Raw genomic sequence first — 220,785 nt, forward strand, 5'->3', positions numbered from 1 at the left:
ATATGAGAAATTTTCACAAATCAGATACACTGAAACTTTTAAAGACAAGAGAAAAGACCACATAGCACATGTTATTGTCATGAACCGGAACCGGAGGAGAACCCAAACGCGTGACACAAGCCTTTTATTTGACAGGAAATGGGGAGTTGTGCACGTTAGGCAGCAGTCGGGCATGGAATGACAGGAAGCCAGAGACCAACGAGATCGATACTAATTACCCGAGTAGATATCGGACAGATGGGGTCAATACCGGACAGGACGGGACAGACCGGAATGATATCGAAACAGGTTATCGAAATTAAACAGGACAAACTAGACGGGAACAAAAACTGGAGAGAATAATAAACAGGACAAAAATAGACGGGAACGATACCGGACAGGAAATGCAGGCAGGAAACTGTACAGAGTCAAAACCCACGTCTCGCGGGGCAGAGGTTCGTTGACGGACTGACAAAGGAAGAGTGAGAGCACTGAGCTTAAATAGAAGGGAAGCAATCTGTCAACAGCCGCAGCTGCGGCCACACGGGTGGGGCCAATTGGGCGCCATGGCATCCGTGACAGTTATAAGAATAAGTCAGTAAATATTTTTCTAAGTAGTGGTTGTAGACTGGCCTGAGTTGTAAATTCATCAGAACAATAGTACAATGACATCGGTAGCAAAGACATTTTCAAGTAGGGAAATAAATTTAGATAACTGTAAATATACATTTTTCTATACAGACAAAAGAATGATTGGACAACATCTGCAAAAACATACTGTCCAACCAAGAGAAACTTTACGTCATGGGTCACCAAATAGCTCACCAGTGATGGGTCATTGTGAGTTTCTAGGAAGTTTTATTTATAATTGGCAAGCGAAATCATTGACATGATTGGTATCTCTAAATACATGATCAATTCATCCAAAATTATTTTTAAAAATTAAACTATAATTCATACATGTAAATCACCCAGTGCCCTTATACAAAGCAGCTTTTTTTAGTGATGGAAACAGCTTAACACTCGTTGTAATAGCAACCTAGTAATAACATAATAGTTACATAGTAACAACGTAGTAATAACACAATATGTTGTTATTTTGGAAATTGTTGATAAACGGGTTGCCCTTTGCGCTACTCAGTAACCACAAAGTATCTGTGTGCTTCAAAAATTTGCTGTCTTACAGAATGTAAAGTTTCCAAGGGGCATCACCTTCCTAAACGAGCACACAAAAATCTTGTGACTTATTTTGGAATATTTGTTCTGCTAAATGTTTAAACACTTTTGTCATGATGCACTTCTGTATTTCTCATTGCACTCTCACTCGATCCCTTCTCAAGGTTTCTTCATTTTCCTCATGCTGAGGTTTTTGAGTTTTTTCTTGCCCTCGTGTAGGTTTTAGATCAGGGGATGGTGTCATAATAGTCAGTAGTTTGCAATAGTCTGTAGTTTCTACAGCTTTTTGAGACACCTTGTGGCTAACGGCTATGCAAATAAACAGGACTTGACTTACTCCTAAGCACTACGTTGTAAGTATTATTGCCTATCCTGACAGTCTTTCATCTTCTTTTTCTCTTAAAAGTATTTATTAAGTGTCTACTCTGGAGTGCCATGTCACATGGTAAATGGTCTGCATTTATATAGAGCTTTTCAAGTCACTGAAGACCTTCCATAGCGGTTTTACAATATGCTTCACACTTGCCCATTCACATACACACTCACTCTCACACCGATAGTGACTCATACCTGCCTTATTGGGGCTCTTGCCCAAGGACACTTCAACATTTTACTTGAAACCAGGAATCGAACCTGCGACCTCTGGTCCCAAGACAAGCTCTCAACCTCCTAAGCTGTTAAAGCTAATGTTTTAATTTTTTGTTATCAATGACGTTAAAGACATTTTAATTCAATACTTGTAGAAATTTGGTGATAACAAAATAATAACAGAGCAATATCACTATCTATCTATCCATCTGTCCATCCGTCCATCTGTCCATCCGTCTATCCATCTATCCATCTTTGTTGTCATTTTAGAATTACTTCTCAAACTGTTAGCCCTTTGCGCTAATCAGCGACCAAAAAGTAGCTCTGAACTTCCCAAAAAGTTTATGACATCTGTGTTACGGAATAAAAACAATATGTTAGGAATCAGCAATAGAATTTCAGAAGCTGGCTAACCTAAAACAGGAAGACTACAATACTGTTTCTGATGTTGAATTCGATTGAATCTAATGGATTTTTTGTCAAATAGTCCTCTATTGCTGCTCTAATACATGTTTGATTTTTGTTACTTCCTAGATATTGACTGGAGCGACTCCACAACTGAAGACCTTTGGTCCGATGTGACGTCTTGAAATACCACAGTTGTTGTTCTGGCCGATCATGTTTGGAAAAACAAAATCGTCTGACTCTTTTGAGCACGTCCGGACTCGTTTCTAAACGCAGCAAAAGGCTCATTAGCTTGCGCTGCTAATTATTCCTAACGGAGTCGTTAGCCATCCTGCAGGAACTGTCAGTCGGGCTAGCCGTGTCGCCATGTGACTCGACTCATTCCGAACCGAAAACCTCGTATAAGTTCAGAACCAAAATGAGCTACACCGACTACTGGGTGGTGGACTACGACCTTTCCTCCCCGGCCCCGCCCAACTTCGCCAGGGGTCCCACGGTTCTTCAACCCGTGGCCGGCAACCCCGAGCAGACCACGGCCTTGTGTTTCGTGGGCGGTCTGCTTCTCCTGCTGCTTTTTTTGCTGGTCCGCTGCATTCGGATCCTGCTGGACCCCTACAGCAGCATGCCTGCCACATCCTGGACCGACCACAAGGAGGCGACACTGGACAGGGGGCAGTTTGATTATGCGCTGGTCTGACGGCTGCTTATAAAGCGGGGTTTTAAAGTTCAGATGACCGGGTGTCGGGTTACAAGGTTGCAGAGGGTGGAACAGTCGCATCGACAGCATTTGCGGACGTAAAGAAGGGTCATAAACCTATGAAGATTTGACCTCACTTGACCCTACATTCCTAACATGCTGATGATCTCACTAAATTCCCAACTTTCCAGGCACTCCAACATGACGTCAACAAATTTCTTATATTCCTTTACGAATTATGATTGAATTATGACCCATCATAATAATGACCTGTAATTGATTTAAGACCCATCTTACTTACGCATTATGATTGATTTATGAACCATAATTTTCATGAATTATGATTTATTTAAAACCCATCAAATTTACGCATCATATTTGTTTTATGACCCGTCATGCTTACAAATTATGATTGATACATGAACCTTTGTATTTATGAACTACAATTGAATTAGGGCTTATCACATTTATGATATATCATTTATTTATAAACCATCATATTTAAGAATTGTGTTTGATTTATGACCCGTCATATTTATGAATTGTGATTGTTTTATGACCCATCATATTTATGAATTGTGATTGATTTATGAACCCTTGTGTTTACCAGGTATGATTGATATATGAACCGTCATATTTGTGAATTATAATTAATTTAGGACCCATCATATTTACAAATTATGATTTTGACTGGGTTTATTTATGAATTATTATTTATTTATGACAGTAATGATGTGCATTCTCATCATTCCAGATTGTTGACGTAAATTCTGGCCTGACCCTAATACATCCCAACATGGTATAGATATGTCCCTACATACAATAATTTATCAATATAAGAGGTCATAAATCAATCATAATTTATTAAGGAATGTTAGCAATGTGGTGACATCATCACTTTGGAATGCACGGAATGTTAGGTATATAGTGCGGTCATCAGAATATTAGGAATGTAGGATCAAGTGGGGTCAAATCTTGACAGGTTTATGACCTTTTTGACGAAAGGTACTTTATTTTCCCTCTCTCTGTCGCTTTTATCTATACTAGTTTCCAGGTGGTACCAGTTAACCCCAAGCACAACATTAGAAGCTGATGGCTCTGAGTGGACACAAACAGGTGGAAAAACAACAAAGATGCGAACATTATACTTTCAAGCTAACTTTTTTTGCTCATGTTTCCAATATTGTATTCATTTACCTGAATGTTTGATGGAACATTTTGACCTGTAATGTTAATATTGCAATGCGCTATTGTGCTATTTTGGTTCACAGTTATAATACCAGGATGCAAAGAAAGAACGGTCCCACATTTGTTTATTTACTAAAGTATCTTAGTTATACTGTAACAGTTTCCAAGTGGTACTAGTTAATCCCAAGGACAACTCGCTAGTGATCGGCTATTGGGCATTTATATATCGTGATATGATGATGTGAGTTTTTCACGGTTATCATACTCTCAGAAATCAGGCCTTGATGATTTCACAGATATGATTTTTTATGGGTTTTTTTTTTAACGGAAATTCTGTGCAGCACTTTGAGACTCTTCCTCGAAATCTTTTTTTCTGTTTTTTAAAGGGTTTCAACTATCCAAGGTCTGCCTTTGCACAATCCAAGCATTATTTAAATTTGGAAACCACTTGTGCTATTTAATATAAATAGCAATTTTTTAGCTCGTAATGTTGGAATACTGAAAGATCAATATTGTATTTTCCATTTTAAAAAATAGAGCTTTACAGGAAAATATCTATTTTTCCAAGATGATGATGTCATTATATTCAAGATCAATTTAAATGAGAGAATGAACACTTTTGCCAAGTTCATTCCAGAACTCCCTATTTTACACTTATTTTCTTAGATAATGAAATGATGAAAACGTTTTCCTCCAGTTTTTGAATATAAGACTGTCCAAAAAGGGTAGACCCAATCGAGTAACGTTTACTCACAAGATTCGGTGCTCGCTCGGGAAGCAGGCCGCACACAGAATCGGAACGAGTTCTGAATGCGGAAGTGAATCTTCCGGAGCGGGAGATTGTGGTGTCAAGGACGAGAAAAAAGAGATTGATAGCCGGGACAGGAGAGCAAAACGTGGTCGGGATCAAAAACGGGTCGTAAGCCGGGATGGGAGAGCAAACGTGGTCGGGGTCGAAAAGAGGTCGAAGCCGGAGACAAACGGGGAGATCACGAACAAACGGGTGGTACAACAGATGCAAAAAGCGGGACCGACGGGAGTCAGAGTCAAAATGTAGAAACAGAGGTTCGCTGACGGACCGACAACAGGAGAGTGAAAGGACTGGGCTTAAAAAAGGACAGGGAACCAATCAGGTAGCCCGCAGCGGCTGCCGCCAAACGAGCGGGCACAGGTGGAATTAATGAGTAATCATGACAAAGACTTTATTTAGAGTTCATTTAAAACGAATGTATTAAAATAGTATTAAAAACAAAGGTTAGCAAAGGGAGAAAGACATTCAAAATAATTCATTTGAAAAATATGTTGTATTTGTGATCCCTTCTTTTCTTAAAAGCACACCTTTTATAATATTTAGAAAGAACATGACTACATAAAAACGTGGTGTCCTTAAAAAGTTCAGAGTCGAATATTTTCTCTATTGAGAGTGTTTTTATCTTATTTTAAGCGCGCTGTTCGGGACTCGCTATACATTAGGAAGTTGGAAAGGGAGGTGGAGAGTGATTTCATGCTCGTCCTCGCGGTTATCTATTGCTGTAGCAGGTAAATGGTAAAATTAAGAAAAGCCTTACCCGCCCCACACAAGCACATTGACAGAAGCTGCAATGATGACTTAAGCCTGAAGATGGCCTCATGGAGTTGAACATTTACAAATTCCAGACAGCACATTTCAAGTGCAACACATTTTCGAGTACAGTGGAACACATGTTCTAATGGCATTATGTTCCTGTATAATCCTTATAGAGCAGCGGTCACTAACATGATGTGGACCAGTTCTTAAAATACGTCACCGGTGTTTGTGATTTTCTAGGAAATCTGATTCCTAACTAGTATCCAATTCTTCCAAAATTATTCATCTCATTAAAATTAGCCTTTACTTTATAAATGTAAACCACTCAGTATCCTTATACAAGGCAGATATTTTTACTGTTAACAAATTTTAACCCCATCCCTTATAATTACAAAATGGTAATAACATAATATTAACATAGTAACAACAGAATAATAACATAATAAGTTATTTCTTTAGAAATGCATCTGGTCGTCCTTTGTTCTTATTATTAACAAAAAAATCCACTTAGCTTTATAAAGGTGGGTCTTTTCAATTGTTTTACCTTTAGAGGACCATCTTCTCACATTTCAATGTCCCTAAAATGGTGTTGGTTTATTTGTTGTCATAATAATTGACAATTATAACAGAAAAAATATTGAGTATAGAAATGTGTCGCATTTGAATTTTTTCACTGAACTTTTCTGGACAACAGAAAACCGACTAGAACGTGCAGCTGTGCTGTAATTTCCACTTGAATTGTTCTGGTGATGCTCAGGTAGAATTCCGTGGACCTCTTTGTTATTTCCATGATTGTTATTATGAAGAAATAGCTTTGATGATGCTCAATGCTTGTTTATTGTGTCTTTCCAGGAGTATTTTTTTGTGTCTAAAGAGATCTTATAGGTCCAATAAAGGCCAGGTCCGGTAGTGATGTCTTTAAATGCATATCCGCCAGTCTCGTTTGCCTATATTCCTTTTGCCAAATATAATCAACTGTGCCTGTAGAGAAGTTTTGCCTTGCCCTGATGTCACAACTTGTTTTGTAAAAAAAAATATTTCTGCCCTTGAAGCCATATGCAATGTCACCCTAAACTGGCTTTATTCCTCTTTAAAGTTTTTTTTTTTTTTTTTTTTTTTTTTTTTAATGAAATGGAAAAATGTTTTGTTTGATGAAGAATAAAAAGTGTTTAGTCAAAAAAAGAGTTATTGGAGTTTATTTTTATGAATTTAAATCATGTACGGTACACAACATTGGCAAGTCAAATCGATGCATTATGGTCTGCTGCGACATCTTGTGGACATTTTCGACTACTAGATTTGCTGTTGAGTAATTTCTAGATAACACACTGCCCGACAAAAAAATCTGTTGGCAAATAATTTACCTAGTTTTGTGCTGTGATTTGATTTCTCTTGTTGTTATAGTATTAGTTTTTATATTCTTGTATTACTAAACTTATCTTTTTGATAAAATAAAGGAGCAGAATTGTGCAATTACGAAAAAAAGTAATGCAAATGACCATGCAATTGTGCCCATTTCAGGGAATGTGTTTATAATTTTATTAGAATATAAAATACGGTGAAAAAAGAAAATTAAAACTGGAAATTTAGTCATTTTCATCTATCATAAAAACTAATGACTCAATTATCTATTTATTTATTGCAAGTGTACAATGAATACAAAAAGTATGCTTTTACTCGAATTAAATTACGACAAAAGATGGAGAAGCATAATTTTTGGATATACTGATGACATCTTCTCCTGGTTGAAAGCTACAGTCACTTTTTGAGCACTAATTTATGTTTGTTATAACTCGAATATATGAAGTTGTCAGGACTAGAACAAAAACAGGAACCAATTGCGTAGCGTTTCTCACAAGTTCTATTGAAGGAAAGAGGAAGAGCTGCGCCCACGATCCGGTGTTTGCTGGACGCGGGAAGCAAGTCGCTCTCGTACTCGGATTGTGATCCCAACACGGAAGTGGATCTTCCGTAGCGAGTTATGGCGGTGTCAGGGACGGAAAAATGGGTCGGTAGCCGGGACTGGGAGATCAAGGCGTGGTCAGGGTCGGAAACGAGTCGTAAGCCAGAATGGGAGAGTAGCAAAGTCGGGGACAAAAAGAGGTCGTAAGCCGGGACGGGGGAGCAAACGTGGTCAGGATCAAAATGGTGCATAGCCGGGGACAGACGGGAGCAAAAATGGGAGTCAGGGTCAAAAAAGGCTTGCCTGGTATACACTGAGGTTCGCAGACAGACTGACAAGAGGGGACTGACAGGACTGGGTTCAAACAGTGACAGGGAGCTAATCAGAACCCGCGGCGGTTGGCGCCAAATGAGCGGGAAAAGATGATTCACATCAGTAGTCATGACAGAAGTATACAGTTTCAAGTAAGTTTTCCTTCGTCATTTTACTTGAATTAAGATATGTCAAAAACTGGAGATCAATATTTTTGGAATAGCGTTGACAATATGGTAAAATGAGAAAAATAATGCTTTAAATGAGAAAAAAAAATATTCCAACATAATAACATTTATTTATTCATTCATCTACTGGTTGGATATGATGGAACACTATATACATGTAACTATAATTTAACAAAAGCATCACAAGACAACGTAGATTATGTCTGGAACCTTATGAAATCTAACTTAACAAGACATGAAAGGAGGACAATGTTGAAACAGTAAGTAGCATTTAACTTAAGAAAAACAAAACAAGACAATGCAGTATTTGTTGGACACTAACAAACTCTAACTGAACAAAACATGAAAGGAGGATGACGCAAAATATGTCGAAACACTAACGACTGTGGCAACCCAATGTCCCATCTTGTAGGGGAAGGCCCTTTTCAACTGGTTGAGGTTGTGAACCATCACTACCTTCCAGTACATGCCCTGTAATCAAATGGCTCATGGGAGTGGTCCCATCAGAGGCCAAAACACGAATTGCCCAGGGACCTGCCCAAAAAAAAGGATAGATGACCAGGCGGGTAAAGTGAATGTGCCATTTCCTCCATGGTGCTGGGTGAAGGTAAGATCTTAGGCCCGGACTGGATCCAAAATTCAGGCCTTGTCCAACAGTGCACTCGGCGGCCAAAGTCACACTTTCTTCCTCCTCTGTCCTCACATATAAAAACCTTTTCGGGCTCTGTCCCTCAAATCAAGTAATTCCTCTAGCTTGAGCCTTTATATCCGTGGGCCAGGTCGGGTGATGCTGGATTTTTTTTTAGGTACGATCTGACCTCAACCTTTGAGTTAAGCAGCCGGTGGCCAAATCTTTTTTCTGAAAGTAAGAAAAGGAACCTCCTTTTATTTAGACTGATGACAAGGCAGAATACCAGTTCAGGGTTCCACTGCCCGAAGACAGCTGGGATGGGCTCCGGCACCCCAGCGACCCTACTGAGGATAAGTTGTGTAGATAATGGATGGACATTGCAGAACCCTGTCTTCTGGGAGTGCTCGAAGACTTCCTTGAATGGTCACTAACTGTGTACTTTCTCTTTGCCCAAGGTGTTTTTGCCCCATGAGGGGGATACAAAGGGACCTTCGCAGCCCCCGAGCAAAGGCTTCACTGACAACGAAAAGCCTACCTGTGACTTGAGAACAACCTTGTTTTCTTGTTTTGTTTTTTTTCCCTCACCCCCATGCCCCCAGACTCTTTGTTCATTCCTATGAAACTGTCTCTTGCTTGTGTGTTTTCCGAGTGTAAAACCTATAGCTAAAGCTATTGTTGGTAAAAGGAATGAGTGCAGAGGTGTTGTAAAAGGATAGTGGGATGTTTGGGCGTGTTCTAAGGGATGGGCAGGGTCCTCTATGATGCGGCAGGGGTAAACCAGTGAAAGCTGTCGGGCCCTGCTGTTGAACAAAAGAGTGTGTTGTGTCACCCTGACCCGAGTGACATGGCCGCCTCTTGTGTCCCGTTTCATCTGGAGGGACGAAAGCATGACCAAATTAGATGCCGAGGTGCACATCTGGTTAGCTGCTCCTCTTGCACTCTTTGCACTACTGTATAATACTATACATATCTATAATTATTTAGTATATTATTAGTACTTCAATACTCTAACTCAGTACAACATTTATTTATATCTGTACATTCAAGAAAACTGTGCGGGTCAGATGTGTCGACATTTCGTTCTGTATACACTTGTACAAGAATGACAATAAAGTATATCTGAATCTGAATCTGAATCTCTCTCTTTTAGGCATTTGGGTTGGCCATGGTCCAAACATTTTTGTGTGTGTTTTATGGCAATTTTTTTCCCTTTTATATTCTTTGTTATTCTTTGTGTTTGTCTTGCTGTTGGTCACCCCTCTTGAAGGATATGACCAAGGTAGGTAGGTAGGTAGGTAGGTAGGTAGGTAGGTAGGTAGGTAGGTAGGTAGGTAGGTAGGTAGGTAGGTAGGTAGGCAGGCAGGTAGGTGGGTAGGTAGTAGATAGAAAACCTACCTTTGATTCCCCGGGTTTTCACACGACATGTAACCATAAATTAACAAAACATGAAAGGAGAAAAAGACGGGACACACACCCAAATGCTGATGGAACAATAACGGGAGTGCCACGACGGCAAGACCATAAATTACAGATTTTACCAGAAAAAAGGGAATGGTATTCTAGCTGCATTATTCCCCAAATGTAAGTTTCCATTAGTTAGGTAGTCCTATGTACTTAATGCACATTTTATTGCAAAAGTTACCTATCGCACCCCAGTTCGAGAAGAGTCGCTTTGAAGCACCAAGTGTCAACCCTCATTAGTCGGCCTAACGCAAAGGATTCGACCTCTAGTGGCTGCAAGCAATTTACGATTCTCCTCAAAAAGATTCCTGCTCTAGCCGCTTGTAACAAATCGAGTCAAGTCCTGTAACAGGGTGTTCTTGTCTAGGGATACGAATGGCAAACGTACAGTGGGCCAAAATCTACCTCAGGATCTATGCAAACGATTTACTGTGCTTTGTGTTTGCAGACAAGCAGGTCACCTGTTTGGCAAACAGACATTCATTTGCATGACAGTGATGTTATCTACACTCGGCTTGTTTCCAGGCAACAATGCATTTACGTAGCTAAGAGAAGAAGGAAGACTGGAGGGGGAAGGGGATGTCTATCAAACTGTTTTATTTTGTGGTGGACTTAATATCTGACTTATCAATTTAATAGAAAACTAAGTAAAGAGGCAGAGTTTTGACAAATCGTTCGCGCGGAAAGAAATGTGGCTCTTTCAAGCTGAGCGCTTCCAGCTATTGTTTACTTTGAGTCCAACTTCCTGACCTGGAACAGTTCTATTGTGCATACTTGACCTGGGTAGGGCATGCAACTTTATTCATAGAGCACATTTTATGTACAAGAAAAACTATTTTTGTGTGTATCAGTACGCGAAACATCTAAAAAAACCTGAAGATGTAAGCAAAAGGAAACAAGAAATCAGTTTACCAAAGAACAGAACCACTGACAGCTCTTACCGCTTACCTAATTTTTTTCACGATTACCCATTGCCCTCACTTGTACCCGCTTGTTTGGCGCCAGCTGCTGCTTGTTGCCTGATTGGTTCTCCTTTTATTTAAACTCAACGCTACTATTCACTCCTTATCAGTCCGTCAGCGAACCTCCGCACATGCAAGGCAAGCACTATTTGACTCTGGCTCCCGTCTGTCCTGTCCTTACCGGTATCCTGCTTTTCTGCCCCTGGCTTCCCGATCATCTCCGGCTCCCTGACTTTTTCCTTCCTTCGACCACGTTCTGATCCACCGTCCCGGCTACTCGACTCGTTACAGCCCATCGATCACGCTCCGATCGCCCGTCCCCGCAACTCAACTCGTTCCCGCCTTCCGACCACGCTCCGATCATGTGAGCTCCCTGCTCCTCCTACCCAACGTTCGCAGGATTGCTGGCGCTTGCTTTCCCCATACCTGACTTTTCAGCTTCCGCAATAAAGTTTGTTGTGAAACGTTACGCGTTTGGGTCTACCATCTGTTCTGGTTCTGACAAATTTAAAATATAAGATTTAAAATGTAAAATTGAAGTTGTTTATCCCTGATTGCTATTTGATGACCTAGCAATCCATCCTTCTATTCATTTATGCAGCCATCTCTCTATAAATCCTTATATTTGTCATCCAGCCATCCATCCTTCCATCTATGATTCAAATATATCAAACCGTTTGTTCATTCATTCATTCACTTGTCTTGTGTCCTTCCATCAATACTCCCATCCGTGCTTCCTGAAGTTAGCGCCAGTTAGCGCCTATTTTTTTTTCTATCGACCCTTTCATATCACGTCACAAGCAAAAAAGAAAATACACTGAGGAAACCAAGCTTTCGCTTCTTTAGTTCAGTGTTAAAAAGTTGTGTGATTTTGTGCCAGAATTGTAGAATATTCATTAGTGGTCGTAAATGGAAGTTTTACAGGATCCAAGCGGACACTCCTGATCAAAAATAATTAGAGACTTGTGGTTAAATGCATTAAAGCAAAAAGATTGGACCAAGGCACTCATCGAAAAGGCTCAGGTTTGGAGCATGGTAGCCTTGTAAAAACTGCATAGGTCAAAAATAAAAACAGTCATGCATTGCAAACAATTGTTAGGCACAAAATCCAAGTAGTATATTATATACATTTGATTATTCATACATTTATTGTTCTTTTTATAGGAGAAGCATCTATTGATGGCATTTATGCTACAGTACATGCTAGAAGTTAGCCGGAGCAAAGAAAATAACAAGATATGTTGCTAGGTCGGTGGTTCGCGCCCCGGCCGAGTCATTCCTAAGACTTAAAAAGTGGTCGGCGGCGCCCTCTGTTGGCTGCGGCTGCATCGGCTCGCTACAACGGGTCAGGTGCAATCGACATTTCGTTCTGTGTACATTGTTACACAGAATGACAATACAAGGAAATTATTATTATTATTATTATTAACATGATAGCAACCATCCTACACTTTTAGTGAAGTGGGCGCTGCAAACACAAGTATTTTTTATGAGTGCCTTGGTCCAATCTTTGCTTGAGTGCAGTCAACCACAACTCTCTTCTTTTTCTTTGATCAGGAGTGCCCGCTGGGATCCTGTTTAACTAAATTTAGCATCACTAACACATCTTCTCCGATCCCGGCACACAAACACACAACATGACAACCTTTTATTTTCCTCTGTCTTCTGACCAGCGCAAGTATTTTTTTTATTCCAGGCTAAGCCCCGCCCACTGTATACGTCACAATGTTTACAACCAAATAAAAGAGTCTTGATGCGTTCAGGTGAAACTGTATTTTGACATTTTCGTGTTTTTTTCTGTGTGTGTCTTTCTAGAAAATTTGCAGGTACAATGTATGCTTTTGCAATCGATTTTCTTGAATTAAAGTGGCTAAGGGAGCTGTCTTAATGTGAAGTTGACAATTCCAATTTCCTGTTCCTGGTGGTAACTTGACTCTCATGTTGTGGGCGTGCGTGTGAGTTTGCGGTTGTTCAGGAGTCGAACTCAGACCAGAAAAAAACAAAGCATCACACGGACTCAGAACGAAGACACAAGACGATCTCGGTTGATTTTTCATGAGGATTTGCAACTGAGCAAGACACAAACCTGCTGTTTGTCAGATTTGCAGTAAGTTGAAAGTAACTGCGCGTTTTGCGCTAATGGAGTTGATTTACTTTTATTTATTTTTATATCTTTTTAGTTAACAATGTAGACAGTTCACTTTTTACACTTTTGAATTTATTCAAGGGCTTATTATTTCAATCATTTCAAATGTATTCTCATTTTTAATGACGACAAATACAAATCTTAAATGTGTCTTATAATACTGTATAAACATGTTAATAAATAATAGAAGAGACGCATCAGCTAATCGAATCATCAACAATTAATCCGTTATTAAATTGATTATCAACTACTTCAATAATCAATAAATTTTTAATACTCTCGGAGAAAAAAAATCATTAATTTATGTAATGAATTTTTAATACGTTTTGGAATAAAAGATAAATAAATCAGCAGAAGGTTCAACTTTATCAACATTACATTTTTACAGATTATTTTATTGCACTATTGTTTTTGTTTGTATAAATAAATTAGCAATTTGTACTTAATTCTTTATATTGGTCAGTCTACATGCACAAGTGTACAACAGGGTACGGGCCAAACCAGAAATAAATTATCATAAATATATGTATTCTACCTCCGTATATTGAGTACCATTTATGTTTTTGATCAAATTACTTGAAATGAAAATAGTATAGAGCAAAGTTTTGGATTCATCAATTTATCGACCGATTAATTGAGTATTAAAAAAAGATATTTTTTTTACAGCCTTAAACATAGTTTTATATTGATTATAGCAATAATGGATATATATTATAATAGTGACGTATACTGATGATAATAAGGTGATAATGGCAAGTGATTTGGGGACTTTAAATTTAAATAAAAGGATATATATATATATATATATATATATATATATATATATATATATATATATATATATACATATATATATAGGTAGGATATCAAGATCATACTAATATTTTATTCCTGCAGTCCAAATTATTAAAATTGGATGATTTAGTAAAATGTTTCACTTCACAACTGCTATTTAAGGTCAACAAAAACATAGTGCCAGAAAACATCCAAAAATTATTCATTCGGAAAGAGGGAAATTACATCTTAAGGGGCTGTAGTGAATTCATAATCCCAAAGGTGAGAACCACCAGGAAAAGTATGTGTGTGTCTGTGTGTGGATTCAAACTTTGGAACGATTTTCAAGACGAGATCAAACAATGTCCAACTATTCACGTGTTTGAATTTAAATACAAAAAAAAAACATTACTGGCGGAATACAGAGATGAAGAAAATGGGGTATGAGTGATACGAGAGATTGGAAATATTACGTTTACAACTATGGATAACTTTGTTGTTATTGTTGCTATTGTTATATCAGAACTGTTATTATTAATATTATTGCTATTTTTGTTGTTTTCATTGGTGCCACAATGATGTTTGACTAGTGGCATTATGGCGTTGAGGGATGGGTACCACGATGATTAGTGTACAAAATATGTGACTATTGTTATTATTATGATCATTGATAACTGACCTAAGTTATGTGTGTATCTTAGATATTGTGTTGTATTAAGACAAAAAAGAGGAGCTATCTATAGAATGTAATTACAGTAATAGGGAAGATGATGGGGTAGGGAAAATAAGCATCCTCTTCTTACTACCCCTTTTCAAACATGTTATGTCACATTATTTTGTTGTTGAGTCATTGTTTTTGTCCTGTTTTTTTTTAATGTTCGAAATAAAGTTTTCATTCGTTCATTCATTCATCCATTCATCCATTCATTCATTCAATAATAATAACATAATACATTGGACAATATAAAATAATAAATAAATAACACTGCATGCTATGGATTTTTTTTTCAGCTGTATTATATTTTATATTTTGAGTAAAATTAAATTTTTTCACTAGCCAAATGTAACCTAAACGTCGATCTATTCTCCAGCCAGCGCAAAATGGAGATGCTGCCCAACATATGGGCAGAGCACTACTGGCTGCCTCCAGGAGTGACTTGGGAGGACATGGACCGGCTGCCCCCTTCAGAGCGCCCCCTGCCCAGAGACCTCCTCGTGGCGCTACCCCTGGCTTTGGTCTTTGTGGGTCTGCGTTACGTATTTGAAAGGTACATTTCAGTAAACTCATTAGTGTATTAGATCCCTTGACCCGCCAGGGTCGTCGGACCACCACTTCCTGTGGTGTGTCTTGGGCAGGTAGAGCCTGGTTGCACCCATTCCTGTTTTGGGTGGTAGTTTGCCTGGCTTGGGGAGTACAGGAATATGAATATGTAACAGCATTACGTAATCAGGATACCAAAATCCAATTGTATTCCGTTACAGAAAAAAATCGTAAGTTACAGGTATATTTAGTAAAATAAGGTTTACTTTGCACAAATACTATTTTATTCAAAAGTACATTTGCATATACATAATGTGCCGACAGATTAATTGTGTCTATCAGATTTCAGTAAAAGCTAGCGCATATTGAAGCATAGACATACGTCGTGGTTGCATATCCGCCATTTTTGGCTATGCCGTGGAACTATCCAGTCCATGGTACGACTGTTCAGGCATACATTCTGGCATGCATGCTGGGTAAATCTGGATATTGTCAATATTCTTGTCAGTATTCTTACTTTAAACAAATAAACCTTGTAAAAACTTGCAGTGTTTAAAACCATATTTGGTTCTTAATGTACTCTTCATTTAAACTAAAACATAGCATATCTTGTCTGCCATGCGTAAGAGAGCGTTTTAATTTGCTCGATAAACTATAATACTTGGTTAAAAATCCTGCACTTTTTGAAGGGCTACAAAAAAACTACCCGACCTTGGATTCCTTCAATTATTTTGCGATGTTACATCGTTCATTTATCTTAAACGAAATGTAGTAATTTGATTTATATTATGCTTTTTTGGTCTAGTATTAGCATATTTGCTATTGGGGTAATCCAAAAGTAATTGATAGTAATCAAGTTTACTATAATAATTATAATTGTTGATAATAGGCAACATTTTATTTTGACATGCGGTGAACTAATTCCTGGCATGGAGATGACATATTAATGCAGATCATTAATCTTTTGATTACATATGAACACTCTGGGGTTTATAATAAAGCTGGAGAGTCTGATCACTTCCTGTGCATGGCCGTTAGTAGTTGGTGGAGTCGGCTGGGGGCATTTCCTCTATGCATTGCAACACCTACAAGAAAGCAAATGCCTTTGCCAGCTTGACAATCACAACGACAATCATGATTTTCCGATCCTGACGCTAAACCGTCGCTTACATTCCGCTTGCGTGAGGTTATCTGGCGGTAAATATTTGTCTACGAACCTCTCACGACATTTCCTGATTGGGATCGAGTGGCGAGCTATATGGGCGAGGAGCAGGTGTGTTGTCACTACCTGCTTTGTTGTTGTCGCCAGGGGAGGAAAGAAAATCTCAGGGGACAGGAACAAGGGAGGCTTTGTGCCCTCTGATTGGATTTGCTGTAGAAAGGTTTACTTTCCCATGAAATCCTGCTGGCGCGTAACATGAGACAAGCTCCAGCCATGTGGTGTACCAATTTCAATCATGTTTTTTGCAGTTAGTTAATAGACGGTGAAGATATTTCTACATCCACTAGTGCTTAGATCAGTGGAAAGAGTCCTGAACTTTGTTTTTGCGTCTATTAGCTTGGATTTGCTTCTTGTAATTGTAGCTGAAGATATTATACGGTCATTTCAAATTGCGTGTGAAAACCAAGTCTGTAAAATGCTGGTTCAAGTATGGAATACTGTGTTAAATGAATAGGAATGAAGTGAAATGATTTGGAAGATGTTTCATTAAAGAATTGAATATCTAAGAATAAAGTCGGAAAAATGATACTAAAAAATACCAAAATTATGCAAAGGGTACAGAAAGGATTAAAAATGCTTGGAAATGACTGAAATTACACAAAAAGCACTGAAATGTATGAAAAAGGACTGAAAAATCTGATACAGAACTCAAACGGAGGGGAAAATAGAGAAAAGTATGTAAAAGTACTGAAAAAGTGGAAAAAGTAGTGTGAAATAGTGAAACGTGTGAAAAAAGGACTAAAAAGTATGCAACTGTCAAGAACCATAACAGGAGGAGGACCCAAATGCGTGACGTTTCTCACACAAGCTTTTATTTGATGGGAAATGGGGCAGTCATGCACGTTAACACAAAACGCCAGTGATTCGGCGATCGCTGGGCGAAAGAAGAAAGACAGAAGTCTGGCGTGGAACAACAGAAAGCAAGAGACCAACAAGGTCGCTACCAGTTACACAAGCCAATACCGGACAGATTATGTCGATACCGGACAGAATGGGATTGAAAGGATTGCTAACAGATATAGGAGAACGAAGACAGATATCAGACAGGACGAGAATGACGGGCACAATACCAGACACTGGAGACCGGAGACTGAAATCAAAACAGGACGAAACAGACGGGATCAAAACCGTACAGGATACACAAACAGGGAACCGGACAGAGTAATAACCCACGTCTAGCGAGCGCAGAGGTTCATTGACAGACTGACAAAGGGTGAGTGAGAGCACTGAGCTTAAATAGATGGGAAGCCAATCTGTCAATGAGCCAAAGCTGGCGCCAATTGGTCGCCATGGCAACCGTGACAGAAATAGTACATAAAAGTACAGTTACGGACAGAGAAGTAGTAAAAAGCATGGAAAAAGTACTAAGAAATGTAAGAAATAGTACTTAAAAGTACATTAAAGTACAGAAAAGTAATGAAAGATAGCGAAAATTATGGAAAAATTACTGAAATATCGTAAAACTATTGAAAATATTATTGAAAAGTACTGACGAGCATGAAAAAATACTGTAAAGTATGGTTAAGTACAGAAAAGGAGCAAATGCAGTTAAAAGTATAAAAAAGTGTTGAAAATGACTGAAAAGCATCAAACGAAATACTGTAGTAAAAAGCATGAAAAAAGTAGGGAAAAGTATAAAAAAGTACTAAAACATATGAGAAAGCACTAAGAAAGTATTGAAAAGTATAGAAACAGTTCTGAAAAGTAGTGGAAAATGGGGAAAAGTTTGGAGAAGGTCTTGAAAAATACTCAAACATATGAAAAACAACAAAAAAATACTAAAAAACATAGTGAAAAGATAATGAAAGTAAGGTAAATAACCAAAAAGTAGTACACATATAATAATTAATATATACAAAAAACAAAACAAAAATAGTCAATAAATTATTTAAGTCTCCGTTTCATGGACTCAGCACAAAATAAAACCCTATTTTTGTTTTTCTGGCCCTCAGGTTTTGTGCCCCGCCCATTGGCAGATGTTTGGGGGTTAGGAATAGGGTACGTGTGACTGCGCCTTACTCCCAAAGGCTGGAGTCCTTTTACACGACACAAAGCCAACGGCCAACACAGGTTATTATCTCACACTTTTTGAAATGTGAGACACAGGAAACGAAAACTCCATGGATCTGCTGATTGAATTTCTCGTTTTGACGGTTTCAGAGTGACATCACGGCTTTGATGTCGCGGTGTGGCGAAAGCCAGCGCCACATCCAGACCTGGTTCCGACTGCGCCGCCACCAGGACAAGCCGTGCCAGACCAAGAAGTTCGCTGACGCGGCGTAGGTCATTCATTTATCTATCCATTATCTGCACCGTGTCAGGATTAGAACAGAGACAGGACCCACTTGCGTGCGTTTCTCTTAGTTTTATTGGAAAGAAGGGAAAGGATAGTACACACGATCTGTAGATCGCTGGTTGCGGGGAGCAAGTTGCTCAGACTCGGAAGTGGTATTTCCGATGGCGGTGTCGGGAGCGGAAAAAAACAGATCAGTAGCCGGGACGGGGGAGCAAAATCATAGTCGAGATCAGAAAAGAGGTCGTTGCCGGGAAACAGATGGGAATCAGAACAGGAGAGAGTCAGGGTCGAAGAGCTTGCCTAGCGTAAGCTGAGGTTCGCAGACGAACTGACAACCGGTGACAGGAAGACGGGGGTATAAAAAGTGACAGGTAGCCAATCAGCGTCCGTGGCAGTTGGTGCTAAAGAGCAGGCTCAGGTGCCTCGCATCAGTAATCATGACACACCGCTTATCCACAGTAGGGTCGCGAGGTTCCTGGATTCATCCCAGCTATCTTCAGGCAGTGGGCAGGGGAAACCCTGAACTGGTTGCCAGCCAATCACAGGGCGCACAGAGACAGACAATTCCCTCGCTTATTTACACCTAGGGACAATTTGGACCGGCCAGTTAACCTAACATGCATGTTTTTTGGAATGTGGGAGGAAACCGGAGATTTTGCTCTCACGACCTCAGAACTGTGTGGCACACGCGCTAACCACTGCGCCACCGTGCTGCCCCAATACACCAGTGCTTCTCAATTACAACAATGTGCAATTGCACCTTCACTATGCTAGGGGGCAGTGGCGCTCTCTTTACCAATGCACGCATGGAGCGTTGTTTTCGTTTGCACCCTAGACACAGATAGTGTGTCAAGACCAGAACGGGAACAGGACTCAATTGCGTGATGTTTACCAGAAGTTTTATTGAAAGAAAGGAAGGAGTGCGCCCACAATCCGGTTTTCGCTGGACGTGGGAAGTAAGTCACTCTCGGATTTGCACTGGGATCCGAACACGGAAGTGGATCTTCCGTAGCGAGCGATGGCAGTGTCAGGGACGGAAAAAACTGGTCGGTAGCCGGGACTGGGAGAGCAAGGTGTGGTCGGGGTCGGAAATGAGTCGTAAGCCAGAACGGGAGCGTAGACGTAGTCGGGGGACAAAAAGAGGTCGTAAGCCTGGACGGGAGAACAGACGTGGTCAGCAGCAAAACAGGTCGTAGCTGGAGACAGACGGGAGCAAAAACGGGACAGGTGGAAGTTATGGTCGAAAAAAGGCTTGCCTAGTATACACTGAGGTTCACAGACGGACTGACAACAGGGGACAGACAGGACTGGGTTCAAATAGTGACAGGGGGACAATCAGAACCCGCGGCGGTTGGCGCCAAATGAGCGGGCACAGGTGAGTCACATCAGTAATCATGAAATAGTGTAGTGGATTTTCAGGCGATACCATGGAAGAATATTTAAGAGGGATGAAAATAAAAAATATATGGTGTGGTTTTCTCTAAAAAAAATCCAAAGATTTTAGCTTTTATGGCTATTTGGGTCAAAAAGGTTTCCAAACCCTTGATCTAGTTGTCAGGACCAGAACGGAAACAGGACCCAATTGTGTTACGTTTCTCACAAGTTTTATTAAAGGAAAGAGGAAGGGCTGCGCCCACAATCCGCAGGCAAGTCGCTCTCGTACTCGGATTGTGATCCGAACACGGAAGTGGATCTTCCGTAGCGAGCGATGGCGGTGTCAAGGACGGAAAAACAGGTCGATAGCAAAAACGTGGTCGGGGTCAGAAAACGGGTCGAAGCCGGGGGACAGACGGGAGCAAAAAACAGGTGGGAGTCAGGGTCGAAAAAGGCTTGCCTAGTGTTAACTGAGGTTCGTAGACGGACTGACACCAGGGGACGGATAGGAGTGGGTTTAAATAGGGACAGTGAGCCAAAAAGCGTCCGAGACTGTTGGCGCCAAAAGAGCGGGCACAGGTGAGTCAAATCAGAAATCATGACACTAATGGCTGTTTCAGAATCAGTAACTAGAGGTTTGTGTTGAATTATTTTTGCTGAACAGTTGAATTCATTTTCGTGTCTTGAAACCGAAATCATTCAATCCTAAAATCATCCGACACGATCTGCTGCCCAATAGAAATGTCTACTTTGTTTATTGTCACAGTTGGAGGTTCTTCTTCTACCTGGCAGCATTTGTGGGTGGGCTAGCTTGCGTGATTGATGTAAGTTTTTGCAGAATCTACAAAATTTAATCCAGTAAACCCCTGCGAAATGCGAAATTTCACGAAGGGATTACAATATAAATCAAATCAATTCCACAAGTCTTACTTGTTGTTAATCTGTGGTTCTGATTCAGACCCCCTGGTTTTGGGACCTCAGGGAATGCTGGAGGCAATATCCGGTTCAGGTGTGTACAGTGACAGTCCAATGCTAACAAAAAATATTTGTATGTGTTGTTCACTTCTTTATAGTTTGTATCATTTTTCCTTTTCTTTGGTACATTTCTGAATACTTTAGACCAGGGGTCTCCAATTTGCTGGTGCCTGTGGGCACCAGAGTGCCCACTAAGGACAGTTGAGGTGCCCGCAGACCTGTTTTAGCTCACAGTTAGTGGGTCATTGTGGTTATCTAGTAAAAATAATTTTTAGGCCTTTGACTGAGTCTGTTTAACCCTACTTCCGAGAATTACCCGGGTAATAACATAGTAACAACATACAGCATTAATACAACGATAAATTGTTAATTTATTAATTGATATCAAAGTGTGTCTCAGCTTGAAAAAGGTTGGATACCCCAGATTTATCAAATTCTCAAAAAATCTGCTTTTTCTTCCCTAATATTTTAATATTAATACTTTTTCAATTAAAAAAATATTACAAATGAAAAATTATATATATTTTCGTTCTTATTTCACTGTATTTTAAAAGATAAAGTATGGTAAAGGAAATAATAAGATATAGGAAAAACATTCTTATTTAGAAGTATATTTATGATTTAACATCTTCTTTTTTTAATAAACATTTTAAAATATAGTACAATAATTTAAAAAAAAAAGTTTTATTTGTGATCGTAATCCGTAAAAAATATATTAAAAAAATATATGTATTCAATCAAAACCGTTGATTATCATGAACATTTTTTTAGGGGTTTTGTTCTTTTAGGTGAAAAAAAAGTCTATTAGAAACAATTGTCAGTTCTTTGTTTTGAAACTCAATGGAAAACACATACAGGAGTATTATATTTAAGGTTCTTTAAGGAGTTTTTGTGCATTCTGATGTAGCTCCAGTTTCCCTAGGGTTCTCCAACTATTTTTGATGCTAAGAGCTACTTTTTTCTAACCAATTAGTGCAAAAGGCTACCGGTTTGATATGCATTTCTAAAACATCAACTTATCATGTTATTACAATGTTATTACCAAGTTGTAATTATAAGAAATAAAGTTTAAATAGGCTCCGTCAACCACTAAAACATCTAGTCAGTTACAAATTCCAAGAAAATCATATGACCTGTAACTGATGACCGATTTTTAGAACCAGTCCGCAGGCTACTAAGGTGTTCTAAGGGGGCTTCTTGGTGCCCGTGGGGACCACATAGGTTAACCTGCACTAGAACATGGGCTGGTTATATCGGCATGATATTCATAAAAGTTGAATTCTGATTGGACAAAATTAATGATAACGCCTTTTCGTAAACTCAATGTAACACCATCGTTGACATGTTTAATCCCCCACAGTCCATGCAAAGTCGCCATTACTGGTACTATATGCTGGAACTTGGCTTTTATGGCTCCCTCCTGCTTCGCGTCTCCGTGGACATCAAGAGGAAGGTGAGTTCCTCGTCGTTTTTGCATCGAGTACACCAAATTTGGGGGAAATCCGTCCTCTCGATCAGGATTTTAAGGAGCAAGTGATCCATCATTTGGCCACCATCTTCCTGCTGAGTTTTTCCTACTGCGCCAACTACCTCCGAATCGGCACTTTGGTGATGCTGCTGCATGACTCGGCGGACATCTTGTTGGAGGTAACACAAACATCGGAATTTCCTGTTAAAAAATCTTTTAGTCTATACTCGATTATGGTTTATTATTTAATAGTATTGGCTGTGTTTCCTGTCCGGTATTGTTCCCGTCTATTTTGTCCTGTTTAATATCGATCTCCAGTTTTCGTTCCCGTCGTAAGTCGGGACGGGAGAACAGACGAATTTTGATAGAACCTGGTGGGTAGACAGTCTAGAGGTGTCTGGGGGCATGCACCCTCGGTAGAAAATTTGGTAATTTTTTGGGGGGTAAATTTTGGAGAACAACCTTGATCAGGCTGACATCATTTGGGCAGCAAAAAATTGATGGAAGTGGGGGCTGGACACAGGGTCTTAGTCGGGTTCTACTAAGCGGCTAAGCGGCTGCCTAGGGCCCCACGACCACTAGGGGGCCCCCAAGCGCAGTTGATTTGTATATAACTAAATCTATTTTTTTCGTGTGAAAGAGATGAATATTAATATATACTATCAAATACATGTACATTTACGGAACAATAATGTCTGTTGTGGTCTGCACTATGAATCTGGGCAGAAAATTTCTTGAGGTAACTTGTAGCCCCTGAATCAAGGCTTCCATCCATCCATTATCTGCACCGTTTATCCTCACTAGGGTCGCGGGGGTACAGGAGCCCATCCCAGCTATCTTCGGGCAGTGGGGAGGGGACACTCTGAACTGGTTGCCAGCCAGTCGCAAGGCACAGAGGGACAGACAATTCACACGTTGATTCACACCTAGGGACAATTTGGACCGGCCAATTAACCCGACATGCATGTTTTGGAATGTGGGAAGGAACTGAGGAAACCCTAGCAAGCATGGGGAGAACACGCAAACTCCACTCAGGAAGGTTCGATAACCTCATAACTGTGCCGCACACGCGCTAACCACTGTGCCGCCGTGCTGCCCAGGTCAAGGCTAATTCTTCACAAGCTTGAAGAACTGAACATGCCTTTTGACGACTGTAGGGGGCAGTCTTATGATAACGGCATAAAAAAGGTGTGTAGACTCGGCTTTAAAAAAAAATCCATGTGCTTTTTATGTGCCTTGTGGAGTTTTTGTACATTTGTTGTTGCAGTTATTTAAAAACTAAAATCGTTTCTGTGACCTCGTTGTATGTGCCTCCGTGCATGTACCGTATTTTCCTAAAAGCCTTTTTTTTTTTCAAAAGCTGACCATGCGCCTTATAATACAGTGCGCCTTATTTATGGAACAAAATTAATTCGCAAAGTCTTGAAACTAACTTGCCGCCGCCAACTAGATTTTCCCCCGAACGCCAAGTAGTTCGCGGTGTATGCTGGGATTTATTTACCGGCGTTTCATTGGCTAACCAATGTGTCAATCATCATTTGAATCGATCACTATTGGCTAAAGTTATTAGGAGGTCAAGGGGCGGATCCTTTTTATCATTTACAGGCTGGCATTGGCTTGAGCGGCAAAACAAAGCCTGCAATTGGCCAAAAAAGACGTGTCAATCATCAGTTGAATCGATCACTATTGGCTAAAGTTATTCGGAGGTCAAGGGGCGGATCCTTTTTATCATTTACAGGCTGGCATTGGCTTAAACGGCAAAACAAAGCCTGCAATTGGCCGAAAAAGATGAATGCGTATAGCACATGGCTGACGGCATACAGAAAGCATTTTTTTCTATTCTGTATTTGTAAATATTTTATTCTCCTGGATTTACTAAACTCACGGATAAAAGAGGACCACGGCTGCACGTTATTATGAACACAACGACTTCGGTGAGCTACTCCGGGTTTTATATTGTCCCTGTATCTTGTTTCTGACTGAACTCGATGTTTCTGTGATAAGCGGTCCAGATAATGGATGGAATGGAGTGTCTATTTTTAAATTAAACTCAATTCCAAGTGTTTATTGTCATATGCACGGTAAAGTTGCGAGCGAAAAAGAAAATAGAAACTAAGGAATGTTTGGCATTTCTTGAATCCCAAGACTTTAACCTTCAGAATGATGGAACGATGCATTTGAGTGACATCGTACGGACACCGCATCCGCACGTGTTCTCGACACGTATTTGCGTCTTTGCAAGCTTTGGGAATGTTAAGGGGGTAATAAGTTGGACTGAACTATCTGACTGTTTTGTCCACGTTCCCATTGTAGCGCCTTATAATCCGGTGCGTCTTATGTATGTCAAAAATAGGACCAAAAACTATTTTTTCGGGGTGCGCCCTATAACCCGGTGCGCCTTATAGTGCGGAAAATACGGTATATATTTATTAAAGTATTTGTTTGAGTTTAAATTCAGAACATTTGTACATGGGCAGCACGGCGGCACAGTGGGTAGCGCTTGTGCGGCACAGTTCATGTCATGGGAACCTGTCGTGGGTTCAAATCCAGCTCCAGACTTTCTGTGCGGAGTTTGTATGTTCTCCCCGTGCTTGCGTGGGTTTCCTCCGGGCACTCCGGTTTCCTCCCACATTCCAAAAAACATGCATTTCAGGTGAATTGGCCGGTCCTAATTGTCCCTAGGTGTGAATGAGCGAATGCGTTGTCTGTCCCTGTGTGCCCTGCGATTGGCTGGCAACCAGTTCAGGGTGTCCCCTGCCCACTGCCTGAAGATGGCTGGGATGGGCTCCAGCCCCCCCGCGACCCTAATGAGGATAAGCGGTACGGCTAATGAGATGAGATGAGATGAGACATTTGTACATTTGTCGATCCAGTTGATATAAAACAAGAATAATAAACAAGATTGTGCTTTGAGTGAATAATTGGTGTATTTATTCCTTTTAGATGGCCCAAATGACTTTTATTATCCCACTTTGTACTATATCACTTTGCAGACATGGGACCAAGTCACACATGTGCAAGTCTCAAGTAAGTCCCAAGTATTTTTTTCTTGGGCAAGTCAAGTCAAGTCAAGTCACAGGCTGTGTCAAGTCAAGTCAAGTCAAGTCCTGTAATAGGTCAAGTCAAGTCCAAGTCAAGTCACCTTTGGCGTACTGTTGTAATTTTAGCTTCAGAATCTGATCTTAATAAAGTGAAAGGCAATATATAAGAAATCAAGTAATCATCCTTGGCTAATGTGCCTAACCTGTAATAAAATATTTGTATCCTAAATACTCATGTTCAGTAAAATACATCATAGACTCAAACAAACAGTGATATCGTCAGTATTTGGTATTTATTGACAGAAAAAGTGATCTGTAGATCGAAACCCAAACTTTTACTTTTTTTTTACTTTTACAAAGTAACAATAACAGCTAAAACAAATACTAACTTACAGAGGATTAAACTGTCACATTTCTCTTGCTCTTTTCTTTGCAGATTTCTCTCTCACACGCTTTCTGTCACTCACTCAAACAGTATATCCATAAGTCAATCCCTTTTTATGAGGAAACAAATAACAGCTAAAACAAATAGCTTATTATTATTAAACTTTGTTACATTTCTCCTCTCTCTCTCACTCACACACTCACACACACTCACACACTCTCACTCACTCACTCACTCACTCACTCACTCACTCACTCACTCACTCACTCACTCACTCACTCACTCACTCACTCACTCACTCACTCACTCACTCACTCACTCACTCACAATGACACAAATTAACTCACTCACTCAGTCACTGTATATCCATCAGTCATTCCCTTTTTACAAGGTATTGCATTTGCAAAATAGAAGATTAGACAGGGTCTTATCTGCAAGCCGAGCTCGATGGGGTCTCATAATGATTCCACCATGGCTGAAGACTCTTTCCACTGGGGAACTTGAGGCTGGCACTGACAAAGCTTTCATTGCAACAGGAAAAAGGGCAGGGAGGACAGCCCTGTTTGCGTCCCAGAAGGACAGACAAGGCTGCCCACAACAAAGAGAAAAATAGTTATTTAGTTGTGTCTCTGGGTTGGTGGTTGGGTCCTGCTTGCGGCGTTTTTTGTAGCCTGAGAATAGGCCAGTGCTGTCTTCTTGCTGGCTTTCGCTTTCCTCCTCTAGGAATTCAGGACTCTGGGATGTTGTGTGAGGTTGCACCTCACGTAGAATCAGATCTAATTAAAACAAAGAAAAAAAAGGGCAAGCGTAAGATCTCATGAGCATTATTCAAAATTGAACATCCACAGTTTGATACGCTTGCAAAATCATCTCTAAAATGGATTATAATACTCATATAACTGTTTTGAATTACATTTCCATAATTTGATAATGGTGACACGCCTAAGTGTACATCACGTTAAAAAAAAAAAATCCACTGACCTTTTACCATGTCAACAATGTTATTCTTGACATCATCGGTGACAAGCACATCATGCTGAAGCCACATCATGGAGAAAGCCGGGTCCAGGACAGCTGACCTGATGTAGACTGGGTCTGCAAATGGCAGCTCTTCCCCTGATGCAGCTGACAACATCTTCACATTAACGAAGATTCCCCGGAACCGTTTCTTCAAAGAGAATTGCAGGCTATGGATCATGCTTCCCAGGAAGCGCACTTGCGGCTTGAGTCTTTCCAAGTGGTGGTTAAGAGACAATACACAGGGGAGGACAGAGCTAATCGTCACAATCTTCTCTCCCTGAGTAAGATCAGTGGCCTCTGCAAATGGCTGTAGCACATCACAAAGTTCCTTCATCAAGTTCCACTCCCTAATTGAGAAGACCAGCTCACTGTGTCCCGTGTTCTGAACAACACTGCACAAGTCCTGGTGACTGAATGAGAGCACTGCCTTGACTTGTCGGAAAGTTGAATTCCACCGTGTGTTTACAGCAGCGGGTATCCCTCGCTGATCAAACTTCTCCTCAAACGCATCTTTAAAGGTGCTGGATGTATGCAAGAGAGAGCTAAGCTTGGAGCATTTTGCAAAGGAACTGTTCATGATCCGTGCATCCTTGAGACCATCACCAACAGCTAACTGCAGAGTATGCGCAAAGCATTGCTGACGTTTAGGGCTTCCTCTGTTGATTGTGCGGTCCACAGTCTCCCAGTCACCTCTGGAGAGGTCTTCCCACAATTCTTCATCATCCAGATTGTCATCATCGGTTACTTCGTCATCTTGATCCTTCGGAAAACAGACTGAAAATGCTCGCTTCATATTCGCAGCATTATCACAGATTATGAAGTCGAGTTTTTTCCGAATGCCATAATCCTCACACAGGGAATCAAAGGCTTCAGCAATGCGCTCTCCTGTGTGAGATCCCTTGAATCTGCTGCATGCCAGCAGGTATGACTTCAGCATGACTCCTTCTGAGGTTGTTAAGACATGGCCAGTGACTCCCAAAAAGCCGCGCATCCTCCTATCTGACCAAATGTCTATGGTAACCGACACATGGTCTACACCAGCAAGAATCACTTTGATCTTTTCTTGCATGTCTGCAACAAGTGATTCTATTGTTGAAGTTATTGTTCTGCGGCAGATAGGCTGGTATTTGGAGTCGACCACAGACATGAAGTGCCTGAAATGTTTATTTTCCGTCATTGAAAGGGGCATGCTACATCCAATCACAAGATCTGTAACAATAGCATTGGTTATGGACTTCTGTTTGGGATGATTTGCTGAATATGCTTCCAGAGGACGAGACTGGATGAACTGTGATATTGCAGGCTGTGTAGTATCAGTGCAGGCGTTTCTTGTCCTTTCATACTCTGCATATCTGTGAAGCAGATGCAAAAACAAGAATGAGATGTCCTGTATGGTTGGGCAGACATGAAATCATGACATATGGTTAAAAAAACAGTTGTTTGAAACTTTCTGTATTTTTTTTTATCTATCTTCTGGATGATATTACTTAATATCAAATCAACTGTAACTGAAGCTTTTACCACATTTTTTTACTTTTTTATGCTCATAAAGCTGGTATATCTTAACCATGTGATAGTTAATAAATAAAACAATTTATTTAACATTTCCAACCATGAAATCAAAATTTTTAAAGAAAATAATGAGCTAATATTTATTTTTATACTAAAAAGTTACTAAAAAAAAACTACAAAAAAAACTTCCATAATTGTCGACTTAGTGGTCTTAATTATAAGATTGGATTAACATTATTGTCACTATTTGATTTGGAGACTACTGGCATAACTTTTGATCTAGCCTGCACGATTGAGGCGGTTTTAGCGTGATGACGTTGTAGTCTGATTGGTTGTAGCATAGTCCAGTAGTACACAGAGGCATTTGATCAACGCAGCCTCTCGGATGGTTGGCCAGACTAAACTCGTGTGATGAGTTTATCACACGTTTATCACAGTTTATTAATAGTCGCGATAGCCAGGCTTTATTGTTGCACTTTTATTGCACTTTATTGTTGTCAATGTCTACGCATAGGACAGTGTGGAACGTAATTTCGATTCCGTTTTATGTCAAGTACATTTGAAGGAACTGGCAAATAAAACTGACTTTGACTTGACTATGTACGATCAGCATGCCTGTGAAAAAGAGCGGATCCCCCTGCAGCTGCCGCCAACCCCACACTCTCCCCAATCGTGGAAGGTGCCCTTTTGCCAACACTTCCAAATTATATGCAGATTGAGACTATAACATTAAGGCAAAGACACATTTTTCAGGGATGTGATTTTTCCGCTAATTCGCGGAATTCCGCTTTCGCTCCAAAAATAAAATTTTAAAATTTCCGATTCTTTTAAATGGTAAAAAAAACGATTTCGTCTCGACAGCGTTCCATTTTAGTGTTTCCGTAACTGAAATGAAACGTACTTGCGATTGGTTGAAGTCTCCGTGTTGACCAATAAACGCGCTCCTTATAAAGGCGTAGGAGTATGCCATTGTTCATTTCTCACACGTTTTTGCCGAGTGTTTAAAGAAAGATGTCCGAGATCGAACGCAAAGATGCTCCGCGAGTTAAAGAAATTGCTAAGATCGTAAAAAAACAAGTTTCGATCGGACTGGTTAGAGAAGGAATTATCTACAAATGTTGGTGACCCCGACGTGATCCAATGTAGCGAGCAGAGACGGGAGTCGTAAGCGGAGTGTCAAACAAAGGTGCCAACGAAAGCTGCTTTAATGACATTTAAACTGGCGATAACAAAACAAACACGAGAGTGGCTAGAACCGGCCGAATTAAGAGTCCCCCTAGGAACTCGCTAACTAAACAATGGTTCCGTGGGTGAATTATGTACAACCCACTACAGTACTTTCATTTATAGATAACATCTTCTTCTATAACAAAGACATTTATGGTATGTTCTAATATGAGTTACTTTTCATTTGGTCATGATACAATTATTTGTTCATGAAATTTGAACTCTTCAACATGATTTATGTGTTAACTTAGTAATCACATGAGTTAGATATGATGATATTCTCAGTGATAGTTTTTAATAGCAAAGGCAGTCCAATGTTTTTTAATGTGACTGATTTTGAGTTGACTTAAACTGTAATTTTATGAGGGATAGTTCAAAATACATTGAAAATGTATGCTGTTGTTTTGTCTATTTCTTTGTCATCTGAGTGCATTGAAAGTACTTAAAAACACGGAAAACCCATGACCTCCGGGGGGCTTCGCCCCACTTCTCCCCCCACCAGGGCACTGCCCTGGACCTAGCTGGGTGCCCGCGGCCCCCAGACCCCCGCCTAATTTTCAGATAATTTCACTTTGGTCAAATCACATCCCTGATTTTTGATCATGTACAGTGCACGTGTCCTTCTCAACTTCACCGCTTAGCCTACCCTATTTTCTCAATTAGACAGCCCGTTTATCCGTAGCTCCTAGCTCAATATGCCTGGCTTGTCTTTTGCGTTACCCGTTGTAGGATAGACGAGGCACTATGAGCACAAATGCATTCGTTTTACTCAAACATACTGCAATGTTTATAAAAGTAAATGAATGAAGCATCATTGACGCAGGTTACGATAACCTCTCGTCTCTGCATAAGAATGTCACAATGATAAACTGAAACCCCCCTGTGCAGCGGCTAAATCGCCCTGCCGCTCACTCTTAGCTAACAACCAAAGAGTAAGCAACTGGACTTTTTAGAGATTGAGCTGTAGATGTTCCTCATGGAAGTTCCTCAAGCTCAAATTAGAAGTCCAGTTGCCTACAACTAAACTGTATGGATAAAATGACCTGGGTGAATGACAATATTCACAGACATTAGCCAACATCCAACTCACCAGATATTAACACATTGACAAACAGATATTAACACTGACAAACACTTACTGGGCAGAATGGCTCTTCAAATGTCGGATGAAATTTGAGGTGGTGGTCTGGCTGTCCGAAATTTTCCCGTTGCAAAATTTGCACTGCGCTGTTCGCCGTTTACCTTCTTCACAGAAGTTTTTGAAGCCAAAAGTTACTACCCTCGGAGCAGACATGCTGACTTCAGGTGGTTGCCGTGGAGGTGTGTGGCGCATGGGCAGAGTGGGCGTGACATGAGAGCGTTTCTCAGCCCGCATCCCGTACTGTAATTGTCAACATTATTTAAATAATGAAATATATATATATATATGAACACGCAAGTCATTCAAGTCATCGTGGCTCAAGTCAAGTCAAGTCCCGAGTCTTAGATTGCCAAGTCCAAGTCAAGTCACAAGTCATAAAAACAGCGACTCGAGTCGACTCGAGTCCAAGTCACTAAGTCTCAAGTCCCCATGTCTGTCACTTTGGAATATTTAGTGTCAATCAACCCCATGTCACTGTTGCCATAGTGCCCAATTGGCCCCGCCCTTATGGCGCCAGCTGGGGCAGGTTGACATATTTGCTTCCCTTCTATTTAAGCTCAGTGCTCTCACTCACCCTTTGTCAGTCCGTCAACGAACCTCTGCACCCGCAAGACGTGGGATTTGACTCCGTCCGGTTTCCTGCTTGTGTTTCCTGTCTTGCATTGTTCCCGTCTATTTTGTCCTATGTAATATCGATCTCCAGTTTCGTTCCCGTCTAGTTTGTCCCGTTTTATTTCGATCTCCGGTATTTCATATCAACCCTGTCCGTCCCGTCCTGTCTGGTATCGATCCCATCTGTCCGATATCTGCTCGTGCAATTGATATCGATCTCGTCGGCTTCTGGCTTTCGTGGCCTTATTCACTGTGGGTCTAACCCTAAACCTCAAACCTAACCTTAACCCTAACCCAGGGGTGTCAAACTCATTTTAACTCGGGGGCCACACGATAGAACAAACATTCTGTCGGGCCGGACTAGTAGATTAAAGAGAAAGAAAAAGAGAGATAAAGAAATAATAGAAAGAGGTAGAGAGAAGGAGAGAGGGCGGGACAAAGAAAGAAAAAGAGAGAGAGGGAGAAAGCATGAGAAACAAAAGAGATATAAAGTCATGAGAGAGGGGTAAAGGAAAGGGAGAGGAATAAAGAAATCCAAAGAGAAATAGAAAGACAGAAGGAGAGAAAAGAGAAAAGAAAGCGCGAAGGGTAGGAAGAGAGAAAGAGAAAAGAGAGAAAAGGAAAAAAGGAAGTTAGAGCAAAAGAAGTTAAAAAGACACAGAGAGAGAAAGACACAAAGAGCAACAAAGGAAGAGGAAAAGAGAGACACAGAGAGAAACAGAGAGACAGACTGGGAGAAAAGGGGTGGAAAATAAAGAGAGAGAGAGAGAGAGAGAGAGAGAGAGAGAGAGAGAGAGAGAGAGAGAGAGAGAGAGAGAGAGAGAGAGAGAGAGAGAGAGAGAGAGAGAGAGAGAGAGAGAGAGAGAGAGAGAGAGAGAGAGAGAGAAATAAATACAAATACAGTGTCTTTGTTCGAGGCACCTGGCTTTGGCAACATCAAGTTGACATATTTCAACCTGCCGCTCATTTTTCTCTTGCGCTTCTTTGAGTGTTGTCTCGCGGGCCGGATTCAATCCCTTAGCAGGCCTGATTTGGCCCGCAGGCCGCCTTTTTGACACCTGTGCCCTAACCCTTAACTCTGAATCCAGACCAAACCCCTGGCTCCTTACCCCAACCCCAACCCATTACCCTATACCATTTACTACTTTCTAATTTGGCTCACCTGCTATCTTGCAGTATGCTAATGTGTAAATACTTTATTTGTTACTATTTCTGTATTTTTTTTCATTTTCTTATCCCAGTTTACGACATTGAAATCTCTCTTTCTTCCTCTCTCTTCCTCAATATCCTTCTCAGTCCGCCAAGATGTTCAACTACGGCTCCGGCTGGAGGAAAGTTTGCGACGTCCTCTTTGTGGTTTTTGCTTCAGTCTTCTTTTTGACGCGACTGGTGATTTTCCCAAGCAAGTGAGTCCTTTTTTTCCTCTAATTTTTCTTTCTGACCTTCGAGACATAACTCATGTGGTGCGATCATGGTTTTCCAGGATCATTCACACAACGCTGGTGCTCTCCATGGAGATGTTCCAACCCTTTGCTGGCTACTATTTCTTCAACGTCCTCCTATTGGTGCTGCAAAGTCTTCACATCTTTTGGGCTGCTTTGATTTTAAGGATGGTCCGGAAGTTCTTGACTGGAACGGTCAGAATCCTCTTTATGCTGTTTTTATTCCTCCTAAAACGTTTGATTTCTTTTGAGTACAGAACAATACGGAACAAATTTCAAAAATTGATTTACTGTTTGGGGCAGCACAGCGGAGCAGTGGTTAGCGCGTGTGAGGCACAGTTCTAAGGTCTTGGGAACCTCCTGTGTGGGTTCGAATCCAGCTACCGGATTTCCTGTGCGGAGTTTGTATGTTCTCCCCGTGCTTGCGTGGGTTTCCTCCGGGCACTCCGGTTTCCTCCCACATTCCAAAAACATGCATTTCAGGTGAATTGGCCGGTCCAAATTGTCCCTAGGTGTGAATGAGCGAGCGAGTTGTCTGTCCCTGTGTGCTCTGCGATTGGCTGGCAACCAGTTCAGGGTGTCCCCTGCCCACTGCCCGATGATTGGTGGGATGGGCTCCCGCACCCCCGCGACCCTACTGAGGATAAGCAGTGCAGCTAATGAGATGAGATGAGATTTACTGTTTGGAGTAAAAGTTGAATATAGCTATGCGATCACTTTTACATTTTTCAGAAAGAAGTTCGATAATATAGCTTTATTTTCATTTTTCTCCCTTTTTTAACTATTTCAACAGAAATTCAGATTGTAGAAAATAATAATAACCATAACAACAACAACAATATTATAATAATAATAATAATAATAATGGAAAAAAAACGTACCCCATTGGCAGATCATTTTGCTCATCCTAAGAATTATTTTTATGTATTTTTATGAAAAAAAAAGGGCGCAAAATGATCCGTCAAAATTGTTGCTGTATTTTGAAATTCCTTTCTGGAATTTTTCATAATGAAACAAAGTCAATATTGTTTTTATATAATTTTGAAGAATGTTCATTTTATTCTAATAAAGAAACAAGCTTAAAAATATACGCAGTAAAAGTAGAAAACATAATGATCACATTTTGATACCGCAATAAATAATTCTTAGATGAGCAAAATGACCTGCCTATGAGATAATCTTTTTAGAATTTTCACGGTTTTTATCATTATTTTATATGTTAAAAAAAGAAATGTATTATTGTTTTATTTTGAAACAGTTTCCTGAAACATTTAAAAGTATAACAAAATTCTTATCTTATATTATATTCTTATCTATATTAAATTCTTAAAATATAAAAAATATTCTTCTGATCGAATTTTGAAGATGTATTTTCCTATTGTACTAGAAAAAACAGGTGAGAACTGTTCCCAGGTATTGCATCTGGTCCGATACCAGCCTTATCTTAAGGTCATTGATACCTTTGACAGTGGCCGATACAAGTATGGGCATTAAATAGATATATCCTTTCTACCAAAATGTTTTTCTTCAAATAATTCTCAATGACCAAGCTGTGTTCCAAAAGTATGGAAGAGCAATTATTAGCGATTATTAGCATCTTATCTGAGCTGATACCAGCCTTATTTTAAGCTATTGATACAACAGTAGATGCTATTAGTATCAACTTGGTTGTTTTACTATCAGGAGCTACAAATTAAGAGATAAATAAATTGCTTGTCAGGACCAGAACGGAGACAAGACCCACTTGCGTTAGATTTCTCTCAGTTTTATTGGAAGAAAGGAAAGGGTTGCACCCACGATCCGGTGATCGCTGGGCGCGTTAAGCAGGTCGCTCTGAACGCGGAAGTGGGACTTCCGTGGCGAGCAATGGCGGTATCGGGAACGGAAAAAACGGGTCAGTAGCCAGGACAGGGGAGCAAAAACATGGTCGGGGTCGGAAATGAGTCGTAAGCCAGGAGAGGAGAGTAGACGTGGTCAGGATCAAAAACGGGTGGAAGCCGGGGAACAGATGGGAGCAAAAAACAGGTGGGAGTCAGGGTCGAAAAAAGGCTTGCGTAGTGTAAACTGAGGTTCGCAGACAGACTGACAAAAGGGGACAGAAAGGAGCGGGTTTAAATAGGGACAGAGAGCTAATGAGAGGCCGAGGCAGTTGGCACCAAAGGAGCGGGCGCAGGTGATTGACATTGATAATCAGGACATAAAATTAAATAAATTCTCTATTAAGTATGTGTTAACAATGCCCAACTAAGTTCAAAGAGCCTTTATTTTAATCTTTTTCACCACCCTTATCTGCTTTTATCCTACTTTTAACATCGGTATTCCGGCCACGGAATGAATTAGGCTTGAGAAAAGGTGGCGAGGAGGATGAGGGGAAGAAGCGTGATTTCAAGTGCAGTTTTCTTTTTTTTGAGGATGAAAATGGTAAGAGTAAGAAAAGGACGGTCTCAAATACAAGCATCCCAAACTACAAAAAAGATGAAAAAAAACGAATAGTTTATTTGAGCGCGTCCAAGACAGTTTGACAGAGGCTTCAATGATGATTTTAACCAGAAGATGGCGTCAGCAAATAGAATATTTTGAAGTTAGTGACACTACCTTTGAAAAATGTGTTTGATAATAACAGAATATACAATGTTAGTATGAGTATTTTCTAGAGGGGAGGTTGAGTACTCTATCGGTATTGGTAACATACATTGTTATCTTCTGCTTCCAGATAGAAAAAGATGAACGCAGCGATGAAGAGAGCGAGCTGGAAGACGATAAAGGAGAAAACGTTCAAGAAGATTCTCCTCCGTCAGGGAGTAAAGACGCCAACAATTACAAACTTCCCACTTTGAGTAACAATTGCGTCATTAATAATCTCACCAACCACCGGGCCTCCAGTGCTGACAGAATGCGTAAAGCTCAGTAGAATTTGAATGATTTTGTAGCTTTTTTTTATTTATTGCATCTTAGGACTGTGAATTTTCTTTTTTAATAGAAATTTTAAATCATTTTGTATACATATTAAACAATATATGTAACCCGTTCTGCCGAAATGAATCACAAGTCGCAAGAGCTGCCTTATGAACTTAAGGCATCAATCTCTAAGTGAACATTACTGTATATGGTGGCCGTTTTATAGATAAATGTACAAATGAACTTGTTTCCACCTGCTGCCATTCATATGACACAAAAAAATGAAGAATATTTGAAGTTCTACTGAATTCTTCTGTTTGTGCTGTGACATTTTCGCAATGAAAATTGTGTGCTTTGGAGCAATAAAAGACAGGAAACCTTGATGTACCCCAAGAAACGTAAAATGTGATTTGTTTACTCTCGTGGCTCTAGAGCTATACTCTATGAAATTAATATTAAATAAATCGTAATTGGAAAATATGTATAGAGCAGGGGTCCCCAACCTTTTCGAAGGTAAAGCTACTTATCTGCAGGGTTGGGTAGGGTTACTTTAACTGGATTACTTTCAATTACTTTTGGATTACTCCAATACCAAATATGCTAATAAAAGACAAAAGAAACTAAATATGAATCAAATGACTACATTTTGTGCAGGCTTGGGGAGTAACGGACTACATGGAACGGCAAAAATGATGTTGGCGAGCTGTTTGGATTTGTTTTTTATTTTGTTTCTGTCGCATTTTATGTTAGTTTTGCCGGAGATCAAAGAGATCAAAGCCAGGAGAGAAAGCTTACCACGTGTTGTGAGTCATAATTTTATTCATATTTAGTTTCTTTTGTTTTTTATTAGCATATTTGGTATTGGAGTAATCCAAAAGTAATTGAAAGTAATCCAGTTAAAGTAAGCCTACCCAACCCTGCCTATCTGTTACTGATTAGCGCGAAGGAGAATTTGTGTTTCTAAAATAACGACTTATGTTTTTATTATGTTGTTATCGGTTTAGTATGCCATTACAGGTTTTTTTTTAAGTAGAAATTGTCATGATGACTGATTGGTTTCACCTGTGTCCTCTCGTTTGGCGCCAGCCGCTGCGGGCTTCCCGATTGGTTCCCCGTTCTACTTAAGCTCAGTCCTTTCACTCGCCTGTTGTCAGTCAGCCAGCAAACCTCTGTTTCTACATTTTGACAAAGACTCCCGTCTGTCCTGCTTTTTGCACCAGTTGTTCCACCCGTCCATTCCTGATCTCCCCGTTTGTCTCCGGCTTCGACCTGTTTTTGACCCCGACCACGTTTGCTCTCCCGTCCCGGCTTACGACCCGTTTTTGATCCCGACCACGTTTTTCTCTCCTGTCAAGGCTATCGACCTGTTTTTTCTCGTCCTTGACACCACGATCTCCCGCTCCGGAAGATTCACTTCCGCATTCGGAACTCGTTCCGATTCTGTGCGCGGCTTGCTTCCGGAGCAAGCACTGGATCGCGGGCGCTGCCTTTCTCCTCCTTCAATAAACTTGCAAGTAAACGTTACTCGATTGGGTCTACCCTTTGTGCTGGTAGTGACAGTCTTTTATTTAAAAACTGGAGGAAAATGTTTTCATTATTCTCTACAAGGCAAGCACTTTGACTCTGACTCCCGTCGGTCCCGCTTATTGCACCCGTCCGTTCCTGATTTTCCCGTTTGTCTCTGGCTACGAACTGTTTTTTGACTCCTAACCACATTTTCTCTCCCGTCCCGGCTTACGACCCGTTTTTGATCCCGACCACGTTTTTGCTCTCCTGTCCCGGCATTCGACCTGTTTTTTCAGTCCTCGACCGCCAGCTCCCGCCCCGGAAGATCCACCTCCGCACTCAGAAGACAATCCGATCCTGTGAGGGGCTTGCTTCCCGCGTCCAGCGAGCACCGGATCGCGGGCGCTGCCCTTCCTCTTTATCTCAATAAACTTGTGATCTACGTTACGCGATTGGGTCTACCCTTCATGCTGGTCTTCACAAAAACTGCCCTGCATTTGCACTGATTCACACATACACATTTGAAGATAATTTTAAAAAAATCTAGGAAGCTTTAATCATGTATTTCAAGACACTGATTAAGTCAATGATATCCCATGCTAGCTAAAAATCGCATTTCCTCGAAAATCACAATGACCCTTCACTCGTTAGCTGTAATCAGAACTGGTCCTTGGGCTACTCAAGTGTTTTCATGGAGAGTCCTGGTGCCCGCGGGCCCTACGTTGGTGACCGCTTTGTATTTTTGTTGAAATTACCTACGGGCTCTGTGACTCCTTTTTGGGTTTTATTTGTTTTAAATCTTTTTCTTTATTTGTATTTCAATCGGTTGTACAATTTGAATGCACTGTTTACACAATACTGTGGTGAGATGTTTGTACGGAAATGTTTCTGCGTTTGTTCAATAAAGCATTAAAAAAACAACAAAAGAAAGGAAAAAAAAAACACTGAAGTGAAAATGGCGCCACTGGACGACGGAGGCAAAAAAGAGGTCTTGACTAGGACTAAATAAAACCTCATGTTTTAATTCAGGGGTGTCAAACTTATTTTAACTCGGGGGCCACACGATAGAATAAACATTCTGTCGGGGGCCGGACTAGTAGATTAAAGAGAAAGAAAAAGAGAGATAAAGAAATAAGAGAAAGAGGGATAGAAAAGGAGAGAGGGCGGGACAAAGAAAGAAAAAGAGAGAGGGGGAGAGAGAGAGCGTGAGAAACAAAAGAGATAAGAAGTCGTGAGAGAGGGGGAAAAGAAAGGGAAAGGAGTAAAAAAATCCAAAGAGAAATAGAAAGACAGAAGGAGAGAAAAGAAAGCGCAAAGGGTAGGAAGAGAGAAAGAGAAAAGAGAGAAAAGGAATAAAGGAAGTTAGGGCAAAATAAGTTAAAAAGACACAGAGAGAGAAAGAGACAAAGAGCAACAAAGGAAGAGGAAAAGAGAGACACAGAGAGTGAAAGAGACAGAGAGTGGAAAAAAGGGGTGGAAGAGAGAGAGAGAGAGAGAGAGAGAGAGAGAGAGAGAGAGAGAGAGAGAGAGAGAGAGAGAGAGAGAGAGAGAGAGAGAAGGAGAAAGAAATACAAGTACAGTGTCTTTCTTCGAGGCACCTACCTTTGGCAACAGGTTGACATATTTCAACCTGCAGCTCATTTTTCTCTTGCGCTTCTTTGAGTGTTGTCTCGCAGGCCGGATTCAATCCCTTAACGGGCCTGATGTGGCCCGCGGGCTGCCTGTTTGACACCTGTGCTTTAATTGAAAGATACCACTATAACAACAGAGTGTAAGCGCACCCCCTAGTGACACTTTTCAGAACTGCCCTACACAGACACGCCATAAAGTTTTATATATCGGGGTACATATTATTTTACGTGGTCAACTTTAGTGTTAACAGTATATCATTTAAAAAAGGGGAAGTTGTAATTTTATGGTTCTGATAACATAAGAACTACATTACCCATGATGCCCAATTGGTACTGCACATGCGCAGTGTGTTCCATAACGTTGGCTTTTACAGTATACTGTAATACGGTTTACAAGCGAGTGACACGAAAGAAAACACTCGTCTATGAGAAATAACACAGGCTCTTTTTACCTAGAAGTCATTTTAGGTTCAATTTTAATTTAATTATTGTGGTGACGCCCGAAAAAGAGTCACTTACGTCGAAACGAAACTCTTGAAATATCGTAAATGTATCTCAGTCGAATACAGACTAGTAGCCTTTTGAGTGTGTTGTATAAAAACAGAAATCGTCACGATGTAGGCCAACACCGTCTCTGTGGCGCAATCGGTTAGCGCGTTCGGCTGTTAACCGAAAGGTTGGTGGTTCAAGCCCACCCAGGGACGAATTCTTTTTAAGCGTCAGCCATCTTTACGCTTGTTTAGCCATTGTGCTTTGATTTTTGTATAATTTCAATTCAAACTTCTTGGTAAATATAATTGTACAGTAATCTAATTATCCAGCAAGCGGCCAACACACAATTTGAAAGCTTTGCATTCTTACACCGGAACAGATACGTGGAAGAATGCGTTCATATCACATTAAGTGTTATCTTTTAATCTTATCGAAGTTGGAATTTCACATCTATGACGACAAGTACTAAGAGAATGGAATGAAGCCGGAGAAGCCTTTGAACAACTATTATTACCCCCGATTTTCTTTTTGCACAGCAGTGTTTCCAGTGTTTTTCAGGTATAGTATTTTCTTTTTGGTATGGTTTATTCCGGTATTTTGTAGTTTATAGTTGCACTGAATAGTCAGTTTTTGCACTTTGTGTCATCCAGGGTAACAGTTTCAAGTTGCTCTGTATTAAAAACATTTAAATGAGCTAAAAGTTTACGGCAGAGTGAGAAAATGAATAATATAAAATTAAAAACAAATTATAGAATAATACATTGTTAATAGTGATGCACTGAAGTAAGGGACCCCCAAAATCCGTCTTTGTCCTTGTGTTTTCTTTGTTTCTTTTTTATCAGCTTTTCAAATTGTTTTTCTTGCTTTTCCTCTTTTCCTTTTTCTTGTTTTTGTCCTGCTGTTTCTTCTTTTTCTTTCATTCTTTTTTTCTAGCTTTTTACATCTTTCTCCGTGTTTTATTATTTTTTCTTCTTTTTTCTCTCCCTTGTTCCTTTTCTGATTTTTTTTCTTCCTCTTTTGTTTTTTCCCTAGCTTTCGCTTTTTTCCTGGCCTTTTCTTCTTTCACTATTTTTCCTTTTATTTTTTTTTGTTTATTATCTATAATAATCTGTAGTTTGCAACAATCTGTGGTCTGTGCAGCCCTTGGAGACTCCTTTTGATGATACAAATAAACATGACTTGACTTGACTCTAAGCGATAAGAAACTAAGACTATGGTTCCTGTTGATCTAACCAATCAGGACACCGTCAGTCAAGAAGCCATTTTGGAATACATTTATGGCACTGCTGTTGAATAACTTTCTTACCCAATGCCATACAGACTATCATCAAAAAGAAAAGGAAGGGAGCATTTTACCCCGGTAAAAAAGCGAGTCAGAAATAAATAAATCAAAGGATAATTTGACTTTTAAATAAAATACTTAAATTTGATAGGAAACACATTGTGGTAAATGTCTCATCATATAACTAAATTATCAAATTAAATAAATTATTCTAATTAGCAAAAAAATATATGTTATTCCCATTCCATCAAAGTTTGTAATGAAAGACACCATAGACGTCAATATTCACTGGGGCAGAACATACACGGCTAAGTAGACGACAGACAGATTATGATAGCAATCATTAGCACAACATTGCTTAATTTTACCACTCACAAGACCTACAGCTAGTCTAGTAGCTTTTCTTCCCTCTGTCTAACAGCACAGGTGCTACAAACTCATGACATTTTTCTCATCAGTCAAATGTAAATAAAGAAGTTTTTTAGTCACAGTGAATTGTTGAAGTTGAAGAAGATAAATTGAGAAATCGTCTCATACGCGTTCACAGAGGATGCAGGAATCAAATGACGTAAGAGGGAGCTCTTTTTTATTGATACACAATTTCAACAAGAAACTCAGCGAATCTCAGATATGTGTGGGTCTTTATAGTTTCAACATAGCACGTGTACCCGGTTTGGCCCCGTCCCTTTTCATGCTACACCCTTTCACGTGTACATGCCCAGGGTTCCGTCCTTATTTGGAAGTGTTTTTAAGTTTATGTCACCTTGCCCTTTGCCGTTATTTGTTGTCCTCCCTTAAGGAGGATTGTTTATACTAATTCGTCCGCCGAGACCTTCCCGAGTTGTAAGCAACATTTCTCCCAACTGTAAGCAAGTCTTTCTACATTTCTTTCTAAATGTATGCAAATCTATTCTACAAATGCAATTTTATTTTCTACAACAGAATCACATTCAGTTTAAAATAAATCTCGTCTACAGAAAGGTCTTCAAAGACGGTCCGGTCACACAATTCACACAGGCTTATTTGCCATACAAGATATTGATTTTATAAAAATAATAAGTAAAGTGTATATTAATTCTGTAAAGGAAATTATTGTTTAAATGTGCCTTTTATGTGCTCTTGTATTTTTATTTACTCTTATACTTTTGTACTCATATCTTTATACATTTATATTTTCATAGTCTACTCAATAAGTGTGTGGTTGTACGATTTCGAGAGGTGTTCAGAGGCGAGTACCTTCAAGGTCAAAAGAATAAGTCTCTAATTAAAAAGCTAAAACTTGAAAGGCAACTAACAGTTTCTCAGGGTACTCCTCAGGCCTCTTGGGACCTTCTAACTATTAATCAAGATGGCATTCGCTCGAGAGCTTGCCTCCCACATTCCAAACAGAGACGCATTATGTTACAAAGTTTCACTATCCTTATTGCTCATTTATTACACCCGCACGCCATGTCGCGACCAGCATTATACACTGCATTGTGATTTTTGTCTCAACCAATCAGATTAGTTTCCTGTGTTCATATAATCTTGTCTAAACCAATCAGATGTCTTGTTTCGTTCTTTTGTTTTCCAATAAATAAGCCCCCTGCCAGAGGCGTAGCGTGTTTCCTCCCCGAGCCGATCTTGAAACCACGCACATCTGATGGAAGGGACTATCAAAAACCTAAATCTCCGACTTTTCTTCATTCTACTTCAATCTCAAGTTTTAACCATGATAAATTTAATCACAATCAGAATGACAATAAATCTTGTAAAGAGGTCATCTGGATTAAGTCAACTCAAAAAATTATAAAATACATTCCCATGTGATCTCAAGAGACAAACAGAAAACACTTCAGATGAGAAGTCAATAGCTTGCCATATTAAGTAGATATCGTAGTAATTAATATCATTATTTAATTTTACATAGTTATGAATAAGATGTTGCATCACTCAAGGATGTCGAGAGTACACAAATCCGCTCATTCAGTAGTCGTTGCGATTTCTTAGATGTAAATGCAAACTGCGTTCATATTTTCACTAGCACACTTGTGACCCTGAACGTTAACTTGACTTGAGAATCTCTGATTGTTAACTGCACAAGATAACAGTTTCTAACCAGTGTGGATTTTTGTGTGTCTTTTTAAGTGTCCTTTCTGGCTGAATTCTTTACCACAAACAGAGCATGCAAAAGGTTTTTCACCAGTGTGAGTTCTTGAGTGGTTTTCGAGGGCCGCTTTATCAGAGAAGTTTTTACCACAAATAAAGCAGGAAAAGGGTTTCTCATCCGCGTGGGTTTTTGTGTGTCTTTTTAAGTGTCCTTTCTGGATGAATTTGTGACCGCAAACCGAGCAGGTAAAAGGTTTCTCACCTGTGTGGGTTCTCGTGTGGCTTTCCAAACCGCCTTTTTGGCAGAATTTTTTACCACAAACCAAGCATGCAAAAGGTTTTTCTCCAGTGTGGGTTCTTTTATGTGCTTTTAAGGCTCCACTTAATGTGAATTTTCGACAGCAAACTGAGCACCCAAAAAGTTTTTCACCAGTGTGGGTTCTTGAGTGACTTTTTAAGCTTTCTTTGTGAATAAATCTTTTACCACATACCAAGCAAGCAAAAGGTTTTTCCGCAGCGTGGGTTCTTGTGTGTCTTTTTAAAGCTCCACGCAATGTGAATTTCTGACCGCAAACTGTGCAGGCAAAAGGCTTTTCACCAGTGTGGGTTTTTGAGTGGCTTAACAAGTTTTCTTTCTGCCTGAATGTTTTACCACAACCTGAGCAGGCAAACGGTTTTTCACCAGTGTGGGTTCTTGTGTGGCTTATTAAACCTCCTTTCTGGATGAATTTTTTACCACAAATCGAGCAGGCAAAAGGTTTTTCCCCAGTGTGGGTTCTTTTGTGTGTTTTTAAGGCTCCACACAACGTGAATTTCTGACCGCAAACTGTGCAGGCAAAAGGCTTTTCACCCGTGTGCGTTCTTAAGTGGCTTTTCATGCTTCCTTTCTGGCTGAATTGTTTACCGCAAACTGAGCAGGCAAACGGTTTTTCACCAGTGTGGGTTCTTGTGTGTCTTTTTAAGCTCCCGTGCTCTGAAAATCTTTCACCACATACTGAGCAAGTAAAAGGTTTTTCACCAGTGTGGGTTCTCGAGTGGTTTTTCAAGTTTCCTCTCTGTTTGAATGTTTTACCACAAATTAAGCAGGCAAAAGGTCTCTCCCCAGTGTGGACTGTCATATGGGATTTCAATTGACACTTGTGCCGAAACGTTTTCCCACACTGAGAACATGTTTTATCTCCTTCCGGCTGTTCATCACTATAAGCGTGTCCAGAATCGGATATGTCCACATCAGTTGTCACGTGTTGGCGAGAGCTGCTTCGAGGCTCCTTCTCGTTGTTCTTCTCATGTTGACCTTGATCTGCGGAGGTTAAACGGGCGCCAGTCACAGGCAACTCTGTGAAATGTTCCTCCTCTTTAAAGTAAACAGGCACCACAGTCTCCTCCTCCTTTTTAACATCAACGGGCTCCACGTTCTCCTCCTCCTTTTTAACATCCGAAGTCTCCAAATCCACCTCCTCGTTTTTGATGCTAGGCAACTTTGGCTCCTGTTGCCAAGGAAGAAGACATTCTTCACTGATGTCTGCAGGGAACAAGACAACTTTTATTATATCATATATTAAACATATACATATTTTTCTGTAATGACAGCACGTGTTGATGTTGACAAAAAATATACCTCAATGAAAATTGGTTGGAAAATGAGCATGTTATGATTTTTTTTCCTTGATCATGCATTGCCTTAGTGAAGACGTTGACCCGACCAATATGGCCGCCACGCAGGCAAGCTAATTAGCAGGCTGCTAGAGCGCGCAGACGTACATAGTGATCTATAGATATCTGTGTACAGTATACTATAATGATTGGTCCACACGAAACCATATTTATTCCGTCTCGACGCCAACGAAAACGACTCCCCTATCACCTCCAATCAGCCGCATAAATAATATGAAATACGCATTGTACTTTATGAGTCAAAATCGAGATGTTAAAGATATTATAGAAATTAAAGTGACTAACCTGCCCTTTTCAACAGAACTCGAAGGTACTTGCTAACACAGTCTGGTAGTCGATATTCTAGCTGGCTCTCTTCTTGCCCTCCCTGAAGTTCTTCTGTAAACTCATCTATTCCCCGTGCACACATTTTCGCCACGTTTGAAGCAATAGCTGGAATTTTTATTTTTTATTAAATTAATTTTCCCCCAAGTCCAGAGCAGAAGAACACAAAATTTGGGGACGCTCAAGCACCCCTGAATCCAACCCGAGCATCCCCAAAAAAATATACGCAATTTTTCTTCTTCTTGGGGTTTAACGCCGGTTGGCATTTATCTCTTTGGTGCATTATCGCCCCCTATCTGCACATGCTCGTCAAGTAGCATTTTTAAGCTAGAAAATGTAAAACAATACGAAAACGTGAACAACGCAGCCTTGGAAATACTGCACTGCCTTGAAATGGTTTCGTCCATTTGATCGCTAGCTTCGCTCACCCCATATATAGATATATATATATAAAACTAACTGAAAAGAGCAAAACAATTTTAAGTGAAACGAACAAGACAACATTTAAAAACCAAATATGAACATATTAATAAAACATGAAAGTAAATGAATAATACAATTACATGCCGAGGGGAGGCGTCCCCTCTTTCAAGCATCCCATTCATTCACCTCATGCACTCACTTATAGGGCCCCTGTACGTTTATTATGATTTTAAGATGTGTACAACGTACAAGAAAATCTGTACGGAAAAACGCAAATTTGTCAATGATAGGTACCATTCGGTATACACCGACTATGACCAAACGGCAAATCAATAAAGTCGAACAAGTTCGCTTCTGTAGCCTCTATCTCGGTATCGTTTTTTGTTGTAGCAAACGAAGCGACCGGTTTGATGCTACTGTGCGCATGCGTCTGCCGCCTGGGGATTTCCCATCATGCATCATTCCGATCAGGGGTTGATTAAACAACATAAATAAACACGTTTGAAAAAAAAATATGGTGTAAGATTATTTTGTATTTTGTAAGGGAAAATACAATAGTTTGTAAGAGCATGGCGCCCTGGAGCTTGATAGGTATGTAGGGGTCCCACACTGGCTTAATTGTTGCGTGCGTGTAAGTGTGTGGTAGAGGTAAGATCTTGAGCCCCGGCCCGAATCCGACCCGGTTTGGCATGAAATGTTGATCATTAAGTCGAGCTGGCCTTTTTTTCCCTCTTCGTGGAGGATCTGCACAGCATGTACTTACTTTTCCTCAAGTCATTATTTAGATAAACAGTTTTACACCAAATCACTAAATCCAAGGAAATGTTTATCCTTGGTGTTGGGGTAAAAGACGCGCCGCTTCCTCCTTCCACCTCCTTCACGCCAGACGTCATTTCCGCTTCTTGCCAAGAGCTTACAAGCTTTACAAACTTTGTGTCTGCTTTTTGGATAAATCTTTCACTATAACATAATTAAATAAATTATTAATTATAATTAGTTTTTTCAGTATATGGGTGTGTGTGCGTGTGTGTTTGTCCATCCATCCGTTATCTGCAACGCTTATCCTCAGTAGGGTCGCAGGGTGGCTGGAGCCCATCCCAGCTATCTTCGGGCAGTGGACAGGGGACACCCTGAATTAGTTGAGAGCCAGTCGCAGGGCACACAGGGACAGACAATTCGCTCGCTCATTCACACCTAGAGACAATTTGGACCGGCCAATTAACCTGACATGCAAGCACGGGAAGAACGTGCAAACTCCACACAGGAGGTTCGATCTCATGACCTCAGAACTGCGCCGCCGTGGTGAACTTATTCAATTATTTATCCATCCAGCCATTATCTGCAGCGCTTATCCTCAGTTGGGTCACGGGACTGCTGGAGCCCATCCCAGCTATCTTTGGGCAGTGGGCAGGGGACACCCTGAACTAGTTGCCAGCAAATCACAGGGCACACAGAGACGAGACAACCATTCACCTGCTCGTTCACACCTAGGGACAATTTGGACCAGCCAAGTCACCTGGACTGCATGTTTTTGGAATGTGGGAGGAAACCGGAGTGCCCGGAGGAAACCCACGCAAGCACGGGGAGAACATGCAAACTCCACACAGGAGGTTCGATCTCATGACCTCGGAACTGTGCCACACCATGCTAACCACTGCTCTGCCGTGCTGCCCTCAATCATTTATGTATTTTTATAGTAAAAACAATGGAAGAAAAAAAAACAATTTGAAAAGTAAATACAGTGAAGGTTATGCAGCGCACCTCCAGTTGCGTCCAGCAGGTGGCTCCCTCCCGCGCGTGCAGAGCCGAGAGAATCTAAAGCAGTCAAACTGAGCAGATCATTCAGCAGCACTCAGGCTCACAAGCGAGCTCGGAAGGAAGAGAGACGACAAAGGGACTTCTTTTGCCCTCAAATGACAATCTCCTCCGGGTTTCGACACTCCAGAGGCGCCATTGTTACCTGCTAAAAAGACATCAACAAAGCATTGTTAATCTTGGCTGGAAAGGGAGAGTTCCTATAACGACATGGGGTGAGTTTTTGTAGAAATAGGCGAAAGCCACTGCTATCAAATCTAACTTTCTGCTTGGACCTCTCCAGAAAAGAAACGCCAAACACTTTGTAAGATGTTTCCTCATCACAGAGAAAGGTAAGAAGCATTTTTGTGTGGATTTAACATTAGATAATACAGACATTTGTGACTAATATTCTTCAGGGTTTTAAGTTATATGATAAGTGATAGAAAATTATATTTTTCATTCACTCATTATCTGCACCGCTTATCCTCAGTAGGGTCGTGGGGGTGCTAGAGCACATCCCAACTATCTTCGGGCAGTGGGCAGGGGACACCCTGAACTAGTTGCCAGCCACTCCCAGGGCACACAGAGACAGAAAACTAATTCACAGATTCACACCTAGGGACAATTTGGACCGGCCAATTAACCTGACATGCATGTTTTTGTAATGTGGGAGGAAACCGGAGTGCCCAGAGGAAAATCACGCAAGCACGGGGATAACATGCAAACTCCACTCAGGAAGGTTCGATCTCATGACCTTAAAACTGTGCCGCACACGCGCTAACCACTGCGCGCCGTGTTGCTGGAGACGATTAATCACACCAAATTTTGATTTGGATGACCTCATTAATTTGCGGGGTACTGCCAGGAGTGCCCCCCTTCTTCATCGAAACCTTTTTCCATCAGGATTACAATCCGTATCGCCAGCAACGAATGATAAAAGGGGATTTTTCCGTACTTTCGAGTCACTATTGTGACATCATCAGCGTGCTTTAGAGAGACTTCATGAAATGAAGGTGCATACATGGGGACAGAATGGTGACAATTGTCACGACCAGCACACAGGCTAGACCCAATTGCATAACGTTTTCTCACAATTTTATTGAAAGAAAGAGGAATGGTGCCCGCGATCCGATGCTCACTGGATGCGGGAGGCAAGTCGCTCTTGTATTCGGATTGTGATCCGAATACGGAAGTGGATCTTCCGTGGCGGGCGATGGCGGTGCTAGGAACGGAAAAAACAGGTCGATAGCTGGGACTGGGAGAGCAAAAAAGTGGTTGGGGTCAGAAACGGGTCGTAAGCCGGGACGCAAGCCTTTTATTTAACGGGAAATGGGGAGTCATGCACGTTAGGCAGCATTCTGGCGTGGAATGATAGTAATCCAGAGGCAGACAAGATCGATACCAATTGCCCGAGCAAATATTGGACAGATGGGGTCGACACCGGACAGGACGGGACAGACAAGATTGATATCAAAACAGGATATCGAAATTAAACAGGACAAACTAGACGGGAACGAAACCTGAAACTGATATAAAACAGGACAAAATAAACGGGAACAATACCGGACAGGATATACCAACAGGAAACAGGACTGAGTCAAAACCCACGTCTTGCTGGGCAGACGTTCGTTGACGGACTGACAAAGGAAGAGTGAGAGCACTGAGTTTAAATAGACGGAAAGCCAATCTGTCAACGAGCCGCAGCTGGCGCCACACAGGCGGGGCCAATTGGGTGCCATGGCAACCCTGACAGTATCGGCCACCATTAGCAGTACTGATACATTAAGAAAGCGCTGGTTTTGCTGCCTACCTATCCCTACTTTTTATATTAGACAATCATTTCTCTTTCCAGTCAATACAAGAAAAAACAAATCGTATATCAGCCATTATCGTGAGTACTGATATGTTAAAAAATGTCTTGTTTTGAATCCTTCCGATTGCTTTTTATGGTAAATGTATAGACGTTACTTTTGACAGTTGTTAGGAATTAAATATTAAAATTTATTGTTTACCAAAGTGTTAGAATTAGTTATCTGACTCCATTAACCAAACACAACCTACATTCACCCAACAATGCGCGCTCGTTTCTTGATGGAAAAGATGAACAAGAAAAGTCGACATTTTCACATATGGGCAGATTTAATTTCATAAACAATTTAACTAAGTGAACTCCATCGAATATGGCCGAATAAGCCAAATTACTGTCGCTCGAGTTTCTGTCAAGCCTCCTCTGAAGTTCTCCAGCCTTCTTCTCTCGACCCACGTCTTTCTGCAAAATGGTGTGCCGGCTCCTCCCATGGGCGTGCCAGGGAAGCCCAACGTGAGCCCCACCACCTCAGAGACGAGCGTCCTGATGTCTATGGTTCCTCAAAACAATGGAGATCGTTTATCAAAACAATGCCTGCCGTCCTCCGTCATCAGGGCCCCTCCACGTCTGGATGCGCTGATTATCTTATCAGCCTCACGTCAGTTCCCGCCATTCCTGTAAACAATAATTCCTACCAGACCAGGGTGCCCTGAACTTTCACTGCTCATTGAACTTAAGCCTACTCAGTGAAAATCCTCATTGCACTCAATAAATGTAACTTGTATTCACTCTTATAAACTCCTTTACAGGTATAGTCAAATGTATAAAACCCACAGTCAATACAAGAACAAAATCAAATGCAGATTTGTTAGCAGCGCTTCACTCGACTTGATTCCGGCGCGACTGAAACAATGCCAAATACCCGACCCAGTTAACGAAGTACGTTTTGAACTTTGATAACAGAGGGGCTCCGGCTTGTCCTAATCTTCCCCTTCTGTTCATTAGCATCATCGTTAGCATGTGGCTTCAATGAGGTTAAAGTGGGACCCTGGTGAGAAACCAGGCCACGTCTCCCCTTCAACATGGGACGGAATTGATGCTGGGGCCCCAGGAGATGTTTTTTTTTCTGGCCAGTTATATTAGTACATTTATATCTGACCTCATTAGTGACACACAAATCCAATAGCGTAAGCTGAAGGAGCTCTCGATGTAAAAAAGAAACCGTATTAACTGTCTTTTGTTCCTTTCGGATTCCCTCATGTGAATGTTGCTAACGCGACTGTTGGGTTCTATATTGCCAACTGTTGAAGGATTTTATACATTTGACTATAAAGGATTTTATACGATTGAATACAAATTACATTTAATGCAAAATATATTCACTGACTGGGCTGTGGTGCGAGGTCAGGGCACCCTGGAGGAAAATGTTGTTTACAGGAACGGCGGGAACGGGACATATAGCTGATAATCAGCACATCAACATGCTGGCGATGCAGAAAGGCCCTGATGACGTAGAAACGCTCGGTGTTGTTTTGAGTACCCCAGACTCTTCTACGAGATGGTAAAACCCAGGGGGCTTCCGTGGCGCGCCCATGGGAGGAGTCGGCACGCCATTACGCGGGGAGAAGATGGCCAATAGGAGAAAGCTAAAGGACTTGAGAAAGAGACTCCAACGTCGCTAATTTGGCCATTTTCGATGGAGTACACTTAGTTAAATTCTCATCTCATCTCATCTCATTAGCTGCACCGCTTATCCTCAGTAGGGTCGCGGGGGTGCTGGAGCCCATCCCAGCAATCATCGGGCAGTGGGCAGGGGACACCCTGAACCGGTTGCCAGCCAATCGCAGGGCACACAGGGACAGACAACTCGCTCGCTCACTCACACCTAGGGACAATTTGGATCGGCCAATCTACCTGAAATGCATGTCTTTGGAATGTGGGAGAAAACCAGAGTGCCCGAAAGGAAACCCACTCAAGCACGGGGAGAACATACAAACTCCACACAGGAAGTCCGGTAGCTTGATTTGAACCCACACAGGAGGTTCCCAAGACTTTAGAACTGTGCCGCACACGCGCTAACCACTGCGCCGCCGTGCTGCCCTCTTAGTTAAATTGTTAGGGAAATTAAATCTGCCCCCGTGTGGAAATGTCAGCTTCCTGTTCATCTTTTCCCTCAAGAAAAGAGCGCGCATACATTGTTGGGTGAATGTAAGTTGTGTTTGGTTAACAGATAACTAATTTGAACAATTTGGTAAACGCTACATTTTGATATTAATTCCCAACACTGTTGATCTGTGTTACAAATATCCTTCTCATCACAGGAGCTTTTTGTTGTTAAACCCCTAAACTAGCCGGCAGGCCGGTGGACTTTTGATAAACAAATACGAGTCTGTACGATGCCAACAGTCACTAAACTCCGTCATGCCACGTATCGTTGGAAAGCGCCAACTCTTGGGATTTCAAAATGTACTCATCACGGAAACATCTCAATTAGTCTGAAACAAGAGACCTGAAAACTATAATGTCGGGATAGCTCACCAATAACGTCCTGTTGTAGTCCGCAACTGAGATGGTTTTCTGCAAACATGGACTTGTTACATCCAGGACCGCCTAGTGAATCCAACCAGGTCAAAATTTGACTTTAGAAAACACAATAATGTCGACATTTATATAAAAAAAAATCCGCCTAAAAGCATTTCTGCATCGTTGGACGTATCTGCCTATTTCGCCTCATAATTCCTGTCTACAAATGAACAGACCCGTAAAATTATTTCCAATATGGCTATTAGCCTCTTTGAGTGACACCACTCTTGGCTAATAGGCTTTTTTTTTTCACGATCCAACAGAGATCGCCTCCTTTAGCTCCGAATCTGTTTAGCCAGTAGCAACCGATTCAAATGATAATTGACAAATTAGTTAGCCAATTAAATTCTCAAAACAGCAATACGCAGATGTTTGGAAAGTATTCATATCGAACCTGAAATAAACGAGGGTAACTCCACTCATTGGTTATTTTTTATTACGCGAAAGTGTGCACAATCATTGATTGACTTCTGGAAAGAGAAGTCAAACATTTACAACTTTTACACAAGGTCAAAAAAAGCCAAAGTAAAATAGACAGTTGCATATTTTTGATTAGTTGACTCCGCCTATTTTAATCTTTATTTTATTATTACAACCTGGCAATAACATAATAATAACATAGTAACTACATAGTAATAAAAAATGTTATTTTAGAAATGCATATGAAGACTGGTAGGCTTTTAGGCTAACGAGTTACAAAAAAAATAGCTTTCGGATTCAAGAAGGTTGGTGACCCCTGATTTAAACTGTTAAAATTATTTACTAAAAGTTGACTTTTAAAGGTGTTAAATTAACACTCATGGTTAATATATAACATGTAAACACTTTCATGCAATTTGATAGAATTATTAACAAAAATATGTTGGTATCTAGGGGATTAAAAACATTTTTGGTGAAGAAATGGGTGGTCTTTTGTACCAATGACATCTATAACTGGTATCAGAATCGGGCATTACCCAAAAATCACCAAAGAATCAGGTATCGGTATTGGCATTAGTCTGGAAAGTGGAAAAACCTTAGTTTTTGGGCTACCAGAAAAGAAATAAAGTTGAAATAATTGGACCAAAGAACATAGTTATCGAAGAATTATTATTATTTTTTGTCTTCCACCAGAGAGCAGCCGATCTTCAGCACGCGGGCTCACGTTTTCCAGATTGACCCGGCCACCAAAAGGAACTGGATCCCTGCTAGCAAACATGCGGTCAGTGTGTCTTTCTTCTTCGACTCCAACCGCAACGTCTACCGCATCATCAGCGTGGGCGGAACCAAGGTGAGGAAGACAAATGCATTTTAACCTTGTTTTGCTACTTCAGAGCCTGTGCACATTGCATTTGGTACACTGCAAACATTCCCCCGGCTGCTCTCTTGATTATGAACGACACTGTGGTTTATGGAGAAAGAGCGGGGCCTCAAGACTGTATTTGGGTTGCCCTTGTTCTTCAGAGCCTGGACCCATTGCAATTTGGTACACTGCAAACATTTCCCTGGCTGTTTTCTGGATTGAGATTATGAATGACACAGTGGTTCGTGGAAAAGGGGCAGAGCTTTAGACCTTATTGTGGTCACTTTGGTCCTTCAGATCCTGGACACATTGCAATCATTAGATACAATTCTGTACACTGCAAACATTTCCCTGGCTGCTTTCTGGATTGAAATTTTAAACGACAGTGGTTCACAGAGAAAGGGCGAGAGGCAGGGCCTCAGACCTTATTGGGGTCGCTTTGGTCCTTCAGATCCTGGACACATTGCAATCATCAGATCCAATTCTGTACACTGCAAACATTTCCCTGGCTGCTCTCTGGATTGAAATTTTAAACGACAGTGGTTCACAGAGAAAGGGCGAGAGGCAGGGTCTCAGATCTTATTGGGGTCGCTTTGGTCCTTCAGAGCATGGATCCATAGCAATTTGGTACACTGCAAACATTCCCCTGGCTGCTCTCTGGATTGAGATTATGAAAGATACTCTGGTTTATGGGGAAAGAGCAGGCCCTCAGACTTTATTGTGGTCGCCCTTGCTCTTTAGAGCCTGGACCCTTTGCAATTTGGTACACTGCAAGCATTTCCCTGGCTGTTTTCTGGATCGAGATTATGAATGACACAGTGGTTCGCGGAAAAGGGGCAGGGCTTCAGACCTTATTGGGGTCACTTTGGTCCTTCAGATCCTGGACACATTGCAATCATCAGATCCAATTCTGTACACTGTTTTCTGGATAGAGATTATGAACGACAGAGTGGTTGGCGGGGAAGGGGCTGGGGGGCGGGGCTTGATTTGATCTCCTAGCTGCTAGCACCTCTAGTCTGACCCACATTCCTGCCTCCCATAAATCAGTAGTAATCCTCAGCGTTGCTCGCATCCTGCGGGTTACGCCAAATGCATCCAACACGTGACGTCATCCCTGGCAAGGAATTCCACGTTATCGTTTATTGGCAGGGAAATAAGGACACAGAGGTCGACGGCTTCTTTTAAAGCCCGCTGTGGCCAGCCATTTTAGGATTTGAAGTCCGGGCCATCATTGAAGCCTTATTAAAATCGTCCTGGTCTCCGATCGTGGTTAGAATGTTCTCTTGGGTTGTCTTTACCGCATTACGGTGTGGCATGCTGGGTGCACGACAGGAAAACGCTTCAGAGGGTCATCAACACAGCCCAGAGAATCGTTGGTTGCTCTCTACCCAGTCTGGAGGACATTGCCTGCTCTCGCTACCACAGCAGAGCATAAAACATCATCAAGGACATTTCTCACCCCGGCCACCATCTCTTTGACCTGCTGCCCTCTGGCAAGCGCTACAGGTCACACAAAACAAAAACAAACAGACTCAGAGACAGTTTCTTCCCCAGAGCCATTACCACCCTTAACACACACCGCACAACCAACTGAAACCCTTGCAAACACACTACCTCATACAGACGTAAAATTGTATTCATGCCTATGCTCACTTAGCACAATGTTGACTATTTTTTGCACAATGTTGAGTATTTTTGCACTTAACGCATATTGCACTAATACGATCCCAAAACTGTGTGGAACATCCTACATGCCCACATTTCTTGTGTAAATATTGTGGAAATTATAACCTTATCTTCTTTGTTCCTTTATCTTCTTTGTTTTCTTTTATCCTCACTGTTAAATGTGAACCTGGAGTGCCACGCCCAATTTCGTTGTCACAATATGTTCAACCCATTTTGTAACAATGACAATAAAGGTATATTCTATTCTATTCTATTCTTTCCTGGCAGGCAATTATCAACTGCATCATTACCCCCAGCATGACGTTCACAAAAACATCCCAGAAGTTTGGTCAGTGGGCCGACAGCAGGGCCAACACCGTTTACGGTTTGGGTTTTGCTACTGAGCAACAACTGCACCAGGTAACAGATCCTCTTACGCTGTCCCAAAAAGACAAAGATTAGAGGAAAAAGGAGGAAAAATACATCTTGGAGGCGATGACAGATACTTTTGCTCATTTTTGGGATTATTTTTTTCTATTTTCTTACAATTCTAACATTCATCCATCCATTAGCTGCACCGCTTATCCTCAGTATGGTCGCGGGGGTGCTGGAGCCCATCCTAGCTGTCTTCGGACAGTGGGCAGGGGACACCCTGAACTGGTTGCCACACAAGGACAGACAACTCACTCGCTCATTCACACCTAGGGACAATTTGGACTAGCCACTTAACCTGACATGCCTGTTTTTGGAATGTGGGAGGAAACCGCTGCAAGCACAGGGAGAACATGCAAACTCTTCACAGGAAGGCATAACAGAAAATAATTGAGAATAATTTTGCTTCTTTTGAGGACTATTCTTTGTTTTACTATATTTCTTTACTTTTATAATTCTAAAGAAATAAAGTTATTATTTTTTAGCATCCACATTATTGAGTATATTTAATTATTTGATTTATTCATTTTTTTCTCTTTTCAAAAGATACAATGCGCTAAATTTACATTATAATATATTTTTTAAAATTAATAACACAAATATTATATGCAACCAGTTCACGGTGTTCCCTGCCCACTGCTCGAAGGTGGTTGCACCCCCCAAAACCCCTGTGAGTGAGGATAAGCAGCGCAGAAAATGGATGGATGAAAATATAATATGACTTCTATGTTTTTTTAATTGATTCATTATTCCTCCAAAGTTTATTATACTTATTATTTTTGTTAATGTTACATTAATTTATTATTTTAAGTATTACGGTAATCCTTGTTATATTTTATTTTTATAAATTTTATTTTCTCTTTAATTATATTTTAAAATAAGTAAGACTGTAGTTTTGTTTTTGAGTCATAAATAATACTTATTCAATGTAATATTATCTGCCATTTTGTTTTCAAATTTAAGTATTTTTGTTTGGTTGGTTGAAATAATCTTTATCATCATTACCCTTTCTTAAGTAAAATAGAAAAGTAGCAATATATTGAATTGAGGACTTTAATTTTGTGTCAGGACCAGAACGGAATCAGGACCCAATCGCGTATCGTTTCTCACAAGTTTATTGAGATGGAGAGAGGAAGGGCAGAGCCCGCAATCTGGTGCTCGCTAGACGCGGGAAGCAAGTTGCTCTCGCAATCCGATTGTGATCCGAACACGAAAGTGGATCTTCCGTAGCGGGCACTGGCGGTGTCAGGGAAGTAAAAACAGGTCGATAGCCGGGACAGGAGAGCAAAAACGTGGTCGGGATCGGAAACGAGTTGTAAGCCAGGACGGGAGAGTAGACGTGCTCGGAATCAAAACAAATTGGGAGCAAAAAACAGGACAGGTGGGAGTCAGGGTCGAAAAAGGCTTGCCTAGTATTCACTGAGGTTCGCAGACGGACCGACAACAGAGGATTGACGGGACTGGGTTCAAATAGTGACCGGCAGCCAATCAGAACCCGCGCGGTTGGCGCCAAATGAGCGGGCAAAGGTGAATCACATCAGTAATCATGACATTTTGCTCGTTTGAAAAAAAAATATAAGAAAAAACGCAAAATAATATCCCAAACTTGTATACCTTATTATAAAAATAGATAATAATAACAATAATAATAACTGCACATTTGGAGTCTGTCACTTGATACTTTATATTATATTGCTATTATATTTCTATTCGTATTGATTTTCTTTCTTTTGAACCAGTTCTCAGAGAAGTTCAAGGAAGTGAAAGACGCAGCCCGTTTGGCGCGGGAAAAGTCCCAAGATAAGGAACTGGCAAACACCGCCCTCAGCATCGCTGCACCGCAGGTGAGCCCATCTGCAAAAGTGCAAACTTGACTGCAAAAGTCCAGGGATGGACACTTCTTTTGTTTTTTAAAGATCCAACTCTCAACTTGAAAGTGTTAAAGCAGCACTTTGAAAGTAGTTAAATATGTCACACTGGGAGAGGAGTACAATCACATGACTCAGCCCTTCATTCTTGTAAACAGTTTCTATTTGTTTGAATAAACGTTCTGTAGTAAGAGGCCAGGAGAAAAGGAAACTCAAACTTGGACATCTACACCAGGGAATAGCACTTTTATCCCTTGTCTGCACCGCTTATCCTAAGTAGGGTCGCGGGGGTTCTGGAGCCCATCCCAGCCATCCTCGGGCAGTGGGCAGGGGACACCCTGTACTGGTTGCCAGCCACTCGCAGGGCACACAGAGACAGACAACATTCACACCTAGGGACAATTTGGACCGGCAAATTAACCTGATATGCAGGTTTTTGAAATATGGGAGGAAACCGGAGTGCCCAGAGGAAACCCACGCAAGCACGGGGAGAACATGCAAACCCCGCACAGGAAGGCTGGTAGCTGGATTTGATCCCATGACCTCAATGCTGCCCTGCAATCGCACTTAATGTATTAGATTACTCTTGCAAGACTTTAAGAGACTCAATACTACCTTACTACTTTGGTCAAGGATTCTTTCTTTTCCCCACCTTCGGACTTTTAACTTAAGCTGATTTTGAAAAGTTACCAGTGGATCCGATGAATGCTCTTTGTAAGGACTTTGCAGACCACTTCAGAAGTAAAATGACTAAAACCAGGTCCAGCCTTCGAGCCCTTCAGAACATACGATCTACTATAGATGGACAATTGATTTTACCTGAAAAACACTGGAAAGTTCTTCCTTAATTGATGCAAGGTCTCTTTGTCGAGTTTTCCCCCAAGTCAACCCAACAACTTGCCTTTTAGATCAAATTCCCACTAATCTTTTAAGGACATTTTATGGATTCTTGGAGGAACAGATTTTAAATATAGTCAACTGCTTTCTCCAGACGGGTGTTTTCCCTGCCGCCTTTAAAACGGTAGTAGTGAGGCCCCATTTGAAGAAGAGTCTCTAGCATAGACTCTAGCATTTTTAATAACTACCGTCCAGTGTCCAACCTACCATTTTTGAGCAAAGTTTTAGTAAAATTGTTTTTTATTCAGCTGAATTCTTTTTTCAAAGAAAACCGCATTCAGTCTGGTTTTAGGAGCAACCACAGTACAGAGACTGCCCTTTTAAACATTTAAAATGGTATCAGGTATAATATATCTATCCATCCATTCCATCCATTATCCGTACCGCTTATCCTCAGTAGGGTTGCGGGGGTGCTGGAGCCCAGCCCAGCTATCTTCGGGCAGTGGGCAGGGGACACCCTGAACTGGTTGCCAATCGCAGGGCACACAGGGACAGACAACCCGCTCGCTCATTCACACCGAGGGACAATTTGGACCGGCCAATTAACCTGACATGCATGTTTTTGGAATGTGGGAGGAAACCGGAGTGCCCGGAGAAAACCCACGCAAGCACGGGGAGAACATGCAAACTCCACACAGGAAGGTTGGTAGCTGGAATGGAACCCACGACCTTAGAACTGTGCCGCACACGCGCTAACCACCGCGCCGCCGTGCTGCCCCAGGTGTAATATAGATTTAAATAAACGCACAGTTCTGGTGCTACTGGATCTCAGTGCTGCCTTTGATACAGTAGATCACCTCAGACTTAGAAACCTAGTGGGCATCTCTGGTACTCTTTTAAACTGTTTTTGTTCCTATCTCACAGAGCGACATTCCTTTGTAGGTATGGATGCATGTCCCTCCGAAACCCATGAAATTACATGTGGCGTTCCCCAAGGTTCAATTTTAGGCCCAGTACTTTTTATATACAGGCTGTATGCTTCCCTTTGGGGATGTCATCAGGAGACACAGAGTCAACTTCCATAGTTACGCTGATGACACCCAGCTTTACATTTCCGTGTCCTCTGATGAAACAAGTTCTATAGATACCCTTTTAAATTGCATTTCAGATATCAAGTAATGGATGGCAGACAACTTCCTACGGATCAATCAGGACTAAACAGAGGTTTAACTCATTGGTCCTGAAAGTCGGAGAGAGATATTAGTGGGGATTTTACTGGCTTGTATGCTAAATTTGTTTATACAGCACTTTGAGTGGCATTTTTTGCCTAGGAAGTGCTTTACAAATACATTTGATCTGATTCTAACAAAAGGTAGATAAGATGAACACTGTGTCCAGCGATTGGGTGGGATTGCTGTGACGGAATGGAAGGAGGAAGAATTGAAACGAGAGGCCAAAGAAAGGCAAAGTGGGTCGCTTCTCTCACAGGGGAGCGACAGTGAGGAATGTAGGACGATGGTAAAATTATCCCAACCACTTCCTCTTCCGCCCTCACCTGAGAAGCTACCTCGTCCATCTATTAGGAAGGAATAATAGCCCTGGCTTCAAATGGTGTAACGCGTTCCATTATCCAAACATGCCATTCAAGATAATGACACCATTTTATTCTGCTTTATAGAATCCTGAGATTATTAGTCTGATATTTCAATTCATTTTGGTTCAATGTGTTGGAATTGTGCTCTTCCCTGTGTGCGTTTATGTTGCTAAGCGACCTGGGGGCAGTATGATACATAGTGCTGCATTAATGGTAATTGTTCTTTGCATGAGATAAGGAATAATATGTCAAGCGCAGAGGTCACTAACTTTTTTGAAGAAAACGACTGCTTTTTAGTTACAGATTAGCATAAAAGGAAACAACTTTGATATGCATTTCTGAAATATCCACTTTTCATGTTATTACTATGTCATTACGACGTTATTACTATGTTGTTTCTACGTCATTATTATGTTATTGACAGGTTGTAATTATGAAAAAGTATGGTTAAAATTATGTAATAATTTATCATAATTCTTAAGACAATCATCATATCAATGATTTATCATGCCAAATAGACTTCAAATTTACTAGAGAGTCACAATGACCAATCTGTAATAAGTTCAAGATTTGAACCCAGATAGATAGAATTGAAGGAACCATTTTTGTTGAAATTTCTGTTATTTATGACCAATGAGAGGGCCCCTTAAAAGTGAAGGTGAGCCACAAATTGCCCCTGGACCATGGTTTGACCATGATTGACCAAAAGGTGCTGTCTGGAGTTTTGAAAATTTCTACTTGCTGATGCCATCTTCTGGCTTAAGTCATCATTGCAGCCTCTGTGAAGCTTCTTTTGTGGCGCGTGCAAGTACTTGCATTTCTTAGAGATGCTACAATAATGTAACAATGTTTTTTTGGACTGTTCTTGAAACAGCTCTTTTCTTACTTTCACCATTTTCATGCTACATTACAAAAAACTGCAGTGATGAACATAAACTCACTCTCCACACATGCCAATCCTTTCCTACTGTCTAATGAATTCTGCTGTTGGAAAATATATGATAAAAGTAAGATAAAAGCAGGTAGGTGCGGTGTGAAAAAATATATAAAGGCTCTTTGAACTCAGTCGAGCATTTTTAGCACATATTTAATAGAGAACAACTTTTTAAGGACACCTTAAACGACGCACCCACCTTTAAAGTGTCAAACAAGAACGATTATTTATTGAACCCTATATGGTTGCAAAAAATGTAAGTACCTACTTAAATGGGGTGGATGCGGTGTTAGCATGTTAGCTTCAGTGCTAACATTGCTGTCAAATGTTGCATGTTTAGCAATTATGGTGGTAAAGTGATGGGGTTTTTTGTTGACACATTTCTTTCTCTTTTTTCTAAATTCGTGACGGATTTGAAATGCAGTTCTCACAGGTAAGTGGTTTCACGCTTTATCGATGTATTGTTTCTTGAAAATAAAACAATGGTCGTAAGACAACATAATTGGGACAGCAGGGCACGACAGGTTACATCTAATTTCAAGTGTATTCCTAACATATAATTGAAACAAAACAATCTCAGGGAAAGCAGGCAGGTTGGGCCTTGTTCAATCCAGAACAAGAAAGACAATAAGACTCTCGAGCTTTATTTGCATATGTAAAAGTGGCATCTTGCATTTACTGTACACTTCCTCCCTCATTTGCTGCTTCGCCTACCATTGCATGGACAAAGTTTGATGCACTCCATCATGATTATACGTTATATCAGGGGTCGGTAACCTATGGCTCCCCTTCCCTCTATTTTGCCTGTGTTGGGGCCGAGTGGAAGCTCTGCCCCTTTTTAAAGAGACAGCGTCACAATCTAACTCAGGGGTGTCAAACTCATTTGAACTCGGAGGCCACACGATAGAACAAACATTGTGTCCGGGGCCGGACTAGTAGATTAAAGAGAAAGAAAGAGAAAGAAATTAGAGAAAGAAAGGAAAGAAAGAGGGAGGGAAAAGGAGAGAGGGCAGGACAAAGAAAGAAAAAGAGAGAGAGGGAGAGAGCGTGAGAAACAAAAGATAAAAAGTCGTGAGAGAGGGGGAAAAGAAAGAGAGAGGAAGAAAGAAATCCAAAGAGAAATAGAAAGACAGAAGGAGAGAAAAGAGAAAAGAAAGCGCAAAGGGTAGGAAGAGAGAAAGACAAAAGAGAGAAAAGGAAAAAAGGAAGTTAGAGCAAAAGAATTTAAAAAGACAGAGAGAAAGATAGATACAAAGAGCAACAAAGGAAGAGAGACAAAGAGAGGGAAACAGACAGAGAGTAGGAAAAAAGGGGTGGAAAAGAGAGAGGGAGAGAGAGAGAGAGAGAGAGAGAGAGAAAGAAACACAAGTACAGTGTCTTTGTTTGAGGCACCTGGCTTTGGCAAAATCAAGTTGACATATTTCAACCTGCAGCTCGTTTTTCTCTTGCGCTTCTCTGAATGTTGTCTCGCGGGCCGGATTCAATCCCTTAGCGGGCCTGATCTGGCCCACAGGCCGCCTATTTGTCACCTGTGATCCAACGCAACCTCTCGCCCAACCCCTAATTTCAACACAGAAGTCACATTGGACAGGGAAAAACCGCAAAGTCATAGGCACTTTTTTAGTAACAAAATACAGACGCTGCCCTCCTTACGGACGAGATTCTGGACGATCGTTCGTAAGTTGAATTTGTTCGTAAGTTGCTTCAGTGCTATAGTTTGAATGTTTAAGGTTTATATAAGTATGTTCAAGGTTTGTATAAGTAACCTGTATTGTTTTGTAATAGACAATAAACTTACTTTTGTAAGATGAGCTTCAAGAGTTAGGCGACTTCCTCCTTCGTGGAAGAAAGTGACCGAAAAAAAGCGATCCAACCATTTTCTCAACCGTATCAAGCTTTCTTATTCCACTTTTGTTTCAAAAGAAACAGCTCGCCTCTTCTTTACACTTTACACCAACCATATTGAATGGATAAACGAGATATTAAACGATATAAATGTCAAAGTTCTTAGCGCGATAGCGATACTGTACACGTTGTTATGTTTACACACGAACCAGGAAGTAGAAGCCAGATTTCTTCTTCGGGGTGGATGCTAGGTGAGCTCTTACAGCGCCACGTGGCAGAAAGAAGCACTACAGTAATGTCCTGTACTCGGTAAAAGGTGCACACAATACAAAATGTCCGGATATTTTTCGATATCCCAAAGAAATGATCGTATCTATCGTTTTACGTAAGCCGAATGGTCGTAAGTAGGGCAGCGTCTGTATAAGGCTTTTGATTTTTTGAGGTCCCAAGACAATTTAGTTTTATTCTGTCCAATATGGCTCTTTTAACATTTTGAGTTGCCTACCCCCGTACTAGTAAATGAGTAAATATATGAGAACTATACAATATCTTTGACGATTCCGCCAATCATAGTCAATCACAGCATTTTTTTTCCTTTTTTGGCATCTTATGTGGAGAGCATTGACTCATTTGTCCCCCAGGACCTCTCGGACGACCTGCAGTCCCCCCCGGTGGTGTGCGTGAACGGACCCGAAGACAAATTGTTTCGAAGTCAAAGCGCCGACATCACGCTCTCCTCAGAGAAGGAACGCATCAAGAAGATGCTCTCCGAGGGGTAACACCAGATTATTCCCCGCTTTTATTATCCAGCGAGTCAAAGGAATCCATTTTGGAAAAGTCAAAATCATCTCATTTCATCTCATTAGCCGTACCGCTTATCCTCATTAGGGTCGCGGGGGGGCTGGAGCCCATCCCAGCCATCTCCGAGCAGTGGGCAGGGGACACCCTGAACTGGTTGCCAGCCAATCGCAGGGCACACAGGGACAGACAACCCATTCGCTCATTCACACCTAGGGACAATTTGGACCGGCCAATTCACCTGAAATGCATGTTTTTGGAGCGTGGGAGGAAACCGAAGTGCCCGGAGGAAACCCACGCAAGCACGGGGAGAACATACAAACTCCGCACAGGAAGTCTGGAGCTGGATTTGAACCCACGACAGGTTCCCATGACATGAACTGTGCCGCACAAGCGCTAACCACTGCGCCGCTGTGCTGCCCCCAAGTCAAAATCAACAAAAGGGATAATCATTCTGCTTTTTTGGAGGGGGTTGGTTTTAAGATTAGAAATGGCGGGGAAAACATTCATTTCAGCGACAGGTTTTATTGGTAGCAAGATGACCTTGGACATAGTTGAAAGTTATGTTCACTCCATTAATATAATAAGATGGTAAATGGTAATGGTCTGCATTTATATTCAAGTCACTGAAGACCTCCCAATGAGCTTTACAATGAGCTTCACACTTACCCATTCACACACACACTAACACACCGATAGCAGCATCAGCCATGCCATGCAACTACCTGCTTATCAGTGGCATTAGGAATTCAGTGTCTTGCCCAAGGATACTTTGACATATAACACAGAGGAGCTTGGAATCGAACCTGCGACCTCTTGATCCCTAATTATTCACAATAATAGTATTACTACTTATAATAACAATTAGCTAATCATTTTGATTCTTTTATGTCTTATTTTTCTTATTTTACTCTATTATTATAATTTTCTTATTTAATTTCATTCTTTTCAAAATGAAGACATATTCATCGTAGCGATATTTTCTAATTTTTTCCAAATATTTTCCCTTATTTTACTACATTTTTATTTTTCAACAATAATTATTACAGACACGTTTGCCTATCTCAATACTTATTTGTGTTACTATTTATTTCTTTAATTGTGGTTTGAAAAAGTAAGTAAGTAATGTTCAAGTAAAGTTTCTCTTTTTTAGTTAAAAAAAACAACACTTTTTTTATTAAGATAATTTTTCTTTTTTCAAGATTTACATTTCTCTTTTTAATATGTAATCTTTTTTGAAAAACAAATTTTACTGATGAAAATAAAGGGAAATTAGAATAAGATAACAAAACCTATGTTGTAACCAATTATTCAAGCATAAATTTTAAAAAAATCCATAAAATGAGCAGAACAATCTGATAAATGTACAAATATTATTTTGATTTCATGACTATATTTGTAACTTATTTTTCCAATCAAAATAGGGAAATAAATACTTAAAGGAATGGCAAGTATTATTTTTACCGTTTTTAGTTTTTTATTTGAAGTAAAATAAAAAATACGATTTATTGTATCTGTAACTTATTTTGTTAAGTAAAACAAGGAAATAATATTTAAATGAGCAAAATTGTATTTTTTCTTTTGAATATTCTAATATATTTGTAACACATTTTTCAAACAAATAGGCACATCATTTTTTAAAATGAGCAAGACGATCTACTTTTTTGCAGTGTTTTAGATTAAAACAATTATTTTTTAATTATTTTAAGATATTATTAGACTTAATTCTTGCAACCAGAAGAAAATATAGAAAGAAATCTATTAATATAAAATCCTAAAACACTGCTAAGCTAACATCAGGCGTTAGTAGTTGCATCTTACTAGAAAGCCACCATTGATTGCATTTATGTTTACAGGCTGTGTTTTCTCGATTATCGACTACCGTGCCCATGTCGTATTTTAATTACTTTTTCGTCATTAGATTGACCATGAATTTTGATCCTGTAAACATCAATCGTTTGTATTATTTTCCTCGTTGCTATGTGGAGAAGAATTTGACTTGTGACAGTTTTTTTTATGTTTGCGGCAGGTCGATCTGCGAAATGAACCTAGAGGCGGAGCTCTTCACGCTGCAAGACAGCAATGCCAAATTAGTAGCTGCGTTGCACGAGGCCAACGCTAACGTGGAGCAGTGGAAGAAACAACTGATGGCCTATCAGGAGGAAACCGAAAGGCTCAGAGAACAGGTGAGCGCCATAGCACTGTTTCGGCCTTTCATATAAACAGGCGTAGTGGTTTGGCGTTGCCGGGCATTGTACTTGGGCGAGGTAGTTGGGGTCGGGGTGTGTTGACAAAGCGCCAGGGAACCACTAGGTAGTGCCAAAGAGTCGCACGGCTGCATGCAGCGCCAGAGCCGCTTGTACACAAACGCAAACTTTTATTGAATTTGTTGGAATTTATTAAGGGGGTTTTGACATGAAACCTGGAAAAAACACATGGATTTAGATACGATTTATATACGATTAAGACTAGGTTCCTTGCAACACTGGGGGAATTTGTGCTCCACTTGCAGATCATTCTGCTTGTCTAAAGTCTTTTTAATTCACGACATAAATATTTAACATGTTTTATTGTAAATTACGAAAACAATCATTTAAGTACTATATTTTAAAATGTGATGACTTCTTTTGTTGTAAAATTAGAGAATAATAATGTCTAGTCATCTTTATTTGTGTAGCCTATAATCACAAAGCGTCTCAAAGGGCTGCACAGACCACAGATTATTGCTAACCACAGGCTATTATGACACCATCCCCTGATCTAAAACATACACGAGGGCAAGGAAAAAGTCAAAAACCTCAGCATGAGGAAAATAAAGAAAAGTTGAGAAGGGACCGCACATGATGTTATTCCCCTTCCAGGATGACAAGGCTGCGATGAATGTTGCATTTACAAACAATACAAATAAAAACTAAAGTAATTGAAGTAGTATTTCTGTGGTACTATTTCTGTGGTATTTTTGTAGAAATTCTGTAGTATTTTGTAGTTGTATTTTTGCAGTTTTACCGTAATTAAACTGTACAGCTATTTAAAGTGTTGTTTTCCGATTCTAATATAGTTTTAACTTTTTTAGGTAAATAACTAGACTGTGGACCCGCAAAGGCCCATGGCCATAACAAATAAATGAATACTCATTTGAAGTATCTAGTTTTACCAGGGAAATGGGCTAAAATGGCTTTTTACTCAAATTAAGCAACCCTTTTTACAGTATAATATATATTATTTGGAAATATATATTATTAAAAATGACATAAAATGATTTTGGTTTTGGACTGTGTTTTTCCCTATTTTGGACGTGTAACTTGTGGCATATTTTGTCGTTGAATTAGCCGCATATTTTGTCATGTATTTTATCGTGATTTTTTTCATTTATTTTGCAATGCATTTTGTCGTATATTTTGTTGTCTATTTGTCATTTATTTGGCTGCGGCAGTTGTTGCCGATTTTTCGTGTATTTTGTTATGTAATTGGTTGTTCATTTACTTGCTTACTTACTAACTTACCATGTAAGTACTTGCTTACTTCCTTACTTACTTACTATGTAAGTATTTGCTTACTTCCTGACTTACTATGTAAGTACTTGCTTACTTACTTATTGTGTAAGTACATGCTTACTTACTAAGTGCTTGCTTACTTACTAACTTACTTACCATGTATGGGGCGATAGTAGCTCATGATGTAAAGCGTTCGTCTTGGGATCAAGAGGTCGCAGATTCGATTCCCGGCTCATCCCTGTTATATGTTGAAGTGTCCTTGGGGAAGACACTGAATCTTCTAATGCTCACTTAAGCAGGTAATTGTCTTGCATGGCTGACACTGCTATCGGTGTGTGAGTGTGTGTGGATGGGTAAGTGTGAAGCACATTGTAAAGCGCTTTGGGAGGTCTTCATTGACTCGAGAAGCGCTATATAAATAAGTACATCTCATTATAAATTCAACTTGTATTTTGTAATAAAATTAAAAAAGCAATAACATGAAAATGTTTTTGAGTACTATATTTGATATTTGCTTTTGTAGTTATAGTGTAGTATTTTTGTTGTATTTCTGCAGAAGTGTTTTTGGCTGGACACACAGTGACAAAAAAGTTAACGACTCTTGGGGGTCTCCTAGTGGTTGCGTGGCCCTTAGCAGCCGCTTAGCTCGCCTATGTCTTGGGCCGGCTCTGGCTACGTCCGTTCGAGAGGGGCCCCAAAAGTGAAACGGCTCATAAGGAGTTTGTAGGGCGAGCCCTACCCTACTTTTGTCGGCCCACTTAGAACCCAAAAAAGAGAAATCACCGGAGGGAGTTTGCATCTACTCATTTCCTTCTTGTCCTTGATCTTCTTTCTACTGAAGACTTGAATTGAGGAACCTGTTAACGCAACTGTGTCCTTTAAGGCAGTAGTTCTTAAATAGAGGCTTGCACGTAAGCTTTTTAAGGAAACTTCAAAAAGTAGCAACAGTGCAAAATTAAAAAAAAAAAACATTTAACTGCATTTGGCTCATTGGCTCGTGGATCAAACGTTCTATTCCACCACATTTTAAATAAATGATAATTACAGGGTAAGTGTGTAATATTTAGTGCCTCCTAGTGGTACAAAAGACGTTCATTTGGTAGAAACAAACAAACATTGATTGGAATACTAGACAAAAATACATGAACTATCATACCAATGTTAATTTTTCTAAAAACAAATCATAGGTCGAAAAATTGGTATTTCTTTTAAATAGTGGAAACCATTCAGTCGCCACCATGTTTGTCTGGGATCTACCTTCTATGCAGTGTCATTTGGTACAGGTATTTGTTCGCATGGGACAAGTGTTAGCGCGTCCGCGGCACAGTTATGTGGTCATGACATCGAATCCTCCTGTGTGGAGTTTGCATATTCTCCCCTTGCCTGTGTGGGTTTCCTCCGGGCACTCCGGTTTCCTCCCACATTCCAAAAACATGCATGTCAGGTTAGTTGGCCGGTCCAAATTGTCCCTAGGTGTGAATAAACGAGTGAGTTGTCTGTCTCTGTGTGCTGGCAACCAGTTGAAGGTGTCCCCTGCCAACTGCCTGAAGATAGCTGGAATGGGCTCCAGCACACCCGCGACCCTACTGTGGATAAGCGGTGCAGATAATGAATGGATGGACAACAGTGCCATGTAGTAGTCAAATATTACGCACTACGGATGGCCTTTTTATTATTAATTTTTAAAAATGAAATTAAATGAAATGATCTGCATTTATATAGCGCTTTTCAAGTCAAGACTTCCCAAAGCGCTTTACAGTGTGCTTCACATTTCCCAATAGCGGCCGTGCAGCCATGTGAGGCGCTAACCTGCTTATTGGGGGCATGAGTTCAGTGTCTTACCCAAGGACACTTAGACATGTAACACAGAGGAGCCGGGATTGGAACTGCGATCTCTTGATCCCAAGACGAGCGCTCTACCTCCTGAGCCACTGCCGCCCCCTAAATATATATATATATATATATATATATATATATATATATATATATATATATTTTTTTTTTTTTCAAATAAAAATAAATATAAATAATGTAAATATTGAAGAAATATGTAGAAATAATATAGATTTAAATATAGTAATATAAAAGATAAAAGGTAAATAATTGACCATCTGGCAATGAAGACAATTTTCATTTTAAAAAGGGTTTGGGTAATTAAAAATAACAACTTAAGTGGAACCAACTTTGCCAGTGGGACACAATTGTTTTAATCTCTTTATTGATAAATTGTTTACTTAATGTATGTTTTTTTTGTTATTTTTGTTTACTTATGCATTTGTCCTTTTATTTGGGGTATTGATTTGAAAATAAATCTTCAATATCAATGATCCTGTGTAAAGGGTTGTCTACCATATCAGGCAATTATTATTTTTAATGTAAAAATAAAGTGATTTTAAATAATACATAATAAATAATAGGAAGAGACAAATTTATCAATGAGAGACAATTGTATTCATGTATTAATTTGGTGTTTATTATTCACTTATTTAATGCAGTGTATTTATTTATTGTGTTTATTTAATTAATTCGAAGTATTTTAATTCATTTAAATTATTATATGTAGTGTATTTAAGTCATTTAACACATTTTAAATATATTATATTTTCTAATGTATTCATCTATTCATTTTATCAACTCATTTTTCTCGTTTGCAATGTAAACTATCCTCAGTGAAGCAATGGTTAAGAGGGTACTTTGCCAAACAATGCCCTATCACAAAGGTTTCCCAGTTTGTGTATTGTAATAACTGTATACGTAATAATTTCATAATAAATGTGTGTACTTGGAGGTGGCTGACCTCGAGGCTCACGGCAGCCACGGCCCCAGCGACCTGCTGAAAGACGAACTGACGCAGTCTTTGGAGGAGCTGGAGGCGCTCTTAAAGGCCAAAGACGAGGTCTGGACGCTTTCACCTAGAATTAAAGAAATCGTTTACAAAACTTTCGTTTATTTGATCATCTCTCGGCAGGAAATTCACATTTTACAAAGCAAGAAGACAGACTATCACGAGATAGAGCGTGACCGAGATCAGGCCATCCATAGATTACGGGTAAGCCTTGAGAACCTAGCAGAGAGTCCTCAACACGGTCACGAAAATCATCAGTTGGTCTCTGACCAGTCTGGACGACATCGCTGGCTCAATTAATGACAACAAAACCAATTGTATTCAAACCTGAGTATGTCCCCCTCGACAGGAGGTGGAGATGCGCAATTCTGAGCTGGAGCGCCGCATCCAGAATACGGAGCGGAACTTGAACAACACCCTGGAGGATCGCGATCGCATGGACACAGAACTCCACAGGGCCATAGAAATTCTGGACATTAAGATCTTTGACCTCAATGATCTCCGGCAGAGCCTGGTTAAACTCATGGACAAATAAGAAGTCGAAATGCAGAAGTTTAAAAGAAAAACAATTCACGCTGCATTTTACAGGTGTTCGTTTTCTGTTGTTGTGGCAGGGGAGAAAACATCAGCGAGTGATTTGAGAGTGCAAGTGGTGCTTTTAGTTATTAATTTAGTATTTCATTAAGATATATTTTAAATAAGAGGCCTTGTTGTACCTGACCTGTCTTGGTGACTTTTTGGCATATAAAGCAAGCACATATTAACATCACATCCCATCATGGGATTTGCAGACATGAATTAGACTTTATAGCAGCAGTATAGCATTTTCAAGACCGGAAAAAAAAGAAAAGAAAAACGGGTAAAAATAACCCATTCATTAATCAAGAATGGAGTGATCCACTTTGTGGTTTTAAAATAAATGCTTTATCTGTGTTTTTGTTGTTGTCACAAACCCTAAAAACGGAACGTATTGATAGAAAAAGAAACCAAAAACGTACTCGACCTTTAAGCAAAAATCAAACAACAAAAATTGGAATTTGAAAAAAAATATTTAAAATGACTGTCAAGGGTGTACTACGTTGTTTGAAATGACCCAGATTCTGTGGGTTTTTTTTGTCAGGCTCAAATCCCAAAATTGGTTCATTAATTAGGGAAAAAATAACCTAAAATTGCACTATACACAAAACATAACCCCAAATTGAGTTGATTTTATTTGAATCAAACTATGCAAAACTGTTCCATTATGCCTAGGATGATATTAAAAATTGTCAATTTTTAAACATCACAAAAACGTTTCGTCTGTTTGAAAAAATACAGAGAATATAGAGAGAAGACATTTAGTTTTTAACCCAGTGAACCATGTTGTTTTGTTTTGACAAGCTGGTAAAAACAGGGCCGTATTGTACTCAACACAAAACAACACTATCATTTTGTTTAAAAATGGGTCTTCTTTTAAATCACCCAAATATGTTTTTGTCTAAAACTAACCCCAATTAAATCATTTTTTTAACCACCCCAAAGATAACGTTCTTTGTTTACAATAAAACCATAACTAACAGGTGATTATGTTCCATATAGTTATTTATTTTTGCTTTTTGAGTGTTATAGTTTGGTGGAAAAAAATGAAGCCGCCAAAGATCGCCGTTTAAAATGATTACTGTAAAGAAATTTAAGAAGCGTGCGCTTCTGATCTAAGAATAACATTTAATATACAAAATAATGAAAATTCAAAAATATAGCTCCCGTCATCATTTAAATTTTGGATTGTGAATTTGAATAAAGTCACAGATTTCTGCACGGATGTGTTCAAGAACATCCGGGAAATTTGGGCTTTTCTGTTTAAGACCATTCTGAATTGTACTTGCATCCCTGAACAAAGTCACAGAAGCTAAGGAAAAACGTTCCTTTTGTCAAAACACACACCAACTGTTTAACTGCTCTCATGTTTATATTTTTTAAAGCCTTACTGTTAAAATTCTTTAGGGTTGTTGTGAAACGTTTTGCACATTTAGGTTGCTGCGATCCAAAATAAAAGCAAATCAAACAACAAAGTTCTGGAATGCCATTTTACAAGATCTCACTTGAATTATTTTTACCTTGTACTTACACAGCAAAATAACAAACCGCATATTTATTTTTGTTCGCCCATGTCTTCATGTCCCGAGAAAAAAAAATACTCATCTGGCGCTACCTAGTGACATTGATAAACGCGTGTATTTAAAGAAGTAAGGAAAAGTGAACTTTAGCTGCGTCACGAGTAGTGAGTAAATCGAATAAGAACCCGAATATAAGTCTTTCACACAGTTGTCCACAAAAAACTTACACAAAAATTATGTTTACTTAAAAAAATGTTTTAAATGTAGTTGGGCCCTAGAGTATTATTTCATATACGTAGTTCGTTTTGAACATTTATGTTAAAATTTCCCTTCTTCGTTCAATTTTTTTGTGATTTAATAATTGAGCAAAATATAAGGGAAAACTAACTTCCGGTACAACGTTACGCTATTCTCGTTCCGACGAAAACAGTTATGGATACAATTAGTTCTGCTAGCTGTTGTTTAATTTAATTAAATAAAACAAAGACATCTGTATTTCAATTTAAGAAACAAGAAAGGCTTGTGTGAAAATCATTTATTTTGTTTTTTAAATTCAAATACAGATCAAATTTTAAATTTAATTCAAATTTTAAGTAGAGACGTTGGTGGCCCATATTCAAAGGTAACTTGCCAACAAACCAGAGCACAGACCGACCAGATCCACCGTTTTGAGGTTTTTCGTTGCCCTAATGTTGGTTTTAGAACAGGGGATGGCCTATTATTAGTCTGTACAGCCCTTTGAGACCTCTTATGATTAAAGGCTTTACAAATAAACATAACTTGACTACTGGGGCAGACATTTGTTGGCTGTTATTCCCTTCATTTATTAAAATAGCTGTAGAACAATTATGTTTATTGCTCATATTCCATGTTTTATGCTAAAATGATCCCCGTTTTTTCTTCTTTACAGTAAACTAACTGATGAAGTTAAAGGTCAAAAATGTTACAACACACTCCTACCCCTAAAAACGTTCATACACTTGGTTCTGGTAGTCACTGTTAAACATGTTTTTCTACCAATAATTCAACTTTAAATAAAAATGTCAAGCTTCAGTAAAGTTTATCATTGATTGTTTTTAAATTTACCTTGAGTGTAGAGGCGTCGGTAGCAATAACTTGAAAAACAGCTCCTGCTTCTGTAGTCATATTTGAGTACAGTATTTAATTAATCCAACTTTTTAACGCAGACTTAATTTGAGCTGCTATAATTCACCAAAAATAACCCGAGTAAACAGAAAACAGAAATGAGTGTTAGGATTAATCAATTTCACCTGAAGTGGCATATAAACCAATACCTTGCTTGATGGCACTCGAAAGTCATCATATTTGTCTTTGAACTATCCATCCATTATCTGCACCTTATCCTCAGTAGGGTCGCAGGGGTGCTGGAGCCCATTCCAGTCATATTTAAGTAGTGGGCAGGGGACACCATGAACCAGCCAGTCGCAGAGCACACAGAGACAGACAATTCGCTCGCTCATTCACCCCTAGGGACAATTTGGACCGGCTAATGAACCTGACATGCATGTTTTTGGAATGTGGGAGGACACCAGAGTGCCCGGAGGAAGCCCACGCAAGCACGGGGAGAACATGCAAACTCCACACAGTAGGTTCAATCTCATGACCTCAGAACTATGTCGCACACGCGCTAACCACTGCGCCGCCGTGCTGTCCGTCTTTGAACTACACACACAAAATTCATATTAAGGCACATGTCGTTACAATTCCCAGGTTAACCTTTTCAGTAGTCGAAGATAAATGTTCAGGAATCTAAATATATTCAAATAATCACAGTGAAACTTCAGTTGTCATTTAAACAATTTCAGAAAGGCATCATAATAATAAAGTGCAGGTCCACCGGCGCCGTCGTGGAGAAACGGTTCAAGTAGCAATTTGAGGTTGTGTACAAGCAACGTTCATCTCATAAATCATCGATTGGTTGTTCATTATGTCAGGAATGCTCCCAATTGGACAAACTAAGGAATCATACAGAGTCGTGTTGTTGTTGATGTGCATGTTTGCAGCGTTTGTCAGCGTCAGCCACCTCCAGTAGCTTTAGCATCTCCCGCACAACGGCCTGAAGGCCTTGGCCCAGTTGCTGACTGCTGTAAGGCCTCCCCAGCGGAGGAACGTGGATAAAGGCGGAGCGCCCGTTTCCGAGGAAAAGAGAGGAATAGTAAGTGTAGTCGCACAGGTATCTGGGAAAAGATTGTTGCAAATGTTTGTGTCAGTTTGTTGCGATATTGGACAATTGACCCTTTGCATGTTGTACAGTATTCCCCGTAACAGACGGCAAAAGCACATGAGCGTACGGCAATTCATTAAGCAGTTGAGTTGAAATAAATATCAATAACCACGGCAGAAGAATACAACCACAACTTGTTACGATGGGTATTTTTTGCTGTGCGAACCTGCACGCTTCTAAGCCCGATTTGGCATTTTATCATATCCCTTAAGATGAAGACGGCGATGGATATTTCATATCAATCGGAGGAACAGGCAGCGCTCAAAGTACTCCATTATTTGTAGCAAGCATATTTTACAAGGTACGTTTTATGTGTTTCTGGGCAAATTTAGGTTAAGTAGGTACGAGCCAAGTCAAAGACACTCAAAGTAGCTACCAATACATTAGATATACTGCTCCTGTAGCTGTGTGTGTCTGATGTCTGCTGTGGATAAACACATTTGCCTATTTAAAATCACCATAAATTATTTAAAAAAAAAAGAGCAGCTTTCGGTTACAGTTGATTTGCGATTTGATGGCACCCTGGATAAAACATTTTAGCATACACAGCTAACGTTAATACTTTTAATATTACTTTTGCCATTATGAGGTGACTACCCGTCAGCGTATACCAGCTACGAAGAAATAGTAAGCGTCCAAACTTTTATAAGCTTTCAGATCAGCACAGATGTATGGGGATACTCCATTTACAATACAGCGGTACAGATAGTCAGGACTAAAGTCGGACATACTGGACAATTTGTTTATATTTGTTGACAATATCTGTGTATTATTTTTTATTGCAACATCCGTTGCAGCCTGGTCATCCTGGAAGGGGGATGACCTCATGTGCGGTCCCTTCTCAAGGTTTCTTCATATTCCTATTGTTGAGGTTTTTGAGTTTTTCCTTGCCCTCATCTAGGTTTTAGATCAGGGAGGGAATGGTGTAATAATAGTCTGTAGTCTGTGCATCCCTTTGAGACTTCTTGAGATTAAGGGCTATTCAAATAAACATGACTTTACTTGACTAGATGTGTTAATATGTCAGGAGAAAGACTGCATAGGTCGGTAGCTGATTCTTCCTCCTAAAATAAACAGCATCTGTGCGGCTGCAATACATGGTCCCCAATCCCATATTACTGCAAACAGAAATCACTTTTGTCAGGAGGCTTGCCATTCTGGCCTACCTAAAATAAAATGCATAGTTGTGGCCACAATTTATTATCCCTGGTCTACTATTGCTAAAAACGGGGGCTGACGGAGCACATTTTTTTGAGGTGATTCGAGCAGCTGAAGCATGCCACTGTGACCCACCCAAAGTGAACGCCAAGGTTGTGGCCATCATCCATTTCCTCTAGTTGATAATTGCTGAGAGTGGGGGCCGAGAGAGTAAACTTGTGTCTTGCCTAGTGGCTGATTCATCCTGTTCTTCCCATGTAAAACGAAAAGCACCCGTGCGGCTGCGAACCATTATCCCAGGTCGACTATTGGTTCAAACAGGGGCCACCAGGGCGCATACTAAAACAGGGGTGGGGCTACTTTGTGGATTTTTTTTAGATCACCGGTGGGGCCGGTCCTCATTAACTGCAATAAACAAGGGATTACAGTACACAAAGAAGCCACAGATGATTACAAATTCACATTTTGCAGAAAAAATCAAAGGCTGATCTTCCATCACAATGCACTATAAAGAAAAGCCCTTCAATGTCGTTGTACTTCTGTATAATGACAATAAAGGCAATTCAAATTCACCTTCCTGCATCCTTGGACACGGACACAGTGACCCCAACGTCTGCTTTGTTGACTTTGTCGCAAACGGCGTCCATATCCAGCAGAGAACTGATACAATCGGGTCCGTCCTCCATACAGCATTGGGAAGCCGGACAAAAGCGACAGTTGTCCAAGCGTTTGTAGCCTTTGTTGTGGCCACACTGCTCCAAAGTTAATGTGCTTGCTAGGCCAGACACGCCGACGTGGACAACTAACTGCAGGCGAGACCCCAAAAACACAGAAGAAAAACAACATTCATTCCTTAATTACCTAATAAAATTGCTCACAAGCACTGCCTGTGAAAAAAAATAAAGCTATGAGTAGTTGTAATTATGTATAAATGCCACAAGATGGCAGAAAAAAGGAAAACTAGGCAGATAACCATGCAGCCAAAACCCCTAAATCCTTTTTGTCAAACTGCAGTCCTCAAACTACGACATTAATCCCTTCTGGTACAGTGGAGATAATGGGTGGATGTAGAATTGGGAGGAGAAGGTCGATTACAATTGAAACTTATTTAAAACTTACACTAATGAAGATTCTCATGCCTTTAGAACAGGGATTCTCAAATAGTGGGGCGGCCCACCTGAGTGGGCCCGATGGGGGGCTCAGGCGCGTTTGAGTTTAGGGAAATCCAGAGGATTTCTTCTTCCGAGAGGGGCCATGCCAGAAAATGATTGAGAAGCACTGCCTTAGAAAACTGTTGGTTTATTTGTCTCCTTAATAATTGTCAGATTATCTATTGGTTACGGCCATACTCCTTAGCAAGGTTAATAATGACTGGTTCCTTCTTCATATTTCTTGATAATCACAAGCTTTGTGATGATCACAGCCTGTGATTATCTTCTTCATTGTAATCATGTTTTAGCTTGTCCTTTTGATATAACTGCAAGGCTTGGGACCCGTAGCTGATTAAACTGTACAACAAAATTCAGTATTGTATTGCATTAACCCGCAAAGTACATGAGATTCAGATCTAACTGAAAACAGAGAAAGGCATTGTGGGAGGGAGTTCAGCCAATAGCATATCAGCATTTTCATGATGCCCTGAGGCAAACCAATAGCAAACCGCGTCGACCAATTGCAGAAATGTAAGAGGCATGTGACTTGCAGTGTCAAATGTACAAATACCTGAAAGTTTGCATTTTGTAATGTAAATAATTTGTTGTTGATGTTATTTGGATGCAGCAACGAGGGGCTGAAAAAACATCTTATTACTCGTGATAGTATGAAATTATCATAAGCTGGGGGCACCATATCCCTGGTGTCTACTGTATTTGTAATTGGAATTTGCTGTCTACAGACACTGCAAGTGACACAGACAACATACCGCACATGACACAGTATACAAACTTTGTGATTCACCTGTGGTAGGTGTTGTTCCCACAGAGAAGGAAGTAGACTCTGCACTGCCTGGTATTCCACAGGCATCTCACAGGTATGAAGCTCCACAGCGTCACCCAGGCCCAAACGTTCCAGTTCCTGAAGGCCAGTGTTTAAAACAATCACTATCTACAGATGATCTATATTGTTCTCTAGTTCTTCCATATTTAACATATTGTGCAAAAGTCTGGGGCAACAAATACAAAAGTTCACTACAGCCCCCTTTTATCCTCCAAAAACGTGCAATTAGAACCATGCACAGAGTAGGATATTGAGATCATACTAATATTTTATTCCTGCAGTCCAAATGATTAAAATTAGATGATTTAGTAAATTTTTTCACTGCACAGCTGCTATTTAAGGTCAGAAAAAACATAGTGCCAGACAACATCCGTAAATTATGCATTCGGAAAGAGGGAAATTATAATTTAAGGGGCTGTAGTGAATTCATAATCCCAAAGGTGAGAACAACCAGGAAAAGTATGTGTGTGTCTGTGTGTGGAGTCAAGCTTTGGACCGGATTGCAAGACGAGATCAAACGGTGTCCAACTATTCACTTGTTGAGGTTTAGATACAAAGGAACATTCCTGGCGGAATACAGAGATGAGGAGGATGGGGTATAAGTGGTGTGGGAGATTGGGAATAGTGCGTCTAGTTAACTTTGTGTTATTGTTGCTAGTCTTATATCAAAACTCATATTATTAGTATCATTACATTTGTTGTAATATCATTGGTACATTTGGTGGGGAAGATGAAGGGGTAGGTAATATAAGCATTTTCTTCTTACTACCCCATTCGAACATATCATGTAACGTTATTTTGTTGTTGAGTTATTGTTTTTGTTCTGTTTTTTATTTTGATGTTCGAATAAAGTTTTCATTCATTCATCTATATATTTGTTTCACTCAAGGCTAACACATCAACCTCCCTTTTAGTCATCATCCTTCCGATCTCCTCTTTCTTCCACTCAGTCGCTTTACTTCCACATCCTCTCACATTTAGTGACCCTATAGCTAGGGATAGCGAGACCTTTCGGTTTCGCGCCCCCTTTCTTTGCCTTGCTGTCTCTTAGGAAATAGAGATAGAGAGGAGAGGATTCCCAGTCCCCTCGCTCCCTCCACTATAGTCGCCTCTTATTACACGCAGCGAACCACGGTGGGAGAATTCTCACACTTCCCAGGGAGAGAGGGCCCCTCACCACAGGACAGCAGATTAACTAATTCATATTATTACATTAATCCATTTTAGTATACATTACATTCTACCAATGACCTAGATGTAGTTTAGTAAGTAGCATGGTACACATTGAAGAAACAAGAAATTTGGCCTCACCTGTACCGCCACCCAGCTGGAGTTTACCTCATGTTCTCCAAACGGCTCGAAACCTAAAGAAGTAAGAATCAGTTCAAATTTTATATAATTTATTTGACCGCACTATTATAGAACGGGGGGCCTGATTCAATCCGATGCAGATGTCTCTTTAATAACAACAACATTATCAGACAATATCAGATTCCATCCCTCTTAATATTATAATTTATACAAAAATTGGTTAGCTATGGGCATTGGCCAGGGATCATCGGAAATATTTTAGCAGTAATAAGATTCAGGTTGATAAAAACTGGAATCAACTCAAAGGAAGAGAGTGATCTACATTTCAATTATTTTGCCTATGTGTATAAAACCGTACACAGTGTGTACGTTGCTGTATTTATGTTTCTTTACTTTGTAGATTTTCATTGTGCATTGTGCTCTACTTTCTGATTGGCTAAACAAGGGAAGGTGCTTTCTAGTGCCAACAAACACGGACTTCCCGACCAGCTAAAATGCTCTGGAGCCACATGCGGGTCTTTGGGGCTCCCTAGTGGCTCCCTGGCGCTTTTTCAAAAATGTTTGAAATGTAAAAATATGGCAGCACGGTGGGGCAGTAGTTAGCGCGTGTGTGGCACAGTTCTGAGGTCATGAGATCAAACCTTCCTGTGTGGAGTTTGCATGTTCTCCCCGTGCTTGCGTGGGTTTCCTCTGGGCGCTCCGGTTTCCTCCCACATTCCAAAAACATGCATGTTGGGACAATCTAGAAGCCACCGATTAACCTTAGGTGTGAATGAGCGAGCGAATTGTCTGTCCCTGTGTGCCCTGCGATTGGCCGGCAACCAGTACAGGGTGTCCCCTGCCCACTGCTCGAAGATAGCTGGGATGGGCTCCAGCACCCCCGCGATCCTACTGAGTATAAGCGGTGCAGATAATGGATGGATGGATGTAAAAATATATGCTTTCTGTGGGACGAACCATAAGGTAAATGCAGTTTAACATAGAGGCCACATGGTGGCAGCAAAGTATCATCTAAAGCAGACCTGGGCACTCCGGTCCTGGAGGGCCGTATGTTCTGCATGATTTTTGAGGTTTCTCTGATCCAATACAGGTGATTCCAATCACCAGTATTGTTAACGAGCACTTGCTAGCTTGCTAAAGAGGTTATAATTTGTATCACCTGAGTTAAAGAAGAGCAAACTTCAAAATCTGGCAGGACGTATGGCCCTCCAGGACCGGAGTGCCCAGGTCTGATCTAAAGTAAATTAGATCGGGTCCTTAATTCATACAGTTGTGCAAGAAAACAAATTATTTTCAAAATTGTGATTTGACAGTACAGAAGTTATTTGCAAAAGAAAACAGTTTATAACTAAAATTACTTATTTGTTAAACTAATACTTGAGGCTGTACATTTTTTTTTCTTGAGTAATAAATAATGGTTTCTACTTTGCAGGTTTTGGACATTTTCCGAATGCAATCCACGCAAAAAACTATGGATTACTGTATTCATATTTTATTTCTCTACTTATTTTGAAAATATGTTGCTAATGCCAATACAGCACCACTTAGGCCTGTCAACAAGCCATTCCTTGTAAATATTTGTCTATTCGTCTTAAAATTGTCTTTTATTATATTTTTCTCTTTAAAGTATTTTTGAACACGTTCATCCCGGAGAATCTAATCTAATCTCGTTTGAACATTGTTCTGTGCATGGGTATCAATGACAATAAACACAAAAGCAGGGTTGGGTAGGGTTACTTTAACTGGATTACTTTCAATTACTTTTGGATGACTCCAATACCAAATATGCTAATAAAAGACAAAAGAAACTAAATATGAATAAAATGACTAAATTTTGTACAGGCTTAGGGAGTAACGGAACACATGGAACGGCAAAAATGATGTTGGCAAGCTGTTTGGATTTATTTTCATTTTGTTTCTGTCGCATTTAATGTTCGTTTTGCCGGAGATCAAAGCCAGGAGAGAAAGCTTACCCCGTGTTGTGAGTCATCATTTTATTCAGATTTAGTTTCTTTTGTCTTTTATTAGCATATTTGGTATTGGAGTAATCCAAAAGTCATTGAAAGTAATCCAGTTAAAGTAACCCTACCCAACCCTGCACAAAAGTGAGAAGAATGTAGTCGGGCAATAAAAAGAACTTTTTAATAACTTCTCCAAATAGCCAAGTGTTGTTTCTTGCATATTTTCAAGTAATTTGCATTATAATTGCAAATAAGGTAGTGATTTGGCGATGCCAAATGGTGAATCAGACAGACGTGCTTGTATAAATTAAAGTCTAAAGTCTAGAGGTTAAACATTAACTACAGGTGTATGAATCTCATTTTGTTATTAGGAAAGGCTTTTATTCTGAACATGATAAATATATTTTTGTCTGAAAATGCATTCATCCTAATACTGTATATGCATAGTGTGGTCATCGCACAATCGTTTATATTATACTGAAAGTGTTAATAAGCTTGAATTATTACTTTTGCCCTTAAAAATTAGTCAGTTGTTCATCCAGAAAATTAATCTTACCGGTCACTACAACTTTCTTCATGTTTCCTATTGTCGTCCGTTGTTTTTATTCAAATTGAGATACTGCGGTTGGTCTGTCACTGATCGAAACCGGAAATGACGCACGTTCCTTGAGAAAAATCACGTGGGTATGCCCGCAACGCCCCCTACTGTAAAATGATGCCACAGTTGTTTTTTTCTTCCTGAGGAAAACAATTACAATTTGATGTGAAAAATGATGTTGTTGATGTTGTTTTTTTTACCTTATTACTGTAAATTGCATGACCTTACAAGTGTTTTCTTTGATTTGGAAGGGAAAGTAAATTACGTTTCAGTTCCGCAAACCATCCCAATGTTGGGTGCGTAGTTTGGGGCGTCCTTATTAATTTTAGGAATTAATCTATGATCAGGGTTGGGTAGGGTTAATTTAACTTGGTTACTTTCAATTACTTTTGGATTACTTAAATACCAAATATGCTAATTAAAGACAAAAGAAACTAAATATGAATAAAATGATGACTGACAACACGTGGTAAGCTTTCTCTCCTGGCTTTGATCTCCAGCAAAACTAACCTAAAATGCGACAGAAACAAAATGAAAATAAATCCAAACAGCTTGCCAACATCATTTTTGCCGTTCCTTGTATTCCGTTACTCCCCAAGCCTGCACAAAATTTAGTCATTTTAATTCATATTTAGTTTATTTTGTCTTTTATTAACATATTTGGTATTGGAGTCATCCAAAAGTACTTGAAAGTAATCAAGTTAAAGTAACCCTCCCCAACCCTGTCTATGATCTACCATATTTGTGTTAACAATGCCAAACTGAATTCAAAGAGACTTTTTACTGCACCTGTCTGCTTTTTTCTTACTTTTATCAACAACTTGCTGCGTATGCGTGAATCCCAGCATGCTCTTCTTGTCCCCTTCCCGCTCTGTAAACAGTCTCAAGAAATCTTCATATAATAAACAGGGTTTGTAGCTGTGCTTGAAATCCATGGAAATACTTGAATTTTAATGTTGTGTTTAAAACGTGCTTGTATTTTGGGTAACGTGCTTGTGAATGCTCAAAATTGATGCTGTTTCTCTTGGCTGTCGGACTCGATAGACCAGGCATTAAATGAAGATGTGTATTAGTGCAATTATTTCAAATCAATTATGGACATTTATAATGCTTCATACAAAAAATAAGGAACAGTTTGCCAGTGGTAAATTGCATTAGGAAGAACTTCCTGCAACTGAAAATGTAAGCTCCATATTACCATAAAATTTACCCAACCATACATCTCTCTCTCATATATATATATATATATATATATATATATATATATATATAGTACTGTATATATAAAGGTGGATTACCTACTCAGTTTTTTTTATTTTCCTAATGCTGAGGTCTTTGAGTTTTTCCTTGCCCTCATGTAGTTTTTAGATCAGGGGTTGGTGTACCGGTAGTTAGAATTTATGCAAACCTTTAAAGTCCAGGTCCCGTTGAAAGTAATCCAACAAAAAAATTTTATATTTCCAAAAATAAGGGTGGGAAAAATATATATCCACTATTGTCCGCTGCAACAACAAAGAGATTTAACTCAGCTTTACCCCACTTCCCGTCAGCCCGTGTTTGCTCCGCCCCTTCTTTTTGATTCGCTCGTAGAAAACATATCACAATAAGTCTCTAAAATAAATTCATTACAAAAATATACAGTTGCAAATACATATTATACATGGTTACACATATTTACAAAGAAGAGAGTTTTCAAAGCTTTAATAATAATAAAATAACTTTCATCCCAAACCGTGCCTGTGAAAGGTACCACCACGCTACTGGCAACTACTCCTAACACGCTCGCAACGCACAAAGCGTAGCTGTTAAAAAAAGCCGTACCGCAGTTGCGAAATTCACGGTAAACCGTCCTCGTCTTTCTCCTCATAACTGTCGCCATCAAGGGCGTCTTCCTCATAATCGGAACGAACTTTTGTCCTCTGTCATACGGACAATTCGAACATAAACTAAGAGGATGCAGTCTACCTCGGCGCACAATTCCACAGGTCTAAATTTTACCTTTTGTACTCAAGTGCTGCTGGTGGCAGTTACAAAAATTACATAAATTGGCTGCTTCACTGAATAAGCCGCAGGGCTGAACATTTGGGAAAAAAGTAGCGGCTTATAGTCTGGAATTTACGGTATTATGTCATTACTGTGGGTTTATTATGATGATATTCTCAGGTTTTTATTATTACAAGTAGTGGTAAAATAGGCTTAGTAAACCACTTGTTGGTGATAGGAATGAGAGGAGAGGTGTTGTAAAAGGATAGTGGGATGTTTGGACTTGTTCTAAGGGATGGGCAAGGCACCTGTATGATGCGGCAAGGATAAACCAGTGAAAGCTGTCAGGCCCTGCTGCTGAACAGAAAAGTGTGTTGTGTCACCCTGACCCGAGTGACACGGCCGCTTTCTTGTGTCCCGTCTCATCTGGAGGGACGAAAGCATGACCGACTTGGGTGCCGAGGTGCCTAACCTGTTTGAGTGTTTGGGCATCTGGGTTGGCCATGGTCCAAAAATGTTTGTGTGGGTTTCTTTTTTGCTATTGTTTTCCTCTTTTTTATTTTCTTTATTATTGTATGTGTTTGTCTTGCTGTCGGTCTTGAGGGATATGACTAAGGTAGATAGATTGATAGATAGAAACCACTAAGCATCTGCGTTGTGATCAACACATTTTTGAAAGAACTGATCATGTATTTCAAGACACTGATCTTGTCAGTGATTTCTATGCCAGTTAGAAATACATTTTCCTAGAAAATCCAAATGACCCGTTACTGGTGAGCTATTTTCCAAACAGGTCTGCGGGTTATTCAGCTGTTGCCGTTTTATTTACTACCGAGCCTACATTGACTTCATTTATTTGCCAATTGCCTTGAAATATTCCACAGTGACCTTTGGATGAAAGTCAAAGCCCTGTAGGCGTGCACCTCAATTAAGAGGTGAAACAACAGAGAGGCTTATGTGAAGAAAACTTTCACAAAAACAGACTTGTGGCCGCCCACTTGAAGTTTTAGTGTTGCAACTCGGCTGCGAACATGCTCTAGTGTGACATAGGGCGTTGGTGACAAAAGGCAGGACACCAAAAAGGAGTGGGTGGGACCAAGCATGTATCCTGTAACAGTGTTTCTCAACCTTTCTGAAGTTAAAGTGTACTTTTTTTCATTAAAATAATCACGAAACCAAAAAAAACATCGAAAAAACTATATAGGAATAATTCCCTGCACCAGTTTTTAAAAAGGCTTAAATAATCTTGTTTCTTAAATTGTCAATATAAAGTTCTTCTTATAATTTGTGGTCACCGTGGCACGGAGGGTAATAAAAGTTATTCATTTTGGTTAATAGCGTGGCTGTTTGGATTTTACTTTGTTTAGATGTTTTTCAAGTTTTACTATATTTTTATCTTGTGTTTCAAGAAAAATAATTTTATTTTTTACTGTTCTAACTGTTTAGTAACCAGTATTGGTATCATTGTCTTATTTTCATGTTTTTTTACAATTAGCGTGAGTATGTTGGGTTTCACATTTTGTTTAGTTTTGAGTGTCGCAACTTATCCTGTGCTCCTTTTCATGTTTTGTTCTGTAAAGTGAGTTACTGTTCAAACATAGCCCGTGTTATTTTCATGTTTTGTTCAGTTAGAGCGAGTTAGTATTCCAACTTATCCTGTGTTGCTTTCCAGGTTTTATTTAGGTAGTGCCAATTTGTTTCAAAATATCCTGCATTTCTTTTATATGTTGTTCAGTTAAATTGAATTAGTTACTTTATGTTTTGTTCTATCATAGCAAATTCCTGTTCCAAAATATCCTGAGTTGAATTTTACATTTTGTTCAGTTAGAGCGAGTTAGAATTCCAACTTATCCTGTGTTGCTTTTCATGTTTTGTTTAGGTAGTGTGCATGTGTTCCAAAATGTCCTGGATCCCTTTCATGTGTCATTCAGTTACATTTAATTCGGTTTTTCAACATTCCGTGTTACTTCATGTTTTGCACAGTCATAGCAAATTTGTGTTTCAAAATATCCTGCGTTAAATTTTATGTTTTGTTCAGTTAGAGCGAGTTAGTATTCCAACTTTTTCTTTGTTACTTTTCAGGTTTTGTTTAGGTAGTGCGCATTTGTGATCCAAAATAGTCCTTTCATGTGTTTTTCAGTTAAATTGAATTAGTGTTTCAACATACTGTGTTAATGTTTTGTTCAGTCATAGAAAATGTGTCCCAAAAAATCCTGCGTCGAATTTTACATTTTGTTCAGCTAGAACGAGTGAGAATTCCAACATTTCCTGTGTTGCCTTTTATGTTTCGTTTATGTAGTGCGAATTTGTGTTCCAAAATATCCTGCTTTCCTTTCATGTGTTGTTCAGTTAAATTCAATTAGTGTTTCAACAAACCATGTTACTTCATATTTTGTTCAGTTATAGCAAATTTGTGTTTCGAAATATTCTGTGTTGAATTTTACATTTCGTTTAGTTAGAGTGAGTTAGTGTTTCAACATATCTAGTAACATAACTGGACAATGAAAATGTTGAGGACGTGTATCTGTTGTTCTTCATATTCATCGGAACAATTTGTGCTGGCGTTTTTATGTTTAAGGACACAGCTGAGGAAAATGTCTGACCAACTGCTCATAGATAAGACCGGCGCAACTGAGGTCTTACTTCAACGCTGTGATGCCATCTTGCCCAACAGCCTCCCCCGACAGACCACATGCTCGAAAATGCCTTGGAGAAGCTGAAAGATGACCTCTCCAAGAAGTTCAACGTTCAAATGAAAATCACTGAATGAAGGGCCAGCTAAACTGGTTTCATCGGATCAAGATTGACTTTTAGCGCTCCTCATAGAAATTAAACAAATACCAAAAAAGAAAAATTAGAGGAAGATGTCAAGGGGAACACTTCATTAACATATCATGCTAAACATGATAATGCCGATCTAAATTTCACATATATGATTATTTCTTTTGTCTGATGATGACATGTGATTTATGTTATTCAAAATGCATCGTTATAAAAATCTTATTAAAGGACAATAATGTGGAAAGTGTTTTGGTTGTCAAGGTGACAAGACCAAGTTAAGCTCCGGCTTTTTCCTGTCTTCCCTTTTTTTCATTCTGTTTTGTCAATTGGTTATCGAATCTATTGATCTTAAATACATTATATCTGTGTATATGATGATCAGTAGGAGAAAAAATGTCAATCCTGTGTTGCCTTTCATGATTATTTTCTGTAGTTAGTACATCTTCCAATGTGTTCGGCATGTCTTTTACGTTTTATTTTGTTAGAGCTGGTTAGAGCGGGGCAGAGGTTCGTTGACGGACTGATAAAGGAAAAATGAGAGCACTGAGCTTAAATAGACGGAAAGCCAATCTGTCAATGAGCCGCAGCTGGCGCCACACAGGCGGGGCCAATTAGGCGCTATGGCAACCGTGACAGTTAAATGGTATTAATTTATAGAGGGCTTTACAAGTTCTGAAGACCTCAAAAAATGCTTTACAACTTGCTTTACACTCACCCATTCAAACACACTCACACACAAATAGCCCTGCAAAAACTGTTGAAAAGATAAAAGAATGCCAAGCAATACTAATTAAAATTAGCAACATTTTTACTTTATTTATCTTCATTAGTTTTTCAGTGCAATCTTAGACTGCCACCTACTGATATGGGTGGATGTTACAGTTACTAGGGTGATCATTGGAAGAAAGCAAGGATACTGCCCAATACTTTTTTGCTAAGATAAAATTTCCTATAAAAAAACTAGACAAGGTTTCACAGCAAACTGTAGGGCACAGTTTTTCAACCAAAGTCAAATATTCACTACTTGTAAAAAAATGGTTGTCCTTTAAAACTGAGCCAATCCCAAGCCTTTTACAGGAATGATTTTTTTTTTCTTTCCTTTTCACTTTCAGTACAATCCACACCCAGTCGGTTGCAGAATGACTCACACTGGATACTGTGGAGTGGCATTGTGGGAAGAATATGCTCGGCACAAGACGGGGAGGAGTGTTGTTTTTCCTTGAAGTCGAACGAGGCGGTATTATATTTCAGGCTTGCAGCGTTACTAATGACAACACTGATTCATTCTTATTAACGAAAGTGCTCTCATCCGCCGCCTACACTAGCTGCAATGCAGAACTCATTCACCTTTCCTCTGCGTCACGCGCTATGTCAGCGTTGCCATGGTAACCAAGGATGCCCTTTCAGCTCACTGGTGGTCCTGATGCAGACGATACGTTGACGTCATCACCACCGCCGCATATGGGCAGACAAAACAGACTCCACCTCATGGTCTTTGTGCCCGTCTGTAAAATTTAGCTTTTGTTTAGGTGTTTTGGATGTTATGTTTGATTATTAACTTCCCTTTTAATACCCAGGTGTTTAAATTTTACCAATAATTAGTAAAATAGGATTGTTCTTTTAGAGAGTTTTTGACTGAAATTGATTCCTGGTATAGTTTAACTTTTAAAAAAAATAACAAAATGTTGTTATTTTGAAAAAGATACAAAAAAATGAAAGTTGGAGGTACGCCATGAGCTGCAAACACGAACAAAGGAGCGATATGGCAAGTTTTCAAAAAATATATTTGTCTTGCAGAGGTTTTTGAGTTTTTCCTTGCCCTCATGAAGGTTTTAGATCAGGGGACGGTGTCATAATAGTCTGTAGTTTGCAATAAGCTGTGGTCTTTGCAGCCTTTGAGACTCCTTGTGATAAAGGGTGTCACAAATAAACATGACTTGACTGAGGTTTTTGAGTTTTTCCTTGCCCTCATGTAGGTTTTAGATCAGGGGATGGTGTCATAATAGTCTGTAGTCTGCAATGGTCTGTGCAGCCTTATGAGACTCCTTGTGTTTAAGGGCTATACAAATAAACATGACTTGACTTGACTTCAAGTTATCTTGAAAAATCCATAACAGATGGAAACAAGTCGGCCTCTTGTAGAAGGCTGTGAAGACATATGTTATTCTATAAAAATTCTATTAGATGGAACAGAGGAAAATAGCTATTGTTGGATTAACACTTAAAACCTCTAAATGTAAAACTTCTCTAACAGTTTTTTAAACAATTAACCTGTGTTGCTACGACAAATACACATACATTTTCATGCAAAAAGTAACTTTTAAAAAGTGATAAATTAACACTCATGGGTGTGGACAAAAATACTTTCTTGAACATGGGTCTCCAACGTGGTGCCTCCGGGCACCAGGTTTACCCCTAAGGACAGCTGAGTGGTCAGCGGACCGGTTATAGAAGTAGCTCACCATTTCTGGGTTATTGTGATTTTTAAGTATTTTTTTTATTTTAGTTGTTGGCTCAATCTATTAAATAATAATTTACCTGGTACAACATAACAACATGGTAATAGCATGATAAGTTTTTTAGAAAGGCATAGTAAACTCATGCGCTAATTAGTAGTAGTAGCTCTCAGCTTGAAAAAAGATGAGTATGTATCGAGTTTTCAAAGTTCATGCCTCATACTTTTTTAACAAATCTACCCATTACCTGCACCACTGATCTTCACTAGAGTCATAGGGGAGCTGGAGCCAATGGCAGTTATTTTCAAGCAGTGGGAAGGGGACACTACTTAGTCTGGAGTTGAACCCGTGACCTCAAAACTCTGCTACAGACACACTATCCACTAAGCTACCGTTTCTTAAAATAATATTTTGATGTTTACCATACAGTTGTCAACAACGACACTTGTGAAACAAGTGTTAAATGTATATTTTTCAGCCCACGTGACTTGAAATTAAAGGGTTTTATTCATAATCACACTTGTGTTTAGTTTTTTTCAGTGAGCATGTTTGATAACACATTTAATAAGACTGATACGAATCTAACAAATGACTGATATTTTTCAGAAGCACCTATAAAACCTAACATAATATTTTCACCTATATTGTATTTATTTAAAGGAAATTTACCATTGCTCAAATTCCAGGGTACTGAATAGAAAATGACTATCGTAAAAGGAAGTCTAGTATCAGAACTGATAATGATATCAGTACTTGCCATTCCTAATTTTTGACAGCTTGGTTTAAAATAAATGCCTACTCTGCAAAATCTGGTTGAGAAGATGTTATAAAGACGTAAGAATTACACTAACGTTCCGTTCACAAGACATCTTTGTTTGGTTAAAAAAAATAACTTGAGGACTTTGAAAAAAACTCATTTTGAATGGCTTAATTCGTACTTTTTGTTCCAGGTTGGATGAGTTCAACTAAACTTAACCCTAACGTCTATTTAGGACTAAATCATGTCTAATGCGGACCAAAATCAGATTTAGCCTCAAATCTAAGTCCAAATGACGCCCAGCAGTCCACTTATTGTGCAAAACGACACCGATAGAAAGGAACAGTTTAGCAACTCGAAAGCCTTCATGCTCAATCTGCTTCATATTATTCCCTTTCCAAATTGTTACTTGTGGTTCCTCCAGCCTTCGCCTCTCACACCTTCCCCGCCCATTGCAAGCTCTCTTTCTCTCTCGGCTCTCTTTTGGCGACCCAATGCTTTTTTTTTTCTCTCTCGCTATGACATCAAACCATAATGCATTGCAGTGTTTGGAGTTTACCTAGAGTCTCCATGGCAACAAAGACCGATCCGGCCCCTTATTCAAATGATACCGGAAACGCACGTCATTTTGGGCCAATCTGCGCGCTCTGGGGTGACATAATGGAATTTTTAAGGCTAGAAAGCGAGCGGCGCATAGCAGACGTACCACAAGGAAGGAACAGGGAAGACGGCGGGCCCCCGTGTTGGAAACCTTACGAGAAAAAAGAGGTGGTGGGTCTTTTTGTGCAGCAAAAGACTAATCGGTTTCGTCCATGTTTTGGACGCTCGTCTTTTGGAGAGCGCACCTTGACGCAAGGGCGTAAAATGGACGAAAACCACCGCGCGCAATTGTCCGACGTCCCGGCACTATCATGATGAAGAAGGACATTAACCTCAACCTGGACGCGCAAACCTCGGAGTTGAAGTCGGACGCGCTGCTCAACTCGCCGGATTTGGGGCTTCTCAAGCTGGCTTCCCCCGACCTGGAGCGCCTCATCATCCAGTCCAACGGACTGGCGGGCGCCGCCAACCCGGCGTCCCATTTCCTCTACCCGAAGTCGGGCAGCGACGAGCAGGAGTTTGCAGAGGGATTCGTTAAAGCGTTGGAGGATTTGCATAAGCAGAATCAACTCAACGACGCGGGTTGTGTGTCGGTAGAGCGGCTGGAGCTTCTCGGAGCGGCCGCTTCGTCCGACCTCCCCGTGTACACCACGCTGAACGGATACGCCGCCAGCCCGCTAGGCGGTGCCGCGATTAACTACTCTACCGAGGCCATCCCGTTCCCTCCGCACCACCTCGGCTCTCAACAACAGCAAGCGAGTGCAGCACCCGCGCCGTCCCGGCTTCAATCCACCGGCGGGGCCGTCAAGGACGAACCGCAGACGGTCCCGGACATGCAGAGCCTCGGCGACAGCCCGCCCCTGTCCCCGATCGACATGGACAACCAGGAGCGGATCAAGGCGGAGAGGAAAAAGCTTCGGAACCGCATCGCGGCCTCCAAGTGCCGCAAACGCAAACTGGAGCGCATCTCGCGGCTGGAGGACAAAGTAAAGAGCCTAAAGACGCAGAACACGGAGCTGGCATCCACGGCCAGCGTGCTCCGGGAGCAAGTTGCCCAGCTCAAGCAGAAAGTCATGAACCACGTCAGCAGCGGGTGCCAACTTTTACCCAGCCAGGTCCAAGCTTACTGACGTCATCGACACAGAATGACGTTTATTGAATGCGCCAAGCGGCTCATTTGGGGAAAAGCCATGTAGCAAATCGACGAGTGTACAATCGAAGGTGTCAAACTCTATTTTGGGTCCTGTTAATTATGTTGTCCTACTTACGCAGTAATTGTATTTTTGCCTCTTTGTGTTATTACACCAAACTACAATTTGACAAACCGTTAAGTTTGGAAATTGTTATTGTGCAATTTAAGGCTATTTTTTTTTTACACCAATGCTCGCTCGAGTTCTTCACGTGACGTCATTTTCAGTCGCCAGCAGGGGGTAGTGCAGCGTTGAAGCAACAATTAACAAATTTACATTTTTATGTCAGAACTAAGAAATGTCAAGATAAGTGAAATTTACCAACAGAAACATATTTTTGTCACTGTCATGTAAAAACACATTTCTTTTTTTCATAACCTTCAAATTCCCTCAATGGGTATGTTATTACACCATAACTAAACATTGACATTTAAGTACAAAATTTTTGTTTGTTCTTAATCTTAACTATACCTCCATTGTTGTGCAATTACATACAAACTCAAAATAGATGGTTAAGTTTGGAAATTGCGACTAATGCCCAATCTTTAGGTTTTTTTACGTCACCGTTGGCCCAAATTTGGTCACATGACGTCATTTTCAGTCGACAGCAGGGGGCAGTGCTGCACTAAAGCGACACGAGTTTTCATACTTCAATCTATATATTTTTAAAATTAAATTATAGGGGGAAAAACACCATGAACTAGGTAAATGGTGTCTATAATGTTTGGTGGAACTAATTAAGGTCAATATAAGTGGAATTTATCAACACAAACGATATAGTTGTTGCCATTTAGATACAAATATTTTGTTTGTTCATTATCGTCCCCGTATGGTTGTTGTTACACCAAAACAAAAAAAAAGTTATATTTGGAAATTGTTACTATTGTGCAATATAGTTGTTGTCTTTGTTTTTTTTTTACGTAAACGCTCGTGCGCTTATGGTAACGTGACGTCATTTTCACATGATAGCAATGATATAAAAGTGCAAATGGCTATACAGTCACTTCCTCCATTTTCAGTCCATTCAAAGTTCCTAAGAGGAAAGGAGGTCAAACAGTGGTTATTTTGTCCATTTGGTGCTGCGATAACCAAAAGGTGCTTCAACAACTCTTTAAGTCCTATCCCACAAGCTCAGTGTTCCACTTTGGTGTATGTGTATATATATATATATATATATATATATATATATATTGTGGATTACCCCGCCCCCCACATTCCCAAAACATGCATTTTAGGTAAATTGACCAGTCCAATTTGTCCAAAGGTGTAAATGAATGGTCTGTCTCTGAGTGTCCTGCGTTTGGGTAGCAACCAGTTGAGGATGTTCCCTGCCCACTGTTAGAAGATAGCTGGGATTGGCTCCAGTAGCCCCGTGACCCCACTGAGGATAAGCAGTGCAGATATATATGTTCAGTTTTAATCAAGAACACCACATTGTGTTTAAATTCAACTGGTTCCCCTAGCATTGTCAGCTAGGAAAAGCTCCATTTCATTTTGTATTTTTGACTAGCGTTTACCAACTGAAAGCGATTAACAGGTGTCTTTGCTTGCCCATAGTAAAGTGAAGACAATTTTGGTGCAGATTTAAACAAGACACATGAAGTAAATGACCATGATTTTTGGGAACAGGCCGCATGACATGTGTGTATGGACTCCTGGCCTAGAGTTTGACACCTGTGGTGTACAGGATACTGACTAGAACTAAACAATCTCAACAGGCGAATGTAAGGATGTCACCAAGTGCTGCCATCCAATTGTACATACATTCTGCCTTACTTGTTTACAAGCACTTAGCTATGACAAATATCTATTTTTTATTTTACTGAAGCATTTATTGACCTTTGTCGTCCAAAAATGAACACTGCATGTTTTGAAGCTATCATGTCAGTATTTTATTGTCTTTGTCTCCATGGTGGCTGCTTAGATCTTTAGGCACCAAACTTCCATGAATGTACTTGTATGTATTGTGGGTAAAACCCATTTGTTTGTGTACGACGGACATTTATTTTATTCACTACATTACAGCTTAAGTGTTTTTGCTTATGTAAATTAAAAAAAATGATTTTCTTACCATTTTACTGTGATCATATCTTGCAGTTTCTGGTGTGGGCAATACTGTAGCGTGGAATTCATATCTAAAAGGAAAACAAAGTCCAGAATGTTCAGTAAACCTTTTTCAAGGCCACATTCAAGCACTTTTTGAGTGCTTGCAAGGCAATTATCCAATTTCTACAGTACCATTAAAAAATCATCTGGTGTGAATCATGTATTATGCATAGCCACCAATACATCTGTGATTTACAATCTTCTATGTGTATATATCAAGACATATGATTTTTACATCTTGAGTTAATCACAAAAATATTAGTTTTTGACTCAAATCTCTCATATATGTGTAATGTGTAGCTTACATTTTCAGTTGCAGGAAATTCTTTCCATTGCAATTTTAAAATGGAAAAGACCTTAATTTTTTGCATGATCCATGATAAAAGCTCCTAATCGTTAGGTTATCCTTACACTGATACATATTTCATAGTGCCCGGTTTAGGTGTAGCATGGAACTGTCCTGTTGGGCGCAACCTGTAGGGAGCGGCGGTGCATCATAGGGCAATGCCTGACAAAGTAATGCCAGCTGCGGGTAATCACGAGGGAGGAAGAAATTCATTGGCAAAGCAAAGCCACCGAAGAGCAGTCTCTGAGTCATCTTCAAGCAGACTTGTTGAGAAACATGGCAACAATTTCAAGCATTTACAAGCGCTTCACACAAAATTCTAGCACTTTTCCATCCTTCAAAACAAAATTAAAATTTAGGCGTTTAAGGATTTTAACCACCCATCCGAACCCAGTTTTGGTAGGGTCATTGGCACATAAGAATGGGAAACCCAAGAGTAGGACAGTTTCAGCAAAACCAAAAATAGAAAGTCTGCTTTTTGTTTGGCAGTTTTTACATCTGGGGTAAAGTAGCTGATTGCCTGCAAAAGATGGTGGTGATATTTAATGTCGTTCTGGCATTGGATAGTGGAATGTCTTTCTGGAAAAAAAATGCAGAGGCAACAAAACCAAAAGTGGGGAGTCTGATTTTTTTGGGTAGTTTTTACATCTACTGTAACTTACCTGACTGCTTGTGAAAGATGGTCATATTTAAACTCTTTACCCCATTTCTTGGGTGGACAGACACACAAATACATAATTATTACAAATAAATGTACGTATATACATTTCTTGGATCCCAAACAAAACCATACGCACCACATTTGCTTTGTTCGCAGGTGATAATCAGGTTAATACCTAAATAGATGACATAAGTGCAATGTATTACTTTTTTTAAAGCACCCCCCCATTTATTTAGGTATTTATCTTGTCATGTATTTTGATTCAACAAATATTCAAATGAGGAAGCATCTCAGTTAGCTGATACTTTCTGTAAAGAACGAATTGACTACCACACAGATCAAGCAAAAGGTAAAAAGCTAAGCCAGTTTGACTTGCCCCCAAATTTCAATAAACATTTTTAAAGTCAAAATACATGACAAAGTATATACAAAAAAATGACAAAACGCAGATATACTAATAAATCCCATTGATGTAATCTATGTTCTACGTTGATTTTGTGTCATTTCCCCCCCCCCCCCCACTTATTTCTAGGTCTTACAGGACAACTATGGAAACTGAAGAAAATAAACATTGCACCCTGACCGCCCTCTATTGGCCGATAGAGGAACGTACTCACGTCACAGACGAATATTGATGAAATTACTGCCTAGATTTGAGAATAATTGCAGCACTTGAACACCAATCAGCTGCTAGCATTTATTTGATCCCTCATTTGAGCAATTCCAGCATCACAACATTACAGCACGATGTACACAACTAGAACCAGACGGGCAGAAAACAGATATTTACAAATGGTGACAGCCTGTCATTGACAGGGTGGATGTTCTTTACAGCCAAAGCAGAAATAATTACCGAGTTGACTTTGATTTCAGGATTAACATTTTTGGTTGTATGCCAGTGCAAAACAAACCTGTACTTATTTTTTTTTTAAACTGGATTCTTCTCTAAAGAGCTAAGAACAAATAGTTTCGGCCAAACTCACATTCCGGGGCAAGCGTGGAACCCATCAGCAGGCCCGCGTCAAGATATTGAGGTGGGGAGTAGATAAAAACGCGACCTCTTATTGCTCCGAGAGAACAGGCTGCGGTTACACTGGCATGTCAAGTTACATAACCTACGTGGAAAAGACAACTAAGCTGCTCACCAAACGCCTGGAATGTTTTACTCTTCTTGTAAACACAGACATGTTTAGAAAAATAAAAGAATCTAGGACGAAAGAGATGCAGATCAGAACACAACATGACAGGAAGAATACCATGGAAAATAAATAGTTATAAATAATACAAAAGCTTCATAAAAGTGTCACCTTATCCTTACATGCCTCAACGCATCAGTGAACGATAAACACACACACGAGCAAACCGACTCCATTCAAGTTTTGACATTGAACATGCTAAAAAATAAAATCCCCAAAATAGAAAGTTGGACGCTGATAGCGGGTCCATTGTGAAGGAAAACAAATAAGTTAACTCCTGACTTGGGTCAAATGTCCCAGCCGTTAACCAGCATCACCAACAACATGCACTCCAAAGCACAGGAAGGAAACCATTTAAAATACCGTAATCATATCTCACATTAATATATATTTATATTTACTTCTATACCTTCCACTTTCTCTTCAGCAACCTGCTGACATCAAACTTCTTATTTTAAGTCATCAAGAAGTGTCACCCAAGCCCAACTCTTGTAATTAGCTGTAGCATATAGAGTAGGGATGAGCTGGCTACATAATCCAGTTCTCTCAATAAATCTTTAAGGATATACTACATTAAATTCTTTTACAACACTTATTTACAGTAACCTTTCAAAATATTTTTTGTATCGATATTGAAACGAAGATTCATATGCTCGATTATCTCGCATCAGACACCAAGCCCATGTCACTTTGTGTGGAATTAAAGCAAACATCAACATTTTTAGAAGAGCAAACTAAATCAGCATTAAGAGGCTGCAGCACACTACAAGCATGTTTTTCATTTTCGTGTTAAAAGCTCACACTGCAAAAGAAAAACCATAAGCGATATCTGACGATTGATTTGATTATCAATATCTCCCTTTAAATTCAAGTTTATTCGTTATGAAGTTTCAATATTAAAGAACCACTGCTACCAACTTTGAAGTTAATTCTAGAGAAGGGGTGTCCAAGATTTGAAAAATAAAAAAGTACATATGCAGAGGCCATTTATTTTTTTTCTAACACTTTACACACTAAAACCCCCGTTTCTCACAATTTAAAAATTTTGATATAGTCAAAGACCACCCGGAAAAAAAAAAATCCACCCTGAAGTGAACTGCACCTAAAAATCCGCCCTTACCCAGAACCAAAAGAATCAGTTGAAAGCACTTCAAACCAAATACTTTGGAATTATTCAAGTGGTATTTTTACATTTTGACCATGACACTGAATTGTAAACATTTTAGCTTTTAAAAATGATTTGTTTTATGAAGATAAATACAGCACGGTGTGGTTATAAATAGCTTGAAAAAGGCTTTTACAGTGCACAAAACACATTTTTTCAGTGGCTCTGAAGAATACTTAACAGGCTGCAAGTGGTCCCTGGACACCCCTGTTCTAGCTAGCCTGCAGTTACAACAAACTGTCATGTTGTTTTGAAATTATCGGGACGTGGAAATGTTTGCATGTTAAAGAGATCCCATTTCGTGACTCAATTAGCAGTATGCTGGGTGGATGATATAGATTGAAAAGAGCAAATCTTTGGGAATTGACCGTTAGTGACGAGGATGTGGGGTTGATGATCTCATCAGCTAACTCCCGCTTGAGTGAGGAAATTCATTCCGTGCAGCATTATGTGACATCAAATGATACCAACAATGAAAAAAAAGGGTTTGTGTATGCTTTCCTGTAAAGGAGGTGTAGTGTGTTTCAACAGAAATGTGTTTGAGTGTGTTCAGCAAGCACAGTCCTGATGGGACCTTTGCGGCTGCTCGGTGAGTTGGGGCCCTTGTTTGGTGCCGGTGACGGTAGGGTCATTGTTGTCCAGGGTCTCGGACATCCTCTCGCAGATGATGTCCACAAGTCGCTCGAAGGTCTGCTTCACGTTGATGTTGTCTTTGGCGCTGGCCTCGAAGTGCTCGAAACCTGTTGGCCAACAGGGGGAGGCAGAGACACGACAGTTAAGTTTTTAAACATCCGGGTGGATTGCTTAGGGGTAAATGAGAGTGAAAAGCTGGCACAAAACAAAATAAAGGAATGAAAGTAAAATGATACTTTTAAAAATGTTTTAAAAGTTAGGGTGAATCGTTTGAGGTGTGCGTAAAAAGTTGAAAGTTGAATCTTTTCTCTATTAACTATAAATTAACAATGCCCAACTCAGTTCAAAGATCCTTCATAGTTTATATCCACCACTCTTATCTGCTTTCATCTAACTTTTAGCAACACTGTTAGAAAACGCGCAATACAATAGGTGGACGGAAAAAGGGGAGCAAATAGGGGACAGCTGTTGAAGAGGGACTTTATGCTTGTCAGTGCAGATTATTTTGTCCATGTAGTATGGAAATGGTAAAAGGTCTGTATCACATACAGCTCTATCGCTGGCCTAAAACTCCCAAACGATGAAAAAAAGAAGAGTTTATTTGAGCCGGTTTCACAAATGCACGTATTTTATTTATTTTCATTTCACGTTATACTTTTATACTTTTTTTTTTGTTTTCTGATGCAACATCCATTGCAGCCTGGTCATCCTGGAAAAGGGATTACCTCATCTCATCTCATTAGCCGTACCGCTTATCCTAATTAGGGTCGCGGGGGGGCTGGAGCCCATCCCAGCCATCTTCGGGCAGTGGGCAGGGGACACCGTGAACTGGTTGCCAGCCAATCGCAGGGCACACTGGGACAGACGACTCATTCGCTCATTCACACCTAGGGACAATTTGGACCGGCCAATTCACCTGAAATGCATGTTTTTGGAATGTGGGAGGAAACCGGAGTGCCCGGAGGAAACCCACGCAAGCACGGGGAGAACATACAAACTCCGCACAGAAAGTCTGGAGCTGGATTTGAACCCACGACAGGTTCCCATGACATGAACTGTGCCGCACAAGCGCTAACCACTGCGCCGCCGTGCTGCAGGGATTACCTAATGCTGAATTTTTTTTTAGATGTTCCTTGCCCTCATGTATGTTTTAGATCAGGGGATGGTGTCAATAATAGTTGTGTCTGCACAGCCCTTTGGAACTCTTTGGGGCTATACAAATAAACATGACTTGATTAAAAAGCTGACTGGTGCTGCAATCATGACTTAAGCCACGAGATGGCAGAAGAGAGAAAGTTTTCAAATTCCGGGCAGCACCTTTAAGTATGTGTTCACAATGGCCAACCAAGTTCTAAGAGTCTTAATATTTGTTTCCCCTGCTCTATCCGCTTTTATATTACTTAAAGCAAAGCTGATAGGGGAGGAACACATTAGGTACGAGCTACTGGAGAATGGGGGTCGCTGCCTAGTGACTTCATGTTCGACCCAACCTTTTTTTGGTTTATATTTGTCAGTGTAACATGAAAATTGAGACAGTAAGAAAAAGTCCAAACAGCAAACCAAACCCCGAAAAAGTAATACTTTGTTTGAGCGTGTTTAGGAAATGAACACACTTGCACGCGTAACATAAGGAAAAATTATTGCAAAATATAAAAATGGTGTCTGCCATCGAACAAACGCTCAAAAAGGTACAGTAAAAGGTTCAAATGTTTATACCTTTATTTTATACAGATTTTGGGTAGATGATGTTCAAGTTTTTGACGTACACGTCTTATTCACATTTTGGGTATTTCGGAATGCGTTGGAACATACTAAATAAATAATCCTTACTGGAAAAAATGTTTTGGTACTCAAACACCGATTCTAAATGAATCATGGTCTAGTACATCGGCATCGCTGTGTATTTTAAAAAAATTAAATCATCCTTACTTGGGACCTAGAATTTAGTTCTTACAGTCTTCCAACAAGATTTCACAAACACTCTGGTATACAAGAAAGTGGTCATTTGTTTTAAAGTAGTAGTATAAAGGGATGCATGTAAGCAGAGAATCAGATCTTGGTATATTCAGTTAGAGCCTTGGATATATTCTTTACCACATTTGCAGGTACATGCTCATTTTATTGCATTATTATTTTTCTTCAAAATCTACAGTGCAGGGGACGCGCAGTTTGTTACAAAAAAAGTGTGACAATCACAGCTATGGCTGAAAGTAAATGTGTGTTTTCCAGGAAGCCACAAATCACTGAATTTTAACAACCCCAACAGGTGTTGCGCCAAAGTACTTACCCCCATAAAAAGCATGGGGTCTTAAAACTTTCCCAGCAGAAAAGTGGAGCTTTATTTGAAAAGTACTTGACATTTAAAAATCTGGAGCAAATCCAAAAGCAAAATAATAACAGTACTTCTTCTGTGTAAATACACAAGTGGTACAGCTACATTCGGGTCTTAGAACGCACCATTGAGAAACATAAATGTATGCCTTTTGCTCGGTAAATATTCATATCCTTGTTTGATTAAAAAAAAGGATTTTGACACATCACCTGTTTTTTCACATTAGAAAAGCTTGAGTGAAAATCTAATTTTTGGGTTATTTTCAGAAAAAAATGCTCTGATCTTACATTCAACTTTTTGCTCATCACAAAAAATAAAATAAACACATTAAGATGGATTCACCCGAATCAACAGACGTTTACTCCACATGATGAAAATTGCAACAATCAAAGGGACTGATTTATTTATTTCCTCTTACTATCACAATCACTCTCTTTAGGACTGACGGTGTGTCTGGGTGTAAGATTGAGAAAAGCAACATGGATTTTATAACCACTATTAGGTAAGCTTAATAGGACTCAATTTTAAATGATAAAAAAAAGGGGCTGATCACAAACATAAAGCGATCCAACGACACCATGTAGAGAAGTCAACCCTTAAAAGAAGTTTAATAAGGCACAGAAATGTTTTTGTTATTTATCTGAGGATTGCCGCTAGGTGCATTGCTTTTGAACATACTGTACCATTGCAAAATGGGAGTAAGTGCTTTTATTTTCTTTTTCATAATGACTTGATAAAATGTGGGCATAGGATGAAGATTGGGGAACCCTGCTACAGTTTGTCACAAAAGTGAGAACACCCCTCACTTTTCTGCAGATATTTCATCGTTATGTTTAATTAAACAACATTAAAAAAACATCGCTTTGACACAATAAAAAGTAGTCTGTGTAAAGCTTACAAAGCAGCGTAAATGTATTTTCCTCCTCAAAAAACTCAAAATATACCCATTAGTTGCTAAACTCCTGGTAACAAAAGTGAGTAGAACCTAAAGTAAAAGTTCCTTAAGTTCCATATTTTGTGTGCCCCCATTATTTTTCAGAACCACTTTAATTCTCCTGCCTCACAAATTGCCACTGGAATGCTCTTCCACTCCTCCGCGACGACATGACTGAGTTAGGGGCTATTCAAAATCTTGGGCTTTTCCACCTTCTGCTTGAGTATTCTCCAAGTATGTTCTATTGGATTTTGATCTGGAGATATGCTTGGCCAGTTCATCCCCTTTACCCTTAGCCTCTTTGAAAAAGGCATGGTCATCTTATAAGTGTATTTGGGGTCATTGTCAGGCTGGAACATTGCCCTGCGACCCAGTTTCTGGATGGAGGGGATCATTATTTGCTCCAGTTTTTAACGGTACATCCTTGAGTTTGTGTTTCCCCTAATAAAATGCAACTCCTCAAATCCAGTTGCACTCATGCAGCCCCAAACATTCCCAACACCATGCTTGACTTTAGGCAAAACACAAACATGTTTGTACTCCTCTCCTGGGTTGCCGCCACACGTGCTTCACACCATCTAAGCCAAATAAAACAATCTTTGTATCATCAGACCAGAAGCTAACTTTCCAGTAAACCATGGCCTTTGTTGTTAGACTTCCATTATTTGTATCAAAGCAATGTGTGCAGAAATGTGAGAGGTGTACTTACTTTTGTGATATACTGTATAATAGGAAGTAAAAAATAAAAACTTTCTATGTGGCCCTGCTGTTCCAGACAACGCATATTGTTAGTATGAAGTATTAAAATGAAAAATCCACACACGTTTATCATTTTCAGGGGAGGCCACTTGACCATTTGCTGTTGATCAAGGGACAGGACAGTGCTAAAAAGGTTCAAGTATACCCAGGGTTAGGTCTCATGACCATTTCAAAGATTAGTGACAAACTTAGCTTTCCTGTATCCTTTAAAAAAAATCTCTGTTGATCTGAAATTTGAAGCAATGCAACGCCGCCATCTACAGGAATCTGTAAGTCCTAAATGGTTTATAACTTCAAATTTCACTGAAAAAATATTGTAAGCATTAACAAGCTTATTTGATGAATACATACTGTATGTTGATGGTTTGAACATTTCTATCCGAAGCAAGAAAACCATAAAATACAAACTGAACCAAGATGGGTTATAAATAATTCGAGAACCCAGCGATCTAGGCGGTAAAGGGTTCCGTGAACCGAGATTTGAGGTCTAAAACTGATTTATGGATTTAGCAAAGATGTAAATCATCCTTAGGTAATATTTATAACAAAAAAAGAGGCAATGTCTTGGGTTAACAATGTAAAGATGGCCCACACCAGACGTTATGGCCAAGTACTAAATTTGATTTAGTGTGTACTGCAAAGAGAAATATAGACAGAATACAGAGCATGTAAATAGATTTAAGTGCCCTTGATTTATAGACTACTCCACTCACCAAGTTGTTCTGACAGTTGCCGACCCCTCTCTGTGGCCACCACCCGCTCATCTTCCATATCAACTTTGTTTCCCACCAGGAGCACCTGAGCATTGTCCCACGAGTATGTCTTGATCTGTGTGGACCTGGGAGTGCAAGAGGTGTAAAAAATTATGTTGGAAATCATTTTGAATAAAGTCATTTTTTCAATATCAAGTCTTAAAGTTTTTGAAAAAGACGCAATATTGTTCATGTCTTAAATCAAGTCAAATTTATTCATATAGCCCTTAATCACAAAAATGTCTCAAAGGACTGCACAGGATTACAATTTAATGTTGAAATCTATTAAGATATGGTTCTAAATACAAATGGGAGAAAGATATATTTGTTGCCCAGTAGTAACACTTGATTGATTAGTTTGTGCAGCTGTACCAAATGACAAACCAAGTAACATATCTACAAGGCAACCAGACGGGTTTTAAACAAACATTGGACTGTTTTATCTCAAGTCAATGAATGCTAAAATAAACCATTACTGTCTGTTAAATTCACCGGTTTCCTGATTATTTTAGTGTTTTTTTGCAGTGTTTGAAAAAAAATTCTCAAAGGTTGTCATGGCAACAAAAACTAGTTATTTTCTTCTCACCAGTCTTGCACGGCGTTGAAGGACTCCTCATTAGTGATGTCATACATGAGGATGAATCCCATGGCCCCTCTGTAGTAGGCAGTAGTGATGGTCCGGTAGCGCTCCTGGCCGGCTGTGTCCTGCATCAACATGAATGGGGACACAAGAAAAGCATATAAAATTACTTTGGTTACATGACCAATTAAAATGGGTAATCTGAAAGGGAAAAAACAACAATATTTTAAACTGCTGTCAGCAGCAGGGTTGTCATTGCAAGTTGGACTTTGATTTAGATTGCATTACCAGAATTACCAAATACTCAATGAATGAATAAAGACAAATAAACATTGATTTTCCATTGTCAAACAATATTGTGCAATGTGCATGTAAGGTTTTGTCCATGGGGGCCACAATCATTATGTTGTTGAGGTTTTTGAGTTTTTCCTTGCCATCATGTTGGTTTCAGATCAGGGGATGGTGTAGTAATAGTCTGAAATGATAGACTGTGCAATAACCTGTGCACCCCTTTGAGACTCTTTGTGATTAAGGGCTATACAAATAAAAATGACTTGAGTATCTACATCTTTAAATTTGTCTAAAGGCTTCTGAGGGTCAAGAGATTTTTCAAGGGGATTACGATCGGCAATTGAATTACAATTGTGAATGGGAGAAGAGAAAAGTACAAATTGATTTGCATACTTGACAAGTTTAGAAAGGGGCATCGGCGACTAGACAAGAAGAAAATTGGAGGTTAATTAACAACAAAGACTAAAAAAAAAACAACACGTTGTCATCTGATCCTGGGGTTTTACTTGCATCTTCATATCCAGACATTGTAAACTACTTACCTGTCCTAGTATGATGACCGTTGACTTTACTTTTCTCACCCGGCCATTTAGGAAAAATAGTCATATGCTTGAAGGCTTTAATAAGGTTGAAACTTGGCAAAGGTACATGGTATATAAGTATCTTGTAGTTTACCATGTCCAGGTATTAAATTGCAGGTAAAACGCCTGGATTCGATGACAACTTATCGTACTTACGGGTCCAAGTTGTTAATTACCCTCAACTTTTCCTCGTATCTAGTCTTTAAACCCCCTTCTAAACCAGTGAATTACATAGATCGATCTGTATCTTCTTTCAATGACGCATGTAATCCAATATTGCAGCCGCTGAAAGTCACCTGACCTTCGGCTACCTCAATAGTTTTGTTGAGAGGTATTTTTTTTCTTTTCAAAGTCTCACAGTTTAAGGAGAAGACTGCAGTGGACTATAAACAGAACATAATACTCCATGAAAAAAGGACGTTTCATATGTGAACGAAACGCCTTATGGAAATTTTCCACAATATATTCAGTTTTGTGTTTATTTTTCATAGCAAACATTTTCCTTTTCGCTCAACAGTTTTTAAATGTTGACAAAATGCATTAGAGAAAGCGAACCACTGAACCACAAAAATTAGCTTGCACAGTTTAACTGAGGCAGAACCCGAAATGGTCCCAAAATATGCTTTCACTGTCTCACCCAGATCTGCAGCTTTATCCTCTTGTCGTTCCTGTAGATAGTCTTGACTTTGAAGTCGATGCCCACCGTGCTGACAAAGGCGGGCGTGAAAGAGTCGTCTGCGTAGCGGAACAGAAAAGAAGTCTTGCCGACACTGCTGTTGCCGATGATGAGGATTTTAAACATGTAGTCAAAGTTCTGATCCGATGACTCCTTCTGTCCATATGTGGCATTTGCAGACGCCATCTGAAGTGCAAAAAAATAAAAACATTCGGTGAGGAGGGAGTTGCTTGAACAAGCAGCATTCTCTTATGTACAAAAGGAGGATCACTACATTATTGAGAGACAATCCCATAAAAATGGAAAAACTGTTTTACTAAGTTGTTATTGCTTTCTTCTTGAGAGTATAAGTGAGTAAATACTCACCATCCATATTGCGTAACACATAGTGGAAGTCCGAAAGGACACTATGAAAGCCATAACAAGAAGGAATGCAGATATCCTTATGAAGTATTGAAAATTGGTAGTGAATATCAAGGCTAATACTTTTGATTTCATTTTCTTTAAACAAACGCAAGCATTGCGAAATGGAAAAAAATAAGGTGGCAAAGCTGTTAGGTGGTTAGCCCGCAGCGCCACAGTGCGGAGGTCCAGGGTTCAATTCCAGCTACCTCCCCTACTCAGAAAACATGCATGGCAGGTTGATTTGTGTGTCCAAATTGAGCATCTGAATCAATGTATGTGTCTCTGTGCTACTGGCCGTGCAACCAGTTCAGGGTGTGCCATGCCCACTACCCAAACACAGCTGAAAGGGGCTCCAGCACCCCTGCAGCCCTAGTGAAGATCAGCGGTGCAGAACATGGATGTCTTGATGGATTGATTTAAACCAATAATCATTTTATTGTAAAATACCTAAGGGGGGAAAAAATGGAAGAATTTTATTTTGGTAATTACACTTGGCCCATAGGGTTTCAGAAAATAGGAGTCATACTGGTTTTGAGCCCAAACATGGGGTAAGTGCAGATATCTTACTAAAGAAGTTATTTTTGAATGATCCAATGTTGCCTTCAATAACTGATTATATTGAATAGAAGCCTGAAATGTGAAATTCAAGGGGGCTGAATATATTTACAAGGTACTGTAATATCCAATACAATAATTTTTCGACTACAAATAGAATACAATCGAATTGCCTTTATTGTCATAAGAATTTGGTTTGGATCGTTACCAGTGAGAATAGGTTAACCACTGAATAAAAGCCTTAAAGGAAAAAAAGAAAAACAAGATCAAAGAATATTGGGATAGACAGGCAACATTCACAAGGTAGTGCTTGTAGACTGGCTTTAGTTATGAGTGACTCATAAAAAAGATGCAATTAATCATACTGCAATGATATGAAGGAGCGGGTTTCCAAAATAAGAGTAGAAAACGGATCCTATCAAAGTTTTTCAGCTTTAATGGGTGAATAGTTGTTGATTATTTGATTACTTATGTAACGGGTGTAATAATAACTTTTGTTTTATTGAAATTCCTGCTGAAATATGTTGTATCGTTTCTGTATAAGTGTCCAGCAATGATGAATCCAACGGTGCCACCTGCTGGTATGTGGTAAGGTTTGGTTTGGCTTTAGACTTTGCGAAAGGAAGGTGGGGTTTTTTGGCAATCTACAACTAGCTGCCAACGATAAGACACGATCTTTTGGTGCTCCGCAAAAAGTTAATTTTAAACATTGAAACCACAGCTGACAAATCTCTCAACATGCACAGTAATGTGATTGATGATGTCAAGCTGTTTGGATTTATTTTTGTTTTGATTCTGTCGACTTTTGCATATTGTGCTAAAATGCTAATTACCCTTATAGAGATTAAAGCCAGCAGAGAAGCTTACCACGTGTGTTGTGTGACTCATTCATTTGCAGGTAAACTGTACCTGTTTTTATACTCATTGTTATTATTTCTATTTTTTTATACATACAAAAAGGATGATGATGGTTGAAATTCAGACTAAAAAAAATATGCTGAATTCATCGTAAACGTTAAAAAAAAACAACTATACGATCTCTTGTTAAAAGTTTCTTGTTAAAATGGATGTAAAAATGTATTGTGATGTTTGATATTCTAAAATGTATTTTATGTAAACTGGGTTTCCTCCCACATTCCAAAGACATGCATTTCAGGTGGATTGGCCGGTCCAAATTGTCCCTAGGTGTGAATGAGCGTGTTGTCTGTCCCTGTGTGCCCTGCGATTGGCTGGCAACCAGTTCAGGGTGTCCCCTGCCCACTGCCCGATGATTGCTGGGATGGGCTCCAGCACCCCCGCGACCCTACTGAGGATAAACGGTGCAGCTAATAAGATGAGATGAAAAGAAAGCTCTTTGATAGGTTTTGGGTAGTCTACAACGAGCTGCCAACGAGATCAAAGCCAGCAGAGAAGCCTACCACGTGTTGTGCTGTGACTCATTCATTTGCAGCAACGATAATAAAAACCTCATCATCCAGTCCAGCGTGAATGTGGATCTTTGGTGGGACAGGTACACCGCGGTTACACTTATTGCAACACTTGAATTCTCAAAGACAGGTTCTTTAGAGTGGGAGAATATATGCAAATAGCCACAAGGTTAGTATAGATTACACATTCTTGTTGTACATTGAAACCGTTCCAATATGCTGCACTCTTAAATAAGTTGTAAGTATGTGTAACCCATGTATAATATGTATTTGCAACTGTATATTTTTGTAATGTATTTATTTGAGACACTTATTCTGATATGTTTTGCGAATTAAAAAAGAGGGGCGGAGCAAACGAGGGCTGACGGGAAGTGGGGTAAAGTTGAGTGAGACCTGTTGTCGCAGCGGACAATAGTGGATATATATTTCTCCCACCCTTACCTTTGGAAATATAGACTTTTTTCCCTTGGGTTAGTTTCAACGGGTACCCGGACTCTGCAGGTCTGCATCAAACGTTAAGTACCGGTATCATTTTCTATTCATTTTGCCGGCTGTAGTTTTTGGACTGCGTACTTCGACTTTGGCCTGGACGGATCTATTGACACTAACAAAGATGTTATATAACGAAATTGTGAATATGCTTGATTGCTATTAAGTTTTTCGAGAAGGGTTGTTCAAACCTCACATTGTGTTTGCTGTTAAACGTCATATTGAAATATAATATTGTGAATGTGCTTGATTGCTGTTGAGATTGTCAACAGGGGTTATTCAGACCTCACACTGTTTGTTTTCTGTTATTAGTGTCAATAAATGTGTTCAAACCATATTCAGTTACAATCGCGAGACTCAAGGCCTGGTTTGGGCTAATTTTGTGATTGTGTTACATGTATTAATGCAGGCGCATGCGGCTTATATACAGGTGCGGCTTGTGTAAGTACAAAATCGGTTATCCTCTTAAAATGTGGTGGGTGCGGCTTATAATCAGGTGCACTCTAGAGTCCGGAATTAATGGTAACCAAATTTGCTTTTTAAAACCCCTTTCTCCGCAGGTTGATGTGTTTGCGAGCACAAGAGTTGCAAAACGGAAGTAGCGAGGCTTAGCCAGGCTAAGCATCAGATCAACGGGATGACAAGGGAGGATAGCTCCACGCTGACAAACATATGCTTCATGTCTCGTCCCCCCCAGACCCAAAACAGGGGGAGGGGAGACATAGCAGGGTGACAAAAAACAACCATCACATTAACATTATGACTGATGAGTTTTCACACCTGAGCTGTCAACGTTAGCGCGCTAGTAAAACGTCACCGTGAAAAAATTACCACCAGGGGGGTCGTTACAGTCGACCAACATATATAGGAAACAATTATTAACGTGTATCTTAGGTTAAAAGGAGAAATAATAACCATAACACAGTTTCGGGTTACCATTTTCAGTGACAGTAGGCGTTAGCTAAGCATCCTTAGCTATGTCAAATGAAGGTTACTCTTCCTTATTCACGGCGACGAAAATCTGTCAAAACCACACACGCCAGCTCGCCATAGACTACTATTACTAAGAGGAATTAATTCTCGGTAGGTTAAGAACATATTATGTTATATTTTACCGTGAAATGCTGTTTTTATGATCGGCTTCGCTGCAGTCGTTAGCCCGGAGCCTGCCCAGCTTTGCACCTGCAGTAGCGCGTGTGCCTCTTGATTGACAGGCCGGGCCTTGGTGGGTGTGGCCAAAGGATGTTAAGAATGACTGGCAGGAAAAAGTACCAATCAGAGAAGGGGGAGGGGCTGACTAATTCGCTTGGAAAACTAAATGTTTTTCTTAAAAAGTATCGTTTTTGTTGTTTTTTTTAAAGGAACTGTGTGTATTATTTGACCACGAGTTCATTGCTGCATTGTGGTCATCCATGAAAAATGAGTGCTAGAAGCACACGGATAAATACAAACTATGGATACTCTAAGAGTGACCAAACCGCAAATAAAAAAACACAAACATAAAATAAACTGCAAAATTTTTCTTAATAGTTATTTTTTCCATTATTTAAATCAATAAAGATCTAAAGGCGTTAGATAATACATTGTCCCTTTAACTAAAGTTACAGACCATACTTGTAGGCAGGGTTGGGTAGGGTTACTTTAACTGGATTACTTTCAATTACTTTTGGATTGCTCCAATACCAAATATGCTAATAAAAGACAAAGGAAAGTAAATATGAATAAAATGATGACTCACAACACGTGGCAAGCTTTCTCTCCTGGCTTTGTTCTCTTTGATCTCCGGCAAAACGAACATAAAATGCGACAGAAACAAAATGAAAATAAATCCAAACAGCTTGCCAACATCATTTTTGCCGTTCCATGTATTCCGTTACTCCCCAAGCCTGCACAAAATTTGGTCATTTTATTCATATTTAGTTTCTTTTGTCTTTTATTAGCATATTTGGTATTGGAGTAATCCAAAAGTAATTGAAAATAATCCAGTTAGAGTAACCCTACCCAACCCTGCTTGTAGGTAACTACTCAAGTCGTAATGGTATCAACCTGGATCCATATCGAAATGTATCCGTTTGGTTCAAGTGTAACTTTGAAAATAAAAACTACTCAAAATGTATTTTTACAGCACTTTCCAGAGACAGAAATACAACTCAAAGTGCTGTATAAAACATTCAATGTTCAAAAGGATTTAAATATATTTCCATTTTTTAAATAATGTTGTTTTTTAAATCTCCAACACCCGAGCTAGCTTTCTTTAAAATATCGAGAATTTAATGACATTTTGTAGCTTCTTGTGTAAGACAGCCGTTAGAGGGCGACTTGAAAAGGCAAAATAATCCATCAATCCATCCATTATTTGCGCATCTTATCCTCAGTAGGGTCAAAGAATGCTGGAGCCCATCTCAGCTATCTCCGGGCAGTGGGCAGGGGACACCCTGAACTGCTTGAGCCAAAATAATATTTATTCTTTTCAATAAAATTATAGATTAAGATATAGATGTATGGGTATAGATATATTTCAATGTTATGTGCCTCCTAACATAGAACCAATACCAATAATAATAGCCTGAAACGCCTAAATGTAATACTTAAAAAGTATGATTTTTTCTTTTTAAACAAATTATAGACTGTGATAGACAATATTATACACTATAAAAACCTAAATTTCATTTTTTAAATAACAATATCAGTGTCTGAAACTCATGACAAAAGGTTAGCGGGCACCATAAAGTTGCCTTCCCCATTTTTTACAATTTGAAACACAAAAAGACGAATAACCAGAAAAAAAAACATTGTGCAAAGTATTAAGGATTGATAATCAGAATATATAACAGAACAACACTTTAAAATTAAGTTTATTATAAATATACTTGTAACATTCATTGCATGTATATGACAACGCTGTTTTCCATCTGCTATCAGTATGTACCTGTATTTACTTATTTTCATTCATGCAATGTTTGTGTTGCGTCGTCTGCTACAAGCCACGTGAACTCCTCTTTCCACGATTCTTTTTAATGCATGTTTACGTTTTGTAGCGTCATCAATTTTGTTAGCTTCTTTTGAATCTTTCTTCTGGGGCTGAGGTTTTGGCTTGATTCCTAATCATTTATCTTGTGTTCTCTGTGCGTCTACTTTGGAAAGTTATATGCAAATGCACAAACTTATAACGCTCGGGAACGTCCGGAAGCACGAAATTATTGTACGCATGCTTCAGATTGGCTGACGAGTATGCAAATTATTATACGAACCGAAATTCCGAAAATTCCAAACCGAACGAAGTTTTCGAAATCGGAATGAAGCAAATGTTTTTTCTTGAAAAAGTTGTCGGCCACCCGGGCGGAGACGTTTTTTTAGTTGTACGCCCGACGTAAAAGATGCATGCCCCGGGCGTCCGGGCAGACGTTATTTCAGACACTGACAATATCAATAACAATTTGGCATTTGGATAGAGATACAATATCTTAACATTACTGTATAACCCCGAATGTAAAAGAACATCGAATTAAAGAAGTTGCTGTTCCTTTAACCATTAATTTATGGATGGGGGATAATAGTCCCAAAACATGAAAATACACTTCATCTGTTCATTATAATTCTGAAATGTCATGTATTTACATATGTTTTGGTGTAAATGGGGAGTGACGTTTAATTTTAAGACAGACATCATGAAAGAGTGAAACATTTTTCTTTTATTTGGCAAGGCATACAGTTCTAGTTGGAAGGAGGGCACAAAAAACCCCGCAGTTAAACAACGGAGATTGTCATAGCTGTGGCAATCGTTCCTCACTCACATCATCAAAAACAGATTCTCATTAAAGAATTGGCCATTTTGGAACCATCGATTTCAGTGGATAGACACAGTCCTTCATGACTTAGCGTGCAATGACAACAGAGGAAGACAGTAAGAGGAAATGTTTCAGAAAACAGTGACGGAAAACCTTCCACGCTACTATTCTCAATAAAAATGATAACACGTGTACGTGTTTTGCAGAAAAAAAAGTCACATTTAAAACCTGTTCTGTAAGTTACATTAAATGAGAACTAAACATCAGACTAACAAAGTCTCACAAATAATAAATAAACTGTACAGGGCATGTTGTGCTGGTTTCAAAGCTGTATGGTAGACCTTAGTTTTCAAGGCATCCTGTGATTGTGACACGATTGCACACAATTTCCTCCAGCGTGTTGTCAACCAGAAAAAAATAAGAAGGTGAGAATAGAAGGCCTGAAAACAAAACGAATGGACACCGGAGTGATTATAAATAAAATAGAACTTTTTACTGTAATCCCTCGTTTCTCGCAGTTAGGCCCCTCCCCATTTTTAACATGCTCTCTGCCGCGCCCCACTGGCAGCATGAGTCGACTGGGGATAATGGATTGCGGCCTCATGGGTGCTGTCCATTCTAGGCATAAAGTCACCACGCAGGACACGCCTGCTCTTAGCAATAGTCAAATTGGGATAATGGATCAGAACAGTGCAGTTCATTTTAGGCCGGCAACAATGGTACGCTTTTGCGTCCAGATTCCCTAAAAAAATGCTCAGATAGCCCATGCTTTCAGCAAAAGTCAACCAGGGATAATGGATCGCAAGCACATTTTATTTTAGTCAGGGCAGATTGACACACCTCCCAACAAATATTTTTCTGTCAGTCCCTACTTCCAGCAATATGGTATTGGGGATAGCGGATCACAGCCATAAAAATGCAGTTCATTTTAGGTACGTGTTCAGAAACGGAAAAAAAGCACCGCCAGTCCTGACAAAAGTGCGCCCTGCCGGTCCGCCCTTGCAGAAATATGCAATGAGGATAATGGATTGCGGTTGCACTAGTGCAGTTCATTTGAGGGGTGAAATACAGTAACTGCAAAAGGGTTCATTTGAGATGGAAGTACTTTAAAGGCAAAAACAAGAGCTGCCAGCTTCAAAAGAAGTGCAATCTACTAGTCTAGACTTTCAGCATTATGTGATCGGGGATAATGGATTACGGCCGCACGAATTTAGGTGGACAGAATGGGGGAAAAAGCCGTCAGGTCCGTCAAAAATATGCTCTGCTCGTCCCTGCTCACAGTAATGTGCGATCTGGGATAATGGATCCCGGAATATTTTTCAATTATAACGTGCAAAGTAGCGAGGGGTTACAGTAGAGCTCTGTATGCACTAAAAACACACAAACAACTTCAAAGTTCATTCTGACAGCTGTAGTGGTGTAGCCCTGGAAGTCCACTCAACTACCAACAAGTGACCAAAAAATATACATGTCATGAAGGTACATCATTTTAAAGTACTATACAAAGTGCTTTGGTTTTTATGAGCAAAACAAATCCACCGAGTCAATCTCCTCCGTAGAAAAAGACGTCACCTCTTTAAGACAATATCAGTTACAGTTTGCACAGGCAGGAGTTAAAGGAGACATACTGTAGGGGTCCGATTGGAGAGCACATTTGCTACAATCAACCGACTTTGTGTTGGAAAGTCGCCTGTGGCAAAATGGAAACTACAGTACGCTTGTGTCATGCTTGCCTGGCACTTGTTTTGTCATCGACCAGTGTGACCAAGAGCAAAGTATTGATCGGCGAGAGGAGGAAAGCCTCTTTGTTTTGTTTACAGTTACAAAGATGCGTCCTGCTTCTACAGTGTTTGCAAAATGTCTACGCGCTTTGCGTTGAAGTCTAAATCCTCCGAGTTGGTGCTCGTGGTTGGAATCGAAGCCCTTCTGAATCACAAAAAAAAATCTGTGCAAAAGTGGCCGTACTAACAATGAATAGATGTGACTTTCCATATAAAAAAGGTAGTTCAAGGTGTAAGAGCAAAACTGTATTGAATACTTTGGATCTGTCTTTGAAAGAATCTCCTGTTATTTCCCATGCAGGCCTTGCCACCATTATGACTGACTTTGAACACTAGAGGGAGACATTTACACACTTCCTATTATAGTACTACGCAAGTTATTGTTTTCAACCAGATTATAGCCTCTAAGTGTCTGTATAAAAATCTAATCCAAACAGAGACCTCAAAAACGGAAGTGCTGGCCTGTGTAAATAATCCAGAGGGGGTAGTCGAAAATGGGCACGACAGTGTGTGTCAAAAGTGTAAATAAATTTTGCAGAACTGGAAAATCAGGGATTCAATTATGCCCGTAAAAAGAACATAAAGTGCAGTTTTTTTTCTACCAATAAAAACTGTTGTCCACTGGGGGCGCACTTGAAAAGGGAAAAGGAAGTAAATGCAGATAAATGTACTTAAAGGGACAGTTTAAAGCAGCCTACCGGTGAAAAAAAAAATAATAAAACAATAAAAATCAAGCAAAAAGTCATTACTTACCCTATAAACGTGCAACTTTTTTTTCAAATAGTCATAGGTTAAGAAATTTGAGCTTCACTAGAGGGAGCTGATATCATTATCCGCCGTTTTGTTGCTACCTGGAAAACCAAAAACCTTGCAAAACAGTTCAGTTTGGTCACTTTTTTGCTTACGATAATAATGTTTTGAAGTTTTCTTTACCCATAGTAGGCGCTTGAAAATACACGATGTCCCTTTAAATATCACCATTCGTACATTTCTGATTGGTTGGCCAGTGCAAGATAAATCAATGATTTAATCAGCACATCTATTGAAACTTTTGTTTTTTCAAAAATATGTACTATTAAAATGCATTTTTTTGCATCATATCAATGACTAGGTATCAAAAAGTAGATTTGGTGGGTTAAGTCAATAGGCCCAGGACAAATCACTAATTCTGATTATATTCTTCTCCAAGGAGTCACTCAAAATGTTTGCAATATTATTGGGTTTAACATACTTGCATGGGTTTGTCAGTGACCCTAATTAATAATAAAGCAAAATATTTTAAAAGCCAGGCAAAACAAAGCAGTAGAATTGCTAGTTTGGCAACATGACTCGTGAGGTCAACAAGGTATGATAAAAAAAAAAAAAAATGACGCTAGAATGAGAGTCAAAAAGTTATCCCCAGTCAAAATCAAGTTCGGTAATCAATCGCGCAGATGTCATCGATTTTCACCGCTTCCTCGTCATTTTTCACAAAAAAGAGGAAAGAGGAAGACAGTTCCTTCTCGGTGAAACTCGATTTTTCGTTTCGTACTCTCTCCACCAGATGGATCGGCCCCCTCTGGTGGACACAGTCTGTCTATCTGTCTTTAGTGCAAGCGCCCTTCGGGCTACAAGGAGAGGAGTGACAGCGGGTGAGGCACTGAAATCAAAATGAGAAAAAAAGAGGAAATTGGGAAGGGTGCTAGGAGTCCGGTCGGATGTCCATTCCCGTTTCGGCCCCTCGTTCGGGTGCTGTGTCTTTTTGGGAGTGTGCGGAAAACGTCCTCGTCGATATGCCTTCTAATCCCGTTCCGGAATCGCTTCCGAGCTCCTCGGTCCCCTTACTAGCATCCTCTTCCTGAGGCAAACTCTCCGTATCGGATTCTCCCTCCTCCTCCTCCAGGGTGAGCTCGAACTGGAACTTGTCGATGGGCGCTGTGCCCGCGGACGAGCCCGAGGCCTCTCGGGGAAATTCTTGCGGGCCTTCGGGATTGGGCGAAGGACTGCGAGGGATCATGGATTGGTACCACTCTCTGTTATCCTCCAAGGTGTCGAGGATCTCTTGTGCGTCGGGGTGAACCAGGTCGGCCCATGTTTCCCACAGAGGATGGACGATGTAGTCGATGAAACCCACCTGAAATATAAAAAGAGTCGATTTATATATAGAACTATTTTTATAGACATATACTGTAATCCCTCGCTACTTCACGCTTCATACTTTACAGACAAAATATTCCGTGATCCGTTATCCCCGGTCGCATATTGCTGCGAGCGCATTTTTTAGGACCTGGTGGCTTTTGTTGTTGTTCTGTCTACCAGAAAGTAAACTGCACATGTCCAGCCGCTACGCATTGTCCCCAATCCTATGTAGCTGTGAACGGGAACCAGCAGAAGGCACTGTTTTAGGGACTGGTCGCTTTCTTTTGGCATTACTGTATCTCTGCCCAAAACTAACTGCACTTGTGCGGCCATGATCCATTATCTCCAATCCCATATCGCTGCAAGCAGGGACCGGCAGAAGGCACTTTTGTCGGAAGGCGGGCCAGAATAAAAATAAATGTACGGTCGTGGCCACGATCCATTAACCCAAGTCGACTATTGCTGAGAGCATGGGCCAACCGAGCGCTCTTTTTTTAGTGATTCGCGCCATTGTGGCCGCTCTAAATGAACTCCACCGTTTTGGCTGCAATCCATTAACCCCGGTCAACTATAGCTGAGAGCAGGGGCAGAGAGAGCAAATCAGTTTCAGTTGTTTCCGCTTTGATGCGGAACAGCACCTGTGCGGTTGTGTTCCATTTTCCACACTCAACTATTGCTGCGATGACATCAAATTAATTTAAGTACAACGAATGTTAAAAATTAAGAGGGACTATTTGGCGGATTTTCGCATATCGCAAGGGGTTCTGGTTCCAATTAACATTACTAAACAAGGGATTGCAGTTAAATTAAAAGTCTTTAAAGCCAGCACGATTAAACACACATTTAAAACTTCTTTAAAAAAAAAATCCAATAACAAACTCCGATCGTGATCGACTGAGTATTGAAAAAGTAATTAAATCTTACTTTTTAGGACTACTAAAAATTCGAAGAAGATAACTTGTTATTATTTCATCCAATATCGGTGAAAATGCTTTATCAGAATTGAATGTTTTTTCTTAAAGGTTTAACTCAGAAAATAAATCTTTAAATAATTAACTAAGAAGTTAACACAGCTTTCAATTTATTTACTCAAGATTTGAAGTTGCTCCGAATATCTAACTAACAAGTTAACGCAACTGTAACATTTTCCGAGAAGGTTTAATGATATATTGAGCATTAGCTCCATACCTAAAACAGACAAAGCAGTATATCTATCGTAACAACTTCTTAAATCAGGTATTTATTAAACTAAAAGTCCAGATAAAATTGAAGATTTTACAAACCTGCAGTAGATACAGAAACTCAATGATTAAGTTACATACATATGTTAGCATCAAGCTTGGAGTGGGAAAAACTCATCTGACAAAATCTCATTGAGTTACTATGGGGCAACAACAAGGCACTCTAGTGCAGCCACTCCAAATTAATTAATGGAAATTCAAAACTCAGTTTTCTGCCACCAGATGTTTTACTAGATTGCTTTCATATTAGTGAAACTTGCCATGAAGACACACTTTACCTGCGTCTTCTCAATGGAGGCGTTGTGCTTGTCACACATGGGGCTGATCTCCATGCCTTTATCCCGCTCCCTGTCCCCCTGGGTGAAAAACTCCACCATTATCCGATCAGTCCACTGCCTGTAAATCTCCAGTGGCTTGGTAGGGTTACTCAGGTCTGCACAATGCACCATGTTCTGAAGGACCTGTCATCAAACGAAAATCACTGTTACACACTGAGTCCAAGAAGGAACAATGAACAATTTTGGAAAAAACTGGCACCTGAATACGATCAGAGTAATTGTCCAGAAGGAGAACACCTAAACTCGTCACTTTCTTGGTCTCCACCATGGTTTTTAAGTCTGCCAGGAGGTTCATGTGTTTGGACATATCCGTGGCGAGAACCTGTTGTACAGATCATCCCATTGAGTCAGAGATTCTAAATTGGAGATAATTCAGATAATAACTCACCATGTCGATAACTAGTTTGCGTAGCGAGTGTCTCTGTTTCTTGCTGAGGTTTTGAAAGATGTCACAGTTGTCCTCCTGCAGAAGTTTGAAGCCGACAGCCAGATGGTGATTCTCCAAGACGGAAGAGTCGTTGTACATCAAGGCAAGCTCGGAATCTGAAGGGGGGAGCAGAATAAAAATGCAAGGTTTAGGCAAGTATTACAAGTATTAATACATTTAATTTAATGCAGGCGCTACAAGTCCCTTAAAACAAAGACCACTGGCTCAGAAACAGTTTCTTCCTCAGGACCTTACACAAGCATGTGAACAAAATATATACAGTATATATCCCCTATGTATTGAAAAAGTTTGTTTCTTATTACATTGAATTATTTTAAGAAGCATTTTTATATACTCACATAAGAAAAAAAACTTGAAATGAGCTAACATCAGAATACTTCTGTTACTTTCAAAGCTTAGATGCTTTGGCACAACGGTTAAATCAGAAAAAAACTTTGAATCCACGGTAAGGCTTTTTTAAAGATTTCACTCAATTCTCAAAGCAGTTTCAAATATTTAACTGAGGTTTTGAAGGAGCTTTAAAAGTTGAACTCAAGATGTAAAGCAGCTTGTTTCTTCATTTTCCTCATGTTGAGGTTTTTGAGTTTTTCCTTGCCCTCATGTATGTTTTAGATCAGGGGATGGTGTAACAGTAGTTTGCATTAGTCTGGGTCTGTGGAGCCCTTTGAGACTCCTTATGATTAAGGGCTATACAAATAAACATGACTTTAAACTTTTGACCCGAGAATGGAAAAAGCTTTCAAGCTTTAACTTCAGAGTTAAAGCAGACCAAAACATTAAAGCTTAATTAAATATTTAACTCAATTCTTAAAGCGGCTTTAAATATTAAACTCAAGATTTAAAGCAGCACCAAATAAATAACTTAGGAGTTAAAGCCGATTTAAACATTTAATTTAAATGTTCTGCCAAAAAATTAAGATTTATTTTTATTTTTTGAAGCAAACACATTTCCAATATGTACATTTTCTGCTACTAGATGGCAATACAGTTTCATGTAGGATATACATTTCCTATTAAAAACATCTGATATTTGAAACAGGGGGCAGCACGGCGGCGCAGTGGTTAGCGCTTGTGCGGCACAGTTCATGTCATGGGAACCTGTCGTGGGTTCAAATCCAGCTCCAGACTTCCTGTGCGGAGTTTGTATGTTCTCCCCGTGCTTGCGTGGGTTTCCTCCGGGCACTCCGGTTTCCTCCCACATTCCAAAAACATGCATTTCAGGTGAATTGGCCGGTCCAAATTGTCCCTAGGTGTGAATGAGCGAGTGAGTTGTCTGTCCCCGTGTGCCCTGCGATTGGCTGGCAACCAGTTCAGGGTGTCCCCTGCCCACTGCCCGATGATTGCTGGGATGGGCTCCAGCCCCCCCGCGACCCTAATGAGGATAAGCGGTACGGCTAATGAGATGAGATGAGATGAGATTTGAAACAGGAAGCAATTCGAAGACTGTGGCATTTTGTCCATTGAAAATGAAGTCATCTTCCCACTAGTACACGCTGTAAAAGTCACAATTATTGTTCGCTAAATTCGGTCACCGTGACTCATTGAGCATATTAGATAAAACAACTATATTTACACCGCTAATGCTTTTTAAAGCCCCAATTTCAGCAAATTCAATTTAAGGCCGTTTTATGTTTTTAATGACTCACTGGTGTTGATGAGAAACTGATTGGAAACACCGGGATGATCCACGTCGTGGATGGCGCTGGCAAAGAGGGCTGCGAGGATCTCCAAATCGGTGAACACGGCCTTCAAAGACACAATCGATTAAGAAACACCACTCGCTTCATTTTTTTCACAATTCGTCTTCATCGTCAGCGCTTAACTACCTCAAGAGCAGGCGTGGAAAGCAGCACGTGAGTGGACTGGACCACATCAGCGGCGTGAATGTTGTTGTGATAGGCCACATCTGCATGGTAGTGGTCCTCCAAAGTCATCATGAAAGTGATGAAAGTGTCCACTGGAATCTTGAAGGACTTGAGTAGGTCGCGTTCCTAAGACAGAATGTCAATTAGGTACTTCATTAAGAGAGCTTCAAAATGGAAAATGATTTTGATGATAAATGTTTTGTGAAAACCATGCCAGTGTGGTTTAAATATTAATTAATGTAAAATTATTTTGTAGTAATTCTCTTTTCCAAGGTCCTTTTGAGTATTTCTTTTTCGGTACAGCAAGTTGTAATAAAACTAAAATGTGGATCAAATTAAAGTTACCCTTGCATGCTGCTTTTTCAATGTACCTTTAAAGAGTTGATCAGATCATTAAATATCAATGTAAATAATATAAATTTCCCCAAAATATAACAACTAGATAAATTACTATTATAATAATTAATAAAAATAATTAACTTGATCTAAGTTCTGATTTAAAACGATTTGCTTTTGAAAATCAGTTTTTTTTTCTAATATTATTCATACCTTATGCATTTTATTTGTATTTTTTGTGAGCTTTTTCTTCTATTTCCCTAATTTGATGTCTTTTTAGCATGATGAACAAAGTGTTGTAATTTAAAAACCAAATTTAAATAATATTGAGTAATTATGTCAAATAAATATCCCAAGGCATAATACATGGATTAAAGTATTCCAAATGTATGAAATTAATTATAAAGCATATTATATTCAAACTTATAAATACAGTAAAAATTTTGTAAATTTCGTTTTTAACTTTTTTACATGATCTAGATTGTGAAGACAGTCAATGTAGTAAAAAATGAAGCAGATGTAGTGTAAAATGTAAACTAAATAAATATAAAAGCACGGTTTTGTCTTTGTTTCTTCAGGAGGCTAAGACTGCATGCAGGCTGAGATGCCTTTTGTTCCCATGAGGTAAAACAAGAAAATATTTAACAACCAACTGTTTTGGTGCAGGGGCAAATAATATTTCACTTCTGACATGTAATGAAAATAATTTCTGACCACTGAAATGAGTTGATTATCTTAACCGGGTTTATGGATCAATAATTTCATTATTGCTACCGAATCTCCTTCCTCGTTCCCAATTTCAAAGACTGCTAGGGCTTGTATCTACAATGTCCTTTCTTTCTTTTGTGTGATTCCACTTTCCTTGTCATGTAAATAAATGTAATTTGTTAGTATGAAACACGTGCATTATTAATTTGTGTATTTCTACTATTTTACTCCCGGACTGATCAATTATCCACATTAATAACTGAAAAATTGATAATTTCAAGCTAAAAGTAAAATATGTTCAAAGTATTCATGATATATGCTAGGGACAATAAAAGGTTTTGTCTAATTAATTCGGTTTGGAAACTGTTAGCACTACCTGCTGGTTAAATCGGTAACCACCAAAAAGGGTTCTGAATTAAATAAATATAATTGAAAGCAATTTACCCTACAGCCCGGCATACTAGGAAACCGTCATGGCACACTGGTTGAAAAACACTGGCCTACAATATATTAATTATAATTACAGAATTTCGAATATTTGCCACAAAAGCATCACTTAAATAAGAAAGAAAAACTGAATGCAAACAGAATATCAAATCTGATGACAACATAAATCCAGAATAGTGTGTGTCTGTGTTCCTTAAATCATGGACTGCATTTTTAAAACCACATAGCTAAATCCAATATACACATGTGAAAAAATATAAACGCAATTGACAGACTTGAATGAAACCTTCTTGCCCTGAATTGCACCCGGTTTGTTTTTTTACCATCCTACAATGTCCATTTGAATTGGATTTGCTCAGCTCCAGGCATTTGACCTACCTGGAAAATGGTGTACATGGTGACCGTGAGCGGCCGATTCCCAGAATGTTCGGAGACCTTGAAGATGTCAATTCCCCATCTGTTGACATCTTCCAGCTCCTGCACACACGCGTGTCGTCAAAAACAATGCAGATAAAATGAAACTCGGGGGCACCGCTGGTGCGGTTCTCATACCTTGGCGAGAAGACCTTCCTGGGCGGCGTTGACCCCGAAGCGAGGGATGGTGGAGGGTGCGAGGCTCGGGCTGTGAGTCGGCTTCTTCACGCCGCTGATCTGAGACATAGGGCGCTTCTTCTTCTCTTCTTTAGTGGGGGGAGCCATGATGTCCATGTCATGTTGCTTTTCTGTCAAATAGGTGAATTGAATTTACCGACTATTTTGAATAACAAACCACATGATTATCTTTATTGCATGAAGGCAAGTATGCAAAATGAAGGTAAATTACCTAGGAAGGTACTTGAGATGAACTCGGAGACCTGGTTCCCTGAGCGGCTGGTCTCCGACAGCTGGGTGAGCTCTCGGTTTAACATCCTCTTGAACTGGGCACAATACAACAAATGGAAAACTTAGTTTGCTTCCAACATGGTGTATTTCCGACACACCCTGAAATCTAAAAATCTCACAAAAAGTTCATAGAATGGAATAATGAGTTCCATCCATCCATTTCTTATCCTCACTAGGGTCGCGGCGGGATGATGAGCTCATTCCTGCTTATTTGAATGTTGTACGAACAGCTAGAAGTTATATCTTCTGCCCTCTAGTGGAAGACAATACAACTGTTTTCCCGTTTTAAAAGAATGTTACAGATGAACAAAGATTCGACTACAAATTCAAACGTGCGCCTATGATTACTCATTAAGAGTATGAAGTGATGTCGATACCACAAACATAGTATTACAATTTGTGAGCTATACAAACTAATTTAGAATATCTTATAGGTAACAATAATACAAATCATTGACAATATTAACTGCTACAGCATATTGCCATCATCTGACGAAATTGAAAGTGTTTGCTAACAAGGGGATTCCATTTTGAGGGCTCTAGTTCCCTCTGGTGGCTAGTTCATTCGTGCAGTTTGATTTGACGTAGGACTGTTTGGCCACTCTGGTGGTTAAATCTCCCCCAATTATACCAGGATTTTTAAGACATTTTTAGACAAACTAATTAGACCATAATTCTAGGTGCCAGTACGACACACGACGTGAACACAAATACTTTATTTTTCATGCATTTTTAAAAATATATCAATTATTTTACAGTAGTGAAAAAACTTTTAATATCGACGACCTAGCCACCGCTATACTTTAACAATTTATACTTGAGCTGGAGCTGCATTCAAGCCTAATACTAACACGCTAGTTTTTTAGTATTCCCGTATACATTTTGTTTACTTTTTCGATAATATACCCTTTTTGATCGATTGTGGATACAAAAACACGTAAAAAATACATTGAACGTCACATACAACCAAAATACAGCCAAGAGATAAAGCTCTAAGGCTTCAACTAAGAATTAACTCTTCATGCAAGATTTCCATTAAAGCTTTAACTCTGGAGTCAAAATGTTTTTTTTTAAATATTCTTGTAAACTTTTTGTTTACTCTTTTCAAGGGATAATCGTCTACTGTCCATTGAGGAATAAATAAGAAAACATGCCCCAGCAGAACATTGAACATTACATACGGCCCAAAAATAAAGCGCTAGTGCTTTAACTTAGCAAATCTGCATTAAAGCTTTAACTCAATAGTTCAATATCTTAGGCACTGATATAGTGTCCTGCATCATTTTCGTACACTGTGTTCAATCAAATGAGAATGATTTTCTGTCCATTGCGGATGAAACACAAAAACACATAAAAAAATGCCCAAAAAGACCTGAGCAATGTTATCCCGAGTATTCTTCTTTATTCCCGACATGTGAGCCTCAAGCATCCCCTCACCCATCTCTCATCCTCAAAGCTTCTTCATCAGTCAAGAGCTCTTACCTGAATGAACATCCACGACTCAGAAATGAAAGGATCCACTTCTGGCATTTCAGCACCAAATCAAGCATGGGAGCAGGAATGAAAATGAAGTGTGAGAGCCAGGCTTTGTGCTCATACTCTGCCACTGCCCTGCAATACCCTAACGCTTCCCCGGAGAGGCAACGCGGGGGGATGCCCGGATCGATAACCAGAAAGAACTAGAGGAGCATCCGTGGGAATGTGCCCGTACGCTCTCCTTGGCCACTCTCCCTCATTGACTCCGGTACTGCCTTATCTCGTGTGTGTAAACACAGCGACAAGGAGTTACTCCAGTCCACTCCCCCTAGAAAATATGGCTAAGAATAGCCACCAATCGGGGGAGTTCTGCAGCACGGGCCGGGGGGAACCCGCCGCTCTCTGATTGGCTGGATGTCTTGCAAAGTGGGAGGGGTCCGGCGTGAGATTGTGAGATGCACCATGTGCACCAAGTTTGAAGATGATGAGAAGAAAAATGTTGAAAGAATATGAGGAGGGGAGGGGGCAGTTCATTCATGAAGCCAAAAATAAAATTAGTACATCACGTACCGCAATAATGTGATAGTGACCACCTAGAGCATCATCTACAGGAAAAAGAGCGACAACGCTGAAGAAGCCTTGGAGAAAGTACAGAAAATGCCAGAAAAATGTTCAATACCTCTTTGTTTACCACACCAATACCGGTATAAATATCACTGAGACTGACTAAGGAAATGGTCGTCTTAATTTGGGAAGTTTAGTGCCACAAATTTAGATTACACGTTATAAAAACTAGTAATTTTGTTTATTATACTTATGGGTAGTTGGTTCGTTGGTTGGATCCCTTAACCACGAGGGTCGTAGGGGCACCATTTCCTGCGGTATGTTTTGGGCAAGTAATGCCTGGTGGCGTCCATCCCACTCCAGGCAATTATTTTCCTCATAATACAAATAATGATTAAAATGAGTGAATGTATTATGGGGCAGCGCAGTGGTTATCACGTGTGCGGCACAGTTCTGAGGTCATGAGATCTAACCTTCCTGTGTGGAGTTTGCATGTTCTCATTGTGCTTGTGTGGGTTTCCTCCGGGCACTCCGGTTTCCTCCCACATTCCAAAAACATGCATGTCAGGTGAATTGGCCAGTCCAAATTGTCTCTAGGTGTGAATGAGCGGGCGAATTATCTGTCCCTGTGTGTCCTGCGATTGGCTGGCAACCAGTTCAGGGTGCCCCATGTCCCCTGCCCAAAGACAGCTTGGATGGGCTCCAGCACCCCCGCGACCAGTTCGGTGACCTTGCGGGTAGGGCGCCTGCCCCGAGACTGGGTGGTTGCTCGTTCTAGCTTCAGCCGGGTCATACCTTGGACTTATAACATTGGTATCCATTGCCTCCCTGCTTGGCACTCGGCATTAGGGGTTGGAATAGGGGGGTTTGGTCACCTAATGACTCCCAAAACATTAGTTGGGTTTAAATGGACCCATGAGAATCTCATTGTAAGAATGTGGATACCATTAAAAATAAACTGAAAAACTGAAACTGAAACCCTACTGAGGATAAGCGGCACAGATAATGGATGGATGAATGTATTATCCATTTATTTTGTTGACAACTACAGTCATGCCTCCAACACAGCTGAGAAAATACTCTGAAATTTGTTTTTGTCTGTTAATTATCTAAATCGTCCCTTCATTGTAGTACAACTATCAATTATGGTAATTTAAAGATTTTCAGAAACCTGTTGATATAATATGTATCTTTGCTTGCATGTCAAATAAAATATGTCCTAAATAATTTTGGGGGAAATGTCATCGTCCTAATTTTTTTTTAATAATAATTATGATATGAAAAAAATGCAAATTTGGAAGATATTTGAAAAGTAAAAAAATCATAAAATAAGAAAAATAAGTAAAAAAGAATATTGTGAAAATATGAAAATAAATTAAAAAATACTTAAAATAATAAAAATTATTATAGTAAATGAAAAATCAATACTAAATACTAACAGTAATTTGAATTTTAAATGAAAATGAGAATAATAGGTAAAAATGGTAAATAAGAAAAGACTCTGCAACCCTATAGAGGATAAGCGGTGCAGAAAATGGATGAATACTTATAGAAAACTAAATTATAAACCATTTCTTGGTATTGTATAAATAATCAATAGCATCAGTACTTTTATTTTTAAGAGTACCTAACTGTTAAAGATGATACAGATACCACTAGTTCTTTTCATACGCCAAATTCCCCTCTTAGTAAACACATTAACATGCGGCAGTGTCTGTTTTTGTAGCCACGACAACAGGAACATTAAAATGTACTTGTAGGGTTAGTTTCACTCAATCCAGTAGTCCATTCTTAAAAATGATTTCACTAAATTGTCAGTGAAGCAGAAATTATAGTCCAGGATATGCCTTGCTTTCACCCTAAGTATCTGATTGGCTAATTCTCTCCTATTGACTGAGTGGTTCATTGAAAAACCCGGGACGCCGCCACGTGAGCGCATGCAGTATTTCGCTATACGACGATATAGATAGATAGATAGATACTTTATTCATCCCCGCAGGAAAATTCACATTTCCAGCAGCATCCCATCGCTGAGAACAATACAATAATAAAGCAAAATATATACAGTACGTGGCAATGTTTGTATCCGTGTAGCCAGCTTGTGCGTGATAGTTGGAAGAGCACGTGTACAGAGAGTGGGCGTGCTAATCGTGAAATCACGCGAACCTTAGGAGTCAGTCAGGGAGGGATGCGGACCGGTTGGGGGAAAGGATGAAAACGCGATGGAGGGGGATACCGTTTCATCCTCATTCACATTTTTATGCACGAGAGTTGTGTGAGTGTGTGGGTGGTTAATGGGGGGGTGATCTTATCTTGATTTGCATGCACCATCACTGCTCATTCATGGAGGAAACCTTTTCTTGATATTTTGGGGCAATTATGGATGTTTTAACGTGGGGGTCACCAACGTGATGCACCCGAGCAGCCCACAGACCAGTTCTGAAAATAGCTCAGCAGTGATGGACCATTGTGATTTTTATAAGAAATTTGACTTCTAACTGGCATAATAAATCATTGACATGATCAGTGTCTTAACATGATGAATTCTTCCAAAAATATCTTTCAAATTAGTCTATGTTCACCTATGTTCATCATTTTATGCACTTTTACAAGGCAGCTGTTTTGAGAGTTGACCTCGCCCATTTTAACCCTAGTTCTACTTTTATAACTTCGTTATAATAACATAATAGTAACATACCAACAACAAAGTAGTAACATGATGTTTTTTTTTTAAACATATCAAACCACTAGCCCCTTACGCTGACCAGTTATTAAGAGTAGTTCTTGGCTGCAAAAATGTTGGTGACTGCTGCTTTAATGGCTTTGTATGTACTTAAAAAAACTGCGTTGTGTGTGTTTATCAAACCTTCTCTGAAGAAAAGGAATGATTGAAATTATTTAGACCAAGGGGGATTGTTTTCAAATACAATATTTCTTTGAATCCACTAGATTAATTCATTGCAAACTCAGTTTTTTTAATTGTATAGTTTCTAATGTGGCTAATAGTTATTGCACTACTTTTTATTGCACCATTATTATGATAGACTATCTTTCTTTGCTCTATTATTAGAACCTAGGCCAATTTTCAAGTACTATGTGGTAAATATCCATCCATCCAGTTTTCGCACTGCTTTTCCTCAGCAGGGCCGCGGGGGTGCTGGAGCCCATCCCAGCTGTCTTCAAGCAGTGGGCAGGGGACGCTCTAGACTGACTGCCAGCCAGTCGCAGCGCACGCAGGGACAGACAACCATTCACTCGCTCATTCGCACCTAGGGCCCTTTGTGATTAAGGGCTATACAAATAAACCTGAAATGCATGTTTTTGGGATATGGGGGGAACCAAAGTGCCCCCGGAATAAAACCCACGCAAGCACGGAGAGAGCATGCAAATTCCGCACAGGAGGGCTGGTGGCTGGAATTGAACCCATGACCTCAGAGCTATGGCGCAGACGCCCTAATCATTCAGCTGCTGTGCTGCACCTTGGTAAATATGTTTGCCTATTTATCCTGACCTTTTTCATCTTATTTTTCTCTTTTTTATGCATTTATCATAGAGTGCTATGTCTAATCTCAGTGCAAACAATGTTAACTACGTTGTAAAGTTATTTTGTTGAGGACAGGGTCTTCGTGACATGTCTCCACTCCCCCCAAATATCCGACGTCACTACTGTGACGAGCTAAAGAGTACCATAGAGCTGTGAACGATGACCGGTCTTCAATCTAGTTTTTCACAACCATATTAGATGCTAAATGGAAAAACTGCCCATTGGGAATTTTGGAAGGATTCCACACGGCTGATCCAACTTTTTGCTGTGCCTCCGTACTGCCTCTTTAAATAAATATTAACCAGCACATTTTGGCTAGTAGCATTACCTTGTTGGAGGCCATTTCGCTGACAGAGTGTCGAGTTTTCAAGGTCTCCAGTTGTTCCAGACACCAGTCCAGCTCATCCAGAGTCTCGATGGCTAGCTGGTGATGGGGCTCCTCTGTTCCGAGATAACAGAGAAAAGTGCTTATGACATTCAAATTTCAAAATCTTTTTTGGTGTGCTATATTGTGCCTTGTGAAAGTATTCAGCCCCCTGAATGTTTTCAACCTTTCAGGCTTAACATAGAGAAATAAAGAAAATGTATTTGGTCAAAAATCAACAACAATAGTGAAGCGGATACAAAATCATTGGTTATTTTATACTTAACAAATAAAAAACTGACAGCGGGGTTATTATTGTACTATGAACGCAGACTAAGACAAGAAAGTTTGATCTTATTACCCCGATTTTAGCTAACCTGCATTGGCTCCCTGTTAGCTTAAGATTTGATTTTAAGGTTCTGTTGGTAGTATACAAAATCATGCATGGACTTGCTCCCTCATATGTTTTAGATTTTATTTCCCCCTACGTTCCGGTCCAAAGCCTTCGCTCTGAAAATCCTGGTCTACTAGTGATCCCAAGAGCCAAGAAGAGATCCGCAGGTTCGAGAGCGTTTTCCATTCGGTCCCCGGTGCTGTGGAATGCTCTTCCCCCTGAGATTCGATCTGCAACCTCAGTGGAAATCTAAATCTAAGCTTGAAACACATTTCTATTCTATAGCAAATGAATAACCGATATTTTATGTTGACAATATCCGTTTATCATTTGTTATTGCAACATCCAATGGAGCCTGATCATCCTGAAAGGGAGGTTACTTTATGTACAGTCCCTTCTCAGGGTTTCTTCATTTTCCTCATGTTGAGGTTTTTGAGTTTTTACTTGCCCTCATGTAGGTTTTAGATCAGGGGATGGTGTAATGATAGTCTGTGGTTTGCAATAATCTGTGGTCTGTGCAGCCCTTTGAAACTCTTTGTGATTAAGGGCTATACAAATAAACATGACTTGACTTGTAGAAAACTCAATCCAAAAGTTCAACTAGGATGTCTAAATGATTCAATTTTGCACTGAATAACTGATAATAATAGAATTAATACAAAAATATGTTAAATGCAATGTTCCAATCTTAATGTTATGTTTACAGCCTGAAATGTGGGGAAAGGTTGAAAAACTCAAAGGGACAAATACTTTACTTAGGCATTGTAATATTTAAACCATAATTATTAGACTATAATTAGAATAGAATAGTCAAATTGTCTTTATTGTCATTTATAACGACTTAGTGTGTACGTTGTTTACAATGACATTAAACGCGGTACCCCAGGATGAACTTGGAATAAAAGACTAAAAAAAAGAGATTTTTGAAAAATATAGGGACAGATAGGCAACATTCACAACGTAGTTTGTGAACTGGCCCGATTTTTTAGAGCATCAGAAAAAAACCGCAAAGACATTAGTAGCAACATTTTTCCAAAATAAGAATAAAGAAATAATATGATATGTTCTTTAATCAGATTAACGGACCAATTATCCCATCAACAATTTACAACACATCTCATCCCTTCTCTCATATGTGTGTAAATATCTATATGTTCCACTAATAAATTCATATCCATGGAAATTGACATAGAAGTGCTGACCTGCCAGACTGGTATTGCACATGGATGGCGGGTTGCTGCCAGATGATCGAGTCCTGCAGAAACAATTTATCTGTTTACCTCACGATGACATGATTTTGTTTCATTCTCACAAATGCAAACTCCCGAAACGTTCCCCAGTAACGCTTACTTGCTGGCTGGCCGATCTTGCTGGCCAGTTATGACTGCAAAATTACTCCTGACTGTCCTCAAGCTGGCGAGGACCTGCACGAAAACATTGTTAGCTCCCATTGGGTACTCATGAAGAAAAATCCAATGTTCTGTATATTTTCTGTCTTTTTCTTAATCTCAATGCTGCTGCTGTTTTAATCTTAAGTGTTGCGAGGACTTACCTGTGCAAACGGGGTGACGATCATGTCTTCTGTGTGTCTGCACGAGCATAAACAACAAACAGTAAATACAATTAGCTTCAATCAAGAACCACGGTCACATGTAAAGCTAAATGAATTCCTTTTTTGTGTTGATCGCAAATTCCCTTCATCAAAGTTTAATTCTTAGTGTAACTGCACAATAGTAATTAATTACTGAAAATGGAAAAAAATCCTGAAAAAAGTCAGGATGCAGGGTGTCAAAAAAATGAAACTCTTTCACTAGCTTTTGTAGTTGGATCTGATTTAGCATTATTTACATCATTGAGGTATTTACAAAGGCTTTAAATCACTCATTCAGCGGCAGTCCAGTGGATGAGTGAAAAAAATCAACAACTCTTATATAGGAATAGAAACGTTTCTGATACTCTACAGCAGAGGCGTGCACAGATTGACACGAGGTGGTGCCAGAGCAATTGCCCTGCTGTATGCTCTAATTTAGTGACCTTTTTGAAAGTTGTTTATTTTCAGATTAGTAATTATTCAACAATTTAATGAGGTCTATTTCTTGGCAGAGTTTTTTTTCTTTTAATGCAAATAAATTAAAATGGTTGTTTTTCCCCAAAGTTTGGAATAAAAAATACTAGGGATCTTAAATTTCTCAGAGTTGTGCAAATAATTACACTGTCCTTTTTCAAATAGTGCATTCTTTATTTTTAGTATAGACTACCATTGTCATTTATTATTTTTGGAACTGTTGCAAATTTAACATGCAAAATGTTGAAAAAACTTGAATCTAACACGTGTGCGTATCAAAAATGATATATTTATCCAATATATTGCAATGGCTGGCTTTTTTCCACTCTGAGCACTTTGCCTTCTATATGTCCGTGCATACCACCGCCCTATAGCATCAACAACAATGTACACGCCATGCACTGCTGATATTTGGCAAGGGAACAAAACAGGATGGCTGGAACGCTATAAAGACAAACAAACCGTGTGTTCCCCCCCGTAAAAGCCATGCACATACAAATAAAACAAATAAGACGGCATTGAGGGGAAACCAAAAGGATTGAAGGTGAATAAAGTTGTATGCAGTTAAAGTTCAAGTCACTTTTGGCAGGAGAGAGTAGGGAAAGGGTCGGCCAGGAGGTTGTCTAACAGGGAAGACATTAAGAGGGCATAAGGGTCGAGATCAGGGATTTCTTTTTCAATTCTCAACACGTTGCTCTCACCGAGATGACAACCAGTTGACTTCCCAGTGCTTCAAGCTTTCTTCCCTTTAAAAACAAACAGCCGTAAAGTGTTGAGGGACCTTGTCATTGCTTCAAGAGTTTCAGTGATAGCTGTCCCTGAGTGGAAAATGTGTACTTAAAGTGACAGTGTGTAACAATTGACCACCCGTGGTCTTTGTGGCTTAAAACAGAGCTTAAATATGTGCACCCGAAGAAGACACACAATAGAAGCTTGAAGGATAAAATTCGTAAACCTTCTTCCATATTTATTTGGCATGCAGCGATATTTGCTTACATTAACAGCGCTTGAAGGCGAGGGACACTGACAAGCTACTTCCACTTGCACGGAGCAGCTAACTATGACATTAGGTGTTAGAAGCAAGCCATAGTTGCTAACATGAGTGGCTAGAGAAAGAAACAGAAGAAAAAGGGATGCCAGATTCACTCGACTTGACTACCATCAGATGGAGGGCTCAGCTGTGTGTGGTAAGTGGCAGTTAAGTGCTTAAAAGCAGCACCAGGACAAGCTACCTACGCATAACGGCCATTCAGGCTTACAGTAGTAAAATGGTGGCCAGACAAGTCAGCTCCTTCAAAGGCATCTCAAGTTTAATATGATTCAAAATTTCTAAACTGAATTTTAGAAACCTGCATGTCTTATTGCTGATCATTTGGATCAATAGTGTGATCTAAATGAAAGAAATAATTTTACAACTCTACGGGTCGCTATGTAATACACACTAGAGCTTTGAATAAAAAGGGATTGGGAAATGGTTATACATCTCACTCCTTTTGACAGAATGGGAAAAGTCGAATGAATGAGTTTTAGCTATACAGTGCAGAGTTGAGAAAAAAGAATCCAGTGTTCTTATGAAAAGCAGAAACATCTATAGAACATCAATACAGGTACTTAAACAGGCATCTTGACTAACAAGTTTATAAATGAGTCTGTTTATCCAATTGAAAGACATTAAAACGCTATCAATCCGTTCCAGAATCTTTATAGGTAACGTATGTGTTACATAATAAAAAAACAACTTTGAAAAAAACCCTCAAAAACTGAATACTATTTTCATTGGCCTGTCAATTTTTCTCACTTTGTGCATGTCTTTTTACTTTTACTAAAAAAAAAAGAACAAATGAGCAAAACTGCCCTGATACTTTAAATTCGCCAAATTATCTGCTGCATTATTACTCTCAATTAAAAAAAAATGGGAAAAAAAATCAACATTCTTCGCCGCTCCTCCGTTAGCATCCATGAGTAATTCCGCAAACAATGAGCGCATTGCGTGTGACGTCACGTGTCTTCTTCTGCGTATGCGGGACACTTGTTGCATTCCCGATCATGTATAAGCCGCATTTAGTTGGAAATGTGAACAATCTCACAAAAACATTGGATTTCAAGAAAAAATTGGAATTGAGCATTAAGCTCAGCAGTGTGAACCTAGCCCAAATGTCGGTTCTTGGTCTTTTTGATTACTGTAACGAGCATCGATGTGAGCAAACAACAGCAGTCAAAAGTCTAAAAGAAATCTCATAGTCGATTTGATTTAGTTGATAAAAACACCATCTCTAACATGAAAAATACATTGAGGGATAGTTAAGCAATGAACTCACAGGTCGCTGGCGGTGGAGGCATTTTTCAAAGGACCTTTGGGCGATAGGTCAAAGTCGGAGTCCGAGCGGTAGAGGAACGATTCCCGCCGCTGACTGTGAGGGAAGTTGGCCTGCAAGACCAGACCGCCGGAACTCGGGCTGGCCTGAGTTTCCAGCGGACTGCGCCCCACCGACAAGCCATTCTCCACATCGAAGCTGCGGACAGAGACATGAACAAGATCAATGGGTTGATTTTAAAGTATGACTTAAAAAATGACAGACATTGTTTGCTAAAAATAGGTCTTTCTTTTCTAATTTCCCCCCTAAAAATGACAAAAAAAATATAAAACCGTGATCCCATTTTTGACCTGGGCCATGAAAGCAAACATGAAACACAATAGTAAGAAATGAAAATCAAGCTTTCACCACGCTCAAGTAACAAGACTTTTATCTGAAGGCAGGAAAATGTAAAAGGAAGCATAACGTAAGTGCGAGACTAAAAGGCCCAAACTACACATTTTTGCAAGGGTGTGACAGCGTGACATGTGGGAAAGTGTGGTTAACGCCTTCAAGTATACCAAATTAGGAAGGCTGTTAACTACGTTGTAAAATTGAGACACACAAACAACGAAAGGAGATACAGTTTCTGTTTTTTAATAATGTGTTGGGAGTCATTAGGTGACCAACCCCCCCAATTCCGACCCCTAAATGCTGAGTGCCAAGCAGGGAGGCAATGGGTACCAATGTTATGGGTACCAATGAGGCTCGAACCAGGAAGCTCCCCGTCTCGGGGCGGGCGCCCTACTCTCAAGGCCACCGAGCTGGTTCTCTCCTTCCATCTATCTATGTACTACTACCCACCGACCTATTCTTTCACCTACCATCATGTCCACCTTCCAATCGATCTGTCCAAATATCAATACACCCTTCATTCCTTCCATCCATCATACATCCATCCAGCCATCCACCTAAAAACTCATCCCTCCTTCCATTTATCCAGCCATCTCTCCACCTACCAATATATCTATCTGTCCATTTGTCCATTCATTCACCTCCCAATCCATCCATCCATTAACCCACCCCCCTAACAATCCATCCACCTTCCAATCTATCCACCCTCCAATCCATCCATCCACCCGTCCTTCTGTCCATCCATCATTCACCCATCCACAAATTCACCTACAAATTATTCTCTCCATCCATTCATCCATCCATTTACCTCCCAATCCATACATCCGTCCATTCATCTACCTACCAATCCATCAACCCATCCACCTAACAATCCATTTACTCACCAATCAATCTACCTTCCAATCAATCCATCAATTCATCCACCCACCTGTCCTTATGTCCATCCATCATTGATCCATCCTTCCACAAATTCACCTACAAATCCATCTATCTGTCTATCCACCCACCCATCTCTCTGTCCATCCATCAATCAAATTATCTACCTACCAATCTATCCTCCACCAATTTATCCATCTACCAATCCATCTATCCATCGACCTACCAGATCAATATACTTACGTACCCCCAGTCACCGACTTTCCAATCAATCCATCCATCTATCCATCCACCCATCCATCTATCCATCCATCCATCCATCCACCTTCCAATCTATCCATCAATTCATATACACATCTGTCCTTCTGTCCATCCATCATTTATCTATCCTTTCACAAATTGACCTACCAATCCATCTCTCTGTCCATCCATCCATCTCTGTCCATCCATCTATCCATCCATCCAATTATCCACCGACCAATCCATCTATCTACCCATCTATCCATCTACGAATCCATCCATCCACCTACCAGATCAAAATATTTACGTACCCAGCCACTGACTTTCCAATCCATCCATCCATCCATCCATCCATCCATCCATCCATCCATCCATCCATCCATCCATCCACCCATCAATCCATCCCATACCAATCCATCAATCAACATCTCAATCCGTCAAGTCAAGTTGTTTATATGAATAGCCCTTAATAACAAAAACTCTCAAAGGGCTGTATAGATTACAGACTACTAATACACCATGACCTGATCTTAAAACCTACATAAGGGCAAGGAAAAACTCAAAAACCTCAGCATGAAAAGAAATCTTAAGAAGGGACCGCACATGAGGTAATCCCCCTTCCAGTATGACCAGGCTGCAACGGATGTTGCAATAACAAACAATACAAGGATATTGGGAACATGAAATATCGGTTATACATAATCCGTACTGTAATAAATCTGTCTATTCAGCTGTCCACCCTTCCATCCACACACTAGTCCTTGAATACATTCTCCCACCCGTCCATAAATCATTCCATCCACCCAGCAAGCCTTCCTGTTTTTTGTCCATCCATCTACCAAATCATCCATCTATATATCCATAGTTGAAGAATTCTCTTCGACGCGGGAATATGGGGTCATTGACAAACTCATTTTTATTGTATGCAAAAGCTGCACTTCACAATGAAATACATACAATTAAGGAAAGGCATAAAATATCTGAATATCAATAGGCCTGCATGCTGAAACTGAGTTCATATGAGAGTGAAAGGCTAAAAATAGACTAGCGAGGGAAACTACCTCCTGATGCAGCACCGAGGAAAGACGTGGCGAGGCTCTTGTTTGCAAGCTTGGCACGTTCATAACATTGATTCCTTTTTTTCCCTGTCTTTCTGTAGCAAAAACCACTCTTCTGAAATGCTAACATTAAGAGAATGTCATTCTGAAGGGTAGCACAATCCTTCAGCAAACAAGATATACTGCTATGCTGTTGACCAATGTGGTAAATCCGCAGTTGCAGTTAAGTTTAAAGTTAGCATAAAAGAAATGTTTATTTCTCTATCTGTTCTAAAGCATTTTGCCTTATAACAATAAACTAGAGGAAATTCATTGGAACATTACTTTAAATATTTGTTTTATGCATTTGATGTGTATTGTTGCATGAACAGGTTAACTATCAGTTTTTGAGTTCATGTAATGTAGAAGATTGAATTGTTCATTAAATATAGGATATCAAGGTTTCTTCATTTTCCTCACGCAGAGGTTTTTGAGTTTTCCTTTCCCTCATGTAGGTTTTAGATCAGGGGACGGTGTAATAATAGTCTGTAGTTTGCAAGTTAAAGATAATCATCATTTGCTCATTTCAGTTTCTGCTTTGTTGAGTTGGCAGAAACTGTTATCAACCATCCGGAATTTAATAGAACAAGTAAACAAGACCATGGCGTTGAAATTAGCACCGATTCTTTTAAAAATATTCTCTTTTAATAAAACCAGATGAATAAATTGTGTGTATTGATCGATTGATCGGCAAATTCAACTTGGAGGTGTGCACTGATGCAAACACAACATCAAAGCAAGCGTTTCAGTTGCCTTGGGGATTAGCTTTTGGGTATAATTGTAATTTTAAAGACGCTAAATATAAGCTTAACGATACATCAATGGAGTACACTAAAATGTAGGTTCATTTCTTCAATAAAATTCAACTCATTAAAATATAAAAAACTATTTTACAATTTATTTTTTGCTAGTACATAAAGGGCGGCAGTAGCTCAGGAGGTAAAGCGCTTGACTTGGGATGTCGAAGTGTCCTTGGGCAAGACACTGAATCCCTAATACCTCCGATTAGCAGTGAGTTGCCTTGCATGGCTGACGCTGCTATCGGTGTGTGAGTGTGTGTGAATGGGTGAGTGTGAAGCACATTGTAAAGCGCTTTGGGAGGTCTTTAGTGACTTGAAACGCGCTATATAAATGCAGACCATTTACATTTACATTAAGTTAAAACAGGGTCAGGTGGATTTGATTACTTTTTCTTAATAAATCCGTTTTGGATTCAACAACAACAACACATACAATTTCTGAACCGTCGTCATTCAGAACTGTAGTTGTAAAAGTGTTTTGTGGTAGTTAAACATTTAAGAAACACATAGTATATTAAAAACACAATGTCTTCTATTGCATTTGAATGAGGTGCTGTAACAACTGCAGTATGTAAAAAAAGAAAAAGGAAAAAAAGAAACATCTCCCATCCTCCTTCTTCTTGCTACCCAATGAGGAGGCTGCAGGAGAATAAGGCGCTGGTTTGTTACTGACTATTACATAACAGCAGCCCTGGCTGCTCCATTCATGTGACAGCTTCAAATACACTGACTGCACTAGCAGAGGAGTCAGAGGGAGGACAGTGAGGCGGGAGGGAGGGGATGCGATGAATGGAGGAATTTAAGTTGCAGAGGAGAAAGAAAGACGAAAATAAAGTCGAGTTTGCCTCGTTTGAATGAGTTTTCAAGGTGCATTGGAACCGAAATGTCAAAAAGTTTTTGAAGGCTGTTCTTAAGAATCAACAAATATTACAGCATTTATATTTCTGTACAACAATGTGCCTTCTACTTTTGTGTAGGGATTTTACCAAATATTTTATAGCACGGTTAGATTTTATTTTTGAAGCTGTGAGCTACTTAAAGAATTCTGAAAGGTTAGGATACTTTTTCATACTACTGTATAAGAATAATAATTTGATTGATAACCAAAAGAGATGTTTGATACCGAATTGTTTTGCAAAAGAAAACACATATTCCTAGTAGTTGATACACCCCAATACCACAGCATTACTACATAATATTCATTTTTCCTACCATTGCATTTATTCAGCAGAAATGTACGATTCTTTTAATTTCTGGTTCCTGATTCCATTATCACTAATTGCTGCAGTAGGGGCAGCGCGAAGGCTGTGGTTAGCGCACAGCCCCGCAGGGCGGAGGTCCAGGGTTCAAGTCCAGCTACCGTAGCCTGCCCGTGTGGAGTTTGCATGTTCTCCTCATGCCTGCGTTGGTTTCCTCCAGGAACTCTGGGTTCATCCCACATTCCAAAAACATGCATGTTAGGTTATTTGGATTTCTGCCCCGCCACTGGCTGGCAACCAGTTTAAGGTGTCCCCTGCCCACTGCCCGAAGATAGCTGGGATGGGCTTTAGCACCTCTGCGACCCCATTGAGGACAATCGGCACAGAAAATGGATGGATGGATGATGCGGCAGAGCATGGCAGGGCGCAACAAAAAGTGGAATGCACTCGTGCAGCCATAATCCATTATCCGGGGCCCACCTTTGTCGAGTCTGGCAACTCTATTTCTGCTTTGATGCTGGAGGTCAGAGGAGAATGACCAAACAGTTTCGAGCTGAAAGAAAAGATACAGTGACTCACTAATTCCAACCAAGGTGGACAGAAGAGCATCTCTAAATGCACAGTACATCGAGCGTTGAGGCAGATGGGCTACAGCAGCAAAAAAAACATGCCAGGTGCCACTCCTTTCAGCTAAAAACAGGAAACTCAGGCTACAATTTGCAGAAGCTGATCAAAATTGGACAATAGAAGATAGGAAAAACGTGGTATGATGAGTCTTGATTCCTGCTGCGACATTCGGATGGTAGCGTCAGAATTGGGTGTCAACAACATGGAGGCATGAGTCCATCCTGCCTTGTATCAACGGGTCAGGGTGGTGGTGGTGTAATGGTGTAGGGACTACTTTCTTGGCACTCTTTGGGCCCCTTGGTACCAATTGAGCATCGTTGCAACAGCAGAGCCCACCTGAGTATTGTTGCTGACCATGTCCATCCCTGTATGACCACAATGTACCCAACTTCTGAAGGCTACTTTCAGCAGGATAATGTGACATGCCATAAAGCTGGAATCATCCCAGACTGGTTTCTTAAACACGACAATGAGTTCACTCAAATGGCATCCGCCATCACCAGATCTCAACCCAATAGAGCATCATTGGGATGTGGTGGAATGGGAGATTTGCATCATGAATGTGCAGCTGACAAATCTGCGCCAACTGTGTGATGCCATCATGTCAATATGGACCAAACTCTGTGAGGAATGCTCCCAGCATCTTGTTGAATAAATGCCACAAAGAATTGAGGCAGTTCTGAAGGCAAAAGGGGTACATATACTGGACCGAACCCTCTGACTATCAGTGTTTTGGCTTTGCATGTGCGATAATTGGCTTTGAATGAAGTCGTATACAGTACTGAAAAAATGCACAGGTTTTATTATATCTCCAGGCCATTTGTACTCGTGAAGAGCCATAGGTTCCCAACCCCTGGATTAGAGTATATCATAATGCAACCCTACATACAAGGGCAGTAAATTGAGTTATTTTCTCGAGAGAATGAATCCCTCGGAAAGGACATCATCTATGCCCAGCCATTACCTTTCCCATTTTTCTCCATCTGTCGCCTTCTGACAACTTACAACTTTATGCGACACCCCTCGCTGTTCCTTCGTGCCCAGAAATTCGGTTTCTATTTTGGTTCTCTAGCATCACGCTTCTGTCTCCAAGCAGCTAAATTTAGCCTCGCCTCTCACGGGAGGAATAGACCGGGAATGGAATCGTTTGGGGCTAAAAATAGAATGCCAGGTTGAGCGCACGAAGCCCCCTCCCCTGCCTACTCTGCTCTTCTGCTGCATTACAGAGCGATCCCCCTTCGTCCCCACCCGCCCATTCATGCATATTTATGCTGGCGTTTCTATTTTAAGCCGATGCTGAACTAAAATTAGACGACAGATCAAAACACAGCCCACGACTTTCCCTCGGTGGCGGTTCACTTCCAGTTTTTTGCCTCGCGCCTATTAGCTTGAAGTTCAACAGAGGGGAGTTGATGTGGCAGAAGTCTGGACCACGCACAAATTGAGTGGACTACTAAGGGGCTGTGGAGTCATAATGTGTTATTGTTAAAACAGGTTGTTTAAAGGTTACAACAGCAGTGTTATAAATGTTAACTATTATCCTGGCTTGATCGAGTCACAATAGAAACAGTAATAGTTTGATTTGTAAAGAGACGGTGTGTATTATTTAGCACTTCCTATGGTAAATCAATTTATTTATTGAATAAACTATATTGATTTAAATAATAAGCAAAAATACATGAACTGTCATATCAAGGTCCATATTTTAGAGTACTCGTAGGTCTAAAAATTTACATCTATTTGACGTAACAGTGACGTGAAAAAGTATTCGCCCCATACTTGATTAATGTGTTTTTGCATATTCATCTCTCATAAAGGTTTCAGATCATCAAACCAATTTGATATAACACAGAGTCAATCCAAGGAAATACAAAATGCAGTATTGGGTCTTTCACAACGCTGTGGAGGAATTTTGGCCCACTCTTCTTTGCAATTTTTTTCCAAATCTGACATATTGGAGAGTTTCTAGTAGGAACTGCTTGTTTAAGGTCACACCACAGCATCTCAAATGGATTTCAACCTGAATTTGACTTGGCCGCTCCAGAACCTTCATTTTGATTTGTTTTTGAGCCATTCAGAGGTGGACTTTCTGTTGTGTTTCGGATTGTTTTCTTGGTCCATGATCCAAGAGTGCTTGAGTTTGAGGCAAGAACTGATGGCCGGACGCTCTCCTTCAGGATCTTACGGTAAATATTATATATTTTCCGTCAATCACAGCAAATTGTTCATGACACTGGCCAAAAATGGCATCTATGGGAGAGTTCTCAGGTGAAAATCACTGCTGTCACAAAAGAACAAATAGAGTTGTCTCACATTTGCTAAAAAGCATCTTGATTATCCTCAAGACATTTGGAGGAAGATTCTGTGGACCCATAAGTCAAAAACCTTTTGGAAGGTATGAAGACCGTTACATCTGTCGTAAAAATAGCACAGCATTTGACAAAAAGAACATGATGCCAAGAGTAAAGCATTATGGTGGCAGTGTGAGGGTGGGGCTGCTTGCTGCCTGAGAACCAGGACAACTTGCTATGGTTGACGGAATAATGAATTATGCTATTTACCAGAAGATCCTGAAGGAAAACGTCCAGCTATCAGTTGGCGCCCCCTAACTCAAGTAATTTTGGAATATGTAGTAGGACACTGATCCGAACACACCAGCAACACCACCTCTGAATGAAGGTTCTAGAGTAGCCAAGTCAAAGTCCAGATTTAAACCCAACTGAGATGCTGCGGTGTGCACTTAAACAAGCAGAGTTGCAAAGAAGAGTGGGCCAGATAGGTATTTTTGTATAAGAAAAATGAGTATTGCTTGTTTGTCTTTTCATTCGTAGTTTTTATAAAAAGGCATATTTCAGAATTTTCTATAAACTGGTGTAGTTAACTGGATGAGATCCAAAGGATTTGGTTGCACTGATTTTACAATGAGATCCTTTCTATCTCTTGTCACTCTTCTCCTTTATTAATACCAGTGCTTCTCAAGTATTTTTCTGTCATGCCCCCCACCCCCCCTTGGAAGAAGAAATCCTCTCATACCTCTCAAGAAATCGGTTTCCTCATCTGGGTTAATTATTTTTTCATGGAGTTGCTTGAGGGTCTGCTCCACCTCATATCTAAACTTTATACTCAATGCTTACATGCTACATGCACGGCGTAGAGGTTAAACATGAGCAAACCACTGCCAGTGAGAGCACCACTGCATCCTACTGTAGTGGAGGTGCAATTGCACTTGATTCTTTGGGAAGTAAACACCACCCAAGCCTCTCGCCCCACCATGTGAGAACCACTGCTTTATACCAACAATCCAATTCATGAACCCTGGGACCAATGTACATCTTCACTTGTACATTAAATATTTCAAAGGGGATTGGGCAATACACAAGTGAATGAGAGCTCAACGAGGGCCCCACCAGACCCAACTAAAACTTGTGAACAGCCTTCAATGGCACCTACTAAGGGTGACCAGTGCTGACCACCAGCGATTAAATATTCTTTATATATGTTCCAGTTTTCTGTAAAAAAAAATGAGATAACTGGCCAATTGAATGCTTTAGAAAAGGTCAAAAAGTCTCCGCCTAGCTGTATGTTCTCTGAACAAACAGTTCCCATAGAAACAATATGCACCAATTCCCAAATATGACTCCATTGTTGTGGCGTCTCAAAAATGACTACTGATCGCACCCACCCACCTCTTTTCTCCCTTCCTTCACACTCTCACCCACAGAGCTAATTTTACAAAACAACTAAGAATACTTAATTTTCACAAATAACCCAGTTGAAAAAAGATGGGGGATTGGGGGGAATCTGAGACCATATTCCGGTAAGTGACGCTCAATGTGTGCAAATATGGCTGCAGCCTTCCTTGCAAAGGAGGCGAGGGTCCCTCTAGTGGATATATGAGATAATGCAAGCAATGACGTGCACTACAAATACAACAGGTCTTAAATTAGATTGCACAATTTAATAATAATAATAGAGCAAGGTGCTGAAATTGCCAAATGAGTCATAAACACAGGCAACTTTTATAGCTACTGACCGAAAGCTCTGGGATAATGTTCAAGGGTGAGGTTGTAGTGGTGTAGAAATCAAAATCTAACAATGCCAAAATACGTTTTTGGGGAAAAACACAAAATAACTTTCCCACTAGTTAGGATATCCAAGTCAAACTACAAAAAGTCCAGTTAGAAAGCATTGTGAAGTCAAAAAACAATTTTTCAAGGTAAAGATTTCTTGGTCTTATTGCAGATAGTTCAGCTTTTCTCAAGTTCATTTTTTCTTATTTAACAAATGAATAATTCCTAAAAATAAATAAGTATAATGAGAAAAATTATACTTAAAAAAGCACTGACTTTTGATACAAATAAAAACAATATATTAAATGTGCATTTCTTTATTTTAAGAATAAAGTTTCTGATTTATTTTACAAAAATAATTGAGTAAATTGATAAACATAACATTTAAAACATCACTGACTTGTAGCACAAAATAAACAAAATACTTGAACAGTAATTAGCAGTAAATAAAGAAAAATGGCAAAAATAATAATTAAAACAGCATTGACCTGTAATAGGAATAATAATCATGTTTGAAATGAGCGTCCGTTATTTAAGAAGTAGGTTAAATATGGTTTTATAAACTTTTTTCCTAGAAAAATACGTTTTAAGTTAAGTTTTTGTTTCTTTCGCAGGGTACCCCGTAGCAGCAAGATGACAGGACATTTATGTCAGCTTCTTCTAGGTGAGGCTCATGTTATGTAAAATACATGCACATTTCTTGTCCTACTAGTATTTAGAAAAAAAAATAAGTTTATATAAATTATTCTTATTTTTTGTTTCACTATTGTTTTTTTAATGAATTACATTTTTACCATTCGGAGGTGGTAAATAACACACTGTTCCTTTTAGTATTACTTTTTTTATTTGATCATAACAAGGAAAAAAAAGAGCTGCAAGTGAAATAAGATTTGACAGGTAAAATGGATTCAAGGTTTCTTCATTCTCCTCATGTTGAGGTTTTTGAGTTTTTCCTTGCCCTAATGTTGGTTTTAGATCAGGGGATGGTAATAATAGTCTTTGGTTTGCAATAATCTGTGGTCTGTGCAGCCGTTTGAGACTGTCCCTTCCTTAGGTTTCTTTATTTTTGGTGAGGTTTTTGAGTTTTCCCTTGCCCTCATGTAGGCTTTAGATCAGGGCATGGGTGCAATAATAGTCTATAGTTCGCAATCATCTGTGGTCTGTGCAGCTGTTTGAGACTGTCCCTTCTCAAGGTTTCTTCATCTTTGTTGAGGTTTTCCCCGCCCTCATGTAGGTTTTAGATCGTGGGATGGTGTCATCATAGTCTGTAGTTTGCAATAGTCTGTGGTCTGTGCAGCCGTTTGAGACTGTCCCTTCTTAAGGTTTCTTCATTTTTGTTGAGGTTTTTGAGTTTTTCCTTGCCCTCATGTAGGTTTTAGATCAGGGCATGGGTGTAATAATAGTCTATAGTTTGCAATAATCTGTGGTCTGTGCAGCCGTTTGAGACTGTCCCTTCTCAAGGTTTCTTCATTTTGTTGAGGTTTTTGAGTTTTTCCTTGCCCTCATGTAGGTTTTAGATCATCAGGGGATGGTGCAATAATAGTTTGTAGTTTGCAATAATCTGATGTCTGTGCAGCCCTTTGAGACTCCCTGTGATAAAAGGCTATCCAAATACACATGACTTGACTTGAATATGATATATTACATTAAAGTATATCCTAATATTTTAAAATATATCACGTGACAAGATACAACTTCCCCACCCACATGTCTGTGGCTTCAAAGAAGAATACTTGATAATCGATCCACGTCCAGGTACAACAAGCTAACGAAAAACAATCCAAAACAAAAGAAAATATGACACCGGAGAACCCTATTATCTCAGAAGCTGAGTGTTAAAAAGAGTGATTGATGGCCCCCTGTCAGTGGCCCCGATATCAGACACCCCGCCTGCGTCACCGCCTGCCAAGCCGGAGGCAAGCCCATCTGCGGAGAGTTAAAAGTATCGGAGACAACCAACGAGGCGATAGGACGACCAAGCGGGCCAAGCTGTCACCCGAACCTTCACGCATTATTCTCGGGCCTTTTGCTTTATGACTCTCTGCTCGGACAATTTTTCCCTTCACGAGGTGGAAAAACTTGACCCCAGAGTTCATCCAATAGCCTGGCTGACATGTGCAGGTTTATTTATTTTTTTAAATTTGAATGTCAAGTTCTGATTTATGAATCGGAGGCATGTGGGGTTTGCACGTCTGCCGCACGTTTGAAGGTTCCGAGTTTCGGGACTGGAAACCCCCTGCATGACTATTTATGGTCTCAGTGACACACCTGTCAACTTATACCATATTTTACGTACTATAAGTGCGTTTTTTCATCGTTTGGCCTGGGGTGCGCCTTATACAGTGGCTTGCAAAACTATTTGGCTCCCTTGAACTTTGTGACCTTTTGCCACATTTCAGACTTCAAATATAAAGATATAAAACTGTAATTTCTTGTGAAGCATCAACAATAAGTGGGACACAATCATGAAGTGGAACACACTTTATTGGATATTTTAAACTTTTTTAACAAATAAAAAACGAAAAAGTGGGTGTGCAACATTATTCAGCCCCATTGAGTTAATACTTTGTAGTGCCACCTTTTGCTGCAATTACAGCTGCAAGTCGCTTGAGGTATGTCTCTATCGGTTTTGCACATTGAAAACTGATATTTTTCCTTACAATACAGCTCGAGCTCAGTGAGGTTGGATGGAAAGCGTTTGTCAACAACAGGTATCAGTTCATTCCACAGATTCTCAATCGGATTGAGGTCTGGACTTTGACTTGGCCATTCTGACACCTTGATATGTTTTTGGGTGAACCATTCCATCGTAGCTTTTGCTTTACGTTTTGGAGCATTGTTTTGTTGGAAGACAAATCTCCGTCCCAGTCTCAGGTCTTTTGCGGACTCCATCAGGTTTTCTTCCAGAATGGTCCTGTATTTGGCTCCATCCATCTTCCCATCAATTTTAACCATCTTCCCTGTCCCTGCTGAAGAAAAGCAGGCCCAAACCATGATGCTGCCACCACCAGGTTTGACTGTGGGGATGGTGTGTTGAGGGTAATGAGCTGTGCTGCTTTTATGAAACTTTTTATGGATATTTTCAAAAATGGCTTCCTTCTTGCCACTCTTCCATAAAGGCCAGATTTGTGCAGTATAAATGTGATTATTGTCCTATGGACAGATTCTCCCACCTCGGCTCAACTCATCAAGAGTGATCATGGGGCTCTTGGCTGCATCTCCCCTTGTATGAGCTGAATGTTAAGGGGGACGGCACGATCTTGGTAGATTTTCAGTGGTCTGATACTCCTTCAATTTCAGTATGAGTGCTTGAACAGTGCTCCTTGGCATGTTTAAAGCTTGGGAAATCTTTTTGTATCAAAATCCAGCTTTAAACTTCTCCACAACAGTAACTCGGACCTGCCTGGTGTGTTCCTTGTTCTTCATGATGCTCTCTGCGCTTGAAACAGACCTCTGAGACTATCACAGAGCGGGTGCATTTATACAGAGACTTGGTTACACACAAGTGGATTCCATTCATCATCGTTAGTCATTTAGATCAACATTGAATCATTCAGGGATCCTTCCTGAACTTCTGGAAAGTGTTTGCTAAACTGAAAGTCGAGGGGCTGAATAATTTTGCACATGCACTTTTTCGTTTTTTATTTGTTAAAAAAGTTTAAAATATCCAATAAAGTGTCTTCCACTTCATGATTGTGTCCCACTTATTGTTGATTCTTCACAAGGAATTACAGTTTTATATCTTGATGTTTGAAGTGAATGTGGCAAAAGGTCACAAAGGCCAAGGGGGCCAAATACTTTCGCAAGCCACTGTACTCCAGATGTGACTTTTAAGACTTGTTCTATCTTCAAGAGCGGGGGAAATAAATGTAAAACAATTAAAAACTATGTATTTATGGATAGGTCTTATGCCATTGAACATTTTGAGAAGTTAGAAGTGAAAACTATTCATAAATAGCTGAGTTATCACACTATAAGTTCATGTCAAAATAATATACACTGACATGAATTGTGCTATCGTCCAAAAAATGGCATTTATTCAAAAGGCTTGTTTTACCCCTTATTTATATTATATAACGGGGCACCACTGAGAACAGGCTGACATTTTTAGGCCCGGTCTACCTCTACTACACCTTTGAAGTTTGTGTAAACAAAATAAAAATAAAACATAACTACTGAAAAGACAATTCTGCCAAATACATAAATCAAATAAAACTTTTTTTATAAATAACGTTACAGAAATGGGCAGCAGGGCAGCACAGTGGTTGGCGCATGTGCGGCACAGTCCCGAAGTCATGAGATTGAACCTTCCTGTGTGGAGTTTGCATGTTCTCCCCCTGCTTGCGTGGGTTGTCCCGAGGTGTGAATGAGCGAGCGAGTTGTCTGTCTCTGTGTGTCCTGTGACTGTCTGGCAACTAGTTCAGGGTGTCTCCTGCCCACTGCCCGAAGACAGCTTGGATGGGCTCCAGCACCCCCGTGATCCTACTGAGATTAAGCGGCGCAAATAATGGATGGATGGATATTACAAAAATATATTTTGCGGAGAATAATAATAGCAGCAGCTACATGTTTTAAATTGTAAAATAAATCCAATGGTCATTTTCTGTCAACATGCATCTTCCACCGAAAGACTGAGGAGATCATTTCTTCCTCATGCCATGAGGCTCTTTAACTCCACCCGGAGGAGTAAAAGCCCACATTAAACCCCACCCCTACATTTGCATATTACCCTATTTTTATAACAGTGTGTATTTTCCGTAGCACTATTTAAATATTCTATAGCAAAACGTTATATTGGATATTTTTGTATTCTTTATCTTTTGGGCGGCAGTAGCTCAGGAGGTAGAGCGCTCGTCTTGGGATCAAGGTATCCCAGTTCGAATCCCGGCTCCTCCGTGTTACATGTCGAAGTGTCCTTGGGTAAGACACTGAACCCCTAATACCCCCAATAAGCAGGTTAGCGCCTTACATGGCTGCAAGGCCGCTATTGGGAAATGTGGAGCACACTGTAAAGTCTTCATTGACTTGAAAAGCGCTATATAAAATACAGATCATTTAATTTCATTTCATTTTATCATTTAATTTTCAACACGAGGATACTTCTGGAAGTGTGAATTTCCCTACGGGGATGAATAAAGTATCTATCTATCTATCTATCTATCTATCTATCGTTGCACTGTGGCCGATCAGATCATTCCAATAATTATTCACCAGAACAGATTGCGAGGGAACATTAGCAAAGGGAATTGATGCTCCTGTGCCCTTTTCTCCCTTGCTTTCTAATCCATCTTGTTCAATAAAACAACACAAAAACCAAAATCTCATACAAAAACATGTTGAAACGACAGCTGGGCGCAGTCACGCGTTACAAAAAACGTTTTTTTGCGTGTAAAACATGCAGGAAGAGGGTGTCGACTTTAGTCTGAATGAATGTGAACCGGTTTAGCCTTAGACAACCACCTTGCTGACCTTTTTCTCCTGATCCTTGCTGATACTGTGATATCGCTCATACACAGTGCCGATTTTGACTTTTTACACAAGGTTCGTCTGGAATTTGACTTCTGAGCATTTAAATTGAGATACTAAAAGTAAAAACATTAAACTTCTGCAAGAAAGCAACAAGTAAACAAATTTAAAATTTTAAAAAGTGAAACACAATCTATAAGAAAATCCGCTTTTCTAAACAGTTAAATCTTCTCACTTTCAATCATTGACTTAAGGTTAAAATTGAAACTCAGGTTTGTGTAAAAAATCAGGATGGGAAAAGAAAAAAATTCAGCACGTAAGCAAAATAAATACAAAAAATGTTTTTGAAATCTAAAAAAGCGTACTAGATTTTGAACCAGGGGTGTCAAACAGGCGGCCCGTGGGCCGGATCGGGCCCGCTGAGGGATTTAATCCGGCCCGCGAGACAACGCTGTGGGAAGTGCAAGAGGAAAACGAGCTGCAGGTTGAAATATGTCCGCTTGATGTTGCCAAACCCAGGTGCCTCTCACAAAGACGCTGTAGTTGTATTTCTCTCTCTCTCTCTTTCTCTCTCTCTCTCTCTCCCTCCCTTTTTCTCTCACGCACTATTTCTCTCTTTCACTTTTCTTGTCTCTCTTTTTCTCTTCCTTTGTTTCTCTTTGTCTCTTTCTCTCTCTTGGTGTCTACCTTCTTTTGCTCTCCCTCCCTTATTTCCTTTTCTCTCGTTTCTCTCTCTCTCTCTCTCTCTCTGTCCCACCCTCTCTTTTTCTCTCCCTCTCTTTCTCATTTCTTTCTTTCTTTCTTTCTCTCTAATCTACTAGTCCGGCACCCGGGAGAATGTTTGTTCTATCGTGTGGCCCCCAAGTTAAAATGAGTTGGACACCCCTGTTTGAAACTGTTCTGTCTTCTTGAAGTCATTAATTTACTATATTTTTCAGCTTGGGTTGAAAACATAGAGTGTAAAAAAATGATTGCATAGAATATAAACAATACGAAATCTGGTTTCCCAACTAAAATGAATTCATTAGTTCATAAATGGCTAACGTATATAAAATTTTCTATTTACTTTACTTTCTGGTCTCTGAAGGCTTAATTGTGAACTTATGGCCAATATAGGGTTTTAAACGAGCCTTATAATCACAGGAAGAGCAGTGTGAAACCCGAGTTTTTTTCAAATAAAACAGAGATGCTATGGGTAAAATAAATAAGCCTATGAAAGGAACCCCGTAAAGATAAACAAAATAGCGCATAAATAAGCCAATGACCAGATATATGGATGAATAAAGAGAGAAAAAAAGAGAGAGAGAAGATTGGGATACACAGACAGAAACCCTGAAAAAGCCTACTAGAACATCAAAACTGTCTTCAAAGGTGGAGAGTACAGAAAACCCTCGCTACTTAGCACTTCGGTTATCGTTGGTTCACTCTTTCGCGGAGAAAATTCAGTTAAGAAAATAAAATCCCAATGCTTCCTCAATTGGTCAGCACCCCTTGACTTTAGATCTGCGAGGCTGGTAAATCCCCCAACCCCGAGAAAACATTGACTAATTTAAAATACATACTGTTTACCTTAAAATAAGTACTGTTTTCCTTTAAAATCGAACAGTTTCAATCGGTTCTCCCTCCCTACATCTCTTTTAGTTAATGAGTTGGAAGAAAAAACATCAACGTATTGCTTACCTTTAAAATCTAACCGTTTTTTAATTTGTTGTCCCTCCCTCCGTCGGTGAGTGCCCCCCCAAAAAGTGCGACACAACTTCACAGATTTTCACTTTTGGCAGGTGGTTTTGGCCCCCATTAACCGGGAAAACTGAGGGATTTCTGTATTTGAACAGTTCTGTCTTTTAATACTTATTCATCTATGTAACGTTAGCATAACATTTTTTTTATATCAAGATGCTAAAGCCTTTAAAATTAAGCATGATAGGAAGAACAAAATAAAACAAAACAAAAAAGCCTTCTTAAACATCCAAATTTGTTCAAGAGGGTAGTATTTTGAATAGTTCTGTCTGGGAGGTCGCTGGTTCGCGCCTCGGCCGAGTCATACCTAAGACTTATAACATTGGTAAAATGGCGGCGCCCTCTGTTGGCTGCGGCTGCATCGGCTCGCTACAACGGGTCAGGTGTATCGACATTTCGTTCTGTGTACATTGTTACAAAGAATGACAATACAAAGGAAATTATTATTATTATTATTTAGACGCATTCATTTACATATGGTCAACATTAAATTGAGATTTTCATGTTTCGAGATGCTTTAAGCTTCTGCAAGATCGCGGAAAACTGGAAAAAAAAAAACAGGACATCTAAAAGAAAACAGTTTAGTCTTTTAACCCTTGTTTAAAATGAATGTATACGTGAATAGAAGTTTCAAAACAGAGCCACACACCAAGTTAAAAAAAAAGGGTGTGTACACTTCCCCAACCACGTAACAACCGTAATTAAATTTAATAACTGTACTTTTTATATGCTTGTGACAGCTTGTGAGTGCTGTCTCTATACTGTGGATACAGCAATTTTATATGACCATATGGTTGGTCGGTTATCCCTTAACCACTAGAGTCGAAGGGGCACCATTTTCTTTGGTGTGTCTTGGGCATGTACAGGCTGGTGGCGCCCATCCCTCTCCAGGCTATATGCTCGTTTATAAACAAAATTTGAAAATCAAAATACAACACAAGGGGGCGTAAGACATAGCCACTCAATGCCCCTTGGGTGTGTGGCGTCCTCACGCCCTCCTGCCGTATCATTTCTTCCTGTTCAGTCAATTGGCGCCGTACTGATTATGATTGAGGGGGACAACATCTCATTTTATTGTGATCTAGTGCATTTAATTGCCTTTTTCGCCGGTAATAAAAGGTCATAAAAAATAATGATATAGGGAAGAAAGATTATATACACATATATATATATATATATATATATATATATATATATATATATATATATATATATATATATATATATATATTATATATATATATATGCATATATATCTACCTTGGTCATATCCCTCAAAAGGGGTGACCGACAGTAAGACAAACACATACATTAACAAAGAAAATAAAAAGGGAAAAAAACAGCAAAAACACACACAAACATTTTTGGACCATGGCTAACCCAAATGCTCAAAACCCAAAATAGTTAGGCACCGCTGCACCTAAGTTGGTCATGCTTTCGTCCCTTCAGATGAAACGGGACACAAGAAAGCGGCCATGTCACTCGGGTCAGGGCGACACAACACACTCTTTTGTTCAACAGCAGGGCCCGACAGCTTTCACTGGTTTACCCCTGCCGCATCATACAGGACTCTGCCCATCCCTTAGAACGCGTCCAAACATCCCACTATCTTTTCACAACACTTCTCCACTCATTCCTATCACTATGCATCCTTTCATAGAAAGCCGCTTTTCTCACAAGTCTTCAGGAAGCTTAGAAATGTTTAACGGTTGTTACTAAAAGCGAAGAGCACATTTTTTTTCTAATAAAAAAGGCGAAGGCTCAAGCTTTCTTTTCATGTGTCCAACGCTACAGAGCTACATTTTCTGTAGGCCTTCAAAAATGAGTCAAAAACGGCAAAAAAATTGCTGGCACCGGCAATTCCCATTTGAGAGAAACGTCCGGCACTGAATAAAGTAATAACTGATTTGCAAATGACAAGTAAGAATCTTATCATTGAAAAGAAAAAGGGAAAATAAAAGCTCAACAAAAAGCGCCGAAGCTGTGATCAATTTGCATGCTTTTCAAGCAGGTAAGCGGATAATGACGCATGCACATAAAATGAGCAGCTGGTCTGTAAACCAAACGGGCCCTTGTTTGCACGAGTGTGATCGGCACACTGCGATTAAGGCGGCGCCCCCAAACTACGTCAAACAGCTAGTGTGTGCGTACAATTATTATTATGTGCGGAGGGCTGTAATCACAGTCAGACGGCGGCCGTCAGCCTCAGATCTTTCCTTTGGAAAACAACACCGTGCCCCCTGTGACGCCTGCCCTCCTGCATGTGGAGAAGCATTGTGACCTCTGCTGCAGAGCAGAGGCGGGCAACTATTTGAAATTGGGGGCCACATTGGGTTAAAAAAGGTGTCCAAGGGTCCACTCCTGGAAAAAAATTCCATCCGTCCATCCATTATCTGCACCACTTATCCTCAATAGGGTCGCGGGGGTGCTGGAAATAACTGTAATTGTGTGCACATGTGGATTAATACATCATTAAAGAGTTAAGGTCACATTGCTGAGTCACTCTAGACTTAACTCTAGGCTCCAATGCTAAATCTATTGCGCCCTTGTCATCCTGGAAGGGGGGTTACCACTTGTGAGGCCCTTTCTCAAAGTTTCTTTATTTTCCTTGTGCTGTGGTTTTGCGTTTTTCCTTGCCTGCATGTTGGTTTAGGATCAGGGGGTGGTGTAACTGTAACCTGAGAAGTCCTTTGGGACATTTTGCGATTGAGGGTGTCACAAATAAATGTGGCCTGACTTGACTTGACTGCCATCGTCTGGTTAGAAGCGTAATGTAGCCTGTGAGTTAGGATTTTGCATTGGACTGGATAAGCATTTATTTATTCCGCTTATCCTCAGTAGGGTCGCGGGGATGCTGGGGCCCATGCCAGCTATCTTCGGGCAGTGGGCAGTGGACACCCTCAACTGGTTGCCAGCACTCAGACAGACAACTCACTCGCTCATTCACACCTAGGGACAATTTGGACCGGCCAATAAACCTGACATGTATGTTTTTGGAACGTGGGAGGAAACCAGAGTGCCCGGAGGAAACCCACACAAGCAGAGGGAGAACTTGCATACTCCAACCAGTAAGGTTCGATCTCAAGACCTCAGAACTGTGCCGCACACGCACTAACCACTGCGCCGCTGTGCTGCCCGATAAAAATTCAATTTTTCTTCATTTCTGAATAAACATACATGCCGACATCTACAGTGGCTTGCGAAGCTATTTGGCCCCCTTGAACTTTGTGATGTTTTGCCACATTTAGGACTTCAAACATAAAGATATAAAACTGTAATTTCTTTTGAAGCATCAACAATAAGTGGGACACAATCATGAAGTGGAACACACTTTATTGGATATTTTAAGTTTTATTAACAAATAAAAAACGAAAAAATGAGTGTGCAAATTATTCAGCCACATTGTTTTTCTACTTTACTCTGCCACTGACTGGCCGGAGGCTTGATTGCAGACTGTGAGTTACAATTTAGCATGGTAAAATAAAACAGGACAACCATTTTTTCCCTAGCGTTAAGAAAAAAATAATAACAGCGTAAAAGCTAATTGAAATAATAAAGACGTGCCCATTTACTAGTAAATAATTACATTTAAAAAAACTAACTGAAATTGTGAAAGTGTGTAAACGTGAATGAGGGTCTTGGAAAGAGAGGCTTGCCGTCTTGGCGAGTAAAAGTCCTGAGCAGGTTCAAAAACGAATCAGCAAAGTGGAACGGCAGACTGGAGTATCTGTACTATTTAGATTCTATAGCAATGGCTGGCTAATTGACTGATTGGTAGAACCTGGACAGGAGAGTGAGTGTGCGACTGGGAAATGCCGCCATCTCTGGAAGAAGAGGAGGGGCTGCGAGCACTGAACCATGACACATTTTAACTCAAGAATTCAGGGTGAACAAAATATGAACTGCCTGGTATTTTTGTAAAAGGGGAACACGTTTTTTATTGGCTAGTTTTTTCAACACAGACATGAAATGATGTCATTCCGCCTCAAATTTTTCTTTTCCAAGTCATCTCTCTCATCGTCCAATATATTCTGCTGTCTTGTTGAAAGATCTGGCGCAACCAAGAGCCGAGTGAGACAAGTGCGAGGGGAAAACTTGGAAGGTTTGGTTGTGACTAAAAGTACAAGCTGTACTCCGTAAATTTCACCGTAGTTTGCCCTGATTGGTTATACTCTCTGTTCATTTATCTGTATATAACAACTACATGTTGTGTGATTGGCTGATTTATATTAATATGTGACGAAATGGAGACAATATTTGGTGAGGAGTTCATTATTGGCACATACTGTATTTTTGTTTTGTGAGTTTTCTCCCTCCGTAAATATACCCGGTAAAAAATGTGTACTGTATGCTTTTTGCTCTACAATAGCCAACTTTGCAAATTTTATTTTATTTTCTTTAATAATATTTTTGGATAAATATATATTTTTCATTTTCTGAAGTGGCACGGCGGCGCAGTGGTTAGCGCGTGTGCGGCACAGTTCTGAGGTCGTGGGAACCTCCTGCGTGGGTTCAAATCCAGCTACCAGCCTTACTGTGCGGAGTTTGTATGTTCTCCCCGTGCTTGCGTGGGTTTCCTCCGGGCACTCCGGTTTCCTCCCACATTCCAAAGACATGCATTTCAGGTGAATTGGCCGGTCCAAATTGTTCCTAGGTGTGACTGAGCGAGTGAGTTGTCTGTCCCCGTGTGCCCTGCGATTGGCTGGCAACCAGTTCAGGGTGTCCCCTGCCCACTGCCCGGAGATGGCTGGGATGGGCTCCAGCCCCCCCGCGACCCTAATAAGGATAAGCGGTACAGCTAATGAGATGAGATGAGATGAAGTGGTATGCCAGCATTGCAGAAAAATATGGTAAATTAGGTCAAGTCATCTTTATTTGTATAGCCTTTAATCACGGGAAGTCTCAAAGTGCTGCACAGACCACCGACTATTATAGACAACAGACTATTATTGCACCATCCCCTGATCTTAAACCTACATGCGGGCAAGGAAAAACTCAAAACCTCAACATGAGGAGAATGGAGAAACCTTGAGATGGGACTGCACATGAGGTAATCCCACTTCCAGGATGACCAGGCTGCAATGGATGTTGCAATAAACAGACATGGTCAACATGAAACATAGGTCATTCGTCAGCTATAGAATAATAGGTGAAATACATGTTAAATCTATCTATAAAATATATTAAGTAATACATATATAATAGAATAATATTACATGTAAGAAAACATCTTACAGTGCAGGTGTTTTTTCTTATTTTACTATGTTTAGATGAATTATGATTGAGTTGTGTTCTAATTTATTATTTGGACTTTATGCAGTGGTATACGAGCTTTGCAGAAAAGTATGGCAAATCAAGTGAAATCATTTGTAAATTCGTATGGGGATGAATGATATAATATCCATCCATCCATTGTCTGCACCGCTTGTCCTCACTAGGGTCGCGGTGTGCTGGAGCCCATCACAGCTATCTTCGGGCAGTGAGCAGGGGACACCCTGAACTGGTTGCCAGCCAGTTGCAGGGCACACAGAGAAAGACAACACACTCGCTCATTCACACCTAGGGACAATATTGACCGGCCAATTAACCTGGAATGCATGTTTTTTGTAACGTGGGGGGAAAATCGGAGTACCAGGAGTAAACCCGCGCAAGCACAGTAAGAACATGCAAACTCCACACAGGAAGGCTGGTAGCTGGATTTGAATCCATGACCTCAGAACTCTGCCCAGGACACGCTAACCACTCAGCTGCTGTGCCACCCAAATGATATAATAATCTACACAAATAGTAATGATTATTACGTATATAATGATTGCCTTTACTGTGATTGATAAGAACGTAGTGAACATTGTTTGCAATGAAATAAGACACTGCACTCCAAGATAAACATGCAATTATGATTTTGAAAAATAGAAGTGAAAAGGCGAGGGTGCTGTATGTATAGCTCTGCCTATTACAGCCGCTCACCCAATCAAATTGCTCAGGGTGCTATGCTGGAGTTTTGGGGTGTTTACAGTTTGTTGTGCGGGTTTTCATCATAAACGTGTCTTAACAGTGAACGTATTTTGTTTAAAGAACTTCCATAGAAAGGATTCCTTAGCAACGTACAATCAAAACAGAGTCTGTTGGTGTGACACCTTGACAATAAACTGTAGTTTAGATGTACCCTGTATATAAATATACTGGACTGATACTTAAGTGTTGACCCTGCTTTGCACGAGCAAAATACGACTGTCAATACAGGAACTAATTGATCCATTTTTTCTCGCGAGCCATAGGTTCTCAACCCCTGCTGTAAACACTTGCTATCGTTAAGACACAATTTACAAACAAAAAAACGGAAATATACAAGCTTAAATATTCAACATTCCAGAGTAGCTCGATAATGACGTGACAAAGAAACACAGCATGGAAGGGTCACTGACTTCACACATGCTCGGACCATTAACTCCGTATGTTTGTTTACAGAAACATATTTTCCATGACAGCACACGTAAAACCAAGATTATGGAGACCCGCTCGCGTGTCCTGCCCAATCTGTGAGACAGATCTATGGTGACCCGAGATGCTCCCTGTCCGGGGTTCAAAGCCGGCAATATTTCGACAAAACAACATCCCGAGACATATTTACGATGACAAATCGAGCATTGGAGTTGGCTTCTCAAGGCATGCAATGACTTCATTATTACTATAAACAAAAAGATCCAATCTGGCCGTGTACACCTTCAAAGCGGCGCCAAAGATTTATCCCCGACGCTAATTCTTCCTTACAAATGCAAACAAATGACTCCTCAAAACCGTTTGGAGTCTTACTTTTCAGATCGCATCCAAGTTTCACACAATTGTCAGGATTTATTTTACTCTTGACATCCTGATAAACTGACCGAGGATCGAGTTTGGGTGAAGACATCGGTTACCTCATTCGCAAGACCGAGCGCCGAATCTGCCCTCTTCTCAAAGCGCTCCCTTCATATTCAATTTCGGTTTGCATAAATCACACTGGCTTTCTTCAATGTTGTTCAGCGGTTCAGTAAGGAAAGCACTTTCTGTTTTTTTCCAGCCTGCTCCCGGCTGTCTTGTTTCACCGCTAAGTTTGTTTGAAACGTTGCTCTCGTCAGACCGATCACTTGCATTTCAGAGAATAAAAGGATCAAGATGTACACTGTACAGGTTCTGTACAAAAGTGAGGGAAAGCCTACTAAGAAAAAAGGATCTGAGGGTCCAATACGGGAATCATTATTACAAGAAATTCTCTTGTGGTGAATCTCTATGCTGGCCAGAAGTAGGTAGTAATGGAGTTAATTTACTTGAGTACATTTTGGGAATTTTTGTACTTCGAGGAATATTTCAAATCGCCAACAATTAAATTACCCATAATTTTTTACTTGAGTAAATTAGTGAAGAAAAAAACGGTACTTTTACTCCGTTACACTAGGCAACATTGAAGTCGTTACTTCGTTACTTAATAAATCCCCTCCACGTAAGTACGCGTCTGTCTGTCTCCGCTAAGGCGCATTTATTTTGACGCAGAACCCTGCCAGGCTCTACCTGGTTTAACCAATCAAACGCAGCAGCCTCGTCACGTGACCATATTCAACTTAAGCGATGGAAATTTTGTTCACACAGGGGTGGGGATTTTTTTAAGGTTTTTTTTTCTATTTTCTTTATTACTTATCCATTATCCGTTATCGGTCAGTTCATAATACGCTACAAAGTCAAGGTGCCGGGACACTTACTCTCAGCCAAAAGGCCGAGCTAAGGTCCTAGCCTCAAAGCTTTGCTGCGATCATTGCGAATGCACCACTCCTGGAAGTACTGCAATACCGGGCAGAGGGAAAAGATCGAAAATGTCACTTCGCAATAGACTATAAAAACACAAAAGAGGAGGAGCACCCCTGGCCTTATATGTAAAGCATGTTCTTCTTAAAAAGGGTGCGAAACAATGTCTCCTTTGTTGGAGTTCATAGTATAGCTTGTTGTTCTGCTTTCAGACTCTGTTTAGTAAAGTATTGGGGCTTTAAATGTGCTACATTTATTTATTTGATTATTTTCATTTTATTGTTTAGTAAAACAATTGCATTTGCGTTGATTATTTGAATCTACTTTTAAATTAAATGTATGTTGTTGTTGATTGGATGGACTTATATTATTTGATGATCTGATTGGTTGTTTGCAAAAAAAATCAATAAATACGACGTTGCTTCAGTTACTCAGCACTTGAGTAATTTTTCCATTTTTACTCAAGTAAGTATTTCTACTTGAGTAATATTATTCTGAAGTAACAGTACTTTTACTCGAGTAAACAGTTTAGTTACTCTACCCACATATATATGTCACATCTGGAGTATAAATCGCAATTTGGGGGGGAAATGTATCTGATAAACACCTAATAGCATAAGTGCCATCTTGAAAGGCAATTTAAAATAAAAATGAAATAGAGAAGAACCGACTGAATAAGTGTACGGTATACAAACATTACATAATTGACATGCCTGGTATTTTCAGTAACGACGTAACATATTAAGAGTTACTCAGATAACTCTGGCATAAAGAGTATTGCTTACCAAACAATCCGTTTCGCCCCAGATCACTAAATCCAAAGAAAATGGAATTGTCAGTGTCACCTTTACCAGTTAACAACTCCTCCAACTTGGGAGGTAAACGATGCACCGCTTCCTACAGCTTCTATGTCGTTTACGCCAGACTCGTCGTCAGCCCTGCTTCTCGCTAACTACAAATTTTCTTTCTGCTGCTTGATTACTATTTTGGCTGAAATGATCAACACAGGCCTAGAACCCTTTTAATGAAGACAGAAGACGGTAAAGTTTATCTGCAGTCAAACCGAGGGACTGGTGTTTTACTGAGTCACAACACAAGCAGCCCTCAAGTATTCCTGGATTTGCAGCAAACAGTTTTACAAGTTACCTTTGATGTTTTTCCGAGCAATTTTATGATAAATAGGTCCAAGTCACATTAAAGACATCCAATATGATAAAGTTGCTAGTGCTGAATAGCTATGTTAGTGTCTTTATCATTGCTATTACTTACTATGTCAATGACCTGCTTTTATTGTGTTTAAGCATGGATTTAAAACAGAAATGTTTCAAATATCACATGTATTGAAAACTGTTATGTGCTCTACCATAAAGCATATTAGGCAAAATCTACTGCCAAATTACCAAAATATATATTTTCAAAGTGTCATGGTTTGCCCATTGCTCTCACCTGCGTCCACTCGTTTAGCCCCAGCTGCCACTCGTTTCCTAATTAGTTCTCCTCCCATTTAAACTCGTCATTCTCATTCACTCCTTGTCAGTCCGTAAGCGAACTGTTTCCTGCTCCTCTGTCCCTGGCTTCCCGATCGTCTCCAGTTACCTGGCTTGTTCCGATCTCTGACCACCCTCCGTTCTCATGTCCCGGCTGCCTGACTTGCTTCCACCCTCCGACCACGTTTCCTTCGCGAAGACTTCCTGCTTCTCCTGTCCAGCGAGCACCGGATCGCTGTTGTTTGTTTCCCCGCGCCTGACTTCCTCAATTTCCCAATAAAGTATTGTGTGAAACGTTATGCGTTTGGGTCTACTACCTGTTCCGGTCGTGACACAAAGTTAAAAAGGGATTTCTATAAAAGGTGCAAATGCCCGTGCTTTGCTGTTCTACTACATTCCCCCAAAATTTAGATACGATTTTAGTAAGAATTGCAGGCTGGGCACATTTCATGCCGGGAGTGCATTTCTCGGCACAACACCGATAATAACTGGTAACAATACAGACTTTTATCAGCTTTTAGATCAGCACCGGTGAATAAGGATTGAGGATACTCCATTTCCATTATAGTGGACTGAAGTCAGGGAGACTGGACTAATGTTAAGATGTGTGAAAATGTCAGGAGAAAGACCGTATGGCTTGTTAGCTAGCATCGCTAATGCTATCGTCAGTTTCTCTCAATAGCGCCTTTGTGCTTTTCGACAAGGTGAGCCACCTCATCCGACGGCTGCGCAAAATTTGTTTGACTATTCATCGCCAGTGGTGTTTAATAGTATAGCTGTTTTTGTTGTTGTTGTCTACCGTTTACTGGCCTCGTTTACAGGTTACCTCCGTCCGTGATGGTGTCATCACGTGGTTAGGTCACATGTGTGCAAAGGGTCAAAATAGGGAAAGGAATCTGATTTCTTCTTACCGTTTAATAACAAGTTAACCAGAACTATAAATTAAAAGAATAAACGTTGCCGTTAATTTCAATTCAATTTAAAGGAAGACAGCTACATTAGGTCGTAACTTAAAGGTCAGAGTCTATCACTTTTGCTTGTCTAATAAGTAAATTAAACATGGCAGTGACGCGTTCGTTAATCTCACGTGTCGCAATGCCTCAAGAGAATAATGGAGACGAAGACCTTTACTCTCCAGCATCCGCACATTTTTCCATCAGTGAATGCGTTCGCAAAGGTCAAGACCGTGAATCAAAAAAACAAGCTCCAGACAAGTTGTCGTGTGAAGAGATTGCTTGGAGTCTACTAGGTGAAGCATTTTTGTTATGTTTAGTTTTATGTCCAATTTTTTGGTTTCCTGCTGTTAAAACAATGTGAGCGTATTAAGTGATTTTGAAGAGGCAGACAATTTACACTCAAAACCAGGATCTAAATCTTACTTTAAACTCAGCTGTTACATACATACTAGAGCAGGGGTGTCCAACGTGGTGCTCGTGGGCACCAGGGTGCCTCCCTAGGACAGCTGAGGAGTGGACCTGTTCTGAAAACTGCTAACCAATATTGGGTCGTTGTTTTGTCTTGTAAAATATTTTTTTTAGTGGTTGGCTGAGTCGATTTAACCTATCTTCTAATAGTTAAGCAGGTAATAACGTGATTAGTTATTATTTTAGGAATACATATCAAACTGGGTGCCCTTTGCACTAATTATTTGGAAAATGTAGCTCTCATCTTGAAAAAGGTTGGAGACCCCTGTACTAGAGATTACCTCAGGATGACTCCCTCACTACTTTTTTTATAAAAAAAAAAATAGCAAATAACAACGGTCTCTGAGAAATGATTTTAGATCTTAGAAGTAGCAAAACTTAACACAAATCGTGCTTATTGTTTAGTGTAAGCCAAATGATTGAGTGTGAGATGTGGCCAACAACAGCAATGGAGAATCTGTTTTATTGGTTTCCAAGTATCAAAAAACAGCTGAAAGTGCTTTCCTTCTTGTGATGTGTAAGGCCTTTACACAAAATGATCGTAAACCAATACAAAATAACTAGTTGCTACAAATAAATTCCTTTAAGACAATAAAGTTTGATCACATTGTCCCGGTTTTAGCTAACCTGCAATGGCTCCCTGTTAGCTTAAGATGTGATTTTAAGGTTCTGTTGGTAGGATACAAAATCATGCATGGACTTGCTCCCTCATATCTTTCAGCCTTAATTTCCCCCTATGTTCCGGTCCGGAGCCTTCGCTCTGAAAATGCTGGTCTACTCATCCCAAGAGCCAAGAGGAAATCCGCAGGTTCGAGAGCGTTCTCCATTCAGGCCCCGTTGCTGTGGAATGCTCTTCCACCTGAGATTCGATCTGCAACCTCAGTGGAAATGTTTAAATCTAAGCTTAAAACACACTTCTACTCTATAGTATATGAATAATCTATATTTTATGTTGAAAATATCTGTGTATCTGTTTATTATTTGCCCTCATGTGGGTTTTAGATCAGGTGATGGTGTAATAATAGTCTGTGGTTTGCAATATAATCTGTGGTCTATGCAGCCCTTGGAGATGCTTTGTGATTAAGGGCTATACAAACAAACATGACTTGACTTGACCTTAACACCCACACCAAAACGAATATTAATTGCCTATGGATGTAACAAAATATTGGAAAAGTTTTGTGAGCATCTCAACTCACCTTTAATCATTTCCTTGGCAGCAACTATTTACCGTATATTCCGGACTATAAATCTGTTTTTTTTCATAGTTTGGCCATGGTGCGACTTATACTCCAGGTGCGACTTATAGTTTTACCGGTGTATCATTTCACATGTTATTTTCGCACTAGGCCTGTGTTGATAATGTCAACCTTGCCTTGATGTGGGGGAGACATTTTTTGGCACAGCACCGGCAATCTATAAAAACAACTGAGAAGAGCTGAACAAAAATGGCACCAAAAAGAAAATCGTATTTTTCAGATTACAAGCTGCAAAAATGACGCCGAAAACGGTAATCAAGAAGGAGAAAGAAAGTTTGGAGTTAGCGAGAAACGAAGGTGATGATGAGTCTGATGTAAGCGATGTATTACCCGGGTTAGGGGAGTTGTGTACCGGTAAAAGTGACACTGAAAATGAATATTTCATTGTATTTAGCTATTTGTAGTAAAAGTTTGCTAAGCATGTTGTTATCTGACTATTTCTTAATGTTACGTCGTTACTGACTTTACCAGGCATGTCAATTATGAAATGTTCGTGTACCGTAAACATGTTCAGTCTGTTCTCATTTCAAACTGCCTTTCAAGAAGAAATGTATGATTTTGGTGTTAGATTTTTTTCAAACAAACTTCCCCCAAAAATGCGACTTAAACCCAAAGTGTGACTCACAAAAACTTTTTCTTTCTTAATTATGCATTTTTGGGCTAATGCGACTTTTCTCTGGAGCGACTTATGGTCCAGAAAATACGTAAATTTTTGGGGGTGCGTGACTCAAAAAATTACACAAAAATATAACTTCCAAAGTCGACGTTTTGAATCGACACCGATGATCAGATGTTTTTGGAAGTATGAAATTAGAATTTAGACGATAGATTACACATAATGCTAGCATGCATTCCAGTTTTTAATTTCCAAATCGACAAACCGTAGTATTACGGGATTCGGAAAAAAGATCTCCATTTTTTGTTATTTTTTTGAAAGGATGAAATGTACAAATTGAAAAAAGTGCAAAAATTAACAAAATGCCAACAAAGATGTGGAAAGGCGTATTTTTGAAATTAACCAAGGTAACCATTTATAAATAAAACTGACAATTCTTAAGAGCAAAAAACGGTTTTCTCCATCTCAATGTAAACCTTAACACAATGATGATCATCCAATAAAGGATTATAGAAAAAAACAGCTTCTATAAAATCTCCTGTTTTGTTTCTGAGGGTACTCGGACAAGATAAGACCCTTTTGAAAAAACAATATAAAATACATTTAACAAAACAACTAATAATCGACTTGGTATAACAGTTACAAAAAAAGAAGCAGCCCTTGAATCAGTATAATTGTCAAATCAGGCCCTAAGAAGAAAAACGATAGAGCAGTTTTAGTGATAAGTGCCAACACCAGTGTCTGAAATAACGTCTGCCCGGACGCCAGGGGCGTGCATCTTTTACGTCCGGCGTACAACTTACACAACGTCTCTGACCGGGTGGCCGACAACTTTTTCAAGAAAGAAAAAAATCTTTCATTTTTATTATTATTATTATTTTTTTAAATCAAACGTTTGCTTTATTCCAATTTCGAAATCTTCGTTCGGTTTGGAAATTTTTGAATTTCGGTTCGTTAGGCAATTTGCATACTCGGCAGCCAATCAGAAGCCTGCATCGAATAACTTCGTGCCTCCGGAATTTCCCGGGCGGTATAGGGTAGTGCGTTTGCATATCATTTTCCAAAAAGGACGCACAGAGAACACAAGAAACAAGGATAAGTGGTTAGAATCAAGCCAAAGCCTCAGCCCCGGAAGAAATATTAATAAGAAGCTAACAAAATTTATGACGCTACAAAATGTAAATGTACATTAAAAGCATCGTGGAAAGAGGAGTTCACGTGGCTTGTAGCCGACGATGCAACGCAAACATTGCATGAATGAAGATGAGTAAATACAGGTACATACTGATGGCAGATGGAAAACAGCAATGTCATATACATGCAATGAATGTTGTAAGTTGATTTATAATAAACCTAATTTTAAAGAGTTGTTCTGTTATATATTCCGATTATCAATCCATAATACTTTGCAACAATGGGTTTTTTTGCGATTAGTGGTCTTAATGTGTTTCAAGTTGGGAAATATGGGGCAAGCAACTTTATGGCGCCCAGTAACTTTTTGTCATAAGTTTCAGACACTGCCAACACTATTTAGTTTAAAAGATGTGGAATTTTGAAACTTGACCAACCAAACATATACAACAGGTCCTCGTTAGCAATCACCGCAAAAAGAATGCACCGTAAGACAATAGGAGAGCTTTTAATTACCGCCTGCGTTTCTGTATGATGTCAATGGGCCCGTTGACAGCACACGGCGATCCCCATTTGTTTCCTCCGCGGACCGTGACGGTCCGATCCAGGGGGAAACACATCCCGCAGTTACTGGGCACGCTCATGATCCCTCTCGCCTGATTCTCCTCAACTCGGTTCGGCTCTCATCCCCGAAAAACTCGACCCCGTCTGTCGGACTGTCCGGCTTTCCACTGTCTCCTGGGGTTCGGTCATGCCCCCATCGGCGAGAACGGACTCCGGTTCTAGGAGCGGTGTTCTCCTAGCAGATGTAGACCAATTGGGGTGATGCAATCCATGTTGGGGTATTCCAGTGTACGGATCGGTGAGGGGAACGGAACGATTGTCCTCCCGAGCACCTGGATTCCTCAAGTTCCTTGTTTAAGGATGAAAAGACGTCATCCCATTCTCAGTGGCGTTACGCTAAGAGTTCCCCAATGTGGATCTTTGCTCCAGGTCTAAATGTGGCACTGCTCCCGCTGCCCTCACCCCCCCCTTCGTGCCTTCCGACGCGTCTCCTCTCTCTCCTGCTCTTCTTCTGTTTCACTTCCTACGCCCCCCTTTTGGGCTATGCACCTTTTAATCACGCGGCCTCCCCCAAAAACAAGTCCTTCCTCTTCTCTTTACTAGTTTTACTCTGCTCAAGTCTTTTTGTAGAACATGCATGTCAGTTGTACGTCAATGAGTGAGCGTGGGCATGTGTGTCACACACAAGAGGAACAAGTTTGGGACTGAGGTCAGAGCTAAGAAAGAGGGAGGGATCTTAGCCAGCCTTCACCATATGTATAGGCCATTTGAACTCCTTGCTTTTCTTTCGCCCACACGCTGAATCCCGATACAATCACAGGACGGGGATCTCCCCCTGGGCAAACGCTGTTATCCTTTGACTATGTTAGGTAAAGACAACACGTAGTATACGCACAATACGTTCTCATGCTTGAGCACATAAGGTCAACCACGGCCAGGGGCGATGTGTTTTCGGAGGCCAGAAATGTGTAAAGTAAATATGAAACTGAAGGTTCAAAACTCAAACAGGAAATACTTGGGGCGCGGAACCTACGGCATATGTAGCTCCAGATTAGCTTTTATTAGCGTTAGGGTTAAGGAATTAGTTGCTGAAATGAATCAGGAGTCACGAGAGCAATGTTTGCTATTTTAGGGATTGAGAGCTGGAACAATTGATCCGACTCGGCCGTATTCTCTACTGTAGCATGAAATCTTTGAATGGGGAAGCATGCGAAGCGAGCAGACGATAGCGAAGCGGGCTCTTAAAGAGCGAAAAATGAAACGTTTGCGTGTAAGAGAATGTTGAATTATCTCTGAAGTGTTATTGTGATTAATTGTTGAACTTCTCTGCAAATTTGAAAACTTTGGACCGGAACAAAAAAACCCTCGGGTTAGCTAAATGCTCGCTAGCTAGTCGAGCAGGGATGATTTTGGTTTTCCGTGTAAGAAAATGTTCAGCCTTCTTTTGAGCGTTGTTTTGATAAACTGTTTAAGTTATCTGCAAACTTTGACGTTGGGCTAGAGACAAAAACACCCCTGGGTTAGCTTAGTGCTTGCTAGCTAGTCAAGCCCGGAAAATTTTGATTTTCGAATAATTTGTGGAAATAACAAATCAACCAAGAATAAAAAGTAAAGAGGGGCTGGTTATTTTTATGTTCAGGAAATGTGATTCAAGCAGAAAATTTCGAGATCAATTTGGCGACTAATTCTTATACTAGAGGGCAAACATAACAAATATTTTTATCGTGAAATTCTTCCAAATCCAAAATTTATCACAAATACAAAACACTCTTTGTTAAGCCTGTCCCAAAATCCCAAAGTTTTTTGTGTGGTTTGGGAAAGCCATTTTAAACTTTTCCTGCTTATTTCTTATGAGGGATATTACTCATTACATTTTAACATGTTTGCCATATTTTTTCAAGCTGGGCTGCAGTAAAATAAAATGAGAAAAAGTACATGTTGTTGATTTCATGTGGAAATGCTTACTTTCCAAATTCTGTTTATTGGCAGCTGAATAACCAAATATTTTTTGAAAGCAGCTACAGAAGCTCCCCTTAAGTAAAACGGTAGATACGAAATAAAAATTCGGGATGTCAAATAATATCCGGAGATTGCTGTAAGTTAGATTTTGTATTATGTGCAGGACATTACAGTAGTGCTTCTTTCTGCCTCTACCAGTGTGTGGTGGTGCTATCAGAGGTCTTCCAGCATCCACCCCGAAGAAGAAATCCGTCTTTCTCTTCCTAGTTCGTGTATAAACATACTACATGTACTGTATCTCTAGCGCTCTAAGAACTTTGACATTTTTATTGTTTAATATCTCGTGCATCCATCCAATATGGTTGGTGTAAAGTGTAAAGAGGAGGCGAGCCATTTCTTTTGAAATGAAAGTGGAATAAGAAAGCTTGATGCGGTTGAGAAAATGGTAGGAATTCTCTTTTCAGCCACTTTTTACCACAAAGGAGGACCTCTTGAAGCGCAACTTCTTAAAGTAAGTTAAACACAACTTTATTAATCTTTATAGAGCACAAAAATGAAATGTTTATATTATAGTACCAAACAATACAGGCTACTTATACAATCCTTAAACATACTTATATAAACCTTAAACATACAAAATATAGCACTAAAGCAACTTACGAACAAATTCAACTTATAAACGATCGTCCGGTGCCTCCCGTTCGTAAGTAGGGCAGCGTCTGTATACATTTAATATTGACATACTAAGAAAACAATAACTCCTCAAATAATAATTTATGCAAATATAATAATAAAAAGTAATAATAAAAAGATACCAGTGAGAGGATGATTTAGTAAATGAACTAAAGAGAAATACGTATGAGTTACGACCGAGATCAGTACGACAAACCGCTAGTAAAACCATTACAATGGCAACATATGTTGCTGAAACTGTATCTAATTACTGAGTGTTGTTGTAAATTGCTGTGCCGGCTGGATGCCAGAATTTTTGGGCGAGTTGCTAGATGCTATGTGCCGCCATACTCGACATTCGTTTAAAAAAATGAGCTTCTGCTTGGAAAAAACAAGCATTAGCTTTCGTGGTCGTAAGTTGAGCAGTTTGTAAATCCGATATTACCAGTATATCAAAAATCTAGTTGGATCCGCCCATCTCTGTCTGTCCCTCACCCCCTCATAGGAGGAAAAAAAGCCTATGCAACAAGGACAGTAAAAACATCTTTGTACCTCTCTTTGTTTTCTTTGTCTCACTGTAAAATGTGGGACTGGAGTGCCACGTCGAATTTCGTTGTCACAATATATTCAACCCCTGTTGTAACAATGATAATAAAGGTATATTCTATTCTATTCTATATTATATGTGATGTGTGTTTCACATACAGGGGCTATACATTTAAAAGATTGTAATGCAAGTAAATGTTATTTATCATTTGTTTAATTGTGTTACTATTCATTTTCATAATCTATCAAGAGTATGAGTTTTATTTCAAAATACAATTTGACAAGGAAGTGTTTTGAGTTATGAAATTGGCTAGGGAACCAATTTATCCCCACTGTATTTATTTTTACGACATTTTTGTTTGGTGGTGCGCCGTGATATTTCAGATGAAAAATGTGCTCTGTCAAACAATATGAAATGATTAGTGAAAAAAAACTTGAAGAAAATCTTACTAGCTCTGACAATTTTTGGCCAGCAGCGAACCAGATGAGTTCCCGGCTTTTCATCTGCGTGCGTCACCGGAATGGAAGAAAGCGGACGTTTAAAGAAAGACAGACTTTGAATGTTTGCCCCTGCTCAGGATCTTCCTGTTGAACATTTGAAGCGCGAGGTGACAAAAGTTGGTTGCCACTAACCCTTGGGGACGGGGCCGTCAAAGCTGTGGTGCCCATTATAACAAAGGGGCCTCGTGACATCATATGCTGGCTACGTATTGGCATGGCGAGCATTCCTGGTTAATGAGCTCTTTGCAAACACTGTCAGACGTCATCATGTCTCTTTCATGACCTCGCTTATATTGTCCAGCAAAACCAATTAGGAAAAAGGGAGAGTGTAAACAAACTAAACTGGATTTTCATAGAGCAAATACAGCAAAGAAAATAATGTTTCAAACACCCTGCTATTTTGCTATTCCTCCCACTTAGAAATCGTGGATGGGTTTGAAATTTTCATCATAGGTGCATGTCTACTGTGCGAGAGATAAACCAAAAAGAAAAAATCAGAAATCACAATGCATGATTTTCTAACGATGTATTTGTGTGATATAGCTGCAAATAAGTGTTTGAACACCTGAGAATATGAATGTTAATATTTGGGACAGTAGCCTTTGTTTGCTATTACAGAGGTCAAACGTTTCCTGTAGTCTTCTACCAGGTTTACACACACTGAAAGAGGGATCTTGGATTGTATGGGGTGGAGAGGTGTCTTTATGCAGCTAAAGACCTCAAACAGGTGCCTCCGATTCAGGGTGATACATGGAGTGCAGATGGACTTCTGATAGGTCTTTCAGGGTCAGAATTCTAGATGATACACAGGTGTTCAAATACTTATTTGCAGCTCTATCACACAAATAAATTATTGAAAAATCATGCATTGTGATTCCTGGAATTTTTCTTTTTAGTTTATCTCTCACAGCGGACATGCACCTACGATGAAAATTTCAGACCCCTGTATGATTTTTAAGTAGGAGAAATAGCAGGGTGTTCAAATACTTTTTTTCTTCACTGTATGTCCATCATGGGCAAATTATCCTTCAATTGACTCAAACATTGCCTAAGGGAAAACAAATGGTGGGACTTAAAAGCTCAAATTTATTACACCAAAATCGTAAAAAAAATGGTTTCTTCAGAACAGAAAACCAATACAGTGATCGCTTGCTGTTTCGCAGTTTCCTTATCACGGTTTCGCTACTTTGCCAATTTTCATCGCGCATTGTGTTCTGCATTCTGATTGGCTAAACAGTTGCATCGCCCTTTTTGCTGCTTGTGCGCCACTGCGCTGTGGTCTGAGTTGTACAAAACCATGGGCGTAACCAGCCTGTTTTTGGGGGTGCTCAGGTACCCCATAATTCAACCTAAGCACCTCCCCAAAATTAAAGCATTTTTATAATTCTCTTTTCCTTAATAAAGGACAGAATAGGCCTAATTATGGAGAAAAATGTTAGATAGAAAATAAAAAATGTGAACGACGCTGCGTCGAAAATACTTGATTGACTTGAAATGGTGCAGTTCATTTGATTCCTAGCACCGCTCTCACCTCCTCCTCTCTCCTCTTTGACTTTCACTTGCGGCATAGCGGCAGAGTCTGTGGAGGCTCTGGTGTATTGGGACAGAGTATGTTTAACAGTGGTTATGTTAAACAAGTATCTTACCACCCAATACAATATTAGTCCTCATTTTAGCTGCATTGAATCGAATGCAACAATGATCAGCCTAGCTTATTGTTACATACATGTGTGTGTGAACTATGTTTGTGGACCAGGCGACACAGCTTAATCAATAAAGGGAAGGGTTGAATTATAAAGTATTGAAGAAAATGCATAATTTTCTAATAAGTTCCAAGCTCTTCTTCTGTACATGTATATGTACTCGATTAGAAATAAATTAGTAAAAACTGGGCATGACATAGGAATCGTGTTTCTACTCACCGCAAAGTGTAATGTGTGATTATTTTTATTTTTAATCAGCCAGACACTTTGCATAAAACAGATTAACAAACCTACATTTTGTGCAATATGCGCAAATCGTTTTCATTTTCGAGTTCATTTAAAAGTCATGATGTCAACAGAAGACTCTAGATTCACAAAAGTAGCAAAAGGCAGAGGAAGATGCTTTCCATTGCAAACAAAGTTGGACTTCTCAACCCACTAAACTTGCTCCGGAGCCACATGCGGGTCTATGGCACTCCCTAGTGGCTACCTGGCGTTTTTACAAAATCGTTTATTTATACGAAAATATATGGTTTCTGACAGACAGAATGGGAAGGTAAATACAGTTTCCCATCTACATGATTGCGGAAAATTATAATGTAAAGTGGATTGTGACCTTCATCCATATCGTTGCACGATAAAACGGCGAGATTTTAAAATTTTAATGTGACAGTACAGAAATTACCGGTACTTGTGAAAAAAAAAATCTCAAAAAACACAGTTTTTTTTATTTAAGTATTTTAATTGGCAAAACCCGTCGAAAATGTTTAAAAATGATAAACATACAAGTTTATTCGTTTTAGTTAATGATGTTGCTGTCATTGAATTTTTATACTATTTTTAAACTGTTTTACTGTGGTTTACAGTATAGTTGTTTTTCTAGAAGAATTACAGCAAAAAAAAAAAAAAATCAAAAAATGGTTTATTTAACTTTTTCTGTTTTGTTTTTGTTTTTAAGAAAGATTACAGAAATAAACTTAAACTGAGCAGAATTTATCTGCCAGTGCAGTAATAAAAATGGTTTACTATGTTCAAACTTTTCTGACTTTTTTTTGTTATTAAGGCAAAAAGGGAGAGATAAAACTTAAAATAAGCACAAAATAAGACCTATCTTTTTCATTTTTTTGATGTGTATTTCCTTTCTGAGAAAAGGGTAAAATAATGATTAAAATCAGTAAAATTATCTGCAAGCTGTTTCCTTCGTTTAATGTATTTAATCTTTTTTGCAGTTCAATCTTTTGTTTGAATTGAATGAAGACAATTCAATTCCAAAAAATTAATGTTCTACAGGTACATGTTCTGAGCAGGGCGGCGCAGTGGTTAGCGCGTGTGCGGCACAGTTCTGAGGTCATGAGACCGAACCTCCTGTGTGGAGTTTGCCTGTTCTCCCCGTGCTTGCGTGGGTTTCCTCCCACTTTCCAAAAACATGCATTTCAGGTTAATTGGCCAGTCCAAACTGTCCCTAGGTGTGAATGAGCGAGTGAATTGTCTGTCTGTCGCTGTGTTCAGGGCGTCCCCTGCCCACTTCCCGAAGATAGCTGGGATGGGCTCCAGCACCCCCGCGACCCTACTGAGGATAAGCGGTGCAGCTAATGGATGGATGTTCTGAGCAGATAATTATTGCATAAAAACAAAAGAAATAATAATCTGCTGCCACCTACTGAGGGAGTTCCTCGGTTGATGACTGGAAGAAAGCAAAGATACTGAGGAATGGCATGCTTTTTTTGCAAATGTAAAATTGGGTTATTTCCTGCGGCACACTAGACAAAGTCTCACGGCACACTAGTGTGCACGTGGATTAAAAGACACTGGAATAGCCTTCAGCAACAGCAAAAAATAAATAAAAATAAAAATTGTCACTGACATGCTGTATTTAGGCAATTGTTCACGGGTGGTAACCCACAAATGTTGCAGCACTTAAAAGTTTGTCAAGGGTTATGAAATGTTTTGCCTAAAGACATTGCTACTTCAAAGAAATAGTCTTCCAAATAGAAACTGCCTAACACGTCTGATTGCAATAATGCACAATGCACAAATTGCAATATTGCAGAATAATGACCTCTAGTGGAAACAGTTGAAAATTCAAAGAGACAAAACACTCGATATTGACTCACATGACTGCTTTAAAGCCCCATTGTGTAATATTTGAACACTAGATGGCACTGTGTTAATGGTGTGAGCAAGGGCCAGTGCCACAGAGCACGGCCTGGCGGCTGGATGCCGGACAAACATGGCGGCAACCCAAGTGTGGATTAAACTGTGTAAAAAAAAATACTAATGTCTTAACCTGTTTTTTTTTGTTTTTTTGTTTTTTTGATAAAAACTATCATTGGTATGATAGATTATGTATTTTTGCCCAGTACTCAAATAAAAGTGATTTTATACCACTAAATATTTACACACTGCCCCTTAAGGAAGCATAAACTAAAACTGCCTTGTTGTTAGACTGCCACAATTTTCTCCAAAACAAATTCATCGGGTGCATTTCTCCAAGGGCCCTGAGGCAATTACAGCTCCGTTCCAAAAGGAAAATTCCTCCAATGCAGAAATGCTGATCCTGCAGCCACAGCAGGTGTTTGCATCCTGGCTCCTTCTACGCAGAGTTATATTTGTCTCAGTTACGTTAAAACGTCACGCGCATAGTAAAAGGCTATCAGTATGTCACCACATGATTCATTATCATGCCATCTGCTAGCATCAGAGTGAGATTTAGTGCTCATCTGAACTGGTCATCCCCCAGATGACAGACTTGGAGGCAAACAATAGAGAATAGTGTAAACATTTTACTCAAATACTGTTACTTCAGAATAATATTACTCAAGTAGAAATAAAAGTAGTCATCCAAATGAGTAAAAGTAAAAAAGTACTAGGTTTCATGAACCAGAACAGGATTAGGACCCAAACGCGTGACGTTTCTCACACTAGCCTTTTATTTTACGGGAAATGGGGAATCATGCACGTTAGGCAGCAGTCTGGGGTGAAATGATAGGAAGCCAGAGGCCAATGTAGCAGTAGCTCAGGAGGTAGAGCACTCGTCTTGGGATCAAGGGATCCCAGTTCGAATCCCGGCTCGTCCGTGTTACATGTCGAAGTGTCCTTGGGTAAGACACTGAACCCCTAATACCCCCAATAAGCAGGTTAGCGCCTTACATGGCTGCACGGCCGCTATTAGGAAATGTGGAGCACATTGTAAAGCGCTTTGGGAAGTCATTGACTTGAAAAGCGCTATATAAATGCAGATCATTTCATTTCATTTCATTTCAATGAGATTGATACCAATTACCCGAGTAGATATCAGACAGATGGGGTCGATACCGGACGGGACGGGACAGACAGGATTGATAATAAAACAGGATATCGAAATTAAACAGGACAAACTAGACGGGAACGAAAACTGGAGAGAATTATAAACAGGACAAAAATAGACGGGAACGAAACCGTAAACCGATATTAAACAGGACAAAAATAAACGGGAACAATACCGGACAGGAAATACCAACAGGAAACAGGACCGAGTCAAAACCGTTGTCATGTCAATTGGCCGATCCAAATTGTCCCTAGGTGTGAATAAGTGAATGAGTTGTCTGTCTCTGTGTGCCCAGCGACTGGCTGGCTAACAGTTCGGGGTGTCCCTTGCCCACTGCCCGAAGATAGATGCACCCCTGCGACCCTACTAAAGACAAGAGGTGCAGATAATGGATATATGGATAATTTGAATAATATGTTGTATTACATACCAAATCATATTATAAGTTACACTATTGATGTTACCTTACATGATTTATCCCATGTTACATGATTTATTTTACGTTATGTTATTTATGCAGAGCTACTAACAATTGAAAATCATATTTCAGAACGGATAGAAACTTTTCCAATTTGGAAAATGTTTTTTTAGTATAATTTAAAAAGTACCATTTTTAGGTTGGGATTGGTTCCCAGGCAGTTTTATTACTTAAAATACAACTGCAAACAAAAAAGTAGCAAGCATGAATACAATTATTGTATACATTTGGTATAAATGTAACTGTTTAATGTTTCTAACACTTCAAAGTATTACAGATTTTGGGGGATTTTTGTAGTTTTCATAAAAAATGTATTCGGAAATGTCTATAAACTGGCTGGCGCTGTTAAACTACGGAGGATTTTTAGTGTTTGGTAACTTTGTTCATGTTATTTTACAGTATTTGTAAAAATTAATGTATGCATCCACAATTGCAAAATTTCTCGAGAATCCAACAAACAATTAAAGAAACAATAAAACCAACCTTGTTCAGTTGTAAACCCGAATTAAATTAAATTAAACTGGGCATTTGTTAATGAAATTATATGCAAAATCATATAAAACGCATGCTAATTTGGCTTGTCATATCCCGTGAATTAGCAGATTACCGTATTTTGGACTATAAGGCGCATCTAAAAGAAACCCTTATAACCTGGTGCAGTTTAAAGATCGGAAATATGGTAAATAAAATTGGATATCCATTAAAGCTAAATGCTTTAACATACAGATTTTTCTTTTTAGTTTATCTCTCTCAGAGTGGACACGCACTTACGGAAAAAATTTTAGACCCCTCCGTGATTTCGAAGTGGGAGAAATAGCAAAATAGCACAGTGTTCAAATACTTATTTCTTTTCACTGTAACTCAATCAATTCATTTTGTTGTGAAACCAGATTTCCAAATATCTATGTTCTATGAAATAAATCACATTTGCTGACATTTTTTTAATGCAAACCCATTAATCAGCAGATTACTGTAGTTTTTCGACCACAAGGCACACCTAAAACATATTTTCCGCTGTAGTTTAATTTTCTTGTGCCTTATAGTATGGTGCGCCTTATAGAAAATACAAGATTTAAAGCAACTTCAAGTAAGTGAAACCCAAAAGAAAAGTAAAGCCCAAAGTCAATGTAGGGTTAGCTAATCCTCAACCCCAAATAATGACCTGAGTTTGAGTTTCCATGAGCAGACTCCATCGTCAACCTCCCAAGAAAATAAGCGAACTTAGTTATTTAACACAAAGTAATCTGCAAAGTTACTGTACATCCGCGCTCAAACACAAAGACGGAATTCTACAAATGATTACATAATAGAGATTAGAAATTCTATTCTATTTTCGAACGAGTCAAAAATCTTAAAGGGGGGGGAAAAAAAAAAGAGTGCTTCATGAGAGAGGGTCCATTGTTGCTGTGTATCAGCCCAAGGCAAAACATAGTCAGCTCCCCCCTCTAGTGGCTACAACCAACAGTCATCTGACAATGTTGCATCAGAGCAGCATGTACCCAGAAATAAAGATGTTCCTATTTGTTGTAGAAACGCCTTTTTTTACCGTTCCCTTTGCACCCTCCCCCACAAATAGGATATAACAAAGGTATCAGCTGTTGTCTGAACAAGATGTACCGTTCTGCCCGTAGGAGAGCAGAGAAGAGGAGACGGTTAGGAGGCTTACTTTCAAAATGCAGTCCGATACACTTGTTAACTACCTGTTGAAAAATGTATTCAGTAATCCGAATACTATGATATTGGAGATAACTGGATTACTTTTGATGACTCGTTCCCTTTCTAAATTCCCAACAAACTTTTCTACTTGTTTGAAGTGGGAATGGCAAACTTCTTGAATTTTGCCATCCCTCAGATTTACTAGGCTAAGTTAATTATTCTTAAGACATAAGGATACAGTGATCAAAGAGTAGATTTTGGATACACTGTCATGATTACTGATGAGACTCAGCTGTGCCTGCTCTTCTGGCGCCAACTGTCGCGGGTTCTGATTGGCTCCCGATCAGTGTTTGAACCCGGTCCTGTCTGTCCCCTTTGTCAGTCCGTCTGCGAACCTCATTGAACACTAGGCAAACCTTTTTCGACCCTGACTCCAACCTGTCCCGTTTTTTGTTCCCGTCTGTCCCCGGCTTCGACCCGTTTATGATCCTGACTATGTCTGCTCTCCCGTCCCGGTTTCCGACCTCTTTTTGTCCCCGACCACGTCTTCTCTCCTTTTCTGGCTTACGACTCGCATCCGGCCTGACCACGTTTTTGCTCACCTGTCCCGGCTACCGACCCACTTTTTCCGTCCGTGACACCGCCATCGATCGCCATGGAAGATCCACTTTGGCGGTCGGAGCACAATCCGAGTACCAGAGCGACTTGCTTTCTGCGTCCAGCAAACACCGGATCGTGGGCTCAGCCCTTTCTCTTTCCTCTGATAAAAACTTGTGAGAAACGCAATGCACGTAGGTCCTGTCTCCGTTCTGGTCCTGACATACACACAAGTTAGCACCCTCACCAAACTGCAGGCTCACACCAATTCAACAAAATGAGTGTGACATTGAAATAAATACATTACAATAAAGACAAAAAGAAAAGTGATTTTACTTGCATCACACTTTGTGCCAAAAATTGTCCACTCCCACCATGAAGCGTCCTTCCCTAGCTATTGCAACTAACAAACGATTCAAAACTGTAATCTTCCGAATATCACATTTATTAAAAAGTGTTATTTGGACTTCCTATAAAGTGTTTTACTGTGAAATGAACTATCAAATCATCAATGGATAAAACGGGAGACGAACATTCACAAGAAAAAGTATCATTTCGCCAAAGTCTTGTCATGAACCGGAACAGGATCAGGAACCAAATGCGTGACGTTTCTCACGCAACCCTTTTATTTTACGGGAAATGGGGAGTCATGCATGTTAGGCAGCAGTCTGGCATGGAATGATAGGAAGCCAGAGGCCCAAGAGATCGATATCTACTGCCCGAGCAGATATCGGACAAATGGGGTAGATGCCGGACAGGACGGGAGAGACAGGATTGATATCAAAATAGGATATAGAAATTAAACAGGACAAACTAGACGGGAACGAAACTGGAAACTGATATTAAACAGGACAAAACAAACGGGAACAATACCGGACAGGAAATACCAACAGGAAACAGGACCGAGTCGAAACCCACGTCTTGCGGGGACTGACAAAGGAAGAGTAAGAGCACTGAGCTTAAATAGACGGAAAGCCAATCTGTCAACAAGCTGCAGCTGGCAACACACAGGCGGGGCCAATTGGGTGCCATGGCAACCGTGACAAGTGACAATGTTTTCAACTCGCACAAAAGTCATTTCTACATAAGGTGCAAAATCTGTTTTTTACTGTTCTATTGCACTTTCCAAACAATGAAATACAAAGTTGTTTTAGTAAAGTTTGCGCGAGGGGGACATTTCATGCCGGGAGGGGACAATTTTCGGCACAACTCTGGCACCTAATCCACCAATGCATGTTTGTCAGAATGTGCTGCAAATAAAAGCACTTTTCTTTTTGTCCTTATTTTATTTCTCCTTCAATGTAGCACGCACTTTGTTGAACTGGGGTGAGCCTGCAGTTTCGTAAGGCTGCTTTCGTGTGCGTATTGGGCATTAGGAAGGGGTCCATACAATCTGTGCAATGCCGTGTGTAAGCCGAATCTCTCTCTCTCGCTCTTGTGTCAGTGATTATGACACAATACGTCTACTATGTATATAGGATATAGTTCAAAGTAAAATTGTTATCTCTTTTCCATTATCCTTCTCTATTTCGTCTTTCTTTCCTCTTTGTTTCTTTCTTTCTCTCTTGCTCCTTTTTTTTGCTCCTTCATCCTTTATTTCTTTTTCTCTTCCTTCTTTCTGTATTTCTCCCTACCTTTGATCTTTTTCAATTCCTTTACTCCTTATCTGTTCCTCCCTTCTTTCTTTCTCTCTTCTTTTTGTCCTTTCTTTCTCTCTTGCTTTTGTCCTATCTTTGTTCTCTCTTTAGCACACAAAAAAAGACAACAAAAATGTTGTGTATAGTGTAAAATCACTGCTGTAACTTAATACAATTACATTTTTTATGTATGCTGATTATGTAACGCCGTTAAATGTATTCCGTTACCTCCCAAGCCAGGAAGAGGTGTTGCTAGTGAATTTAAGCTATGTTGGTTGGCGCTTGTCACGGGCTGCTGCTCCCCTCGGGGATCGATGAAACTCTCGAGGCGATCGGGGAAAATCAGTCATGCTGAAACTATAGAGTACAGCAGTGACGCACAGAGTAGCCACACAGGCTGTATTGATGAATGATGTGTGTGCCTTTTGGTTAAAGGGGTGTAGAGTCAGCAGACCTCTGACATTGACACTATTGCCATTTAGTTTTGTGGCCTGGTTTAACATTTGTGTTTTGCCCAAAATATTTCCACGAGGGATTCCTGACCCTCACCTGTGTATTACAAATGTATTTTTCGAGCCTTCTCCATTCGGGTTCCAGTGCTGTGGAATGCTCTGCCCCCTGAGATTCAACAGCAACATCAATGGAACTGTTTAAATCTAGGCTTAGCATATTAATAACTTATTTTGAAATAAATGTGACTTGACTTGACTCGTGCTATGAAGCGAAAGGAAGAATACAAACTCTAAGTGGCCAAATCTCAGCATTGTTTTTTTTGTTTTGTTTTTTTTGCTAAGCCTTTAATAAAGGTTCTGGTTTTGAGGGGGTACTCATAGCTGCAATATAGCACACAATCATCTGAGCTCCCTACAGGTGAGCCTTATGTTCTGTAGAATATATATCATTTTTTTTGACCGACAAGCATTTTTCATAGCAATAGTTCATGTATTTTTGTTCACTAAAATCAACACTTTTCAATATCGGAAACCTGCAGAGGAGATTGCATAGGAGTCCAGTTTGTGTTTTTGACTATTATTCCTAACTCACTATGAATGTGTAAAACTGGAGTGTCATGCCCAATTTCGTTGTCACAATATGTTAGCCCATTTGTAGCAATGACAATAAAGCTATATTCTATTCTATTCTATTCTATTCTAACTGTTGTTTGTTGTTGGGACTATCATTGCCATCAGCCAATCATGCTGCTATTCTATAATTCCCACACCCTCAAGGAGGATCTGCTTTTGTAACACAGGAGATTTTGAAAGGAAAGGGCTCAGAGGAGGGCTTTTAGAAAAGGTTGGAATTTCTTATCTGAGATGTTTCCTACTGCACAAAAAAATAACAATATTGTGATGTTAGTTTTTTTTACCATTAGGAGGTCCTAAATGATACACAATGTCCCTTTAAACAAGACTGACAGGCTCAGACTGTCAAGACCAGAACAGGAGGAGGACCCAGATGGGTAACGTTACTCACAAGTTTATTGAGACATCTAGGAAAAATTAGCGCCAGCAATCCGGTACTCGCTGGACGAGGGAAGCAAGCCGCTCAAGGGATCGGAAAGTGTTCGGAATGCGGAAGGGAATCTTCCAGAGCGGGAGATGGTAGCGTGGTCAAACGGGAAAAAATGCGTCATTAGCCGGGACGGAAGATCAGAACGTGGTCGAGGTCAAAAAACAGGTCGTTAGCCAGGACGGGAGATCAGACTGTCGTCTGGGTCATAAAAACGAGTCGTAGCCGGAGGCAAACGGGGAAATCAGGAACAAACGAGTGGGATACGGGTGACAAAACGGGACCGACTGGAGTCAGAGTCAAAATGCTTGCCTTGTGTAAACAGAAGTTTGCTGACGGACTGACAAAGGGCGAGTAAAAGCACTGAGCTTAAATAGGAGGGGGAACCAATCAGGTAACCAGAAGCAGCTGTCGCCAAACGAGCGGGCACAGGTGAGTACAATGATTAATCATGACACAGACAGTTTCTTCCACAGGGCCAACACCATCGTAAACTAGCGCACAAGACTGTTATTTATATATATATCTATTTCTTATGTATAGAAAAAATGGGTATTCATATCTTGTTTATAGTATTTTTTTAGAATTATGCTGCTGCAAAATGTCATTTTTCTTTTTTTAATGCAAAATGCTTCTGATGCAAGTACAACTTATGCCAGTCCCCAAGCACTCTTTTTGATATTTCTACCTATTAATCCTGATATTCTTTTTATCTTATTATTCTCTTTTAAGTCTTTATTACATGTTTATCCTGGACTGCCATGTCTTATCTTGTCTTAAACAGTGTTTACTTTGCTGTTATCAATGACATTAAAGGCAGTTTTAATTCTATTAGGAGCCACTACTCCAACGGCTACGCTCTTTCATACCAACAAACTTTATCTATGGCATCCACGTCCTCTCTTTCGTCATTTCATCTCTCCTTTCAGAACCTCTATTTTAGTTATCTCGCTGTCGCAGTCAGTTGACGTTTTCTTGCACATTAGAGCTTGAACCACAATGTTTCCATCATTCCTAACGGCAAATAAAATTAAAGAGAATAGTCTGTATGTTTCCTACTACGTTAGCAGAAAATTTAGGAAAAGTTCCTTAGTTTGTTTATATTCCAACATGTTTAACATTCTTCTTTTGTAAATTAGAAGAAAAATAATAACTTCAGATATTGCAAGTAAAATGATATTTCTCATTTTCACATTTATTTTGAACCAAGACGAAGAAAAATGACGATGAAATAAATTGAGAATGTATTATTAAAATATTAGACTAAATCTTCTACCGTAAAAAGACAATTTTTATAAAGGAGGATTTTTTTCTTCTTTTACTATCAAAATAAAAGAGGTTCAAATATAAAAATAGATAAAAAAATATATGATGTAGCTCCTTTGAGACATTTTTGTGATTAAGGGCTATATAAATAAATTTGACTTGACTTGAGCTTATAGTAAACAATTTTTTTATTTTTTGACTGACTTAAAACCTTTAAAAATATCCTTACTTTACGAGAAAAAACAAGGTAGAAATATGGTATAATTAACCAGATTAAATTAAAATACAACAAATAAAAGGACTTTACCATGCTTTTGTTTCTCAAGTAAAACGAGAAAATAAACCGCAACATCTTATGACATTGCCTACGATATATATAGTGAAAGATACCAAACCATCTGCTGTAGCAGACATTTTTGCTCGAAGATGCTTTTTCTTATCTTACTATTAAAAAAAAACAGGTAAAAGTAAATTAAACTAGAAGAAAAAAACATATGCAACACATAAAATATTTAACCATATTTTTTCTCTCATAAAATAAGAAACAATTCTTAATATATGTTATAACTTACGGTAAATAACATTTTTTATTCCAAATATAATCCTTAAGAAATGAAAATGATCTGTCAAAGCAGACATTTTTGCTCGAGTCTGATTTTCCATATCATACTAGAAAAAAATGTAGAATAAGAATATTAAGCATACTTTTGTTTCTCTAGTAAAACAGAAAACAAAATTGAATTTTTTTTAAAATGCAGATAATTGATAGTTTTCTTAGATATACTTAGAGGTGGTGTCTATAACTTCAAAATATTCTACTTGCGAATGCCATCTTCTGGCTGAAATCATCATTGTAGCCTCTGTCAAGCTGCTTGTGTTGCGCATGCAAGTAAGTGACTTTCTTAGACGTGTTCTATTTTCATCTTTTGGGGGGTTTAGGTGGGTGTTTGGACTGTATTTGAAACAGTCTTTTTCTTACTTTCACCATTTTCACCCTAGAATAAAAGAAAACCGCTGGCATGTGCGTATTGTTACCAATACAACCCCCACACCGCCACCTCCACCGTGGCCGGAACAAAGAGAGTGAAAGATATGCACTGTGGGGGGAAAAGGGTATAAAGGCTCTTTGAACTCAGTTGGGCATTGTTAACACATACAAAATAGAGAAAAAAAAACACCTCAAGTAGCACACCCCACCTTTTAAGTGAGCAAAACGACATTAAATCTAAATGTGCTTCTTTTAAGATTGATTGATTTTTGTTTTACTAGAAAAACAAGGTGCAATTATGGTTAGGAATACATACACTTATGCGGATTTCTTTTTTTTTTTGCAGTGCATGTACGATACAAAAAATAAAAGATACAAAGGAGACACTTTGATGTTTATTATTTACTGTAAGTTAAGAAGAAAATCGAAAGTCATTTTTTATATTTTTGACAACTTTAAATGTGATTAGTAAATAATTTCAAGAAAAATATTGATTTATTTTCTTTCATCACGATAAAAATCAGTTCGCATTTTAGGACATTGCATTCATAAATTATATAAAACCTATCATGGGAGTAGGAACCCTCGTTCCTACATGCTCAGACCAGCTGAAATATGGGTGGTTGCTTGGCCAGAAATAGCCCCCAGGCCCTAATTTGGGCACTGTTGGAGTCCCGCTGAGCGAAATAGAGTGAGAGTTCAAAACGAGAGAGTGAGATAGAGAGCCAGAAAGAGAGAGAGGGAGAGATTGAATAGTGCCCTGGTACTCTTGGTACCTTACAGAATAAAGCAATCCCTGTTGTAATGATTAGAACAACACACTGCTTTGTGATGGCAATGGGAAATTTGCAAAATTGACATTTTTTGGGGGGGAAAAACACAAATATCCCATCTCAAAATAGTAGAATATCATCAAAAATTATACTAGAAAGCTGTTAGCTATAATCAGCGATGTTAAAATAATAAAAGCCTTGCAATAAATCAGTGGATCTGGAATGGATCCAGAATGCAGTTTTTTGATAGCTGTTCACAATGTAAAGAACTCTATCACCATATTTTAACTTTCTGAGACAGTTTTGAATGTAATACATGAAGAAATGTGTCTATTCCATTCCTGGAAGCTCAAATAACATCTCCTTTCTATAGACACGTCAAATCTGCCGACATTCTGATTTTAACATGAGAAAGAAAAAGGGACACTGCGTATTATTTGACCACTAAATATTGCTGAACTGTGTCATGCAACTAAAAACAAGAATACAAGGAAGAGTACACAGTACGGAGGCTCAAAGTGACCAAATCTCACCATTTTTCTTCACATTTTTTCGGCCAGTGTTTGGAGAGGTTTTTTGGTACCCGTAGCAGCACGATAACGGATAATTGTTATGTCAGCTTCCTCTTTGTGAGCCTCATGTTATGTAAAATAAATGTCCATTTTCGAAATATGAGTATTTATCTAATCCAAATCTAATGTACTTTATAAATTGGAATTTTTGAGTGTGTGTTTGTGTGCATGTGTTTGTATGCGAATAATAGGCTTTGAAACGGTTGAACCAATTACCGTAAATTCCGGACTATAAGCCGCTACTTTTTTCCCTAACTTTCAACCCTGCGGCTTATTCAGTGATGCGGCCAATTTATGTAATTTCTCTAACGGCCGCTAGCGGCGCTCGAGTGTTGCTACCATTAACTGCCCTGTCAGAGCTATATTATTATTATTAAAGCTTTGAAAACTCTCTGGGTGTACCGTCTTTCTTTGTAAATATGTGTAACCCATGTATAATATGTATTTGCAACTGTATATTTTTGTAATGTATTTATTTGTATTTATTTTAGACAATTATTCTGAAATGTTTTGCACGGGTGAACGAAAAATGAGGGGCGGAACAAACGCGGGGTGCCAAGTTTAAGTGGGGACCGCTAAAGGTGAGGGACAGAAGGAAAGAAGAGGGGGTAAAAAGTTGGTTAAAGAAAAAGGAGTTTATGTGTTCATCTGATATATTTTTCCCACCCTTACCTTTGGAAATATACACTTTTTTCTTGGATTACTTTCAACGAGACCCGGACTCTGCAGGTCTGCATCAAACCTTAAGTACCGGTATCATTTTCCGTTCATTTTGCCGGCTGTGTTTTTTGGACTGTGGACTTTAATGAAGGACATTTAGTTTCATTCGCGGGACTTGAACTTGGGTTGGGTTAATTTTTTGTTTGTGTTACATGTTTAAATATGGGCGCATCCGGCTTATATACAGGTGCGGCTTGTGTATGTACAAAATTGGTTTTCCTCTTAAAAAGTGGTGGGTGCGGCTTATAATCAGGTGCGCTCTATAGTCCGGAATTTACGGTATCTTGTGAAAATTTCCACAGTTGTACATTAGGCCTCCACGAGTGTCTTTAGCTAGGTTCTGTCTCAAGGCACCACTAATGAATACCAACAAAATAAATAAACATCTGCTTTTGTGGGGTCTCTAACCACCCTCTGGTGTCCAAATTTGGTACTGCAGCTCCTGACCACCGACCACTCCACTTCTATCTGCATCGCAATGCCGAGCTTTGCTTTTTTTTAAAAATATGCTCGCTCGTTTGTGTGATAGTTAAAAAAACCTGACGGAATTAGGAAGTATTTAACTCGCGGTCGCCACCTCTGGCTTGTGTCATCATTGCAGCCTTTTTCAAGCTCGCCAACGATGCATGGATGATGTGCGAATGCATGTTGATAAACTCGAAACCTATGGGAAAATAAAACAAAACTGGGATGTTGGTTAGGGATGGGAGCACAAAAATTAAGCCTTTGGAGGGATTTTTATCGATTTATTTGTATTTATATGAGTTTTTAGGGTTAATTAGAGGGAGACTACATGACGATTTTTTGGAATAATTGTAATAATAACTAGCAGGATTGATACTGAGTTACAAGACCAGTTGGAATCAAGCAGAGGCATTTAATGGATATCTCCTCCGGAAAACATAAGGTACTAACTATTCTTGTTATGAAATTACTTTATTTTTGTTGTCATTTTTGCCCGGTACTGTTGGTTGCTTGCACCAAAAATAACGATGCACTTTAACAAGGGCTTTTTGAACTTAGTTGTGGATTATAACACATACTTAACCAAAAAAATATTTAACTCTCCATTTTTTTCAAAACTTTGCACCACACCTCTAAGGCATTTTTGTTGTAAACGTATTTATAAATCCCGTTTTGTGTGCGTGGGTGTTTGTTTGTGGATTATAGGCTACGAAACAGCTGAACCGATTTTCGTGACAATGTACGCAGTTATACTTTAGGCTTCTGGGAGTGTTTTTAGCTAGGTTTGGTGTCAAGGCACCCCCAATGAATCCCCCCCAAATTGCTAACTATGTGCTTTTGTGTACAAGCGTCTCTGGAGCTGCATTGGAGCCAAACTGCTCTTTGGCACGCCCTAGTGGTTCCCTAGCACTTTATCAACACACCACGGCCCCAACAACCTTGGCTAAGTACAATGCCCTCCAACGCTAAACCTGGCAATGCCAGGCCATTACACTCGTATTTTTCAAGTCAATATTGATTTTATTTTTATTTTTAATGAATTACGTTTTTAACCACTATGAGGGGCTAAATACTGCACACTGTCCCTTTAAGGTGGTATCTTTGCGTAAAAATCATGAACAGTTAGTAAACCAAATATCTTTCCAACAACTAAAATGAAACCTTGGGAGGAAATGGCTTAAGTACAATGAAAGCAAAGTTGAGCAATTGGACATAAACTCTACCTTCTGTGCCAAAGAACCTCATCTTTCCAAAGCCAACTGCAAAGTGTTCATCAAATTGAACAATACTTCCTTTTTTTTGGCAATATTTCTGCACGTTAGTCTTGAAGGGAGCTAAAGCTTTCATATTCCAAGCATCAGCATAAGGATTGAGTTTCTTAAAGAGGAATGGGCCAAAATCCCATAAGTGAACTAGTAAAAGTGCATCTTACGCCACTGTCACAACTCTGGACTATAAGCTGCTCAACTTTAAAACTACTAAGAGCCAAGGTTGCACAAAGAATATAAAAAAAAACATTTCATCGAACATAAACAAATACAATGAATTCCTTAATTTGTAAAAGAAATACTTTGTAATCATGTATTTCACCTTTCATTCACCAAATTTTCTGGTCTATAAGGCACACCGGGGTTATATCGTGCACTTGGGAATTTTGGGCAAATTTGGGTTTTTTAAGCGTGCCTCATATTCCAGAGAAAACTGCATAATAGTGGAATATTTAAGTTTTGTGTATTAAAATTGTGTTGCTATAAGTTAAACAATTAAGTTTATGAGAGAAAACAAAATTAAAAAATGAATATTTAGGCGGATAGATTTATAGGTTGATAGATACACATTGTAGATAGATCAATTAGATAAAAATTTGCAGAATTGTTCTAGCTATGTTAATATTTTACCAAACAAATAAGGTAAGTTTTATACTATGAAATAAGAAAACGTAGAGATACTTTAAAATAAAAGCAATATATTTAATACTATTTCACCATTTTTACTGTAATAAAGTGAGAAAAATAACCATTAAATGAGCACAACTTTTGTTTTTCTTTTTAATTTTGTAACTAATAACTAGTTTCTTATTTTAAGATTTTTAACTAAGATCAAAATATAATGAGATTTATTTTTTTACTGTCTGACTGAGGAGACAAATTTGCTTCTTAACATCTCTTAAAATGTGGTAAAATAATATTTTTTTAAATTATATAATCATTAAAGAAATAATTGTCAAAGTAATAATATTTTTCACACAGTGTATTGAACTGCAGACAAACCAATGACAACAAATATCCTATCGCCGTGCTTAACTACAAAGTTCAGATTCATTTACTCAACAAATTACAAGCACTTCATAACATAATCATTTTTCTTCCGCAATTTTGACCATGATATTTAGTCAATTACCATAACCACGAAAGAGAGAATTTAATCATTCTCAAACAAGGAAACAAAAAAGATCTTCCTGGGATTACATATTATTACTTTTACGACATACAACGCAAGTTAAGGTTATTTTTGCGCTAACCGGGAAGTTACTTTACTGCTCAGATGTTCTTATTACCTAAGAGAATAAAATGTTTGTTCTGATCCTTTCTGTACTTCTGACTGTGGCTTCCAATCTCATGCTTTGATCTTCTCATATGATTCCAAAAGGCTGGAGGAGGTTTTATGACACTCTGGAGCACATGTCTTATGCCCAGAGTACGGAAAGGTTTGCAGCGCACTTGCGAGTCAGCAAACAACTTGAATATGGATGGTCTTTTGTAATATCTTATCAGGAGAATGGTACTTACGCATGCTATTTTGGGCAAAGTGGAGACGGGTGGTCTAGCTTTTTATTTTATTCCCTAGACTCATTCACAGTTGAGTTGTAAAAATGTAAGGGATAGAATCCTTTAAATACATAATAGTCACATATTTAAGAGTGGTAAAGTGTGTCTAATATTGAGTTAGTCCCCCCTATTGACCATACGATGACCATCATGGCGTACCTGGCAAACACATCAGCTTGGCTTTTGTCCATAGACCCCAAGGAGGAACATCCGCGGACAGTGACATTGATCCACAATGCATCCCTCAGGCCCTCGTTGCCATCACAGAACCCAGCAAACTCACAGCAACACTAATAACTTTCCCCGACCGAACCGACTAATCAGAGAAGGACTGCAATTTTCGGGGTTTGTGATTGGGAGATTCGAAAGAACATCAACATCCAGATAGGTAAACGCTTATACAAAACGAAAGATCTCTTTTTTTGACACAAATCGGAAATAGCTCTGCACAACGGACATATAAGAAACACTACATACCCGATGCACGAGTGACGGCGTGTCGAGAAGTTGCCGTGCGTCTTCCGTTGGAAGCGAGAGTCTTTGTTCATCATTTTGTTGCAAAGGTAACAAATCAATTGAGAACCAAACCGTCAACTGGAAGGGAGAAAACATACCATGCTGGAACGCAGCATAAAAAATGTTCTGTGCTTTAACTTTGTAGGAGACAAAAGAGCATAAGACTGGTACACCGGCCTTGTGAGTCCTTCTTGGAATTTCCTAGCTTCGCTGGAAGCGCTTTGCTCCCATCTCCATGCAGAATCAAAGGATCAAAGTGCATCAAAGTAGAAAATTCAGTTCATGATCCAGCTTTGGAGTCCGGCATTATGCTCAAATTCACTTGTTTTCATGAAAAGGAAGCAAGGCATGTTCAGCACATGCCTAAAAAGGCAAGGAGCGTTGACCTATAAAGATCTCGCATCACAGAGCTTCAGTCTCTCGTCAGGGTCAAACCAAAACAAGTGTGCAACCAAGAAAAAAGGGCAATCGCCTTTGTTGGAGCTAGCGGAACTAATTGCTTAGTTCAAAAGATTTTTCAGTTCATCTGATTTAAGTCAGTTTGCCGTCTTTCTTCCAAAACCGTGTTCCGTCGAATCAGCAGAAAAGCACTTACATAGTGTTCCTTCATAAACCTTCCAAGTGCCCTTTACTCATAAAAAGACTTACAAAAACTTTAAAAGAGCTAATCATTTAATCAAAAAGTTGCCTGTCACAGCCAGGCTAAGTAACTTCAGTGCGCAGAGAGAAAAAAACAGTTATACTCCCATCGGGTGGTTAACCGTCCCGCGGCGTCCTCGTCGAAAGGCCCGCAACGAACGTCTGCTCCCTCTTCAGTTCTCTCTTGAGAGTGGTGGGATCAAACTTGGGCTTGTAACAACAAACAAAACTATCTCCCCCGAGAATGAGAGACAAGAGAGAGGCTCTGCAGTGGGCGAGGAGGGGTGGGGTGCAGCCCAACGAGTACGTCCCAATGAGATAGAGGGCAGAGACTAACGGGGATTGTTGCAGTAAAGTCGAATTATACTTAAAAGCGTGACAAAAAAAAAATAACCCCTAAAAAAAAATGGAGAGTATTTTGCTATGCTTTCCATTTTTCGTGTGAGCAGCTTGCCTCCGAGCCAGCAGTAATAACACGACACTGGTCAATCAATACCTCAATATCGCATGTCTGTGGACCTTTTTTTTTTTTTAAAGTTGTTTCAGTGCTCTCTAATATTGAACTCTCCTCTCATGCAATGCCATGCTCTGATTTGAAAAGCACAACATCCTCTTCAATCCACCAAATACATCCACATGCAACCACAAGTTTTGTAGTAAGTTAAAGCATGGAACTTCAGCGAGGGTGCAGTCAACAAATACGTCAGCGTTGCTAAAACAATGTCAGCCGAAATACACAAAGTAGTTAAAATGGTGCCTTTTACGAACAAAAGAATGTAAACTGAATCCTACACAGCGGATCGGATCGTCTGTTACAGTCTCAAGATCTCACGATTTGTACGCTACATGGATGTTTTCTTGTATCGCTTTCAAAAGCTTAATTTGGGAAGTTAATTGGTGGAAACATTGAGAGAAGAAAACACCGCAAAGTTAGAAAAAAATAAACTTGATATCCCTCATGTCAAGTTATTCCGGCAGTAATACGAAGAGTGTCATCAATCACAGATTTGTGAAAAGATATCACACCAATATTTAAAAAAAAAAAAAAATCTGAGGGTAAAATAGATCCTTGACTTGAAAAAACATCACACAATCTAATGAAAGAGGAATTAGGGTTATCCTGACATTAACAGAAACATGTTTGTGTATAATATTCAACGTTTGGTCAGAATTCCATTTTGCAATTTTAGAAAATTATCAAATTATGTCAAAACATGTGAGGTGAATTCTGTGTTTTAAGTCGATCACATAGATATGTTATCTGACTGCGGTTGGGGAGGGGGACGTAAGCATGCATTTGCGCATCAAAGGTTGCTGTGACAACTCCATCACAGGGGGTCTGACCCTCCCAGGAAACCGGAACCCAGAACTGGTACACGTCTCACCTTGCATATCCTAATAAGAACTGGACCAAAACCCTGTCCGGTCCTGGCCAAGTCTCAGCTCAACAAGCAGCCCGAGAACCTTGCCAAGCTTGATCAAGCTACCGGCCAAAGCCAGCGACCTCAGAGAAGCCTCAATCCACCAGCAGTCAACCTCTGCTTCAACACCTTGTATCCTGTGGTCCTCGTCCCAACCGGCTCTCAAGCATACCAGGATTCCTCATCGCTCTACAGGCGAGGACATAAAGACTGGGTTGCCATCTTCATCAACGCAGAACTTCGCAGAACATCTCATTGTTTCTATGTATTGGTATTGGTGTGACGTAAAGGGGGAATTCTATCAAAATACAAAAACATAATAATCAAGCCCATGTGGTTGTCCAAATGGTGCCAGGTTAAGTTCACAACTTCTAGTTCTCTTTATTTTATTTTCTTATTAGTGTTTTGTGTTCTATTCAAGCTTCTTCAGTAGATGATAAGGAAAAGAAAAGTCCATAAATCCAAGAGTGTGTGGGTCTTGATTAAAGTATATTGAACTGTCAAAACACTTTACCTAAAGTGTGTGAAGCCACCCTTCAGAATAACTAAACAAGGTTTTTCATCCGTTTTCCCGCCATAATGATCTAAAAACGTATGTGGTGCTCCAAAAAGGCGAGACAAGTTTTGAAAAGAATAAACTCGGCTCTTTAATTCAATTGGTCAATACATTGTTTTTTAGAATCATTTATTTACCACCCATATTCACTACATTTGTCTTTTGACTTCGGCATATAGTCTAGAGCAGTGTTTCCTAACTTTTTTCAAGCCAATGCAAACTTTTCAGAAAACAATCTTGAGGAACAACGTCAAAGGAATTTTTAAATTTTTTTAAAATTAAAAATTTAAAAAAAAATTAAAAATTTGGGTTGGCCATGGTCCAAAAATTTGTGTGTGTGTTTTTTGCTACTTTTTCCCTGTTGGTTAGCGCTTGTGCGGCACAGTTCATGTCATGGGAACCTGTCGTGGGTTCAAATCCAGCTCGAGACTTTCTGTGCGGAGTTTGTATGTTCTCCCCGTGCTTGCGTGGGTTTCCTCCGGGCACTCCGGTTTCCTCCCACATTCCAAAAACATGCATTTCAGGTGAATTGGCCGGTCCAAATTGTCCCTAGGTGTGAATGAGCGAATGAGTTGTCTGTCCCCGTGTGCCCTGCGATTGGCTGGCAACCAGTTCAGGGTGTCCCCTGCCCACTGCCCGAAGATGGCTGGGATGGGCTCCAGCCCCCCCGCGACCCTAATGAGGATAAGCGGTACGGCTAATGAGATGAGATGAGAGATTTTCGGCACCAATTTTAAGTTATGTTTTTGTTTTAATTATCGTGTTGCCTAAATTGACAGTAGAAAGTTTTACCGTTGTGGTCACTGTGGCTAATACCGGTTGTTTATCGTTGCTAATAATTTTGCTGTAATCTAGGATTTTGGAATACTTTGAACCCGCTTTTCAAGATTTACTATATTCATTTATTGTTTTAAAAACAACAAATTATGCTTGAAATGAGCAAACACTTTATGCACAAGAAAAAAATATAATTTCATATCATCTCATTAGCTGCAACGCTTATCCTCAGTAGGGCCGCGGAGGTGCTGGAGCTCATCCCAGCAATCATCGGGCAGTGGGCAGGGGACACCCTGAACTGGTTGCCAGCCAATCACAGGGCACACAGGGACAGACAACTCGCTCGCTCATTCACACCTAGGGACAATTTGGACCGGCCAATCCACCTGAAATGCATGTCTTTGGAATGTGGGAGGAAACTGGAGTGCCCGGAGGAAACCCACACAAGCACGGGGAGAACATACAAACTCCGCACAGTAAGTCCGGTAGCTGGATTTGAACCCACACAGGAGGTCAAGAAAAAAATGATATCCAATATTCCTTTCTTTTAACTATTCTATTTAGCCAAACTATTAAAATTGGCCTTGCTGTCTGTTGATTAAGAAATTAAATTGTGTGAGACAGAACTGGAGTAGTAGTGGAACCGAGCAAGCGTGTGGATAAGAGGGTACTCGGTTGGTTTGGACACATGGAGGGGATGGATGAGGAGCAAATGTTGAAGATGATCTACAGAGTAGAAGCAAATGGAAGGAGACCAAGAGGAAGGCCGCGTTCGACGTAGATGGATGGTGTTATGAGTGCATTGCAGGAAAGAGGTCTAAAGATAGTGGAAGCTAGAGCTCTTGTTGGTGATATAAATGAGTGGAGAGGTGTTGTAAAAGGATGGTGGGATGTTTGGACGTGTTCTAAGGGAAGGGCAGGGCACCTGTATGATGCGGCAGGGATAAACCAGTGAAAGCTGTCCGGCCCTGCTGTTGAACAGAAGAGTGTGTTGTGTCACCCTGACCTGAGTGGCATGGCCGCTTTCTTGTGTCCCGCTTCATCTGGAGGGACTAAAGCATGACCAACTTGGGTGCCGAGGTGCTTAACTTGTTTGGGCATTTGGGTTGGCCATGGTCCAAAAATTTGTGTGTGTGTTTTTTGCTACTTTTTCCCTTTTTTAAATTTTCTTTATTTTTATTTTTGTTTGTCTTGCTGTCGGTCACCCCTCTCAAGGGATATGACCAGGGTAGATAGATGGATAGATAGGATTAAAATTGGCAAAAATTATGTGCACGCTTTTCATGAAATTTTTGATTTTTTTTATTGTCATCTTAGAATGGTCAAGAAAAATAAAACAATACCTAAATCCACCCAGAAAGCATCTGTGGAAGAAGAAAAAAGGTTTTGATACGTTATAACTATTTTTTTAAAAATAAAACAACCATTAAAGTCAACAAAATAATGTGCGAGATTTTTCCTTCACTTATTTATTTTTTTCAGTGCAATCTTATACCGCTTCATCTCACAAAATAAGTTCCTAAATATTTTTCCTTATAAGCAGATGATTAATATATAAAAAGAAAAAAGTAATAAAAACTACCAGGAATCTGCTGCCACCTATCGATATGGATAAGCACTACAGTTATTTGGCTGATCACGGGAAGAAAGCAAAGATACTGAACAATAGGATGCATTTTTGCAAAGATGAACTTGAAACACGTGAATTCAAAATCCCAAAGGTGAGAACAACCAGGAAAAGTATGTGTGTGTCTGTGTGTGGAGTCAAACTTTGGAATAGTTTACAGGATGAGATCAAACAATGTCCAACTATCCATGTGTTCAAATTTAAATACAAAAAAGCATTACTGGCGAAAAACAGGGATGAAGAGAATGGGATATGAGGGAGATTGGAAATACTGCGTTTAAAACTATGGTTAACTTGTTGTTATTGTTGCTATTATCATATCAGAACTGTTATTATAAATATTATGTTTCTTTTTGTTGTTATTATCATTGGTGCCGCAGTGACATTTGGTAACTAGGCGCATTATGACGTTGAGGGATGGGTATTGCGAAGATTAGTGTATAAAATATGTGATTATAGTACCGGTAATTATTATAATTATTGTTATCTGACCTATGTAATAAGTATATCCACGAGATTTTGTTAGACATAATAGGAAAGGAGGATTTGTAAAATGTATCTAATAGGGAAGATAAAGGGGTAGGAAAAATAAGCATCTGCTTCTGACTACCCCTTTTCGAACATGTTAAGTGACATTATTTTGTTGTTGACTCATTGTTTTTGTCCTGTTTTTATTTTAATGTTCGAAATAAAAGTTTTCATTCATTCATTCAACATTTCCTGCGGCAAACTCACAGCACACTTGTGCAAAGACTTACAACTGCTCAGTCGAAAATAACCTAATTCTATTAAAATAAATCAGTTTGTTCAGTAATGTAATGGATGAATAACCCCAAAAATCAGAAATGCAACAAAATTAAGATTTGAAATTTGCCATTAAAGACAAACTGTAGAGGGGAATAAGTAAAACATTTTCAAAGCAACAGTCGGATTGATGGTCTCTCTCTAGAATGGAAAAAGGGCTTTATATCAACTCGGACATCAGGTTCTAAAATTAGTCTCACTCTCTGCGACATTAATTTTCCGTTGGATCGTCTCTTTGTTTAATTTATCGTCCTTGCCCAGCTATCCTGCGATAACTTTCCCCTTTCATTTGAGCTATGACGATAAACAGTCCTGTGCCTGACAACTTTGCAGTACATGTCGATTCAAAAGCACTGGTTTGTCCAGAAAGACACTGCGTTTTCAACTCATCCTATCTGTGTAATATTTCGAATTTCTGGAGACATTGAACTCTAAGAAGATTTAGGCAAGCAGGAGATGCCTTTGCACTTTATTAGAATAAAATCATCTCTTAAAGTTAAGTTATATTTATTTGTAAAGCCCTTAATCACAAAATATCTCAAAGGACTACACAGGTTACAAAGAAACCATCCCCTGATCTTAAACCAATATGCGGTAAAGGGAAAACTCCAAAACCTCAGCATGACGAAAATAGGAAACCTTGAGAAGGAGCCTCACAAGTGGTAATCCCCCTTACAGAATCACCGGGGCGCAATAGATTTAGCATTGAATAACGATACACAAAACATAAAGAACTCAACTTCTTGCGCCTTAACTCTGAAAAGACCGAAATGCTAGTTATTGGTCCATCTAAATGAATCAACTTGTTCTCAAAAACAGCTCTGAACATTGACAAATGTAAGATCACCCAGAGTGACTCAGTCAAAAATGTAGGTGTCATAGTTGACCCCGATTTGTCCTTTCAAACACACGATAAGAATATTACTAGAACAGCTTTTTTCCATCTTCGCAACATTGCTAAAATTCGCCCTATGCTGTCTCAGTCGGATGCAGAAATTATAATTCATGCGTTTGTTACCTCCCATCTCGATTACTGTAATGCACTAGCCTCCGGTCTCCCGAAGTCCAAAATCAAGAGCCTTCAGCTGGTACAAAATTCTGCAGCAAGGCTTTTAAGACAAGAAAATTTGATCACATGACCCAGATTCTAGCTAACCTGCATTGGCTCCCTGTTAGCTTAACAGTTGAATTGTTTGTATCTACGCTTGAAACACACTTCTATTCTATAGATTATGAATGATTGATATTTCAATATCTGTGTATTATTTGTTATTGCAACATCCAGGGGGATTACCTCATGTGCGGTCCCTTCTCAAGGTTTCTTCATTTATCTCATGTTGAGGTTTTGAGTTTTTCCTTGCCCTCATGTAGGTTATTAGATCACGGGATGGTGTCATAATAATAATAATAATAATAATAATAATAATAGTCTGTTGTTTGCAATTGTCTTTGATCTGTGCAGCCCTTTGAGACTCTTTGTGATTAAGGGCTATACAAATAAACATGACTTGACTTGACTAGAACACCAATAAGAAAAAGATAGGTAATATGTAAAGATTTGACTAGAAAAAGCCAGACATGAGCGACGCTTCCAGCCTGTAAAATTGTCCAAAAAAAGTCTCTGACAACATTGAATAATCTCTTAACGATAATTTTTCTGAGGCTGCTTTGTTTTCTTTTATTATAATACTTCATAAAATAAGGAAGCACTTTACAGCCCTACATTTTTATCAGTTTTCATTTTCTTTGTTCCCCTAATTGGAAGGCTACCCTGTTGGCAAATTGTAATCACTGACAAAGAAGGAGGAAGCGTGCCATTTTTCTTAAGGCTTTCAAAAGGCTCCTTTAACACAGTTAGTAGTGTGAGAAGCAGGGTTTCCTTAAAGGGGAATGCATTCTTCTGTCATTTTAGACTGTTCTGCTTCTATAAAAACACAGACTGCACTGTAAAACTTAAAAGACTTGTTCTATTTAAAACTAACAGCAGTATTTTTTTCTATTATTTCCTCATTGCTCTTAAAAAACTGTCTTCTCTTCCATTTCATTTTTGAAAATATAAAAAAATAGACCTAAAATTAGCAGAATTATCCGATTAAAGAACAATTTTTTTTGCAAAGAGGTTTGTTCCTGAAAATCAAGCACATGATTTTGATTTCGATCACATGACTTTCACATTCAAACTGTTGACCCAGTGAATGTTAAATCTGAATTCAAAACCTCAACAGGGGCTCTTAAAAGCGGACCTAAAAAGCACAAATGTCATAGAGTTTTCCTGCAGCCAACACAGCTGTGTTCTTGGAGGGTACAAGCAAGATAAGATAATATAAAAACCAGTGGTGGGAAGTAACTAACTGCCAAAGAGTGACCAACATTTCATTTATCACTTTGCAACGAACCAACTATCATGAAGCGCTAACTTTATTCACAAAGTGTGTCTCCAAGTAGCAGAAAGATGGCAGCAAAATTCTTAAAACACATGTTTTTCAGCATTTATTGATTCTTTTGAAAAATATTTTACTACAAAAAACAATGTTCAAAATCAATAGCTCAATAAATAATCTTTATAACATTTAATTAAAGAGAAGTTAAAACTAGCTTTGAAAACTTTAGTTATTATTAAAAAAAAAATACAAATTATTCACAATTGGGGTTTCTAGCAGGGTTGATTAAGTTGTCACATCAGTTGTTCACATGCAGTCAATTGGTCAAGGTCTCTTAAAAGAGATCAGGAAAGATGTCTAAATCTAGTGGAAGCTAGAGCTCTTGTTGGTGATAGGAATGAGTGGAGAGGTGTTGTAAAACGATAGTGAGCTGTTTGGACGCGTTCTAAGGGATGGGCAGGGCACCTGTATGATGCGGCAGGGGTAAACCAGTGGAAGCTGTCGGGCCCTCCTGTTGAACAGAAGAGTGTGTGTTGTCACCCTGACCAGAGTGACATGGCCGGTTTGTTGTGTCCCGTTTCATCTGGAGGGACAAAAGCATGACCAACTTAGGTGCCGAGGTGCCTAATTTGTTTGGGTGTATGGGCATTTGGGTTGGCCATGGTCCAAAAATTGTTGTGTGTTTTTTTTTTTTTTGCTATTCTTTCCTTCTTTTTTAATTTAATTTTATTTTATTTTATTTGTCATTGTCTGTGTTTGTCTTGCTGTCGGTCACCCCTCTTGAGGGATATGACCAAGGTAGATGGATAGATAAATAGGCCTTAATACCTGCTGGCCTGGGTTCAGGCTGTATTTGTTTAGACCTCTACTAACCACACATTAACAGAACTCCGAAAGTTTTAAGTATTGTGACATGCATTTCGAGCCATCGTACCAGCACTTGGTCCTGATGAACAACATCATCTACTACCTGCTGCATCAGTGAATACTTTGGAACAGGAAGCTGTCAACTGGACATTCTGTTATTACCTATATTTCATGTTGATGACCCATATGTATTGCAGCCTGGTCATCCAGGAAGGGGGATCATCTTATTGCGACCGCTTCTCAAGGTTTCCTCAGTGTCTTATGCTGAGCTTTTTAAGTTTCTCCTTGCCCTCGTGTAGGTATGATGTGATTAATGGTGGTCTGTGCAGTCTTTTGAGACTTTTTATGATTAAGGGCGATACAAAAACACATGACTTGACTTGATCAAGGCTTTTTTTTTCCGGATATGTATTTAAAAACAAAAACATATGCCACACATTTCAGATTCTTTACAGGTCAAATGAAATATTGCAAACTACTACCGGTAATTGTTTTAATATTGCTTATAATGGCTTATAACATACTAGAATACTGTTTCATGACATTTTAAGTTAACTACAGTCCCTTTTTATCCTCCCAAAACGCGCAATTAGAACCATACACAGGGTAGGATATTGAGATCATACTAATATTTTATTAATGCAGTCCAAATTATTAAAATTGGATGATTTAGTAAAATTTTTCACTGCACAACTACTGTTTAAGGTCAACAAAAACATAATGCCAGAAAACATTCATAAATTATTTATTCGGAAAGAGGAAAATTATAACTTTAGGGGCTGTAGTAAATTCATTATCCCAAAGGTGAGAACCACCAGGAAAAGTATGTGTGTGTCTGTGTGTGGAGTGAAACTTTGGAACAGTTTACAAGACAAGATCAAACAATGTCCAACTATTCACTTGTTCAAATTTAAATACAAAAAAACATTACTAGTGGAATATAGAGATGAAGAAAATGGGGTATGAGTGATACGAGAGATTGTGAATAGTGCGTCTTGAACTATAGTTAACTTTGTTTTTATGGTTGCTATTGTTATATCATAACTGTTATTAATATTATTACTATTGTTGTTATTATCATTGGTGTATTTAATAGGGAAAATGAAGGGGTAGGGAATATAAGCATCTGCTTCTCTACCCCTTTTCGAACATAGTATGTAACATTATTTTGTTGTTGAGTTATTATTTTGTTCTGTTTTTATTTTAATTTTTGAAATAAAGTTTCCATTCATTCATTCATTCATTTTTTCTTTTGTTTCTTTTTCTCCCATTTTTGTCTTTTTACTTTATTTTTCCCCCTTTAAAATCATTCTGTACATAGAGTTACATAATATTTATATAAGAAGTGTGCTAAGAAGAAATAGCCGTCCATCCATCCTTTATCTGCATCGCTTATCCTCAGTAGGGTCGCGGGGGTGCTGGAGCCCATCCCAGCCATCTTTGAGCAGTGGCCAGGGGCCACCCTGAACTGGTTGCCAGCTAGTCGCAGGGGACATGGAGACAGACAACCATTCACCATTTTTTCACACCTAGGGACAATTTGGACTGGTCAATTAACCTGACATGCATGTTTTTGGAATGTGGGAGGAAACCAGATTGCCGGCAGGAAACCCACACAGGCATGGAGAGAACAGGCAAACTCCACACGGGGAGGCTGCGGTAGCTGGACTTGAACCCAGGACCTCTGCACCCTGGGGCTGCGTGCTAACCACCCACCGTGACGGTCCTATAAAAATAGTCAGAAATCCCATCTCTACAAGGTGTTTTGTATTAGCCTGGAAATGTTCAAATTTTTTGAACCACAACAATTCTTATCAGGGAAAGTAACGGAAATTGTTACTTACTAGTTAACTTTACTAGAGTAATTCGGCTACCAACTCAGTTACTTTTTGCAAATGTAGCAACTATAATTTTTTTTCAATGTGCCCAACACTACAGGTATTAAAGAACTTTATCACAATATTCTGATTCTTTGAGACAGTCCTGTATATGTATATAAATACGACTTAAATTAGCTGTGCCTAAGGCCTAGGTTTGTTTTCAAGCACGTGCATGCTCCATAACTGACGTATAGAAAGTATTTGCCCAGCAGAGTGGAACAACAAACAGCGGATCTGGCGACAGCAGGGATGCGGCGTGTTTACAAAGGTGAGCCCAGTCAAGTAGACAAAGATCCGGAAAAATACATTCACACCTCGAGGAAATTAGGCACTAAAACCGACAGCTGGAGCAAGCACACAATGAAGTCAAATGTAAGAAAAAAAAACAGATCTTAGGCCTCTGAAGAAAAACAACTTAAAACAACTTGATTATGGTAATTCCACCGTCGGGGAAGAGTGCATGTCAAAGCACCACAAAAGTGTGAATTTCTCGGCACCAGACGACTTGATAATCCAGTAGCCAAAAATAAATGAACAAGAGCAGCTGAGAAGAGAGATCCCCAGCTGTTACACCAACAAGATGTAGCCCTGCAACGATCTACATAACAGGCAGCAGAAAATATAACCGCTTAAGACATTTAAGATTTTCACTGGAAAGAGACAAAACTGAGCATTGCTTTAGTCCGAGGCAAGTTGTAGATTCTTAGCACCTTTTAAATGCATAAATAAGGAACTGAAACCTTAGCCTTTACCTGGGCGTGTGTGCCAAAGTGAAACGGCGCCTCTGCAGGTTAAAGGTCCTGGCCATCATCATCTTCCTGAAGAGCATTGGGGAATTACGGGGAGACCCACGAGGGGAGTCCCGTGGAGATCTCTTAGGGGATCCACTGGGAGTTCCCACCTTTGTCCTTGGTTTGAGCTGAATGATTGGCAGTCTGCGTCTTCTACTTCGTTCCTGAGAACCCTCAAATTCAACCTGCTCTTCTCCAGAGCTCTCCGAGCAGAAGTCACTCATGATGAGAAGATAGGGGCCAGCGATCAGGCTGCCTGCTCTGTGATAGTAATGAAGGATCGATCCTTGATTCTTGTACGAGGAGAAAGTGGTCCCGAATCTGGAAGAGCCAGTGTCTCTGTTTGGTTAGAAGCTTTCTAGACGGAATCCCATAGAGATGTAACAAGTCTTTCTTGTCCCTTCCTGTACATAGAGTTGATGTACTCAAAGTGCCTGCCTCCTACTCTAAGGCTTTGTTTACATTACAGCTAAGCCGTCCCCTCTCACCAACTAAATGTGGACATCTGATTTACAGCAGAGCACGATCATAACAGATCTCCGAGTTATAGCTCAACCTCCCCAATTTCCCTTCGGTTCTAAAATAGACTCCTGCTCTTCAAGTTGACATCTGCTATACTAAACAACTTCCTCTCTAAGTCGTTTTGCGTGACTCTCCACTCACTTTTTGTCATTATGTCAACTGTCTTTGCATACTCAGGATTTTGGTCTGACTCCCGGTGGTGCGATTTGTCGGGGATATCACAAAGGCAGCCTCTTTGCCTTTCACATGCTCCAAGATTAAGGAGAGGAGTCACATGAAGCTCCTCTGATGAGAGCAGCACAAGAGCATGGGTGCTGTCACGATGGCGCTCTCTATCTGTGACCAGGGGCAACATCATCTTCACTCGGCACCCCCACCGACCCGACACGTTTGTTTATAGCTGGGGAGCAAGCAAAGGACCCTCATGTGATTACACATTCATGGTTCATCCCAGTTTCTGTGTACACTAAGTAAAATAACCTAAGGAGCTGAAACATCTGACACAAGGCTCAATTGATGGGCAAGAGCTTGGGGAGAAATCACAATTGAGTTATGTTCCAGAATGTCACATTTTCTTGCTACATACAATTTGAGGCAGGAAGCTCAAGAAAACAAACCGGCATTGAAGCGACACTCATTTTATAAATTAAATTACTTAGCATTTGCAAATACCTCGGCACTCGTTGAGACAATGTTTTGACAGTGTAAATTGTGCCAGGGCACATATTTCCCAGATCAAACCTCACAGACACACAGTCAAACAAAAATGTGGATACGCAGGATCATTAATTTGCTGCCAGGAGCTTTTGAGTGTAAATTGGGTTTGTTTACATGCAGGCAATAATCCAGTTAGAAACAGACTATTGCCAGTATTCAGATGATATAAAGCCGTGGGAACGCGCACAGAAATCCGATAATGGTATTACGTACAAATGAGTATGTGAGTGTTCAGAGTGCGCTGGTCTAGTAAGTGCTTTATTTTTCTGATTACTCATGAAGGTATGCGCATTTAAATAATCCGATTTTCAGAGATCACGCACTGTTCGTCTGTCAGGAATATTTTTTGCGACAAACCACTCTGGACATGGCATATAAAGACAGACGATACACACAAACTCCGGCTTTCTTGTGTGTGTTAGTTGATTACTCCCGCACATTTCCGTTTTATTCCCTGCCCCAAATAAATAAATGCTACTACAGTCCCTACATAGTGGACCCCCAGTTATATCCATCCTCATATAGTGTAAGTCTTTGCTTTTTGCATATCGCATACAGTCACACCTTGTAAACACAAGACGGAGCAATGGATCGCAGAGGAAACAAGCTTGGTACCAGTGAGTGACAAAAATGAAATAATACTCTCTTTAACCACAAAAATAAATTCAGAAGTGACATCAATGTGCCGATCCCGCTTTGCCATTCCAATCGGAATACTCACAGAGACCATGTATATAAAGTTTGTTTCCAGACATGTAAACGATTAATTGAGATTGTTCCAAAAATCTGACTTCTGATCCCGGTTGGACTACTCCGTGCATGGAAACGTAGTCTGTATTAAAAAATAACGACAGTGATATTCCTTGCTTTTGTTATACAAACAATATAAAAGTTTATATAAACAATATAAAGTTTTTAAAATTCCATTACTTTATTTTCATCATTTGCTGCATGATCTGCAATGTACTTCCTCTTTTCCTATTTTTAGGCTGGGCAATATTGACAGAAAATAAAATCCTGATATTCTGTGTAGTCTGACTGATCTACAAATGTAAGCAATTTTAAACAATAAATCCCAAAAGATAAACATTTACTTAAAGGTGGGGTACGTAGCTTTAACCTTGGTCACTCGTGGCCTCCAACTATGGCCTGCCTGCCTCATTGCAGCCTCTGGGACGCTTGTTCACGAGGCGCGTGCAAGTACGTGCACGTGTTCAAAACAAACGATGTACAGTAATGGCTTGGACAGAGGTAAGACAATTATAATAAACTTTGTATGTCACCCTTCCTTAATGTGATTTTGTGGTAACTGAATTGTCTTTTTGTTTTTACTTAGTATTGTGCTTACATCTGTAAACATTGTAAGTAAGGTATACTAAATATCACTTACTAACATATTCAAATCTGACGGGAGGTTTTGAGTGATGGTGTCGTGAAACGCAAATTACAATTATTCATATATATATATTCAATTTATTTACAAGCCTGGTAAATTCCCAAAAGCTAAGGTGAACTTGAGTAACATGCAAATGCATCAATGTAGCAGTGTGCCAGAGAACAGCCAAAGTGAACCTTTTTATTATCCTCTCCAGTTATGTAATGGCAACTCCTGAAGAGAGCAATGACTCTGGAGAATGGACAAGCAAGAAATGGAGTAACAGGACGACAAGCGAGAGGAGCAAGGAGGCCTGGCAGGAATAGTGTTGCAGGAAGAGGTCAAAGGAGAGGTGCAAGAATAGGTGCTATCAGTGGGGAAGACAGAAGAAGAGTTGCTCAAATATCTTGAGACAGATCTGCAAAGTTAGGCATTAGCGTTGCTTTTGAAAACATGATTTAGAATGATTAATTAAATGAAATATGCAGAACCTATTTAATTTTCAGGCACATTTGCAACAGCTGACCCAGGAGGAACAAGATAAAGTGCTGGAAAGAGTTGTCATAAGGCTGCCAGGAGTTTTCATGGACATACTGGGATATAAGCAGGTTTCTCCTGGACTGGTTCGGCAAATCGAAAGCCGGCCAACTTGGTGTACCTAAATTGTCGACTGATGCCCACAGACCTGAAAAATAAGTGTTTTCTGCAAGATCCTACTGGGTGTCTTAGTCGAAGTGCTCATTTGGATTGTACTGCCTGGATGAAGGTATGCTGCGTTTGGCCAGGTAAATCTTGAATGACGTTTTAGCACTGCGTGACAGTCAATACCCTAGCTTGGACAACAGGGATAACAGATACTCTGCGTACAGATCAGGGATGTCAAATTTATTCTAGCTCTGGGACCCATAGTAGGGAAAAAAGACACACGGGGGGGTCGCAGGAGTAGAATATTGAGAAAGACAGGGAGATGGAGAGAAAAATTTAGAAAAAAAAAGAAACAAAGGAAGAGAAAGAGAGCGAGAGAAAGAAAGAGAGAGAAAAGGGGGAGAGAGAAAGGAGAGGTGGGAGAGGAAGACACATAGAAGGAGAGAAAGGGAGAATCATAAAGAGAGAGAGGGAGAGAAAAAGAGAACAATAAGAGAGAAAGGGGGAGAGTAAGAAAGAGAGAGAGAAAAAAAAGGGAGAACGAGAAAAATAAGACATAGAGAAAGAAAGCAGAATGTTGGTGCAGTGGTTAGCATGTGTGCGGCACAGTTCTAAGGCCATGAGATCGAACCTCCTGTGTGGAGTTTGCATGTTCTTCCCGTGGTTTCCTCCCACATTCCAAAAACATGCATGTCAGGTTAATTGGCCGGTCCAAATTGTCCCTAGGTGTGAATGAGCAAGTTGTCTGTCTCTGTGTGTCCTGCGACAGGCTGGCAACCAGTTTAGGGTGTCCCCTGCCCACTGCCCGAGGATAGCTGGGATGGGCTTCAGCACCCCCCGCGACCATACTGAGGATAGGTTGTGAAGATAATGAATGGATGGATGGATAGATTCTACTACTGGTCAGCCTCACAACAAGACACTGAGGAACATCAGGCAAAATAAAAGTTATGATTTGGTTACTCAATGTTACACAACAAACTTGTAAAACGTCACATGACAGCAGACAGTATGAGCAGTAATAACGGTTGCTATGAAAATAATACAAATATTTCAGGATCTTTTTCACCAGTTATCAAAAAAACATTGGCATTTATGTTTAGTAAAACCAATTACACTGCCATGATTCACAACTGTAAGAGACTGTGTTCCTGGAATGTAATAGGACGTTTGTCGTGGCACCTAGAACAACTAATGTTCTCTTCCTTCTACATTTTCTTAGTTATCAGACGTTGATCATTGATATATGCGTATCTTGATGAAGAACATATGTTAAACCCATCATTTTAGCTGCCAAAGAAATCCCAAAGCAGGATGCAGAGGGTTACTACCATGGTGGGATTTTTATATTTAGAACAAGGCAACTGACCAAATAAAGAGGCAGGGGAGCAGCCAAACTTTGGGAGGTGTTTATCTGAGTACGTCCCGAACCTTTCACGATTTCTTGTATATATTACGTTCATTAGATGGTTCCAAAAAATGTCTTAGCCGAGGCACTACTCTCCATCATCCTTACACACGTTGAAAATTTAAAAAATGGTACTAATTATTTTAATCACATTAGCTATTTTACCTAATAAAATATGAATTGTTTCACAATCTTATGGAAACAACATTGGTGAATTTAACTCAAAAAGGTGAATTTTTTTCCTTGGACGAGCCTGACATTTTAGAGTAGGGGTCAGGAGCAAAAATGTTGAAAAAGTTTTTTGTCATTTGATGATTTGTTTAAATCTGTGAAATAATAATGCCAGAATAATATCCCCATAGTCAAGTCGCATATTAATACAAATACATCACTTAAAATATGTCTTAGCCCTCAGTTACTGAAGAGTGTTGAGGCCCATTTTTTGTCCTATATAATGTTTTCAAAACAAGGTGCAAGCAAAGTTCATTTGTTAAGATGTCAAAAAATACTGCAAATGATAAGCATATCGTCGAATTTGTACAGCAAATAAGCCCAGCCCAAAAATGTTTTAAACTTTTTTTTTTTTTTGGGTTGGCTCGCTTTGGAATGGATGGACCGACAGCGTCCCCTTTTGGACGGTTCCGGAACGTACCAATTCATCATGTATCATAATAAAATCTGATAACCGTTACGATACCAACGTTATCACGACAACCCTGTATGTAACATCCCACATGCCGACATTTCTTGTGTAAATACCATGTAAATTATAACTATAGCCTTATCCCCCTTGTCTTATAACATTATCTTCTCTGTTCCTTTATCTTCTTGCTCATACCTCACTATGAATGTGTAAAACTGGAGTGTCATGCCCAATTTCGTTGTAACAATATGTTAGCCCATTTGTAACAATGACAATAAAGGTATATTCTATTCTATTCTATAACATGAAGTTTTGAATGTAATTAAAACATCCAAGGCTATGTGTTGATAAACCGTACGTAATTATGTTGATTGGAGGTGCATTCTCAAGTAAAGAAAATTAAGAAAATTTCCCACTTCTTTGGCTTTCTAGCAAGTTTAGCAACTTCAAACAGCGTCATCCGATTCTGGTGGTCTCAGATATATCTGGGACCACGCCCAAAGAAGCATGATCTGGTCAAGCGTCTCTGGTCCATATATAAAGAGGAGCTGATCGGTAGCTCGCTCTCTTCTCTGCTACCTGGCTTGCTGGCTGACTCGTTGTGGGTCTGCTGCTCGGTGCGGCCGTGCGGGCCTGCACTGCGGCCTTGTGTTCAACACGTGGGCCATACGTTGTTACCATCTGGAGCACGAGACCAAATCTCCCCGCAAAAACAAGTCAGAAGACCGTTTCAGATTTAACACCATGTTTGCTGGTTCTTGGGAATGAGCATTTTTTTCTGTACAAGGGAATCTACTCAAATCGACGAGCATTATAACGACAAACTGCTAGTAACTTCGAGACTTCAGTGGTCAAAATTCCCATCATCGCCAGCGCCTACCCCTCCCCCCTTTTTCTTATCATTGATTCTCTGTGTTAATAAGTTGTGTGTTGTATTTCAATCGGCCTGGTTCATTGAATCAATTTTCTTGGGATTAGTAATTCATATCAGAACTCAAATAACCTAAAGTAATAACGTCATTAAATTTTTATCAGTGTATGAATTTCTAGCATCCTTCATAAAAAAATTTTTTTTTTAATTAAAAATGGTGGAGCACCAGCAACACCTAGAGGCAAATTTGTTTACTGATTGCAGTAAATTTGTTTTAATCCTAACACGTTTCAAAATTAAAGCTAGGAAAATCCCTACATATTTACTTTTGGCGCAGACTGCACTGAGCGAGAGAGAGAAGGGAGTGCCTTGCGCTGTGTGCAGAGATCCGTCCACCTCAACCGCTCACCTAATCAAATTGCTATGAGTAGTTTGCTGGTGTTTTTAGTTATTTACTGTTTTATCAGTGGATTTTAATCATAAAGTATCCAACTGTGAACATACATGGTTTGATAAGCTTCCATTTAGGGTTTTTCTTCGCGACCTACTGCCAAAACATGGTATGTTGGTGTGACACCCTGACTGTAAACTGTAATGTGTCCTATATATACCGGATTGAACTATTCATTCAGATAGTGTTGCTTGGGTTGTGCAGGTACCAAGATTGGGATGAAATTACTTGACTTTGGCAAGCCACAGAGAAATAAGCAATTATTAAATTTTATCTTTGGGCCATATGTCGTCATGGTTCCTGCACCATTTTTAGGACCAGAACGAAGACAGGACCCACTTGCGTGCATTTCTCTAGTTTTATTAGGAAGACGGGGAGGGATAGTATACAGGATCCGTAGATTGTTGATCGTAAGGAGCAGGTTACTAAGACGCGGAATTGTTATTTTCGTGGCGAGCAATGGCAGTGTCAAGAGCGGGGTCAAACAGATCGGTGGCCGGGACGGAGGAGAAAAAACGCAGTCAAGTTCAGAAAATGGGTCGGAGCTGGGAATCGAACAGGAATCAGAACCGGAGAGAGTCAGGGTCGGTAGGCTTGCCCAGCGTAGCTGAGGTTCACAGACGGACTGACAACAGGTGACAGGAAGACGGGGGTTTAAAAAGAGACAAGCAGCCAATCAGCGTCCAAAGCAGTTGGCACCAATCATGACAATCATAGGTTTCTGGCCCCTGTTTTAGAGGCTTTTTACCAATTTTCCAAGTTCCACCATTACCAACATGTGAAATACAAAACACAAAAAAATAATTGTGTTTTTCCAAGGCAAAAAAGCAGACCAGTAGTTCTTATCCGAGTTCAGGAGTAGTAAAATAAAAACCTCATTATTTTCTTTTAATGCACATGATGTGAAAATATGTCTTTGGCATTGAGCGAGTTATTGATATCAGATTCTGCCAAACAAAAACTTATTGAAAATTACATTAGCAATGGTTAAGCAACTACAGTAGATAATAGACTTTCTTTTCAACTGCCATTTGAGCAAAACAAATATGAAAGTATTATGGTCTATCGAAGTAAAATGACAAGGTTGTACTGATAAAAGGAATCCTCATAATAAATGTCCTCTTGTACAGTACCATGGTATGATGAAATTTAAAAGGAAATTAGTCACTGGATTTTCAACATAGCTGAGATAAAAGTAACATTTTCATCAACGTTTTCTTAACAACAGATTACTTTCCTAGTGCATCCTCTTCCTGCCCTTCCTCTCTACAACCAGAGTAAATAAATAGTCAAAAAATGGTGACCAGGTTCACCTCACCAAAATCATCTTGGTCGAATTGGTTGAAAAAAAATGTCAGAAATGCATTTAAACTGGCCTGGACACAACTTTGGGTAAAAGCAGATATGTCAAAGTTCTCAAAGACCACAGCTTCTCCTTGTGTTTAGGACTATGAAGAGAACTTTAAGGTAACTGTGTTTAAGAATAAAAACATGTTGTTGATTAGTCGGATATCATGAAACTGACCCCTGTCTTCTGAAGTGGTAACTTACGCTATGACAGGTTTGTCTTCATTCCTTGTACTGTACTGCAAGACTCAAAGTGCGCTCTCATAAAAAGCTGTTTTCTTTTCGTCGGGAGGCACTGACATCTTTGGCCTGAAGGAGCTTAGCTTCAACTATTTATGAGTGCTCCCTACTAAATTGACCACTGCATTTTGCACTCGTAGAATATTAGTTGAATAGCAGTATCCACTGTTTTATCCATTTCTGGGGGAAGTTGGAATGATGATTGACCTGATTGGTCATTGGCCGAGATCTGGACAACAGCATCCTCATCCCTTGGCATACATTTTTGAAAAAGCCGCCACTAAGGATAAAAAATGAAAAATGTTTGCTTGTAAACCTATATCCTAAAAAACAGTGCAAATTCAATGGTTTAGATCAGCCCATAAAACACATAGTTAGGATATCCTTTGGCTTGACTTTTACTAAAGTATCTAAATTAGGGGTTACCAACGTGGTATCGAAGGCACCAGGTAGTCCACAAAGAACATCTGAGTAGCCTGTGGACTGGTTCTTAAACTAGCTTACCAGTGATGGATGATTGTGATTTTCTAATACATTTGATTTCTAACTGGCATAAGAGACCATTGACATTAACAGTTTCTTTAAATACATGATCAATTATTCCAAAATTATTTTCAAAATTAGTCTATGATGAATATCAGTAAATTACTGAGTGCCCAAGGTAGATTTAGTGGTTGATTTACAGCCGAGCCTATTTTAACCCTACTTCTAGTAATCACAACCTGGTAATGACATAATAGTAACATAGAAAAAACCCATAACTTGTTTTTCTGGAAATCCATATATTAAATTTGTCCTCTATAAACACACTTAGAAGTTTAAGTCATAGTAGCTTAAATCCTCACTAAAGAAATCACAGCAATACATAGAAGTGGGTGTTCCCGTAAATCATACTGGGATCACTCATTTTTGGGGTAATTGGTGCGTATCATAAGAAAAGAAACAGACAACAACAACAAAGAAGATCGCAGACTCACAAAGCTTTGGAGATCCGACTGGTCAAAGTCCATAGGTTCCCAGGAGACCCAGAACAGGCATCTGACAAGGTGTCCTCACATCTGTCCAGTACGGTGGGTCTGCACGACAGCCTGGGTAGCTGCAAGGTGCCCGAGAAGAGCCTCTTGACGGCATACCTGACGTAGGACTTATTAAAAACCTCAGTACAGGAATCCTGGTCTGAAGAGCCCCACTGGCGCTGAAAGGCAAAGTCAATGGTTAATGCAGGAAAGCAAATGAGGTCCCTAATGACCAAAAAGAAAAGCCCTGCGTTAAAACAAAATTCAGTTTTAAAAAAGACAGAGTGCCCAGGTTTATTATCAGGGTTTTGTACTTGAAACTGTTGTGCATGCTTTTATGATTGTGAGCATTTTAATCCTTCAAAAGCCATATATTAGTGCTTCGGATGGCAGTCACAAATTTACTAACAAAGAGTTTAGGTTGGGAGGCACCAACGCTCTGCCCCCGAGCACCCGGGTAGCCCCATTTAGAAAACCCAAGTAACCCACGGATTGGCTCTGAAAATCGCTTACCAGCGATTTTCTAGGAAATTTGATTTCTAAGAGGCATGTTTGAGTGGTTGAAGTAGCATATTTAAAACCTACTTCTAATAATAGCAACCGGTTAATATGACACAGTAACAAAATAGTTCTAACTGTCATGATTACTGATGCGAGGCAATTGTGCCCGCTCCTTTGGCGCCAACTGCCTCGGATGCTGATTGGCTACCTGTCACTTTTTATACCCCTGTCTTTCTGTGACCTGTTGTCAGTCCGTCGGCGAACCTCAGCTTACGCTAGGCAAGCTTTTCAACGCTCTCTCCTATTCTGGCTCCCGTCTGTTTCCCAGCTCCGACCCTTTTTCTGATCTGGACCATGATTTTTGCTCCCCCGTCCCGGCTACTGACCTGTTTTTTCTGCTCTTGACACCGCCATCGCTCGCCATGGAAATACCACTTCCGCGTCTGAGCAACCTGCTCCCCGCGACCAGCGATCTCCGGATCGTGTGTACTATCCAATAAAACTAAGAGAAACGCACGCAAGTGGGTCCTGTCTCTGTTCTAGTCCTGACACTAACTTGTTTTCAAAATACACAAAAAATTGGAAGATGTCCGTGGTAATCAGTGACAAAAATGTAGTTCCCAGCTTAAAAAATGTTGGTGATCCAGGGTTTAGGTCCTAAACAAAAATTATTCTGCAGAAAAAGATTGGGTTTGAAATCAGAGCTGATATAACTGCAGCACAGAGGTCGTTTGCTGTGTATATATATATATATATATATATATATATATATATATATATATATATCTACGCACACACACAATATGTATATTCCTTGGAAAATTTTAAGAATGTTTGTCCTCAAACAGACATTATAAGATTTTCCACTATCAACCATTTTTGAAAAAGCGCCAGGGAGCACCAAAGAGCCTCACGTAGCTCCAGATTGGCTTGTTGCGGACCACGAAATATACACAGTATGAACAATCAGTACACCAGCTACTCAGATTCGTCCTTTTTCCAAAATGTTGGCCTCTCTCTCCAAATCTATAAATTGAGACTCACCTCTTAATCTTCACTTGCACAATGTAATACGGCACATATATGTATTGAATGAATGAAACTTTGATTTCAAACATGAAAAATCGAAAACAACAAATCGAAAAAACAAAACAAAAAACAAAAACACAACCAATGTTATTGAACATGTTCGAAAGGGAGTAGAAAGAAGCATATGCCTATTAAATCATAACCCTTTGACTTCATTAATAATTATGTCACACAGTTAGCTCTTCTGTGTACAACAAACACCTCTCGGATATACATATTTACATTAGCTCAGTGGATACACAGTCCCTTCATTATTATCATCATCACCATCACTACTTCCATTACTGTTTTTATTCTACCATATTAATTTAGTTTTATCCACCTATTAACTCTTTCATGCTAATAATCACTTAATATCATTTAGTCACCAACATTAAAAACAATTAATGACAGTTATAATAATAATTAGCATTATTAGTATATAATAATAATAATAATAATAATAACAACAATGTTGGTTTGCTTACATCCACCTTTTGCTACATCATTCAGACGCCATTTTCTTCCTCTCCATACTTTGCCAATATTGTTTTTTTTGTATCTGGATTTGAACTTGTGAATATTTGGACATTGTTTTAGCTCATACTGTAATTTGTTGTAAAGTTTAACTCTACATACAGACATACACATACTTTTCCTGGTGGTTCTCACCAGTTGGATTTTAAAGTTACTACATCCCCTCGAGTTATAGCTTCCCATTTATCTTGTGAATAAATTTTGTATGTTCTCTGGCAGTATATCTTTGCTCGCTTGGAGTAGTAGTTGGAAAGTGAAAAACTCTACTAGATCGGACAGTTTTAATAATTTGAACTGCAGAAATAGAATATTGGTATGGTCACAGTATCCTGCCTTGTGTATGATTATTATTGCGTGTTTTGGAGTACCTTATTCATAATTGAAATACTTTTAGATACCTTAGTTTGTTTGTGTCTTATGTGTTTTCCAATTTAATCTACAATCTATTGTGATTCGTAAAAATCATTTCTGATACAATGTCAATGGAAACACCATCTATTTTCACTGCCAGGTCTAGATTTGCTCTGTGATTACCGAAGAATATCATTTTAGTTTTTTTTTTTAATTCAAGATTTTTTTTTTTTAAACCAAGATGTTTTAAGTTAGTTAATTCACTATTAATATTTGTTACTAGATTATTATAATTATCGTTGGAATAGAAAATGTTTGTGTCATCTGCAAATATGGAAACATTAAATACTGTATATTTTTTATAAATTGAAAAGCTTTGGACCCAGTACGAAACCCTGTGGTACTCCACAACAAATATCCAAGTATCCAGATGCCAACTCTCCAATTTTCACATATTGTTGCCTCGCAGTCAAATAGCTTTCAATCCATCCCAAGGCCACTCCCCTGATGCGATATGTTCCATTTTTTTTAACAGTGAATTATCGTATCAGATGCTTTTTTTGAATCAATAAATATCCAATCTGTGTATCTCTTCTTTTCTATGCTATTGGTAATTTCTTCTACCGCATCAATAACTGCCATTGTTGTTGATCTGTTAGCCTTAAAACCATATTGACATTCATGAATTAATTTATGCTTATCTATAAATTTAACTAATTTATTATTATAAAGTTTCTCTAATATTTGGAGAACTGAGGAAGCAGAGTTACCGGTCTGTAATTGGTGAAGATGTGTACGTTTTCATTTTGCATATTAGTATCACTTTTGCTATTTTGATTTTACGTGTATTTGGAAATTACCCTGTTAAGAATGACAGATGTAGGTTAATGGTTTCACAATGCTATGTATAATTTGCTTAACTAATACCATATATCTATGTCAAAACAATCAGTTGACACAATAATCAATGTATTGGCATTTACCACAACATTTTATTTACTATTTAGAAGCTTGGATTTCATAGAGAAGGTGGAAAGGTACTCTTTGAGCTGAAAAAATGTTTTGACAAACGTGTTGCTTGCTGACACATCAGTCAAGGCTCCATCTGAAGAAAACAATGAAGTCGATATCTGGTTAACTTGAAGACAGCCATCCCGCTGTAGATGGAGCATGATAGGAAAGTATGACGAGAATCGGCCTTATCTCAAGGGATTTGATCTGACCTTAGGAGATCGAATCTAACACAAGACGGTTCCCACGGTGCAACAGTACTTCAGGACAAACCAGACAAAAACGTGCAGCAGTGCTACACAGCATGATGTCATTTAAATACAAATAAAGAAAAAATAAGTTAATACAACAGCTATTCACCTGGGTTTAATTGACACCTTTCATCTTTGAACATACTACAACCCAACAAGAAAGTTGCATAACAGAAATGAAGAATACATGCAACATTTCTTACCTCTGCGACAATAAAACATTTGGATGAATTATTCCTCTTCATACCGTCTCGAGGCTGCAAAATGACTGAGATGGAAAACTCGACTTTCTACATTGAAAGTCGAGTTTGATGATTTATTTCGGCTGTCACTTCTTCCAGCAACTGATTCCGTCCTTGGCTTGGAAAAATCCCAAAAGTTACTTTTCTTCTGTAGTCTTTCTGAAGCTAAAAGGGGAAGTAAACAGAAAAAGCAAGATGCTAAAGAGCAGTCCGGAAAGCACAGCTCACAGCCGGTCAATAATAAGCGTGTATGACAAGATAGGTTTAATAAGTGCGTGTTTATCAGACTGGACAATCAGGGGCTGTCGTTGTATGCAGAAGTTCTGGTTGGACCACAACTTACTTAATGCCTTAAAATTTTCCATTAAAAACAACCTGAATGGGGAAAAAAAAACATTGTGAGAAACATAACCATTTTGATCCCTCTACATTCATTTGCACAAGAGTACACATTCCCCAATGTAACATAAAAATGATTTGGGAATCTGTGTTTAGCCGTTTTTAGAAAAAAGTACTGTGCCGTGTGTTTGACATCTGGAAATATTCCCCAATTCTGATCATTTCTGGCACATGCAAGCCCAGGGACAGTCATTTATGTTCAAAAGAGTACTGACAGTTTGCTGGGGAAAATTACTTGGTTACATTTCTGATCACTTGTTTTAAGTTGATTTTAAAGTAAGGTTCAATTTACTTTTAGCCACCCTGATTAACAAATAATACAACTGTTTTTTTCTCTTAGGACTTTATTTAATGAAGTTATCTAAAGAGTATGAGCTTTTCATGTTAAATTCAAAGCTCCAAGATTTCTTAAAAGTATGTAATAATTTGCCACTAGAGGCCGTATCTTAGAATAGAGCTGGAGTATTTGCGGACACCCGAACAATACCACTTGGCAAAATTTCCATAACCTTATTTTTGTGGGTGAACACGAATACATTTCAGCCGAGACAGGACATGAAAACTGCCGTCAATCCCTGTGAGTGACAACAAAAGACAGAGCAAGCTGGAACCAGCGAATAACTGGAGTTGGTCAGAGCTGGTGTATGGGGCTAACTTTCAGGGCTGTAGCCCCGCAAACGCACATAATGCGCACTGCGTAAGGCATCAAGTGCCCAGAGGGCATCAAAAGAGACCAGGGTCTTGGAAAAAAAAAATAATATGCGGTAATATGGGTAAAGAATACAAAAGCAGCATAAACCAAATTTCAATAGAAAAGGGGTGAATCTGCTTTGTGCCCTGGCCTATCTCCTGTCTCATGGTACGCCGCCCCCTGACCTCCCAGTAGTATGTTCGATTATGCCTCATTCATAAATTGGTGAAGACCTGTGCGAACATGGCCTCAACCGTTTGAGTCTGGAGCACAGGAAAGAAAAATCAAGAAGAAATTAGATGAAGCCCATTAGTCGCTTGCCGGTAGGCAAGCTTCAAATAAAAGAGAAGTTTGTCACAGAAGTTTGTGACATTCTCTGTAGCACAAACTGTAGGAGGTGAATGACACTATAACACGAAACAAGCTTTATTTGCACAGACCAGCCAACAGCGACCATAACGACCTGCGGTGAGCCATTGCCAGCAGCCAAGAGACTATCATGAGTGGCTCGATGAGAAAATAAGGGGAAAAAAAACGAAGATGTGTGAATCACCGTAACTGGCGATCATTACGATAGTATTTTATTTAAATGAATGAATCCTTTTAACACCACCAAGGGTCAATATGTAATACACACTGGGGCTTTAAGCTACTGTAGTCAGAGCAGATCCAAACTGTATGATTTTAACTTTGAAAATCTGTTATTTCTTCAATTGTGTGAACACTTGAGATGCCACCAATAAAAAATGTGCAACAGTCGATTGGTGAAGTATTTATGTACTATTTGCTGAAGTGTAGGGTGTCATGGTTTGGGGCATGTTTTCTAACACAGGAGGTGGACCTCTTGTACAGCGACATAGCCAAGTGAAGGTAAAACATTTAAATAATGGCAAAACCAAAAAGGAGAGTAGACCAAAATCAGAGCAGAGCAGTATGAGAGACAGTGATATCCTGTAGCTGCAGATGTCCCAAGTCTTCCACAACACAGGCCAGTACATTTCTTACTAATTACTGGCTCTTGAAACCTTCATATTTTTTTCCACGCCATAGTAATTGTTCTAGTCACCCAAGGAGGCTGGTTATCCACAGAAGCCAAATGCAAGAGAGGACAGGTCATAGTAATTTTGATCAGTGCGTCGTCAGATTTTTTGTGAAATGCCTTTATTTTGTGAAAAAAGTGTTGCAGTACCACGATATGGACACAATAAAATTTAATTTAGCTGTAGAACAATGAAGATGCTATTTATTTTTTTATCTCCAGTGTGATTCAAAGTTCTCAAAGACCACAGCTTCTCTGTTTGTTTAAGACTATAAAAAAATAACTAAGGCAACTGTGTTTAAGAATAAAAACATGTTGTGGGTTGGTTGGATGTCATGAAACTGACCCCTATCTTATGAAGGGATGACTTAAACTATGACCATGACATGATTACTAACATGATAAAGACACAATAATATGTAATAAAACTGTGGAACATAAAATATGATATTCTTGAGAAGTTTTTCAATTTTGAACAAGTTGTTCTTTAATTTTGATCCTCGGGGTATATTGTTTTGGAGTCCTGGATTACAGCAATTTATTGTTGTATTATTAATTGCTTAAAATGTATAATGTTTGTGTTTTAAATGTCAAAAGGTACCGCTCCTTAAATTTCAGTTGAAGTTTGCGATGATTGCTTGAGTTAGGGCGTCACCTAAAGGCCAGATGGCGCAAAACGTGACTAGTTTTAAGCCCTGCGTTTTTTGTACTATTTTTATACAACAAACTGGTTTTGAGGGATCAAGACTTTTACGGTTTTCGCATTTATTTTAACGCTAGTTAAAATGGCAAGCTGTGAGCATATAGTTGATACCCCTAAATAGTGGCCACACCTGAAGCATTGTCTGTATTAGGGGCCACTCATTTAGCCATTAGACTTCTCTATGATTGTGGCTTCCATCTCCGCAGACAATAGGTTTGATGCCCTGTAAAAACACAGTCCAGAGATCTAAGGGCAAGGTGAAGAGAAAATGGTGAAATGAAAGTGCATGCTGTTTACCTTGTACATGTCACAGATGAGTGAAAAAAGAGCTGTTGAGGCTTTCTTTTGCAGGTCATCAGTGTGCTCCTGTCGGATTGCATAAAACATATTAATAGAAGGGGGGGGGGTGTCCTTACAGAATACTAAAAAGGGAAAAAAAGAACACAGGTCATTTTATTATATGGTACTGTAAAACTCAAGACAGTAAGAATGGCATTAATTTCGCATTGAAATACAAGATAACCAGCTCAGTAGCCTAGATGGTAAGGCGCCCGCTTTGAGACTGGGAGGTCGGTGGTTCGCGCCCCGGCCGAGTCATTCCTAAGACTTAAAAATTGGTCGGCGGCGCCCTCTGTTGGCTGCGGCTGCATCGGCTCGCTACAACGGGTCAGGTGCAATCGACATTTCGTTCTGTGTACATTGTTACACAGAATGACAATACAAGGAAATTATTATTATTATTATTATTATCGTAGGACCTCTTTGACATGCTCAAAAATTAATACATCGTTTAGGGAGATATTTGTTTCCAATTACAGACAAACACCAAGAACTCAGACAAACACCAAGAACTCCATGTATTAATAACGCGTGACTGCCCCCAAGTGGACAGAATGTACCATGCAGGAGAAGCTGGAAGAGAGTTTTTAAAGGGATCGTGAGTAAAATTTAGTGTCTCCAAGTTGTACAAAAAGTTTTTATTCAGTAAAAAAAACATTGATTTGAATACTAGACAAAAATACATGAATAATAACATCAATGTTGTTTTGTATATGAATATATAAGTCGAGAAATTTGTATTTCTTTTATCCCTACCTAGAAATCGCCGCCATGTTTGTCTGGCATCTTGCTTTTACGCTTTGCTCTGTGGCACCGGTTTTTGTTCACATTAAATAACACAGTCCCATTTAGTGGTTAAATGTTACAAAGTGGGGCTTAAAATTGTAGCCATTATTAAATAAGGAATGTGGATACTACTTTCTTTCAGACTCACATAAAAAGTGCTGATACTCATAGTATTTTTAATGCACAAGATCGCTTATGAGAAAAACTGATTATTTCTCGGAAGGTATACAAAGTATTTAATGTTCTATTCCATTAAACCACAACTATTATTCTGAATAATTTGTTATCTAGTTACTCATTCTACAATGGTGAAGCAAAGCATGTGTACCTTTAAAATACTGTAGTATCAATATTGGTATTTAACAATCTCCAATTGTAATGTATCAATGAATGGATTTAACAAGAGTGGTCCACACAGCCTTATTCCAACACACAATCTTACTTTACAGGTTAGTTTGTTGTACTGTATATAAAATAATAGTTTATATTGGCATGTGCATAGCAATATTTCTGACAGTTTGAATGTTGAGAATGAGTGCTTGGTTTCGCATTTTAAGTGAATAAAAAGACCTTGATGGGTTATTTAAAAAAAAAAGACTTTCTGTAGTAAATTTTTGTAATTTTACTTTGGTATTTTTGCGTTAGTACTTAAGTATTTTTGTAGTATTATCATAGTCTTACTGTAGTATTTTTGTAGTTTTACTGTAATTTTTGTTGTAGTAATACTGTAGTGTTTTGTAGTATTACTCTAGTAGTTGTGTTGTAGAATTACAATAGTATTTTTAAGTATTAATAGTATTTTTTGTAGTACTTCCATAGTTGTAATTTTCTATTGTCGTTTTACTGTAGTATTTTGGTAGTATTTTCATGGTTGTAATTTCATATTGCAGTTTAACTATAGTATTTTTGTAGTTTCGCTGTCGCATTTTGTAATATTACGGTTGGATTTTTGAAGTTTTACTGTATTATTTTTGTAGTGTTAAAGTGTTTTAGTAGTAGTCTGTAGTTTGCAATAATCTGTGCACGTAGAGACAGATGAAATTAAGGGCTATACAAATAAACATGACTTGACTTAATATATCAAAAGCCATTTTGTAATGTTCTAGTTATCTATCCTCAGTAGGGTCGCAGGGGTGCTGGAGCCAATCCCAGCCATCATCAGGCAGTGGGCAGGGGACACCCTGAACGTGTTGCCAGCCAGGCGCAGGGCACACAGGGACAGACAAATCACTCGCTCATTCACACTTAGGGACAATTCAGACCGACCAATTAACCTGACATGCATGTAGAATGTGGGAGGAAATAATTTCCTTGTATTGTCATTCTGTGTAACAATGTACACAGAACGAAATGTCGATTGCACCTGACCCGTTGTAGCGAGCCGATGCAGCCGCAGCCAACAGAGGGCGCCGCCGACCACTTTTTAAGTCTTAGGAATGACTCGGCCGGGGCGCGAACCACCGACCTCCCAGTCTCAAAGCGGGCGCCTTACCATCTAGGCTACTGAGCTGGAGTGCCCAGAGGAAAACCACGCAAGCACGGGGAGAACATGCAAACTCCACACAGGAGGTTCGATCTCATGACCTCAGAACTGTTCTGCACACGCGCTAACCACTGCGCCGCCATGCTGTCCCTCTAGTTGTTTTTTGAAGGTATATATAGTAAGCTCACCCCGTTGACGGTGACCCAAGGTACAAACTGGTGGGGAGGGTTCAGAGTATTGGTCTGCATGGCGTTGGCATGCATCAGCTGGTTCCCAATATCACCGTTCACACAGTTTATCAAGCGCCCCCAGCTCAGTTGGGGACTGTACAAATGAACACACTGAAACAAGAAAATCAAATTAGGACATCAATAAGCATATATTCATCAGAGAAATCAAAATGTTTCTCACTTCCTTAGCAGCTGCGATGACATCAGTGGAGGCCTCCATACAATAGATGATGAGGAAGGCATTGTCGCTCATGTTTAACAAACACGTCTGACAATATAAAAACATACAGTGTAGAATTACAGAAAAGAATGTCAACAACCACAATGAATATAATTTCTTTTCTTTTAAAATGGACAGCAGCAGATGAGATGACTTCTTACCTGAATCATGTTTCCAAGGCACTCCTGTTCTCCATGTTGGCAGCTAAATATGTACTTGCTCTCCCCCGCTTCCTCCTGGTGAGCATAAACATTGTGTGCAAACCTTAACTTTTAAAGGAGTTCAACCATGAAATCTGACTTCAGAAATCAGTCTATATAGTAGACCCCCGGGATACAGCGTCCCCTCTTTACAAAGTTTTCACCTTACGGTCAAGTCAAGTCATGTTTATTGGTGACGCCCTTAATCACAAAGAGTCTCAAAGGGCTGCACAGAACACAGTTTTTGCAAACCACGGACTATTGTTACACCATCCCCTGATCTAAAACCTACATGAGGGCAAGGAAAAACACAATAACCTCAGCATGAGGAAAATAAAGAAAAGTTGAGAAGGGACTGCACATGAGGTAATCCTCCTTCCAGGATGACAAGGCTGTGATGAATGTTGCATTATTAAACAATACAAATAAAAAACTAAATTAATTGAAGTAGTATTTCTGTATTTCCGTGGTACTACTTCTGTGGTATTTTTGTAGAATTTCTGTTGCAATATTTCTGTAGTTGTATTATTGCTGTTTTACCGTTGTACCAAACGGTAAATAACATTTTATTTTCCATGATCTACATAATTATGTTATTTGATCATATTCACGTATATCATACACGAAGGTAGTACTTACTATGTGCTGCTTTGTTCCTTTAATGTTTTTATCTGGGTTCAAGGGTTTGGAACACATTAGCTATGTACCACAGGTTTCTATCCCCCTCTATATTACAATTAGACTTTGTCATCCCCGCATCAGAGCGGATTAATGTAATATCCTGGGGTATACTGTATGAGTGACAATGCTTACCTACCTGTGAGATCTTTTTTTAGCTGTACAAAATCTTTCAGATTTCCCACCCCCCAATCATTTAAAAAACCTTTTAAGGAGTCGTAATAATCATGTCTTAACAAGTCAAACCAGACCGTACCCGTGTGTTGCCAAATGGAACCAGGTTGATTGACATGATGTCCTGAAGCAGAACCCATGTGGGGTAAAGCATCTGCGTGATGTACAGTATGCAGTCTGGACACAGAGTCTCATAGTAGACGTCCAACTGGACAGGTTGTGCTACGTAACGGGGCTTGGTCAAGTTGGCATGGAGACATTGCTTCACCACCTGTAATAAATAAAGGAAAAAGGCTAAAATGGTGTTTGAATACAAGTTAAATTGGCCTCAATTGCGCAGAGAGGCAGAGAGAGAGATACAGAGAGAGACAGAGACACAGACAGAGAGATACAGAGAGACATACAGAGAGAGAAAAGGAGACAGAGAGAGACACAGAGAGAGACAGACACAGAGACAGAGACAGACACAGATCCTTAAGTTGTACAACTACAGAGACATTCCTTGATAGCACACCAAGAAGTAAATACTTCATTCAAATATACGGATAATCCTAAAGTGAATTACTTACAACTAAATTAATAATTTGCTGATTAAAACAATCGGACGGATATAACCAGGGTTGGGTAGGGTTACTTTAACTGGATTACTTTCAATTACTTTTGGATTACTCCAATACCAAATATGCTAATAAAAGACAAAAGAAACTAAATATGAATATAATTATGACTCACAACACGTGGTAAGCTTTCTCTCCTGGCTTTGATCTCTGATCTCCGGCAAAACTAACATAAAATGCGACAGAAACCAAATGAAATTAAATCCAAACAGCTTGCCAACATCATTTTAGCCGTTCCATGTATTCCGTTACTCCCCAAGCCTGCACAAAATGTAGTAATTTTATTCATATTTAGTTTCTTTTGTCCTTAATGAGCATATTTGGTATTGGAGTAATCCAAAAGTAATTGAAAGTAATTAAGTTAAAGTAACCCTACCCAACCCTGGATATAACTGTAAACTTAATACAATTAAACAGTACGTGCATTGACATATTTGAATAGCCCAACACAAATTAGCGCAAAAATGCAAAAAAATGAGAACTAAAAGACTATATTAATCAAAGGTATAAATAGTAAAGTACTGTAATATGTTATACAGTTTAGTGTACATTTTCGTCTTTTCAGAATTATTGAACAGAGCTTTAAGTGTGGTGTGAAACAAATATTTTTGGGTGAATTTGCTTGAAAACAATTTATTTGTGTAAAGTATTAAACAGTTAGAAACTACAATTTACCCGACATTATCTCAATTCAAACGGTTGAAAAATGAAATATTTGATTTTAAAATCTCACCCCGCACTCGACGGCTGATTCTGGAGACGAACACCACCGTGAAGGAGTGTAAGGACACGACGAAGACGATGAACTGAATACGGACTTAAATAGTACGATAAAAGTAGACGTTAATAGCAAGTACAACCTCATTTTGAACAAAAAATAACTTTAATGAGAGGGGGAAAATTTAATATATGAATACGCCAAGTTTTCAACTGCAGAGTTTATTTCCTTGCTATCGCGCAGCGACGTCTTTTATTGGCTCACGCTGTGATTACGTCACCCGCAGGTATGTGACATAATATTGTAGATTTTTCTTTTCAGTCGCGATAACAAAATTAAAAAAAAATGGATTAAAAACAATTTCTCTTTTTTTTCATGGGAGAAAAACCACAAATCCATTTAAAGCATTTTACGTTTTTGCACCACCTTTTCTTTTATTGGCTCTCGCTGTGGCGACGTGTATTACGTCACTAGCAGCTAAGAGACGTAATACTGTAGATTTTTCTTTTGTAAACAGAAATAAAATACAAAAAAATCATCTAAAAAATTAATCCAAATAAATGTCTTGTTTTTTTTCATGATAAAAAAAAACCTATACGTTTTTTTTCGTGTTTGGTTACATTTATTTTAGATAAATAAAGAATGACTTTTAAAATAGGGGGTGTTGATCATTTCAATTTAATATATTCAATGTAAATAACACAAACTACTGCATGATGACATGTTGCAGTGCAGTAGGTATATTGAAATAATATGATTCTTTAGGGGTATTTAAGGTGGAAAAGACGTTAGGTATAAATAACGACTGCAAAAATTAACATGTGTATTTTTTCTTTTAAAAAAAAGTCTAAAATATACTTAATCCCGTTCACTTAATTGGGAAATGTGGCTGACTGAATAACCCTTCTACATGTAGTTAAAAGTTGATGTCATACAACAAAATAATCCCTCTTTTAAATAAGTGTTTACATTTTGTATTCAAACAAAGTGTCACCAACCTATGCTATTTTTTGTTAGGCATGAAGAGCTACCAGTTCGGTATGCATTTTAGAATACTGTAATGCTTTATCATGTTATTTTTGTGTAGTTATCGTTATTACCAAGTCATGTTTATTTGTATGGTCATTAATCACAAAAAGTCTCAAAGGGCTGTACAGGTTACAATAACACCATGCCCTGATCTAAAACCTACATGAGGGCAAGGAAAAACTAGAAAACCTCAGCATGATAGAATGAAGAAACCTTCAGAAGGGCTTGCACATTAGGTAACCCACCTTCCAGGAGTACCAGGCTGCAATGGATGTTGCAAGGGAATCAACAGAAAATTCACAGACATCATGAACATGAAATATAGATTATAACAGAATGTCTGGTTGACTGTAGGTTTTAAGCCCAGATTTAAACAAGTCCACTGAGGTTGCAGATCGAAACTCAGAAGGCAGAGCATTCCACATCACTGCTCTTAAACCTACGGATTTCTTCTTGGCTCTTGGTGTCACATGTAGACCAGCGTTTTCGGAGCGTAGGCTCCAAGCAGGAACATAGGAGATTATTGAATCAAATTTTTTGAGGGGGCAAATCTAGGCGATATAGAAAGTTAAAATCATATCTTAAAGTAAGAGTGAGCAAATGCATCTCAGCCAAATTTGGGCTAATGTGATCAAACTTTCTTGTCTTAGTTAAAAGGTTAGCTGCAGGATTTTGTACAGGCAGAAGGATTTTGAAGCTAGACCTCGCGAGACTGGAGAATAGAACATTACAGTAATCGAGACAGAAGTAACAAACACATGAATTTTAATCCCCGCATCAGACTGGGACAGCATTGGGCGAATATTTGCAATGTTGCAAAAATGGAAAAAAATATTTTCTAGTAATATTCCTAACATGTAACTGAAAGGACAAATTTAGGGTCAAATGTGACACATTAAGTTTTGACTGAGTTACTCTGGGTGAAATAACATTAGTCAAGGTCCAGAGCAGTATTTGAGAACAAGTTTTGGACCAACAATTTGAGCTTTTTTAGGGTTGGGGCAGACCTTCAGGTTTAAAATCAACATATGGCTCTCCTTGGGGGTTGTTCCAGCGGCTTTTAAGTCCGCTGTCATTAAACCTATGCTTAAATGACCCAACCTTGACCCGGCAAGCCTATGTAATTATAGACCTGTGTCTAACCTACCGTTTCTTTCTGAAATACTTGAAAACGTTGTCGCACAGCAGCTGCATGGCTTTAAGTCTAAGAACATGTTTTTTTTTTTATTTTAGCAGTCAAGATTCAGGCCTAATTACTCTACTGAGACAGCCCTGGTTAAGGTAACCAAATATTCTGGCTTCATCACTGTTGCTATTGCTGGATTTCAGTGGTGCCTTTGACACTGAGGACTATTATATTTTACTAGATAGGCTGTAAAAATTGATTGGTCCCTCAGGAACTGTCCTATCACAGTTCAGGTCCTACTACTATTGTATGCAGTGATATGATCTCTGAGCCTTTTCGTTTTATCTGTGGCGTTCCGCAGGGCTCAGTACTTGGTCCCCTTGCTTTCAGCATTTATATGCTTCCTTTAGATGATATTTTTCGCAGCTTTAATATTAGTTTCCATTGCTATTCAGATGTCACTAAACTGAATTTTCCAATGGAGGAATCTGCTCCATTAAATTGTGGATATTTGGAGGCCTGCCTCACTGAGAAAAGAAATGGATGTCACTTAAATAGGTTCAGTCAACCACTAAGAACATGTGCACTTATACATTGATCAATTATAGCCTAATTTAAAAAAATAATTTTCTAAACAATTGATCATGTTTAAATAAACTGATTATATCACTTACTTCCCATGCCAATTCAAAATTAAATTTCTGAGAAAATTACAATGTCCCGTTGTCATGGTTGCCATGGCGCCCACTTGGCCACGCCCATGTGTGTCACAGTTGCCCAATTGGCCCCGCCCGTATGATGCCAGCTGCGGCTCGTTGAGAGATTGACTTTCTGTGTATATAAAGCTCAGCGCTCTCTTACTTCAGGGTCAGCTCGTCAAACGAACTTCTGCCCCACAGACGTGTGTTCTGACTTGGTCCTGTTTTCCTGTGATATCTCCAGTCCGGTATTGTTCCCGTTTATTGATGTCCTGTTTAATTTCGGGTTCCAGTTTAGTTTCCATCTGTTTTTGTCCTGTTTATTATTTTCTCCAGTTTTCGCTCCCGTCTAGTTTCTCCGGTTAATTTTCAATATCCTGATCCGTTATCTATCCTGTCTGTCACTCCCTGTCGGGTATCGACCCCATCTGTCCGATATCAACTCGGGCAATTGGAATCGGTCTCTTCGGTCTCTGGTTTCTGGTCTTTCCACGCCAGACCGGCTAC

General features: G+C 39.5%; 10 protein-coding genes, 1 long non-coding RNA gene and 1 other non-coding gene across 17 annotated transcripts; 5 read left to right on the top strand and 7 right to left on the bottom strand.

Annotated features, from left to right (window-relative positions):
• The first annotated feature begins 2,283 nt into the window (after positions 1–2,283).
• On the top strand, positions 2,284–2,910 carry LOC148376559 (cortexin-1-like). Its single transcript, XM_088320074.1, has one exon. The coding sequence runs from the start codon at positions 2,567–2,569 to the stop codon at positions 2,843–2,845; it is 279 nt and encodes a 92-aa protein (XP_088176200.1). The 5' UTR covers positions 2,284–2,566; the 3' UTR covers positions 2,846–2,910.
• A 5,185-nt stretch (positions 2,911–8,095) lies between these two features.
• Positions 8,096–10,468, bottom strand: LOC148376560 (uncharacterized). The gene is made up of 2 exons (XR_015847111.1): positions 10,277–10,468; positions 8,096–8,862 (listed from the first exon to the last, which is right to left on the bottom strand). It is a non-coding gene; the product is annotated as an uncharacterized LOC148376560 (long non-coding RNA).
• A 2,548-nt stretch (positions 10,469–13,016) lies between these two features.
• LOC148376561 (ceramide synthase 2-like) lies at positions 13,017–36,159 on the top strand. The gene is made up of 11 exons (XM_088348581.1): positions 13,017–13,164; positions 15,069–15,245; positions 18,413–18,530; positions 18,621–18,739; positions 20,897–20,954; positions 21,089–21,139; positions 22,466–22,558; positions 22,624–22,752; positions 32,808–32,917; positions 32,995–33,148; positions 35,667–36,159. The coding sequence occupies exons 2-11, from the start codon at positions 15,079–15,081 to the stop codon at positions 35,862–35,864; spliced, it is 1,197 nt and encodes a 398-aa protein (XP_088204707.1). The 5' UTR covers positions 13,017–13,164; positions 15,069–15,078; the 3' UTR covers positions 35,865–36,159.
• On the bottom strand, positions 25,948–28,215 carry LOC148376562 (zinc finger BED domain-containing protein 4-like). Its single transcript, XM_088348568.1, has 2 exons — positions 26,981–28,215; positions 25,948–26,775 (listed from the first exon to the last, which is right to left on the bottom strand). Exons 1-2 carry the CDS (start codon positions 28,206–28,208, stop codon positions 26,384–26,386), a joined length of 1,620 nt encoding a protein of 539 aa, XP_088204694.1. The 5' UTR covers positions 28,209–28,215; the 3' UTR covers positions 25,948–26,383.
• A 3,459-nt stretch (positions 36,160–39,618) lies between the features above and the next one.
• trnan-guu (transfer RNA asparagine (anticodon GUU)) lies at positions 39,619–39,692 on the top strand. The gene has a single exon. It is a non-coding gene; the product is annotated as a tRNA-Asn (tRNA).
• Positions 39,693–42,443: 2,751 nt separating this feature from the next.
• LOC148376564 (uncharacterized) lies at positions 42,444–51,551 on the bottom strand. 2 transcript variants are annotated; one of them, XR_015852126.1, is made up of 3 exons: positions 51,414–51,551; positions 47,033–47,234; positions 44,236–44,372 (listed from the first exon to the last, which is right to left on the bottom strand). XR_015852126.1 is itself a non-coding variant. In XM_088348551.1 (2 exons), exons 1-2 carry the CDS (start codon positions 44,931–44,933, stop codon positions 42,856–42,858), a joined length of 1,641 nt encoding a protein of 546 aa, XP_088204677.1. In that variant the 5' UTR covers positions 44,934–45,048; the 3' UTR covers positions 42,444–42,855. The 2 variants fall into 2 exon arrangements, 1 of the variants encoding a protein (XP_088204677.1); XM_088348551.1 differs by lacking the exons at positions 47,033–47,234; positions 51,414–51,551 and adding an exon at positions 44,810–45,048 and having other exon boundaries at positions 42,444–44,372.
• On the top strand, positions 47,110–71,984 carry LOC148376565 (homer protein homolog 3-like). Of its 2 annotated transcripts, none has more exons than XM_088348603.1 (10): positions 47,110–47,301; positions 47,370–47,418; positions 52,572–52,728; positions 54,694–54,825; positions 56,577–56,681; positions 62,578–62,690; positions 64,743–64,899; positions 68,996–69,103; positions 69,176–69,256; positions 69,402–71,984. In XM_088348603.1, exons 2-10 carry the CDS (start codon positions 47,396–47,398, stop codon positions 69,585–69,587), a joined length of 1,062 nt encoding a protein of 353 aa, XP_088204729.1. In that variant the 5' UTR covers positions 47,110–47,301; positions 47,370–47,395; the 3' UTR covers positions 69,588–71,984. The 2 variants fall into 2 exon arrangements, with proteins under 2 accessions (XP_088204729.1, XP_088204720.1); XM_088348594.1 differs by having other exon boundaries at positions 62,557–62,690; positions 69,402–71,983.
• On the bottom strand, positions 69,773–92,341 carry LOC148376566 (pyroglutamyl-peptidase 1-like). Of its 3 annotated transcripts, XM_088348657.1 has the most exons (6): positions 92,255–92,341; positions 86,528–86,685; positions 77,858–77,910; positions 76,508–76,624; positions 75,125–75,357; positions 69,773–73,346 (listed from the first exon to the last, which is right to left on the bottom strand). In XM_088348657.1, the coding sequence occupies exons 4-6, from the start codon at positions 76,571–76,573 to the stop codon at positions 73,133–73,135; spliced, it is 513 nt and encodes a 170-aa protein (XP_088204783.1). In that variant the 5' UTR covers positions 76,574–76,624; positions 77,858–77,910; positions 86,528–86,685; positions 92,255–92,341; the 3' UTR covers positions 69,773–73,132. The 3 variants fall into 3 exon arrangements, with proteins under 3 accessions (XP_088204783.1, XP_088204791.1, XP_088204773.1); XM_088348665.1 differs by lacking the exon at positions 86,528–86,685 and having other exon boundaries at positions 92,255–92,327; XM_088348647.1 differs by lacking the exons at positions 86,528–86,685; positions 92,255–92,341 and adding an exon at positions 80,375–80,487.
• On the top strand, positions 89,066–92,258 carry LOC148376567 (transcription factor JunD-like). The gene has a single exon (XM_088348617.1). The coding sequence runs from the start codon at positions 89,305–89,307 to the stop codon at positions 90,121–90,123; it is 819 nt and encodes a 272-aa protein (XP_088204743.1). The 5' UTR covers positions 89,066–89,304; the 3' UTR covers positions 90,124–92,258.
• A 1,638-nt stretch (positions 92,342–93,979) lies between the features above and the next one.
• Positions 93,980–107,299, bottom strand: LOC148376568 (ras-related protein Rab-3A-like). Its single transcript, XM_088348632.1, has 5 exons — positions 107,187–107,299; positions 103,157–103,381; positions 101,654–101,772; positions 101,029–101,153; positions 93,980–96,397 (listed from the first exon to the last, which is right to left on the bottom strand). The coding sequence occupies exons 2-5, from the start codon at positions 103,379–103,381 to the stop codon at positions 96,207–96,209; spliced, it is 660 nt and encodes a 219-aa protein (XP_088204758.1). The 5' UTR covers positions 107,187–107,299; the 3' UTR covers positions 93,980–96,206.
• Positions 107,300–112,006: 4,707 nt separating this feature from the next.
• pde4ca (phosphodiesterase 4C, cAMP-specific a) lies at positions 112,007–209,258 on the bottom strand. 2 transcript variants are annotated; one of them, XM_088348677.1, is made up of 17 exons: positions 209,110–209,258; positions 205,149–205,366; positions 130,749–130,943; positions 129,132–129,176; positions 127,918–127,954; positions 127,716–127,789; positions 127,568–127,620; positions 125,936–126,048; positions 119,965–120,058; positions 119,694–119,863; positions 119,520–119,618; positions 117,612–117,776; positions 117,432–117,531; positions 115,726–115,880; positions 115,537–115,659; positions 115,278–115,460; positions 112,007–113,753 (listed from the first exon to the last, which is right to left on the bottom strand). In XM_088348677.1, exons 1-17 carry the CDS (start codon positions 209,149–209,151, stop codon positions 113,322–113,324), a joined length of 2,298 nt encoding a protein of 765 aa, XP_088204803.1. In that variant the 5' UTR covers positions 209,152–209,258; the 3' UTR covers positions 112,007–113,321. The 2 variants fall into 2 exon arrangements, with proteins under 2 accessions (XP_088204803.1, XP_088204812.1); XM_088348686.1 differs by lacking the exon at positions 129,132–129,176.
• Positions 209,007–217,670, bottom strand: ifi30a (IFI30 lysosomal thiol reductase a). The gene is made up of 8 exons (XM_088348696.1): positions 217,441–217,670; positions 216,173–216,361; positions 215,200–215,274; positions 215,000–215,086; positions 214,777–214,929; positions 212,278–212,346; positions 212,111–212,203; positions 209,007–209,313 (listed from the first exon to the last, which is right to left on the bottom strand). The coding sequence occupies exons 1-7, from the start codon at positions 217,570–217,572 to the stop codon at positions 212,150–212,152; spliced, it is 759 nt and encodes a 252-aa protein (XP_088204822.1). The 5' UTR covers positions 217,573–217,670; the 3' UTR covers positions 209,007–209,313; positions 212,111–212,149.
• Between the last annotated feature and the right edge of the window lie 3,115 nt (positions 217,671–220,785).

The sequence above is a fragment of the Urocampus carinirostris genome, chromosome 1, assembly GCF_059441175.1.
Source record: "Urocampus carinirostris isolate Australia breed hairy pipefish chromosome 1, RoL_Ucar_1.0, whole genome shotgun sequence".
Classification (NCBI taxonomy): domain Eukaryota; kingdom Metazoa; phylum Chordata; class Actinopteri; order Syngnathiformes; family Syngnathidae; genus Urocampus; species Urocampus carinirostris.

Coding starts and splice junctions, on each gene's coding strand:
- LOC148376559 (XM_088320074.1), top strand. CDS start 2,567: ATGAGCTACACCGACTACTGGGTGGTGGACTACGACCTTTCCTCCCCG.
- LOC148376561 (XM_088348581.1), top strand. CDS start 15,079: ATGGAGATGCTGCCCAACATATGGGCAGAGCACTACTGGCTGCCTCCA. Junction 15,246..18,412: donor CTGCGTTACGTATTTGAAAG/GTACATTTCAGT, acceptor TCTGGCCCTCAG/GTTTTGTGCCCCGCCCATTG. Junction 20,955..21,088: donor GGCTAGCTTGCGTGATTGAT/GTAAGTTTTTGC, acceptor GTTCTGATTCAG/ACCCCCTGGTTTTGGGACCT.
- LOC148376562 (XM_088348568.1), bottom strand. CDS start 28,208: ATGCCCCTTTCAATGACGGAAAATAAACATTTCAGGCACTTCATGTCT. Junction 26,776..26,980: donor CATTGTTGACATGGTAAAAG/GTCAGTGGATTT, acceptor TGTTTTAATTAG/ATCTGATTCTACGTGAGGTG.
- LOC148376564 (XM_088348551.1), bottom strand. CDS start 44,933: ATGTGTGCACGGGGAATAGATGAGTTTACAGAAGAACTTCAGGGAGGG. Junction 44,373..44,809: donor AGTTCTGTTGAAAAGGGCAG/GTTAGTCACTTT, acceptor TGTTCCCTGCAG/ACATCAGTGAAGAATGTCTT.
- LOC148376565 (XM_088348594.1), top strand. CDS start 47,396: ATGTTTCCTCATCACAGAGAAAG. Junction 52,729..54,693: donor TCAGCGTGGGCGGAACCAAG/GTGAGGAAGACA, acceptor CTTTCCTGGCAG/GCAATTATCAACTGCATCAT. Junction 62,691..64,742: donor AAGAAGATGCTCTCCGAGGG/GTAACACCAGAT, acceptor TGTTTGCGGCAG/GTCGATCTGCGAAATGAACC.
- LOC148376566 (XM_088348647.1), bottom strand. CDS start 80,396: ATGAAGAAAGTTGTAGTGACCG. Junction 76,625..77,857: donor CCAGCTGGGTGGCGGTACAG/GTGAGGCCAAAT, acceptor ACTGGCCTTCAG/GAACTGGAACGTTTGGGCCT. Junction 73,347..75,124: donor GTGTCCAAGGATGCAGGAAG/GTGAATTTGAAT, acceptor ATCTTTTCCCAG/ATACCTGTGCGACTACACTT.
- LOC148376567 (XM_088348617.1), top strand. CDS start 89,305: ATGATGAAGAAGGACATTAACCTCAACCTGGACGCGCAAACCTCGGAG.
- LOC148376568 (XM_088348632.1), bottom strand. CDS start 103,381: ATGGCGTCTGCAAATGCCACATATGGACAGAAGGAGTCATCGGATCAG. Junction 101,773..103,156: donor GGATAAAGCTGCAGATCTGG/GTGAGACAGTGA, acceptor ATGTTGATGCAG/GACACAGCCGGCCAGGAGCG. Junction 96,398..101,028: donor GCAACTGTCAGAACAACTTG/GTGAGTGGAGTA, acceptor GTTGGCCAACAG/GTTTCGAGCACTTCGAGGCC.
- pde4ca (XM_088348677.1), bottom strand. CDS start 209,151: ATGAAGAGGAATAATTCATCCAAATGTTTTATTGTCGCAGAG. Junction 205,367..209,109: donor AATGTTTTATTGTCGCAGAG/GTAAGAAATGTT, acceptor TTTGCCTTTCAG/CGCCAGTGGGGCTCTTCAGA. Junction 127,621..127,715: donor CAAGATCGGCCAGCCAGCAA/GTAAGCGTTACT, acceptor TTGTTTCTGCAG/GACTCGATCATCTGGCAGCA.
- ifi30a (XM_088348696.1), bottom strand. CDS start 217,572: ATGAGGTTGTACTTGCTATTAACGTCTACTTTTATCGTACTATTTAAG. Junction 216,362..217,440: donor AATCAGCCGTCGAGTGCGGG/GTGAGATTTTAA, acceptor TATTTATTACAG/GTGGTGAAGCAATGTCTCCA. Junction 212,204..212,277: donor TCATCTGTGACATGTACAAG/GTAAACAGCATG, acceptor GTGTTTTTACAG/GGCATCAAACCTATTGTCTG.